The 243,793-nt window shown below is 41.5% G+C and overlaps 2 protein-coding genes across 3 annotated transcripts; both read right to left on the bottom strand.

Annotated features, from left to right (window-relative positions):
- Positions 1-3,717: 3,717 nt before the first annotated feature.
- Chd6 (chromodomain helicase DNA binding protein 6) lies at positions 3,718-183,711 on the bottom strand. 2 transcript variants are annotated; one of them, XM_057781825.1, is made up of 37 exons: positions 183,622-183,711; positions 136,253-136,309; positions 126,870-127,387; positions 107,655-107,802; positions 104,272-104,421; positions 89,888-89,950; positions 89,019-89,077; positions 88,272-88,389; positions 83,705-83,791; positions 83,395-83,529; positions 79,248-79,369; positions 77,638-77,881; positions 76,395-76,571; positions 75,793-75,936; positions 72,730-72,985; positions 71,082-71,292; positions 67,246-67,441; positions 56,645-56,809; positions 54,243-54,422; positions 52,282-52,392; positions 50,101-50,303; positions 49,289-49,488; positions 48,638-48,797; positions 47,160-47,249; positions 46,097-46,200; positions 41,883-42,012; positions 39,899-39,959; positions 27,960-28,020; positions 27,158-27,374; positions 25,299-25,507; positions 22,240-23,811; positions 18,879-19,030; positions 18,302-18,508; positions 16,983-17,435; positions 14,172-14,360; positions 12,938-13,057; positions 3,718-6,908 (listed from the first exon to the last, which is right to left on the bottom strand). In XM_057781825.1, the coding sequence occupies exons 2-37, from the start codon at positions 136,283-136,285 to the stop codon at positions 6,018-6,020; spliced, it is 8,136 nt and encodes a 2,711-aa protein (XP_057637808.1). In that variant the 5' UTR covers positions 136,286-136,309; positions 183,622-183,711; the 3' UTR covers positions 3,718-6,017. The 2 variants fall into 2 exon arrangements, with proteins under 2 accessions (XP_057637808.1, XP_057637809.1); XM_057781826.1 differs by lacking the exon at positions 27,960-28,020 and having other exon boundaries at positions 27,158-27,369.
- Positions 93,946-94,385, bottom strand: LOC130881963 (ubiquitin-60S ribosomal protein L40-like). Its single transcript, XM_057781827.1, has one exon. It carries the CDS (start codon positions 94,383-94,385, stop codon positions 93,999-94,001), a length of 387 nt encoding a protein of 128 aa, XP_057637810.1. The 3' UTR covers positions 93,946-93,998.
- Positions 183,712-243,793: the final 60,082 nt, after the last annotated feature.

Raw genomic sequence — 243,793 nt, 5'->3', positions numbered from 1 at the left:
TGAAAACACTAATTGGGGTCAGAGAGACAGAGACAGAGAGAGAGAGGGGACATGGAGGAAGGAGTTTGGGAGAATGACTACGCAATCTAATCACTCTTTGGGTCAGTTTTGCCCCTCATTCATTTCTCAGATCCTCAAACGCAGGGTGCAGTCAGCTTGCTCCATTGCAGAGCATGAAAGTCTCTATCATTTCAGAGTCCTGCTGGCTGGAGGGAGCCAGAAGGTGTTTGCTGGCCTTGCTGTGGGTTGTAGTGGGGTAGGGAGGATTTATGGTGAGCTCTTATTTCTGCACTGATGTTAGGCTCACCTGCCACACCTGTCTCCCTGTAAGGTTTCCCTGTGGTCCCCTCTGCTGATCAGTCAAAGATGGCTTTGCCTTCTGGTTATTCCCTTACACCCTGACATTTCTCCTTCTGTACTTTCCGGGTCTTCTCTTTAACAATCTCATCTCTTGGCAGTATCTTCAAATTTGCCCTCTTCTGCCCCTTCCCCAAAAGACAGGAAAAAGTGTGGAAAGGACAGGGCAGGGTAGGGTAGATTAAACTGTCCTCCAATGTGAATGCAGGATGTTCAGGAGGCTGCCTAGAGTCCGGGCTGCTTTGAAGTCTGTTTTTATCGTCCATTCTATTGCAGGACCCACACTCCTGGAGGACCATGCTTGAGTTCATGAGTATATTTTAACTGACTCAACACAGACTCTATGAATTAAATTGATGTGGGCCGGGGGTCAGCAGGCATTCTTGGTCAAGGGCCAGGAAATAAACATCCTAGGCGTTTACAGCCACAGGCTCCCACGGCAACAGCCAGGCCAGCACAAAACAGCACAGATAACCTGGAATGAGTGTGGCTGGGTACTAGCAATCTTTATTTATGGTAATTAAAGCTTAAATGAGTTATGATCTCCATATCCATGAACTATTCCTCTGGTTTTTACATAGTTTATGCATCCAAAGTCCTTTCTTAGCCTGTGGCTATAGCTGGTTGGCTCCATTCTAGAAAGGTACGTGGGGCCTGTGGCTTCACACTCACAGCCAGAGAAGGAACACTACCTTTAGACTGTCCCACAGTCTTGCCTTTCTCCTCACTGGTAGTGCCACTGAAGGTAGGTGGTCATCTACCTGAGCTGGGTTCTCATCTGTGCAACATATGCTGTGGTAGCTTCATGTCTCTCAAGCCTGACACAGTGATCCACAGAGGCACCAAGAGGTGCTGTGGTGATCCTCAGCTGCACGAAGCTCAGTTGCCTGGGGTGGGAGGCCAGGCGTGGGAGGGTACTGTTGGTTACTCTTGTAGGTGCTTCCGCCTCAGGCCCTTCTAGCTGAGCAGGTACTCACACCCGTTTCGACAGGAAGCCACATCTCATATGGCTTCTTGGTCCTAGGCTGATGAGGCCAAACATGGAGATACCAAGATATCTCCAGATTATACCCCAGCCCAGAGGCCTCCACCAGCACACTGGGCTAAGAAATACTTGCTCAAATTAACTGTCTCCCTACTGGCCTCCAGCCTGATACTGGTGGCAAAAGGGCATGAGTCCCCCTCCCTCAGCCATCTGCATTTAATGCTACTTTATGAAGCTCAGGGCAAGCCTGCTCCCCACAGTCAATTCAAGGCTTTGGAATCAATCTGGATTCTAAGTCCAGCTCTGTCACTGAGCAGCTTGCTGACTGGTCAAGCTGTTTACCCTCTGGACCTGTGGTGTGTCACAGATAGAGATAATGCTGGAGTTACTGTGGAGAACAGGACAGGGCCAGTCAGCATTCTGAGTAAGTCCTGGTAGTGTGTATTGCGCCACTCACTTCCCTCTTCCAGACTCTACAAAGGTCTCCTCACCCACCCACAACACAGGTGATGCAGAAAGCAACCTTTCTCGTGTGGGGGGGCCCTGGGGCTGGGCCAGAAAGAGTGTTTCCTACAGTGTTTTGAATCCAATCTGCGGTCCACCTGTCTTAGGACCTGTAGTAAGTACTTCATTGCTCACAACTGGCTACTTAAACGAGTAAATTATCCAGGACTTGACTTTCCATCAATCCTACTGCAGACCCTTCAGGATACAAATGACCATAGATAAGGATTCTCTCCCCTCAGAGATGGTAGGAGCGTAGTTCTTTTGTCCCCTGGGAACCAAGATGTCTGTCTGCCAGGGACTCCACTCCCCCTTCTCATCCCACTTCTGCTTAGGCTGTTTGGGTAAAACCGATTTGTTACTGCCACGCTCAGTTTCCAGTCCCATGCTGTCCTCATGGAATACTGTCCTCGTACCAGCCAGGGCTTATTTCACCTGTTTCCCATTTTATCCCACAGATACCTTGTATGGGGACCATTAAAGCAGCTGTGAGTAGCATGTCCTGGGCTCCTGCTATTCAGCTCCTGTACTTCAGATGATGGGGTTTGGGGAAGCTGAAAACACAACCAAACTAAAACCAAGTCCTTGGAGTTGGTGAACCTTAATCCTGACTCAAATTCTTTTGAGGTTTCCAGACCAAGCAAATGAACAAAGTCACAAGGTAAGACGTAAAGGACCCAGGCACAAAACTCTTCAGTGAGTGTGGCTTTGTGTCTGCCCTTTTCCCCATTGCCAAGTTCTCAGCTGAGTTCTTCAGAGTTCTGGTTTCCAGGTTGAGAGGTCCCAGGCTGGTATCACTGGTTTTCTGCCAATGGGACCATGAGCTTTAGCTTCAGCCTCTTCTAGGATAGCCTGGCAGCTGGCTTTCATTAGGCAGGTTAGAAGTAGTCTCCTCCTAACCGACACTCACAACTTTGCAAGGACATATGAGGTTGCCCATGAGAAATACATAATACTAGTGAAGTGTACTTGACTAACTCTTGGGTAGGGGGCTGCCTGGGACAGGGGCGGAGGCCCGGAAAAACCAAGATGCTACTAGTGAGTTAGTTCTTCTCTATCCAGGTGAGCCCCTTAAGTCTCCCTTAGAGATTCAAAAGACCAATCGTTTACTCTCTCTCTCTCTCTCTCTCTCTCTCTCTCTCTCTCTCTCTCTCTCTGTGTGTGTGTGTGTGTGTGTGTGTGCACTTGTGTACAGGTGAGGGCTACTTTCAGGAGTAGGTTTGGCTCCTTCCACTAGGTGGCTTCGGAAGGTCAAATTTAGGTGGGCATGCTTGGCAGCCAACCCCTTTACCCACTGAGCTAAGGACCAGCTAAATGCTGGTCCTCCATTAGAGATCTTAAGCTGGTGGTCAGAATTTTTCACTTGAAAACCAGTTGCAGGGCCCTGGGACCTCATCCATCCACTGTTGATGCCTAGGACTGGTGACTCCGCCCACCAGTGAGGCTGGGCTAATGTCCTGTCCCCACTGAGGCCTCATTGGAGGCAAGGGCTTCCCTACAGCCCAGAAAAGAAAGTTCTTAGAGACCAGGTGTTCCTTACGGGACACACACCCCACAGCATTCTAGCTCCCTCAGAGATTCCAGGTTTGAGGTGAGACTTTCGGTGTGGCTTTAAAGAAGTGTCTTGAGGGAGAGCCTTTGCACGGGGTCTGAAGGAGAGAGGCGGTGTGGCTAACTCCTTTCCGTGGCACAATTTAATCTGTGTTCTGGTGGTAGGGAAGGAATTGGGCACCTGGAAGGACTGTAGATTCCTGGTACACACATGATACACCCATAAAATGGCCAAATAGCCAGGCATCCAAGTGCTAGTGAAATCTTCAATACAAATCTGAATTTTGAACTTTCCATTTTAGATCCAGGATCCAGACCACAGACAGTTTATTATGTGAGACACGGGTAAAGAACGACCAAAGGACTACGACTGTGAGTGACATGGGATTAGATGGAGAGGCTCAAGTCTGCGGAAGAAAGTTTAAATTTGGCTTCTGCTCTCGGAAACGTCAAAATAATCATAAGAAGCACTTGTGCCTTACAGAGCAAATAATCCACAGTGTCAATTTCATTTTGCAAACAATGTCACAACAGCAGTCAACAGAAGCCTAAACACCCGCGAGTTAACATACAGGTTTGGTAGATAGAACAAGGGATTGTGCATGCTGGTGGTTGCTGGGTCCACACCGAACCCGTGACCTACTCGGAGGTTTGAGTGAGAACTGGGGGAGTAGCTTTCCACGTGAACAACATGAGACAACAGGAAGAGCAGACTCTGCTGGCGGCTATAATGCTCATTCGCAGTAAGGCTTTCAAGATACAGGAGTTTTTATAGCATTTGTATTTTAAGGATTTAGGGCAAATACATTTTTTCTACTTGATAAAAAGAAAATTAGTACTTAAAAGGTTCAAAAATATATTGATTGAGTGTTTCTTTTACATAAATAAATTATATTGATTTTTTTTAGGATTTAACAGCTGAAAACCCTTTCTGCTTCCACTGGAGGCAAAACCGAACAGAATGTTAGTTCAATAGCGAGCAGCATTTCTAAGAAATCTGTTGTCAGTATCACAGACCTTCTACACTACGAACACATCATTAAATAGCATTTATTTAGTTCTTGGATTCTTCCTTCTTATAGATCAGTTATAGAATTTCTAGTTTATATCTATGATTCATAAAACCAGGACTCTCCTTTTTGAAAATACACCTGATTGGTTTTTTCGGTCACAATTTAACAGACTTCTTTGAGATGCTCATTTTAACATTTACATAATTTATAAACCCAAATGTATAAAAGACAATGACAAAATCATCATAAATAAATAATGCAAACTGAAATAGCATGCCAAACTTTCAGACCTTCTGATAAATTAGCAAGACTGTAACAGGAAGAGTAAGAACAGAAACAGTTGTGACGACGAAGTGAGCCTGGTAGGTGGAACACCTGCCACCTGTCCACCCCTGAGCCCCGTGCCTCAGAGAGCTGAGCTGGGCGTGGTTGGTTCAAGTCTCAAGCATGAGCTGTCCATGAAAGAGACTATCAGGAGGGACATGATGTAAGGGGGAAGAAAATGGGAAGCTGAAGCGCCGCTGGCTGGGCTCTTCCCTGCTCAATTCAGCATGGAGAAGCAGGAGAGAGTACCCTGCTGACTTCACAGAACCTTGCCTGACTGGCAATTTGGAATCTGGGCCCAAATCTAAGATACAGACAGAGTAGGGAGATAAGGGAGCGGGGAAAAATTTTCACAGTTGTAATGTCAAAGATGGTGTGTGTGTTCAGCCACACTACACTGATGACAGAGTCTAGCAAGTACTGAGCGATTACCTCCCACAGGCTCCATAAAGCCTGGCTCTGGGGTAAGAACACAAAATAAAATCCAGCAGGTTTCTTAACACAGAGGGGAATGAGTGGCTAGAGTCCCGGGGGGGATAAGGTGCCAGCAGTGCTAGTGGACCAGGGGAGCAGTGCTCTCCCACTTGCTACAGTAACGCAAGGTGCTGAAGCTTCTCTCATTTAGTGGGCATGATATGCATGCTGCCTAGCTGGCCAGTACTTCCTCTTGCTGCAGGCGTCTGAACAACTACGAGGGGAAACTGTACTATCAGGAAGGTTCCTGGTTTAAAGAAGCCACCAGTACGTGCATTTTCAATCTCAGTTCAGACACTGCAGACTACTCAGTAACCATGATAACACAGGGACTCTTGAACTAAGAAAGAACGTACCAGCACTTCCTACTCTGTGCCTTTCGTTCTCTTGCTATGATCTTCCTATTCAACTGCTCAGAAAAAAAGAGCTGCACTTGCTCGTCTCTGCTCTTTGGCCCCGGTGAATCCTTAGGCAGCTTTCTTCTGCCATTTTCTTCCTCAGATAAGTGGGACTTGAAAGAGAAGGGGGAATAGGTATGTCACCATGTACAGTATCAACTATGATTGCTGGAATGAACTGGATAAAAGAAAGAATTCTGTGCCCCCTACACTAGGTAGATGACATTCATCTAATGAAAATGGCAAGACCCTGCAACTATTAACATGTTACCATAGTTCTCAGACAGGAAATTAGGTAGGCAATATTACTGATGGAGACACAGGTTCTCATGAAGGTGAAGAGAGGGAAGTAACAAACCTTTATGGGATAAGAAACTTACAAGTCACAATCATTTCTTAAACGAAAAAGTTCTAATTGGTATCATCACTGGAGTCTTTGAGCCCCCCTTCCCTGGCCTGTGCCACGTGTTCTCTTTCTGGAGGCAAAGTGGTACTGAACTCAGTGCAGTTCTGATCACTGTCTGGCTCCCTCTCACACCCGGATGCAGGCTCTGGGTTGGCGTTATCCCCCTTTGTTTTCTTCTTTTTCCTCTTCTGGCTCTCAGGGCTGACCATCTCTGAGTGTCTGCCCTGCTGCATGGCTGGCAGAGCCATGCCCATGCCAGGGGAAAGAAACATGGATGGGTAGATGAGCCCAGGAGACACCCCTGGGATGAGAAACGGGTTGAAAGCCACAGGACTACTAGTAGTTATTGTGGGTTCAGACTGATCAGAAAACGGACCTGGGCCAGACTTATCTTCAACCAGAGTGTCTGCTTTTACTTCACGGCCACTTAGTTTGTCCTCTGTAGTTTTTTCAGTGGCTGAGGTACCACTTTTTGTTGTGCTTGAGAGAGACGCCGATGCAGTGGTCGTACAGGTGGTTGCCATGGGTGTGTTGAGAAGTCCACTGACACCAAACATCTGGGGCACTGTAGCCATGCCTGGCAACATCATGGGTAGCATGCTCAGGGTGTTTTTAACCTCTTCACCAGTAGGCATGGTAGCAAAACCAGCTGGGAAGCCCACCAGCCCAGTGAGAGGAATGCCTGGAATATTTCTCACATTCTGCAATCCTACCAGGTCCATCCCTGCAATCAGCCCATTCATGAACAGTGGTCCCATTCCAGAGGAAGAGTCTGCCACAATGGCTGGAGCTTTTAGGAGTTCAGTCCGAGGCCGCCTCCCCCTCCTGCGGGGGCCTGCATCTCGAAGCACAGGCTCAGCTAGGGTGTGATTGAATTTGCTTTCTGGGAGAAACCCCTGAAAAAGGACAAAGAAACATTGGATGCTGAAAGTTACCAAATGGCAGGTGGTGGCTGCAGCTGTTTACTGGCACAGCTTATTCCCAGTTCCACACAGGGCTCTATTGGAAGGGAGTATCTCCTGTCCACAGGCCCAGAGGGCTTTGACTCTTAGAGGCTGAGAGGATTTAGTGGCAAGGAAGCAACCAGATGCTGGTGCCCATCAGACAGTTCTTTCAACACCAACTGGCAAGAGCAGTTTCTACTGTGTGAGAAACTGGCAGAGCTGGACCTGGAGACCAGCACTGATGATGCCCCAGCTTGGCTCTCAGCCATGAACTCTTCACTGAGCACAGCAGCCATCCTCTCACCACACAAGCCCATACTGGAGCAGCAAAGCAGCGTGTGCTGGGGAAGGGGTTGGAGTCAGATGCAGTTAATTTTAAAGGTTGACTGGGCAACACTATAGCTGCAGCTGAGACTCAGGATGGGTCAGCATTGGTTCAAAACAAAACAAAAAGACAGTGACACTTAAAAGTCTCCAAAATTAAGTGTTTAACATGCACCCCTGGCCCGTAGGAAGGACCACTTGTGAGGGACATGGCAGGGACACGGATGCTAATGTTGCACATGTCCCAATCTTTTCTGAGTCCCTGCAAGTAGTGACTTGGGATGACAAGGGATGTATACACACAGGCTGTAGAAATGAAGGACCTGGAGCATTGCTGGGCATACGTCAGTCAAATAACTAAGGCTCTGGCTTCCCTTAAGGAAGAGCATATATTTTCCTCTTTCTGGGGTTCGTGCCAAAAAAACGTTTTTATTTTTATTTATTTATTTTTATTTTGGAGATAGGGTCTTTCTCTATAACCCTGGCTGCTCTGGAACTTCCTATGTAGGCCAGGTTGGCCTTACACTCACAGAGATTCACTTGCTTCTACTTCCTGAGTGCTGCGATTAAAGGCTCTCCAGTTTTTTAATCAGTACAGAGCTCCACAGTTAGCACTTGTCACTACACACGGACCACCCCCACCACGCCTCATCAGGCAGGAACGCAGCACAAAACCACAGATGAGCACATGGCCTTGATGGTGGCAATAAGCAAGAGAGTACACACACAGTGGCAGGGAAAAGTAGAGGCTGCAGCAGAAACCTGCCTCTTGGGGCCCACAGTCTGGTTATAGAGAGGACTAACAGAAGATACTGGAATTATAATGGCTCCACCTCTGAACTTGTTTTGCAGGCATCGTGAATCCTTGAAAGGAGAGAAATCTGTTTCCTCCACAGGAAGAAGTGATCTTTCTTTCGATTTGCTGCCTGCAATCCCTGGGCCGTGGACAACTGCACACACCTTTCTCTGCTGTCCTGCACCGTTGTGTGTCTCTGCTCTGTTAGTTTATCATTAATATAGAGCCACAGGATTAAAACACCCTTGTGCTGTTGAGCAGTCTCAGTCTTTTCTCATACAAAGGGTGATTAAAAAAAACCCTTCATGTTGCACACACACACACACACACACACACACACACACACACACACACACACACACACACACACGAGACCCCACTACCCTGTATTTCCTCCTAGTATTCATGTTACAACCTTCCTTTAACTCTAGCAAGGTAGAAAACAGAATGATCAGAGCACCAGTGACAGGTCTTGTGAAACTGGGTGTGCCCTGTGGATACAACATCAAGGCAGTGTAGCAGAACCACGTGCACCTGTGCAGAGGAGCCTAGCATCTCTGAGCTGATCCGGTGCCTCTTCCTGAGAACCCGAAGGGAGGGGCTCCACAGCTGCCTGAGAACCAGAGACAGTGTTCTGGCTACACTCCTCAGGAGAGCAGAAAAGAGGAAAAAGGAGGCGCAAGTCTTACAACAGATACACAGGGCCAGAGGAATCCTATAATTAGGGCCTGGAGCCTTACTCAGACCATGGGCTTTCGAGCAGGTAAGGGATCTACTTACCACTTCCTGAGGCTGGTATAGGAACTTTACTCACAGCCCTGGCATGGGCCATTGCTTTCACTGCCCCTCTTCTCCCAAAACTATTAAAAAACAAAAACAAAAACAAAACCCCTACAATGCTCAACAGGTGGTGACACTGGTTTCAGGCTCTCAGAGAGCTGTGAGGACAGGCACAGAGGGCTCCAAGAGATGCTCCCGGAATGCATCTATCTCCCTGCAGGGAGCGCTCAGCAAGGGGTGAGTGACAGGAGGAGCAGCAGGAGAAATGCCACGGGACAGCCCAACCCAAGGCTCCATCGCCTTGTCTCGACTTACTGTCACACCCTGAGTCAGCATGACAGGGTCACATCCCAGAGAACTAACAAGTCACAGGCATGTGACTCAAATGTTTGAGTCCCCAGAGATAGCTATCTTTTGAAGTGCTATACCTCTCGTTCAATTTATCAAAGAATATTTCAGGAAAAAAAAAGTTATGGACAAAAATACTTTTGATGGCAAGTCTGAGAGTTCTTCAGAAAGCTTTAGTTTATATCATAGAGCTGGAAGGAACCTCTTCAACAGCAACAGGAGTCTTTCCCTTTCAGAACTGAGTGGCAAGGACTACTGTGGCAGAGCTGGTAGGGACTGAGTAGGAGAAGCACCCAGGCTCTTTTCATACTACACCATGCCATATGCCTCTATTCCACTGTGCCAGGATGGTTTGTCCTGGAGTGCCCGGCAAGTGCTCACCCTGGTTTTGGGTTAATCACGAGAAGTAAACTCCTGGCTGCTCATTTCTAAAAAGAGACAATAGGGTCTGAAGGATGGGACTCAGCTAAGAGGATGATTTTCTACCAGCCTGTCTTGAGCTCACCAATACAAACCACTTTGCTCTTGGCCTCTGTCTATATCATGCCATCTTGGTCCCTTGCTTGTCAATAACCCCTCTTGCTAAGCACAACTGTATTTCAAAGCTTCTCTGAGGCCTTTCTCTGCAGTCTGCCTTCAGCTGAGAGTCCAGGAGAGGCCCCAGGGAGTCTTCTTCCTTTACACTACACATACTCTAATTCTTCCCATAACTCTCTAATGTGAAGGGCACATTCCACCTCCAAGGTCTTTCTGTTGAGAGACAGGTTCAGCACTTGATAATAAAACCTTGTCCCAATTTTTAACAATCTGCCGTAAGAAAGACCTTTACCATACATAATTTAAACCAGTGGTTCTTAGCCTTCCTAATACTGCGACCCTTTAATAAAGTTCTTCATGTTGTGGTAACCCCCAAGCATGAAATGATTTTTTGTTGGTACTTCATAATTAATTTTGTTATTGCTATGAACCATAATGCAAATATCCTGTATTTAACCCCTGTGAAAGTGTTGTGACCCACAGCACTGATTTAAACTAAGTTCCTTCCCAGGGTAACTTATTTATGACTCTGACCTCCCTGGTCCTGCCCACTAGGCGCAAAGGGCTCCTCAGGCTCTAGGAGGTCTAAAACCATCCTCTCCTTGCCCTTGTTGAGAGCCACAGATTTAGCAGGGGCACAGGGGCTTCTGAAAAACCAGAGCATGATGGGAAGGTGGAAGCTGCTCTTTCTTTTCTCCTCAGGTATGGAGAGCAAATGAGCCCGGGGGAAGAGAATGATTCATGTACACTGTGGGACACATGGATAAAGGAAGTCAACCCACACCACTTCCTGTATAAGAAAGCTACTTCAGCCACCCAGATGCTGCCCACCACAGACAGGTGCCCCTCCCAGCAGCACTGCGACCACACACAGCAGTTAAGTCGGGCTTTGGCAGTTCTCCATCCTGGTAATTATACCCTGGGGAGCAAACCTGCTTCCTCTTCTAGAAGAGGCCTGGACAGAGCGCAGGGAGAGCAAGAAGAATGGAGGTGAAGCTGCTTTGCAGATGACCTCATGGGTTCTGACCAGAGAACAGCCTCATCAACAGATGATGGCGTTTGTCCTCAAACTCTTGGGCAGAAGCAACGAAAGGATGGGGACCGAATCATTCTCATCACTCTTACAAAGGCATATCCAGAAAACACTGGGTAAAAAGAGACCCGGTAACTAAATGGTTAAAAATCTCCAAAGCAAAGCAAAGCCAAACAATGCCAGGTCTAAAGGACATTTCTGCAATCACTGGTAAAATCTGAGAGTGACTCTGGCAGCACAGTCTATCAATCTTCACATGTGTGACAGTGGTGACAGCTAGGTAGGTAGTTATATTGTATCTGTAACAAACAGATGAAGACCTCACTATATGCTAAATGTGTAGAGATGCAGCTGATAAGCAACCACTGCACCCCGGGCATTACAAAGTCAAGTCTCGCTGCCCTTGGTGCTATATGAACGTCACCCAGACTGTAGCACATATAGCAGGACGCTGAATTCACACTAAGTTCCTTACCAGCTTTTAATCTATTTTTAGAAGGGGGAGGGTTTCTGCCTTGGGCTTTGAATGTTCACATCCCACCCCAAAGCTGGGTGGCAGTGAGGGCTTTACAGTGATGAGATCATGGGGCCAGCTCCTTATGGATGGGATTAGTGTCCTCCTAAGAGATCCAAGAAGAGCTTATTTGTCCTTATTTGTGAGGGTGCAGCAAAATGCTTATGAATATTGGGCCCTCACTAGATACTTGACTTTCAATTTCTCAGCCTTGAGAACAATAGGAAACAGTTTCTGTTGTTTATAAGCTTTTGTCACACCCACTGAATGGTTTAAGGGCCCTTTGGGAGAGAAGAGGCAGCATGCTTTGAAAGCTGCAAGCTACTGCCCACCTATGTTTTAGGAAGGCTGCGCAGTCCCGAGCACCAGGCAGACAAAAACTTCCTGTTCTTACCTCAGTGTAGAAAAGGGACCTCAGAGGCAGCGAATGTGTTTATTTCATAAAGGAAGGCGATGCACCATAGAGAGGAGGTTGGCTTGCAAGATTAGAAAGGGGTTTGCTGGCAAGAGGGTCAGCACTTGTGAAGTAGCGGTGAGCAGTACTTTCCAGGACTGTGAGAGAAACTGCTGGGCATGTCGGAACTGGAGGTCTTCCCCTGGCCTTCCATAAACACTATGTGCTAAGGCACAGGACAAGACTGGGCAAGGATAGATAGGGCAGAAACAGAAGCGGGTCTGTGGGTAACACAAGGTCCAAGAATAACAGCCTTGCTGAGAACAAAGCAAGAAAAGGGTAGGAATGGAGGACAGACCTGAGAGACTGACCAGGCCTGGCAGCAGATCCAGAGGAATGAAGGCAGCTGCCTGTGGAGCTGCTGGGAGAGTGGCAAAGTCAGTGGCAGCTCCTTTCTGCAGAGGACCTGACTAGGGTGGGCAGTGTTTGCAGTTCGGTAAGAAATCACCCTCCCGCAATCCCACCAAAGCAGCTGATGCAGGGAACGCTGTGGCTTGACTAAAGAGCTGGAGAGTCCAGGAGAGCTTAAATTTATGGGAAAGCTGGGGAAGAGCAAGTGCCTCCACCTCCGGATGCACTGAGAGAGAAAATGCTCATGATGTGCCGTGGGAAAAGTCACTACCGCCCCCTAGAGGTTAGGACTTTTCTGTCTCAAACTTGTATCCATCTGTAAGCTATAATTAACTCAGATTCGTTAGACTCCAAGTATTCTGAGGATGTCTTTGAAGCTGGTTCTAGTCTTATGATTCTATATTAGGAAAAGGGTAGTGCTCAGAGTCAGCTGTTTTTCATTGCCCGTGCAGAAGCACTAGGAAGAAATGTCTTTCTTAAATGGTCATTAAAAACTTAGGTAAGACATGCCTGTTTCCATCATGGCATCTATTAAATTTGAAACAACAGAATGACATCCAGGGCTAAGGATTTTTATCCCTTGTAATCTCTACAAATAGTAGAAAAAAATTAAAGATTTTTGAATGGTTTAACAAACTGTTCAGGAGGTGGAAATGCTCAGGAGACACAGATGCTTGACAAGGTCTGGGCACTTACAGCAGTTAAAGCTTTTCTGTGCTGGCCTCCTGTCCCTGGAAACACACCATCCCGCTACCCACGCTCAGCAGGGCTTTCTCTCAAGTGTGCATGGTATGGCACAGTTAAGATGGTTCCCTTGCTCCTATACTCAGTGCCCTCTTCCTACCCTTAGTCCTGGCTCCTTGGGGACAGCAGGAACTCTTTCTTCTCCACTCAGAGAGGTGATGTCTAATTTTCCAGGTTCTTTGCAGCGTGGTCTCCTCTGCTTGGGTTTGTCTGAAAAACTCTAGGAGGCAAACGGAGAAAATGTTACAAAACCTGCCACAGAGCCGGGCGGTGGTGGCGCACGCCTTTAATCCCAGCACTCGGGAGGCAGAGGCAGGCGGATCTCTGTGAGTTCGAGACCAGCCTGGTCTACAGAGCTAGTTCCAGGACAGGCTCCAAAGCCACAGAGAAACCCTGTCTCGAAAAAAAAAAAAAAAAAAAACCTGCCACAGTCTGATATGGGTGGTGCTTTACCCAGAACTCTACACCAAGCCTAACTGCTCTCCTTGAGGTATCAGAACTCAGACAGCAGGCTGGGAAACAAGCTGCGGCCAGGCCTTGACTGGGGTTGGAGCTGACCCAGCAGCTTCCTGGGGGCACCACTGCAGCAGTGCTCACCCTTCTGAGTCTCTCTTCACTGTTACCTCACTAGCTGGTTCTGGAGTCGTGTGTGTGTGTGTGCATCTAGGATATGTGCTCCTGTCTCTGTGGATTTATCTTAAGGAACAGGTGGGGTTGGCATGAACCAAGAACGAACACCAGTGCTTAGGAGCCCTCCTGCAGGTTCCTAACTGGGAGGAAACAAAGAGGAAAAGGTATCTAGGTGACTTCAATGAAGTCTACCAGAACAACAGAGAAAAGAGCCTTCTGCAGAAGCAACAATAAATTAATTTGGAAAAATTTCATCAAGTGGTAGAGTTTATACAACCTAAAGATTCATTTGTGAACTTAAGATGTTATGTGGTCACTTCTGGGGAGATATGAGGGTGGTGAACTTGAGACAAATTCTGTTCTTGTAACTTTTGCATGTAAACTTATTGGTATGCTCTAGCAATTTCTGTTACTGGAGAATTTAAACATTAAAAACTAAAACAAAAAGGTAATCTTTAAAATGATGTTCTTGTTAGGTGGTGGTAGTGCACACCTTTAATTCCAGCACTCAGGATGCAGAGGCAGTCAGATCTCTGAGTTTGAGGCCAGAATGAGTTTCAGGACAGCCAAGGGGGGAAAAAAAAGAAAAAGTTCTCAACACAGATTTCTTCCAAATAGTTCCCGCCTTCTAGTTTCTCTCAGCAGAAACTTCCCTAAGTTTTCAGTGAGCTAACTGGTCTGGGGTAATAGGAGCCAACACTTACTGCCCCAAAGCCAGGGACATCCAAGGAGTAGTCAGCTTGTTGCCGCAGCCAGTCAAGTAGGCTCTTGCTAGGAACAGCTTTCTCAGTCTGGTCATTGGCTGCTGCTGGCTCAGGAGCTGAGGAAGCAGCTCCTGGCCCTTCAGGGTGTGTAGTGCTTAGGGTAGTCTGCCCCGAATCTTCGTGGACTTCCTAGATTAAGAAAAAATGAGCACATGTAGATAATCATGGAACGATAAAATGAGTTCCTGAAACACCAATCTCTACATTAGTCATGCCGATCATGGGTCTACTGTAGAGCATGTAATGGGTCTACTGTAGAGCATGTAATGGGTCTACTGTAGAGCATGTAATGGGTCTACTGTAGAACATGTAATGGGTCTATTGTAGAACATGTACGTGTTCATTAGCTATGCCGATTACGGGTCTACTATAGAACATGTAGGTGTTCTTTGACTTTTCCATCTGCTCCCAAACCATTATCAACACTGGATGTTTGAATGTGAAGCCATTGAACTACTGACTGCTCACTGCTCCTACAAATGCTAGTGTGCACCACTGGAATGCCTTCCACCTGTCTATTCAGCAGGCTTGACCTCCATCCTAAAGCTCCACCCCTTTGTCATCATCACTCACTGTCCCTAGACACTGCCTCCCAGACTTCTTACATCCCAGAAAATTCGATGCAGGGGTCTGCTCACCTTTTCCTCCTCTGTGGTTTGGATGTGTGTCTTATTCAGCTCTGAAACACCAATAACTATATGGGTCTGATAAAATCCTACAATAGTGCTAATAGTGCTTGTAATACAAATTTAAAAACTATCCAGAAAATAAAATATTTTTTTCTTCCAGTGACTCCTTTGGAATACTATGAGCACAAGAGGAAAATCACTGCTTTGTATTTTTAGAAGAGAAGCACATGCCTTTAGCAGTGGGGAGAACACACTCAATATGTACATAGTTCATAAGTACAGAACTTGGCTTATATACATGAGGACCTGAGTTCAGTCCCAAGAACCCATGAGTTTTTTGTTATTTTAAAGCCAGAATGACCAAGAAGGATGGCTCAGTGATTAAGAATACCTACATGGCAGCCCATAACTATCTGTAGCTCCAGTTCCAGGGAATCACTGCCCTCTTCCAGACTCTGTGGGTCAGGCATATGCATACAGTGCATACATACACATTTAAGCAAAACACTCTAACATATAGAATAGGAATAAGTAAACCTAAACTCCCTCACCAAAACACAAGACTTAAAACAAACAAACAAACAACAACAAACACAAGCTTGTACCATCAGAGCTGAGAAAGTGGGAAGGAGTGGATCCCTGGGGCTCACTACACAGCCAGTCTGGCCTAACGGACAAGTTTCCAGGTAAGTGAGAGCCTAGTCTCAAAAAACCAAAAGGTGGATGTTGCCTGAAATATAATATCCAAGGTTGTCTTCTGGCCTCCATGTGTTCATGCTAGTGTGTCCATGTTCACACACACACACACTTCAACTAGCTTGAAGGAAGGAGGTGTTGTGGTGGACGCCTCAGACCAATGAAATCTGAACAGGTAGATTGGAGGGTCCTACTGATCCTGGTGGCTGAGGTAGGAGGGTCAAGCGAGCCCACAAATTTGAGACTAGTCTGAGCAATACTGAGATACCACCACCCCTTCCCACCTTAAAAAGAGGGGGGGGTAAGATATATGTTAAATATCAGATTATTAAAATGAAAACACAAAACAAATAGTAAAATTATTGTGTAGGACTAGACAGGGAAAAAGATATGCCCCTTCTATCTCTCAAATTATATACAAAACCTGAGGAGGAAGACACAATTCAAATGACACAGTTCACCATTGATGTTCTCAGTATCTAGAAAACAAGTCTCTCTAATTTCCTGCCGTCACTCAAGGGCTCCTTTTTAAAAGCTTTTACGCTTCAGGTAGTCATTTTTTTTAGAGCTGTTGTGAGGCTTCAATTATGAAAGATTCAGAACACATTACACACTCAGTAAATATTATTCTATTGAAATTATGAAATATGATTATCTACTTTTAGGACTCAAGATTAAAAAAGGATCAGCCTCCTCAATGGTTTACAATGCTCTTCTCTGAGTTTAGAATGCAATGCTTCTCTATGATCTATAGATTATCTTCTCAGATGTCTATAGATGATTTAGAGAGAGCAGAGTATAGTTCAGTGGTGTGCCCCATATCAGTGCCAGAAACCAAGGCCAGAATCAACCTTCCATGTCCCACATTTCAACTCCTGAAGAGTCTCACTATGCTGAGGGAATGCTGCCTGTCACCTGGCCTTGCTATTCAACTGCTTGCCAATGGCTCTTTTTTGAAACACTGGAAGATTTGGGTTGCTTCTATTTGAAATAAGACCCTTGGGTTCACTTTTCCAGGCTGCATGCATATTAAGGGCCACCAATGGGTGGTTAGTATTACCTATTCTAGAAAAGATGGAAGGCATTTCATAATGATAGAAAACAAGGACAACTTAAGTAGGTGTAAAAGATCTGTAATTAAAACAGTTGGTATCACCGGGCGGTGGTGGCGCACGCCTTTAATCCCAGCACTTGGGAGGCAGAGGCAGGCGGATCTCTGTGAGTTCGAGACCAGCCTGGTCTACAAGAGCTAGTTCCAGGACAGGCTCCAAAACCACAGAGAAACCCTGTCTCGAAAAAACCAAAAAAAGAAAAAACAAAACAAAAACAAAAAACAAAAAATAAATAAATAAAATAGTTGGTATCTGAAGAATAAATTTGTTTCTCTATGTACAATGGTTTTTACCTAATGGACTCATATACCTACCAGAATTCCAGCCTGAAGTGTTTGCTCCTTCAAAAAGATGAGGTCCATCCCTCCTTCAATATGTTTTCTCCTCCCCCTCCGCCTTCTCATGGCAGCATCATCTCTCCTGAGGCTTCCATTGACGATCTGTCCAGTTACTGGGTGGATTAGGCCAGCTTGCAGAATTCCAGACAAGTCCATACCTAGGGCTCCTTGAAGTGAACCGATAGCCCCAATCTTAGGGGTGCTGGTGTTCACTGGGAAAGGGGATGTGGCTCCTGGAGACCCCTCTGATGAGCAGGAGAGGTCTATAGCTGACTCCCCATGCCAGCCATTGAGGACAATGGGGGGACGCCCATGGGTGGCAGAGTATTGTTCTAGGCTCCGAGCTTTGGCATCCCTTTCCACCTCAAACTCATAGGGACGTCTGTGCTTTTGTTCATCTTTTGTGAATACCGGGGCTAAGAAGCTCTCCTGTGAACACACACGGCAAAAAGTTTGAATGTAACTTCTGTGACCAAACACCAGTTTCTTATCCAGGCCTCACTTCCTCAGGACTTGTATTATTTCTAGTTATCTTCTCTGTGACCTGAAGGCTCCTCAAACATTAGTGCTAAACCACCAGATAGCTTATTAAATCTAGAGTCTACTTTGGTGAATCTACACTTTTAACAGGCTTTGGACTGTACTGTGGTCGTGAGCTTAAACCCAGCGATTCTCAGCCTTAGTTGCATATCAGAATCATTTGGGAAGTTAAAGCAAAAGCAACTCAATATCCAAGCTGCACCAGACCAATTAAATCAGAGCCGGCAGTTTTTCAAGGTCCCTACCCGAGTCTAAGATGCAGTCAAACAGACTAGGCGTGTGCTAACACCTCCTAAGTCACTCACCTTCCCTCCATATATATACATACCCCTTTCTGCCTTGATTTTATTATTGATATCTATTGCTGCCATCCTCTGGCCTCTAAGGGAAGACACCTGTTCTTTCCTCAAGTCATCGCTGCCAAGTTAGTTCCTTTTTCATCCTCTAACCTGCAGCCTAGAACTTTTTCTTTGCAGCATCCTTACTTGGTATGCTACTCTTCTTTCTTTGCTTCCCCTGACAACCTACAGGCTCTACTTTGGGTACAAAGCCCTGCTTTTACTTCATTTTTCTTTGTACCAAAGCTTTTAATAGCTCATCACAGTCTACAGAATAAGGTGCAGAGTCCCAATTAACACTAACTACCTGACTGAAAACCCAAACCAAAACTCCTAAATACTTGTTGAGTAAACGACTTAATGGAAAGTGGGGTGTGGCTACCGTTCTTTGGTAGGCCGCATCAGCTGTGACCTCACCTTCTGGATCTGGGCTGCCAATGCTGCACCATTGCTGAAGCCATGTTCTGCTGCTTCTGGCTCGGAGAGGCTGTTTCGAGAACCTGCACTGCTGGTTAAAATTGGCGTGGGCAGTGCACCTGACGGCTCATACTGTTGGCTGGAGGGCCACTTCCCCTTTAACACCACATGGCAAATATTATCTAAGCGGTTAATTATCACACGATCCTGGGGGAAAAAATAGTAGCCCTGAGGAATAAGTTTCAAGTTATCCAATTCTGCAAAGTCCCTGAGAGCAAGGTCAAGTTTTTCATAAAGAGCTGACCAGAAATGAGTTCTCAGAGGCATTCACTACATAACCTATAAATAAATGTCAAGGTCTAGAAAATAAAGAGTAAAAAAGTGCTATGACTAAAGATTCCCTCTTACGGTTTAATTATTCTGGTGAATATAATCTTTTTCTTTTTCTTAGTGCATCATCTTTAATGTTCAAATGTACATAGTTAAGTTTGTCTGATAGATGAATTTTATAAAGTTTAATGCAAAGGAATCAAAGCTGGGAACGCCCTGAGTGGAGGATGCAAGCTCTGGAAGATACCTTTGGCCATTCTGAGAAGGAATACAAGGTTTTCTCCTGCAGCAGCTGAGCAATGGTGGGAGCCCGTACTTCCTGTGCCTCTTCCCCAAGGTCTCCTGCAATGCCTGATGTCGAACTCTTACTCTCTTCCTCACAGTATTTTCCTGGGTAGTCTGGAAAGACAGGTTAAAAAACAAACAAACAACTAGATATTTGGGAAATGCTAGTGTTGTGAGGGTCTGGACATTTAAATCTGTCTCTTCTGTTTTCAATTAGTCCACTCAGTGCTAGCTTACTTTAAGTAAACTACAAATTGTCATGTTTTCTATCTTCAAGAGACCTAAATTGTTAAACCATAGAGGCAAATCCTGCTTGGGGCCACTGAGGCAAGCTGTCATCTAAGACTACCTAAACATGCTGGTTTAGTGGACAAGAAGACACCAAACACTGTAATAAACTTTGACAGTTTGAAAGGATCGTCTAAGAGGTATGAAATGTGATAGACCAAGGGGATGACGCTAAGAGAGATGAAGTCATGGACTTTCCAACAAAGCTCCGAGTTTCATATAAAAAATAAGGCAAATGAGCCAGGAGCTTTACTGTTAGCATAAGTAAAGGAAAAAGATTTTTGCTATTTTGAGACAAGATCTCATTACGTAGCCCTGGTTGGCCTGGAACTCACTGTTGAATTGGTTTTGAACTCAAACAGATCTACCTACCTCTGTTTCCCCAGTGCTTGGATTAAAAGTGTGTGCCATCATGCCAGGCAAGGTCAAAGTTAACTGCTAAGTGTGGCCTGGAATGTCAAAGACCTACTACTTAGCAATGAGAGAGCATGAGCAGAGGGCAGCGAGATGTCTAAGGTGGAGACTTGGACCTCTTTTGCTGACAAAGAATGTGTAAGTTTTACTTCTGACTGTGAAATGAGCCTCCCAGAGAGCCATAGCAGCTCTTTCCTAGGAGCAGCTTTGCTAGGACTGGCAGATCTGAGCTCTCAGTGTTCTCCCTGCCTCACAGGGGAGATAGGAAACAACCAACTATGAAGGAACAGCCACAAAGTGTGGCAGTGCTGTACATATGTACAAACATACAGAACATGGTGGCTCACATGAGTAATCTCAATATTCCAGAGGCCAAATAAGAAGACTGGGACTTTGAGGCTATACAATGAGACCCCAACCCCAAGAATAAAACATCCAAAGAGAAGAAAACATGATATTATGATGGGGAACAACAAGAAAGGCTTATCCTAAGTAGGTTAATACACAGGGAATCGGTGTGCAGGTGAGGAAGCAGGTGAGCGGAGGGAAAGGCATGCTAGGGAACCAAGACAGCCAGGAGTAAGGATAAGCATGAAGCTGGAGGCAGGAACCACCTAAGTTACCCTGAGTTGTTGACATAAAACTGGATTTAGCTCTGGAGTCAACAGAAGCATCACTGAAAGGTTTGAAGCAAGGGGCAGACCCTAAAGGAGCACCGGTAAGCTACTGCTCTTTCAGGACGGCAGGATTTCTAGTTTCCAGAGTGGGCTCACTCGCCTGCACTACCTCTTCCGCACCTCTGTAGGCAGTGCCCCCCAGGGCCGCACTGCACCGGTGCTTATCCAATTATCACAAAGCTGCCAGCCTCACTGACCCCCAAAGAAAGGAGGAATGTCTCTGTCCTCTAACTCACACTTACCCTGTGCTTATCTGTCTCAATTTTCAATACCTCATCTTTTTGATTTATTTATTTATTCATTTATTCATTCATTTATTTATTTACCACAACAGGGTCCAAAAAGTGTTACGAATCTAATTTGATACATGGCACGATCTTTGTTGGCCTGGGTAAAAAGGAAGCCTGGGGCATGGTCACAGACAGGTCCTCCTGACCTTATTTGACCACAAGTCCATCAAGTAATTTCCAGTTCAGTTTCCAAGTCTTTACTGTAGTGACTATATAAATTTTAACTTGGGTTCAATTAGTTACTAATCACAATGACAAAAACTTTAAGGTAGTTTTTAAAAAAAATGGCTATATGGGTTAAGGAGATGGCTCAGCGGGGCAAAGTACTGTGCAAAGTTACTATGAAAGCATCAGAACCTGAAGTTGGATTCCCAGACCTGACCCCACATAAAAGCTGGGCATGGTGGCCTAACACCAATGCTGGGAAATCCGAGGAGATAGGCTAATCCTAGGGGCTCACTGGGATCTAACTGAAAGGTGAGCTCCAGATTCAGTGAGAGAGACCCTGTCTCAAAAAATAAGATGGAGAGTGATCAACTGTGGCTTCCAAACACAATTTCACAGGTGAGTGCACCTGCACATACACCTTCAGTGGCAGGTAGAAGGCACATATGTGTACATACACATACACCAAATACACATACACAAATAAAAATTAAAAAAACAAAAAGAAGCTACATAACCCAAGATGGTCAGTCTTTCCTTCTCTAATAGAGGTCATGCTTGTCTCACTCCTGGAACACCACACTCAGTACCAGACAATGGCAATGATAAATGACCTACTTCATTCACCCTCTTATGCCCTCTTGAACCTAAGGAAGTAAACACCATTGCTGTTGTTCATCAGAGCCCCTCATCACTGTATATATGTTCCCACAAAGCATAAAAAATTTCAGTCACCCAGAATTTTTAACTTTTAAAATTCCTTTTTGAGACAGGGTCTCATTGCATACTCTGGCTGGTTCTGAACTCAAGAGATCCACCTGCCTCTGCCCCCTGAGTGTCGGATGAAAGGTGTGTGTCACCACATCAGGCCTGCAATTCCTTCTAACTTGAGTCCCCATTTAAGATTTCCCTATTTAAAAAGATCAAACCTATGCTTTCAGTTGTTTATAACTGCTATTTTTATTCGTGTTCCAAAAGAAATCTAACACAAATGCCCTGACATAAAGCACAGGGTTTTGACGATGACACGAACAACTGCTTTCTATGCTCACCTCAACAAAGGCCAACTTGACTTGTATTTTTGGAGTTCCTGCAAATTAATGGCACCTGTATTAGTTGCAGGTCTCTGAGGTCCCAAAGCTGCTCTATTTCAGCTAGTTCGATACATCTAGTACAGGAACAAAGCATTTCCCTGGGTGCCAGTTTGCATCTTCTGCACACACACACACATACACACATACACAGTCCCTGCTACACCATACGGTTGATGCAGTAGAGGCACTGTGACTGTATATAGTCACCCCCAGTTCTCTGAAGTGACCAAGCTGAACTACTCTGCTGAATCTCTATATCAAGACCTGTCTGTACCTTGTGGTTTTACCCACGAAGTGTGGGCAGGTAGGTCCATTTTAGTAGTGAAAACTAGCAACCATGGCTTCCCCAGCACCCCTCTTCCCATCACATGAGTATACAATTCTGTATACTGTACCTTGACTGTGGCAGGTTCCATCTTTCTCATAATCATCTTTATTCTCAAAATCCATGTCTTCTGGTTTGGGCTCAATTCCCTCAGGAACATACATGGAGAAACTCTTTCCCCCCTCTGCACTTTCTTTCCAGGGTTCTTTTAAAAGCTCATGCTTCAGTTTAAATGGTTCTGTTGGAATAATGGCAGGCTCACCTTCCACTGTAGTATTATTGGCTTTGCTTCTGTACAAGTCTGGCTGATAAGCCTTGAGTTTCTCTACTTCAGACTCCTCACTCCCCAGGCCATGTGCCCACCTTTCCATGTGTTTGCAGTGGCACTGACTGGCCGAGGGAGGAAAGGCCCTCTGTGGTCCAGGAGTCTGGCTTACCACCTCCAGGCTTCCTTTCTTGGCTTCCTCCTGGTGGAAACAGAGGTTCTTTCCCCTTGGGATGTTTGCACTGGGCCTGGTGAAATGCAAGCCCTCTGGTTTTTCTGTGGTGCTTGCTACTATGGCTAAAGTTTCATCCTCATTTTCTTCCTCTTCCTCATCACTCTGGTTCTGACTCAAAATCAACTTACTTTCTAGACTCTTGTTTTCTAATAAATCAATTAACTGCTGATCTGATGACATTTTTCTTCTGGAGTCACACACGCTAAGGCTGCACAGATCTACAAACCCACTTTCGTGTCCTGTATCTAAGGTAGGGGATAAGCATTTGGCCTCTAGGTGGCCCGTACTTTCAGGTCTCTGTCCTGTCTCACTGCAGCAGGGTTCCCCTTCTTTTGAGATAGAGATCAACAAATGTTTTCCATTTTTAATGTTCATTTTAGCTACTCCTGCTTCTAAGCTGCTCATTAGAGAGTTTGAAGCGATTTCTGCCTCAATGCCAGCAGGCTGGCAGCTCTCATCTCTGTTGGCTGAGACGGTGACAGTATCTCTCCTGGACTGTGTGTTGGTACTTGGGGCTTCCTGAAAAGAGAGTGGCTCTCGGCTGAGTCCTGTCTTACCATACATCATGCTTTCCAAGGACTCGGGCAGCAAGCTTTCGTCATGGTCAATAGAAATGACCTCTTGAACTTTGGAAATAAAGTTTTCACAAGTTATGTCAGATAAACTGCCCTCAGGCAGACAGAGATGATCATCTCTGTTTTCCATTTTCACCAGATTCTCTGGCTCACTTTCGAGGGACTCTGAAGTCCTCCTCATTTGGGAATAAGTAAGAGATTCATATAGTTTAGAATTGTTCTGGTAAAGGCAACAGAGACTTCCAGGTGCCTGTGTGTCAGTTCTTTTGTGTTGGGCATAGTTTCTATAGGCATCTAGGAAGGATAACTGGGGGTCGTTCATGATGTAATAGTCAGTGCGGTTGAGCCCATGTTTGGCAGTGCCGATGAGCAGGTCTCGATCATGTTTCCCACACTCCCACCAGACTGGGAGGTAGAGGCTGGGCCTGCAAAGCTGGAGGCGCTCATGCAGCTGTGGACACCTGAGCACTTGCTCACGGACTTTCCTCAGCAGTTCAATGCGGTACAGAGTTTTTGCTGCCCGCTCCTCAGTGATGGGTTCAACATAGATGTTGGCATCAGAGGAACCTGGAAAGAAAGATACACAGAATTTACTACATGAGGCTGTTATAAATACTCCCTGCACCCTCAGTATGGCGTTTTAGGTGTGAGCACCTACTAAAACTGGAAACCGAAGACAAATGGGCACAAACGACAGCTCCCACTTATAAGCCAATACTATGAGCTCTCACTAAGTTCACAATTTGTTCTCCAGTTCTCAAAAGAAAAAAAAAAATCCTGATCACGCCGGGCGGTGGTGGCGCATGCCTTTAATCCCAGCACTCGGGAGGCAGAGGCAGGTGGATCTCTGTGAGTTCGAGACCAGCCTGGTCTACAAGAGCTAGTTCCAGGACAGGCTCCAAAACCACAGAGAAACCCTGTCTCTAAAACCCCCCCCAAAAAAAAAAAAAAAATCCTGATCACTTCTCTTTTAAGGACAATGAGCCTGTGCTCAGAAAAGTCATTTTGCTTAAGGTAGCAAAGCAGAATTCAAATCCAGGTCTCACTGAGATTACTCCAAGATCTAAATTAGCTCCTTGACTTGAAACCAAGCAGAGGTTCAGTGCTCGTCTCTGTTTTCCTAACATGTGACAATATGGCCCAGAACACTTCAGGCTGAAGAGAGACTGGAGGGAAGCCGTGTGAAACTCCAACCAGGGAGAGACGTCAGAAGGGCTGCCTATTGGAGCAGATGCTTAAATGCCAGTCATTTATCTTATCTGAGCCAATATATAGAAAATTAAAGTTCCTAATGTCTCACTTAAAGATAGTATAAAGAGTTCCTAATGTCTCATTTAAAGATAGTATAAAGTAGACTAGATCTTAATTTTTTAAAAAAGATTTATTTATTTTATGTACATGGGTATTTTGAATATATGTAAGTGTACACATGCATGCTTGGTGCCATCAGAAGTCTGAAGAAGGTGTTAGATCCCCTGCAACTGGAGCTACAGATGCTTGTGAGCTACTAGCTACTATGTGGGTGCTGTAAACTAAACTCAGGTCCTCTACAAGAGTAGTAAGTGCTTTTTTATTTATTTACCTGTTTTTTTTTTTTTTTTTTTGAGACAGGGTTCCTCTGTAGCTTTGGAGTCTGTCCTGGAACTAGCTCTTGTAGATTAGGCTGGCTTCAAACTCACAGAGATCTGCCTGCCTCTGCTTCCTGAATGCTGAGATTAAAGGTGTGTACCACCACCGCCTGGCCACAATAAGTGCTCTTAATCACTGAGCCATCTCTCCAGCCCTTCGATCTTGATCTAAAAGACTAAACCCTATACTTTGGATAGCATAGTTAATGTCAATCTCTTAATATTTCTGTGAAGTTTTAATTGAAATTCAATTTTCACAGAAGTCACACCATTTGGAGATTCAGAGATCTGAATTAGAAGATCAGACCTCTGACAACCTACTCATCTTTATCAGAATTCTTCAGATTCCAGTTTTGTAGTTCAGCCAGAGTAATTCTGCAATCTGAACCCTAACATTTGTCTCCACAGTGACAAGAGTTTTCTCACCATCATCTTTCCATGTGGGAAGACGACACACATTCCGGCACATGGCTACAAAACTATAAAAATAGTGCTCCAGGCTCTCATCTGACTTCTTGTCCAAACGGGAAAGGATGCGGAACTGTGTCCAGTCAAAGGCTTTCTTTTCTTGGTCATACACAACGCCAAAGGAAGACACTGTTCTATAGAAGTCGGCTTGTTCTCTTCTAGTCCACCTGAAAATTAATCAGAGGAAAAGTGAACTGTTTTTTCTATCTTTACAAACAGGGTTTTTTCCATGAAAGTTGGTCCTGAATTCAAGATCTGCCTGCTTTCCTTTTTCTGAGTGTGGGGGTTACGGGTCTATATTACAATGCTTGGCTTATTCTTTTATTAAGAAAGTCAACAATTATTTAAGAACATGCTGTAGAAGCCTATAAAATCCAAAGCACAGGTGAACTGCCTTGTGTATTTTACTAATTACCTTTAAGCTACGTTGGGTGGAAAGCCTTACATCCCACTCTCAAAGAGGGAACTGCATTCAAATTTTCAGCTCTTCTGGTGTTGATCACTCTATACCAAAGCCAAGTATCTCTTTGCTATCTCTTGGTCATCAACTTAAGGATTTTTCTAGTTAAACTTTCACTTGCAGGGAGATTAAGGACTAAAGTACTAAGGTACTTACTTTGTCTTTTACTCTTTCCCTCATGACAACACAAAACAGACTCTTGACTCTTCCTGCCCCATCTCAGTTAACCTCTCTACCTTACACAGGACACTGGAACTAAGAAGGCGAGTGTTCCCACTCTCCGTTTCCCTTTAGCTTTCTCCCTACTATTATTTGGACAGGCGGCCTTAGTCAGTCACCTTCTCTGGGACACAGAGGTCCTCACAGGATTCAGACAGTGACTCGGAGGGCAGGTAAGCTCCTGTCACCAGTCTTTATGATAGGCTCTTGGGTACGGTGCTCTGCCTTATCTGGGAACAGAGGTGGGATGAGAGGTCAGTGGGGAGTGAGAAAAAGGAAGGTGCTCTGCAGCTGCGCCAGGCGGACTTCCCAATTTAATGACCTCAGAGGGAGTATGGAGAAGTAATTAAATTTGTTATCATTTAATTTTCTGGGTGCTGCACCAGAAGAAAAAGGATAGAAAGACTGAGAACTGCAGCTCCGTTGTGTTCACTCCTAGCCTGCACTGGCCTATGGCAGCCTTTATGGCTTAACTCTCAAGTCTAGTGACTACAAGTAATAAGTACCTTCTTTTTGGCCTTGTATTTTATATGTATTTATTGATCTTACAATCTTGATTAAAAACAAGATTATAGTAAGACAGCTTCAACAAACTATTTCTTTCGTTATAAAAATCAGGGTATTTGAAATGGTATGACCTGTATGTATCAGTGTGATGTTTTAAAGTTGCATTTTCAAGAAATGGGGTCTGAGCCGGGCGTTATCAGTGTGATGTTTTAAAGTTGCATTTTCAAGAACTGGGGTCTGAGACGGGCGGTGGTGGCACACACCTTTAATCCTAGCACTCGGGAGTCAGACGCAGAGGCAGGCAGATCTCTGTGGGTTCGAGGCCAGCCTGGTCTACAGAGTAACTTCCAGGACAGGCTCCAAAGCTACAGAGAAACCCTGTCTTGGAAAAGCAAGGGAAAAAAGGGGACTGATTTCGGGAGGAATATGAAGTTAGAAAGTCTTATGATTAGGCATTGTGCACAGAGGGTTCTAGATCTATTAGCCTCCCACTCACCACTGGAAGAAATTCTAAAGACAATCTAACTGTCACATGGGAACTAACCCACGAACCTCTACCTATTAGCCTTTCCCTTGTCATCTTTACCCTGTGACCAATTAGTTTAGCATGCTTTCTTGCTTTGGCTGTTACCTTTTTTGGGCTTCCTTGTTGATGAGGTCCATTTCTGAAGTTCTCCTGAACATGTCCTCCTGAACCCAGTATCCTTGATTACCTGGGCCTAGAATTTCAGGTCGGCAGAGCTCCTTGCGATTGCAGCGCTGGTAAATAGTGACCAGACGCCGGAGTCGAGCAGTGAGAGCAGATGAAACTGGCCAGGGTGATTTGTCTGGGTTGGAGCCATCCTGGGCTTCAAACATCAGTGAGGATATTAGTATTTATAAATGCAAATACAAGAGGGACTTTGCTTCGTTTGTTTAAATACAAAGACAACAGGCTTTAGTGACTTTAAAGCAGCTGCTTTAACATTAACCAGGAGTGAGGCTAGTGGGAAAGGCAGCAATTTTGCTTTAGAAACAGCTTTATATTGTGGTCAGTGCTGTTCTCACTCAAATATACACCTCTTTCTGAATGGCAGAGTTGCTCTACAGAAAGAAAAGAGCAAAAAATCTGTTGTCTTCTTCACATAGAGTCATGGCTTCTGTGTAGGTTACCTTTCCAACTACCAAAGCCCCAGCCAAGTCTGAACTCAGATATACAACAGCCCACATCAATGAAATTACAGTCCCTTCTTTACTATCCAGATTCTATCCTAAAAACACCACTTGTTTAACTTTTGCATTTTGAAGTCAAGAGACATGTGTCACTCTAAGGAAGCTTAATACAGGTCAACTTACTTGGAAGTCTCCTTAAAGATAACATTGACTTCATAGAAATTCTACAATAACTATAAACTGAGACCTTACTTTTCTTTGCCTGCAGGACACAGTCTCACCTGCCTGGCTGTCATCCTTCTTTTCACCAAAAATGCCATCACTTCCATCACTGGGGCTCGCCTAGGGATAAATGAAGCCATTGCATCAGCGAAACTGCAGCCCATAAGAAACTCCCTGAGAAAGGCTCTTCTACAAGGACTATGCATGCACAGGGAGCCTGTGGGCATCGTAAGAGAGGACCTCACAGACACAGCTTACTTCAGCAGTTTGTCTAAAGGGACCTCCCCAGGGCATCTTCCCAGAGAATCAGGCCAAGGGACAACAAACTCAATTAGGGTTTATAAGCACCATGTCAGTGTTAGTTGTAAATTTAAATATCAGCTCACGATTTCATACTGTCATCTCACAAAGAACATGCCTGCATTTCTGTTTTTCACTGTGAAAAAGTGTCAGGCTAACTAACATTCATTCATATGGAAATGGATACTATTTTTATAAAGCATGACTGCTCCAGACATGGGCGCTAGCAGTGTAACGCCCCAGAAACTTAAAATGAAGGAAGATCTGAAGCTCCAGACAAGTCTGAAGTTGTCAGTGCATTCATGAACTGACATCAACAGACTGTTTCACTAACTCCACCCTGTCTCGGGTGAAACGTCACAGATGATGATTTGGAATTGGGAAAGAAGATGACACTTCCTAAAATGCAGAACCATTACTCTCTAACCACCATCTTTTGACCCAAATGACGATGCAGAATGAGCTCAGGATTTAAGGCTATATCATGTTACAACACAGGAAAAAGAGAACAAGAGTCAGCGGTCCACAGCATGCACTCATTTTTGTGTTATATTTAAGCCCAAATTAAGAATGGTATATTTATAAGAGGGTAAGAAACAGAAGACTGTGACAGTGACTGAAGGGGCTTCCTGTCCAGGAGATTCACTATCTGGTGCTGCTTGAAAGCATTTGCTGTATCCTAGTTAGGAGACAGGTACTGCAACACAGTGAAAGTGGACAGACACATACAGGTTCAAGTAATTAAAACCCAAAAACATTCTTTAAGGCCCCTGAAACTATGTATGAATCTGAAAGAGAAAACTCTTGAGAAAGCAAAGAGAAGTCAGTCCATTTCCTGAACACACACTTATTCTGTGTAGAACGGTAGTAACAAACCCTTTATACTATGGCTTGTCTGGTTATGCCAACCATCTCCTGAGATAGAACTATTATTATCTGTGAGAAACAGCTCGGTGAGCCACTCAGGGTCTCAAGCTAACAAATGGGCTTCAAACAAAGGTAGTCTGATTTGAGGACCAAGTTATTTAAGAAAGGGCACTAAGAGTTGCAGATAAAAATCTGCTTTGGAGAGTGAAAAGATACTTAGAACTGGGAAGCACTAGCTAAGCTCCCTCCTAGGGTCCAGAACTGTTTCCCGCCATTTAATACACAGCAGAAACCTGAGGATGACCTACGGTGCCATTCTGAAATGACATCTAACTGTGCCACCTCACTTTACTCTTTAGGCAGATGTGAAAAACAAAAACTTCCCTACCTCATCTTGTATATCTTAGGGCCAGAAAAAAACCTTTACTGTCCAGAATATCTGTAGGGTTCTTTGAATGCTGACATTTATAATTGCAGATATTGGCAGGAGAAAAATATTCTACAGTTTATAAAATGTGGGTGGTAGGCACCAGATGGAGAGAATTCCCTATGAAGGCATCATGGCAGCCAATGAGGGCATGCCCAACAGGACTCCAGTGTGGTGTGAGGTAAGCACGCAGCTTTCCCCTCTAATCTATCCAGCAGTTTCTCCTGGTGAAGTCAGTGAACAATCCTTGAGCAAACAGTCAAGCAGGAAAGGTTTTGGTATTAGCAAGTGCCTTTTTCAGTGGCCTTTCTTCTCTTATAAAGCATTTCTCCGTAATGGAATAACAAGACGTGGTCAAGCTGTCACTGAATGTGAGTTTGATGCACAGGAAGCCAACAGGCCTTGGTACACAAAAGATCTTACAGTTGAGCTCACAGTCTAACATGGCGCACCAGTTTCTGCTTCTATGGGGAAACATGTTCATCTTAGAAATATGAGTTGATTTCAGGTAAAGGCCCCAGAGTGCTGACAACACTGACAGAGAGCACACAATCTCTCCATCCTGAGAGAACAAAAGCCCACTGTTCTTTAGCTTTGGGCAAGTTGCTTCATTCTCTCTGAAGTGCTTTTCTTCTTTTTTAGCTTTTCTAGGGTGATGGGGAACATAATGAGTACAAGGATGTGAAGTGTTTAACCACATATGGCAGCGGGGAGAGAAGGAGTACTCAGTCTGACCAGACCACCACTTAGCATTTCTACCTTTTACCCGAAGTGCATGCTCTTATGGAGACTCCAGAGTATAACCAGCAGCAATAACAGCACCGCTGAGGTGCCACAGACTGGAGTCAGCACTGCACAGCATTTTCTTTATTGTAACAACTCATTTAGACAGGAGAGAGTACGGCGTGGGGGCTGGGCACATTACCCAATTGCAAATAGTCATGGATGGTGAAGGCCAGAAATCAGAGAGGACTACTGAGGATGTGGATTAGATACACTATGCCCCTCCACATCACGGAAGCCAGTTAATTTAAAGGCCACAGCTACATATATGATACTTCCTCAGAGGACTGGGAGATGCTCCCTTACTCAAAAGTAGAAGTCCTAGTCTCCTTTTCTTATGGCTCCCCTCCAGGCCTGGATGCCTCCCAGATTTTGTCTTGGAAAGGAAGAGGTGTCCACAACACAGACTTGGTGTGATCTGTACACATAGGGGATTTCTTCTATGCCCTTACAAACCCCAGTGCCAACACAGCAGGTAGCCATACAGACCGAGTATCTTTTAAGTGTCAGGAACTATGCTAGGCTCCAGGACTACAATAGTGAACAAAACAGAAACCTTAGGCCCTGGAGCTCTGTTTAGTGGGTGTGAGGGACAAGTAAGCAGGGGCTATGCCGAGCCACAGGCAATGTAGAACATCAGCCAGGTGCTGCTGGTGGAGGTCTGTGAGATGACTCTGACACCGAAGGGTCTACAGGAGTCTGCAGAACACATACAGGCAATAAAAGGTCTAAAGGCAGAGTCAAAAAAGCTCCACTGAGGTTTTCATTTCGCAGGAAAATCAAGCATTCTACCTTTGCATAAATGGTGCAAAAAGCAGGCACTGAAACAAATGTCATAAAGTTCAAGTGTTTAGAAAGAGGTGAACAGGTGAAGACCCTGCTCTTGTGTGCTTTGGTTGTAGGACTTGTGCACCTGACTGAGACTGTGTGAACTCTAATCCCCTACAATGATGATAAGAATGATGCCTAATTAAAAGGAAGACATGTTTGTAATCATGAACAAAATTTACACACAAGTAATACTGAGTTCAGAGTATCTCAAACTCCTTAACTCACAAGAAATGGGTTCTTGTTCAGTTCCTAACTAACGTTTTCTTAGAGTAGGATTTGACTATTTAAGGCATAAAATTTTCTGACAAGTTTTTTCCCCTTCTCCCTAACCTCCCATTGGCTGCAACTTTCATCCTATTACAGACTTTCTATTTTAGAAAGTACAGGAGACCGAGCCCAGACATTTGCGGTTGAAACTTCAGCACACAAATAGAGTGCCTATCTGTCCCAAGGTACTGTGCTAACAAATGCTGTGTAACGGAAATGTTACTTTCCCAACATAGCATACAGGTTTGATAGAGACTACTGACCATTCTGGGCTTGATACCATTTGTAACCTTGCTGCTGGTTAAATGTTTACGATCGTAAGGACCACAGACATTAAAATAATAGACAGGAGGGGAACACTGCGTTACTTCCATAGTCCCTGCTACCCTTAAAATCTCTGATTGTAACTTTCCTTTCTTTCCCCTCCCAAGACAGGGTTTCTTTGTCACTTTGCCTGTCCTGGAACTAGCTCTCTTGTAGAGTAGGCTGGCCTTGAACTCAGAGATCTGACTGCCTCTGCCTCCTGAGTGCTGGGGTTAAAGGCGTACGCCACCACCGCCCAGACCTGATTGTCACATTTTGAGAGAACAACTGGAGTTTGCTTTTGAGTTACAAGAGTAGCAAGGAACTGGAGCTGATCTTTGATAATCAATATAAAGGAATTAGGGTCTGGACAGGACACAGGTCTGCTGTGCTCATGAACTCAAAGTAGCTGTGGTTGCCTGAAAAGGATTAAGCCAGTCAGCATTCAGAGCGGGAGGTGCTCATGCTCCTACTCCTCACGGAGGAGCTGCTAACAGCTATGATTTCTGGGGGAGGGGGACAGCTTTCTTTCAAAGGTGTGGCCCCCCCAAAACTGGACTCATATGTTATTTTAAAAAAACAAAAAGAGTACATAAAGTTGGGAAAAGGTAGAAAGTGGATCAGGCAGGGGTTGGGGGGAAGAGTGGGGAAGCTGAATATGATCAAAATACATCGTATATAATTCCCAAAGAATTAAAAAAGTACTGTATTAAAAATATTTTCCTTGAAAAGAGACTTAAGGAGATCAACAGAGTAACCGATGTCAAGAATTCAAAATCTCACCACAGAGTGCACAGGGCCATGGGATGGCAGCAGTGACGACTTGTGTTTTTTTTTTTTTAAAGATTTTATTTTATTATGTACACAGTGTTCTGCTTGCACGTTTGCCTGCAGGCCAGAAGAGGGCACCAGATCTCATTACAGATGGTTGTGAGCCACCATGTGGTTGCTGGGAACTGAACTCAGGACCTCTGGAAGAGCAGCCAGTGCTCTTAACCTCTGAGCCATCTCTCCAGCCCCGACTTGTGTTTGTTTAACCAGTCTAATTGTCCACGTGGGGAGCCCCACTTGGCAGAGCCAAAGGGTTATTGAGTAGATGACAGGTTCTTTTTGTAACTTTCTCGGGTGCCACCACTGCTATGCCTCCTAATACAACAGCTGTGGGGTTCTTTCCACAGCCCTTTGGGGGTGTGTTTTATACTTACTGGGTACACAGGTAGCTGTGGATGGTCACGAAGGTGATTTTTGCCTATACTTTACATCAATCAGTCTGACATGGGATTCTCAGTCACAAAGACAGCCTTTTACACAGACAGCTACCTTAGATTTCAAAGCAGATTAAAAGCAGGCTGGTTGCCCCTAGAGATAAATACATGAGGTCATTTTCCAAGGTGTTGTTTTACTGACTCAAAGCCAGAGCTTGGAGCAACTTTAGATATAACTCCCTGCAGCAATGGACCTTTCTGCACTCCCCAACCTCAAGGTTCATCTGTCTGGGAAACCTCACCAACTCAGAGATACGTGCATGGGTTAATGTGACATTTCTAGCCTAAGAGAAACTCTGTGAGTTATCTGGAGTTTGATTGGGCCTGAAAAATGTAACTTCTAATTGTTCAGAGTTTGGCTGTGAAAGAAGAGAGAGAGCAGAGTGAGGCGGCAGAGGCGACAGGCAGCAGCGTGATGCAGAGATGTGGAGCTAATTAGGGAGAAGCTGCTAAAGAGGCACTGGGAGGAGAGAGCAGAGTTTTGTTTTTAAGTAGTAAAGAGAAAGTTACCATCAGAAAGAGTCTGTGTTGTTCTTTTTTCCCCCCTCAGATAGAAAAAGTCTAACCTTTCGATAAACAGGAAATTTCCCTAAGTTATCACTGCATTCGTGGATTTTCTTATTTACCCTGGTGCTGACGGGAGGCTGGTCCTCCAAGTCAGTAACAACAGAGGAAACAAAGTTTTCTGGTCCTTGTGGGACAGAAAAAAGCTAAGTGGAATTCAGAGAATCAAGCGCGAGGTACAGAATGGGTCAATGTGAGGCAGTACCATCCAACAACAAAGTGGACCTCCTTCCTCAGCAGGAGGCACAGCCCTCTTTCCTCACCACAGGTCACAACACAGTCCACTGAAAGACTGCTCCAGTATGTGTTAGAGCTCTCATCAGTGTGAAGATTCTGCCATTCTTCTCTTTATTCCCAGGTGTGCTAAACTGTCCCTGTAAACTGTCTTTTTACATGACAGCCTGGGCTTTTTAACTTCCTACTAAGAAAGAAATGAATGCAGGGTGAGAGGGAAGGAGGAGGGAGCAACAGGCCTGATGCCAGCCCTTCTCCTCCTCCGTGTGTGAGGTTAGCTGCTTCCCTCTCGTGTACAATGTCAGTATGTTCACCAGAAGTCAAGTCACATCTGTATAGAATCTGTCCACCTCACAATCTTAGAGAAGCCGCTGCTGGTTCTACCTGCTTTTGATTATATTGTATTGCTAAGGTTCTGAGGATCTGAAAGATGAAGAAATAACTAACCAGTAGTTACTCAAATGAAGAGACAGGCAGTTCGTGCTTAGCTGAACTGGAGTGGAAGGTAAGTTACTTCTCGTGCCTATGCCCTGCTCTCTACCCTCAGTGCCTTCCCTCTATCTGACAGCTATTCTGTGAACACGAGTGTGGACAGTGTTCAGAACTAGGGCAGGCTGCAGGTGGTTGGCAGCTGTCTTTCATGAAAATATGAACTACTGTTGCTGAGAGGAGGGGCTCAATATACGCAGCTGTAATACTTCCCTTCTCCTGGTTATAAAAATTCTCAACTACTATCTACTAGAATTTGGCAGGCATTTAACTTAGAGGCCAAAATCTTTTTTCTCAGTTGTCAAATAAGGATAAAAATATGCAATGTGCTTCTTTTACACTGCTGAGGTAGGGGAAATGTACTTTAGACTGAGGGACATTCTGTATTAAGTATTACTTTCCTTTCTTTGGTGCTCAAATGGTTTCTATGGGCTAACACATTCTAAATCTCAAACAAAATAGTTACCGATGAAAGTTAGGAACTGGACCCAGAGCCAGAGCACGGTTTTTAACTGTTTAAAGCAGAGCCCCAGATCCCTTCAGTCCAACAGCATAAGGCACCATCCTGACTTAACTTTAGTTGACTGTGTCTCAAGTCTGTGTGGCACAGAAGACAAATCTTTGAAAAGGTTATTTCCCACTTGGGAAAGTGGTGTTATTATTACAAGTAGAGGACTCAAAAAGCTGATAGGGGATGCGTGCAAGTAATAAAGAGAAGAGAAATAACTGTAACTGTGTACCAGGAGAGTGGTGACTCTAGCAGTGGAATCACCCGAAGACAGTGCCATAAAAACTTCCGATCCCAGCGTCCATGGCATTCACTAGACATATTTGCTCTACTGCTCAGAGAGCATATCCTCAAATAGTGCTGGGGCCCATATGGCTACACACACACACACACACACACACACACACATTTAGAATGTAAGAAAGCCGTGTGCCCCTGGGGCATGCACATGTACGTATTCACCACCTGTAAGGACAACTGAAACCCCTGAACACCCTGTAAAACAAACACAGAAAACTGTGAAAGGAAGAAACCTGAGTAAAACAGGAACAACACGGTGCTGTTTCCTGGGCTTCCTTTATAAATCCTAGATCTGGTAAGGAAGACAACTATCTAAAAGTGATATAGGGTGTAGAAAAAAATCAAACAAAAAAAAAAAACAACAAAAACTTGTTCTCTCTAGTAAAAGATCAAGAAAAGAGCAAGCTTGGAGCACAGAAATGTTAGGACAGTAACTGTTATGTCCATCCCAACAACACAGAAAAAGTGGCTCACCCAATCTATGCCAGAAAAGCTCGTATGAAGGGCCTAGACATCCACCTTCTTCAGGTGCTAACAGGTTGCTTCATTTCCCTGGTGGATGGTGCCAGAAAAAGCTAAAAAGTTTCCAAGTTTCATCCCTGATATGCAGCAATGAGGACTCTCACCCTTATCCATAGCATTAACAAGGACCAATGGGAAAACACTACTTCTGTGCTCATGGTACCAAGGACATTCTCTGCCAACAGTATCAATGGGAGCAGATCCAGAATGTGGAGGTCAGCGTCCATCTCAGAGAAACTAGGTGAACCTTAATTCCTGATTCTTTGCTAGTGTCAGAGGAAGTCAGCTACAACAAGGTTTAAATAAGATATACAGTCTCCCCATGTACTACCCTAAAATATTCAGAATTCCCTTAAAAAAATGCATACCAAACATCAGGAAGATCTCAAACTTAGAGAAAAAGAAAATAAATGTCAATATCAAGTTAACAGTGGTTTACATATCTGACACAAAAATTAAAAAACCACGAATAAGCAATTCTAAACATATATATCAAACCAAGTTTTATCAGAGAAACAAAGTATAGAAGGACCAAAGGGCAATTTTAAATCTGAAAAGTACAATAAATGAGAAAAAAAAACCACTCAGAAAAAAGAAATCCTCAACAGCAGACCAGAAGAGACAAATAATCTGTAAAATTAAAGTCAGAGTATGAAAAAGCTCCGTGAGCAAAGAAATAGATTATCGTAATCAGGTCTCTGGGACTGTAACCAACATTCATTTCACTTGTGCCTTGAAAAGGGAAGAGAATTAGGGAAAGCAGAAACATACTTGAAGAAAAACGCTCCCAATTTAGCAAAAGACAATACTATAGATTCAAGAACGTGAATCAACTCTAAACATGATAAAACTCAAATCTTTTCCAAACCACGTACTTAAATTTCTGAAAAACCAAAACCAAACCAAAACAACAACAACAAGAATAAAAAACCCTAAAGGGGGGAGGTGTGAAAGACAAAGGATACTTTTACCTAGAAGGGAAAAACAAGTAAACTGTCCAATTTCTCCCTAAAAGCATGAAGGTCAAATCAAAGACGCACAGTATTTTTAGAGCTGAAGAAAAAGAGCCAGGAATACAGAACCTTAGGTAAGAAAAACTTACGAGGAAAATCTTCAGTCTGATCCTGAAGAATGACTAGAAGAATTTCTCTAAACAGAAAACAGATGAAACACTCCATCCAGTATCAGGAAGAAAGCACCAGAACACGGAATGGCAGTAATTCCTCCACTTCACAGGGTTGAATATGGCCGACAGTGCACAGAAGAAATACTTAGGACACTCTACATAGGAAAGGGTGGGCTCCTTGGGGCCTATGGGTTGGAGAGAACTGATTTCTACAAGCTGTCCTCTGACCTTTATAAGCAACCTAACCCAATTATAATAAATAAGAGTGTAAAGGGACAAAATGAGATCTTTATACTTCATTTGAGTTGGAAAAACATGGAACCAGTGACCGTGGTGTTACCTATGTAACAAAATACAAATATCAACCAGGCTACAAAATCAACATGTACCTTTAGAGTACATATGGATGCTTCAGTAAGAATGGGCTGTAATACCAGACAGTGTGCCAATAAAATTGTATTCAGTATGAAGACTACAGGTTGCATATGGCTGCCTATAATTCTAGCTTCAAAAGAGGGGATCCCTAGAGCAAACTGACTAGTAAGATTAGCCGTACTGGTGAGGTCTGATTTTGACTGAAGAGACCCTAACCTACTGAATATGGTAGAAGAACAATTGAGAAGGATTCTGGCTGAGTAGTGGCAACACATGCTTTTAATCCCAGAACTCAGGAGGCACAGGCAAGCACATCTTTGAGTTTGAGTCCAGCCTGGACTACAGAGTGAGTTCCAGGACAGCTAGCTGTACACAGAGAAACCCTGTCTCAAAAAACCAAAAGAATGATCCTGGACATCAACCTCAGCCTCACATACATACACACACCTCTTCCACATATGAAAAACATATGTGGATGGACAGGGACACACTCACTAAATGAAAAGAAAGGAAAAATATTCTGCAATACATAAAATAATTATATACTTGATCAAGCAGAGCTCATGCTAGTGCTGTAAGATTGGTTTAATATTTTAACTAATCATAGTAATTCTCCTTCCTGATACGCCAAATAAGAAAAAAAAACCCACCCAATATTATCAGGAAAACTAGTGTATGACAAAATTCAACATCTGTTTATGATAAAAACTCAAGAACTAGGATTATGGAAATACCCTTCATTTTTTTAAAAAAATTTATTTATTAAAGATTTCTGCCTCCTCCCCACCACCACCGCCCATTTCCCTCTCCCTCCCCAATCAAGTGTCCGTCCCGTCCCCCCCCCCTCCCGTCAGCCCGAAGAGCAATCAGAGTTCCCTGCCCTGTGGGAAGTCCAAGGACCACCCACCTCCATCCCGGTCTAGTAAGGTGAGCATCCAAACTGCCTAGGCTCCCACAAAGCCAGTATGTGCAGTAGGATCAAAAACCCATTGCCATTGTTCTTGAGTTCTCAGTAGTCCTCATTGTCCGCTATGTTCAGTGAGTCCAGTTTTATCCCATGCTTTTTCAGACCCAGGCCAACTGGCCTTGGTGAGTTCCTGATAGAACATCCCCATTGTCTCAGTGTGTGGGTGCACCCCTCGCGGTCCTGAGTTTCTTGCTCGTGTTCTCTACCCTTCATTTTTGATGTAGAGATCTTTAAGATAATCTACAAGCAGTGTAACTCTTTTTTTTTTTTTTTTTTTTTTTTTTGGTTTTTCGAGACAGGGTTTCTCTGTGGTTTTGGAGCCTGTCCTGGAACTAGCTCTTGTAGAACAGGCTGGTCTCGAACTCACAGAGATCTGCCTGCCTCTGCCTCCCAAGTGCTGGGATTAAAGGCGTGCGCCACCACTGCCCGGCTGTGTAACTCTTTTTTAAAATTAGAATTAAAAATATTTACTTATGCTGGACTGTGGTAGTACACGCCTTTAATCAGAGAAACCCTGTTTCAAAACACACACACACACACACACCCATCCATGCTTTCCCTGCACGTATGTATATGGCAGAGGAGAGAAAAAGAGATCACAGGACAAAATCCAGAACTCTGAAATGGAGCCTCACAAACATGTCCAACTGTCTTTTTCCCCCCCAAGGTGCAAAAGTAATTTGATAGAGAGAAAAAGTATTTTAAACACGTATGGAATAATGGGATGTGACCAGGTTAAAGAAAAACCTTGATCTAATTCTCATCATTTAAATTAGAATTAACCTAAAATGGATCACAGACATTTATGTAAAACCATAAAATGTAGGGGAGGGGAGGGCAGAGACTTTCTAGGCTGCAGCAAGAGCTCTTACACCTGGTACCATAAACACAACACATAAAAGTGAGAAATTCATTTCCTCAAATTAAAAATTCTTGTCAGACAACATAGAAAGGGTAAAATGACAAAGCTACCTATGTGACAAAAGACTAGTATCTGGAATTTACATGAGCTCTAAAACAGAGTGATGAAAGTAGAACATTTACTGAGCAAAGCACAAGAAGCAGTGAGCATCACTAGCCGTTAGGGAAATGATGTACAAGGGCATTACTACACAAGCATCAGAATGCACCCATAAAAAGACAACAATATCGAACGCAGGGTGTGTAAAAAGCAGATCACTTATTTGCTGCCAGTAGGGGCAAAGATGATACAGCTACTCTGAAAAAAATGTGGCAGTTTCTTAAATAAATGTACATTATATAAACAGTGCCATATCCATGCTATGGAATAACATTTGGCTACCACCCCTGTCCCTAACTAAAAAAGAAAAAAATATAACTATGGTTTAACAGACAATAACTAATTTTCAGATTATGACAAGTGAAAAAAGCTAACTGCTAAAGGTTCATACTGTATGATTCCATTTATAGAACCTCTTTAAAATGACGAAGTTATGAAAATGTCAATAATGGTTGCCAGGGACTGAAATGTGGTGGAAAGGGAAGACAAATGATTATGAGATGGTGCCAAGACTTTTGTAGTGACAGAAATGTCCTTTACTTTGAATCTATTAATGTCACCATCCTGAATATTATAATAAACATGATCTTACAAGGTATTACTATGGGGGACATTGGATACAGGGGACATAGGGTTTCTCTGTACTGCACTTTATAACTGTATCTTAAATTTGCACTTATCTGGAAAAGACTTCAGAATACAAATGTAGTCCACCATGTGGCTGGAATCTCTGTCATAGCCCCTGGGTGACACAAGGCAAGTGCAGCGGTGCACTTCAACTCCCCACACCATGAGCTACTCTCTCAGCACGAAAGAGCATGCAGTATCAGGACAGCAAATCTGACTCACCGTTTGCTTCTGGAGACCATCTAACTTGTCCTCAGCACTGTCTTCTTTATCTATGTTGCCTCTAAATAAAAGTAATTATATACCACTTAGGATTTATGTTACTACCAGGATGCTTGTAAGAAAGCCCTCCAAATCACCGCTAAAGGGAAGGTTAGTAGATATCTTTATTATAGGCACTCAAAATCTGTAAGATTTTCCCTTTATTTTCAAAGAACCTTAGAGACACTAAGAATGAGAGAAACTACTACCAAAGAATTTTATCATGTAGGTGAGCAAGGACTTCAACTTGACTAAGACCTTACATGAGGGTGAAGCCTACAAGGCTCACACTGAGGCTGTTTGACAATGATACTGTCACTTGAAACAGTTATTACAGTCCATCAAGAGGTGTCTGCTGTCCGGCAGTGGTGGCACACGCCTTTAATCCCAGCACTCGGGTGGCAGAGGCAGGCAGATCTCTGTGAGTTCGAGGCCAGCCTGGTCTACAAGAACTAGTTCTAGGACAGGCTCCAAAGCTACAGAGAAACCCTACAGATTCTAGTCCAAACTGACAAAAGTGTATACCCTTAAGCACATTGGGGTAACCACTCCTAAAGCCACTTTCTGGGAAGACAACTCTCTCTGATGCTGAGATGAAAGGGCAGGTTGTCTTCTTTGGTATCACACTTGTGACTCCATCAGCTACATCACGTCTCCTCTGAGTGTAACTACTCTGAAGCCTACTGCTTAAACTGGAAAGCAGTCAGATGCCTTGCTCCTAGTTTAGGTGCTCTCTGGAGTCACCAAATAGAAAAGCTACACACAGATACCTCACCCAGGTGGTATTTTTCCTGAACCAGTTAATTTAACTAATACCAGGACCTGCTGTGGCAACACCTCCCAAAATATGCTTTTATTATCCTGTCCACAGATAATGGCTTTGGGGAAGAGAACATCAGACAGTTAAAGTGTTCACTGGGGCTACTGGCAGTGCCATACTTTCACGGCTAGGTCTAACCCATAGCTATGGGATCAAAGTATCTCATCTTTAGCAGAGGAGAGCTGACAGGACACATCTAAGAGAAATGCTGCTTTCTAAACCTTTGCATATCTTGGAGATCTATAGGTTTTAGCTGTTACTTTCATTTTCCTAAGAATTTACACATTTGGAGATTATACCAACGATAAATAAAACTCAGCCAAAGAGGATGTTTCTATATTTTGTATACAACTCTTTACTATGTTGAATGGCCGCAACTTCAAAAAGTGCTGAGTCTGACTTATTCAGAGTTATATGATCCTTGAATAATATCAGCAATCAGCTGAGGAACTTTATGATCAGGATACTTGCTGTGTCTGTGTAGATTTTTGCCAGCTAGAAGAGATGTGAATTCTTCCCTGAAAGCCCTCTGGCTAGACATGAGAAGAATGGTTAACAAGCCAGGCAGGATCATCAGCCAGGGAAATCCATGAAGGACAGGAACTGGAATTTGGTCCAAAGCACAAGTATACGGTAGAGTAGGATGAACTGAAAGAAGCAGTTTTGAAGGGCATGATCACAGCACAACAAGGCTTAAGAGAGATGCCAGACATTGAGGGAAACCTGTGGTGGTTTGAATAAGAAATGTACCATATAATCTCAGGTCTCTGTACACCCGGTTCCTAGTTGGGAAGCTTATGAAACTTTAAGAGGTAGAACCATGCTGTGGAGAAAAATACAAATGGGGCTAGGTTTTGAGGGTTTAAAGCCTGGCTCCACTTTCTGTACCCATGAAATGTGATCAACCACTCCTGCTGCCATGTGTCTTCCCCTCCATATGAACTCTTTGTGGAATATTAAGACAGAATAAATGTTTTATTCTGCAATGCTCTTGGTCATTATCTCATCATAGCAACAGAAAAGTAACTACTACATAAAGATACAGAGTCCTGGATGGATGTGAAATAGAACACAAGTTGGTGACAAGGCAATGTGACATCAGAGAGGGCCTATGTGGCTTCTCACCTTTCAGGAATGTCTGGGGTTCCATCTGTGACACCCTGTTCTGCAGACAGGGACTTCTCATCAGGCATCCCGACTTTCTCTAGGAAGCAGAGTGCTGGGTCAGCCCGCATGGCATTGTACCTCTCATAACCTGAGCGGGCAATGACAAGTGCGAGAGAGAAGTCAGGGCAGAACCCACCAGACCCGCTCCGGCCTCGACATTCATTCCATCTCCTTTATTCAGTGAAAACCAAGACAAAACAAACTTACCAATGCTTTAAACAATTTTAAGCAATTATTTAGAATTAATGCTAGCTTAAGAGACCTCCCAACTGGGAGCTACTATTCTGGAACTATTGCAGCCTTCTGAGCAGTTTCTTACTAAAGCTGGAAGTTGCGTAAACGCTGCCTGTAAGCAGATGCACCACTGAACTGTCCTGGTTTGCTGTTCTGTGCAGCAAAGGGAAGGATATGAGTTACCTGACAATCTCTTCCTCTTATTCCTCACTCTGATACCTACTTACGTCCTAAATGAACTTATTTTCCACAGTCAACTCTATCTCACAGGTTAGAAAAGGAAGCTGAACAAAATGATAGTTGTAAGTGCTGAATTAAGAACTGGATCACGACGACTGTTTATTGGATTAGCAGACTTGGCCCAGTTACAAACCCAGTACAACAAAATCCTAAACACACTTGCCGGGGCTTTGGAATTGTTCCTCATCACATGTTTAAAGTAAATAAAAGGAATATTTTGACCCAGAAGATAGACTTTAATGGCAAAACAACGACATGAAATGCTCTGTGTTTACATGTGGAGGCTAGAAGTTGATGTTGAGTGTCTTCCTCTACTGCTCTCCTTGTTTTTATAGACAGGGTCTCACTGAATCCAGAGCTCACCTACTAGCTAGGGTGACCAGAGAGCTCACGTCATCTCTTTGTCTCTGCCCTTTCCTCAACCCCCAGTGCCAAGGCTCCAGGTGTGTGCACCATGCCCAGCTTTATGCGGTACTGGAAATCCAAATTTAGGTCCCTGTGCTTGCATGCCAGGAACTTTACCTGATAAGTTCAGTTCCCCCAAAACTGTACTTTTTGAGAAAGCCCAAGCAGGAGGATATGCAGTATTTTATTGAATCTAACATAATCTTTTTTAGGGAGCAAGAAGGAGAGTGGGGTTCTCCTGAAAGTATTATAAAGTAAAATGTAATCTCATAATAAGGCAAAGTTTGTCCAAAGAAAAAACCCAAATCTATTGTCATATCAAACTATTTTGGGACACTCTCTTCTCACAGACAATGTCAGTCATCGGCTCTGTAACATGTACTGGGACCCTGTGGTAGGTGCAGGAAATGCAGAATGCTAACGATAACCTGCGTGGTTGTAAGAACAGATTCAACTTTGTCAGAATGGGCTGTTCTGCCTCAGTTTTGAAAGCACCTAGTACTTCAACAAGAGCTACAGGACACTGATCTTTTTTTAAAGTTTTGTTAAGATTTTTTGACTTTTAATTTTGTGTCTATGTATGGGTTTGTGTACATGGGCCCAGATGTCTACAGAAGCTAAGAGATAGTGTTGGATCTCTTGGAGTTAGAGTCACAGGCAGCTGTGAGCTACCCATAAAATGTGGGCCCTGGGAGCTGAAATTAGTCTTCTAGAAGGCAGCCCACATTTTAACTGCTGACCCATCTCTCCAGCCCCAATGCACTTGATTTTTTTTTTTTTTTAAAAAACATAGAGCAACTTTTCTGTTATCTTAGATAGGAGCTGTTGCCATACTGTCACGGAAGCATGTGTTGTGAGAAACTGCACTGCTTTCTGTTTTTGTCTTTTATCACTTATTCTTTACAATGGTGATACGACCAATGCAAGTCTCTTTAAGGAGACTTAGGGTTCTCTAGAAATAGAAGCTTGGTCTTCCTCATCATTCTGAGTTTTGTAGGGTTTTTTTTTTTTTTTTTTTTTTTTGTAGTTTTTGAGGGCCTGGCATTATGCTCACTCAATAAGCAAAAAGACTAGATGAACTGGTTTTCTTGAGATCCTTTTTCTTCCAATTACTGGTGTAGAAGAAAAATTATTCTGCCCTATATCTGTTGAAGCTTACATCAAAACTAAACTTTCCCCTAATATGTCTGTCTTCAAGAGATTCCTGCCATAGTCTGATCCCCATGAAGAGGTGAGTTATCAGATAGTGAGACGGTGAGCGCCTTCCTTTATTGTCCCATTACTATTGAGGGAGGTTAACTGTCCACAAGCATTCTGCCCTCCTGATCTCTGCACAACATGATGGCAATCAGACAGGCTAGGGTCTTCGATGTGCCCACCTGGGTAATTTCTACACTGTATGGTCTTGTCGTGTGTGGGCCTGATAGCTGGGCTCTGTATTTCTATTTCTTCATTAGTTACAAGGCTGGAGTGAGGAAGATTGATTCAGTTTCCAAGAAACCCCTAGCAGTGATCCTAAAAGAGAAACTAGGAGTGGTAATGGCAAAACAAAGACCTACAAAGCCACAAGACAGGTCCTTGAAGAGATGGAGGCTGCTTACCACATTTTGAGTAAATTTTTAAGAATATCTTGAGGAATATTTCATGTACCCAGGCTATCCCAAAAGGGCAGTTATCATTTAGTGCGTGTGAGAACTATCGGGAACATTATGCAGACTAGGCTTATGACAGGGTGTTCTGGCTGCAGGCTAGAGTTCCAACTCAAGACTCAGACTATTCTACTACAGATGGCTCCAAGACAGAAATTTCTCACCTAAATATGGCTACACAGCAGGCTGTCTGGAGACATACCCACAAAAACTTTAGAAGATGAAAAATTCCAGCACTATACTACACACCCAACCAAAGCATGGAGAAAGGTGTGCACACTTCGTGGTACATGATCTGGGAAAATGAACTGTCTGTATTAACTGCCAGTCAACAGAAAACAAGAGCAGACTCTTAAGGTAATGCTTTACCAAGGGAGGATAGGCACTTGTTTCCATTTTCCCAAGCTATTAAAATCATGCTCGTTCTCTTTAACTTCTTGGTTAACGAAAAGAATTAAAGATTGCCCAGAACATCTTTACACCGAGATGGTAAAGTCACAAACTAAGAATTTTGAGTTCTTTAAATCATCTAGAATTCCACAGAAAAATGATCTAAAACCTAGCACTTGCCTGCACTCCCTACTCCTCTCCTCAAGTAACAGGGGTACTTACTACGTGCTACACACTAGGGCAGACACAAGGATCACTAGGAACAAATGAGTGAGGTCTAGGGAGATGGCTCAGTTGGTGCTGTGATTTGAATAGGAAATGCCCTCCATGGCTCACATGTTTGAACACTTGGGTCTCCAGCTCGTGGCACTGTTTAAGGTTATACAACCTTTAGGAGGCAGAGCCTTGCTGGAGGAAGTATGTCATTAAGAGTGGGCTTTGAAGTTTTATAGCCTAGCTCTCTACTTCCTGTTCTCTGTCTCTATTTCTGGTGTATGGACAGAATGTGATGGCTCTGCTTCCTGACTGCCACTCCAGCCTCATATTCCTGCTGTCGTGACCTACCTACCATGATGGACTATATTTCCTCAAACTACGAGCCTTTCTCCCAAGCTACTTCTGTCAGGGCATCTACCAGAGCAACAGGAAAGTAACTAACACCGTTGGAAAGAGTGCTTGTTGTAAGGGCATGAGGAAATGCGTCAGATCTCTGACATCCATGTGAAAAACCAAACACGGCTACATATTTGTGTGCCCATAACCTCAGTGCTGGGGTGGAGGGGAGGAAGGAAGGTCCCTAGGGCTTGCTGGCTATCATCTAGACTAGATGTAAAAGGTCTGGTGAGAGAAACTGTCTCAAGAGAATAGGTGTAGAGTGACAGACGCCCAACAACCTCCTGTGGCTCTGACATGTGCACAAGTGTGCATAACTGCACCTACCCCCTATATGAATGGAAGAGATGGATGCAGTGCCACCTTAAGTACAAATAGCTGAGGGAAAAAAATAAAATCAAGTAACTTCTTTGTGACTACAGTTACCCTTTTGAAGTTTCTCAGAAATATATTCACAGTACTGTTATGAGTCAGTCACACATTCACTGGGTCAAGACTCCAGGTAGATGGACAGCTGTGAGGTTTAGCTTTCTGAGAATTAGATAGCGGGATTGTTGGGAGTTTGCAGGAATATGTACAGCCTAGTTAAGATTGCTTGAATCAGTTTTTTGGGTAATTGATCTGGAATTTTCTAAAACACACCATGCTTGAACACGCCAATGAGAAGGGACTTATCAGCCTCAGCATCCCACCAATCCACTGGGATCTCCATGTAGTCAATGTCAGGCAGAGGCACATCCAGTTCCCTGTGGAAAGAAGGGTGTGGTTTCAGTGTTCTTTGCACCCAGACACAACACAAAAGCTACTGAATCAACCCTGGTATGAAACCACATTCCTGACTGAATGTATAAGTAACAATAAGACAATCCAGAAGGCTGTAGCTCACAAAGTTGTTTAAGCATAGGTACTAGGTTCTCAAACTCCACTTGAGACTGGAGGAGAATCTACTGTCAGCTGGCTCTGGACTGTGTGTGTAAAGCAGTTCTGGTCTGTCCCTTTAATTAAGAACCAACACAAAAGTCTTGGATGTTTTGATCATGAAAAGGCGACATTTCCCCCAAATGACTGAATCCTTAATATTATCTACACCATCTTACCTCAGCGTTGACATTGGTATAGTCTGAGGTATAAAGAGGGCCTTTCAAAAACTAAGTGGTCTGTTAGGTCAAAATCATACATTGCATTTTTCTGGCCAAAAGAGTGAGCATAATGCTCAGATGCACACATCAGGATTGGTGAACGAGCCAGGACTGGTGAGCCTGCTATCATCAGCCCCTCTGGGTTTCGGTCTATGTTCTGAGGAACACGTGGACCTGAGCTCCCTGCCTTCATTTTCAGGGCTTGGATGGAGGAATATCTACCTGCATTGTCCTCCCTCCTCTCCCCACTGCCTGGGATGGTTTCTCAGTACAATTAACAACTGTCATTAAGATTCTTATTGTGACCGATATCCCTTGACAGGCCCAACTCCCTCTCCCAACACAGTGCCATTTTGGGATGAGTATTGTTTATACATTAAACCTAAACAGGACCAGTGACAGACTGCGAACAAAGTGGAGGCCTTTCTTCTCTATCTCCCTGTTTACTATCCAGTAGCTGTCTTGGGCAGGGTAGAAACATGGGTCTCCTGAAACAACAGGCTGGATTTGGCTAGTCTATGAGCAGGTAATTTACATAGATTATTTAACTCTGGATGATGTATTACCTGGCAGGAGTTCCTTCAAATGCTTTATCAGCTGCCTCTCCCAGTATTTCAGCTTTTAGGAAGTATAGCATTCGGACTCTCAGAAGCACCCTATGAAAGATGAAAACATTAATACAATATTCTGGAACCTAAGATTGAGAACACATTACCTAATTAAGACAGAGAAATTAATAAGCATTCTTGAGTAGCAGGAAGGGGTATAACAGAATATACCAGAATAAGACACCAGTTATCAATGCCAGATATTACTAGTAACACCCCTTCACCATCCAAGGAAACAAACGCTTTCCCTGTTTCTTGCTAGACCATCCTGTTAGCCATAAGTCAGGGCAGAGACAATCAATAATACCTCCCTTAACCCCAATCTTTTCATGTGGCCACAAGGACCACAGGGGTAGCTGGATTCCAAGAGGCTAATTACCAAGTATACTAGTTACAAAAGAGTGATCTGTTTGAATAGTGGTACTTCCAGGCAGTTTTACACATACACAGTTAGATACTTAAAGGGCAACTGTTTATTTTTCATGGCAGTACGTCTTTTGCTGAGGTCACATTCACTTTGATTCTGCACTCTTAGGCTCCATGGCAATGTACCAATTGTGTTTAAGACGAATCAATTAAGTATATGTTCGTCAACTGCCACTATCCTGTACCATGCTATATGTTGTAAAGAATATAGCAAAGTAAACAATTTATTCATGTTCTACAGGCACCTAGAAGTTCACTGTGAAATGAGACCAACCACAAAGAGTCAGAACAGAGAAATTGACAGCTGAGGCCCAGGCTAAATATGCACAAACAGAGGATGGAAATATGGGGAGGTGCAATGGAGAACACCACTGCTAAAGAAACGTTTCATACTTAAGCTAAGCAGCAAAGAGGTCTGGAGGGAACACTTGCAGTTCACTCGTAATACCAGTCAAGAGTAAAGGTTAGCCACTGAGGGAAAAGCCTATGTACAATGGCAGTACTCATAGAGGAACTAACTTCCAGATAACTTGTGTGATGAGCGACCACAAATTTTATGGACAATACCGACCATTTTCAGGAAGAAAAAGTAGGTTATTTATTTATATATGCTGGTATTACAGTTCTCTGAAGAAACAGACTAATAGACTGTCTCTGGAAAGCAAATGGGGGATCTAGAGATGGGAGGAAAACCTTTTTTAACAGAAGATTTTTATGTGTATGAGTGTGATATACTCAAAAGAATGCAACTTAGAGGCTTTGAAATAAAGCATAATTCTATTAGATCTGAGTAGAAAATGGCACTGTGGCCCAGCTCAGAAGCAGAGAGAGGATGTCCTGACTGTTTCTCAAAAGTTGGCTTAGAAGTTTCTGGGTACTCAATATACCAGGAGTGGGGAAGGGGCATAAAGAGTGCAGACAGTTTATACCCCCAATTCCCTCTCCTTTCTCCAGACCCTGCATGGGGTGTGAAGTCAGAAATCTAGGCTGTTTGAGCAAGGCTAACTCACTTGTTGCAGTGCTGTTTGAGGTGTTTCTTGTATCCATCATCATGTAAGACCACCTCAGGGTTGCAGGTGGCAAGCCAATCTGCATTCTTCAGTTCTGGGAGCAAGAGCTGGTTTTTTGTCTTTTTTCCTTTCCTCCCTCTGGGGACAGGGGCAGACAACCCTGAAATGGAGAGATAATGACACAGGATGAGCCCAAAGGGCTTTAATATGGGCATTAAATCTGGGCCTGGTATAGAAAAAGCATGGTGGGCCCCTGGTGACAGACTCCTCAAGTCCCCAGAAAGCAAGATGGTCAGCAAGACTGAATAAATGACTTGTGAGACTCAGGAAGGAACAAGACAGCCTGTCCCTTTTGGGATCCTGGGGTCTAGTAAGAAGGAGGAGACTTGAAGGGAAGCTTTGGTTAAGGAAAGAGAAGCACAACACAAGACAAGCCATGCCAGAAGTGATACGGACAGAATGGTGAAATGAAAAAGGCGAGCCACAGAACACGAGGTCTGAGTCCCCAGTTCAGGGGACTCCCGATGGACTCAGGTAAGTGAGCAAGACCACATGTAGGAAATGGCAAGAGCACTCACCTGCCCTTATAACAGAACACAGGCAACAGGGACCCCAGAGGAGAACTCACAGCGGACCTATTTTACCACTTACCTGAGTGGTTCTGGAGGGTCTGAGCTTGTCCGTCTTTGGAAGGTGTGATTAGCTCCCAAATAAAACTCTTGATCTTTTCATCTCCTTTATAATGCTTGACACAGTACACCAAGAGGGCCCGGCAAATCATTTCCATGTCTTTCTCATTCAGGTGCCACTTAAATCGCCCATGAGTCAGGATGTCCTTCCACCGGCCCCAGCTGATGTAAGAATACAGAAAGTGTTGGAAGAAGAGGCAGACACACCCTCCACAGAGCAGAAATTAGAAAGACAAGAGGTTTCTTTCTCATCTTCTTATAGTGTATTAGTTACCCTAAAAGCTTAGTCCTGAAAGGCCTGTGACTTTGACTGCATGCCCTACTTGTCTCTAAGGTGTCCTACATGCTGGATCATATGGCTGCTGGATTGTTAAGTAGTGATGGTCCAAATTACTGGGGACAGAGAATAAGTTTGGAATTGAAAAAGTGCAGCTGCAGTAACCACTGCATAACCATGCCTTAAGCACATTTTTGTACTGATTCCTTATAATACATTCCTGGGTGGAAGAGGAAATCAGTACCAGGCAGCAAACTGGTACCAGACATTTTCAGTGACATGTATTTGAGAAGATCCAGTATGTCTCTATTACAGCAACACAGCACAGTGATGAGGGGAATTTTGATACAAAGCACAGCTTTCTCTTACTGCTGCAGATCTCATCAGTTAGTACCCAGAGGGAGCTACAAGTTTACTGCACAAATCTTAGGGACTTAAAAAAAAAAAAGTGGGAAAATAACGGTAACCCCTTCCCACTAAGCAGAGCCAGTTCCTACCCAAAGATGAGCAGGTTCTTCTCTACCCGGAAGCACTCGGCACGGAGGTAGCGCCTGGCTTTGTCATTGAGGCGCCTGGATCGTGTGGGCCTTTCATCTGAGTCACTGTCTAGCTCTGAGAACTCCATGAGCTCATCCTCTTCAAATGAGTTGTAGTGCTTGGTCTGCTTCCTCACACGTGGCCGGTCAATCACTAAGCTTTCCTAGAAATGGAGAAGACTATGTTGAGGAGGCCCCTCTTTTCTTTACTCCCTGCCACTGTGCACAGCACCCCAATGCCATTCCTCAGGGCATATTTGAAGAAGGACCACCCACATCAGGCCCTGGTAGGGAAAGCTCTTTGCAGCACACCTGCTGTCTCTATGATAGCAGACAGGACAAGCACAGGGGATTCTCAGGAACTTTAGTTCCTTGGTTTCTTGGTTCCCAGTGCTGTCCACAACCATCTCTTGTTTCCGCCATCATTCTAGCAAGCAAAGCCCCTAAGTGCCCAAAGTAGCAGTCTGTTAGTTCCAAGAAAGACTGCAAGGGGAGCCCCAGCTCTTCTGCCCGGCATGGAAAGGGCAGTCTCAGTTCTGGAGACAGGACCAGTAAGAGGATTCCATCTGCTCAGCAACTTCCTGAAGACAGCGCATCCTGCTGCTTTCATGCCCACTTCCTTTAGTTGTATTTACTAACCTTCTGCTAAAAGACAGAATTCTAGTTTAGGAATCTCATTTCAGTGGCTCCCTTGACCACATCAATTGCTTCTTCTCTAGTCCCACTATTTTCTGTTCCTTATTCCTTCTTCCCAAAGCCAGATCAAACTCCTCAACACTTCTCCATGCAGCCCAGACAGTGAACCTCTAGCATCACCTGCCTCAGTGACCTTGCTCCTACTCTGGACTCCTCCCATTCTTTTTGCGGCCTACAGGGTAGGAGCTTGTCCTCCCCCACCGATGTTCTGCCCAGAGAGTTGCTCCTTGATTAAGAGACTATTTATGGCACTTCAAGTAGGTAACTATAGTAGCTCAGAATCTTCTTAAAGGAGGAGAAACAACATTTCTAGTTGAAGAAAAGAAGTCAGGATAAACAAACCCCAATGGTTAACTATAACAGAACAGTAATGTGGGTTCTCACTGACTTGGCTAGATTATAAGAAGGAACTGTCTCTGATATGGGAGAGTCTTCTGTTTTGTGTTGATTTCATTGGTTAAATAAAGAAACTGCTTTAGCCCTTTAATAGGACAGAAAATTAGGTAGGCGGAGTAAACAGAACAGGATGCTGGGAAGAAGGCAGTGAGGGCAGTTGCCATAGCTCTCCTCTCTGAGATGGAAGCAAGCTAGAATCCTTCCCGGTAAGCCACGACCTTGTGGTGCTACACACATCAATAGAAATGGGTTAAGCAAGATGTGAGAGTTAGCCAGTAAGAGGCTAGAGCTTATGGGCCAGGCAGTGTTTAAAAGAATACAATTTGTGTGTTATTATTTCCGGGGCTAAGGCAGCCGTGTGGGATGTGGGCGGGAATGTAGCCCACAGCCCCTACTACATGTCTCAGAGATTTGTGGGCCACAGAGTGCAACCTGCACTTGAAGAAGACAGAAAGAAAGGCTATGTACTCATCTCGAAGTGAAGCAGTGGGGTCAGGGACAAAGAAGGAGGAGCCAGCATTCTATGGGTATCTCATGGCTGGTCAGGCACCAGTGCCAGTCACCTGACTCTGCCCTGGGCTTCAACATTTCCTTTCCCACTGTCTGGGTAAGGTCAAGGATGTTGCACAAGGGCACTGTCTAGTTCTATTCTGGCGCCCATGCCTCTCTCATTTACAGAATGGAAAAACCTGAGACACTGAAGAAAAAAAAAAAAAAGAGGTAAAAAAAGTAGGTATTTTCTTTCCTTCCTTTTGATTGTTGAGAAGTGAGGTTGCTTTTAGAGACATATTGATAAATCTTCCAGAACTGGGACTGAGAGACTTACAAGCTGCATCTCGAACTGCATTTATCTGACTTCCTGGGGGCTCAGCAGATGGTGTACTCCACTAGTCAGTTAACGCTGACCCAGGGCTGTCTGTGTGTCACCATTTTCTAAGTGTGTTACAACAGCATTTCATGTAAGAATCAAGACTCAGGAGTAAAGAATGACCTGTGCCATGCAGGCACGGTCCCATGTAATCCAACCCAGGTGAAACAGATAAGCTATACCTTTTCATTATTTGCTTCAGTGTCTAATTCGGCTATTTTAGCCCATTTCTGCCAAAAATTAGGATCATCCAAGGAAATATCTGTTCTGTTTCCTGAAGCCACAAAACTAGCCTGTGAAGGAGACAAAAATTAACAAACTGGGTTTAAACAGAATACAAATAAAATCTCAAATGCACCAGAAATACAAAAGCCACCCAATGTCAAAACTAAAAACCCCAACAACAATTCCATAATCTCAAAATGATTCATTTTTCTCCTCCTTTTAAAGACCTAGTAAGGAAATAAAAATTTCAATCTACAGGCTCATTTTCCTGAAACTTAAAAACTTCAAAGTAAAAAGACAACCTCTTTAGACAATAGCAATATATTACCTGGTGTCTAGTTGTCTATAAGAGTAATATTTATTTGCTCATATTTTGATAAAAAATATAACCAAGTACACACTTAAAACATATACATTATATATGTAAACATATATTTAAATACAGGATCTTACTATGTAGTCCAGGCTAGCTTAGAACCTGTGATCCTTAGCCTTCCAAATACTGGGATGACAGTCATGCACCATAATGCCTGACTAACAGGTTATCTTCTTTCTTTCTCCCTCCTCATCTTCCCCTTCCTCCCTCTGTGATAGAACCTCATGCACCTCAGGCTGACTTTGGACTCATTATATAGCTAAGAATGACCTTGAACTTCTTATCCTCTGCTTCTATCTCCCCTACCCTAAGTGGTGGATTGCAGACCTACCATGCTCAGTTTTATGTGATGCCAGAAACCGAACCCAGGGCTTCATGCATGTCAGGAAAGTACTCTACCAACTGGGTTAAATTTCCAGCTAAGAGGTTTGAAAGGATCAGATTTTTCTTAACTTTCAGTTTTATAGTAAGTATCTGCTTTAAAAATGGCACTGGTGTGTGTGTGTGTGTGTGTGTGTGTGTGTGTGTGTGGTGGGGGTAGGTAAGGCACAGTAGTGCATACCTTTCAAGACCAGTTTAGTCTACATGACAAGTTCTAGACCAGCAAGGGCTACACAGAAACTACGTCTCAAAAATCCCAAACACAAAACAGAAACAAAAACCCAAAGAGGTCCTGAAGCTGGGTAGAGGCTCAGTGGGTAAAGTGATTGCTCTTCAAGTTTGGAGACTGGAGTCCATACCTGCATGTAAAAGCTGGGCAGGTGTAGCAGCCACCTCTTATCCCAGCATTTGAGAGGAAAAGACAGGTCATTCTCAGGGCAAGATAACAGAATCTGGACTCATTGAGTTCCAAGTTTAGGGAGAGACATGACCTCAATATAAATAAAGTGGAGAATGATCAAGGTAGACATCCAACATCAAGTTCTGGGGTGCACTGGCAGACACATGGACACATTTTAAACATGCACGCACATCACATACACGTCAAAAGAACGGTACTGGGTTAGTATGAGGTGTTGAATGAGATGCAGATTACCTATACTTCCCCTACTGTGCACAAAACGTGACAGGTGATAAAGATCCTATGGGAATTATCAGAACCTGCAGTTGGAGCAACTTAAGAATAATCTGCAGAGTTCTAAAACCCAGTGATCTGAACAACAGAAGAAGGTGGACCTGGGGTGAGAAGCTGAGAATCTTTTAAAAATTCCTATTTCTGTGAAGTGAAAAACACCTGCTTGAATTTGAGGACTGGAAGAAACAGCTGAGATCCACTCTCTGACAGTGTTCAAAGAAAACTTTACAAAAGCATCAGGATATCTGCTCAAGGGTTGTGGAGCAGATCTTGTAAAGAGTAGACCCAATGAAGTATAGACTAGTGTCTACCTGCCTGTGGCCACTAGCTCCTCTTTCTAACAGTCTGTGACTTCCTCTAAGTGTCTACATCACCAAGAGATTGCATTTGGAGGAACAGAAGCCTCACTGATGAGTTGAAAGAATAAACAGTGATCCCTTCCCCTTCATCCAAATGAGGCCATGTACCTTGGCAAAAGTGGACCCTTTCCCCTCCGACTGGATAGTGATGGTATGGGTTCTTCTTTGCAGAATCTGGTCTATGTCTTCTTCACAGAACTTGGAGCCTTCATCTTCCTCATCCATTAAAGCCCCATAAGCACCTTTCCGGAGTAAGTCCTCCACTTCCATTTTTGAGAGCTGCTGTACCTGAACAAGTCACCAAAGTGGAAAATGCACAGTAGAAAAACAGCCTCAACTGTGGCTCTCATGATTCAGGATATGGCTTCTCTACTAATTGCAAACATCAGAAAGACGAGCCAGAAATGACAGCTCAGCTGAAGGTGCACTGACTACTTTGCAGGGGTGTCAGGCAAGCAACTGTCTATAGGGAGCTCTGTAGCAAAGCCTAATATACGAGCCAAAGGCCTAGCATTCTTCAGGACACTGGTTATCATCAAATGTCGTAAGTCATTAAAGTTATGCACAATCGAAGAGGATATACTTGACATCTTATTTTAATATTTTAGTTTGAACTTAAAGTTTTAAAGCTTCCAGATGTAACACATAAGCTGAGAAAAAAAATGACTTATTTATTATTAAATAAATACATTTGTATTGGAAATGATGTCATCCCTTAACTAAAAAAAAAAAAGGATCCTTTGCCAAGTGTGATCTTTCAACCACTTGTTGAAAACAGGAAACGGAGTTCAAAACACCCTTTCCTGGTTCTAATTAACAATCTGGTTCTCTTTATTTCAATCACAAGAGGGAATTCCACAGCTCTCAGGAAGAGCAATGGGAGCATGATGGTTAGTAACACACGCATAGCTAAGGACACAGAACATCTGCACTAAGGTTTTTAACTCCACTTCTGGTTCTGTAAGCCCAGCGATGAAGGAGATACACTGCTTTATACTTATGAAAATTTAAGATTCTTAGTAGTAATTCTTAACCCTCTCCAATTCAAACCCCAAATCGTGTTGCCACTTTTTTTTTTCATTTTGAGATCGGGTCTTACTGTACCCAGGTTGGTCTTGAAAACTCCACATGTAGCAGAGGCTGGCCTTGATCTACTGATCTTCCTGCCTCCACTTCCTAAGTGCTGCGATTATAAGCATGTGTTACTATGCCCAGCTAGAAAAAGACTCTAATTACTGTATTTCAAACTTTTTTGTTCATTTATTATTTATTGACCACCACACATTGAACACCTTAAAGATACTGTGCACTGTTTGGGGTCATGGGGACACAGTTAACAGTGACTTCATTACATCATCAAGAAGCTCAAAGCAGTTTGGAGAGATGGCTCTTTCGTCAAGAGCACTTGCTGCTGTTGCAGAGGCTTGGCTCCCAACACCCAAATGACAGCTACAACTATTTGTAACTCCAATTGTAGGAGATGGGACACTCTTTCCTGATGGAGGAGGGTCATCTGTCTATGTGTTACTTTCATTGGTTAATAAAGAAACTGCCTTGGCCCTTTGATAGGACAGAAAATTAGGTAGGCGGAGTAAACAGAACAGAATGTTGGGAGGAAGAAGGCAGTGGGGCAGTCGCCATGATTCTCCGACCCTAGAAGGACGTAGGCTAGAATCTTTCCTGGTAAGCCACCATCTCGTGGTGCTACACAGATTATTAGAAATGGGTTAAGCAAGATATGAGAATTAGCCAAGAAGAGGCTAGATATAATGGGCCAGGCAGTGTTTAAAAGAATACAGTTTCCGTGTTATTATTTCCGGGGCTAAGCTAGCCATGAGGGAGTCGGACCGCAGCCTGCCGCTCCAAATCACTATACTTTCCTGGACTCTGCAGCCACCAAGGTCCACACATGGTATACATGCAGGCAAGCACTCATACACATAAAATAAAAATATATAAATCTTAAAAAAAAAAAAGGCAGCACAAAGTCTGGGGTATGAGATAAGTTAGGGCAACAAATACGTCATAAAAATGTTAGGCCTTTGGCTCATATATATATATATATATATATATATATATATATATATATATACACACACACACACACACACACACACACACACACACACACAATAAAGAATGTTAAACCTACCGGTTCTGATAGGTGTGGTTAAAATGTATTGCAATGCTACTGCATGTTGAGCATCCCTACCACTACCACACAGCAGCTCCCAGACTGCCTTTATCCATTCAGAAAATGCAGGAACTGCCTCCAGATTATTTCTTGCTATAGGAGATTACTACCTACCTATGCTGTGGAGGACTGACTCAAATGGTGAAAAAGGAACCCAGAAACAGCTTTCAGAAATAAATAAATAAATCCTAGAAAGTGCTCTTTTTTGCTGTTCTGAGACAGTCTTGCTGCTCATCCCTGACAGGTCTGTAATTCAGAGAGCCATCTGCCTGGTTCTGGGGTCCTCAATGCTTCAGCATGGGTACAATGTACTCACCCCATTGGTGCTGCCCTTTCTGTTGATGTCCTGAAGAATAGCCTTGTCCAGGCCTAGTTTCAGACTGGCCTTGTCAAACATTTCCCGCTCATAGGAGTTTCGAGTGATTAGGCGATACACCTTCACGGCTTTGCTCTGGCCTATCCGATGACACCGGGCCTGAGCCTGGGAAGAAGGTTCATACACATTTTATAACCATGGACACTCACATTCACACACAAACACAGTGACAGTGGCTCCTGTGGGATGAGTGGTATCATCTGCCATGTCTGGAGTCACCCATTTCCTTCCCGACTGCTTCACTGACTATGTGTGGTAATACAAAGCAGTGGGGAGGACGCAGCTGTCTCCCCTCCTGCTATGGTGGTTTGCAGGCATCTAGTGAGGTGATGCTCACCCTCGGGATGCTGTTCCACCCCTGGGAAATGCCTCAGAGGCAGCAGCACTGCTTTTCTTCTGTTTGTAAAGTTCACTACAAAAAATCCCAAACACAGACAAAGCCAGAGAAAAGCACAGCATAGTAGACCCTTGTGGACAATCTGGTTTCCTTCCTACCACACTCCTACTCTCCATAATGGTAAGGTAAGAAATCTTAAGCAGAGTGTTCCTCATCCTTACATATTTTTTTTTAAATATTTATTTATTATTTATTATGTATACAATAGTCTATCTGTGTGTATGCCGAAGGCCAGAAGAGGGCACCAGACCTTATTACAGATGGTTGTGAGCCACCATGTGGTTGCTGGGAATTGAACTCAGGACCTTTGGAAGAGCAGGCAATGCTCTTAACCACTGAGCCATCTCTCCAGCCCCTTACATATTTTAATATGAACTTCTAAAGGTAAAACACATCCTCTCACCACTGCTACACTTAAAAACAACTCTGTCCCCCACTGCAATGGAGATTAAACAAAGGTCTAACACATGGCAGGCAGTGTTCTACCTCTAAGCTACAGGCCTCCAAAACAAAGTAATTCCCACTATCAACCAGCCTTCTGGCCTTCCCATTCAGCTGTTAGTGTAATGTGCTGGTCCCGTTTCCCCATCTTGCTTACTATATTTGTGCTATATCTGAGTGGGTATTTTTGCCCCTTATATTTCCTCTAAATTGGAGTTATACCTTGTGACCTTTTGGCCAGGCATCTCACAGATGGGATTTAAAATTCTGTTAAGATGTACATGCTAATCTGCCTGCCTTGTATGAACTTGAAAACTACTGTGCACATCCATTTCTTTATTGGAGGTTATAATTGCTTTCATTAATATTTTGGTTGCCCTAATATATAATTATTAAAGAAAAGTTAAACATTTGATTCTTAGCCGGGCGGTGGTGGCGCACGCCTTTAATCCCAGCACTTGGGAGGCAGAGGCAGGCGGATCTCTGTGAGTTCGAGACCAGCCTGGTCTACAAGAGCTAGTTCCAGGACAGGATCCAAAACCACAGAGAAACCCTGTCTCGAAAAAACCAAAAAAAAAAAAAAAAAAACAAAAAAACATTTGATTCTTTCTCTTTATTTAATCAATTTCCAAAACAACATCCTCTAAAGTAACTAATAAAGTTTTCATTACTAGTTCTCTAAGGAACAGAATGACGCCATATGTTTCAATACAGTTGTTAGGTCTGACTGCACTGTAGTCATATGGCCTCTGCAGATTGATGCCTGAGCTTTTTCAACATTGTCCAGCAGACTATGGAGATAAGACTCTACAGAATGACTCTGTAGTGTTAGCATGGAGGTATCAGTATGAATCAATGGTCAGGGGGCTGCGTGCTTGTACATAGATGTTCAAGGAACACAAAGAGCTGTGTATTTATGCCTACATATTGTAACAAAGACCAATAGGGTTTAACAGTTCCCTTGCTTTTACCGCAGTTCTTCTTGGCATTTCCTGTATAAAACTAAATTCACCTATTGTTTAAAAAGGAATTCTGTTGTTTTTTTCAACAAGAAACATCCACTCCCACCATCAAGGAGGAAGGGATGTCACTGACAGTGACCAGGAGGAATAATCATGCCACACGTGTGAAGGCTGCAGGTACTCCTGCAGACCTGAGAGCTTTCTTGCTTTGACAGAGGTGAACCCAAGCAGTGATGATGTGCCCTGGCTCTCAAATGAGTGAAGACAGTGGCAGAAAAGGACAGCTGCAGAGTCCTGCTTCTGTCTCATGGTCTTACTGTGACCCCCAGCATCTGGAATAGAACAGTAAGCAGTAGGACTCATGGTTCAAATGCCAGGAGGTTAAAGGAGGCTATCTGCGGGACAGGAAAAAGGAAGGAGTCTAAGTAAAGTAGAGATTCTTAAGTCTGCCTATCTGGTTAGAATTTGACCCTTTTACTAACTTATGGCTGAAAATGACACCTGAGTCCTTTAGCAGTGTTCAAATGGCATGACAGCAGAAGACCACCAAACACAGAGACCAGTTTCATGTTGTGATGGCTAATATTGGTTGTCAACTTGATTACATCAACAATTAACTAAAACCCGAACTGCTAGGCATGCTTGTAAAATGTTTTCTTAACTGGATCATCTGAGGTGGAAGACCACCCTAAATCTGGGCATCCCACATAAAAGGAAATGGAAGAGAGCTTTTGCTCACTCCTACCGGCAAGTTAACTTCCCGTGTTACTTAATATTGACTCTATTAATTCTGTTCTTTTAGCGAACACTGACTAATATGCACATCCGTCTATTAACATGCTCAGAAAAATACTATTACAACACACCAACGGCACTAACTAGTGAAAACAGCATATTTTTCAATGGGAAATTAATTTCGGTGGTGTGTGTCTGTGTGTGTGTGACAAATCCAAAACAACACTGTACTCCATGTAAGAAAAATAAGACTTGAGCCAGGCAGCTACACATGGCTGTAATTCCAGCTACTGAAAGTTCAAGGCCAACCTAGGCAATTTAGTAAGATCCTGACTCAAAATAATAATTAAAAAGAGCTACTGATGCAGTCAGCAGTAAAATGCACGCATAGTATGCATAAGGATAATATCAGAACACACACACACCATCTAACCATCAAAAAGAAGACACTATTGAATTACAACCCACCTAATTAAAGAACCCATGAGTGCACATTGACATAAATAAATCAGAAAAAAAGAAAAAACAAAACCTCTGGAGCAGTATGTCAACTAACAAACATACACCAAGCCATGGTGTTAAGAGTATCAGCAATGTATAAGCACCAAGCAACAACTGGCTCAGGTAAAGATAACCAACAGAAGCTAATAAATACCACAGGTAAAACTGGAAAGAACAGGCACTGTTTCAGTGCATCACTCTAAAATTACTTACACATTGCAAAGGGAGAAATAGCTACTTTTGAGTAGGGAAACCGAAGTGATCAAAGTGAACATGACCAGAGAAATAAAGACCATGCTTTTGCGTTTCTGATGGCTGAGAAGGATGCATCAATCCGGTAGGGTACCAAATCTGAACTCACTCCTGAGCAGGCAGACAATCCAAATTAGAAGCACTCTACAGAAGAGCCAGCTATCACTCAGCAAAAAAATCGGAGAAAAAGAGAAACTTGAGATGATCCAGATTAAAGGAAGCTAAAGAGTAAGTGTAATTGTCAATCTTGGGTTGGATCCTGGACTGAGAGACTGATAAGTTATAAAAGAGCAGGAAAGAAATGAAATATTATTTCAATATTGACTAGATGATTAAAGAGTAATGCTCTTATTTTCAGATTCTGAGAATTACACCATGGCTATAGAAGAGAAGGCCCTTGTACATATGGAATAGAGACCCAGTGTTTAGAAGTTAAAAGGATCTACGCCCCTAACATATTCTTCATTGAAATGTGTGTTTCAGAGAAAAAGAGAAAACTGAAAAATAGGCAAAAATAATAAATAGGACAAAATGCAAACCTAGATATGAAATCTGGATAAAAATCTATCAGAATTGAAAATAAAAAGTATATAAAAACTCAAAAAAGTATATAAAATATATACAGAGAATTTCTTGCTGAAGCTATGCTGTCTACCTAATACACAGAGAGACCCAATTCCTCATTTTGGTTTTGAGCTGGGTGTGGCATCACACACGAGAGCCCAGCTCTTGGGAGGCAGAAACTGGAGGATTATGAGTTCGAAGTCAACCTTTGCTCCAAAAGAAATCTAAGGGCGGCCTGGGGTACATGAGACTCTGTAACAAAAAAAATCAACCAACCAACCAACCTGAAGGGATAGAACTAAACTCAAGAAACTTTGGAAAATAACATTTTTGTTTATATACTGTAACATCATAAATAAACCTATTCTTTATTAATTACTTTTTTGAGAAAACATTTTTTTAACAAACATAGGAAGTTACGTGAAAAGTAAACCGAAACTCAGCATTTTGAGACTTTTTAAAAGCTCAAAAACCAATCTGTACAATAACGATAGAAAATATTTAAAGTGATTCTAAAGTCATAAACTTAAGGCATATTTGGGAAAACTGGCTTCTGTCACGTATACTGTTTCCTAGCTCTCTGTACAGGTAACCATTTAAAAAATTACACAAACTGCTTTTTGTGTTTTAGTTTTACCTTTCTTTAATCAGGGACAGGGGAGACAAACTTCAATAGGCCACTGAAAATAAATGTTAGCATTTAAGACCAGTCTAATCTATATACTAAGTTCTGGGTCAGGCAAAGTCAACACAGTGAGACCCTCTTGCACTCCCCCAATAAATAAATAAATGCTAGCATATACACATATTTTTATTTTTTTATTCAACAATACATCAAGATAGATTCCATAGCAGTCTACAGAGATGTTTCTCCATTCTTTGTTCAAAGTTAAGCATGGGAAAAAATAGAATTTCTGCCCTGGCAATGCTGAAGCATGCATGGGTAGGTTGTATAGGCGGTTATGTTGAACTTGTCTATATTGAGTTTCATGGTCTAGATCGATGAGGACAACTGACCAGGTCTCTTCCTCAAGAGACAGCACCTTTGTCTTTCTTTACCTCCATGATCATGACCGTAAAAGGTATTGGCAAGCTTTTTAGAGTTTTTCCCTCGGTTTGTCGGTTTGTATTTGCCCAGTTTTTTCTTAGATGTAAGTTACACATTTTAAGCAAGAATATCATAGACACGATAGTGTCTTTATCACGTATCCTGTTGGAGCACATGATGTCATGTGTCTATTTGCTTGTGATGTGATTTGGACTTGATTCAGATGCTGTCTGCCAAACTTCTCAATTATAAAATAGTTTTTACTCTTTTTGAGTATCTTATGAGTAGATATTTTAGGGTCTTACAAACACACTGATTCTCATACTAACTTCTATCAGCAAACTTGTCCTCAGTCAGAATTACCATAATGTTTGGCTAATGGTAACTTAGCCATTTCTTTTCTATTTTTTGAGTGGGAATAATACTAGTTATATCCCATTTATTTAGCTAGGGATTCATGGCTATTTATGTTTTTTTATTTTGCTGGTGATGGTTTGTTTTGTTTTATATTGAGGTCTTGTTGCATTGGCCAAGCTGACCTATAGCTCCTAGGCTCAGAGAATCCAGTCTCAGCCTCCTGAGTAGCTAGAACTCCACAAATGTCAATGCACCTACCTGAATAAGCATTCTAGACGAAGGTCTGGAACAGGAGTGTGACAGGCACACTAGTGCTTTTCTAGCACACACATCCCTTTTCTTACTCATGCCTAGAACCCAATTTTATATACAGGGCAGAAATGGGCTCAACTGAAGAAACATACATATTCCCAGCAATGGTGGGGTTGTCCGATCCAACTAGGAGATTGAACAGTCTACAGAGTCATCTATGAGTTCTGTGAGCCTATACAAATACATCACACTTGCCTGCCTTCTTTTTCCTGCCTCAGGTTAAGACCAAGATTTTAATCACACACATGGAGGTTTGCAGGACAAAAAGCAAGCAGGATCATGGGTCTCTGACCACAATGAAGATTGTCTCAGACTCCTCACCTCTGGGCTGCTAGATAACCAAGAAAAACAAGCAGCAAAATGGTATCAGCAGACAAACATAATGCTCTCTCTACCAAGACAATTTACCTGAAATGGCACAGGATAAGCAGATCTTGTCATATTTAAGAGACTTGTCATTCACAGGCATATACACAGGCAAACACCCATAATAATAGAGAGAGAGAGAGAGAGAGAGAGAGAGAGAGAGAGAGAGAGAGAGAGAGAGAGAGAGAACTGACTTGTCTGTCATTATATGATCAAATCTCAAAGTATTATTTTCCTAATCAGAACTTTCACATACAAAAGAAAGAAAGGGAGAAACATTCAGAAGAGGACAGCAATTGCAGTGCGGCCCAAATGAGATGCATCACAAGGGTACAGAGTGGGACCTCGGGAGTGAGACACAGTTATATCTTTCACACCTGGGAAAAAAAATCACAGAGCTCTGATGTTCTGCATGATTTGTAGACTCACAATTTGTTCTTTGCTTTTTGAGCCATCTGAGGTGAACACAGGCTGGATGCAATGCTTTAAGAAAATAAAATAGCCACAGATGCCAGTGCTTTCGATGCAAACAAAAGGGTACAGCTCAGTCACTTAGCAGTGACAAGTTAGAAACTAATTCTGCCCTCATTTACTACTGTCAATTTCAGTATAGAGGTCGGAAAAACCTTACATTATGCCTTTTACCACTGTGTAATAATGAAATGGATGTCACAAAAAACAAAACAAACAAACAAACAAAAACCAGTTCAGTATGGTAGCTCATACCTACAATTCTAGTACTCAGCTGAGGCAGGAGGATTTTGAGTTTGATGCTAGTGGGGGTACAGAGTGAGACCCTGTCTCAAAACAACTTAAAAATTCTCAAAAAAAACCACAAACGCAAAGCTGTCTTTTCCTTTTGCCCATATTCTCTTCTGAGGTAGCACTTCTATTACATTTTAAAAGTGTGTTTTCCTTATCACTTTAAATTATACTTGCTCCTTAATGCACACACAATCACTGGTTAAAAAACAACTCACAGTCCCAATTCACAAACTCCTAACTAATTCAACCACTTTGAGCACACTGCTGAATTTCCACTTTCCAGTCTTGGGTATTATGTCGATGCACTGCCATTTTCTCCTAAGGCTCTGGGATTCTGTACCCACAGCCTGCTTACTGCAGTACTGGAAGATCACCCATCTCTGAATACTGACTTCGTCTCTGCCACTAACAGGCTTACATGGCATCTTCCACTCTATGGATGGCTGTCAATCGAGTTGGGTGGGCAAGTTTAGCCAAGACATGAGGATGTGCATGTGTAGGAGTCACTGAGCCAAGTTCTGTCAGTATCTTCAGACTTTTGAAAGTCAATGTTCTGATCCTTTATTGTTCACTTATGTCTATTTCTGAACTGACCCCGATCAGGGAATGGGAGCAGGATATGATTTACTGGACAAATCAGACTTCAAAACAGATAAAGGAAATAACAGATAATATTCAATAACAATGTCTTATGAAGATCTAAATTAAAAAATATCCCTAGCCAGGCACAACAGCATAGGACCTGAAAGGAGGAGCAAGAAGATCTGGGCTCCATGCCAACCTAGGTTATGTATTAAGACTTTTGTCTCACAAACCAAAACCAAATCACCTCTCCCTCTCCAGAAAACAATTAGAGGGCAGAATGGATGCACAGTAACAATGAAAAGCCTAAAGGAAACAGGATTAATTTTTGATGCTCAGCCGATTTTCCAGAGACTGGAGGTCTATTCTCCAGCCACAGAAGCAGATATGTCCAGAGACCTGCCTTAAAGATGTGCTTTGCACTACAGAAAATGATGAGAAATGGGTCCTAACAGGGGAAGATTAGATCAGGGTGGAGATGTTCTTTAAGGGGATATTGGGACCAGCTACTGACTCTCTGCTTCCGAGCTACCATGAGTTGAAAAGGCTGCTCCCCCAGTGGTGTGCTGTGCTGCTGCAGGCCTGAAGGCAACAGGGTTAAATGATCACGGGCTGTAACCTCTGAAACTTGAGTCAAAAGACACTCTTTGAGATGATCATCTTAGATCTGTTTCATTAGCAAATTTGCCTAGTTCAGACTCAGGTGCACGTTGGCAGAGTCCAGTCTTCCTATAATCATGCTTGCTTTACTTTCAAGGTCCTACAGGGCTCCATTTGGAATTCAGTTAAGAAATTATCCCTGCAATGATACCTTCTTGGTGTGTCCTGACTAGAAACAACTTTGGACTGGTCCAGATATTGCCATATCGATTGAGAACACAGTGAACTCTGGAGCTCTGCTAAAATTTCACTATGACAGAGATTAAAACCTGCTTCAAAATGGGCTCTATTTCCCATGGTTTGATATTTATATCAGGCAGTATAGGTGGTATTCCCTCAACCCATTTCTAGATAAATGCTTGTGACTAAATCTATTTCCCAAGGGCAATAACCTCAAAGAATTGTTTGTTTGTTTTGGTTTTTCGAGACAGGGTTTCTCTGTGGTTTTGGAGCCTGTCCTGGAACTAGCTCTTGTAGACCAGGCTGGTCTAACTCACAGAGATCCGCCTGCCTCTGCCTCTCGAGTGCTGGGATTAAAGGCGTGCGCCACCACCGCCCGGCTTCAAAGAATTGTTGATGATTCATTTATTAAAGATATTAATGTGTTTACATGAGCAAAACATATGGAATAAGAATAGCACTTGGGGAAGTCTAGTAGTTTTTCAGTAGTGCTAGGATCTCTTATTTTACCCACCTTCACAGGTGATTTAGTTGCAGTCTTGGCAATCACAAGGAGGTCTGAAGGTCAAGGCTCCAGATTCTCCCCTACTCTGTATATACTCCATGTATAAGGACAAACATTATGAAGAATGAAAGTATATTTGTGCATATGGAGAGTGCACTGTTCTGTAGGTAGACTCCAGTCCATCAAGCATGCAGAACTTTGTTTCATCTCTAGACTCAGAGACTTAGAACTTGAACCGTTCCTCTAAATATCATTATCACCTTTACAAATTCATCAATCACTCCCAATAATTATTTATCCAATTTCTTGCCTTTAAAGTACCCAATATTTTTCTTCTTTTTCTTTTGATTTTTCAAGACATGGTTTCTCTGTGTAACAGTACTAGCTGTCCTGGAACCAGCTCTTGTAGACCATGCTGGCCTTGAACTCACAGAGATCCACCTGCCTCTGCCTCCAGAGTGCTGGGGATTAAAGGTGTGCACCACCACTGCCCGGTTTCTTTTTCTTCTTATTTTTAAATAGCTAAAGTTTGATGACACGTTAAAAAGAGAAAAAAAGAAATTCCTACCAAATTATGAACTCTTAAAAGCTAGACTGGAAGAGCAAGAGTCAAAATCCAACCCTGACCTGGGCTATCATTATTGTGCTGACTCCCTCACTCACTATGTTTTTGTGATGTTTGAGCATACAGGCTGCACCTTGACCATCTATAGTGCTGGTCTTCTTGGTCACTTCATTTAAGCTGAGTGTTAGAGGAATCTCACACACTGAAAACACATGGAAAAACGTCAAACTCTCTAATTTCAGTGCGGACTTCATGATTATTTTTTATCTTTTTCCAATTTTCCAGCAGTCCATATTAAAAACAGCCATTACAAAGTATCTCCTCCTCTCTTCTCAGATCTAATTCTGGACCGCTCAACCTACTTCCTTTGGTTGCTACACATGTAAATCAATCATCTTAGATGATTTTACCTCTGTGCTAGGTTTGGCATTCCCACTTTTTGCTTTTCTTGGTGTTTTACCTATTCAATGGTTAATGATTACACTCCATTAGGAGAGGTAAGTTTATTCCAAACTTTTGACTCTGCCCTTAATGCTTCCAATCTGCTTTCTAAAAATTCCTGTAGGAATGTCTAAACTGGCCACTCATTTTTGGTTTCTCATACTATTGTTCTCGTCGACATTTTGCCCTACAACCAGTTTAATGTTGAGTAAGCATTGCAAAGGAGTCCAGAGCTTCACAGCTGCCAAGGGCTCATGAAGAATCTGTCTAGGTTTGTGAAGACTGGCCAAGTGCCTGACGCTAAACACTTTGTGGCTTTGGTGGTTTCTGTTGCCAACCTATTTACAGCCACCACTGCAAAATGAAGTTGACCAAAATAAACATGGGAATGTGCTGTATTCAAACAAACTATTAAATAAATAGATGGCAGGCATCGAGGTAATACTTTCCTAATTTTTTGTTTTAAATCTTTATTTAAAAAGATTAGCTGCAGGGATTTGTATATGCTAGGCAAGTGTTCTCCCACTGACTCACACCCCTAACTCCAAATTAGGTTCTTGATAGATCAAATACTAGCTTTTGCCTTTTAACCTTAATGTTGAGTATATGTTACTTCTTCAAAAACTATTTGCCATATTTAGCAACCCATTTTTGATTCTAACATCCCTTCACCAGTACAAAGAACTGCCAATAGATTTTATTTATAATCATCAACTTTCTTTGAAGCCAGGGTATTAGTGGGAAGGGGTTAACACCTACTTTTCATTTAGTTTCTTCTCCTGGCCAAAGCCCTAAAAGCTTATACCACTGCACGAAGCACAGCAGACAATCTATAACTAAGCCACATCTGTCATGACATCCTGGAAGTCAGGGCAGCTAACACAAAGAGCAATCATCCTAATGGTTACCTGCAAATCATTTTGTGGGTTCCAGTCAGAATCAAATATGATGCAGGTATCAGCAGCTGTGAGATTGATCCCTAGGCCTCCTGCTCTGGTGCACAGAAGAAAAACAAAGCGGTCTGAGTCTGGCTTACAGAACCGGTCGATGGCTGCCTGGCGCAGGTTCCCCCGTACTCGCCCATCAATTCGCTCATAGGTGTATCTGAGGGGACCCAAATGAATAAAAGCCCAGGTGTTAATCATGGTTCAAAGAACAAACAATCAGAAAGCAAATGACCAATGGTCCCAATCCTCCCCTTCTCAATTTAGATCAAATGACAACAGCTTCAAAGAAATGCCACCCCCTACAGAAGAAGTATAGCAGATTAAAATAGCATCAAAAAATGTCTCCCGTGTGAAACAATTAAAAAAAAAAAAAGCCAGGATGACTACAAGAGTTAAAATCACAAAGTACCGATCCCCAATAAGTTGTATAAATAACTTATTCTCACAAATTTCCCAGTTTATACTGCAGAGAATCTCATTCTACAATTTTCCTGGCAAAAAAGCAGATGTCAGCAGTGCTCGTATCTGGGCTCAGAGTTCACTTCAGTTTCCAGTGGCTCAGAGTAATTGGAAGTGGTAAGGAGCCTGTACTGGCAGACCTGGACTATAAAATGGCCATTTCCACCCTGTCAGTTTTTCAAAACGTTAGATGCACAGAGCAAAACCTTCATGTGTAGAGTCAAATCATAGAAAGGGTTTCTAAGATATGCTAGGGATAAGAATGCTGTAGAAAATTATTTTAAGGTGTGTGACTTTTGTTTGTGCTGCATTTGTCTAACTCTGTGAAGTTGTGACTCTTTATCGTCTAAAACACCCAATGGTCTAATAAAGAGATGAATGGCAATAGTGAGGTAGGAGAAAAGATAGGCGGGGCTGACAGGCAGAGAGGATAAATAGGAGGAGAAATCTGAAAAAAAGAAAGAGGAGTAAGACAGAACAAGGAGAGGAGGACACCAGGGGCCAGCCACCTAGCCATACAGCCAGCCATGAAATAACAGTCAAAGTAAGATATACAGAAGTAAGAAAAGGTAAAAGCCCAAAGGCAAAAGGTATATGGGCTAATTTAAGTTAAGGAAAGCTGGCAAGAAACAAAGCGAGCGAAGGTCAGACTTTTATAAGTAAGAATAAGCATCCATGTATTTATTTAGGAGCTGGGTGGCTGGGGTCCCTAAAAGAGCAAAGAGTCAAAAGAATAAGAAAACACCAAGGGAGCTGGAGAGATGGCTCAGCGGTTAAGAGCACTGGCCGCTCTTCTAGAGGTCCTGAGTTCAATTCCCAGCAACCACATGGTGGCTCACAGCCATCTATAATGAGCTATGGTACCCTCTTCTGGCCTGCAGGCACACATGGAAGGAATGTTGTATACATAATAAATAAATAAATCTTAAAAAAAAAAGAAAACAACAAGGAAGACTAAAGAACAAGAAGAGGGCAATGGAGTGAGGTGGGAGGGCACCTGCTGACAGATAATAACGGTTTGGACAGCATGGTGGGGTAAAGGTTAAGAGGATAAAGAACAGGAAATGAAATTGTTCAAGGGACATATTGCTACTGACTATTCAGAAAATAAAACAAAACACAGGTGTTTATGTAGGATACCATGAAATAACAGAGCAGTATGGCTTAACAGCAAACTTTTTTTTTTCTTTCTATATCTTTTTATATCCTTCCTACTGACTCCATTGACAATGGATTCTCAACAAGTGAATTTATAGGGGCAAGTTACTCTGGCACCAAACTGATAGTCAAGTAGAAGGATTAAGAACATTCTGAGAAAAAGACTGAGCCTGGGGCTCAGTGGTTCGAGTACTGGCTGCTCATGCAGAAGACCTGGGTTTGAGTCCCAGCAGCTACATGGTGGTTCACAACCATCTGTAACTCCAGTTCCGTTGTATCTGACATCATCTTCTGTCATCCCTGGGTATCAGACATGCACACAGCACACAGGCATGCTTGTAGGTAAAATGTCCATACACATAAAAATAAATAAACCTGAAAAACTGTTTTTAAAGAAAGACCAAGTCATTTGAAACAACATTCCGGAAGGACAAAATCAACAAACAGGGATGACAAAGCTAGGACATCACCTGGGGAGGCATGGCAAGGATGGGTTGTGTCCATAAAGCAGAAAGCATTTTGGCAGTTATAACATAACAATAGTTTTTTGTTTTTGTTTTCTTTTTAAAAAAAAGGTATGCGTGCAGAATGGCAGAGACGATTCTCATTCTATCACTTGTTTAGTTTTGAGGGAGTGCTCTCAAAGAACAAACAACTAAAAATGGATTCATATGAACTCTTAAATCACTCTCAACTCTCCCTTTATTTCTGAGCCAGATCTTCTGGCTCTGCCCCCACTTCTGTATGAATCTGGCATGAAATTAAATGAGGACAAAACCAAACTGACAGCTGGAGCAGTAAAGACACTCAAGAACAAAGAAAACCTGGAAGGCTAATAAGTTCGAATGAAGAAAGCAGATACCAGAAAATTTCCCACACTAAACTTCAGTAATTAACCCTCTGTGACAACTGTATTTTGAATAAGATCCCTAGGAATTAATGGGGCTCATCAAGCTGTAATTCTAAGAAACTCTATGTCAACAAGAAGCAGGTGGCACTCTGGATAAACCTCTAAGGGACTGGAGATGACATGTTTTTGGCACAAGAGTTGTTGACCTCAGAAAACCTGAAGGGAAATGAACAATTTTCTTGTCTGCTAGCAATGAGCAGTTGGAAAACACACACACACACACACACAGAGAAAACAAAGAGTGAGAGTGCTCACATTTATAACCCTCCATAAGCATGTAACATTTTTGTGTAAAATTCAGTAAGAAATAATCAGAATTAGTCATGGAACACCAGCAGCTGTGCTGTTCTGTTCACTTGGTATCTATAACAGGTTTCAACAGAAGGTTTAGACCCATTAGCTTCCTCCAAGAAGAGAATAGTAGGTCTCAATAATTCTTTCTTGTAAATTTCTACCATGGTGCTCAGAGGACTTTCCTTATTATCTAATCTAACTTTGAAGAACTATCTACACAATATTAAAAGTTAGCATATCCACAGTTAAATCTGCCATTTCCTTCAGTATTCTTTCTGTGAAGTGATGTAATTTATAATGACAAACAGAATCTTCAAAGATAGGAACATGTGCTAAGACAACTGAGACCTACTCCAATTTAACTACTTGAGAAGACGTGTAGTGTTAATGCTACTAACTCCAATCACCATCTTCAGATCACCCGTATATCACAGTGACAGAGAGTCGAAGACAGTGAGAGGAGACCAGTGCAGTTCCTGCACAGAATCTAAACAATCCACAATGCCGGACTTCTCACTTGCACAAGCACGGAAGTCAGGAGTAAAAAGCAGGGTGCCATAGTCAGTGTCACAAAGCCTCGGAGAGCCACTGAGTGGACAATTCTTTCTGAGTTGTTGGCTCAAGTACTTTAGAAACTTAAGGATATCATGCCTTCAATGATGCACATCTACCATACTAGACAATAAGAATGACCCTACATCATGCCTAATGCTACTGCAATTCTATTTCTTCCAACGGAAGTAAAGATAAACAAGTGTGGGATTTTTCTTAAGCAAAACAGTAACTCCACATTATGGAAGTTATGAATTATGAATTTATTCCAGACAGTTAAACTCGAGACTATCTGGTCCTAAGATTAACAATGGACTTAGTCCATCTTTAAAAGGCATTCCTTTTCGCTAACGGTGACGTTTTGTTGTTGTCGATGTTCAAGCCTACAGTGCTGCGTTAGAGTGCTGAGAAAGGACAGCCTCACCTCCTCTGGATGAGATAATCTTCCAGGATGTCGAGACAGCGCACCATCTGAGAGAAGATGAGCACTTTGTGGCCACCTGCGATCAGTTTGGGGAGCAGCTTGTCGATCAGCACCAGCTTCCCGGCCGCCTGGATCATGGCCTGCAGCTGAAAGTCAGAGGCCTCAGAGCTGTGGGCTTTCCGGAAATCTTCCAGAATCTTTTCCTCTGCCCCTGGAAAAGAATGAGCAAAACTATTCTTGAATAAGATGTAATTAAAAGCTGTTCTTTGTTTTGTAGATTCTGGAGAAATACAGGAAATCCTAACTACAGGACCAGCAGTCAGATTCGGGGTCTGTACCCTTAGCAGTCAGTTTGCAGGTAAAGTCACCTTACTTTACTGAGAACTCCCTCTAGGAAATTCAGAGTTTGGGATGTCAAGTTCTGACCCAACTTACTCAAACAGAGAAAATCATCCAGAGTTGGCAGAAGACTTTCATAACTTTGTTACTGCAAGATCAGCAAGAAAAGGATCCAAGTCCCACCACTACTAGGGTTCCTCAAACAGTTTCACCATCTTTCTAAACCTCTAAAACCAAGCAAAACATCCAAACCCTGGCCTACAGAGATGGCTCAGTTGGCAAGACCTGAGTTCAATCCTCAGCGCTACATGAAAATATGGGTATGGTAGCAGATGCCTGCGACCCCAGAATAGGGCAGGAGGTAGAGAAAGGAGACTACTTGGGCTTCCTAGACAGCCAGTCTAGTTGAATTGGTGAACTCGTGGTTCAATGAAAGACCCTGTCTCAAAAATAAGGTGCAGAGTGATTGAAGAAGACAACTGAGGTTGACTGCCACACCTTCTCCAATTAGTCAGAGTGACTAATATGACCGAACTTATACACAAACATTTAATCTCATTGCTGCACCGTCATTCATTCATTCAACTGAGTAACACATTTCTATTCTCAAATGGAAAGTCTGGGTGAGATTATGAGTCATAAGGGCAACAAACTGATAGTTAACGCCACATTCTCTGCTAGGCAGGTCTACAGAAGCCCTGCAGAGGCAGAGTTGATAGAAGTTATTACATTATTCAGGCAGATCCATCATTCTCAAATACCTCTATTTCATACTTACTAAAAAGAAAAAAAAGTTAAGTTTTAGTGCAGTGGTTCTCAACCTGTGGGTCACAACTCTTTTGGAGTTGCATATCAGATATTCTGCATATTAGATATTTACATTTCAATTCACAATAGCAAAATTAGTTATGAAGTAAAAATGAAATAGTTTTATGGTTGGGGTCACCGTAGCATGAAGAACTGTATTAAAGGGTCGCAGCCCGCCGGGCGGTGGTGGCGCACGCCTCGGGAGGCAGAGGCAGGTGGATCTCTGTGAGTTCGAGGCCAGCCTGGTCTACAAGAGCTAGTTCCAGGACAGGAACCAAAAAGCTATGGAGAAACCCTGTCTCGAAAATAAAAAATAAAAAAAAAATAAAAAAAAAGAAAAAAAAAAAGAAAAAACCAAAAAGGGGTCGCAGCATTAGGAAGGTTAAAAACCACTAGGCCAGTGTATAAAGAGAACTTAGCATTTAAGGCATTTGCTCATCACTGGCTTTTAGCAGATGCCCATGCCTGTCCTGAGTTACTGCTCCCTATTGCCCTGACTCACCATTGATCAGGTAGGGGTGGTTGCAGCATTTTCTTAGTTCCATCATAGTATTGATAAGATTGGGCATGTTGTGCTGATTTGCGCCTTTGGTCAGGAAGGAAAAGTTTTTCTCCAGGATGGCACGGTAATACTTTTTCTGGATATTGGTCAGTTCTACTTCGATGATGGTTTCTTGCTTCGGAGCAAGGTTCTTTTCCACATCATCTTTCAGGCGCCGAAGCATCATTGGTTTTAAGATAGACTGCAATTTCTTTACCTGTTTAGGAAAAGGATAGCCATTTATTTGCCCCAGTCTGGACTAAATGATCAATATGATATTTCAAGATTCACTATAATCTCTTCAATGTCATCATAGTGTTGAGGTCATAGAAGTCACATGAAAAGGGGAGCTTAGAATAATATCTGGAAGAAAAGGGGATCTGGTTTCAATTCAACATATATCAAGAATCTTTGTGGCAACCTTTTAACAAAATAAAAAGGGAAAAGGAAGACAACACCTATTCTCTCGGATGGAGGAAACAAAGCTTTCTTACTCTTTTTCCTATACACACATGCACGGAAATTATACCAAGAATACTTTGTCTTGTTAGAAAGTACAAGTGATACATTAAGAAGAAAGACGGAGATGCTGAAAAGGACAAAGTTAAGAACTAGAGGCAGTTTGAAATGGAGTTATCCTATGCCTTTTAAATAACAGCAGAAGTATTTGTGTTTAGAAGTAGGAGTGTGTGAAGAATTAATGCTGTATCGTAACATCGTAGGAGCTGTCATATTTGGTCCATTTCAAGTCTGGTAGTGTTCTTTGCTAAAATCTGGCTATGTGTCTAAGAGACCACACCTACACAAAGATCCCATTCACTAGACTATAGAACAAGGTAACCCATTTCCTCTTCCAGGAAGACAATGACAGTGTAGTTGATTCAAGGTCAAACACCCAAATTAACCCACATACAGCTCAAGTGTGATACCAGTAAGATCAACCCTGATGAGAAAACAAAAAAAAGGACATGAGAGCACAAAAGAAATTAAGTTCCAAAGTCAAGAAGGGCTGTCTGTTCACTGTTTCTAAAAGGGGCAGGATCTGCTGCAGCACTGCTCCCTGAAGAAACACAGCACAACTTGAGGGTCGGGTAAGGAGAGATACTTACTGAAATAGGTCTTAGACGATGATGAACATGTTTTATGTTGGAAATAGACATTTCTGAGAACTTATATGTACTGTGTTTTAAAATAAAACATTTCTTCTTTATAAAATAAGTCGAATGAAGATTATCAGAGTGGGCTTGGGAGATGTTGGTCAAAGGTCATACAATTTTGGTTAGATAGAACAAAGTGAAGAGAGCTATTGTATAACATGGTAACTATAATTAATAACAATGTATTCTTGAGGACTGCTGTGAAGAGTGGATTTTGAGTATTTTCACCACAAAATGTAAGATGATAATGTAATGCATAAATTAAGTAGTTTGATTCAGCCATTTCTATGTGTACATATTTCAAAATCTATGGTATAAAACGCATATACAATTTTTGTGTCAATTAAAAAAATATAATTAAAAATACAAAATAAACCAGACAGCTAATATTTTTTTGTAATATCAACTTTAAACCTAACTGTTTTTAGACCTTAGTTTTACTATCCAAAGGAATTTAGGAATGTTGTTCCCCCAGTGAGTAAAGAGTTACTATGTAAGAGCCTAAAGAGAAAAACAGTGCTAGCTAATTGTTAAAGGTAGGGACAAATGTCAATCTGCCACATGCTGGGTTCAGCTTTTGCCCTTCACTTGGTTCATACCTGAATCATTTAGAGTATACTACATGCCAGACACTTTGCTGGTCAATACAACAAACACAACTTTGAAGAAGATGTGGGCCTTGTCCTCAAGGAGATCATTGTCTAGGAAGAAGAAAAAATGCATACCACAAATTAAGTGCAATGGGAGAAGAGGATGCATTTCCAATGGTCCAAAAATGGAGAGTGGGTTGGATCTGGCTTTTGAAGGATCAACAGATATTGAATACAGAGGAGGAGAATTAGATGTGATTTTTTTCACTGTTTCCAAAGTCTGAAGTGCATGACAAGTAAAAGCAACAGATTGGAACCACAGTGTATTCACATCAGTCAGTGGCAGTCTTAAACTTTTCTGGTCCCCAAATTCTCTACACCAACACATTTTTGCACCGTTGCTAGATCAATTAGCTTTCTTTAAGAAAATGTCTTGTAAGACTCCTCTGTTACCGTCTTGTTCTTCAACCTCCATTTCAAGATCTTCCAACAACATAACCATGACTCTTCTGGTTTTACTTTGTACTTCGGTCATCCTGTTTCAGCCCAACCATATCATCTGTCACTACTATATGATTTCATGGCTCTGATTATTCTGAGCTTCCCCTCCCATGTAGTCATTCTTCTTCACCATTGGGAACCTACTCTCAAAAGATTCTTAAATCGTATCCTCTCCTTTGTCATTCCAGATTCCTAATGGGTATGACCCTTCCTTTTACATGCCCAACTCTGCTATTTGTTCCTCTTATAGCATTAAGCTTGTCTGACATATTTTTTTAATTCCTAGTAGAGACTTCTAACAACAATAGATGAATATTTTTATAAATTGGGTTTAATAAACTAGACTGTACTAGATCTTCTAAAGCTGGAGAACTTCAGGTAATTGAAACAAAATTAGAATTATCAGTTACTCCACATATGTGACTGCCTGTTTTTCCTCACACTGTGTAATGTATAACCAAGAAGAGTGGCCCTGGGAACATGCTGCAGATTATGGAGCAGGAAAGATGAAGGAATGAGGGAAGCAGAAGACAACACCATGCTCCTGAGGCCAGAGCTACACACATCACTGAACGGGCAAGGGCATTCAGTGAAGCAGGAGGCCAAATAATTCTTATTAGCAGTAAGAATTGCTAAAAATTAGGTGCTTTCTTCAACATAAACAAATATTCAAAGCTCATTTTACGAGAGTAGGAACTTTAAAACATCCTGTCTTGCATTTTCCTTAACGTCAAGGGAACCACCACGTTGTCTCAATCTGTTAGGTTCCCAATTACCTGCTCTTCTGTTTTGAGATCGCCAAACTCCTCTAAGAAAGCAGTCTCTGAAGGAAACTGCGAGGGCTCCAGAAAGTTAAGCAAACTGAAGAGCTCTTCCACAGAGTTCTGCAAGGGTGTTCCTGTGAGCAGCACTTTGTGTTCCTATAAAAATTAAAAACAGATTGTGAACCATGTTGGAGTCACAAAAATAGTGCATGTCTGTAGTGAAAAATTAGTCATGGCACTCGGTGCCCAATTTGGGGGTAAATGTTTAATGAAAAGATTGGGTACCAATGCTGCGAAGCAGTAGTCATTAGCAGGTCAGCTCTCCTTTCACATCAATGACTCCAGCGGCAATTGCATAGTAACCAGAGCAGCCACTCGTTCACTCAGAATCGCTACAGGCCTGCCTACCTCTGTTCCGAGGCAGTCTTGTTAAGACTATCACCTCTAGTACCAGTTCACTCAGGGACCCAGCACAAACTGGAAAACATGTTTCCAGGTTACAAATTTCATGGAATTTTAGTGCTTTCTAGGTCTCTCTGGGAGTCAATCTGTGGCAAAAAGGATGTGCAAAAGAAATTCATGTTTATTTATGTAAAAAGCTAGCTAGCTCTCACCAGGGCCATGAGCTTTAGCCCCTCCAGAAGTTTGCAGTTCCTGTTCTTCAATCTGTGGGCCTCATCGATTATCACACAGCTCCAGTGAATCTTCTTCAGCTCTGGGCAATCTGCCAAGATCATCTCAAATGTTGTGATGACAACATGGAACTTGAAGACGCCTGAAAGGGGGTTCCCCTGAGTATGACACAAATCAAAGCAGAATTTACACTAGGGCTACTGAATTCTACGCGTAGTTCTGAGAAAACAGCACAGTTCAATGGCAGATGAGAAGCCAACGTGCCCTGTTTTCTCTCATATGAGAAAGGAGAAAAACTAAGAATAAACTATTTAGAAAAGAGAAGACCTCAGAATATCACAGAATCCAATTTCAAGTCAGTGTCCTCATGAAGAGGAGAAAGATGAAGGGCAATAAGGGAACTTTTCGTTTCTGAATCATGATTACTAAGAAGACTATTTATGCATCATCTTCAGCCTAGAGTCGACTTAAGCCAGGCCTACCTTGAACGCTCAAGGAAACCCTCTGCTACTTTTCAGATTTACGTCATCTTACCCTATCACTCAGTTCTAGCACAACTCCAACAGCAGTGTGCACGTAGCTGTTGTAAGTGCTGCTAGACAGGCTACACCCCCTTCTGCTGTCTGTCTGGATGTCACCATCACATCTCAAGAGTAGAGCTGCCTACTGTTAAAGCAATATAAAATTTCTATCAAACAATGCATACATTATCTGAACCCCTGGTTTTCCTCTGATTGATCATTTTTTTACTTTAATTATAAAAACCACTGCCTGGTGAAAATACAGAAACCTACTCAATAAAGTGATAACAGATAACAAAAATACAGAAAATAAAGTTGTGTTTTCAACATGAAACTCGCTTTTATCTTTCCTTATCCAATCTGTTTATTTCCTCTACAAATTCCCGGGGCTCAAATTTTAAACACCATACACTTTTCTTTTTAATAAAAATTCTTTGAGACAAAGTCTCACTATGTAGTCTTGGCTGACCTCACAAACAAGCAACTTCGCAGGTTAGTCAGTAAACCAAGTTTTCAGTGTCCTAAAAAAGACCTCACGTGTATCTCATAGGGGTAAGAAAGCACCTCTTCAATGTGTGTTTTGTTACAGTCTTACACAAAATACACAGGGTGAGCTTCAGCAAAAGGAACCCTACAAACAAGCAAACAGTAGCTCACAGGTGGTAGAAAGGCTGTTGTGAAGTTAGGGGTCTCTGGGTCTCACCTGTGCGTCCCTGTACACCATTTCATACTGCTGAATCATCTGCCTGCTGATCTGGCTGCCATGGTACACAATAGCGTTCATCTCCGTCCACGTCCGGAATTCTCGCTCCCAATTAGTGATGGTGGAAAGAGGGGCAATGATGAGAAAAGGACCATGGATTCCCCTGACGAATATTTCTGAAAGGAATGTGATGGACTGGATGGTTTTCCCTAGGCCCATTTCATCCGCCAAAATACAGTTTTTTCTGCAGAGGGTAAGAAGTATGAGTAATCCATTACCAATACAGAAAATCACAGAGGTTAGTTATAACTCAGGCTGATCTGAGGTGAGTGAAAGCTTTGTAATTTTGCAGCAATTAAACTAAAACTAGTTTTATAATTATTGATGCTTTGCCTAGGCCAATTTATAAAACAAAACTATTAGAATAGAAACTATAAATACTATAAAAAACACTATTAAGACAGGGGGGAAATGTCTACAACCCAAGCTAGACTTTTTAAATTTTAATTTTTAAGTTAACTTTTTAGGTTAGTACACACACCATGTGTTTTCTCTCATACATTATCATTACAGTTGGTTCCTTCTTGCCCCCAACCCCATGCTGTTCTCCACTCTCCCTACAGGGTCTTTCTTTTTTGCTTCCATGTCACACACACTCAACTGTACTCTCCTTCCTTTCTCCCCTAAGACCTATGTTTATCTAAGCCAGTTTTCAGACCTTCAAATTTCCTAGAAACTACAGTAAAGATGGAAGTCCCATTGTTTACTTTTGTATTTATCAAAGGACAAAAATTTAACCTACATAATAAAGTCCTTGTCGTGAAAGTAAAGACATTTCTATCTAGTGATCAGAAGCAAAAGTGGTGGTCCTGGAAGAGGTGTGAACACATCTGGTTTCAACCCCCTCACTGTTTAGATATGTGACCCAACAACCTGTAGTTGGGTAACTTTTATGCTCTGGGTCGCATAGTAAGTAGCAGAGGCTACACTAGAACATTAGAACACCAGAATCCCTTCTAAGTATGTTTTGCATTACAATGCACTGACTTAAAAATACTGACTGTTGTCTTATGAAAATCTCAATCTATCTTTCTCAAATTTCACCAGGTTCTTCTAGATTCTAAAATGAACTAGAATACAAATAATTCACCAAAAAAATAGTGGAGTGAGTCTATCTGTTCTCTTTCACAGACTTTAAACTGAGGAGTGGCAGATTCCTATAATTCTAGTACTTAGGAGGAAGAAGCAGGGGATCAAGAAGTCAAGGTTTTCTTAGTCTACAAACTGGATCTGAGGTTACCTGGGCCACATAAGACCCTATATTAAAACACTAAAACCCAGAGAGACAATGCCCATCCTCCTAGGATCTTAGTTTTATTCCTCCTATCATTTTGATCAGGCCATGCCCCTCTATCAACACACCTTCAATGATGTCAACATATTTCTCCTTTCATTCGGGAAACAACTGACATAAAAATAAAGTTCTGGAATGATTCCAAGCTGGGAACAGTGCTGCTCTTGCCATTTTTCTAGTCTACTCATTATATCTGAGGCTAAGGCAACAATACACCTGTAGTGTGTAAGCAAAGGACCGGTTAAGAGTCCCTCACCTGTTGTACCAATTGAAAAGAAGCCAGTTCATCCCCTCCAGCTGGTACTCCCGCAGCCGGTTACTGTTCTTATACTCACGAGACGTCTCCAGCTTCTGCCAGGCGTCAGAAGCGGGTCGCTCCTAGGGAGGAAGCAGAGAGCACAGTGCACAAAAAGGTTTTAGAAACATAACACGGAAAACAATGGGCAAGCTAGTATAAATTCCCATGCTGCTCCAAGGACGAATTCAAACTGCTTATATTTTTCTCAATGGTGCGACATTTTCTAAATCTCACCAGATTATGAATACTTCTATAAGGTTTACAAACAGTAACAGACCGACTTAGTATCTAGTGTCAGACATCTTTACTAGGCTCTTGGATGACATTCTCATCTACACTTTAATTTCCCAACAAGTTTGTTGGGTTTCATGGTTTCTCTAACAGAATTTCACTTTTGCTTGTTTGTGTCTCCTCACAGGGAAGGACAATGAGTAAAAGACTGCGCTGATTTGTCTCTGAAGGTAGCACAGGAAGAAAAACTTTTATAATCAAATTATAAATTCTTTAATTCTCCTTACACAAAACACAGGCGTTCTTTCCTTTTCGTCTTTCTTTCTTTCGTTTTTTTTTTTTTTTTTTGAGACTGGGTTTCTCTGTGTCGTTCTGGCTGTCTTTGAACTCATAGTGATCTGCCTGTTTCGGCCTCCTTAGTGCTGAGATTAAAGGCATGAGCCACCACTGCCTGGCCAAATGTTCTCACTCTTTTGTTTTTCCAAATGAAATATCAGTTTCTAAAACTCACTCATCTTGTGAATACTAGTGAGATGCCACATGACTATATACAAAGTTAAAAAGATGTATGTATCTGTGTGTAGGTATGCGACCATGAGTGCCCAGAGGAGGGTGTCAGATCTCCTGGAGCTGGAGTTATAGGTGGTCTTGAGTTGCTAAATAAATGAACTCAGGTTTTCTACAAAAACAGTAAATGCTCTCAGCCCTTTTCCCAGTCCCTTATATATTGCTTCAAGATAACCATGCAGCTATATCTAGACTGTTCATTTTTTTTCATAGGCTGTTTGTGAGTATTACAATAAAACCATTCTTTAATCACTGAAGCTATGTATCTGACAGGGAATTATTTTTCAAAATGGTGCTTTGCCAAGGTTGTAGAAATGGCTTAATGGGTGAAGCACTTGCCATGTAAGCATGAACACCTGAATTTGGATCTTTAGTACACCCACAAAAAGTCAGGCATGGTCATGCAAAACTGTAATGGAGGGATGAGACATAGATGGGTTAATCTTTGGAGCTTTTTGGTCAGCCAGTTTAGTGAAGTGGTAAGCTCGCCCTGCTCCCATTAAATGGGTTAGTAAACAATAACATAAACAGCAATAGAGGAAGATAGCATGTGTGCACATACATACATAAGATGGCTTTCAAACTCTAGCTTACGATTCTGTATAATTTTTGAATCAAGTTTTTTAAAATTATTATTAGAACTTCAATTAAAATGACAGTGCTTACTTATTTGGGAGACTATTTAAATCTTTATCCACTGAGCTTTTGTACCCACAAATTTATTTATTTAGGCTTTAGTTTCTTATTTACACAAAGAAACAACTTTTTAGCTTACAAACAAACTGAATCTCTAAACTGACATTTAAGATCTTAAAAAGAATTCTTAGGTATCAGAAATGAGAGACTGGATTTTTTGTTTTTCTATAGAGCAATTTTTTTAGTCTTTTGTAATTTTACTTTGAATTACTTCTACAATAAAGTTTACATCTAAAATCTGTTGCTAACTGAAGCTAAGACATTTTTGTATGTGATATCTGAAAAATAACTTCCACTATGTCACTCATACTTGGAGTTGAGTCTAAGCTATCCATGACCTGCCAGAAAGACAGAAGTGACAGCTTGCCTAGAGATTACTTCAGCTGTGTTAGACTAAGCACTTTGAAATGGGACCACTGAATGCTAGCAGCAGCACAGTTATAGGTGTTTTAGAAATAAAAGAGAAAGCTCACCACGCCAATGTATTTTGTAGAAAGAGCTCTGACAAACACACCCTGTGCTCAGCAGCTACTGTCCCTGTGTTTTCAGAACCACTCAGCCAAGATTCCTGAAGCCCAAGTCACCCTGTCCATTGGGGGTTCTTTACAAGGAAAGGTGGAGGATTATCTGGAAGCTTCTCCCTTTCTGTTGATTCGATCACTGGCTCTCAGTACTGCAGAGGCCATTTGAGGGGCCTTACTGAAAGCTCACAGCCGGCATGGAGCACCCTCATGCAGCAGCATCCCTCTCTGAACCACTCATCTCTCTGGATCGTCCTTCGTTCAGACATTGAATGTCCTGTTCACCAAGACAGGTAAGGTCTCAACTTCAATACCCACAGCAAGAGTTATTTTGCAAAAAGTACTGTTTTTAAAGGTAATTTACCCTTTGTTTATGTGTAGTGTCCTATACATAAACTGTATAGTATAGTACTGTTTATGTATAGTGTCCTCTACATAAACTGAAATGTTTAGATTTTTTGAGATAAAATTTCAAAATGCACATTTTCAGTGCAAACAAATCAATTGGGAAAAGGAGACAAGTCTAAAAGGACACTAGCCCCTGAGAAAACAGTGTCACAGCCTCACACATGCAAAGTAGTGAAGGAGAGTGCAATCACCTGACATCACCTGAGAACTCCTCCTTCCTGCCCAGTGGGAGCTTGCTGAGAGAATGGGTTGGGATTCTGATGACTTGTAGATGGTAAATCAGCCTCAGAATGAACCTCTGCTCCCACAATGCTTTGCTTGTGTATGATCACAGTTAGGTGTGCTGTATTGTTCCACATGCGTGTACTCTTTCCTTTAGACTGGGCTCCTGGCTTGTACATTGTTTTCTTTATGGTATCACACACACATCAACCTTTATCATGCTTAGTAAATGACTGACAAATTAAAAGAATAACTAGAGTACATATATAATGGAGGGCTAAAAGGGAGCTTGTCAACTATTTAGACAACACACCATGAGCTGTGTGAGTTTCTAATTGCAAGTCTGTATCTTCAGATGCTTCTATATATCTTCAATTCCTATTATACCAAAAACAAACACTGCTCTTAAATGGACTCTGACTGGGAGCTACACTTAAATCTAGTCTTCCTCGTCCCACCAGTGATGCAAAAATTAGATGCAAAATTAAGTAACTGGATATTTTTATATGAAAATGATGATTTAAAAAAAGAAACAGATCACTAAGGCCTACAGTCACCTTCTGATGTGGGATTCCCCTCTATATGCTGTGAATATGTTTTATTACCATTGGTTAAGAAACTGCATTAGCCTATGGCAGGACAGAATATAGCAAGGCAGGAAATCCAAGCAGAGATAGTGGAGGAAAGAAGGTAGAGTCAGGCAATGCCATGTAGCTGCTGAAGGAGACAGACACTGGAATCTTAATACACAGGTTAATAGAAATGGGTTAATTTAAGATGTAAGAGTTAGTTATTAAGAAGCCGGAGCTAATAGGCCAAACTGTGTTATAGTTAATATAGTTTCTCTGTGATTATTTGGGTCTGGGCAGCCGGGAAACGAAAGTGCAGTCTCTGGTTACAACCTTCCTTAACAATTGCTCTTCCCAAGTTAGTTCTACCCTAACAAGTCTCTGATTCCAATTCTGCCTCCTTTTAATTGTTTGGTACTCCATGTACAAATGACCTAAAATCAGAAGAGCAAATAAACCTATCTCAAAAACCTTTGCCTTAAGGTTCCAGGGATCTACTAAGGACCATTAAGGACTATTCACTTTCAGAATATTCTAGTGGAGTGGGGATGGGGGATTATAAAACAAAGACTACTGAGGGAGCAAGAGATTCAAAACAGGGATTAGGAAAGACACTGCAGAGTTCCACATCATCTCTTCTGCATTCCATGTTACTGGTGCCAAAGGACAGATGAACACCAAGAATTACAAGTCCACACCCAAGCTTCTTACATGTTACACACATTAAAACAGAGTTCAGAGCAAGTGCTGATGAGGATGTAGATGAAGTTTGTCAAGGGAAGAGAGCATCAAGGGAAGAAGCCATCCAGGAACCCAAACAAATACACATCATAATTTCTAAGTTTAAAAGTTTACATGTTACAAGAGGTGTCAGACACACAGACACATTACCACATGCTTAACTTCAGGGAGAACTTGTAGAGACTCAAATTCTTTAACTTTTGCAGGATCTACATCTTCTTCTAGCTCCCATGTGCTTTCTTCATAAGGCAGGGAGCACCATTTCACCAGGTAATGTGTCACTTCCTGATGGGAAAATTCAAGAAACTTGGTAACCAACCATTCTTTGCCAGCCCCAGAAAACCCACCCTGCATGAGAACACATAAATGCCATTAAAACAAAGATCATTTGTTGACAAGACAAGCAGTGAGTGTGGAAGAAAGGACAAATTTTATGAAAGGAAAATGGCAACACACCTACCTCCCCTGTTTCTGCATCCTTGGTGTGGGCCACCTCTAAGATACGGTCAATTTCTATATAGTCTGGATTGAACAAGTCTTCATCAGGCTAAGGCAAACAGAATACAGTTAAGATGTGTAGTGTAGCTTTCTATCTGCAACTCTTAACAACCAGGGTTTATTTTTAAGTGGCCCCTACTCTGGACTCTTTCTGAAAACAAAGAAGAAAAGTGCTTGAGAACAAGTCATTTCACAGACATGCTGGAAGACTGTCCTCAAATCCTACTTTTCATGACTAAATTTAAAGGATCCAACCACTGTAGAGGTTGAACCAGGGCCAAGTAAGACCTTTTATAGCAATATTCCAAAGTCAGCACAAGGATACCCTCTGTCTTATAGCTCACTGTTCTTTGGTGACTTTAAATGAGAATTTCTTTTTCTTAATACTGATAAAGTTCTATTTCCTGATTTAGATGGTAGTTACAAGTTTTATTTTGTAAAAATCCACTGAGGTGTATACCTTGGATTTATTTTCTTATATATGTATGTATTTTATGCTTCCAAAAAGGCTGAATTAGGTCACATTTAAGACTAGTTAATGTGTCCCAAGCTCTGCAAAATGCTGTCAGCTAATCCTTACTGAACAGGTACTATAAGTGCTTTATGCCTCCACGAGAGGAGAGATGGCAGGCAAAAGTACGTGTACATATTTATGTATGCACTCATACATAGCTATGTAAAATAAATCATCTGGAGATCAAAGTATGACACAGCAGCAGCTAAAAACACTGTTTTGGACACCATTTTAAATAGCTTAACTACATGTATACTCATGATGTGTATGCTCAACAGAACATTAAGTTGTACACCTAAAATTTATGCAAATATTGCTAATTATATTTCCATGAAGTTGAAAACTGTTCCATCAAGTGTTCTCAAGGCAGACACTATTCAGAGTCCCTCTATATACATAAAAACACACTGAATCAGCAGTGGCTTATTCAAGTGGTCCAAGGCTACCCTGCCCTGGGTGTGTACATGGTCTGCGAGAAGCCCTCGCAGTTTGACTTCAGAGTACAAGTTCTGACCACTACACATTCCACTTCCAACCTCTGCAATGACTTAGTCATGCTTCCATCCCTGTACCACAACCTCCAATCCTCCTGCAGCAAAGCCCCCCACTAAGCGCTCACATCCAAGTGAACATGCTATCACGCTGAAGGCTGGTAACACCAGGCACAACAGCACTCTCCACAATGCAATCCAGGCAGAATGACTTGACAGGCAATAAATTTGTGGACAATTAAACTAGCAGTGCAATCATTTTGTCTACTAACTAATTATAAAACCGCTGAAACACTAATGCAGGCCATTAGACTCACTTCTCTATTTTAATCACCCTAGACTATCCAGACAAGCCTACACTCTGACTTTCTCACTGTTCATCTAACACTAATGCGACAAGAAGCCTGGGTTTCCAGTCAGAAGGCACTTACTTCTGTGGTGTGCGTGAGCTCTAGAGCAGGGGTCACTCTCAGCTATGCCTTGGATGTCTCATAAAGCAGTTGGAAATAATGAGCATAAAAATGATCAACCGAAAATTAAATCTCTATTCATATCACAAGATTATCATTTGTCCAAGTTACTAATATAAACACCAAATAGTTGACATCCTCTCCACTATTACTCATCCTTAATTCTGTGATGCACTCGAATCTTCTCAAAAGCTCATTCCTGGAACTAGAGATAGCACTGGATGATCTTCCAGAGGATCTAGGTTCAACTCCCAGTACCCACAATGCAGTTTACAATTATAACTCTAGTTCTGGGAGATCTGATGCCCTTTTCTGGCCTCTGAGGGAACCAGGCACACAAGTAGTGCAAATATACCTCGGCAAAATACCAATCTACAAAACAACAACAACAAAAAAGCCTTTTCATTTCTACCAGAACAAACTCCTGTTATACTATTCTAAGACACAACACAATTTCCCCTGTCTGCAACCAAGGAAAAGTCACTCCCGTGGGACTGTATCAGAAAGCAGAGTATTGTGTAGGCTTCATTACTAAGTTTAGATTTATTTATTTTTTAAAAAAGGTAAGAAACTGATGTAATGAGCACTGATCCCATGCCTAGCTCCAGTGACAAATAGGCTGTCTGTCTGTCTGACAGGGCTTAAAATGGAAGAGGCAGACGTGTAAACAAGTTACTTCATTGCAAACTCTTGCGAAAATAGAGGTGTGAAAGAAATATTCCAAGAAATACAGAGACTACCCGACGGGCTCACGACGGCCTGTCTCATTTAGTCATCGCCTTCTTTACCCAACTCTATTTTGGAGGAACATGTTACAAAAAAATAGTTCTCACAGGCTTTAAACCACTACAGAGACTCTGAATCAAACTGCAGTTTTATTGAGAGTGTGTATGTGTGATTGAATCCAGGGCCTTGAGCACTCTAGGAAACTGTCATAGCACTGACCTATATCTCCAGCACTAACTGTGAGATTACATCAGAAGGATCCCAAATGACATCATTCTGAAGCAACTTATCAATAGCAGAAGGACCACAATGTGAACCACAGTTGGAAAAATGGATGAGCAATATACTATAATTGATGGCACTTGAGCCTAAGTGGTCCTGTTTCGTTTTGTTTTTTTAAAGATTTATTTATTTATTATGTATACAGTGTTCTGCCTGTGTGCATACCTGCACCCCAGAAGAGGGCACCAGATCTCATTACAGATGGTTGTGAGCCACCATGTAGTTGCTGGGAACTGAACTCAGGACCTCTGGATGAACAGTCAATGTTCTTAACCGCTGAGCCATCTCTCCAGTCCCCTTAAGTGGTCCTGTTACTCGCCCTGTAGACTAGGCTGACCTCAAACTCATGGATTTGCCTGCCTCTGTCTCTCAAGTGCTGGGATTAAGGACATGTGCCACCACCACCTGGCTATAAGACTATGTTTTAAGAGTATTTTTATTTTCTCTTTCCTTCAAAAGTTATCTGTACAAAACTATACATTACATATTCCAAAAAAAAAAAAAAGGAAAAAAAGGAAAGAAAGAAAGAAAGAAAGAAAGAAAGAAAGAAAGAAAGAAAGAAAGAAAGAAAGAAAGAAAGAAAGAAAAGAGAACTGTGGGCTGGAGAGACGGCTGAGCACTTCCAGAAGTCTTAAGTTCAATTCCCAGCAACCACATGGTGGCTCACAGCCATCAATAATGGCATCTGATACCCTCTTTGGGCATGCAGATGTACATGAAGATAGAGCACCACATACATAAAATAAATAAATCTTAAAATAAAAGTGTTAAAATTCTATCAACCAGAAAAACATGATATCCATGTATTTACTCAAAACATTTTCTATGTATTATTATGATGTTTATTTTCCCTTGCACTCCAGTATGGAATTGCCCAACGTTCTGTTAGAGCCTGGCTTTATTTTTTTTTTTAAACTAGCATCAGTTCATAACATTAAGCTTACTTCCAAAGCACCAATAATTTTATTTAGTATTATTCTCACTAAATGTATAGTATCCTATTCTATAGGATATATAATTTAGCCTATTATCCAACACTGTGTTTGCTTTTTAATTATCAGTATAAATATCTTTTAAAATAGCTAATTCTTTATACAAAGACTTTATGGTTTCTTTAAAATAAATGACAACTAGACTAAAACAAATTTGGGATATCTGATGGGTCAGACTTAGTCATGTTCACAGTAGGGACAAGAAAGCCAGTGTCTCTTCACTATGTTGTCCCCAATAATGGTTAATACCTAGAATAGCCTTACATGCCTTTAAAACCCTCAAATATCTGATAAGTAAAAAACTGTAAGATTCCAATGGGCAGTGGAAGCGCACACCTTTAAACCCAGCACTTGGGAGACAGAGGCAGGTGGATCCCTGAAGAATCTGAAGCCAGCCTGGTCTACAAAGAGAGTTCCAGGACAACCAGGGCTGTTACAAGCCCCCCCCCCCCCAAACTAAACAAAAACAAAACTTCAAAACTGTGAGATTCTAATTTTATTTGTACTTTTGGTTTCTAGTGAAGCTACATGTTCTGGAATGCCTAATGACCAACATTTCCTTTCCTAAATTCCCTAAAGTAGCATATTTATCTACTTATTTCAGATTTGGTACTTTTCCTATGAAAGCTGTTTGGCATATGTCTGTATAGACACGTAACTTATGTGCCTGTGTAAATATGCCGATTCCTCTGCCATGCAAGTATGCACATGTGCATGATTAGAGAAAATGAATATATAAGCTATATACTCATATTTTCTATTTACGTGAGATGTCAGTTGTATCGTTTGATCTAAAGCCACCCTAGATTTAACAATAAAACTCACAAGTCTTTTCTCTTGTTTTGAAATTCTCAAGCTTATTTTCTAACATTTTTGGTCTTTTGTGTTTACATTCAAACTTTAAGAGAATGAATGTTGTTCTCTTTATCAGCATCGTATCAGACTTGGCCAATAGAGCTACACAGGACTTCACTGTGGAAATAGAAACTTCCACTTAAATGTTTAGTGCAGAAAGAAAAGCAGCAGTGAAATGAGTCAATACACATTGCTTCACCTCAGTAAAAATGTGCTTCATCTGGGCCTGTTTGTTCCTAAATCGCTTGATCTTCTGTGCGATGCGGGGATCCTTTTCCAGCTCTTCCATTGTGGCCCATTTACAATGTAAATAGGAACTATCCAAGGACATACAATTGTGAGACAAACACAGAAAAATACTATTAAGGTCCCAATAAAAAAGGATGACCATTGTACAAGAAGAAGTAGCAGGTGTCTACTGTGACACTGCTGGATACTGCTCACAAGGACCTTTCCCTAAAGGGCAACAATAGGATTGACTTCAAATCACTAATTTTTCTGCAGGTTCCACCAAAACTGGCTCAGAGGAGACAAAGGGGCAGACTTACGGACAAATTATCAATACACACCCAGTCAAAGGAGGCAGGCAGCATAAAGAGGAGAAATGCAAAAAGAAAAAGAATATACACCACAGAACAGCTTTTCCACCTTGGGTGCACATGGGAAATGCTCAGAGCCTTTAAAAGCACATCAGTCCTTAGGGCCCACTCCGACTATATATCAAGTGGTGCTGGGTAGAGCGAAGGCTTTAGTAGTTTTTAAAAACGTTCTGGGTGATTCTACATGAAGCCCAAAATGAGTAATACTGACTAAGGTGAACCTGAATGAGTCAAGATCATGCCTTAGGGGTCAGTTGATAAAAACATAGAAAATAATGAAGTGTCATAGGAAAGAAAGTTTTATTCACATAAAATTTAAATACAAGTAGAATATCAAATAGACGTACAAATTTCTATACTTAACGTAGAACAGCTCTAGGTCAAATGGAGGTTCTCCTGGGTGAACCTGAAACCAACAGTAAACAGTTATCAGCCCATCCCCCAAGAAGCTCACCCATATAGGCCAAAACAAAACAGGTGAACCAATACCTCTGCCTCGTTTTAGTAGGATTTCTGAAAAGCATTCCTATTATCTCGGGTCTTTTCTTACAAGTTAACAGCTAATCCTAATTCAAACTCTAAATTTTCCAAGAACTAGATGAACAGCTACTCAATAGAGTAAGGGGTACAAAAAGGGATCTCTGCTGACATTTTTCCAAGGTCCACATGGAAAAAGCTTTTAGTCCAGGATAGCCCAGGATACAGAAATGTGAGGACCACAGCATGGTGCAGAAGTAACTTAAGTTCATGGCTCTCTCCTGATTCTCTCTTCAAGAAAACAACAATCAGGACGTCTATAATGAAGAGAAGATAAGCTATATCTACACTGGGACCAACATACTGCCTCACTCATGGAACGTTCTCTTAGGAATTCCTAGGACAGCCCAAGATGTGTAAAGAAAAACTCCACTGTTTCCTATTAGGATTTCTTATCCACCTATTCTTGGCCCCTGATGACTTTTATGGGATACCACACAAAGGGATAAAAATATGTTTGTTAGGATCTTAATGGAGAAAACTATCAACTGATCATTTAAGACATTTAAGAACTTAGTGTCCTAAGAACCTCCACAGTGACAATGTTCTTGACAAGCTTTCACACTAGCCATGACCTTCCTCCATCACCAAGGATGAATAGTTGGTTCTCCAGGCAAATCCTTCTCCACAGAGGTAGTGTCTACTCGTGACAGAAAAACATGAAACAGGGGCCACCAACCTCCTGGACAGTCTTAGATGCCAGGATCTTCTCAATGATGTTTGCATCGTCTTCTGGAGGCTCCTGAAGACAGAAATTTAAGAGAAAAAGAAAGGTTACCAGAAACAGCATCTGAGAGAATAACTAAGTGAAGGATGAGGTTCTGAGTTGAGGGATTTTTGGATTTTGGAATATCTGTATAGACTACCATCAGAATAAATGTAATTCAAAATCCTGAAATCTACTATTCATCTACCTTCACAAAGATACTCAAAGATTTTAGATTTGAAAACACTTTGGATGAAGGATGCATAGTTTGTTAAAGCATAGCTACTACCTCCTTCAAGGCTCACAGTACAGGACTAGCAGGATAGCTTGGAGGGTTAAAACTCTTAAAACACAAGCCTAAACATCTGATTTAGATCCTCAGGTCCCACAATGGAATAAGACTGACTTCTGAAAGTGTGCTCTGATCTTGAGTGCGTGAGCATGTACACACACACACACACACACGGTAATTAATTAAAAATGTAAAAGTTCACAGACTTTGAGTACCAAAGCCCCCTCTAAGAAGACCACAAATAAAGACAACATAAGGGGATCAAAGGGATTCAAATTGGAAAGGAAGAAGTTAAACTTTCATTATTTGCAGACGATATGATAGTGTACATAAGCGACCCCAAAAACTCCAGCAAAGAACTCCTTCAGCTGATAAACACCTTTAGTAGCGTTGCAGGATACAAGATCAATTCCAAAAAATCAGTTGCCCTCCTATACACAAAGGATAAGGAAGCAGAGATGGAAATCAGAGAAGCATCACCCTTCACGATAGCCACAAATAGCATAAAATATCTTGGGGTAACTCTAACCAAGGAAGTAAAGGATCTGTTTGACAAGAACTTTAAGTCAATGAAGAAAGAAATTGAGGAGGATACCAGAAAATGGAAGGATCTCCCTTGCTCTTGGATTGGGAGGATCAACATAGTAAAAATGGCAATTCTACCAAGGGCAATTTATAGATTCAATGCAATCCCCATTAAAATCCCATCAAAATTCTTCACAGATCTTGAGAGGACAATAATCAACTTTATATGGAGAAACAAAAAACCCAGGATAGCCAAAACAATCTTATATAATAAAGGATCGTCTGGAGGCATTACCATCCCTGACCTCAAACTCTATTACAGAGCCTCAGTATTGAAAACGGCTTGGTATTGGCATAAAAACAGAGAAGTCGATCAATGGAACCGAGTAGAAGACCCTGATTTTAACCCACAAACTTATGAACACCTAATTTTTGATAAAGGAGCTAAAAGTATTCAATGGAAAAAAGAGAGCATCTTCAACAAATGGTGCTGGCAAAACTGGTTGTCAACGTGTAGAAGAATGAAAATAGATCCATATCTAGCACCATGCACAAAACTCAAGTCCAAATGGATTAAAGACCTCAATATTAGTCTGAACACACTGAACCTGATAGAAGAAAAAGTGGGAAGTACTCTACAACATATGGGTACAGGAGATCACTTCCTACGTTTATCCCCAGCAGCACAGACATTAAGGACAACATTGAATAAATGGGACCTCCTGAAACTGAGTAGCTTCTGTAAAGCAAAGGACACTGTCACTAAGACAAAAAGGCAACCCACTGACTGGGAGAAGATCTTCACCAACCCTACAACAGACAAAGGTCTGATCTCCAAAATATATAAAGAACTCAAGAAACTAGACTTTAAAATGCTAATGAACCCAATAAAAAAATGGGGCACTGATCTGAACAGAGAATTCTCAACAGAAGAAATTCAAATGGCCAAAAGACACTTAAGGTCATGCTCAACCTCCTTAGCAATAAGGGAAATGCAAATTAAAACAACTTTGAGATACCATCTTACACCTGTCAGAATGGCTAAAATCAAAAACACCAATGATAGCCTTTGCTGGCGAGGTTGTGGAGAAAGAGGCACACTCATTCATTGCTGGTGGGAATGCAAACTTGTGCAACCACTTTGGAAATCAGTGTGGCGATTTCTCAGGAAATTTGGGATCAACCTACCCCATGATCCAGTAATACCACTATTGGGAATATACCCAAGAGATACCCCATCAAATGACAAAAGTATCTGTTCAACTATGTTCATAGCAGTATTGTTTGTAATAGCCAAAACCTGGAAACAACCTAGATGCCCTTCAATGGAGGAATGGATGAAGAAAATGTGGAATATATACATATTAGAGTACTACTCAGCAGTAAAAAACAATGACTTCTCGAATTTTGCGTGCAAATGGATGGAAATAGAAAACACTATCCTGAGTGAGGTATCCCAGACCCAAAAAGAGGAACATGGGATGTACTCACTCATAATCGGTTTCTAGCCATAAATAAAAGGCATTAAGCATATAATTTGTGATCCTAGAGAAGTTAAATAAGAAAGTGAACCCAAAGAAAATCATATAGTCATCCGCATGGAGAGGGGGAAGTAGACAAGATTGCAGGGCAAAAACTGGGAACTTGCGGGTGAGAAGGCATGGGGCAAAGGGGAAATAGGATGAGAAACATGAGAAGGGGAGGATGGGAGGAGCTCGGGGGACTGGGATGGTTGGGATATAGGAAGGGAGGATACGGGAGCAGCGAAGTATATATCCTATCTAAGGGAGCCATCTTAGGGTTGGCAAGAGACTTGACTCTTGAGGGGTTCGCAGGTGTCCAGGAATATGTTCCCAGCTGGTACCTTGGGCAACTAAGGAGAGGGAACCTGAAATGACCCTATCCTATACTGATGAATATCTTGCATATCACCTTAGAACCTTCATCTGGCGATGGATCGAGGTAGAGACAGAGTCTCAATTTGGAGCAACAGTCTGAGCTCTTAAGGTCCAAATGAGGAGCAGAAGGAGGGAGAAGATGAGCAAGGAAATCAGGACCACGAGGGATGCACCCACCCACTGTGACAGTGGAACTGATCTATTGGGAGCCCACCAAGGCCAGCTGGTCTGGGACTGAATAAGCATGGGTTGATTCTGGACTTTCTGAGCATGGCGGACAATGAAGGCAGATGAGAAGCCAAGGACAATGGCACTAGGCTTCGATCCTAATACATGAACTGGCTTTGTGGGAGCTTAGCCTGTTTAGACGCTCATCTTCCTGGACGTAGATAGAAGACCTTCGTCTTCCCGCAGGGCAGAGAATTTGGACTGCTCTTCAGTATCGAGAGGGAGGGGGAATGGTGTGGGGGGAGGAGAAGAAGAGTGGGGATAGGGGGAGGGGAGTGGGGGGAGGGGGCAATATTTGGGAGGAGGGGAGGGAGATGGGAAATGGGGAGCAGGTGGAAATTTTAATTAAAAAAGAATAAAAAATAAATAAAAAGAAAAAAAAAAGAAGACCACAAATATTTTGCAAAGCTAGAATTCAAACAGTAGGGTGCTAAGTTCTGTGCATAGCCCTTACTGTAAAGCAGAAGAGATTCTGGGCTCTAAGACTAAAGAACCAATAAAATTGCTCCAAAGACTTCCAATTTTCGTAAAACTTACACATTTTGATACATAAAATTTTCTATAATAGAAAAGAATCTTGGGGTGGGGGTGGATGCAGTGGTCAAAGTGATTAAGTTACAAAACTTAGTCTGATACCAGGACACAACAGCAGAGAGAACTAACTTTCACAAGTTGTCTTCTGACCTCTATCCATGTACCACAGCATGTATATGCATAATACAAATAAATGTAGTAAAATAAAAAAAGAAACTTGGAGTCTGACAATATAATCAAAAGATCCCAATTCTAATACCTATCAACTACTGACTTCAGCAAAGTTAATTACTATTTCTTGGTTTCTGAATAATAGTTGAAGTGGTAGGAAAGATATATACCACCAATTTAATAGGGTAAAACAGCACATGAAAAGAGTTTTTTAACCTATGAAATCAAGGTGTAATGATTTCTATCCAACCGCTGTTTCACTGATAGTCCCAACTGAAGATTAATTCCTTTCTTTCTATCCTAGTCACACCAAAATCCCAGGCCCCCAATCTCCATGAAATCGTTTTATTTTTTATTTATTTTTTTTATTTTTTTCCAGTCGATGGAAGGGGACTTTATTTGGTCCCAGGGTCATGGGCCAGTTATGGCCCCAGCTTTATTTGACCTTCTTCTTGGGGCGCAGGTTGTTGGTGTGACCGCACTTCTTCTTGTGGCAGTTGACTGCACGGGGGTGCAGGCGTGCATAGCACTTGCGGCAGATCATCTTGTCACAGTTGTACTTCTGGGCAAGCTGACGAAGGGACGGCTTGATGATGCCACCACGCAGACGAAGCACCAGGTGCAAAGTGGAATCTTTCTGGATGTTGTAGTGGGACAGGGTCCGGCCATTCTCCAGCTGCTTGCCGGCAAATATCAGCCTCTGCTGGTCAGGTGGGATGCCTTCCTTGTCTTGGATCTTGGCCTTGACATTCTCAATGGTGTCACTGGGCTTGACCTCAAGAGTGAAGGTCTTGCCTGTCAGGGTCTTCACAAAGATCTGCATGTTGGCATCTGCAACCTGCTCGGTCGCCGCGTTGAAAAGAAAGAGGACGGTGGAAGCGGAAACCCCCGAGTCCTCCATGAAATCTTAATGAATAAATGTATAACTATTCATTATACAAAACATCAGGACGAAAACAACAGTCTTGGAAGGACATACTGAATCCGAGTTCCCTTAGGTTTCGCTTCTTTCTGGACTTGTGCAGTCACCTTTCATTGGTTTCATATGTTCTATGACCTTTCTAGACCTACTTCAATCTAAGACTTGAAGCAGTACTGAAAAGAATGCTCACCACAACAACCTGACTAGCTAGAACATTCCAGAAAGATGATTATGCTGCATATCAACTTCATATTCAATTACCCCAAAGGCCATACCACTACAGAAAACATACTGTTAAACTGTCTTAAATCAAGCTCTTCCCAGAGTAAAGAGTGATGCCATGGCAGTGAAGTACGATCTCATCAAGCAGGCAGCAGATGGCCCAAGAAATCTGAGTATTTCCTCTGTGGGAGTCTTTCCCTGAACCTCAGCCTTGGCCCTTGGCTATGCCAGATGCCAGTAAACCTTTAAAATCTGCCTGCCTGTCTCCCTTGGAGCTGAGGGTATAGGTCTTTGTGAGGGGTTCCTGGCTTCTTATACGGTGCTAGGACCTGAAATGGGTCATGACTGCAGAGCAGGTGCTCTTAACTGTAGAGTCTCAGTATTTTATTTAACCTCCCAAATGTCTGAAGTATTATAATTTAAACATGCTGACAGAATCAACACAAAAATTAAATATTTTTTTCAAATGTTCAGTTCCTTATGTTTTCAAACTACAGTGTGTCCTTTGTACTTTCAGCATACTTCAATCCAGGCCAGTCACATTTCTAATGCTCATAGGCTCACGTGGCTAGCAATGTCCATACCAGGCAGTATTAAGTAATGCCTGTATTGAACAATGAAGCTCTATTCTCTTTTACTGATTTATTTCCCTATCCTCACAGCAAAACCACTGTCTTTATTATGGCAGCTTAATTACGAAGTTTTCACTGGTTTTCCCTTTTTACATTTGATAACATATTTCTATGCAAGGGCATCATCTTATCCTCACAGCAGATGAGTATGTACAATGAAAGCAAATGGAAACAGAAATGAGGGAGAGGGATCTATGAAAAAAGGGAAGTAGGATTATTTATTGGGTTAATGCTTTTTATACTATGAATAACAAAGAAAGGTAGGGATGGGAAGGAACAGAATAATAACTTAGTGCATGGGCTGTAGAAGGAATGCTCAGGAAAGGTGTCTTCAGAGAGGTGGAAGCTTCCAGGGGTGAAGGCTCCCACACTAGGTCTTGATGCAGGCTGACAGCACATTCAGTCCAGTTTGTGTGTCAGGGCTTCTGAGTCTAGCTGTTCCTACTCTGATTCTGCTGGGACACGTTTTCCATTTGAGCCTCCAGCACTGAACTCTGGGCTCTTGCTGCCCTCTTCCTACATCTTCCCGCAGACCAGCTATTTCTTAGCTTTCTTCAAAAGCGCATGTACTTGGTGTAGTAAAATGCCAAACTCAGGTTTCCATTTTGGGCTAGAGCATTGGCTCCTCATTAGTGCCAAGTGCAAGATTGTTACTTCTGATGATGGGGAGCCCCTTGGGGAGAAGAGCCTGAAGTATGACTTGTGACCTTGAACAATGGCTGGCTGGGTGAGCAGGGAGAATACTGCAGTTGTGTAGCTTCTGCAGAATGGAGTTTCTAGGGCTTCTACAGCAACAGTAAAAACACCTTCAGAAGTCGAATCTCTGAAAGGGTCATCAAAGCAGTAGAAAGAGTAGAAAGACCTGGCCAAGGGATTCAAACTGTCAGAATATTCTCATGTACATCTAGTGTCCACCTGAGATATCCGTTGTTTAATGTGTCAGCTTATCACTAGGAATGTCCAACATCAATTTAATCAGGTATGCCAGATTGCATGCTTAAATATTACTGACTTCATCCGATTACAGAATCTTCTTTAGAACAAGCCTTCAACTTAGGTCTTGCTTTTCAAGATTATTTCAGGCTATTCTAGTCTTAGTATTTCTATATAAGCATCCACTCACAGGAAATGCTGTATTTGGGTTTCCTTTTATTTAAATAATTGTGAGGCTTTTTTTGTTTTGTGTTCATTTCTCTGTGTAGCCTTGGCTGTCCTGGAACTCAGAGATCTGCCTGCCTCTGCCTCCCAAGTGCTGGGACTAAAGGTGTGTGCTATTTCCTGGCAACATTTATTAATCCTAATGGCTTCTAGAATCTGTTGAATTTTCTACAGTCATTCAACTATAACTAATGTCAGTTATATATTCCATTGTAATCTTTCAACTGTTTATTTCTTTGGTTTAAGTGTCTTAGTATGTGCTTGTGTATGCATGTATGCATGCACATGGAGGTCAGACTGATGCTCTTGAGCTTATTTTTTAGAGACAGTGTCTCTTACTGAGCCTGGAGTCCACAGACTAGCTAGACTGGCTCGTCAGCAAGTTTTCGGGATCTGATTGTCTCTGTCCCTTCCCTAGGAACTATGGTTACAATCAAAAGGCACCAGTCTTTTACTTGGGTGCTGGGGATTCAAAGTGAGCCTTCAAGCTTGAAAAACAAGCACTTGCCAACTAAGCTTTCTCCACAGCCCCAACATTTTATTTCTTCTCTGCTTTCCAGTGTGTTTGGGAATATAAATTATGATTATACAGATTATAAAATATGATTATATAGAGAATTATCTTTTAACTCTAAAATTTCAAGGAAATATATTAAATATTGCATAAATATTTAATATGATATTAGCTGTGATTTTACCTCTAATAGTTCTTTAAATGTCAACTTTTGTTTCCAAAGTGCAAGATATAACTTTTTAGGGAAAAATTTTTCATATACTTTTCTTTCTTAAGGTTCACCAGACTGTTGAGTCTATTGGCTAATATTGTCATCAGTTTATTGAACTCTTAGTCATTAATTCTATCTTCAAATGCTGCTTTGCTCCAGTTTCTTCTCTGCCTAGAATACAGTCAGAAATGCCTTTTACTGAATCCTGCTTCTCTCTCATACTTTGCTCTGTTGGAGCTGTACTATATTAAGAAAATTTTCCATTGATGTCTTCATATTCACTAATCTTATCTTCTACTGTATCTAACCAACTTTTAAATTTGTCTACTGTAAAATGAAGATTCTTTTCATAATTCTAAATGGTTGATTTGGTTGTCATAAAATTCTCTATTGGAAATTTATCTTGCCCATCTTTTCCATAATATATCATCCATAGTTATTTTCAAGTTCTGTTTGGTTACCTCAGCAACTGTGCCAAGTTTGTTTTCTAGGGACATCTAGTTATTTTTTATTCTATGTTGGACACCAAGGATAAAGAATATAACAGTTCCAAATAATGGTGTCTATCACAACGTTTCCCATCTTTCTTAGACAAAGGAGGAAAGGATCGATGATCCCATCTAGTCAGTTGAGTTGGGTCAGGACTGGGGACTGTTAACATGTATCCCAAGAGAGGAATAAAAGAAAATTCAAACCTCCCCAAACTATCCAAACAGTTTTACCTGTTCCTAGAGTACAAGTGTCCATGGTCATACTGAAAAAGACTGTCAGTTCTTAAGCCTGATTCACATGCCCATAAAGAGTTTCAGTTGATCCTTGTATTCTATAACCCTAAAGATGTTACAATCTAACAAAAATCTCAAGTGAAAGTCAGACTTTTTGTGGTAGGCCACCCATCTTTTTTTGTTTGTTTTTAAGAGTCTTGCTACATAGACCAGGCTGCCCTCAAAGTTATGATCCTTCTGCTTCAGCTTCCTGAGTGCCAAGATTCAATATACAAATGGAGGACCGGTAAAATGAAACTAAAAACGTCTATGGCAGGAGAATTTCAACAAAGTACCTTGCTGAACCTGGGGCAGCATAGGAAGCTGGACCTTTTGCCAGAAGACAAACTCAAATTTTATAGCTTCACAATACATAAGTCCCCAAAATCTCACGTAGAGAGCAACTTTGCTTTAGGCCACAATCATTTCACTAGCTCTGGATACTCCAATCACTGTCTAGCTCTGAGTGCTCATCTCAATCCTAGAATACAGTCTTGCTCTGGGCCAATCCTGACCCTCAGGTTTCAGAACCAAGTGCCTTCAGAGAAGAAAACTAAGAAAACTAACGACTGTCAGCTCATCTAAGACTTGCTCTTCACTGCCTGCAATTATTAACTCAGCTAATTTCTATGTCCACAGGTAGTAGATGTCTTTAAAAATATGCTGTAACAACTTCTCCTTTTCTGTCCATCTTACAGCAACCTCACCCGGAGGGGAAATCTTCCGATATTAACTCACACTAAGAAGGCGCAGGAAGATTCGTTTTAAGGTTTCTTTCTTTCCAGTCCTCCTTCAGCCCTTTTTTTGGGGGGGGGGATAAGGGGAGGGGTCTACACTAATTTCGAAGTGATTACATCTAGTCTCATGATTTTAAATACTAGCTATATTGTGAGGCCTGCCAAATTCACACATCCCAGATTAAAACTTCTTTCCAGACTGCAGACTCACATTCTAATTATTTCTTGCATCTCTACTTAGATGCAAATCTTAAGGTATTTTAAATTAAAATTTCTAAAAATTAATTCTTGGTCTGATACATTAACAAGTCTCCAGCACCTAAGTCCTAATCCCTCAATCAAGAGTTCTTTCCCATCTGAGTTAAAGGAAATTTTACCTTTTCGGGCGCTCAAACCAAAGATCCGGATGCAATCTTTAACTGTTTTCTCTCCACATACCCACGTGTAGTGGTTTGAAGAAGAATCCTAGAGAGAATCTGTGCACTGATGCTTACTGTTATCTTGAGAAACTGGTTCAACTCTCACCAAGAATCCACATGTAAAATCAAAAGCAGAAGAAGCTGTTTTGGTTCCGCAGTAGCTAGGGCTCTGATTTTGAAAACTTGTCAATAAGCTGCCCTCTCAAGGCCTGGGCATGCTAGTCTTCACCTTGGACTTTAGATTACATACTCACAAGACTGCCACTCTGAACAGCAAAACTGACAAGAAAGCATACATCAGGCTCTTTCTTATTTAAATTTGGTGAAATTTTGGGACACAATTAATGCAAGACCAATTTCTACCTATGGTTCTCCATAAAAAACTCTCTTTACTAATATACTTAGAGGGAAAAGACTTGATCAATTTCTGAGATCATCCGTCAGATTAGCGACTGTTACCTTTAGGTAATTGAGAAGTCATAACCATATACCTGAAATATGATAAAGGGTTTGGGATAAATAACTTATAGTAGGAAATAAAATCCTTTGTAGTGTTTCAACTACCAATTAAACCATAAAATGTCCAAGAAAAGCCCAAATAAAGCAACACATTTCAATGACTCCACGCAGTCTTGCAAGAACTATTTTTAACTATTTATTTGAAAAGCACTGCAATAACAAATAATTCCTATCAATTATCACGTTCATTGGTTGGATAACGTTGGCAGAGGAACAAATCAACTGAATTGCCAGCCTCTAACTAACTGTGTGTGACCTGGATCATTCTGTACCTCATTTCTTAATGGTTAAATCTGGACACTATCTGCCTGCTCCTTGCTACTTTTCTTGTAAAGACTGAAGAAAAGACAAGTGAGGTAACATGAGGATGCTTTAGGCTGGAGGAGAGGTGGCTGAAGGCCAGGGGTCAACAGCCTCTGTAAGCACACGAGTGTCTGGGAAGGATGGGTACCTGCCTTGCTGCTTCTCTGCATGAGCAGTAGGTTCTGCCAGGCAGCACCAGGGTCTCCAGAATGACACACAGCTTGTGTCCCAGAATGTGTTACTGGCAACGATTTCCCTCCCACATCCACAGCATGATTCTGCATTTCCCTTTCTTGTCTTTTCTAAACCAGATACTTGGCATAGACCTCCTCAATTAATCCCCCTTTTACTTGTAATGTCTGCACCAAGTCCCAGTGCCATCATTCTCAAAAAATGCTCCCCAAAGGAAGAGAATGCCACTGGAATGCAAATAAGGTCATTCTGCTCTTCTGCTCTAATGCACTTGTGCCTTCTATCTCTAACTCAATCCACAGTATAAAGGCTACACATGCTAGTTGAGCTGCAAGGCTCTGCAGTGTGGCTTTTTCTACCCCTTAACCCTTATATCTTATTGTTCCACAAATCATAGCCCGGCAGGCATCTATGCTTATCTCCATTGGTCATATAATCCATGGCTGACTGTTAGAAAATGTCTTCTGAATGAGCTCTTTCCTATTCCAGCTTCGGTGTGGTCACTGTGCCTAGCACATACTTGCAGGCTGCACTGATTGCAGTGTTAGTAAAGCCATATGTCCCTTCTACCAGACAGAGAGAGCTCTGCGGCATCAAGAGTCATCTGGACACTTCCACCTACATTCCAGACTCTAGATTTGTAGCAGGCTCACAATAGTCATCTGTCAAACCACAGTTCCAACTATAATTACAAATTCATTTGATTTCATTATCAAGACAAGATTTACTATAAGACTTTGCTCTAAATTATTTATTATTTTATGTGTATAAGCATTATATCTGCATGTAATATCTGTGTACTTTGTGCCTTCCTGATACCCAAGGAGGCCAGAAGAAGGTGTAAGACCCCAAGGAAGTGGGGCTACAAATGGTTGTGAGTCATCTTCTGGGTGTTGGGACTCAAACGTGGGTCCTCTGTGAAAGTAACAAGTCCTCTTAACTATTGATCCGTCTCTCCAGCCCAAAACGCTTACTTTTTAAAGAATTATAATGTATGTTAGTTATGTAGCCTAGGCTGGCCTTGAACTCATGATCCTCCTACTTCTGCCTCCTTCAACAAATCCTACTAGCATGCGCCCCTACAATCGGCAGTTACTTTCTCAGCAATTATAATGTGTGTTACATGTGGGGGAGAGGAGAGGGAGACAGAAGGAGGCAAGAGAGGGGGAACTATGGTTGGTATGTAAAATGAATAAAAAGAAAAAAAATGCCAAAAAATTATGTCAGATGACACCCGTGTGGAGGTCAGAAGGCAGCTTGTGGGAACTTGTCCTTCTCCCACTGTGTGGGTTCTGGGGACTGAACTTAGCTTGCCAGACTTGGTGGGAAGTCCTTTTATCTACTGAGTCTTTTTGGGATTTTTTTGGAGATAGGGTCTCACTCTACAGCCCAGTCTGGCTGAGAACTCACTATGTAGTCCAGGCTGGCCTCAAACTGATGGTGATACTCATAATTCAACCCCCAGAATATCACGATATAGATGAGATTTACCATATCCAGCAAGAATCTTACATTCTAATGAGTAAAAACAAAACAAAACAAAACAAAAAAAAACCCCAATAAAAACGGATAATAGATCGGAATATATTAGTTAAAGCATTTCAGCAGTTTTCTTCCCAATGGTAAATTGAGCATAAAACAGGCATTCCTTACAATCCTCAAGACGAGGTACTATTGAAAGATCTCATGGCAATCTAAAGATACAACTTAATAAAAAAGTAAGTTATATCCTCAGTCAGCACATAATGTTTAAATCATGCCCTTTTCATTTACAATTTTTTGAATGTGGGTGCTCGTGAGCAGTATGCCACGGATAGATTTTGGCATGATGGCAGTCAAGTGACTTTTGCTGAGGTGAAATGGGAGGGTACTGTATTTTGGAAGAACCCTGACCCTGTTTGATGTGAGGTCGAGGGTATGTTTGTGTTTTTTTTTTCACAGGAAGAAAAGGAAACTTGATGGCTGCCTGAGCATTTGGTGTGGTGTGTGGAACAGAGGAGTACCTGCCCTGATGATATTGTGGCTGTTGATACTCCCCCAGAGGAGTTGGAGTGAGACTTCTGAACCTGTTTCCTGATCTTCCGATATTACATCCCACATTCTTAGAAGGGAAGGAGATTATAGTGACGGTTGATGATTCCTGGCTTTTTGATAGACCTGCCGAACAAATTTTCCAGACCTCTGGATCTGGAGAAGGAATGCCTATCTTTATCCAACAATGAATATGACTGACTGTTTGGCTGTTTATCCACACTTTGTCTTGGGACGCAGAGGTCACCTTTACCAGTATAGTTTTCATCTGCTGTTGAAATAGAAGGCCTGGAGAACAGGTGCCTCAGACGTTTCCCCTCTGTGGGAAAAACACTACTATGGAGGCAATGTGTGTATTCAGTATAACACTGGAATTGAGAAATATGTGCTGGACTGGTTGGGAAACCAAATTGGAGGTACTGAAGAGCCCCCCCCCCCCAAAAAAAATTGACTAGGAGAGGTGGGATAAAGGTTTTGCTGCTGGCATTCAGTATACGGGAACTGGAAAAGCTCAAACATCGTTGGAAGTTGGCAGCATAAATTCACTGAATTTTAGAGTAAGGAAAAGGTTCAGAATTCTGGAGTTGCTCATACCTCACCCACCACAAAAACATTTTCTTCTCCCTTGAATGATCAGAACTATGAGAACTGTAATTTAACCAATTGTGTGTCCATTATTAATACTCATACTAGAATTATGTTGTTAACCTGTTAATGTCTGTTATCTCTTCTGTTCACAATGAAAGTGTTACTGGATAGAAAAAGGTTAGAGCTCATTTGAGAGGAATTTGGCATGATGGTAATGAGCTCTTAGAGTTGATTCAATTAAAAAGGCTAATTTGGAATTTGATGCAACTAAAACTGCTAAAGACGTCCTGGAGCAATTTTAAAAGGCCATTTCACCTTGGTCATCCTTTACACCCTTACTGGGAGGTACTGAAGCCTTAGGAGAATATGTATTGCTAGGCATTATTTGCTTGCCTGTGATTATTGAGTTACTGGTGAACTCTCAGTGGAAAGATGATTCCGAGATGCATGGAGTTAATCTCCGCATCCTCATTTAAAATTTTCCAGAGGCTGGTTGTCAAAGATGAGTAAGATCTTTTTGCCTCCAGTCAATTTAAGACAGGACATGCATGGTGGAATGTGTGTACCAGTGATAGGCAAGTCTGGAAGGTTGAAAAGACAACCTAAGACAGGCACAGTCGTCCTATATCAGAAGCAAAGGTATTAAAAAATTAAATGGAGAATTGTGTGAGTCCACAGTGACTTCCAACTTGACTTAAGGTCAGAGAGTTCAAGCTTGTTCTTGCTCCTCAAGGCCAAATTGCAGGATGTCTGGTCAAAGGTATGGTCAATAGATGTTTTCTTCCTCATGCCAAATAACAGGATGTTAACATGCCAAAGGCATGGTTTCTAGATATTTTGTGAATTAGGGAGGTGATTATGCTTTGTTTGTTCTTTGAACCATGGTAAGGAAGTCTTTTGTTCCCCTCTTTTGCTTTGGGTATAAAAGGACTATGCGAAATAAACTTGGGGCTGCTACAGCATTTACTGAGAGCCCTCCTGATTCTTTTTTTTTTTAAAAAAAAAAGCTTAGAGAACATACATTCCAATAAAATTATAAGCTCTGATTATATCATGAAGGAAATAAGAAACAATTGCTGGGATGAGAAGCGGGGATCTAGCTTAGACGAAACAGGCAGGAGAGACCTTTCTACAGAGACCATGTTTTGTGAGACATCACTGAGGTGGTCCACTTATATAAAGTGTTGGCAGAGAGCATGAAAGCAGGGCAGCACAGGCCAAGGCTGTAGATGGAGATGAGGAGGCAAGCTTTTCGACTAGAGGGCAACAAGAGGGAAAGATCATTTCTCTACAATGGCTATCTGGTGAAACTGGGAGAGTGATCGTGTGGGTGCTGTTGGGAATGAGGAGTCTGCATTTTATTATAAGCGCAGTAAGACACCATCTGAAAGGTTACCACTGGTTAAGGCAATCTAACTTATACTCTAGTGAAGAGCCATTAAACTCTTTCAAGTAGGCCAGGATGACTTTTCAGCCAAGATCATGCAAAGGCTGTACCTCTGCCTGCCAGGCCAGCGTAGAAGCAGAGAGTGCAGATGTCCGGCCAGCTCCCAGGACAGCGATTGTTTCCCCATCGTCATCCACCACTTTGAAGTCAAGGTCCTCGTTGTATCTCCTGCGCTTTACTTGTCGTCCTGAGCGCCGTTTCTGCAGAACAAGCACACTTATCAGTGTGGCTGTGGGTCAAAAGGAAAACTCTCCACAGGTATCATCTACATCTAGTGACAGGCCAAGCACAATTTTCTCAACTTCCAAAAGGAATCTTATACTTTTTTAAGAACTAAATTCATAGAGCATGGGATCTAGCTAGGTGAGAGATAAAGTGATGCTACAACCTCCGAATTGCCTGATCCACTAAGAGATGTGTTTTAGTCATCAACAAACGGCAGTGGTGGTTTTTTCTTCCTTTCTGGGGCATCTAGTCCTAAGCAACAGGGATGGGAGGTAACCTCTGAATTCTGTCTTTGAGGTCCACTCAGATTTTCTAGTTTTTATTTACTTTTTTTTTTTCAAATTCACTTAGCCACCAACTCCTAAGAATGTACTGTGAGAAAATTAATACAAATTAATACAGATTTTATTGGGATCTAGACTGAGACTCATACATTTAAAACAGGGAGATATCTTCAGTGTGACAAAATAACAAGTCATATGGAAAGAGGTGTCCCCTAACAAGTAGCTTAGAACTGCAAGGCAGCACACACAGTAAAGCAGTGCAATGATGTCCAGCCCCACCTACCACTGGTTCCAAGCAGCACATACATTTTAGGGAACTAGTCACGGAGAGCATGTCCCCATATACTTAATCTTAAATACAACAGCCCAAACAAAACAAGTAGAACCTCAGTTCCTTTTTCTTCTAAGACATTCTGTAAGCACTACATTGCTATTGCTTTTTCACTTTATCATCTCTATGAAGTCTAATGCCATTTGAGGGATTCTTTAGAAAAACAAAACCCACAAAACTTCCCCTTTTCTACTTAGAAATAACCATCCCACAAAACTTTAACTCGTCAAATGTTGTCAACTCAATATGGCTGCTTTCCTGCCAGCACGGTTGCCTAACAGCCCCCAGTTCTAGTTTATAGCCTGGGAGGTGACTTCTGCTTTGACAGTAGACACTCTAACTTATGAAGACCAGGATGCTACAAGCCAATGCCTGCCTAGAGTGAATGTCAATGAAAAACTCAAGGGGGCCGACAAGCATGGTCTAATTCTGAATGATGTTCCAGTTCAGATACACTGCTGTGGATAGCAAAGGAAATGGTACTTTTAAATGTTAGACTCAAGTCCTAGTGAAGACGAGTTGCTTAAAAGAAATCCCACACTAGCTCAGAATTGAGAAATAGATAGTTATTTATTTAGGGGTAAACTCAAAAATCAGAATCCTCTTCTGGAACAGAGATTAGAAAACTGAAATCCGTAACCAGAACAGAGGGAGAAGCCAGGAAAAGAGGCTCTGCATCAGCATACATAAGGGGCCACGCCCCAGTAGGTGGGTAAGCACTAGCTGTAAGACTTCCTACACCACCCCCCCTTTTGTTTAAATAAGAGAGTTCAAAGCCTAGGACAAAATTATATACAATAAGAACAAATATATTTAATAATTATCCTATCCTTACTAGTTTAAGTCTTGTTTTTTTTTGTTTTTTTTTGTTTTTTTGGTTTTTCGAGACAGGGTTTCTCTGTGGCTTTGGAGCCTGTCCTGGAACTAGCTCTTGTAGACCAGGCTGGTCTCGAACTCACAGAGATTCACCTGCCTCTGCCTCCCAAGTGCTGGGATTAAAGGCGTGCGCCACCACCGCCCGCTAGTTTAAGTCTTGTATAATAAATAACTTGGCCAAGTCATAAGAGGAAAGTAACTATAATTATCTTGTCTTTAACCCCATCAAAGATCCGAGAAGGGAAATAATATTACTTGAGTAAGCAGGAAGTGCAATCAAGCAACTTCCAAAATGTGCAACAAATGATAGAAACAATTGGCTATGTGGGCAATCCCCCAAAGTGTCATTTGCAACATTGAAGCAACCAACTTTGGCTAAGGCCTAGAATAACTGACAGACCATTTTCAAAGGCAGAAAATGTTTTAAAACTGTCTCACCCTGTCTTGATAAGATTTGACAGTCCTGCTTATCCATTTTCCGATACTATGCATCTTTTCAGTGGTTGAGACATAGGCATTTCTTTGCCCAAAGGCCAGTTTTGCCAAGTGGAGTGTCTTTGGTGCTCACCATTCTCTCAGGAGTAAATCGGTGCTGCCAGGAGCAATTGTGTCTCACTTCAACAGAACCCTAACTTATTTAAATGTCATATTTTATAGTTTTTTGAAGTAGTTGAAGATTAACTATCTATGTAGAATATAATGTCTACGTATCTAAAGAACCGGATTAATCTAACCATAAGCATGACAAACATAGATAACTACTGATCTATAATCCTTAATACCTATATAACTTAAAGACTAAGACTTCATATTAGAATATTATACAATAAACATTTGTGCAACAAATGAGAACAATAACCTCAAAATGTAAACAATGTATAAGTATCTTGATCAGAGGTAGAAATGTACATTGCAATATGATAAATATATATCAATATCATACATTATTTAATATAATTTAACTTTGAATCAATATACAAGAATCTATACCAATGTAACTGCCTATAAATAATAACTCACAAGTATTTACTCTATTACTCACTATTATTATTAGTGTGAGTAAGCTCACACTAATCTATTATCCCATCCTCAACTTAGAAAAGAACATCCCCATCAGTGTCAAGGGCACTCTGCATTAAGAACTGAGTTAGACACTGGACGGTGGTGGCACATGCCTTTAATCCCCACACTCAAGAGGCAGGATCTCTGTTGAGTTTAAGGTCAGACTGGTCTACAAGAGCTAGTTCAAGGACAGGCTCCAAAGCAATGAGTTAGATGGGCAACTCCTTGTTTCCGTGTTTGGAAACTTCCCTTATTATTCTGGTATATACTATACCTCTGACTTTGCCAGCAATGAGAAGCAGGACGTCCAGTATATACTAGCCTGTCACTCTGAGTACTACATCCCAAAACAGGTCTCTTACCTTACCTAGCCCGACTCAAAACTTAATTTTCCACATCAACTGCCTCTGAAGACTGATATGCTACTTTATGAGAAGCAAACACACTTAACTTCTGAGAACTTATTAATGTAACTATCAGACTTGGGAAATAGCCTGTGAGTGGTCTATGTGCTCACCCACCAAGACAGGACAAGTGCAGCTCGGGTCTGTGTTTAAGGACAGTAAGCTGGGGACAGACACGGAGGAGCACTGAGTGAATGTCAAGACTTGTCCAGATCCCATAACCTCAAGCAGGTCCCCAGTCACAGCTGTACCTGGCTGTCTGTAGACTCGGTAGGCTCCTCAGGACTCCGCAGGGTTGAGTTCGGCAAACTCTGATCCAGCTCTAAACTCTCCACAGTGGTTTCATTTTTCCTTTTTCCTTTCTTCTTTCTCTCCACTGGAGTTGGTCCTTGCTCCTTGCTATAAGACATTCAGAATTAAAACTGTTGGACAGTTTTGAAAACACATAATTAAAGTTATGGAATCATACCCTCGAATTCTAGTACCAACGTGGACTTTAATGGAGAATCTGTACTTATTGTGCCAGAAATGTGCAGAAACATGGGGAGAAACATCTACATGGGCTGGGACAGAAATCACTTCATTCACCCTGTGATGACTGCCATGGTATGATTAATGTTAAAGGACAGAATATGAATTTGCCTAAATCCTCACTTTGAACTTAAGCCAACATCATTCATTAGTAAGTCTGATGGCTTCACAGACATTAAGAATCATCAAATTACAATATCCCTAAGGTACACGGGAAGAGCGACCTTCTTAATAGGTCATCCTCTTCATTCTTTAGATTATGTTTTCATCTAAGGGGCCAGAATGAGCCCTGGGGACTAAAACAAGCACTGCCCTTGCCGTTTTGAGTGCTGTAGAGTTACCCTACACTCACGTGAAAGAAAATGCTCCCCATAAGGAGTGGCACTACTAGGAGGTGTGGCTTTGTTGGAGAAAGTGTGTTACTGTGAGTGTGGGCTTTGAGGTCCCCTATGCTCAAGCTACACCCAGTATCACAGTTCGCTTCCTGCTGCCTGCAGATCAAGATGTAGAACTTTCAGGTCCTTCTCCAGCACCATGTCTGCCTGCATGCCGCCATGGCCCATCATGATGACAATAGACTGAACCTCTGAACTGTAAGTCACCCCAATTATTTATGTATATAATTTATAAGAGATGCCATGTTCATGTGTCTCTTCACAGCAATAGAAACCCTAACTAAGACACACAGCCCAGAGTGTTATATGGAAGATTCCTGAGAGGTAGGCAGAATATCCTGTAAGAACCCACCAAGACCCTGACCTTCCTATATGGTAAATTCTTACATTTGACAAACATGTTGGCAATGGTTAAGTACCAAAACTCTGCTATCTCAGAGTCAGTCATTATGACACCATGCTTAGAACTCATGTTCTCACATAATACCCAGATCCTCTGTAGATGGCTCAATAAACATTTGCTATATAGACATTTTATACTCCTCTGATCTCTCTTATCCTTCCTACAGGATCTCATTAGGTTCTGTATTCCTCTGAGTAGTCTTATATCTTATACCACACAGAAAGTATTCAATTAATATTTAAGCAAGTCTCTAAAAATTTAAGGAATGGATAGATGGCTTCATTAATGGATGGATTGTTTGTGGGGATAAAGAGATGGCTCAGCAGTTAAGAACACTAGGGGCTTTTCCAGAGGACCCAGGCTTGGTTCCTAGCACCCACAGCGAGGCTCACGACTGTCTGTAACTTCAGTTCTAGGGGACCCGACACCTTTTGCTGGCCTCCAAAGGCACTGCATGTGAGTGCTGCACAGACAGTGCAGATAAAACACCTATATATATATAAATGACTTTAAAACGATTATTTATAGTTGGGTATATCTGGGAAAGTTTACTTGAACAAAGATACACATCAAATTCTGAAAGAAATTCAAGAAAAAAAACAGTAAGAATAACTAATAATGACTGCAGATGTATATACATATACTGAAGTACTGAAGGCCCAACTCTAAGTCCTCTATGTGGATTATCTCCTTTAAACCCTATAAACTATCAGGCAGAAACAGTTTATTCTCATTTTATTGTGAGAAATAAGAAGTATACTGAGGCTAAATGAAATTTCCAGAGTTTCGAGGCTAGAAAGCAGTGGAGATCAAATTTGAAGCCAGGAAGAACTGTACATTCTTGGGAGTCATCAGGCGTTCTTGGGTACTAAAGAGCTGTGTGGCTGGATGACAGTGCAAGGGGGATTCAGTCTGAGATGTAGTTTAAGGATTCAGTCTAAGCATGCAGTCTCAAGTTTTGTAGAGACTGCAGTCAGTCTGAGGATTTATAGAGACAAGATCACCCCTTTAGTCTGAGATAGAGGTAAGAACTGGTGGCTGGCTGCTCTGCTTCTCTGATCCCTCGGCTTTCACTCCCCAATATCTGACTCTGGGTTTTATTACTAACTAATTCTAACAATTAGAATTCATGCCACGATTATTCTCTGCCTTATTCCCGTAAGACACTGTCACTGAACATTAACTCCACCATGTTTTTTTGCTTTGTTTTCTGCTGGGCTGGCTGTTTAATAAGAATGTACCTGTCTCTCTCAGAATCCACCTCTCTCCCCCAATAGAGGGATGTACCTGTCTCTCTCAGAATCCACCTCTCTCCCCCAATAGAGGGATAACAAGCCAAGAAGCCACTCCCAGTTTCCACAAGCATGTTAGGCATTTGAATTCAAGTCTTCATTCCTGCACAGCAAGTACTCTTACCCACTAGGTCAGCTTCCCAGTCCCCAAATAACTTTTAAAAATTTAGTAATTCTACCGTGTGTCTGTGTGTGTGTGCCTACTGCATGTGTGTACATGTACCAAGGTTGGAGTATGGATGCCAGAGAACAGCTTGTGGAAACTGGTTTCCTCCTTTCACCATGTGGGCCAGTGATCTAAAGCATGTTATCAAGTTTGGTAGCAAGTGCCTTTACCTGCTAAGTCATCTTGCCAGGCCCCCAAACAACTTAAAATAGATAGCTATTGCACGGATGAAATGGTGTGAAGGAGATTAGGAGATTGTATACTCAATACTGGTCCCCAGATAGGAAAGATACAACTAAGACTATGCTATGAAGAACTCCCATAATCCGGGGCTGTGAGCACCTACATACAAACACATACATACAGTAAAATAAATCTTATAAAAAATTTGGAGAGGAGTGGGTAGGTAAATTAATGTCTTTTCCTCTGCAACATAAAGTTGTAGTAGCCATAACTCTAACCAGGGACATGTAGAGAGCAACTAGAGACAAAAATTGGAATTCTCAATCAAACCTTCTGATTCTGATTCTGTAAGCCAGCACACTCCTAATGATCAGCGTTTAACTTACGCTAATTTAAACTGGATCTGCACTGCGTGCAACCAAGAGCTCTGAATAATACAAAGTCCTAACGTTCCCTGTTTAACAGCTCTGGAGGCTGAGCAAAGCAACCTTACTTCTACAGTCTTCCTTTTTTAGCTTCAATTCGAAAAAAGAAAGAAAATCACTAACTTGTAGGGCAAGGGGGGGGGAGACTATTTGGGGCAACAAAATGAAATGATTTTATAATAAAACATGGGTCTACTGTAAGAACACCCCCACTATGTACTTACAACACACAAGGAATTACCAACATACCAACTATATCAAATTCTAACCCTGTCTCTCTTGTATTCTACATGGCTTCATGAACTAAGATTTCTGGGAACCTTTACTTGCTGTCCTTTATATCAGATGGCTTTCCAAACAGAAACAAACCACAGTATCAAGCACTCAACGGACAGGATTTCTTATACTTCTCCCCTATCCCACCTCAGCGCCCAGGTCTTGATGAGAAGCATGTGTTAAAAAGTTAGGGCTGCATCTGGAGATGAGAAGGCACATGACATGTAATTACAGGTCTTACTACTCTGTGCCTGCAGATCTGAAACACTGAAAGAGTGTATCTATAAAAACACGTTATTACAAAGTAGTTCCTCACCCCATTTTAAGAATTAAAACCTTTACAGGGTGAGAATTACAACAGGCAAGAATGAATTATGATCATGATACTGAGAACAGTTCCTGACCCCAGTCACAGCATCCACTGACAAGCAGAGGCTGAGGACTCAAGTGTGGGACCACTATTCCACTGGAGAAACAGCTCCTAAGAGAAGAGTTTCAGTCCAGCATTCCTGCAGGTTTTTATACTCCCAGCAGTATGCTCCTAAAACACAGATACTACCATGAAAAGGCTCATTTGCACATTTCATTCAACTTTCATAGTACCCAATTTAATTCCATCTATAAATAGAGAACAGATTTGGCACAGAAAATAAGGACACTGGTTAAAAGGCACTTGTTTTGGTACAGATGCAATCTGCTGTAGACAAAATGGAGCCAGATCTACGCTGCCTTGGAGGCTTTCACTGCTAAATCCGCAGCACTGAAACAAAGGCCAACATACGTTGGTGACAATAAAAACTGAAAAAGAACCACAACTTCTAAGATGAAGATGTAGTGTTTTACCAATTAAAAGCAACTAAAGATACAAATTTACACAGTTTAGGAGGGTTTCAAATGCACAGTGCAAGGAGTTCCATGCACCACATCCTATTCCCCAAACTGGTTTTGACAACAACCTAACTAATATATCCACACCTCTAGCCAGACATTCTTGAAGGCTTAAGTAATGGATACTGAACCCTGGTAAGAAAGTCACTGAATTCAGTTCTTTATATAACTTCATTATTCTTGTCTGTACTTAACATATTTTTTTAAATTTAATTTGGGAATTTTTTTTTTTTAATGTGTCTTACTACGCAAAGCAGGCTGGCCTGGAACTTGTAATCCTCCTGCCTTCGCCTCCCAAGTGCTGGGATTATAAGTATAAAAGTCGAATGTCTAAATTCAGGCAATGTTGTCTAACTTTTCATAAATTGTTTTCTGAGCATTTCTTATTTATAAACCATTCAGAGCTGGGTTCCGTTGTTTTGTTTAGGGTATATGTATATACGTTGCTGAGACATCAACAAATGTATTCCACTATTGCTTTCCAACTTTTATTCTGAGACTGGGTGATCTCCCACTTAATCTGAAGCTCACTGATGAGGTTAGGAGGGCTGCTCAATAAGCTCCAGGGATCCATCTATGCTCAACCTCAATGCTGGGCTCACAGATATGAGCCATCACATTCTATTTTTTATGTAGGTACTGAAGATCTGATGCTAGGTGCTTAGGCTTGTATAGTAGGCACCTGACCGGCTAAGTTGTTTCCCAGCCTAAACCATCCTTGTCTGTTAGATAACACACCTCTCCTTGATCTGAAAGTACTAAATTGAGAGTTTTGATGATACAGGAATACGGCCTCAGACCTCCATACCTACTAGCATGACCTCTGGAGCGACCATCCCTTGCCCTATTTTCAGGGTACAGGCAGGAAAAGGTAGAGAAGCTGTGGCTCCTCTGCTCCATTCTTGTAGAGCAGAGCTAATGTCAGTAATGCTAACTCTTTCCTCCACTCCTCCCAAGGGTTACCAGGCCCCCATGAGAGAGAGGCACTTTCACTTCAGCTGCAAACGCAGGTCCTGCATGGGAGCTAAGCTGGGACTCCCCCACAGCCATGTATGTACTAGGAAAAGAAGATAGCACTGGCCTTTCTTGTTGAGAAATGTAGGGACATCTCTCATCTTTGAAGAATGTATTCCCCTTTGTTCTCCCAATAGTTAGAATGGGCCGTGAGAAGAGAAACTAAAGTGTGTTTGGTCTACCATCCTAACAAAGTCCCCAAAGAACAACTGTTTAAATGTCTTGCTCTTTTATATTTAAGTCTTCTCTCATCTACTAATTCCTTTAATACCTGGCTCAATACTCACCTCTTCCAAGGGACTTCCTAGGCCAGAACTGAAACACTCCTAAACTTGTAAATCATTCCAACTAATTTGTATATAATTGTATCAGGTACTTTCATTTATTGATATTTCTGTCTGAAGAGTGAGGCCATCTCTGATTCATAGAGATTTTCAGCAACAAAGACACATGATACTTCTGTAATACCTTCTTTTCTCTTACTCATTAATAATAATACTCCCAATAAAAATGTCTATAAACAAATCAAGCCACAGCAGGCACTAAAACTACAGTAGAGTAATAGTTAAATGGGCATTTATTAAGCAATACATATAGTAACTATTTTCTTAGAGATTTGGTCTTTAATGTCCTAGAGCCTACCTTAGATGGCCTTGGGGAAAATGATGAGTAAGCACTCCAGGTGCTCTTGAAAAGAATAAACAAACAAAAATCAGCAATGAGCCATTGAGCAATCTCCTGTTTTTATTTTTAAATTTTTCAGTCGTATATTAGAATACAGAAGATAAATACAAAGATGGATAAAGACTTTATGAATTCCGAGTAGGGACCTTGGAACCCACTGGGATTTATGGTTAGTAGGGAAGGAATCTAATGGCTTACAGAGATTTGGAGTTTCCTTTGATGAAGTTTGTGTTTTGAGACAGGGTTTTTCTGCACAGCCCTGGCTGTCCTGGAACTAGCTCTGTAGACCTGGCTGCCTAGAACTCAGAGATCTGCCTGCCTCTGCTTCCCGAGTGCTGGAATCCAAGTTGTAGGTCCCCACACCAGGCCCATTGCTGATCCCAATGTTCCCACAGTGAGATGCAAGGAGACAGGAGAATCCCTTGAAGCACATGAAGCAGCTAAGTTTAGCATATGCAACAACTGACTACAGAAAGATTCTGCCTCAAACAAGATGGAAGGTAAGGATCAACACCAGAGGCTATCCTTGGTGTGTCCCCAAAACATACTGTATGTGCTATGGCACTCATGTACTCAACACAGATTTTTCAACAGAAACAACTTTACCAATAGAATCTACAGAGCTTAAAACCGGCTTCCATAAGCAAGTATCTATTCTAAACAAAGAAAAAAGGCTGGACTTCATCCAGTGACAGCTGTCACTTTTCCTGCTCCATACTAGCAGCTGATAAAGTAGTACTCAAGGTATTGCCAATGTCTCTGTAGTCACAAGACCCGGAGTTTGAGCTTTCTAGAAGCAACCAACACAGACAAGAAGAAGGTGGCAAAACTTTTCTTCTACAATGCTACCAAGCTTACTGGATTTGGGAGAAAAAAAAATCTGCTCTATGTTAACAAAGCAAAACAAACTGGGGAGAAAGGCTGAAGCAGAGAACAGGGCTGATGAAACCAACCACATTTTTTTTTTCTTTTTTTTTTGGACTTTTATACTTAGCAGACGTTAAAAACATAAATTTAAATATGCTCCACCCCCACCCTAACAAAATTTCATCTGGACTACATTTCTCAAAGGACAGTTAAGAACTTGTTTTACCTTCAGGACTGAATTTTTTTCAGCACCCCATCTAAGAAACCATCTCTGGAATGCGGTCAGAATCTATGTTTCTTAAAAGCTGCCTGGTTTTTCCTAGACAGCAAAGTCTGACAACAAGAGAACCAGGTAAACAATCTTCCACTTGGGGCCAACATATTGATTAACTTCTTGCTTTTCAAAGAATATAGAAGCTAGAGACATAGTTCAGAGGATATGAACACTTGTTTTGCAAGCATAAGGATCTGGATTTGAATCCCCAGAACCACATAAAGAGCCAGGCATTGCTGTGTATGCCTTGAACTCCAGCACTTGAGAACAAAGATGGCTAACCTTACCTAAAAGGTTCAGTGAGTGTTCAGTGAGAGATTCTACCTCAAAGCAATTAAGACAGAGAGTGACAGAGGATGACATGTGTCATTCCGCTGTGGTCTCTACATGTATGTGCAGAGATGTGTATTTGTACACTCAAAGGCATACATGACATGTACACACACACATGCATGCACACATACAATCACACGCACACACAACACATTCTGACAGGTAGAAAGTTCAAAGCTAGGCTCCTATTAGGACAGAGCTCCCATACCCAAGTTTCTAATAGTAACCTCTAGCTCAGTCCTAATGCCTGAACTCCTGTTCAGAAGTAGACAATCTAAAGAGCTGCACACAAATTCCCAGGTACTCACTTCCTCCATACTGACTAGAAATGCCAGAAAACCACATATACAACCAGAATGCTGGTCAGGCTGTGCTTTATAGAAGGAAGCAGACTTCTGCAAAAGAAAAGCTTTTAGGAAAAAGGAACTTCATAGGCATATGGAATGTAAAATGCAAAAGCTGCCACTGAGAACAGCAATTATAGGATCATGTAGTGTTCTAGAGAGAACCCTTTCTCAATTGCTAAAATCTGGCTTCCCCACAGAACTGAGGATCTCTTCTCAATTTCATAATTCCACAGGATCCAACAGCTATTGCTGTATGAGTCCACATATGTATAGCACTGTATGTAAAATTGTACACACACACCAGAATATGCTTTCTTACAAAAGTGATCCTAATCACCTATGGAATAAAAGTACCACAATAATAATAACACAAGCAGGTTATATTAAGTGAAACTTTCATTTCAGAGCCAAGGAAATAACAAAGCCTAACCCAACTTCCTGGAGGGGTTTCCTTCCTTAAGCTTTATATACTTAAGGGTCAATAAGACAAACAAACTAATCAAGAGAAAAGAAGAAAATATTGTTCAAATAAAGAAAGCGTATCCTGAGAATCCTAAATATTAATCACTATTAATATCAAACTTAAAAAGAAAAATGTGCTGATACTACAATCACTGTTGCTATGGGGAATAATCCTTTTGTACACTGTGAAGATTTGTCATTGTGATTGGTTTAATAAAGAAGCTGACTGGCCCAATAGCTGACCAGGATGAACTTAGGCAGAAAAGCCAAACTAAGAGTGCTGGGAAAAGCCTGGCAGTGGTGGCGCACGCCTTTAATCCCAGCACTCGGGAGGCAGAGACAGGCGGATCTCTGTGAATTCGAGGCCAGCCTGGTCTACAAGAGTTAGCTCCAGAATAGGCTCCAAAGCTACAGAGAAACCCTGTTTCAAAAAGAATGCTGGGAAAGAGTCAGGATTTCACAGCTAGATGTAGAGGAAGCAGGGGATGAACATGCCATGTTAATAATAAAGGTATCGCCATACGGCACAGCATAAATAAGGAATATAGGTTAATTTAAAATGTAAGAGGTAGTTATTAATAAGTCTGAGCTATTGACTGAGCATTTATAAATAATATTGTCTCTCTGTGGTAATATGGAAGCAGCTGCTGGAATGGGGAGTAGGTGATAGGACAGGAAAAGTTCTGTCTACATATGGCAGCCCAACATAGGCCATAAGACATAAAAAAGCTTAAATAAAGGATTCTAAACACAAAAACAGAGTCAAATTCAGTTTCTTGGTAACTGTCTTTTCTCCGATAGGTTCTGTTTGCTGGAGGAAAGTAGAGGTGTGGTTCCTTTTAGAGACAGTTTCCTGGCTTGGTACAGGTGGCAAAGAAAACAAAACAAAACAAACAAACAACAACAACAACAACAACAAAAAAGTTGCCCTGCTGCCAAACACTAAAGTAGTGGTTTTGAGTGGCAGGTGGCACACTACTCAAAAAAACGAGGGGGAGGAGCAAGCCCACCACACAATGATCTAAGTTACAAGGTAGATTTTTTTTTTTGCTCACACATATAAAAAAGGTTACAGATACACAGTAAGGGCAGATTCAAACAGAAAAAAACTCTAAATGGGTTATAGTGTATTTAAATATATATACATATATATATGTATATATATATATAGGCTTGGGAGAGATAAGAGGAATAGTATATACAGTCTTAGATTTAAAAACACACACCCATGAATAATTGATTTTTGACAAAGAAACTAAAGTTATACAATGGGAAAAAGAAAGCATCTTCAACAAATAGTGCTGGCATAACTGGATGTCAACATGTAGAAGAATGCAAATAGATCCCTATCTATCCCCATGCACAAAACTCAAGTGCAAATGGATTAAAGACCTCAATATAAATCTGACCACACTGAATATGATACTGATAAAAGAAAAAATGGGAAGTAGCCTTCAATGAATGGGCACAGGAGACCACTTCCTAAATATAACACCAGTAGCACAGACACTGAGAGCAACAATAAATAAATGGGACCTCCTGAAACTGAGAAGCTTCTCTAAAGCAAAGGACAGAGTGAATAAGACAAAAAGGTAGCCTACTGAATGGGAAAAGATGTTCATCTTTTCAGACAGAGGACTGATCTCCAAAATATATAAAGAACTCAAAAAATTAGACATCAAAATATCAAATAATCCAATTAAAAAATGGGGCACAGATCTAAACAGAGAGTTCTCAACAGAAGAATTTCAAATAGCAGAAAGACACTTAAGGCAATGTTCAACTTCCTTAGCCATCAGGGAAATGCAAATCAAGACAACTTTGAGATACCTAATCTTACACCTGTAAGAATGGCTAAGATCAAAAACACCAATGACAGCTTATGCTGGAGAGGATGTGGAGTAAGAGGAACACTCCTTCATAGTTGGTGGTGGGAATGCAAACTGGTACAACCACTCTGGAAATTAGTATGGCAGTTTCTCAGAAAATTGGGAATCAACCTACCTCAAGACCCAGCAATACCACTCTGGGGCATATACCCAAAGGATGCTCAATCATACTAGAAGGACATATGTTCAACTATATTCACAGCAGCATTACTTGTAATAGCCAGAACATGGAAACAAGCTAGATGCTCCTCGGCCGAAGAGTAGATAAAGAAAATGTGGAACATTTACACATTTTTTGTACCTTTTGGAAGTTGCTTGATTGCATTTCCTAGAGTACTACAGCAGTAAAAAAAAAAAAAAAAAACAAACAAACAAACAAAAAAACAATGACATCTTGAAATGTGCATGCAAATGGATGGAACTAGGAAAAAACATCCTGAATGAGGTAACCCAGACCCAGAAAGATGAGCATGGTATGTACTCATGTATAAGTGAATACTAGCTGTAAAGCAAAGGATAATGAGACTATAGTCCACGATCCCAGAGAAGCTAAGTAACAAGGGGAACCCTAAGAGAAACATATTATAGATCCTCCTGGCAAGGGGAAATAGACAAGCTCTCCTGAGAAAATTGGGAGTACAGAGATGGCGAAAGAAGAGAGGGCAGAGGGGAGGAGGAGGGGAGAAGGAGAAGGGTAGAACTTGAGGGAATGGGATAGTCAAGTTGGGGAAAGGACAGATATGGAGAGTAAGAAAAGAGATATCTTGATTGAGGGAGCCATTATGAGGTTAGCAAGAAACCTGGCACTAGAGAAATTCCCAGGAATCCACAAAGATGACCCCAGCTAAGACTCTAAGCAATAGAGGTGAGGGTGACCAAACTGGTCTTGCCCTGCAGTCAGATTGATGACCATCTTGAATGCCACCACAGAACTTTCATTCAGCAACTCATGGAAAAAGAGGCAGAGACCCGCAGTGGAGCACTGAGTTGAGCTCCCAAAGTTCAGTTGAAGAGTGGGAGGAGTGAGAATATGAGCAAAGAGATTAAGACCATGATGGGGACATCCACTGAAACAGCTTACCTGAGCCAATGGGAGCTCACCAACTCTAGCTAGACAGAGAAGGAAACAGCAAAGGACCAAACTAGCACCTCTGAATGTTGTATGGCTGGGGCAGACTGTGGGGCCACTGGGAATAGGATCAGGATTTATCCCTACTGCTTGTACTAGCTTTTTGGTACCCATTCTATTTGAAGGAATACCTTGCTCAGTCTAGATATAGTAGGGAGGGTCTTGGTCCTTCCTCAAAGCAATGTGCCTTACCCTCTCTGAGGAGTGGAAGGAGAGTGGAGGGGAGAGGGAGTGGAGAAGAAGGGAAAAGGGGTTGAACTGGGAACTAGAATTAGTATGTAAAATAAAAAAGGTTTTTTTTAAATAAAATTAAAAAAAAAATCAGAAAAATGCTACTGATGACTCAGAGACTGTCTGCAATTATACCAGACAGTAATCTTGAAACATAACTATCATTTTAGTTTTTACAGGAGCTCATAGGAATAACATTGCCCCCATGACAGCTGGAAGTAATTCTAGAAAACGACAGCCCCCCTCCCAACAAAGTTTGTCCTCAGAGTGAGAGACATCTATTTGGGGTTGGTTATAAGTGGTATAGGGTTGGGGGTGGAAATGAAGTAGGCTCAGAAATTCCTTTAAACAAATAAAAGGGATTGGATGGGATGGGATAACAGGTAGATTAGTGTATTACTTGTGAGCTATTATTTATAGACAATTTATACTGGTATAGATCCTTGTATACTGATACAAATTCAAATTATATTTGTTATATTGAATATGCTCCTATTTCTATTTACAACATTTGTGCACCTATGCAAAGTTATTTTGTCATATAGTATGCATACATGTTTCTACATCTGCTTAAGATATTTTGTATACTGATACAATTTTAGGATATATTTATCATATTGCAGTATACAGTTCTACCTCTGATCAAGATTTTATATATATATATATATATATATATATATATATATATAGTTTACATTTCGAGGTCACTGTCCTCATTTGCTGAATATTTGTTTAAAGATTGTTTAATTTGTTAATATGAAGCCATATTAAGTTATATAGGTATTAAGAATTACAGGAAAATAGTTACCCATGTTTATCATACTTATAGTTAGACTAGTCAGTTTCTATACATGCATAAAGATTCTATTTTGTATAGATTAGTAATCTTGAAACACTTCAAAGAACTGTAGAACATGGCATTTAAAAAATTTAGGATTCTGTTGACATGAGACACAATTGCTCCTGGCAGCATCGATCTATTCCCAAGAGAATGTTGGGCACTGAAGACACTCCAGCTGGAGCTTGTTTTCATTTGGGCAAAACTGGCCTTTGGGCAAAGAACTGCTTCTACCTTGACTACAGACAAAATGCATGATGTCCAGACTGGACAAGTAAAAACAACTGCTAAACCTTACAAAGACAGGGCAAGACGGTTCTTCAAATTTTCTTGCCTCTGAAAAGGTCTGTCAGATACTCTAGGCCTTAGCCAAAGTTGGTTGCCCAAATGAGACTTTGGGTGATGGCTCAGGCAGCTGGCTATCTCTATCATTTTTTTGCACCTTTTAGAAGTTGCTTGATTGCATTTCCTGTTTACTCAGGTAATATTATTTCCCTTCTTAGGTCTTTAATGAGGTTGAAGATTAGATATTCATAATTACTTTCCACACATGACTTAGTCAAGCCATTTTTAATATAAGATTTAGACTCTTTAGGATAGGATAACTATTGAAACATTTAGCATATTTCTTGTTTGATGTTGTTCATGCTGGTTGTAATTCTAATTTTTAATATATGTTTTTGCCTCTTTTCCCTGAAAAATATTTGATATTTGTTCTTACTGTATATACTTTTATAATAGGCTTAGAACTCTCTTATTTGGACAAAAGGAGGAGGTGCTGTGGGAACTCTTTCAGTCAGTAATCTTTAAGATACCCATGCATTTTGGGTGTGGTCTCATGTACTTAAGTGCAGATGAAAAGCGTGCACGACCCTCTTTTTTCTGCTGGATTCAGTTCCAGTTCCCAGTGCACGCAGAGGACTGTAGATCGCTACCTTTTATTATGAGTTTATTCCCAAATAAATAAACCTTTGTTATACTCAAAAAATAAAATAAAATAAAATAAAAAAAGCAGCAGCAAGGAAAAGAAACGGTGTCCTGTTTTAAGTTGAGAAGGAATGTAGAGCATGTAGGATCATGCTTCCTTCTCGCTTTTCTTTGAAGTATTTCTAATGTGCAGATCATTTCTCATCATCTTCATTAAGACCATGTCATATGTAAATTATACTTCTAGCATTAAAGGAAATGATGCATATTTGTGTGATATTGACTATATAAGATATTGGACTGAATACTTACATTATAGTTTAAATACAATCTCATTAATTAAAAAAAAATGACTGCCAAACTTTGTCAAGACAAGGTAGGACAGTTCTTCAGAATTCCTTGCTTCACAGGAAAGTCTGTCAGATATGCTAGGCCTATAGGCCAGAGTTGGATGCCCTAACATTTCAGAGAAACTTTGGGTGACTGTCCAGTCAGCCTGATGCCCCTGTCATTAGGTAACATTTTATCCTCCTGGGGTCTTTGATGGAGTTGAAGACTAAATAGTTATAATTACAGTTTTTCTTAGTTATGATAAACAGGTAAATTAGATATAAAATTTTAGACTCACCAAAATAAGATAGATAAGTGTATTTTTCTCTAATTTGCCAAATACAAGTGGACTGAATATTGTAACTATAATTCTTACTTAATAGCTGTTTTGTTATATATAATCTTATATTAAAGTAAAAACCTTCCTTTTTAATTTGACAAAAAGGTGGAATGTTGTGGAATAATCTTTTTGTACACTGAAGATTTGTGATTGTGATTGGTTTAATAAAGAAGCTAGCTGGTCAAGAGCCAAATAGGATAAACTTAGGTGGGAGAGCTCACCTGAAAATGCTGGGTGAAAGAAGAGCAGAGTCCGGAGTCGCCAGCCAGATGCAGAGAGAGCAGGAAATGAATGTGCCATGCTAATAAAGGTACCGTCATGTGGCAGAGCATAAATAAGGAAAATGGGTTACTTTAAAATATAAGTGCTAGCTAGTAATAAATCTGAGCCATTGGCTGAGCACTTATAAATAATATTAAGTCTCTGTGGCAATTTGGAAGCAGCTGCTGGGATGAGGAGTGGGCTGTCAGGACAGGAAAACTTTTGATTACACACTGTTTAGGTCCAGGACATGTTTTATAGCACAAATTCTAATTGTTCATAATAATAATAATAATAAAACCCTGGAGTCAGATATTAGGGGATGAAATCTGAGAAATAAGAGAAGCAGTACAGATAGTCAGTCATTAGAGAGACTTTTTACTTCTACCAACGCTCAGACTGAAGGGGAAATCCTGTCCTCAGATTGTCTCCTCAAACTGCTACTGTCTCCACCAAACCTTAGACTGCATCTGAGTTTCTGTCTCCTCCTGCTTTATATTCCATTCTCCACATAGCCATATTGTTCCTCTCTCCACTGCTGGGATTAAAGGCATATGATCCCAAGTGCTAGAATCACCTTTGTGTGAGCTCTGTTTCTCCTTTAGACTAGACCAATTTCGTGTAGCCCAGGGTGGCCTTGAACTAACAGAGGTCCGTCTGTCTGCCTCTGTCTCCTGATTCCTGGGATTAAAGATGTGTGCCACCATTCCCTGACCTCTAGCGGCTTAGCTCTGCACTCTGATCTTCAGCGAAGCTTTACTTGTTAAAACACAAACAAAATATCACTACAGCGTTCAACTGTCTGCTGCTTGCTGCCTCTCAAAGGAAATGTAATCATAAAAAAAAGTTGGAACCATTTTAGTCCTTGAAAGAATACCAATGAGATGCTGCAGAAAAGGAGCCAATCCCTACGAATTTTTCCGACAAGGGATCTTCCACTTTCATTCTTGACCTTAGTCTCGGGAACCTGAAGAGCTGACACTGAAGTTCATCAGTCTGTCCTGGACAAGTCACTTATCTTTTATTATTATTTCTTAAACATTTTTATTTTAAATAAATATTTTTTAAATCATGTGTATGTGTTCAGGTGCACAGACACCCAAAGATGAAAGAATAGGGAAATCAGCTCCCCTGGAGCTGGAGTTACACACAGGAGCTGCCTGACATGACTGCTAGGAATTGCTCCCAGGAAGAGGAGCATGGGTTTTTAACCTCTGAGCCATCTCTTTATTTTAGAACTCCTATTTTTAATTAGAAAGCAGAAACACCACCAAATATTGACAAGTTCATAATGTATCTAACAAAACATCTTATTTTCAGGGGGAAGGGTTCTTGAATGTAATCAAATTAAATATGTAGAATATTCGACTTGTATCTGACAAATTTCTTTGCCCCTGGGGAAACAAGGGACAGAAAGATATGGTGATCCTGAGAAGCAAGCCATACATACACCAAAACCAAAGTTAACCATTAAAAGGGCCGTTGCAGAAAAAAGTATGTAAGACAAAAAATTGGGAGGCCTGAGTTTACAATATATATTGGGAATGAGTTCAGAAAAATCATTTCTCTGTGGTTCTTTACTTCCCAGAATACAGTATGATAGGGCTGAACTAGATCCCTTTCAGTCTGCTGAGATCTAAAGCCCATAATTTATAATGACAATGAAGGATCCAGTCAGAGGGACATATAAGCACATTTTGCATTCAGACCTAGAGAACGAAAAGGACTAGGGATACTTGCAGAAAAAAGACATTATGGTTGGGAGAAACAGCAAAAGCCATCTACAAGAAAAACAATTACCTCAAGGGTTTATGAAAGCAATCTAGCTGGGAAGTTTGCTGCTAGAATTAAGGGAAGAAGAAGCCAGACCTCCAAATTCTTGAGTAAGGGGGAAAGGTTTGCTCTGAAGGCAACTGTAACAACCAGAAGTTCCCATGCAAATATAAACTAAAGAAGAAACCCCCTTTTCTTATGCCTATATTTTCACAGGGAAAATAAGCTTTACTCTTCAAAAGAGTGCAATGCTGGAGACGTTTCTCTAACTGGGGACCCACCTGAGGCAAGACTCAGAAATGGGGAGGATTCCTGGTTCAGTGCTGCCATCTCTTCTCTGCCTACAGTTATAGTAATGTGTAACCAACAAGAAGTCTGATTTCAGCCACAAGGCGATGTGAGTTATTTGGCCCAGTTATCAATAATAAAACTGACCACTGGACCTCTTTTGCTGGCCACTTCTCAGCTGATTTAGAATCAAGACAGAGAAAAAGGGTTTAACACTGATGTGACTGACAACATAAAAAAGGCAATGCTAATGTTTCAGAAAGACTGGTTGGGTTGTAGTAAAGAGGAGGAAAGACCAAAAATATAAGCTGGGGGCCATGCTCCTGTAGTAACCCAGGCAACCAGTGAATCATCAAGTATTACCCAGGGTTTGAAATCAATAACTGTTCAAATAAAAACAAATACTGAGCCAATTTACAAGAATAAATTACACACATACATACACACACATGCACACAATTGAGACTTAATTACTAACATTTTAAAAAATCAATTAATATCCTTTCATAACTAAAAACTGATTATGCTGACTGGTGCAATAATTAATTAAAGGAACCAAAATATTTTTACAAAGATACAGAGGAAAAGAAATCAAAGGCTAAATAGTTCAAAACCCTATTTGGGCTACACAGAAGAGTATTATTACAAGTGTACACAGCCCTAACACATACATAGACAAAGTCTTTGTAACTTGCCACATTTCTAAAGAGATGGCCATCTTTATCTACCTGTCAATCTCCACTCAAAAGATGCCTCCTAGATTTCTAAAGCTAGAGAGTTCACTGTCCTTTAACAGCCTGTAAAAGGACACGTACTTCCCCAACTCATTCACTTGGTTTAACTAGACCAGAATTACACTCTTTTCATCTAATGCTGTTAAGATCTTCATCAGTCAGAATCTTGATTTTGCCTCTACATGTGATATTCAACTTTATTTCATGAAATAACTCCTTATTTTCCTGAAATAGAATTTCTAACAATGTCTATATGTTATCAACTTGTTTTAAATCTTATATAATGTCAGTATTAATTTCTTTAAGGAGAAGTCAATAAAACTGTGAACATGAGAGTTTAGAACATTAGTGAGTCCAGATATGTTATCTTCTACTGTCCTCCAAAGCACAGAGGTCCGCTCCTCTAGTTACCCTAATTCTCAAATGCTTAGGATTCATTACAGTTGATAACTCCACTAGTCTGAACTTCCTTCTTTAAACCTTTACCCTAAAAATTCCTTTACCCTAATATATATACTCCCCAAAGCAATGTACAAGTGTATGATTGGCAGAAGCCAAAATTACTATGTCACCCTACCCACATACTGGAGATCAGAGTATCCTTCCAATGTTAAATGAGCAATAAAGCTTCTATGGTTTCCATTAGTCTGAATACCAACTTTACCTGTCCCTCTTGGTCTTTCAAGGTAGACAGGATTTTATGACTATTCTTGCCAGCTACAACCCTAGGATCCATTGACCTTCAAGCTTCTTTGATAGGAAAAAATGACATTCCCGTGTAATAACATTTAAACTTGGATTAGGGATTATCTATCTGGTCCTGACAAACCATCCTTCTGAAAACTAAACCAGCCACAAAGCAGACTTGAAGCTGCAGTACTCAGCACTAAAACACTTTCTAAACACACTTCTCCCCGTGCTCTGACCCAACCCAGGTGTTTGGCAGCCTCATTATGCTATGTTCTCAACATTCACACCAAACCCCTACGATTTCATGGTCTGATAGGACAGAAAGACAAACACCTCACCTCTGTATTTAGACTTCAGAAACTTAACTTCGAGTTAGGGATTATAATTTTTTTGTTTTATATTTTCTCAAAAAGTCTAAATACAATGCCATGCAGTAATGATTTAAAAAAGACATCCCATTTGTACGCAAACAGCAAATACTGATTTCTGTGTGAGAAGCACCATAGCTGCATGCTCTCTCCCATTACACACTGTATGGTCAATCTGCACCTAGGCCTCTGACCTACATAGGTCAATTTGTTCTTATCTAGCTTCATTTATCCAGCACTGTCTGAGCAGCTATGGCAGGGTCAGGGACTGTGCCAGACACTGCACTAAGGAACTAGATCAGAAATAATCTTGCAATAGAGCATGGAGCCTGGGGAGGAAAGCCAGTTCTCTTGTACACAGTCTGTCTGCTCATGGTTCTGCCAGAATACCATACCACTGACTCCTACGGCTGTGTACCTTTGCCTCTATACCACTGCTGTCAAAATATCCCCACCATTAGACCCAGGATGTCCTATGAAGTATACTTTAGACAAGTTGACATTTAAATTATTTTTTGTTCGTTTATTTTTTGTTTTCTCGAGACAGGGTTTTTCGGTGTAGCCCTGGCTATCCTGGAACTTGCTTTGTAGGTCAAGCTGGTCTCAAACTCAGGGATCTGCCTGTCTCTGCCTCCTAAATGCTGGGACTAAATGGTATGCACCACCACCACGACCCGACTTAAATTCTTTTTAAATACAAACTGAATACCAAGAAATTACATGACTAGGAGGTGAGAAGAGGTTCATTTTTGATTGAAAGCTAAAAGGACATAAAGAACATATCCACAAGGCATTTAAAGAGCACATGCACAGCTGAGATGGGATGCCAGCCACCACATAAAGAGTGCTGAACACTAAGTACGTAGACTAAAAAGATGGTAGGACTCTGAAGAAATTTAGCAATTCTTGGAGTTTCCAAAAAGTACAATGTTTTAAGTATAATTTCAGATATTAAATTAGAAAACAACACCTTCCATTAATGCCAAGAGTTAACCCCCTCACTGTCTCATGTAAGTGAGGTACAAAGCTTGGACCAGGAGAGGTGTAGTCAAGTCGAGCCCAGGAGCTTAGGCTACTGACAAAGAGAAACAGCCCCATGAAGTCAAGGGCAAAGAGGAAAGTACACACCTGGCCTTCTTGGACTTCGTCCTGGATACATAGTCAGTGCAGCTCCTCTTCTCTTTAGTCTCCTTGGTACCCGAGGCCTCCCGAGGCTTCCGGGGCTTCTTCACACCATCCTTCTGCTTTGCCTCCTTGGGCTCCTTGGCCCTCTTCGGCTCCTTGGCTCTCCTGGGTTCTTTTGGCTCTTTAGGTTCTCGTTTTCTCTTTGGCTTGGGCTCCCTGTCCTTGCTTCCCTTTGTTCCCTCTTGCTCTCCTGGATCCTTTTTCTTCCGTTTCTTCTTCACTCCAGTACCTCTGCCTCCACTATCCTCCATCCCATTATGGGATATCAACTTCCTAGAGAAAAGGGTATCAGCTTCTTCTTCAGTAGCATAAAGGTCCTTCTGGGACAGACAGTGATTGGCAATATCTTCGATTTTCTCTTCCTGATCAGTGCTGCAGTCAAATGGTGATGGTGATTTGTAATCAAAATTAACAGAGGCATCTGACATTGGGGAATGACTCAAAGATTTTAACTTGGACAACTGTGAAAGAGAAGAAAAAAAAAAGCACATTACTCCTTCACTGCTCCAAAGACTGTTATTAGGTTTGAATGATTCAGTCAATATATAGTGAGTTCCTACCATGTGTTAGTTCCAGTACGCTAGACCTTGGGATACAGTACAAGCAGGACACAGCCACCTGTGGCCTTATGCAGCAGTGGCATGATGTTGATATGTTACAAGTCAGAATATGAGCCACTGAGATGGCTCAACAGGTAAAGGTGCTTGTGCTCAACTTGGGACCTGTTTAATTCCCAGAACCCTTGTAAAGGTGAAAGAGGGAACCAATTGCCCTTTACCTCTACCATGCACCATGGCATGCACACTCATATAAACATATCAAATTCTTAATTTAATATATAACTAACATATAAAAATTTGAAGGACTTTTTCTATAAGGAAATTTGAGATTATTTTTATTATTTTATTTAAAACAGGCATGTATATAATAGTTTTCTCCAAAAAAAAAAAAAGAAAAAGAAAAAAACCACCTTCAGATGCCACCAAATCCTAGGCATACTACAGAGATCCGCAATGGGATTTATGATACTCACACACAATGCTACTATTCAAGTATGTTGAAACCTCCTGGTCATGAACTAAGGCAAGTTTCTGGGGTGATAAGGCAAGATTCATGCACTCCTATACCTCTCAAAATTTATTAGTGACCAAGAAGTATCAACACTGAACTGCGCTGATTCTGAACAAGGAAAGTGGAATCATTCCAACTTGTCCTTTTTTTACGTTTACTTATTTGTATGTGCATATGCATGGGTACACAGGTCAGAGTGCAACTTGTGGGAATTGATTTTCTTCTTCTGTCATGTGGGTCTGGAGAATTAAATTCAGACTGTTAGGGTTGGTGGCAAGTGCCTTTATCTTCTGAGGCATCTTGATGCCCTACAAGTTTTACTTTTGATAATAACTAAAACTAGGCTTGTTCTGTATTTCATTGAACTCAGCTACTAGACTCAATCCCAAATACCTTTGGTCACTTGCAAAAAATCAAACTACCCAAATAGGAGGGAGTTTTATTGTGACCAATGCTAGAAGGAGTATGTCACAGGTGCTGTGGTAGCACTAAAAAGGGAATTTCAAAACCACTTTTGAGAACCATTAAGTAAAAGCATAGTCTCACACCATGAACAATTTTAAGGAAACAATACTTCAGAGGTTGATGTTTCATCTCATACTTTCAGGTCTAGAATTCTAAAAAGTACTTTCATAACCAAAGATTGCCTATAGTCCAATAATAATGTGACTGCCAGCTCCAAGGATAGCAGTCTTTCCTTGATCTAGAACAAAGAAATTACCTTGGGAGAGCCCAAGAAGGACGAGCTTTCCAGGAAGATGGAAAACCAGCATTCTGGTGATAGTTTAGAAATAGCACCATTTGTGAGTGCCTGCTCTCCTATGTTATATACCACAAACACTTGCTCAGGTGGTGTGGCTTTCCTTAAGTGTGCTGGTTCCCCAAGGTGTACCCATACTTCCTGGCCCACAGCGGGAATAAAAGCATTGCAAATTCAGCTGCATGCTACCCTGTCTTCTTTTCTAGTGCTCTTCCGCAGTCTGAGGTGCACAATGCAGTACTGAGATTAGTGGGAGAAAAACACTGAAGAAAAGAAAGGTTTTCTTTTGGATCTTTACAGTAAGTAAAATCCTGCTAAATAAACATGCCTAAATCCTATGGGCAACAGTTGTTCTTTCAAGACTCTGTACTTTAAGAAAAAAGGGAAGTTTCTACGTGCTCATACTGGGAATATTAATGAATTCTGTGCCAGGGACATTGGTCCTTAGAGATCAAGGATTTTAAGAGTGCAAGAGTGGACAAACTGAGACCCTTCAGTGCTCAGCTCTAAACAGGGCATCTCTACCACCTCCTGCAAGTCTGGAGAAGAGCTCAGAAGAAGGGGTAGAAACCATTTAAGAATTGGAAGATGAGGAAAAATCCTACAAAATATTATCTTCTGGACAGGGCATGGTTGCTGCATCCATGAACTCACAGCAGTGGTGGCTACCCACCTGCATAAGCCCTATCCCTACACCCCAGGAGCTGTAGGAAGAATAGTTAATGGTTGCTGGAGAGAAGTAGAGTCATATTTGTGAGTGGTAGAGTCACTAGTGTATTGTCTTTGCTCAAAGTAAGTAAACTCCTGCCTATATGCATGCAGGCAATTCTAACTTAAAAAAAAAAAAAGACTTGAATATAGGAGGACTTTGGAAGAAGATTTGATGAAGGGGGAAGGGGTAAGTGATGTGGGAAGGTCATATGTCTGTTGCTTTCATTGGTTAATAAAGAAACTGCCTTGGCCCATTTGATAGGCCAGCCCTTAGGTGGGTGGAGTAGACAGAACAGAATGCTGGGAAGAAGGGAAGTGAGGGCAGACACGATGGAGCCAGCCATCAGGTCAGACATGCTGAATCTTCCCCGGTAAGCCACCACCTCGTGGTGCTACACAAATTATTAGAAATGGGTTAATCAAGATATAAGAAATAGCCAAGAAGAGGCTAGAACTAACGGGCCAGACAGTGTTTAAAAGAATACAGTTTCTGTGTAATTATTGTGGGGCTAATAAGCTAGCTGTGCGGGAGCCGGGCAGGACGAAAAAGCAGGCTTGCCCGCAGCTCCTTACTCTTATCTTACAGGTAAGAGAGAATAAGGGAGGTGATTTTGATCAAAGAGCATTATGTATGTGTGAAGCTGAAAATAAATTTTTAAAAAGTGAGAGGACAAACTGAAACAGTTTCAAAACCAAAAGACTGAATTCCACCGAGAGAAGTCTGCTCTAGGGCAGTGACACTGTCTCTTCTTCCTGATGACAAAGTCTCTTTACTCATGGACAAGGCTTATCAGAGAAGATGGAAGTGGGCAGTAGCAGAGAGAATTAAATACAGAGAAAATAACTACAGCAGCTGCTAATGTTTACTGCACATGTCATATAAAGATAATGGATGACATAAGGACTCTAACAAGGTCAGTATAAAGATACCAGTCTGTACAGGGAGAAGTGGGAATTAGTGATGGTAAGGAATGTACCCTGGACAAGAAGCAGCTAGTGAGGAGAGGGCTGTGGATTTGGAATTCTGGCAAAAGGCTAATGTGTATTTATGACCTCCCAGAGAATAGTGACAGATTATTAGGCCACCAGACCAGCCAGATGAGACTTGGTTAAATGTTGTTAAATGTGAGTGTATATACTGCTTTGGGAAAAGTCAGATAATTTTTTACTAAACTAAACAAACACCTCAACTGCTGCCTGTGATATTCCACTACCTAGAATCAAAGATAATTATCCAGGAACAGCCCCATCAACCTCTACTAATTTTACAGATAAGAGACAACACAACTTGCCAAGGCTAAATTCCTAGAGTGACAGAGGTGGCACTTCTAAAAGGGGAAGAACATAATTGTTTGATGTTATAATGGGGAAAAGGCAAATACTAGTAATAGAAATATAAAATGTAAATTTTGGGGTCAGTAGTCCTGAGAAGCCTTTTTTTTTTTTTTTTTCATGTTTGGAACTAGGCTAAGATTCCTGAGGAGCAAAAAACACATAAGACAAAAACATTTCTTTCACGTACTTCTGAGCCAGAGGGAGACAAAAAGTCTGAGTGCTAAATCCTACGCCAGTGTCTCCACTTTGAAATGGCTCTAGGTGGAAGAGGATGAAGACAGCATACCACAAGGGACTCAACAATAACTTACTTTACATCAACTTACATAGAAATGAGAGTCTAGGAACTGAGCAAAAAATAAAGGAGAAAGGGGCTAACTGTTAAAAAACCAAAAACAATGGTGTTCCTTTGATCCAAGCTTATTAACCCACAACAGTCCTGGAAAACAATGAAATCTAGAAGAATGAGATTCATCTTAATTTAAAAAGTTTAAGAACAAATGAAAAAATTATAGTCTAAGGTAATGATCTCAAACTAAGAAAGCCCATTTTAGTCCATTATGACAGGTAAACGTCTAAGTTTAAAGACAAGTTTACACACACACACGCACACACACAGCATATGTGTGTACTACTGAAGAGAAAACTGATATCCTATAACTAGAAGGAGGACAATGGAGACAGAGGTACTGGAGTGAAGAACTAGAAGAAAGAAAGGCCAGGGTAGTAAGAGAGAACAAGGAAAAGCAAAGACAGTAGCCAAGCCAAAGAGCCTAGGAGGCCAAGGAGCAAAAGGCCACCTTGGTCCCATTCTTGTCTGTGGGTCCATCAACAGATACACTTCACTTTCCTCTCCTGAGAAGAACATAGTCTTCACCTTAGAGTGTCCTGCTTCATTCATGTACGACATAGGCAATGAGTCAGCCTCTGGGCCCAGGCCTCACTCTGGCCTCAAGTGTATGTTTCAGAATACAAAACCAATTACAATGGTTGGGGGTGGGCAGAAATCCTGTGAAGGTATATGAAGAGACAGAGGAAGAATTCAATGCTCTCTGGAAGAGTTGGAGTAAGTCTATTTTAAATCCTTTTGACTCATGAAGACAATGTTTTAAACTGGTTTTACTATCACTTTTAAATATGCTGAAAGGGGCAAACAAACTGAAGGTCTGAATAATGCTAGTCCTGCTCTGTTGAGGGATGCTGAGAAGTCTCAAATCAACTGTTTACTCATCCACATTATTACCAATGTTCGTATTCTTCCTCACTCACTATTTTCAACCAAGGCTTGTGACTGGGCAATAGTTCAGGCAGCAAACGCCTTCCTAGAGATTTGAGCTCACCCCGCCCCTGGCTGTAGAAGACAAAGACAGACTGTGCTAGGAACATGGCAGCTGGCTAAATCCACCATGCTTATTCCAGTTCACCTTTTGCCACCACCAAAATTGAGCACTGTACCCTAGGCTTTCCCTTTCTCCCTTACTACCATGCACTTCCTGAACCCATCTACAATTACTCTCTTCCTTCCCTGTTCACTTCTAAATTGGCTGACCCCAGAGACCTTACTCTTTCTAAATTACTCAAAATTCTTTGGTGGAGCTAATATTACCCGTGTCCCTATATTCCAATAGCAGACTACCAGTCTTCCATCCACAGTGTAAAATCCTGGTTCTTCTGAGGCATGTACCATGCCCTACTTCAACTGTCTTTCTACAATCCGACTATATACAGTTCTTTAGAAAACATTTAAGTCACTGCTGAACCTGGCCTGAAGTAGAACTTAAATATTTCTTGCACAAATAAATATGAAAAACTCAGCAATATTTGTTTAGTGAATAATTCATGTTCATATTCACTCCAGGGAAGAAAGTATGCTCTAGCTGTCTCAAGGTCTGAGAGTCCCGCTGCTCATCTGAATTACTCTTCCCAATTCACGAACTTTGTGTTTTCTTGAGGACCTAAAAATGAAGGCTATGCCTGCTCAGCTCTTGTCCATGGACGCAAGGGTCTCTGAAAGTCACCAGGTCTACTTTATTCCCTGGCTATAGCTCCAAGTTTTAATAAAACATTTTTAAAAACTGGACTGATTGGTCTAGATTACTAAAGTAAACCTTTCACCCTTACTATTTTATATCACATCTCATCTGCCATATTTTATACTTCTTAGTAGCAAACAAGGAGCTGAGAGTTTAAAAAAAAAAGAATCAGCACAGTCTGTTTTCACTAAGGTGAGGGTGTGTTCCCCTTAAGAAGTATATTCAGCTGTAAAAGTTGGGCTTTAATCATTATAATTCACACCTTATTTCCCTAGCTAATTTTTGCCTGCCTAGTATTGTTCAGTAACCTCAGTAATTAAACTCCACACACTTCTTAGAGGCAGTTCAGTTATTTTCATCAACACAGATGAAAAGACTGCAAGAGATTCATTTTTCACAGTCCTATTTTTTTGCGGGGGGGGGGACATTTCCTTTGGCAATACAAAGTCAGTTTCTAAAGCCTTTGTTTTTGGCATACCACCTGTCATGCCCCTTCTAGTTAATAAGAAGCATGATTATTTATTGCTGAATTTTGATTAACTTGTAAAAATCTGTCATCTCATTTTAATTTTCCCTAATAAAATTTTGAGCAGGGAAATGAGAAATTTCAAAGATCAGAATGCATTTACATGCCATTTTCTTCAAAGTGGAAAAACAAACTAAAAGAAATGAGGATTTTTTTTTTTTTTTAAAGAATGGATGTTTCTTTAAACAGACTTCCCCACTCCCCTTGCACATGCTGGGCAAGTACTCTAGCACTGAGCTACAGCCTAAGCCTTTTTTGTGTTGCTTCTATCGTTTCAGTATCATAGTTAAAGCAAGCTTGATGGCTATTCACTCTGTTACACACTAAAGATTTGCTTGCTTTTGATATATTAAATACTAAGTATTTGATTATCATTTAATTACTTTTCACACTGTGAAAACTGAGACTGAACTTTTTCAAAGAGCCTAAGTGATACAGTGGGAATTTCAATTCCATTCTATGAAAACCGAAGCCTTTTCGATCCACCCCTAAAGTGTGTGGTACATACTCAGTCCTAGAGCGTACAGATTGTTTGGGCTCCAGTATTCCATTGTTATGTGCTGAATTTCTTGCAGTTCAATAGTCCATATGACCCAGTGTCAAATACTGACGAAAGGAACAGGATCAGTTCTTCCTATTTATTCAGCCTGACCCCAGCACAACTAACAGTAATTTTCAAGTAGAATTCATACTCTGCAGCAGGGCACAGCAGGGTGACCCTATAGTCCTGCACTCACAAGGCTGACGCAAACTGATATCAAGTTCAACATCAGTCTGGACTACACACAAGCCTATACTTCTTTTTTTTTTTTTTAAGCCTATACTTCTATATCAAGACTATCTCAAATACAAATCAGAAGCCAACAAACCAACCCAAAACAGAAAACACATCCCAAACAACAGAAATTCCATTCTGTTCACTAATCATTACTCTAAGTTTAAAATAAAAATCTCCCTAAGGATACATAATAGTTCACCTTAAAGAATGTTTAAAAACGAAACATGAAAATTGCCTTAAGAACTATAAGCCTGCCTGCCTATCATAAATAACAATTTTTTGAGGGTTTGGGATATATTCTACAAAGCATTTAAATGGTGGTTTTGGATGGATGTGTGGTTCTTTCCATCTTCCTCATCATAAATGTAGCAGTAATAGAAGAACTTGTACACAGCTCCAGGAGCCTGTCAGAGTGAACCCAGGATCAATCCCCAGCAGGTGAACCTTTTCTGTGGTGCTTACCTACAACTTCCAGTTCACTGTAGCGCCAGAAAAGAGAAATCCAATATTTAGCTAGAAGTAGTGCTTTTCTTGTGAATAACTGACACCGATGAGAATAATTTCTCCAAATCATGCTCCCTACAAGGGTCATCTAGTCTGTGATAGTCCACATCCCCTCTCTCTAACTAGGGTTCCAAAGAAGACTAGAAAGGAAAGAAAGGGTGGCTACTTCTACCCAACAATCTTGCATGGGGTCCCAGTGCAAGGCAGGAATTCAGACCACTACCACTACCCCATTGCTAGATTATCATCCAATTCCATAAAAAGAAAGGCCACTGGTGTGGGAGAATTGTCTGTATTTTGTCAATCATGTTTTAAACGCTGATTGGCTGATAACCAGGCAGGAAGTATAGGCAGGAAAACCAGACAGGAAGTACAGGTGGGGCAATAAGAACTGGAGTATTCTGGAAAGAAGGAAGCTCTTTCCCTAGTCCTGCCCAGACTACCGAAGAAAGAGGATGTGACCTGCCCCACTGAAAAAGGTACTGAGCCATGTGGCTAACATAGATAAGAATAATGGGTTAATATAAGTTACAAGAGCTAATAAGAAGCCTGAGCTAATGGGCCAATCAGTTTATGATCTTCTGGAGACCTCTGAGTGATTTTCTTTGGGGCTAAACAGCTGTGGGAATTGGGCAGGACAGAAACCCCAACAAGCAGGCCCTCATGTTACAGGCCACCCATCAGACAGACTGTGTGAGAGTCAGAGGCCTATCTCCACGTCTCACTTCTGTAAGTCACACTGACTGATATTCTCTAGGTTCCTTCCAATATAAAGTCATCAGAAAACAGAAGTACCAACTGAGAAGAGGTACTATATTAATGAGTCACACTGGCCACAGTTACAAGTATAGATAAAAGAGTGCTTCTGAGCCGGGTGGTGGTGGCGCACACCTTTAATCCCAGCACTTGGGAGGCAGAGGCAGGTGGATCTCTGTGAGTCTGAGACCAGCCTGGTCTACAAAGCAAGTTTCAGGTCAGGCTCCAAAGCTACAGAGAAACCCTGTCTCAAAAAACAAAAACAAAATAACAACAACAAAAAGAATGCTTCTAGGACAATGAGGTGTCTCCATGGGCAAAGGCTCCTGTAGAGTAAGCCTGGCAACCTGAGCTCAAGTCTAAAGCCCCAAAACTCCCCAGAAAGGAGGAAGGAGAAAAGTGACTCCACACACTTGTCCTCCTACCACCACACATAAGTTATTACATGTGTACCTACTTCATGTGCACACACACACACACATAAAATGTGGGGGAAATTTTTAGCAAACTAAACCTCCAAAAATGATTAATACATAAAAACTATAGAGAATTGGTCACATCACTCAGAAAAATCTAAGAAGTTGTTCCAAAAGAGGAAGCATTTCTACAGGGCTAGCTTGCACCATTCTCAGTCACAGCTCCATTACACTGCTCTACTATGGACATGACTGAAGCAAAGGGGAAAATTCATGCCTTAGTCACCCAGAGCTCTGCTGCTTTGTATAATGAAAAGCAGAGACAACAGGGAACTACCAGAGGTTAAAATGTGAGCCTACACTGCTGGCCTATCCTCTTTAGTAGGCATAAGGTACAATGACACATAAAACACATAAGAGAAAAGGGACCACTTACCTGCTTCTCTTTCTTCTGTATTTTCATTTTCATCAATTTAAGGGAAGGTATTTATTTCTATAAAACATAAAATGCAAAGATTATGATTAATCTCACCAAAAAAAAAAAACCAAAAAAGTAAAGATTGACTCCAGATAACTGTCCAACAACACCCAGACCTCTAAGTTTATACCTAACTCTCACCAGACCCAGTTTACTGTTCTAGATGGGATGAAGAAAGTGACACTGTTTTTGTAAATCAGGTAATTTATAAAAGGTGCTGGCTTACCAAAGCCACCAGGTAACGAAAAGGAGAAACAAAAATAAATGGTATAACTTTACTGATAGGGATGAAGAAGAAAGGGTACAAATAGGTAAGCTTCACCCTTTGGGGAAATAAAAGTTCAATACATAAAGTTTACCACAGACAAATCATTTTAATAACAGAAATACAGACAATAAAAGAGAGACCTCAATGATTTCAAGTAATTTTGTCTAAGAGTGGGACAGGGATTGACACTGGTAGAGGGTAGAGGATGGTATTCTTTCATCTCATTGTAAGTTTTCCTATGTTACCAGATGTTTTAAAACCATGAAAATATATTACTTTGTAAGCTGTATTACAATAATTCATTGTTTAAAGGACTGCTTTCACTTTACTCAGGTCTTAAGCCTTTCTGTTAACAGTTCTCTTCAATATGAGTTTTGAGCACCTCAAGAGTCCAGCAGCTGGTTTTCCAGGACAGGAAGGAACCCTGGTCTTGCTTGCCTCACTAACCACAAGTACTACCTATGGGTCTCCCAACATTACACACAAACAGTAGAGGGATCGTAGAATATTGGTTTCTGGCTCTAGGCTAGATTTAAATGTTGCCTAACATTTTACCAGAAGCCTACAATCACATCAAAATTAATCCCATCTACATGAATGTGATATGCAGGCATTAATAGACCATTATAATTAATGAAGTAAGTATCTGAAGTGGTGGCTATATGTTCCTTAGCTCAATTTAATTATTTCTATTATATTCATAAATCCTTACATCACTTCATAGTTCATAAAATATATAATCACAGTTGGTCAACTTACCACAAAAATTATTTTTTAAAATTAAAAGTTTTCTTTGAAGTTCAACTTCTTAAGCTATGGGCTATGATGACATATAGTTTCATAATTAAAGGTAGTGGTCACAAAAAAATTGGCAACAGCTTAAAAGGTTTCTGAATTGCAACTACCAAAAATCAGTCAGAATCAATGTATCATAAAGGTAGATTCCTAGCAGTATTTGCCTGTGTCGCTGTAGCCTTGGCGTGGAACGTTTGCTCTTTGCACTGCACACACCATCACATCACAGGGCACCGAGGAAAACAACCATGTTATGCAGTACAGTGCTTTCACACCTGCAGTTTTCTCCTTAGATCAAAACACAATGGCTTTCTTACAGAAAACTAAAACTTTAGTATTTCCTATTATCATTTCCCAGCATATAAACATCAAATTAGTTTATCTTTGGATTGTATTATATTAGAATTTAATTTGTTTTTAAGTGCTGCTTGAGCTGCTGACTCGAGTTTCATAAAAAAGCAATTTAGCAAATTTTGGGTTGTGATTAGGGCAAAATTTCCAATTATTTCTGCAAAGGCCCTAAACATTTCTGTCATGTACTATGCATTTAAGTGAAGCAGCATTCTCCACAATGAGCATTATAAAATCAAACTATTGCTCAGGAGTTAGGGTGATGGCTTAGTGGATGAAATGCTTGTGTGCACACACGAGGATCTGAGTCTGAACCCCCAGACCCTGTGAAAGCTGAGTGCAGTAGCATGAGCTGTTTAATTCCAGCACTGCTATGACAAGACCTGAAGTAGAGAGGAATCCTCAGAAGCTCACTGCCAGCTAGCCTGAAGACTACAGCACAGCAGCTAACAACAAAAAGACCCTGCATAGACACAGACATGCAGAACAAGCAAAAAGAAATCTTGCCTCAAACAAGAAGAAAGGCAAGGACTGACATCCAAATTTGTTCTCTGACCTTGACACATGCCATGGCATGCATATGTCTGAACACATATACACATGCATACATAGAACATCCATGCAGACAAAGAAAAATCACCTCTGGAAAACCCTGAAGATCCTCTATGCCTTTCAGTCTCATATATTCAACAAGGATTTAAATTTTTATGTAAAAATAAACAAGTACAACTATCTCATTGGTATGTAATTTGCTTTCATCTTTATAAGAGGTAAAATTATACGCATGACAAAAATGGCTTTAAAGTAAATTCCTTATAATTTATTATTATAAATTTTATATGCCTACATTCTAGAGTTACAAGTGGACAAAGTTTAAGATAACCTGCTCTTTTATCTATCAGGGTGCTACTATCTGCCAAGAGCACCACGGCCAAGGGAATAACAAGCTGGAAAGCAGGCAGGGCAGGGAGACAGACTGTTTGCTCAGTCGGGAAAGGGATCTTCTATGAGGACATGCTTCTAAGTAAGTCAGAGTCAGCACTGAGGCAACAATCACTCACCCCCAAATGACCATCAATCCCAGAGAAAGAATAACAGTTCTAAATCACAGCAGGTAAAGCCTAAAACAATATTCTTTCCTACATTTCAATATAGTTCTAGGTAAATTATATTAACTGTTTTTTTCCCTTTAATTCCAACTTTAAACTATTAGACTCAGGAAGAATGCCATTCTTAGCCAGCACTACCATGTATTTCCTGATCATTGCAGAAAATCAACATTCTCAACCTATCTCACAAACTACCACAAATTCTGAAATTAACTTCAGAAAGTAATTTCAGCTAATAAAAAGGATACTACAATTACTAGAAATATATACTAAAACTTTTGTCCAATAAAATGAAATCATTAATACAGAAAAATTTTACCAACCCCAATATAGCCCACAAAATAACAGATGTTACTAACATCACTAAGTGCTCCTAAGCACCTCATAATATAAACATTCTCTCTTAAACGACCTCTTTTTTTTTCAGGCTTCCTGATGGCACACATTAAAACACAAAACAAGCAAGCAAACAAACAAATCCCACAACTGATCTTCCTGTAGAGCTGAAAGCCATGTACTAGGAATGGCTTGTGCTTCTGCACACAGTAAAAATGGCTTTTATGGCCCCTGTGGCTGTGTCACCATCACTCAGAAGTTGTGATTAGATCGAGTCTCAATAAAGAACAAATCAAATAGCAATTTCAAAATCTCAACACTTAATTAAGAAGCATAATGTAATATATTTCTGAAAGCCCTGAGTGTGTAAACCAGGAAATCTGTCTCAGGGGAAAAAACTAACTTCTAAATGGCATGACAACTGGACAGACTCTAGGATCCTCCTCTCTGTATCCCAATACCTATATGTGCAGCATGTAATTGCCTTCTCCAAAGGTAATAACTAATAACATAAAAGGCAAACGACGTAAAAGTTCCCATTCCTTCCTATGCTCACCATACAATAATGTTTCTATTAAGAAAAAAAATGAGAGCCAGGTTCCGGTAAGAACATTTTGCATTACTCTCACTAGTTCAAGAATTCTTTTCACTAGTGTCTTTGCCATTTTTAAATTCTTCAGTGTTGTACTATGCACACTTAAAAATAGAAAAACATCAAGCTCACACTATTCAACAATTAATCCACATGTATCATTTAAATATTTTCAATTTAAAAATAAATTAATTTTATTCTATTTTTAAAGGTAATTTTTAAAATAAATTTATTTTGTTTTTAAAGATAGGGTGTTGTAACCCCGACACTGCCTAGAGGGCTAGGACACGGAAATAGAATAGCCCAGAGACCTCGGATAAAATCAGATATAACTGGCAAAAAAAAAAAAAAAAAGTCACTGTAAGGATGCCTAATGATATTCGGCTATTCTTATAGAATGATGCCTCGTCCAATGGTCATCAGGGGGGCTTCACCTGGCAACTGATGGAAACAGCTGCAGAGAGCCAAACACGTGGTGGAGATTGGGAAATCCTGAGGAAGAGGAGGAAAGATTGCAGGAGTCAGAAGGGTCAAGGACACCATAAGAAAGCCCAAAGAATCAACTAAGATGGGCTCACAGGGCCTCACAGAGACTGAACAGACAGCCAGGGAGCCTGCATGGGACTGACCTAGACCCTCTGCGTGTCAGTGACAGTTGTGCAGCTTGTGGGATTTCCAACAGAGAGTGCGGGAGCTGTCTCTGACTCTGCTGCCTGCTTTTGGGACCCTTTCCAGAACTGGGCTGCCTCGTTCAGCTTTAACAGGAGAGGATCTTGATAAACCATGGCTAGCTGATATCTAGGGAAGGCCTGTCCCTTTCTGAAACATAAGGGAGGAGGAGAAGTGGATGGGGGTGGGTGGGTGGGGGTGACTGGGAGGAGAGGAGGGAAGGGAAAGTGTGAGTGCAATGTAAAAATCAACAAAATAATTAAATATCCTTTTTAAAATGAAGAAAATTAGAGAAAAAGATATTACCTCACTATAATAACCTTGATTGGTCTGGAACTCTTAGATGTCTGCTGTCCCAAAGCACTGGCATTAAAGATATAGCACCACACTCAGCCTCAAACAACAGCTTCTAAACCAAACATTCTAATAATACAATCCAAAGATTACTAATTTGATACTTACATTCTGAGGAATAACAGGAAAATAGTAAGTCTTCGTTTTATGTAATTAGACTACTATGCTTCTAAAAGAGCAGGAATCCACACTTAAGCACAGTATTATAACTCAGCCTTGGTGTTGGGGCAGTATTTGAGGGCATTGTGTTAAGCGACAGTGTAAACACGGCTCAGCATGTGTGCTGTGTTCGGAACCACGGCAGCAAGGCTGGAATGCATACAGACAGGTACTACTAGATACACCTTGGATTCATTACACATTTGACTGTGAATTAATTTGCCATCATCCTATGTGGGTATGTTCATGTAGGTTCCATCTCTAGGAGATCAAAGGTGCTGGATCCCCTGGAGCTGGAGTTCCAAGAGGTTGTGTGTCACCTGATGTAGGTACTTGGAACTAAACTCAAAACCTCCACAAGAGCAGTTATGTGTTCTTAACCAATGGGCCATCTCTCCAGCCCCCAGAAACCTGCCGCTGTGATATTTTTGGGACTCTCCAACACACAGTTATATAACCCCATGGCTTAAGAACCTGGGTTTTTAATCACAAAGAGGATTCCATGGGTGAAAATTCCCTCAGCTTCCTACTTTCCTGCTATGATCCTTAGTGTTAATTGACAACTGTTGACAGAATTTAGAATCACCTGGGAAATGGGCCTCTGGGCACGACTGTGAGAAACTACCTTATTACATTAACTGATGTGGAAAGACCCATCTTAACTGTGGTGGCATCATTCCAGGGAACCCTGGACTGCAGAACATGGGGAAAGTATGCACTAGTTTGTTCTCATCCTTCTGTTTCCTGATTTGTGGATGTTATGTGACCTGTTGCCTTTATTTCCCTGGCATGATGCAGCGTGAACTGTCAGCCAGAATAAAAAGTAACAAGATATCACCTGTTTACCCCCACAGCACAAAACTGGACAAGGTCATTACTGCTTCACGAGACCTGAAGCAATTTAAAGGTATTATTAGATATCAAGAGTTTGAAGTATCAAAAGGCAGAGTTTAAATCCAACCTCTGAGAGTGACTAAACATGGAATCCTTGACTGTCAATGGTGTCACCTGTCTCAGAGGGTTTAGAAGAATTAAAGAGGATGACAATCTATGGTGTCTGCTACTCAGTGAATAAAAACTATATGACAACTATTATTGCTGCCAACGCTAAAGGTCAGGGAGGGTGGAGGCACTCCTGAGGACTAGTAGTCCTTGAGAGTCTGCCCTGACAAAGGTAACAGAGTCTCCAGATGGAAGGTGGTTTGAAGCTGGTTGGAAAGAATGATAAAGGTCCAAAGTATAATGGCCACAGGGAAGAAAACCTGAATTTTGAGAGGAGTTTTAAGATTTTAACATGAATAAACTAGTATTTTAAGCACAGAGTCATTTGAACCCCTTAGGCATTTATTAGATACGGATTTAATAGATAATGGTGGTAAACAACTATTGGAATGGTAACACTTCATCTTCCAGGGTGGGGCACTTCCGTTATATAAAGCTTACTACATGTATTACTTTGAAATGACCACAGGAACCGAGTATCTGCCCCCCCCCATACATTCATTTCCTTCTAGAGTCTCACGGCCTCTTTGGAGATGCCTTCTCTGCTCTCTTTAACAGGAATAGCACCTCCCCATCTTCCGTTTCTCATCTTACTGTAATCCTATTTGACACATGCATTTTGCTTTTGGGTTATGAGTTTACTTCCAGTTACCCTCTTTGTACACAACACTGGGAAGTTAGCCATTTTATTCATGCTATATACTCCTAGAGTCTAGAATCTCACAGGCTTCTGGTAAAATGTTCAATGAGCATTTGTTGAGTGAAAGTTCATTTTCCCTAAAAGAAAAAAATCACTAATTTCCCACTTTCTATAGCTCTTAGTTCAACAAAGAAACAGGTTCAACTCCAAACAGATGCAACTCTAACAAACCCAAAATACACCCAGTCTTCCTTCTTTCCAAACGCTTCCCTGAAGCTGTTTTCCTCAGGATTCTCATCCTACTGTGGTTTTCCTTTCCTTTTTTTTTAATAGACTGTCCAACACCAAAAATGTACACTATAAACTATGGATTTACTATATGAATGTTCATCCATCATTTGTAACAATGAATCACATTAATAGGAAATGTAAATAATTAGAAAAACTAGGATAAAGATGGGGTGTTTGAAAACATACTATTCTGTACATTAAAAAATTAGCTTTTAAAAATATTACAAAGCTTTTATTACAGTATATTTTGATCATATTCTTTGCCCTCCTCCAACTTCATATTTTCTCTCTCTCAAGAAAAAAAGAAAGAAAAAGGAAGGAAAAAGGAGGGAAGGGAAAGAGAGGAGGGAAGGAGAGGAGAATGGGGCTGTTTGTGCTGGCCGATCTCCTGTGGACGTGAGGTCTACAAGCAGTGCTGACATAACCAGTCACTCCATTAGAGAAGACTGACTTTTCCTCTCTTAGCAGCTATCAATTGCAAACAGCTTCTTGGTTAGGACTGGCGCTTTGCCACTTCCCGTTCTTGCTGGGATTTTGCTTAGCTCTCACTGGTTTCTTGAAGGAGATTCTCTTCCGGTTCTGATTACTGGCTTCCATACTCAGCTTCTTTATAGGCTCCTCCTCTCAAACGTCACTATGTCCAAGGCTTAGTCCACTCAACACCACAAAGTCTCCTGAATTTTCTATTAGACTCCAAAACTTCTCTACACAATTATGACTGTATACTAATCCAAGCCATGCTTCTGATCTTTATGTAGATGCACCCAACCTAACCTCAGCCAGTTCCAATCAGGTATCACACAAGCATCCCTCAAGTCCTGAAAACTAATCTCGAAAGGGCCATCTCTGCACAAGTCTGTGCTCCTGCCCCTGTTGGCCCAAAACTCTTTTTCAATTCTTTCCCTTTCCTGTAATTTTTTCCTAATACCTGAACCTTTTGGTTCCTCCCCAGCATACTTTTGGTTTATTCCCCCTTTGGCATCATCTTCTGCCTGAAATAGCCTCCAAAGGGTCTTTCTACACTGGATGTTGTCTCTGCCTTCACCCCACCATTTTATTACTACTGAGAGTACTTCTTCCTGAAATGCTGACACATGGCTCTCACCTTCCTAAGGATTCCACCCTTTAATACAGTTCCTCATGTTGGGATGACCCCAGCCATAAATCATTTTCACTGCTTCTTCACAACTATAATTCTCTCTCTACTGTTTTCTTTGAATGGAAGGCCTGTTCTGTATATGAATGGTGAGCCTTCCAGCTCCAAGGCACACTTCTAATCCATTCTCACATTCATTCTTACATTTTTGTCCCTTCATTCTACTCCATCTCTTGTTCTACTTCCTGGGAAATATCTTCAATTTTATTTTACAATTCTTTGTTTTAAATGGCTAATTTTTAAACATTCAGTAATGTATATTTGTGCTCTAGTGTTTTTATTTTCTTCTAAGCTTATTGCCAGCTAACTAACAGTGGAAGGTGTTCAAACGACAAGCAGTCATTCCTGCCTTTCAAAGACAACCACATGATCTAGTAGGCATGTTTTGTGCAACTATAATATATACAAATTGGTGTGAGGAAAGGCTTTTCTGTTTTTAAAGGTTTCCTTGTACTTCATCTGTGGGTAAGCAGTTGTATTTTGTATTAAAGGTAGCCCAGCTCCAAATATACTGGGTGTTGGGATTAACCGTCTTGTACATGTTATGCAAGTATTCTACCACTGAGTGACATACTAAACCCTTGGGTTTTGGTACAGAATCTCTCTATACAGACCATAACTCTCCATCCTCCTGCCTCTGCATCTTTAATGCTAAGATTACAGACCCTGTCCCACCACATTGGGCTTTCCCCTCCCCTTGATGATGGGAATGAATATCAGGTATTTGATCAGCTACCTCAAGTAGCCCCACCTATTAGGATGTGCAGTTCATATATCAGAACTTCTTGTGTATAACTCAGGCAGATCTTTGATGTTCTTCACTACCTTTCAAGAAAAGATAAACTCTTTTTACATCTTTTATTTATTTATTTATTAAAGATTTCTGCCTTCTCCCCGCCACCACCTCCCATTTCCCTCCCCCTCCCCCATCAAGTCCCCCTCCCTCATCATCCCTAAGAGTAATCCGGGTTCCCTGCCCTGTGGGAAGTCCAAGGACCACCCACCTCCATCCAGGTCTAGTAAGGTGAGCATCCAAACTGCCTAGGCTCCCACAAAGCCAGTACGTGCAGTACGATCAAAAACCCATTGCCATTGTTCTTGAGTTCTCAGTAGTCCTCATTGTCCATTATAAAAAGGGAATCAGTTGGATCAAAAAGTAATTTATATTATTATTATTATTTTTTTTTTTGGTTTTTTTCGAGACAGGGTTTCTCTGTGGTTTTGGAGCCTGTCCTGGAACTAGCTCTTGTAGACCAGGCTGGTCTCGAACTCACAGAGATCCGCCTGCCTCTGCCTCCCGAGTGCTGGGATTAAAGGCGTGCGCCACCACCGCCCGGCAGTAATTTATATTATTAAAATAGACTTCTAAAGTGAAAAGTTCTTAGGCAGAGTTATAGATGTGAAAATTTGATTGTCATACATTCATGGTCAAAGATGACTATTGTATGTACTCAGAAAGCTTGCATTAGATTTTCAAATTTTCCAATTTCTATGAAAATTGCTAAGGATGTTAATATTACTTATGAATAAGTGATGCAAATAAATCATTAATTTAAAAATTAATGAAAAAAAAAGAAAAGATAAACTCATGACCACAGTCAGCAATTGTTTGCATCTGTAGGACTAAAGGAGGTCCAACAGGGCAAGCAGATCTGTTCTCACTGCTGCTGCCTGTATTTAGTAAACAATAGGAACATTAACATCACACATAGATTCATCACAGTGGATTAAAGGGAAGATACCACCGAATAAAAACCTTCTGAGGCTTAGATTAAAAACCTACCTTTCCTACTCGATTAGTGGCTAATTAGGAACGCTTGCCACAGGCTGCTTGTGAGGAATCACTAGTGCTATCTCCATTTCCAAACTCTGACAGCTCTTGCAGGAAGAATATATCATTATGACCAACATTAACTTAAAACTACACCCTTGGGGGCTGGAAAGATGATGGAGAGGCTAAGAGTTCTCCACACTGTTCTTGTGGAGGATCCAAGTTCAGTTCCCAAGCACCCCACTACGTTCCTGTCACTGCCTTTACTGCTGGTTATTTCTTCTCACAGACAAGGATTGAAATCATGACTGTGTTTTCACTATCTACCTTCAGGAGAGCAAAGCTTTTATTTTAAGCATGGAATATTTTTCAACACTTTTCTTTTGAAGAGTAGGTAAAAAAAAAAAAACCTCTTCAAAATAAAAATTAAAAGATTTATTTTAATTATTTGGATGTGTATGTGTCTGGTTTTGGTGTATGCACATGAGCATATGCCTGCAGAGGATCCCCTGGAGCTGGAGTTACAGATTCTGATACACAGGATGTAGGAGCAGTGTACTTTTAATCACTAAGCCAACTCTCCAGCGCCACAACCAAAAGTGTGAACTGGACAATTTGCATAATAAGTGGATAAATCTCAATCTTAAATCCCAACTCATCTCTTCAACCAGGGAAGCTCTTACAGAGTCAAGCAGGGGGGTGCATGCCTGTGATCTCAGAAAAAGCAAAGGGGTGCCACAGATCCCAGGACAGTTTAAACTATACAATGAGACATCCTCCCAACACATACCCCAAATAAAGTTCTAGCAGAAACAAAGAAAGACAGTTTTGGGAGGAGGATAAAGGAGCAGCTAAACAGAAAGCTCCTGCTCAGTAGAAGTTTGAAAAATAAAAACATTTGTTTCTCCAAACCTAAAAGCAGACACTTATAGGCAATATGAAAATACTTCCCAAGACATTGCTGCTTTAGCTGTACTCTCCTAACTCTACCCCCACATCACATGGAACTCCTTTAATTTGCATCCATGTTGGCATAGATTGGTCACTCATTTTAAATTCATAGTATACTTGCAAATAAAATATTAGAACTACTGACTTCCGACACCTAAAACACTACTTACTTAGATATAACAGTCAACAAGGTTTCAGAATGACACAAAACACTATCTTCTGGGACAAATGGTCTGAGGAACAATAAAATTCATGTCAAGATAGCCACAAAGAAAACACCAGTTACATTCTTAGTAAACTCTCAAATCGAAAGACAATTCACAATATAAACTTAACCACAGTTCTGCTGCCCTCCGCAGACGCCTCATACTTCTGGCACATCCCAACACCCTGGGATTCCCCACTGCAATTGAGGCTTCACCTCCGCAACTTCACATCTTGTCTTGTCAGGAACTCCCCATGGAAATATGACCCAGCTACACACTGTCTGGGCTCCTGGACTTTCCTTAACAATCTTGGTGCAAGCCTCTAAGACTCAGGAACTCTTACATTCTACATGCCTACAAACTGACCACCACACAGATAACACAAAGTCCTGGCACCAGCTTTAGCAAAACTCAGCCCCTTTGGACCATGGCTGTAATGGCCTCTGACTGCTTAGTCAGTTGAACTTGGGGAAACATTTTCCTAGGTTATCCTTTTGAGTACAGCACCCGCAACACTCACTTTTTAAAGCAAAGTGTTTCAAATGAATCTGCAATTTTCCCTCCTGGGAGTCTAGGTGAGTAAAGCCATATCCTATTCCTGAAGGGTCCTCAAAGCACCCTTCCGTAGTCCCAGTATGGAGTGTGTGGCTTCTCTGTAAGGCCACTAATATCTTTAGCAACTACTTTTGTGAGCAACTTAAAAGGTGCTGCTTTTCTGGCCAACTAGGCACTTTGATAAATTCCTGCATCAGTTTTCTTCCAATTCTCACTGTAAACCTGGCTAAAAGCAGCCAGTAACAACCACAACAATGTCATGCCATTCTGAAATTTCCACTACAGAATTAATCCCTGAAATCATGCTCACTCGAAATTTCAGGAGAGAGGCAAAACAAAATATACTAGAATGCAGCAAGGGGAATCCCAGGGTGTTGGGATGTGCCAGAAATGTGAGGCTAGTCCAATCCCAACAGAATCCCTACACGCTAGACCCCCACTGCACGCAGCTCCATCAGGACTCTGGGTTTTTGCACTCCCGCCGGAATCTCCCACTAAGCTCTGCTGATAGCATTCTAGAGCTTTTCTAGCTTGTATTTCCAAACTTTTCAAAATTTCTCAAGAAACAGTTCTGCAGGCTAAAGTGGCCAGGTCTAGACACAGTGACCATTCCATTGTTCTAGTTCCAGTTTTCCTATGTCAGCCACTTTGCATCCATGTAACCACAAAGCCTGACAGAATCAATTTAAAGAATGACTTATTTTGGCTCTGGTCTCCGTCTCTGAAAGTCTCTCAAAGATTCCATGCCAGGGAAGGAGGCTTTCACAACACAGAACAGGAAGTGTAAAGAGTTTGAAACCATGGGAACATTCAAGGCTTGCCCCTATTTACTTACTTTGGCTAGTTGTTTCACCTTCTAAAAGTTCTACTGCCTCCCCAAGCAGCACCAAGAGCTGAGAACCAAACATTCAGAACATGAGCATGGCTGGGGACATCTGACTCAGACTGTAACAAGAATAATTGGGTGGCTACAAACAAAAATCAAAAACCTCAGAAGTTGCTATTCAACATTTGACAAGAAGTACAACAGTGGGGTATGGTGGAGGCTCAATGAGGACTTGCTGTAGGATCTGACATCAGATGCCCAGCCTGTGCCTTGAAGATAATCCCTTAGGCAGTCATAGCCAGTGGGGAGTTGTTTTTACCGAATATGCATGATGAGAACCAAGGAGGTGTGCATATATATATATATATAAACAACCCTAGTTATTTTTTATACTTTTCAGTTTTATAGGCACACATAAACATCTTCTGTCTTCCAGAGATATGGGTCTTGCCGTACAGCCCTGGCTGACTATGAACTTGAGATCTTCCCGCCTCAGCCTCCCAAGTATGGTGACTACAGTTACGTAACAACGTTGCCCAGGTAAATATATGATTTTACTGGTCATCTTTTAAAGTTTTCTCTCTCGAGTCTCATGGCTTTCTTAAGAACTTACAAAATAAGTAGTCATATCACATTAATATTTTGAGGTCATTCTTTCCAGTTTGTTGTCTCCTATCTTCCTTTATACTCTCTAAAATGCCCAAACAACAGTGGGCCAACATGAAAAACTCTGCTTCCTCAACTGTGAAATAAAGGCTTAAAGCCTCCCAGGTTTCTTTCTTGAAGAGTCCACACTCTTCTAAGCCCTCTAATTCTATAGCCTCTATCCTCAAAATGTATATATATAAAACCTCTGTAAACAAATCCTCCACAGAAACAGCAACATGGTCCCTATTTAACTAAGTTCTCTCTCTGGGTAAGTAAGAAAGCTTTAATTGACTGATAACTGGCTCATAGGTAGACAGGCAGGTAGATAATGGATAGAGAGAAAGAAAACTAAATGGATTGTTTTCTCCAACTAAGGTTTACAAAGGGAAGACTGAACAGAAGTTGGAGGATGACTCAAGAAATCTACTTCTGACAAAAGTAAAAACATCTTTAGCAAAACATGTCAAGTACTTAACGACATTCTCCATAGAGGAAAAATTAACTTAAATAATTATTATAAAAATTATAGTCTAAGTACAATTAAGAAATATATTTTTAAGCCTAACCCCACACAGCAAAGCTACAGAATCAACCCCACAAAGCCTTTCCTGTGTCACCATGCACTGTGTGGGCGGTACACAAGCCCATCCCCTTCACCTTCAGACCTGAGGAGGCTTCCTCATCTTTTTCTGTCGCTTGTATCCCTGTCAATGACTACCATCTATTCAAATCAAGAGATTAATGTGACAGTTCAGATTTTGGGTAATCTAGCAATTTTCTTATTCACACAGCTTAACCTTCTATCAAATCAATACAAAGCAAGCACAATTTAAACAAATCATAAAGCTTTAAAAGGCACTAACTATTCTGCAATAGGATACACCCACCCAAATTACTCACTATTCATACCCAAATTAACATTTCATAGCAATAAAGGAAAAATAGAATTACAGATAACAAAAGAAGGGAAAAAGATTACTTAATTTTGTTAAAATATGAGAAAATTACTTTGACAACAAAACACATAGATAAAAACAAATCAAACAACCACTAAGTCAGAGCCAGCAAGTGGGTAGGAGCACTTCCAGCCAAGCCTGCTGACTTAAGACAGATCCCTGATACCCACATAATAGAAGAAAAGACAACCACAGTTGTCCTCCCCCCATACACACATCATGACCCACATGCCTGTTGTGGCATATTTGTTTACACTGTGAAGATGTGTCATTATGACTGGTTTAATAAAGAGCTGAATGGCCGATGACTAGGCAGGAGAGAATAGGTGGGACTTACAGGGAGAGAGAATTCTGGAAAGAGAGGCATGGACAACAGTGAGACTCTGAAGAAGTTGGATATATGGTACAGAGCAGAGGTAATGGAGCCATGTGACAGAATGCAGATTAACAGACAGGTTAATTTAAGTTGTAAGAGCTAGTTGGGGAAAGCCTAAGCTAAGAACAAACTTTCATAATTAACATTAAGTCTCCATGTCATTATTTGGGGCTGGCAATCCAAAGATAGTCAGTCTGACAAGAAAACTCACTATACATTCTCACATATATATACATGTGCTATGTCTGTAGCTATTAAGATACTAGCTGCAGACAGCTCAGGATGGTAGCACATTATAGAACCCCAGCACTTGGAAAATCGAAGCAATACTGGCTACAAAGCTGAATTCCAGGCTGCTGTGGCTACTCACAGAGATTTTGTCTTGAAAAATTAAAACAAAAAATAACAAGACACTATCCACTGGGCTGGAGACAGGCTTGCTGGTTAAGGGCGTGTACTATTCTTCCAGAGGGCTCACAGCAACTTGTAACTCCAGAACTGGGGCGTCCAAAACCTCTGGCTTCTGTGGGCATTTGTATTCCTGTTCACATACTCCCAGACACACATAATTAAAAATAATAAAGATACTATCTGTAGGCCTTCTGCTACGAAGACATGTCCTAAGATCTTCCTCTGTGGCTGTGGGCAGAGCAACTATTTTATAAAGATAAACAGGGTTCAGAGGCTAGAGTAAAGACTCAAGCAGTCTGCCAGGGTTCTCATAGCCCTTCCACATTTAAATTTAATAATAACTATAAAAATAATCCTATCTTCAAATCTTCCAGCTTATCAGTAATGTGGGAAAGAGTGACATGGTGTAATACCAGGGTGAAAATGAAATTTATGCCCTGGCAATGCTGATACATAAGTAAAATCCACAATTTGGGGAGAAGCAGCCAGTCTCCACAATAAATAAATTACGTTAACCTCTAACAGGGGAGGCTATCATTGATTTAAAAACAAACAAACAAAAAAAAAACTGAAGACGTACCAATCAACCAAATGCTTTCTATGAACCTTATTTTAACTCAAAAAAGTAGCTGTAAAATGCCATCTTTGAAAAAAAATTAAGAAAAAAGATTCAGTTTTAGTAAGAGATTAGGGTTAATTTTTGTAGGGTATGACCGACAGTATGGTTTTCTATAAAAACCGTATCTGGAAGATGTGCACACTAAACAATTAATAGGTGAAATGACAGGTTGATGGAGCCCATACTGGGACAGACAGAAATAAATGTCAAGATCCATTGCATTATTCTACTTCTGTGTCATTTAAATTTTTTCTTAAATTAAAAATATTCTTAAGGCCGGGCGGTGGTGGTGCATGCCTTTAATCCCAGCACTCAGGAGGCAGAGGCAGGTGGATCTCTAGGAGTTCAAGGCCAGCCTGGTCTACAAGAGCTAGTTCCAGGACAGGCACCAAAGCTACAGAGAAACCCTGTCTCAAAAAAACCAAAAAAAAACCCCCCCCCAAAAAAAGAATATATATATATATATATTCTTAAGGACTAAAGAAAGGACAAGAGTTTAAAACCCTAAATTTGGCTATCACCCAAGAGACATACAAAACTGCAGAGAGCCTGGGTATGTAAATCAACAAGAGGCTAATGGCTCCATCAACTAGAGGAGAGGCTCTGAGTGAGTTTCTTTGTGAACAGAGAATTCTAGCCTGTGCCAAGAGAAGAGTGCAGCCACCTAGGTGGAAGCCAAAAGTCTTAACAAAACCAATCTCTCCCAACCTCTATGTAGAGAAGTTATTCAAGGAAACTGAACTAAGACATGCTAGTTTTAAACATATGTAAGTTTATTTCCAAGTTTTTAGAAGTTCATCTTTGTGCTGTTGAAGTTTTTCCAATATTCATATAAATAAATATTACTCTACAAGTTGAAGGAATCACTTTTGTACAGTAAAAATATCACTATCATTTAAAAAAAATCAAACTTAAGCCAACTACTGCTCAATGTTCCCTGCTCTCCGTTTAGCAGCGGCTATTAGTATGCCCTCATCGTAGGTGCTGGTGGAGCTGGAGCATTAACTGACTGTACGACAAACTTGTAGGTCAACTGTATCACCTATTTTTCTTTCAAACGTTCACAATAGTAGTCTGCTGTACTTATATTATAGGGCACTACTCAAATGCTTTAACCATTAATAAAATACAGATTATTTCAATAATCCAGATACCAAGGAATCTCTCATCAGGCAAGGGAAAATAATGAATCCAAAATACTTCACCTTGCAAGACTTCTGTCTGCCAAGTGCTTAGAATATCAATCTATCTTCCCCTATTTGTGGCTCTTCTCTGCTGTTTGTAACTTGAACACAATTTGGTTAGTGATGGTAAAAAGAGCGCCTATAAAAATCAAACAACATGTGATGTTTGAAAAAAAGAATGACCACTATATATAATATATATTATATATGTGTGTGTCAACATATAATGGCAAATAAACTATACACTAATATATATTTGATTGTAGGAAAAGTCATCTGGGTATCAGCTTCTCTTGGGTACCTGTTTTGTAGGTGTTGTTTGAGATCTTAAGTCTTTTAGAACAGGACAGATTATTCTACCCCAGAAAACAGAAAGGAACATTACCACCAGCAAGGTAGAATTAATTAGCTCAGTTCCCTCTCTGCCTTTAATATTCTAAGCAATGGTGTTACTTCCTTAATTAATACAGAAGTAGCTATATTTATCCACACTAAGATTTAGATGGTGTTTGGTTATTAAAAGCCCTTCTACTTAAAGAACTTGGCTTCTAAGAATCTCAAGTTGGATTTGCCTTTCTAACATTCATTGTTAACAGTTAAGATGCCAGAAGGCAGTAAACTTACTGTTCATAACAATCTCACAAGATAGGAGCTATTATAAGTTCAATGAGAACCAAAGAACAGAAGGAAGATCAAGCACCCCCTGCATCAAAGATAGCTAAGTGAGGTGGCACACATATCTAATTCCAGCACCAAGGTGTCAGAGGCAGAAGGATCAGGAGTTCAAGGTGTGAACACGCGCGCGCACACACACACGCACACACACGCCAAACAAGTAGCTGTGATATTTCATTTTGGTTGTCAAGTTGACTACATCTGTAATCATTAAGATCCAAGCAGTTAGGCATGCCTGTGAGGGATTTTCTTGATCATATATGGTAGAAAGACTCATCCTAAATCTGGGCTACACCTTTAGATGGCAGCACACATAAAAATTCATGAAGAAGGAAGCTTTTACTTTTTGTCTGCTTGTTCCCACTCTTGCTGGCAAGTTCATCTATCTGCTGCTGAAGCATTCCTTCTCTGGTGTTATATCCAGACTCCAGCACCAGACTGGGACTGCTGAGACATCCAGTTGGTACAACTACCAGTTCCATGGCCTTTCTGTCAGGAGACAGCCACTGGACTCCCTGGTCCACACCTTGCAAGCCATTCTAATAAACTGATTCATTTCTGTTCCTTTAAAGAACCTTGACTAATTCCATACCTAACCTAAGCTAGGATGTAAATACAGGAAGTATGGCTCAGAATTTGCACTACAACATGAGCATGTGCCTTCCATGACAATGTTACCATAATTACCAATAAAAGTTTTAAGAATAAAATTGAAAAAAATTAAACCATTAGCAACTTACTATATATACTATGAAGGAAGACTCCATAAATGTTTTTAAAGTACCACACTTACTACTGTACCCAAAATATACCTAAATAAATATATAATTCTAATCATAGCCTTAAAATTGTTATAAACAAATTTTAAGCTGTCCAGATTCATCTGTAAACTGTCACAATAAGCTGACCTGTTTGTTTTTTTTCCTCAATTCTTTGTTTTGGGAACAAACACAGAACATTAAGGATGAGTCAGGTTTTCTTTTTGTAGAAGTCTCTTCTCTCAGACTTTCCTATGAAAGAGGCTGGCACGTCTTGCTAAAAGGCTGGGATTCTGAAGAAGGAAACAACAATGGAATGCAACCCCTGAAAATTAAAAGCATGTGAATGCAATGCTTAAAAAAAAGTGCTCCGCCTGGGACCTGACAAGTTTTAGTACCCAGTGTCTAGGACTTACTTAACAATGTAGAAAAGACTGTATTATCAAGACATCTCCATCCTCCTGCCCTCTATTAGTGTGGGAACCACTTGTAGGCACTCAAAACATCTAAAGACATCTCTCTTCTTCCAGCACACCTCTTGCTATATCTAGTTGAAAAAAATAAGCCAATCACAGTGGCTAATGCCTAAATATGCGAACAACAAGAACAGGACATTACTAGAGAGAAAGGTACCTGTTGGGCAAAACGTTCTCTCATACTTGGAAGAGAGAAAAAAAAAAATCAAGCAGTAGGAGTAGGAAGGAGAGATGTAATAATGCTGACTTAGGCCTGGAGAAACTGCACAGCTTTGTGTGCAGCATGGATAAGTAAGTTAAACATACAGACAAGAACATAGGTAGAATGAGGTAGTCAGTGCGTAAGAAAAGGAGGGTGGAGCAAATCACAGGAATCTTTGCAAATGTCAAATGCTAAAAGTCATCTAAGAAAATCTAATTACCAAAGCCTTGGATCTCTCCTGGATTCCACAGAATGGTGGTATTAATCACCTAGTGCCATAATAATGCTGGAAAACACCACATTTCAGTGGTCTACAAATAAAAACCTGACATTCACTTAGGTTCTTTCAACTGAGTTAGGTTAGTGATGCTGAAAGCTGCTCTGCCACAGTCTGTGCTCTGTGGTCTCACAATGAGACCCAAGCTGAAGGGGCTGCAGCTACTGTCTTTTCATAGTAACTACCAAGACACCGACGAACAAACCGATTGGGCAAACACACCACACACCTCTGCCTTATCCTATCCACCAATATAGCACTGAGTCATGTAAATCAAATGACCAAGTACAAAATCAAGGAACACAATTCGATGCAGGAAACAACAACAAGCAAATAAGAAGAACGTGATCTACTATTTCACCCACACTACTTTTCAAAGCTAGCCAGATTTAACTCGTATTCCTTAAAACCAAAACAATCAAACTAAACTGCAATGGTTAAATACCCTGAACTAAGTCCTACTTCCTGATATGACACTATCTATGGACCCTCAGCTATCTTTCTCACCTGAAAATGTAGGATACAAACTATATGTACATTATCAATTTAAACAACAACAAAACAAACAACAACAACACACACAGAAAACCCTTCTAATTAAAATGATGTGTGATGAGGAATCTCTCTCTCTCTCTCTCTCTCTCTCTCTCTCTCTCTCTCTCTCTCTCTCTCTCTCTCTCGTTCCCATGCCATACAGCTGAGCTTGGACTTCTTATTCCTGTTTCGTGAGTTTGCCCCTTATAATAAAGAAAAATATATTTGGTCTATCTTATAATTAGCCTGGTACTTCCCAACTCACAATAATTCAACAGTTGGTGCCCAATGTGGGGCTCAGATCCCCTGCAGCTCCAGGCAGCCACCACCAGGCTCCACATGGTGCATTTGGGTAGGATTCCTGACATGGTGGTCCTGAGTAGCCACTTTCCAGGTCACCTGTGCCACTGGCAGACTGAATGGCTGGCTTGTTGGTGCAGCTTTCCCTGCACACTGCAGAAGCTCAGTCTGGGAACAGGCTTCCCCGGGTGTCTCCCCTGTCCTTGCACTGCTGAGTAACTGCTTTCAATTTGAGCATAATTTTCAGTATCTGATGCTATAACCAATTTGAACTGTTTAAGCCAGCTATGCGGCTACAACTGTGCCACAACACCTACTTGCCCATAACGGTTATTGTACCTACTCCACTGGTTATAGTTGAGATTTATAAGGTCAAATTTATAATTTAAAAGGGCAAGATGACAGATAACTTAACAATACAAGAGTTCAACAGTTTTTTTACTTATACCATGGATGATAGTATGCAAAACTTAATGTGATTTCCTTTTTACATCCCTCTATTTGGTTTTGGGGATTAGCTTTGTCCTTCATATTTTCTCCTTAAAAACATGGTTTGATAATAGGGTCAAGAATGAGACACTTTTAAAAATGACACAAGCGGGCGGTGGTGGCGCACGCCTTTAATCCCAGCACTTGGGAGGCAGAGGCAGGCGGATCTCTGTGAGTTCGAGACCAGCCTGGTCTACAAGAGCTAGTTCCAGGACAGGCTCCAAAACCACAGAGAAACCCTGTCTCGAAAAACCAATAAATAAATAAATAAATAAATAAATAAATAAATAAATAAATAAAAATGACACAGTCTTTACAGACTAATAATGACCAACTAAAAGGAAAAATCAGCACTCTGGAGAAGGATAAGACCAATTTGACGGACAAAACCCAATCAATGACAGAGAGTACTGAGACATTGTCTGAAAAAATTCATGCTATTAAATGTATTAATCAGAATCAGTTATGATAGATTGATGGTAGACTGTCTCTCCAGGAAGGTAATATGTACACTATAAAAATTACATCAAAGACTCATAAGTGGTTTTTAAACACAAAGCAAAGAAAACCAGCCTACAAATCACAATCCCAGAGAACCCAGACAACAATGAGGACCCTAATAGAGATGTACATGGATCTAATCTATGTGGGAAGTAGAAAAAGACAAGATATGGGGACCATGGGGAAAGAGTTGAAGGGGAGGGGAGAGGCAAGCAGATAAAAATGTAGAGCTCAATAAAATCAATTTAAAAAGAAAAAAAGAAAAAAATCACAACCAAGGATGAGATGTTATCTTTATTGGACAGACTTCCTATCTTAAAATCTTCAATAATGGCATTAGAACAAAACTCCGGACAGGAGATCCAAACTTTACAAAAGGCAGTGGTAAAAAGATTTGAAAAGATTGAGAAATTTATCAAATTTGATGAGCAGGGACAAAAGATACAAAGACAAAATTTAGCCTCAGTACGTAACAAACTCTGGGATAACTTACATAGTCTCATATAAGAGAAAAATCTAGTCTAGCAATATAATCAAAGACAGGCTAGAGTTAAGCACTAGGGAATATCACAACCCAACATACAAGCAAGAAACTTGCTTCACACGGATACACTGTGCCAGAAGGTTCTGCATAGGCAGGATTTCCTTCTCCAAACTGGTTAAAAACACAATACCTAGGTATTTCCCTCTACTACTGAGACATAGGATCGGTTTTAATGGCATTTCAAAACACTAGGGGGCGGTATGGAACTTTAACAAATATAAGCACTAGCCAGGCCAAGTATGGAGGTGCACAATGATAACCATTGATAACCCCAGCAAATGGAAGGTAGACCAGTGAATTAAAGACCATCCTGGCAACCTTGGAAGAACACTGTCTCAAAACACCCAGTAACAACAAAATGGTCTAGACATACTAGCAATAATAACAAAAGAAAGCCTCTGCCTATGATTTTGGGAATTCTCGTTTCATTTTTCTGTGGACACCTGTTAAGTTTCTATCCATCCTTCAAAACCCAAGTGAGATGTGAGCTCTTTGGGGGCATTCTTTTTAATCCCTCTCAGTATTCCTCTATGTTACTTTTACTCTTTTACTTATGGTTTCACTGCAATCGAAATATCAGCCCTGTCTACTTCCCCTGTGACGTTTGTCACCCTAGCACCAAGCACATGGCAGGAGTCTTACATATCATGAAAGTGTCTGCAGAACTGTCTTAAAACAAACACCAATGGACATGCCATACCATTCAAATGTGGAGATTCTCAAAATAAGTGCTATTATTTTGCAGATAAGCACAGTCTGTACTAAAGAAGAGGTAGTGAAAAACTTAATTCTCTAAGATGTTGTTTTGAGTATTGCAGCTACCAGCTCTTACAGTGAACTTCAAGGTGACATCCTGACCATTAAGTGACTTAAACAGTGATTAGAGAATCTGCCTGGTAAGCTACAGTCCCACAGGTATGGCATAGCAGACACAACCCCTGAAGCAACAGCTCACTCACCTCAAGGAGGTGCTTGGAACAACTTGGTCCTATAGGGTGTGTAAGCACAGGTCTCAACAGGCAATGAGACTGAAAGCACAGAAAATAAGTAGATTTACAGTTGTACAGAACACACCTTTTACTAGAGACTTATGAACTGAATGGTTGTCCTAGGTGGCGTCAAGACCAGGTGGATACCCACAGTTTGTGTCAAAAAGATGATTTGGAACAGAAGTGATTCCATTTTGGCTTGAATGTAACTCAATCATTTTAAGAGAATACTGAAAAGGACATCATGGAGTCAGCAGCCAGTTGCAAAGCTCCAATTCCAAGTTTTATCTATGTATTGTACTCTGAGAAAATGTAAGAACTAGTGAGGGTTACTGCTTTTGTGGTAACCCTGCGAGCAAAAGCAAGCTATGTAACCTCCTAGTGCCTAAGTCCCTTCACTGACAAAATGGAGGCAATAACAGAGCCTGTAATCTCAGTGAGATTAATAAGGACTAAATAAAATAATACATAATTAGTGCTGGTATTCCTCCCAAGCAATCTAAAAAAAATGTTTATTTCATAGCTCTGGAACGGGATACGAATGCGTTGGTTTTATCTGGTTCTATGCCTGCCTTTCCAGTAATGGGGCGAGACTTAGCCCGAGCCTTTTTACTGCTGGCCTCCTTGCTGCACATCTGAGTCCTCCTGGCATGCTCTAGGGAAGGTGTTTAAAAGAACACCTCTTCTCTGGACCCACATTTCTTCCATTCCCTTATGTGAATACTTATTATTTTCCCTGTATCATTTTCTTAGTGGCCTCTTTCTTGTCAACAGACTAATGATTATAAAATCAACCTACTCCACAAGTTTATGATAGCAATTCTTAATTGCCAGCTTGATGGGTGACGGATGCAGCACATTCTGGTTGTGTCTGTGAGGAGTCTTCTGACAAGAGGAGACTCCCAAGGGCTCTGATATACCAACGGGATTAATCCTCTGGTGGGTATGTAAAATGATGGCATTACATTAATAGCTGGGGTGAAAAGTGGAAGATGGGAGGCAGTCGAGAGGAAGCTAGTCACTAGGGGTGTGTCCCTGTATGTCCCCAACCTCTCAAACTGTGAGCTAAAATAAACCCCTCCTCTGTTTCCTGTCAGCTATTTTGGTCACAGCAACAAAACACTAACCCAAATATCTGCCCAGGAGGTCCCTCTCAAACACTTTTTATAGATGACACTAGCTAAATAATGAGAAGTTAAATATTTTAAGCTCCAATATCAAATGTGAGATTAAACTTTCCTCTCTCAATCATATCCTCCCTTTGCTGCCATTCCCCAAGCCCCCTCGTTTTCTTTTAGGTAGGAAAGAGTGTGCCACTATCACCAAAATGATAGAGCAGAAGCCCCCTTTCACCTTCTGTAAGGCTAGCTCTAGTGTCTGCTAACTGCAACAGCTTTACAAGGGTCTTTAAAAAATTCTCCTCAGGGCTAGAGAGATAGCTCACTAAAGGACCTGAGTTTGGATCCATGTAAATAGCTGGACATGGCAGCATGTGCCTATAATCCCAGCACTGGGGAACAGAAATATGAAGACCCCTGGGGCATTCTGGCCAATCATTCTAGCTGAGTCAGTGAATGCCAGGTTCAGTAAGAGACCCTGTCTCAAACATAAGGTAGAGTTACTGAGGCAAATATGCAACATGATCTCTGGTCTCCACACGCATGTGGAAACATATGCATGCATACCTATACACACATATAAACACATACAATCAACACTGCTCCCTGGCTTCCACATTCAAGCGCACACACAAAGGCTCTCTTCAGCTCTCCCTTGCCGTGAGTCTCCATTCTACATACCACATAAAGAGTGAAGCTGCCAGTTTACTCAAACTGAAGGTGTGAGCTGAAACAATAGTAAGCACAGCAGTTCAAGGTAGGGATCCTGCCCTCCCTCCCTTCTGGCAGAAACAGGTGGTCTGTAGAGCAGCTATGTCCTGACATTATCCTTGGTGGTTATCAGGTTTCTGCACGAGCCACAGTCAGCATTTCTACTATTTTCTTGATGATCACTGATTACCATTGCCTGTTTTTATATATAGTTAATGAGCTTTAGTGTTTTGTTCCTATTTTTTAATTATTAGGTCTCTTTTATGCCCCTTTAAATATTCCTTTGTATTACACATTTCTGTACTTGTGAAAGAGAATATTTTTCTTGCTGTTTCTAGTATTAATTCTGTCTGTATTTCACTCCCAGTTTCCTCTGTGATACAAACGTGACTCCAACCACACACTGAGCAGTTCCACCATGTCCCATAAGCACAATCGAGCTGTATGAAGTTTTAAAAGGGTTTTACACTATAGAAAACATATTTCAATAAGACTAATCTCCAAAGCTAGAGAGCATATAGACGAGAATGCATCACACAAGTAGGAAGAATAAACAGTGTAAACTTTTGCACTGGGGGGAGATGCTTAGAATTCTGAACTCTTGCCACACAAGTCTGACTTCTAGAATCCATGGAAGGTGGAGGAGAGAAGCAGCTATGGTATGGGAAGTCCTTCTATGTGTTGCTTTTATTGGTTAATGAATAAAGCTGTTTTGGCCAGTGGCTTAGCAGAATAGGGCAAGGTGGGAATTCCAAGCAAATAGAAGAGGAGAGAGTAGGTAGAGTCAGGGAGACAGACTCTGGAACCCTGTCAGTAGGCCACAACCTTGTGGGGATACACAGATTAATAGAGATGGGTTGGTGATGTGGGATTACCCTCTGTATGCTGTCAATACCACTGGTTAATAAAGAAACTGTTTTGGGCCTGTGATAGTGTAGAGCACAGTTAGGCAGGGAAAACTAAGCTGAATGCTGGGAGAAAGGAAGTAGAGTCAGAGAGAAACCATGGAACCACCGCAGGAGACAGACATGCTGGAACCTTTCTGGTAGGCCACAAGCCTCGTGATAAAATATAAAATAATGGAAGTGGGTTAAATTGAGATGTAAGAGTTAGCCGATAAGAAGTTAGAGCTAATGGGCCAGTGATTTAATTAATACAGTTTCTGTGTGGTTATTTCAGGACTGGGTGGCCGGAAAATGAACAAGCAGCCTTCATACAATAGGTTGATTTGAGATATAAGAGCTATCTAGGAATACACTTAAGCTATTGGCCAAACAGTACTGCAGTTCACAATACACACAGATCTCTGTGTGATTGTTTTGGGAGTCTGGGCAGCCGGAAAACGAGCAAGCAGTCTCACCCAACACAGTCCAAGGCTGTCTTCCAGCCTCTACATGAGAGCCATGGCACATGCTCTACAATACTAGAAAGTTTTTAAAGAAACATGATGGGTAAACAGTATACTGATTACTGTAAGTGCAGTCAAAAGGTTACAAGCTCTAGCCTCAGTGGCCAGATGTGAACAGCTTCTTAGTGGGAAAGACAGCAAGCAGACTCTCCAGCTTGTTCAATCTCCAGCTAGTCATGTGAGTCCAACTTAAGTTGAATCAGACATTCTCACTGGGGCAACAGCACTTTGGGAGGGAAATAGCAGTTCTTGGAAAGTGAAAATACCTGATCCATATGTAACAAGGAAAAGCACACACAGATATAGTATATATATGGCATTAAATTTTCAGGTTACTAATGCCAAAAACATGGTCTAAAAAGTACTTTGGGGAAGCAAATAAAGAAAAAAAACTTTTCCAGAAACATTAAAAGAATTTTATCTCATAAAGCCTAACGTTCACAAGGTGAAATGGCACTGCTGTTAGAGCTTTCCCTCTCACAGTGTGTATGTCTATGTGCTGTGTATGTGTGTTTATGTGCACGTGTGTAGGTAGGCTAGGGGGTGGGGGATCAGGGACAGCAAGGTCTTCAGGTACAGGACAGGATCCTAATGTTCCTCTTCTGGTCAAACACCATCATCTCACTTGCTCGCAAGACTAACAGCCCAGTCAGTTTCTGGTTGTCATGGAAAGATGCTGAGTTCAGTTGTGCTTATAGGACAAGAGGGTGGAGCTGCTCAGTGTAGGGCTGGAATTAAGTTTGTATCACGGAGAAGCTAGGAGTGAAATACAGACAGTATTAAGACTAGAAACAACCAGAAAAAAAAAAGCCTCTTTCACAAGTACAAAAAGATGTAATACAAAGAAATATTTAAAGGGGGATAAAAAAAGACCTAAATTTAAAATAAAAACACTAAAAGTTCATGAACTACATATAAAAAAAAAATCAGGCCATGATAATCAGTGATCCTCAAGAAAATGGTAGTAACTTAGCTGGAGAGATGACCCAGAAATTAAGAGCATTTGTTCTTCTTGCAAAGGACCGAGGTTTGGTTCCCAGTGCTCACATGGTTGCTCACAATCAGTAACTTCAGTTCCAGGGAATCCAATGTCCTGTTCTGACCTCTGTAGGTACATGCGCACACATGCGCGTGCGCACGCACACTCACACAAGGTATAGAGAGATAGAGAGATAGAGAGAGAGGGAGAGGGAGAGGGAGAGGGAGAGGGAGAGGGAGAGGGAGGGAGGGAGGGAGGGAGGGAGGGAGAGAGAGAACACTCAGACACATAAAAAAAGATAGAAAGCTTCTATTCCTAATGATGACCCAGTCAGCTATGAAAATTATTTTACTAAAATTCTGATAATACTGCATTTTTAAAGCTAAGCATGCAGATAATTCAACAGCTTTTGTCCTAATTTGGAAAATAACGTTAAAACAAAGCCTCTCCTTGTCTCAGGAAGACATGAAGGGGTGTCTTAAGTCAGGGTTCTCTAAAGGAATAGACTGATACACACACACACACACACACACACACACACGGGGTTAGAATGGTTTACAGGCTGAATGGTACAGCTAGTCCAACAATGCCTGTCTATCAACAGAAGGTCCAAGAATCCAGTAGTTCACAAGGCTGAAGGTCTCAGCTAGTCTTTAGTATATACTGAAATCCCAAAGAAGTAGGCTCTAAGCCCAGTGAAGGATTGGACTTGCTAGCCAGAGCAAGAGTAAGCAGGTAAAAGAAACTGCAAGAGCTAGTTCCAGGACAGCTAGGAATGTTACACAGAAAAACTCTGTCTCAAAAACAAAAAAAAAAACAAAAAAAAAAACAAAAAAAAAAACAAAACAAAAAACAAAAAAAAAACAAATAAACAAGCAAACAAAAACAAAACAAAAATCAGATTAAAAGTATGTCTTCCCATTTAAAATTATCTGATCAAGGAAAAAAAATCCCTCACAGGTGTACTTAGAGACTTGGTATTTAGTTAATTCCAGATGCAGTCAAGCTGACAACCAAGAACAGCCATTACAGGTACTATTTTGTATATTTTGTATCTTTTCAAGGCACAAAAGAGGGTACATAAATGCCTTCGAATATAAACATGTTTTTAATTCTATGTGCTCCAATTCTCCATTAGGATGGAGAAGACCAACTTGACCCAAATTGCTTTATTTAAATATTACTCACATCACAGTTTATTTAGCAAAGAGTATTTCACATGTAAAAACCAAGTCAAACTCTATACTACAGTTGTAAGCAAACCCCCAGGTATGAGCTAAATTAGACTGAGGTGCTGTTTGGAAACGATATTTGCCACAGGTTGGATACTTCATCTGGGTCCTGTATCTTAAAGAGAGTATCACTACTGTAAGTTTTACACAAATGCCAGAACTTAAAGGAAGACTTTCCTATCTGTGCTAATGCAGAGCTAAGGCAGATAAAACCTAACCACTCAACACTACAGTTGTAGATAACCTTGAACTTCCGACCCTTCCACTTTAATCTTCCAAGTGCTGAAATTACAAGTTTGTGCCACTGTACACAGTTAACTGATACATTTTAACTTTAACCAGAAGTACAAGACAATAAAACTGACCAAAAAGTTCATGTCCATCTATTCTCACCCCACAGGCAATCCTACTTAACAATAAAAAGGAAAGAAATAAATTAAAATGTTCTACCTACGAAATAGAAACATCCGGACAAAGGAAAATTTGTTAAAAACCTACTATGTACTCATCTCTATAAAGAATGAACTTTGTACACAGGAAAGCCCCAATTTTGTTAGAGAAGTCAAGCACACAAGAAAATAAAGAATAATGGTTGGCTCTGTCTCCTCCTGTGTGGCTCCTAGCTAGGCCAATCCTGATTCATTATTTATTGGCAGGACACTGGAAATCAGTATTCTGAAGCTGGTGTACACACTGGCATTGCCTAGGTAGTAACAAAAAAATCTAAAAGCTGGGTCCCTCCACCACCAATGTGATTTGATTCTGTGCAGCCTGGTCACTTGCATTTTAAAAGCTCTTCCAAGTGATCCTAAAGTGCACAAGATTTGAACACCACTGTTCTAAACCAGCCTCTACTACCCAAGCATGGAAAACCACCGCTAGTAAGATGAAAAGTCCTCACTGTGATCTTTCAGCATCTCAACTTCCTACACCTCCCACCTATATATATACTCCACAGATCCCCAATCAATGTTCCTGCCACAACTCACCATGCACTTTTGATACAGGCTTTTTCCCAAGAGGTTCTTCAAATTTATAGGCACTAATCCTGGGTACTGATGATCAAACTTCAACTTCCAAAAAGCCTTAACTAACTCCAGGTTAAGCCCCCACATAGATAGTTACTCTTCCCTCTTTTCTATCAAACCTTGAACATAGCACTGCTTTTAGCACAGTGCTTGCAGCAGCTTACCTTTCTGCTTCCTCTAACATACTATACATCCCACAGGACAGAAAGACCATGCACATTTATCTTCAAGTCCTCAGGGCTCAGAAATGGATGAAACTCAAAAAAATTCAAAAATTACTTACTAAATAAATGTGTAGCAATATGAGAAAAGACAGACAGTTCAATGGAAATTCTAAATTGGTTAACTAGTCAAAATATTTCTCTGTGCTTGATGAAAGAGGATACTTTTTAGGCAGATTCAGAAAGGGAAATACAGAAAGGAAACACTGAGATTTTTCTCAAATCTCAAAGAAAGAAGAAAATACCTTCTTTGAGGAGATGAAAAACAAGGGACAGAGAACTGTAAGTGTGGGAAACCCTGACTATGCCTCACACCAGGAAAAGGTGCTCATGGATGCTGTGGGTCCCTTCAAAGTTTAAAAAAGAATTTTCAGAAATTCATTATGCTTTTTTAGTAAAATGAATCTATTCTGCCCTCATTAACATGCTTCATTTTACAGTTCTATGTGTTCAGACATCACTAGGACATAAGCTCTTGAAGAGCGGATTGTTGCTTTGTCTACTGCTGCACTCCAGGTCTGCACACCAGGCATCCAGATATTCCATATGTGATCATCCCGAGAATGATCATGGAAAGCCGATGATAAAAGATGATGACGCTCAGGGCCAAGTGTTTTGTTTTAATCATGCTTTTCTCTCAGCTCACTAGCCCACTACTCTTGTTCTCAGGAGTGTTTCCTCATTTTGGTATTTTGTTTGTTTGTTTGCTTACCTGTTTTTCTAGACAAAATTTCTCTATATAGATCTGGCTGTCCTGGAATTCCTTCTGCACACTAGGCTGGCCTCAAACTCAGAGATCGTCCTACCTTGGTCCCCCAAGTGCTGGCATCATTGCCCTGTATTTCCCCATTCTTAATTCACTGTCTATTATTTATATTCCTAACTGTATGTCCCTGGTCCGGTTCATTGTCTTGGGACATAGAGCAGATCTTGAGCAACTTCAGCAGGTGCCCTAGGACTCAAATCTATACCTCTAACACTTCTACCTCCCTACCAGTCTTCATACACCCAACCCTGCCTGCCCAACCAGTCCCACTCAATGTCCTCAAATAACTTTTGTTTTTTTTTGGCACTCCCACAAGTTATACTGTAACAGAACAATTATCTATATACAAGTGTTTATGGATATCTCTTGGTTTTTTTTTTTTTTTTTTTTTTTTTTGCCCTATGAATCCTTGAGAACAAGTTCTAGGATCCTCCCAACCAGCATAAAAAGCCTCACGAATATCACCAGAAATTCCTGCTGGAAAAAAAAAAAGGGAGGGGGGATTAAGTAAAAAGTAATACCAAACCTTTAACTAGAAAAGTTATCAATGATTTCCCCATGGATCTTTATAATATCCAACACATATGATTGCAATGCCAGGCACTGCTCCCAGGCTATTCACATAAATTAACTCTGGTAATCTTCAAGCCCGCCATCAAACATGGATATTACTTCCACTTTAGATGGGAAAACTGAAGGGAGGACACACAGGAAGTAAGTAGCAGAGCTTCAAACCTAAGGTTATGGCTATAGACTCCATACCCTTTACCATCATTCAGTACAGTGTTTCTGACCATAGAGCAGCTATCATACCCATAAAGTTCATCATGATCTTCTGAAACTCCCAAAATACTAGAAATTAGAGAATATACAATTATGGCAAGGGGATATCTTTATCATGTTAGGAAAGGCAAGGTTTCAGAAGGTAACAAAAAAGGATAACAAATTACAAAAAGAAAGAAGGGGGAGGTTTTGCAGCACAACACTAGGCAGGCTGAATCTAGTTAAGAGGAAACCCTGGACTTAACATTAATCAAGGCGGGGCTCATGTTCCATATGTAACAGTGGACACTAAGATCCTAGAGCACAAAGGGTGGCATACTGCAGTATCTAAAAATGCAGGGTTCAAAAGTTAAATCACTGGTGCCCGGGTTTCTAAAAGAGAAGACAGAGTAAAAACCTACAAAAATAATCCTTGCCAATCTCAGTGATAACATCTTCAACATTTTATTTTAAAGAATATCTTTATCCACTCAACCCAGTCGAGATGGTTATCATGAAGAAATCTGGCAAATGCTGGAGAGGGTATATAGAAAAAGGAATCTTTGCTCACTGCTGCTGGGAGTGCAAATTAATACAGTCAGTATGGAAATCATCAATTTCTTAAACAATTAAAAATAGAACTACAATATAATCCAGCTATACCGTAGCTCCTAAACATATACCCAAAGGAGAGACCCTTGTACATCCATGTTTATTGCTGCTGTGTTCACAACAGCAAGGAAATCGAACCACCCTAGATGCCTATCAACAAGATGAATGAATAATGAGAATATGGTACATAAACACAATAAACTACCACTCACCTATAAAATAAAATGAAGGCATGAAACTGGCAGGAAAATTGATAAATTTGAAAAGTGTACTATTTAGTGTGATGTGGGAGTCCCCTCTGTGTGCTGAGATAACCATTAATGAATAAAGAAACTGCCTTGGCCTGTTGATAGGGCAGAACTTAGGTAGGCGGGGAAGACGGAACTGAATGCTGCTGAGAGAGAGCCGCCATGGAGCTGCTAGAGTCAGACATGCCAAATCTTTGCCGGTAAGTCACTGCCACGTGATGATATACAGATGACTAGAAATGGCTTAAATTAATATAAGAGTTAGCCAATAAGAAGCTAGAGCTAATGGGCCAAGCAGTGATTTAAATAATATAATTTCTGTGTGGTTCTTTCAGGACTGAGCAGCCGGGAATGAACAAGCGGCCTCCCTGCAACATTAGTGAGGTAACCCAAATTGAGAAAAACAAAAATGCATGCTGTCTCTATATGAAGATTCTAGCCTATAATGTATGTACACACACACACACACACACACACACACACAAGTGTACATGTGGATAAAGTCTAGAAACTCTAAGGAGACCAAGAGGGAAAAATACTAGGTGGTAAGGAAAGGCGGGGGGGGGGAGGGGGGCACAAAAGGACACATGGTACATGAAAGAAGGAAATAACTGGGGTGGTATCTGAGGGCAACTGGGAAGATGAAGAAAGGAAAATCACATTTGTTTTAAAATCAGAATGGAAGACTGTTGGGAGAAGCGTGAGCAGCAGTGCAGCAGGCCACGAGGATAGCAGTGGCCTCCAGAAATTATCTGACCACTGGAGCCTCAACCCGACCAACACCAGGAGGAACGACCATCTGAGCCTTGGGCCCGTGGCACCTGGAGGAACAATCACTGAAGGCTCTCTTCTGTCTACACCTGAAGAAACAATCAACCAGGTCACTACCCTCAACTACACCACCTGGAGGAAGAAATGGTAGATGGCAGGGCAAGAATACACTCAGGAAATAAAGAGCAACACAGCCCCACCAGAAACTAGTGGTTCTACAATAGCAAGACCTGAACATCCCAACGCAGATGAAACAGAAGAAAATGACCTTAAAAATAACTTTATGAAGATGACTGAGGCCCTTAAAGAGGAAATGAAAAATTCCCTTAAGCAAATGGAAGAAAAGACAACCAAAAAAAGAAAGAAAGAAAGAAAAAAAGAAAGAGAGAGAGAGAGAAAGAAAGAAAGAAAGAAAGAAAGAAATCCCTTAACAAAACCAAGAAAAAGCAATCAAACAGGTGAAAGAAACGACTCAAGGCTTAAAAACTGAAACAGAGGCAATAAAAAACACTCAACAAAATTATAGAAGAAAACTTTCCCAACCTAAAGAAGGACATGCCTATGAAAATACAAGAAGCTTACAAAACACCAAATAAACTGGACCAAAAAAAAGTCCGCTCACCATATAATAATCAAAACACTAAACACACAGAATAAAGAATATTAAGAGCTGCAAAGGTCAAGCAACATATAAAGGTAGACCTATCAGAATCACATCTGACTTCTCAATAGAAACAATGAAATCCAGAAGGGCCTGGTTAGGCATTATGCAGACACTAAGAGACCTTGGATACCAGCCCAGACTACCATACCCAGCAAAACTTTCAATCAACACAGATGGAGAAAACAAGATATTCCATGACAAAACCAGATTTAATCAATACCTATCCACAAATCCAACCCTACAAAAAGAACTAGAAGGAAAACTCCAACCGAGGGAAGTTAGTTACCACCCACACAAACACAGGCAATAGATAACCTCACACCAGCAAATCCCAAAGAAGAGACTTGCACACACAAAACCACCAACAATAACAAAATCCAAAACAAAAATAGCAAGAACTAGTTATCACTGGTCATTAATATCCCTTAAAAAATTAATGGACTCAATTCGCCTATAAACAGACACGGGCTAACAGAATGAATACAAAAACAATCTATCCTGCTACATACAAGAAATACACCTCAACTACAAAGACAGACATTACTTCAGAGTAAAGGGTAGGGAAAAGATTTTCCAATCAAATGAATGTAAGAAACAAGCTGGTGTAGCTATCCTAATATCTAACAAAATAGACTTCAAACTAAAATTAGTCAAAAGAGATGAAGAAGGTCATTTCATATTCATCACAGGAAAAATCCATCAAGATGAAGTCTAAATTCTGAACATCTATGTCCCAAATACAAGGGCACCCTCATTTGTAGAAAAAACATTACTAAAGTTTAAATCACACATCAAGTCTCACACACTAATAGTGGGAGATTTCAACACTCCACTCTAACCACTGGACAGGTCTGTCAGACAGAAACTTAACAGATAAACAAATGACCTAAAAGATGTTATGGCTCAAATGGATTTAACACACATCTATAGAACATTTCACACAAACACAAAAGAACATATACCTTTTTCTCAGGACCTCATGGATCCTGCTCCAAAATCGACTACATACTCAGTAACAAAGCAAATCTCAACAAATATAAAAATATTGAAATAACCCATCTTATCAGATCATTATGAATTAAAGTTAAAATTCAACAACAACACTAATTGCAGAAAGCCCACAGACTCATGGAAACTGAACAATGCTCAACTGAATCACCACTGGGTCAAGAAAGAAATTAAAGACTTCCTAAAATTCAATGAAAATGATCACACAACATTCCCAAACTTCTACAACTAATAAACACCTTCAGTTATGTGGCAGGATACAAAACAATCAGTAGCCCTCCTATATACAGATGATAAACAGGCTGAAAAAGAAATCAGAGAAACATCATCTTTTTTTTTTTTTTTTTTGGTTTTTCGAGACAGGGTTTCTCTGTAGCTTTGGTGCCTCCCCCGGAACTAGCTCTTGTAGACCAGGTTGGCCTCGAACTCCCAGAGATCCGCCTGCCTCTGCCTCCCGAGTGCTGGGATTAAAGGCGTGCGCCACCACCGCCCGGCTCATCATCCTTTACAATAGCCACAAATGACATAAAATATCTTGGGGTAACTCTAGCCAAACAAGTGAAAGATCTGTAGGACAAGAACTTTAACTCATTGAAGAAAGAAATCGAAGACATTAGAAAATGAAAAGATCTCCTATACTCTTGGATAGGTAGGATTAACACAGTAAAATGGCAATCTTATCAAAAGTAATCTATAGATTCAATGAAATACTCATTAAAATCCCAGTAAAATTCTTTACAGACCTTGAAAGAACAATACTCAACTTCATATGGAAAAACAAAAAATCCAGGATAGCCAAAACAATCCTGTACAATAAAAGAACTTCTGGAGGGATCACCATCCTTGACTTCAAACTCTCCTACAGAGCTACAGCACTGAAAACAGCTTGGTATCAGCATAAAAACAGACAGGAGGACCAATGGAACTGAATCAAAGACCTGGATATCAACTCACACATCTATGAACACCTGATTGTTGACAAAGAAGTTAAAATTATAAAATGGAAAAAAGAAAGCATCTTCAACATATAGTACTGGCATAACTGGATGTCAACATGTAGAAGAATGAAAATAGATACATATCTATTGCCAAGCACAAAACTCAAGTCCAAATGAATCAAAGACCTCAACATAAAACCAACCACACTGAACCTCATAGAAGAGAAAGTGGGAAGTACACTTGAATGCACTGGTACAGGAGACCATTTCCTAAATATAACCCCATTAGCACAGACAGAGAGCAACAATTAATAAATGGGACCTCCTGAAACTGAGAAGCTTCTGTAAGTCAAAGGACATGGTCAACAAGACAAAACAACAGCCTACAGAATGGGAAAAGATCTTCACCAAGTCCACACCTGACAGAGGAGTGATGTCCAAATTATACAAAAAACTCAAGAAACTAGACATAAAAAGAAAAATAATCCAGTAAAAAAAAAAAATGGGGTGTGTGGGGGGTAACAGACCTGAACATAAGAATCTCAAATGGTTGAAAGATACTTAAGGACATGTTCAACATCCTTAGTCATCAGAGAAATGTAAATCAAAACAACTCTGAGATACCATCTTATACCTGTCAGAATGGCCAAGATCAACAACACTGATGACAACTTATGCTGGAGAGGATGTAGAGTAAGTGGAACACTCCCCATTGGTGGAAATCAGTATGGCAGCTTATCAGAAAATTAAGAATCAATCTACCTCGAGACCCAGCAATACCACTCTTGGGCATATACCCAAAGGATGCTCAATCATACAAAGGGCATTTGCCCAACTATGTTCATAGCAGCATTATTCATAACAGCTAGAATCTGGGCACAACCTAGATGCCCCTCAACTGAAGAATGGATGAGGCAAATGTGGTACATTTACATAGCGGAGTACTCCTCAGTGGTAAAAAAATAATGACATCTTGAAATTTGCAGGCAAATGAACAGAACTAGAAAAAGAAAAAAGAAAAACATACTGAATGAGGTAACCCAGACCCAGAAAGACTAATATATACTCACACATAAGTAGCTTTTATACATAAAGCAAAGAATAACCAGTCTACAACCCACAACCCCAGAGAACCTAGACAACAAAGAGGACTCTAAGAGATACATACAAGGATTCACCTAAGAAAGAGAAAAAGACAAGATCTCCTGAGTAAACTGGGAGTATGGGGGGGGGGGCATGGGGAAGGGTAGGAGAGAGAGGAAGAAGGAAGGGGAGTGGGGAAAACATATAGCTCTATCAAAAACAATAAACAAAATAAAATTTAAAAATAAAAAAATAAAAATCAGAATGGTATCTAATACATAATTAAATTTTTAAATGTGAATATGTAGTTTATAGATTTATTCATTTCCAGCACTCCTTGATGGAGGAACTACTTTCATTTAATAAAGAAACTGCCTTGGCCCATTTATAGGCCAGCCCTTAGGTGGGTGGAGTAAACAGACAGAATGCTGGGAGAAAGAAGCCGAGTCAGAGAGTCGCCATGATTCTCCCACTCCAGACAGACGCAGGTTAAGATCTTCCCTGGTAAGCCAGCTCGTTGTGCTACACAGAATATTAGAAATGGGTTAGATCAATATGTAAGAGCTAGCCAATAAGAGACTGAAACTAATGGGCCAGGCAGTGATTAAAAGAATACAGTTTCCGTGTAATTATTTCGGGGCATAAGCTAAGCCATGCGGGTGGCTGGGTGCCGGGGATACAGCCCTGCCGCCGCTCTTATTACAACAACTCCTTTCTCCCATATTCTTTTTTTTAAATTAACTTTAAGTGTATAGGTGTTTAGCCTGCATTTGTGTCTGTGCACCAAATGCACATCTTTTGTCAACACAGCACAGAAAATGGTGTCAAACATCCTGGGACTGGAGTTTCAGAGCCACACAGAAGCTGAGCATAGAACCCAGATCCTCAGGAAGAACAGCAAATATTCTTAACTGCTAAACCATCTCTCCAGCCCCAATTCCCCCAATTTTTAAAAATTTCCTATGTGAAACTGGATATCAACATGTAGAAGAATGAAAATAGACCCATATCTATCACCATGCACAAAACTCAAGTCCAAATGGATCAAAGACCTCAGCATAAAGCCAGCCACACTGAACCTTATAGGAGAGAAAGTGGGAAATACACTTGAACACATTGGCACAGGGAACCACTCCCTAAATATGACCCCAGCAGCAGACTCTGAGAGAAACAATTAATAAATGGGACCTCCTCAAACTGAAAAGCTTCTGTAAAACAAAGGACACGGTCAACAAGACAAAACGACAGCCCACAGAATGGGAAAAGATATTCACTAACCCCACATGAGACAGAGGTCTAATCTCCAAAATATACAAAGAACTCAAGAAATTGGACACCAAAAGATCACATAATCCAATAAAAAAAAATGGAGTACAGATCTAGACAGGGAACTCTCAACAGAGGAATCAAAAATGGCTGAAAGACACTTAAGGAAATGTTCAACATCCTTAGTCATCAGAAAAATGCAAATAAAAACAACTCTGAGATTCCATCTTACACCTGTAAGAATGGTCAAAATCAAAAACACTGATGATAACTTATGCTGGAGAGGTTGTGGGGAAAAGGGAACACTTCTGCATTGCAAGCTGATACAACCCCTTTGTATGTCAGTGTGGCGATTTCTCAGAAAATTAGGAAACAACCTTCCTCAAGACCCAGTAATACCACTTTTGGGTATATATCCAAAGGATGCTCAATCATGCCACAAGGACATGTGCTCAACTATGTTCATAGCAGCTTTGTTTGTCATAGTCAGAATCTGGAAACAACCTAAATGCCCCTCGACTGAAGAATAGATGAGGAAAATGTGGTGCATTTACACAATGGAGTACTACACAGCAGAAAAAAAAATAACGACAGCTTGAATTTTGCATGAAAATGGATGGAGCTAGAAAACATTATTTTGAGTGAGGTAACCCAAACACAGAAAGACAATTATCACATGTACTCACTCATAAGTGGTTTTTAAACATAAAGCAAAGAAAGCCAGCCTACAAACCACAATCCCAGAGAACAGACAACAATGCGGACACTAAGAGAGACTTACATAGATCTAATCTACATGGGAAGTAGAAAGTAGAAAAAGACAAGATCTCCTGAGTAAATTGGGAGCATGAGGACCTTGGGGAAGGGTTGACGGAAGAGGGGAGAGACAGGGAGGGGAGCAGAGAAAAACATAGAGCTCAATAAATATCTATAAAAAATGTATAAAGAAATTTTCCTATGTGAGTTTTCAGGACCCTAACCTATGACAGTTAAAGAGGAAGTCCTATACCTTAAAAAGAGTAAGAACTGCCACAGACTAGTGAGTGCTACAGGCTCACAAAATACTAACATCACTAGGACCACATTTCATTATTCATAAGGTTAGACTATATGTCCTCAGAAGTACATTCCAACTCTTCTACACGCGAAAACTGAAAGTGCTTTCTTTACTTTCTGAGAAATCTGGTTAGAATGCCAATGTTTGCAATATCCGATCCTCTTAAACGACAAGCTTGAAGTAACTGCTATAACCACACTAATGATGGCAGCAACAAAGCTCAGTCCAAGATGGAACACACGGTCATGAATACCCAGGGAAGAACCTTGCTGGCACGAAACACTGCAAATAGATACAGAGTAGACAAGAGTAGAGAGAGTAGGTATTATGGGTAAATCAGACGACTGATAGTTGTGTATAGCTTAGGTAATCAGTCATGTAGCACCATCTTAACATGGGAACATACTTAAAGCAAGGAAAATCACAAATGTTTTAAACATAGGATCTGTCAGACTATTAGATTTCAATTCCATCTATGGGCTTACCAATTCTTCAAGACCTCATAGTGGGATAGGGATGGAGCTCAGTTAGTAGAGTGCTTGCCTAACATGCAACAAAGCCTTGGGTTCAATCCCCAGCATTGTGTGAAAACGAGTGTGTTTGCATATGCCTGTAATTTCAGTACTTGGAAGGTGGAAGAAAGGGTGTTTAGAAGTTCAAGGTCATACTCTGCACAACTAGGCAAGTTTGAGGCAAATGTGGGATCTCTGAGACCTTGCTGGAAGGTGGAAAGGAGAGAAAGGGAGAAGAAAAGGACAAGAGAGAGCCAATACATGCACAGTTACCTAGAATTTTAATCCTTTTGGAAGAAAAGTTACACAAAAGCCAGGCAGGCATAGTGGCACACACTTGATATAGATCAGAGAGAGAATGACAAGGATATACAAGGAAAGGGTCTTTGAAAAATGCAAATAAACAAAAAGAAACTGAAGCAGCATCTTTCAAAATGACAAGTCCCCAAATCAGTACTACTCAGGTACTCATGTCATTTTCAGTTAAACAGACACTTTCCTTACCACATCATAACCCACTGGGCCCTGACCTGAGAGCATAAGACCTGCCACTCAAAAGAATGTACACGTGGGAAACATATGAAACAGCATTAATCAGTGCCATAGCCACCACAGACAGTCCCGTGTTATAGTGCCTTCTATGTGCAGCTCTGCCCATGCTCTTTAAGGAACCTTCTGACTAGCAGTCTGAGCCTAGAAACCACACAAGACAAGCCATTGTCTCTTTCTGTAAGACTTATTACCCAAATGACCAACAATTTCCCACTTTTGAACTAAAATTTAGTAAATATGTTTAATCAAGCTGCTGTTTGATTAGACCCATTTATTATGACTAGACAGCATTTTAAAAATGATTTGCCATGTGATCTTCACAGTCAAATTTGACTTCTATACAATCAAACTTCTATCCACTTGCCAATCGCAAAATAATTTGCAATTCTGCTGGGGATATTGATCAATATACTAAAATCAATGTTATCCTTGGGTTTCCAAAGTTTAAGATTTGAAGTACAAGCACATGGGGCAGGGAGAAATACATATATTCCTGAATGATCAAAAGAAATTTCTTTTACCAAATACTTTTTAAAACCATGCTGCAAAGGGGGCAGAGAAAAACCAGTCTTTCAAAGGAGACTTAGATAATATGATCAAAATGGTTTCCTTTACAAACTGCAAAACCATCCCTGTATTAAGCTTATAAATATACCTGAAATAGAAACCCTATGACCTAATGAGATGGAACCCATTATATCCAGCACTATTTCTACCGAGAAATGAGAACTACAGTACTACACTTAAAACACTGCTTGCCTCAAACCCGATTAAGATAACATGTCAGAAGCCATGCTGAACTCACACAGAAAAGTGAAGAGGCCTTGCTGGTGAATCTACTAGGCCTTGTTTCTCAGGCCTCAGGAAACACATCCAAGTTTATTTCTAGTACAGTTTTCTGAACTTTCATATAAAAGCAGACAAATATAGGTGGGTAAATAATGTCAATTTTAATCATATAACTTGTTCACCCTCATTGGGGACAGTCTTATCTCTAATTTGCCTTTCCAGCAAAAATTAAAAAAAAAAACACTTGCTACAACAGGGGGTTAAGGGAGGGCAGAGACTAAGGGTCTAAAGTTGTGCCATTATTTTAAATATAAAATAAATTTAATATTAAATAAAATTTAATTTCTCTTCAGCCACATATGAGGGGTTTAAAAGTACATATGGCTAGTAACTCACGTGGTATTTCCATCATAGTGCAAAGTTCTATTAGGCAGTGATGTTTTAGAAAAATTTCTCCAATGTCAATCTTCATGAAAAAATCTTTGATAAATTCCTGGTTCTCCCCTACCTACTTCACTAGTCTGACATTTCTAACAAGCTTCATGGCAGTGCTGAAGTATCTCAACACTGGCACAGGTGTTTTCTAACCTGTAGAGGGCCAGTGTTCATGTCTGTTCTTTCCCAATCAGCCATAGGCTAATACTTCTATAAAATATCAGAAAAATGGATTCCAGAAGGTTCTGGGGGAAAAAAACCACATCAAGCAGAAAAATGTAAGTTAATACTTTTATTATTAAATTTAAGAGGTAAAATATCTTTTCTAAGGAACTATGTAAAATATGTCTATTACAAGTACTGTACATGACTCAATCAAGAGACGTTAACAGTTCTGACCTACACAATTCTAGGAGCTATTTTAAGTAGTTAGATCTATAAAGACTCATTTTATATTTTTACAATCATCTTTCTGAAGCTTGCCATTCATTAATCTTTCCTAACTCTATAAGCTCCTCGATATATTTTTATTCAAGGCAAAACTGTTAATTCCATTAAGTAGAATACTCTTAAATCCTTAACATGGTATCTTACGGAATTTGCTTTAATAGGCAATCTAATGATGGCAGGGTCAGGATATGGTCTGTCCCCACAGACCATTTGTGTAGAAAAGCTGAGCCCTAGATGGTGACATTGCTCTGGGAGATGAGGCATCTTTAGGTAGTGGAGACTAGCTGGAGGTGGCAGGCAGTTGTGGGGACCTACACGGTTCTACAGAGAGATTCCCTCTGCTTCCTTACTAACACCAGTATACATCGCCCCTCACACACCTGCTGACACAACTACACCCTGGCCACCAAGCTTGGCCAACATGCCTTCCCCTGTACCAAGCCAGAATAAATCCCTCCCCATCTACTTCTGTCTGGTCTCTGTCACAGCAACCTTACAGTAGCCAATACTGATGTCATCATTTACAGTGTGAGCTAATCCTGTCATCTGACCAGCAATGATGATAGCCTAATGCTTTCACTGGAACCTAACAGCTGAACTTGGACTGCTAACACTGCAAGAATTGTTAAGCCAAACTACAGGAGTCATAACAGAGAGTCTGTTAAATTACGTAAAGTTTCTTTCAGTAAAGAAAACCTATGATCTGTACCTAGCTTATCAGGCATAATTTTTCAAAGGACTTCTGAGAACATGAACTTTATTTTCTTGAACCCAAAGCAAACAGCACACACATTTCTTTACTATGTACACCCAGAAAGGATTAAGTCCTTAGAGGAGAGGCTCTCAACCTTCCTAATGCTGCAACCCTTTAATATAGTTCCTCAAGTTATGGTGACCCCCAAGCATAAAATTATTTTTGATGCTACTTCATAACTAATTTTGCTACTGTTATGAATCGTAATATAAAACTGTTAGTGTTTTCCAATGGTCTTAGGTAAGCCCTGTGAAAGGGTCCTTTGACCTCTGAGGGGTTGTAACTCACAGGTTGAGAACTGCTGCCTTATAGGAATCAGTGACCTTTACCAAACCTATTAAGAAAAATAAACTGATTCTTCTCTTCAACTTGTATTCCAGTCTAATAAATAGCTTCTATAAAAAAAAATCTATGAAAATTCCAAGTCCAATGACTTGCCAGAGCTGCTCTTTGGAGTCTCTTACTGCTCTAGACTTCTGTTATCAACTTGTTTTTATTTATTAAATCACACAGTAAGAACCAAGAACCTTAAAAACAAGACACTTTTCTACAGTAACAGCTGGTTTGATGGATCTGATATGATCAATTTGTCACATTTTTAGAAAACTCCACTTAATGTTCACAGAACTCGCAAGACACTACATACAAGTCTTGAGATATTACCACAGCTCAAGTATTTTGTTTAATTATAACAAGGATCTGTTTGGCTCGTTCCTTCCTTAAGCATATGTGAATAAAGGCAAGGGCCTGGGCTATTTACTTTGGGTTCAGGAAAAAGAAAATCCTCATATATGGAATGAAGCAAAAACAAAATGAATAAGGAAAAAAGAAAAAAGAGAAAGTGTCATGCACTTTTGCCACAACTATCCCGCTAGCCCCATCTGACGCTGAGAAGTCCAGAGCCCTCGAAGGCTGTCTTACAACTGCCCCTTACTTCCCACAACCTTAGACCCTACAAAGGGGAACAGGCATGGAACACCTTCCAGAAGAGCAGAGGGAGGAAGAAGTCTAGGAGTGACCCCTGGGAATGTTCAACAGGTAGAGCTAAGGCTGGTCGCGAAAGATGATTACTCTGGCGTGACTTACATCAATGAGTCTTAATTTAAATCTTTTGGTATGTGGGTAGAAAAAGTGGGGGATAATATGAGAACCACAAATGACAAGAGATTTGCACACTATTCTTTGGCCTTAAAAGACAAAACAATGACTACTGAAAATGTTACAACCAAACCAGAAAGACCTTTTCTCCACCTGAAGTCAGCCCTTCTACGTAAACAATCTTTGGATTCAAAAAACAAAAATTTTCAGCTAGGCATGGTAGTGTATGTGTCTTTAATTTCAGCAGTTGGGAGGCAGAGGCAGAGGCAGATAGATCTCTATGAGTCAGAGTTTAGCCTGGTCTACTAGTGAGTTCCAGGCCAGCCTGGTCAACATAGTGAACTTCAGGCCAGCCTGGGCTACATAGTGAGTTCCAGGCCAGCTAAGGGTACACAGTTAAGACCCTGTTTCAAAAATAAATAAAAATAAAACCAAACAAATACATATATATTTTTAAGTACATAAGTATGTGATGACATAGCATACAAAAAATTCAAAATAGATTGGAAATTTAATTACTGTATAAAAATTTTACCTATAAAACTAGATGGATGAATACTCCTTATAAAATCCTTAAAGAATACACAAGAAAAGGAAATATCCCTTCCGATTATTTATAAAACTCAAGTACATATTCATTACTTGCCATTTATATTTGGAAACACACCCTGAAAAGATTCTAATATTCTACTTCCTGATACTCTTAAAATTTTCAAATATTGTCTTAAGTTCTAAAGTAATGGATAACATCACCATGTAATTCTCCTGAAAGACCCAGGGCTTTTTCCTCATTAAAACGGTTTAAGTCAGAAGCTTGAGCAGTGGTTCGGCAGTGAAGAGTACTTGTTACTCTGGAGAGCCCCTGGATTCGATTCCTGAAGGACCCACAGGTGGCTCAAAACTATTTAACTCCCAGGTATTCACATGGTACACATTCATATACGTAAAAGAAATCTTTAAAAAAAATTTAAGACATTCCTGATTACAGAGGGGAAAAAACTTCAGAGTTTTAAAACTTCCAAAAGGAGCTTAAATCATGTCACATGTACCTTGCATATTCTAAAGTTCCCAGGACAGAGTAAGAACGGTAAAGGACATGAAGAATACGGAGGACAAGACTCTACCACAAGCTATAGAAACTAACATAGATGCTACACACAAAATATTTTTCTCTGGGTTTTATCCAAACAATTTAGTTCAGGATGGGAGCAGCAATGGACATTTTAAAATAACTCTATTTTACTACCTTCAGGACTTTTATGGAAGTAGCAGAATTTCTCATGAGGGTATCAACGCCTCCACAACACAAACGAAAGAAAAGAACATTCTGGCACGGAAAAGCGACTGCATTCTCCCTCTGCACGTCATGATTACTGTGTAGCAGGCTACTCCTAAACTCCCGAGTGTATTACAGGGAAGGAGGGCAACTGGGCTTTCACTGTATTTCCCCCCTTTAAGTAATAAATTCTTGAAATGGAAAAGTAAAATTGGATGCATACTTAAGAAAAGTATGTTCGCTGACCTAGCAACATGTGACTAAACCAAGATGGTACACTCAAGCGTCTAAAACCATCTTTGGAGTTGCCTTGAATCTAAAAGATCTGGGTTCAAATTTTACCTCTACCCTTTTCTAGTTTCATGGCCTTGAACATCTTACTTCGTTCTGCTGAACTGGAGCCCAGCTTCATGAAGTGGCTATAGGGCAACAGAGCTATAGAGCTATAGATGGGTGCCTTCCAGCCCTGAGTGCTAGAGATACAGAAAGTATTCAATGCATGCTGGTTCTCTGTTGCTTGCTCACAAGTATGCCACATTCCACTGCAAATAAGTGATCCTCAAAGAGCAGACACCTTAGCCCTAGCTATTACTTTATGTATTCCAGAGTTTGCAGTATTACTACCCAGTACAGAAGAATGCAGACAACCCCATGAAATACACTGTAGCTTTTTGCTTGAACTAAATCACAGCGTTTATGAGGGATGGAGGTAAAAGAAACTCACTAACTATCAAGAATAAAACTATCCTAGGCTTGGCAGTAGGCAATGTAACCACTGGGGAAAGTGGAAGATGCAATTTCTCCAGGGGATGTGAATACTGTCGCTGTCCTATACCAAAGGTGTTTTCGCAGAAAGACTCTCTGAATCCTACAACCTGTTCAAAGCGCACATGAGACCCACGGGTCCTTACCAACAGACTTCCCTTGGAAGTCGGACAGCACAAGCAACGACAGAAGGAAATCTGAGGTTACGAAGCCTCATGGTTTAGCACAAGAAGGCATAACCACAAGGTAGGCTTGGGATTAAGCCATGCTTCCAAGAAAACCAAAAATGTTTTCGAAACTTAAATAAACCAAAGAAACCTCCAAGATACAGTGGCCTCAGGGCATACTGTTTCTGATAAATCTGTAATATTCAGCTGGCAAAATCATAAGTTGAATGTCGTTCCTAAAGAAAAATAATCTGCTACATTATATTATTTGCTATTTGGGACAGCTATAAAGAAAGTATACCAATAAATACAAAAAACTCCCTAGTGGCTCTTCCTAAAATGGAAGGCCGAACTCTGATTTTTTTCACTCCACTTTCAACTGGTTCTCCAACCTCTAGCCGGAAGTCATATACTGAGGAAGGCCTCCTTACTATGTACTATAAAAATAATTGGAAAGATATTTGAAAATTGGAGTAAAATCATATCCAGTTTGCATTGCTATAACGTACAAGCTAAATGGGAAAAATGAAGGAAAATAAAAACCATGACTCCAGGGAACCGAACATCACAGAAACACAAACTAACTTCACTACACCAGGACACCAGCTCAAACTACTTGCTATAAGCGGAGCTTCCAAAGCAACAGAGGGGAGAGATCTATACAACATATGAGCTTTCTCTGTGTGCCTGTGCACATGGAGACCAAAGGTCAACGTTTCTTCCTCAATGTCGCCCCCTTATTTTTTGAGACAAAGTCTCTCTGGAGCTCACCAGTTCAGCTATGCTGGTCAGCAAGCCCCAGAGATTATGGAGCTGGCCACCATGCATAACTTTTTCATGTGGAGGCCAGAGACAAATTTAGGTCCTAAAGCTAGTACGGCAAGCACTTTACCCCATGAGCTATCTTCCTAGCCCTCGGGTTAGCTTTTAATAATCCACTCATCAAGAAAAACATTTCAACACAGAAAAACTAATAACCCATCTATGACGGAACTCCAAATTAAGTCATACCACTCCACATTTTCCCAGGCCTTTGCGAAACCACCTGCTAGGGTTGGCATAAAGCATGCTACATGACAACTCATGCCTAATCATTTTATCATACACAGATCTGAAATCCTTCTGTTGCCAGAGAACCACAAAGTTCACAAAAACTCTCTCGGAGGTTGCCAACCTGATCTTCCAATTTGGCTTCCGGCTAAGCTACTGTGCCACGCACAGCCAATGGGACAGACCCACTCACCCCACCACAGTAAAGTTGAGCGTTTGTAGCTCTGGGAACAGAGTGGTGTCTGTCCAGATTTTTCCAAAAGCACCAGAAGCAGATCTCCATGGAGTGTGCCAATATGGGGGTCTATTGGCACGATATTCTTATATATCACTTGGGAAATAATCAAATCCTAGGCAAAATATTTCAAACACTCTAAAAGCTGTCAATATTTAAAATATCTATTTTCTCTGTTCAGGGATCTGTTGCAGCAGAAATGAACAAGTTTTTTAAAGGGTGGAGGATAAGGCACACACAGCCCTAGAGAAAGATGCTCAGAGATGCCAGAGATTCACTAGAAACCTTAGCCAGATTACTAATGGTCTATAAAGCCTAATTTGGAGAACACGGGCCTACGAGCTCAAAATTGAATTATACTGCCTTATTAGATCCCACACTCGTGAAACCACAGTCATATTAGTCATAACTGAAACCAGGAATACTCTGTGTACACAAATATAAAGTGCTTGCTTATGCATTTTTAATTGGATCAAATAAAACTGAAGCTGCAAACAAACTCACATTTCAATTATCTCTCACTAGTGCGGGGATTTCCTAATAACCTCGTTTTAAACCCCAAGGAGCTGCCAAGCCCTCTGCACATCTGACAGGCATGGTCCCTGAAAATTTTAGGAAGGACATTCTCCGTTACTTCTCAATAGAAAAGAAAAATACCTGAAGGGGACCGATTCCGTTTCTATTTTCCTTTCCTCCCCAACCCCCTCCTTTTCTTTGCAAGCTCTAACATGCAATCTAATAACGCACCAAACTTGGCAGCGGGGTGGCTTGGTGGCTTGGAGTCTTCAGGGCTCCAATTTTCGGGGCGAGTGCGCGCTAGTGCGTGAGGAGCCGGCGGGAGGGGCGCGAGACCCGGGGACGCGCCGGGGCCCCCGCCCCCCTCCCGGAGCAGCAGCCTGGCACCGGCCCACCCTCCTTCACCCCTGCAAACAGACGCAGGACGCGGAGCGGAGCAACTTCTCCGCGGGGGCGGCAGCCACTGGCGGACGCGGGGGCGGCCCTCACGCGCCGCGGTCCGCTGGGGTCCCCCGGGAAGCCTTGGCAGGCCCCGCCCCACCGCAAAGGCCCGCGCTCGGGGTCTGAAACGGGACCCCTCGAAGCTGGGCGCGCGGCCCGCAGGGGCGCTCTCCCAAGGACGGAGGGCGGCCGGAGCGCGCGGCAGCCTGGCAGGGCGGACGCCAAGTCCCTCGCCTCAGGCCCCGGGGCCCTCAGCCTGGCCGCGCGCCCGCCGGCCGCGCTCGGACCCCTGCCCGGCCGGGCCTCGCGCCGCCGCGGCCCCTCAACCCCGGTCCATTCATAGGGCAGCCCCATCCCTGCCAGCGGGATGGAGACAGGGTCCCCGCGGGCAAGACCAGCCTGGTGGGGTCAGGCAGGAAAATAAAAAGTTAAGAGAAGAACTTACCTAAAATGGCTCCTGCAGCAGCCAAAATACAAACAGCTATTATTTGGTGAAGTTTAGCTCAGACACCCTGCAAGGACACCCTAACCCAGCTCAGGCCCGCCTTCTCCGCCACGCCATTGGGCTTCGCTGGCTCAAAACATAGAATCATTGGTCTTCTGGGCTGCCGCTCAGACTGAAGCCCGTTTCAAGCTTGCTTGCAGGAGCGAGTGATGGGCTCGCTCCATTGTGCTCGTATTTGCATGGATGTGATCGCGGCGCTGATTGGCCGATGCCGACACCGCCCCGCCTCCTACCCTGGCTCTCCCCCGCCTTGCAGACAGCGCAGCTCGCGGCCCCGCCCCCCGGAACGAAGCGGTCGGGTCGCGGGGGCGGGGCGGGGTTGGGGGGTCCCGCGGGCGGAGGGGGCGGGGCGGGTTGCTGCACTCCTCAGCTTGCAGGCAGGGGGCGGGGACTGGGGCGCTGGCTCGCTGGCGAGCCGCCAGGGCTCAACCTGCTGTTGGAGGTCTTGCAGGTAGTGGACAAGCGAGCTGGAAAACCCGGGGCTGACTCTCCGGGGATGGGAGAGGATATACTGGGGGAGGCAGGGTCGGCGGGGGGGGGGGGAGGGGTGTCTCAAGACGGGAGCATCCCGCTGATGCCCAGCTCCTGTACACTCAAGCGTGGAGAGCAAAGGATTCCAGTGGACAGGAAAAGAAGATGCTGAGAGGCCAAGGGAAGCGAGGAGCCGGATCGTCTATCTCCAGCTGCTTCTCCTGCCGCTCCGCCTGGCTCCCTAGCACACAAGGAGCTTCTTCCCAGGGCCCTGCACACCCCGGGAGTTTTCCAGCCCTGAGGATCCTGAAGCGCATTGGATATGCTTCAGTAAAATCAGGAGTCAAGCCGTGGTGTGTTTATTTTCGGGCCTATCTCCGTTACCATCCTTGTAGCATCCTCAAGGACAGGGCCTAGCATATGGCAGAGAGTCAACCAATTGTTATCTTCGGTAATTCGTTTTTTTAGCAACTAATTTTTAAGTGCCCACTAAATACCCGACATTGATCTGAGACGTAAGATATAGCGGTCAATAGGACAAAGCCCTTGGTCTCACCGAACAGGCAAAAGAAAGGCAATAAATAAAGTAAATAAATGAATACAGGGGTGGGAAGTGATGAATGCTGTAAGAAAACAGACGGAGGGAGGAAGGAAATCAGAGCAGAGATGGGGAGGGGAGCAGTTAGGGCCGGAGGGATCTGGAGCTTACCATTCCTAGCTGAAAAGCCCTCAAAGCGTCCTTCCCACCCTGGGACCCAGTGATCACCTTTCCTCTTCACTCCAGCCCCAACTGGAGTGTTTCCCCAATGCACAGTTAAGGAGGGTGGGGACCCCACCAAAGACCGGTTGGACTCTGACTTTAGCAGTTCATTTGACCTTAATTAAAGCAGGAACCATCTAAGTCTGATGACTCCAAGAGCAGTTTGAGAAGTGTTTAAGATGAGTATGGTTTGAGTGTGTCAAGGGTAATCGCACCTGGTTAACAGAGCTTTTCCGTACGACTCTCCTCCCTCCCAGAGTATTTTTAGCTTCCCAGAGATCCCAGTTTTCCTCTATCTTTCATCTGTGCCCCTAATCCTCTTCTGAGTCTTACTTCTTGTCCTGGCTAGTTTTATGTCAATTTGATACAAGCTAGAGTCCTCAAAGGAGGAAGCCTCAGCTGAGAAAATGTCTCCATAAGATCCGGTTGTAGGCAAGCCTATAGGCTATTTTATTAACTAGTGATTGGTGGGAGAGGACCCAGCCTACTGTGTGTAGTGCCAACTTTCAGCTGATGGCCCTGGGTTCTATAAGAAAGCAGGCTGAGCAAGTCATGAGGAGCAAGCCAGTAAGCAGTCCATAGTCTCTGCATCAGCTCCTTCCTCTAGATTCCTCCCCTGTGTGAGTTCCTGCCCACACGGCTTTTGATGATGAACGGTTATATGGAATTATCAGGAAATAAACCCTTTTCTCCTCAAGTTGATTTTAGTCTGGTTTTCATCACGGCAATAGTTATGCTAACTAAAACGCTTCCTTTCTTGTTTGGTCCCAGAGGTTTGTCCAGCTTGAAAATGCACAGGCAACAGCCCCACATCACATAGCCGGCTCACCTGGCACCTTCCTTTCATTCATTTCAAGGATGGCCAAGATGTCTCACAGCCCATGCTTCCTCCTCTTTCCCTGTCCTGAGATGTTAAGTACAAGTTCTGTCATGGGTATTGTTTTGGATACAAAGACAGAGTATTAAAGCCGACAACGTTCCTGTCTCATAGGAACTTTTAGTCTAATTTGGGACAAGGCAGAGAAGAGAAACATACATCTCTAGGACCGCCAATCCTGCCAAGATTGTGACCGAGTATACTGGTAACTAACTGTCCTCGTTCTGGCCTCTTAAGGAGTGGATAGCTTACTTACCCTCTAAGCCAACTGCCGCAAACAAGTAAAGGACCAGGAAGCTGGTAGTAAGACCCCTTCAGCCCAAGTACGAGGATCAAGGGTTCTGCAGCTCTCAACAGTACTCAAGGGACTGACATCTATGAATTTGTCATTCCTCGGGTGAAGCTGAGCAACATAATAACTGGACAGAAGGAGCAATACTTATATGCCAAGGCACAAAGGCAAAAGAGAACCCAGGGAAGGGCAGGAGCTGGGCAGAGAGAAGAGGAAGACTTGATAGTAATTGCCATTCTCAAACTTTGAGGAAAGTCAATAGCATAAGACACAAAGGCTCAATGTTAGGTGGGAAGGCCAGGAATCAATAGGAGTCCATGATGGATTCACAACAGTAGAAAGCAAAGGAAGTGCCTGAGGCTACATTCAGAAGACAAGAAACTTCAGGCTTAGTCTTGAAAGACTAGGTCTGCTGAACTGAGAAGGGTTAGTGGAACCTGGCTCTAAAGCATTTTCAGAGCAGCTAAGGCCCTATGAAGCAGTACTGAGCTCTTTGCTGAGTTCCGTTCAGAAGAATACTACTGTACTATACTGTACTATAGGGAGGAATAAGTGTAAGGTATAGACGAAAAGCAAATTCCAAAATGACTATTCATTTGGCCTGCTCTAAGTGTGGCTGATGGCTTCTGCTCAGGGATAATTCTCTTGGAAACCATATAACATGAGTCTCAGTATTGCCCATGAGACAGGGAAAGGAAGGAAGTTGACTTCCTGTGTTTACCTGCACTACATGGGCAACAAACAAACAGTGTCAAGTGGCTGAGATACGCAGGTTGATTGTTGCAACCAGTTGTGCACCCCAACTAACACAGGACTTGTCTGATGCCATTGAATTCTCTGTCCTTCCATGTTTGTAAACTCAAGTGCTAGTGCAGTGTCTGGTACATAGCAGGCATGGCTCAAAGTATGAATGAATGTGTTGAGTCTGGTCTGAAAGGCTCAGTGATCAAACAGGAGGCAAGGTAGCAGGTAGAAAGTGGTCTAGGAAGAGTGAGTGGCATGTGCAGAGATAGAGAGATTAGGGAAAACATTGTTGGGTCTCGGCACTGGTAAGGGCCATGATATAAGAGGGAGATGGATAGAGTGAAGCTAGAGAGAGGGCAAAGACTGGATCATAAAAAGGAAACCTGGTGAGAGGTGGGTATGATAAAAAATAAATCATATACGCATATGAAATTATCAAAGAATAAATTAAAATATTTATTTAAAGGGAAAAAATAAGTTCCCCATGATAAGACACTGTGACCAAAAGCAACTTAGGGAGTAAGAGTTAGGGCAGAAACTCAAGGCAGGAATTTAGCGGCAGAAACTGAAGCAGAGACCATAAAGGACCCCTGCTTACTGGTTTGCTCCTCCTAGCTTGCTCAGGGATGGCATTGCCCACAGTGGACTGGGTATTTCCACATCAATTGTCATTCAAGAAAATGCCCCCATAGGATTGTCTACAGGTCAATCTAATGAAATTTCCTCACTTGAGGTTCCTTCTTCCCCAATGATCCTGGCTTGTGTCATGTGAAGAAAAAAAAATCAAATGTACTCAAGCTCAACAGCAACAAGCAACAAAGGAAGTTTTTGAGCTGCCATAGCCTCACCTGGGACTGGGTTTTTCCAGGAACCCATCCTGTGAAGTATGCCCCAAGATGGGATTGCACAGTGGTAGAACATAAAAATGGAAGTACTGGTCTGACTTGTAAGCACGGAAAGAGACATAGTCTTAACAAATATTCTAATCTGCAGAACTTTCTATTTGTATGTATTTAATTTTAGTGGAATATGAGTTCTTACTTTGTAGTAAACGGAAATGAACTTTTGAAGCATAGTAAAAGAAAGTATTAAATTTATCCTATAGGAATCCTTCAAGCATTTCAAATTAAGATGTCCTTTGGTCACACTTACATTTAAGGGTGATCTCATTAGCTGTCTAGAAAAAGAAAGGATTAGAAAAGAAGAGCCAAAATTACAAGTTTTTAAAACAACACTTACCATTTTTCCAAATCACTCACTGCATGAGACTATAGACAGAAGTTTCTGACCTACCCAGTCCCACAGTTGTTCAGTCCCAAAGAAACACACAAAGGCTTATATTAATTATAAACTTTTTGGCCCATCAGCTCAGGCTTATTACTAACTAACTCTTACAATTTACCCATAATTTTTATCTATGTTTAGCCATGTGGCTTGGTAACTTTTCTCAGTAAGGCATTCTCATCTTGCTTCCTCTGCGTCTGTCTGGTGACTGCATCTATGTCTTTCCTCAACCCAGAATTCGCCTAGTCTGATTGTCCTACCTATACTTTCTGAGTGGCTATTGGCCAATCCACATTTTATTAAACAAATACAAGTAAAAAATCTTGATAGTGTACAAGAGCATTATCCAACAGCATTATTATCTGGGGTCTTTGATGGAGTTGAAGATGAGATAGTTATAATTATAGTTCTCCTCAGTTATGGTAAAAGATAAATTAGATATAAAACATTAGACTCACAAAGATAGATAGATGATAGGGTATTTTCTCTGACTTTGCCAAATACAAATATACTAAATATTTTAATTGCAATTTTTGCTTGATAACTGTTTTTTATATGTAATTTTACTATGTTAAAGTTTAAACCTTCCATTTTAATTATAAAGAAAAGGGGGAATGATGTATGCTGTGAATGTGTTTTATTACTATTGGTTAATAAAGAAACTGCTTTGGCCTGTGGCAAGATAAAATATAGATAGGTGGAAAATCCAAGCAGAGAGAGAGTGATGTGGGATTTCCCTCTGTATCTGTGATTACCATTAAGGAATAAAGTACTGCTTTGAGCCTATAGCAAAGCAGGGGGTGTGGAGCAGAGCTAGGCAGAGAGGACAGGACTGAATGCTGGGAGAAAGAAGAGCAGAGTTAGAGAGAAACCATGTAGCCCTCCCTGCCTGAGACAGATGCCTGAATTTTAGCTGGTAAGCCACAGACACGTGGTGATACACAGATTAATATAAATGGGTTAAATTAATATATAAAAGTTAGCCAATAAGAAGCTAGAGCTAATGGGCCAAGCAGTGATTTAAATAATATAATGTCTGTGTGATTATTTCGGTTCTGGGTGGCCAGGACAAACAAGGACTCTCTCCTGCTACAAGAGAGAGAAAACGAAGGCAGAGTCAAGAGAGAGGCAATCAGTCACTAGAGAAGCAAGATTTGAGGTGACATACCAGAAAGCTTATGGTAAAATATAGAATAATAGAAATGGGTTAATTTAAGTTGTAAGAGCTAGTTAAAAATAAGCCTGAGCTAACAGGCCAAACAGTTTGTAATTAATATATTTCTGTGTTATTGTTTGGGACTGGGCAGGCAGGAAATGAAAGAGCAGCCTCCAGTTACATAAGATGCCCAACCAAGTGCTTTGGGATGAGTATTTTTCAGAATTTGTGTATCCTGTAACCTTTTGGGGGCATTTTCTTGGGAACTACGTAATAGCATACCCACAAATGCTCAACTGACCTTGCACTATTAAAGTGTATAAAACTTTAATAATTCTTAAAAAAATTATTTGACCACAGAACTCTGTTCTCATTTCACAACTACTACGACTAATATCACTTAGGATTAAATTTGGCTACATACAATAAAAATGGCTTCAAAGGAACGCTGGAGAGATGGCTTAGTGCTTGAGAGCACTTAATGTCCTTTCAGAAGAGTTTTGAGCACTCACTTTAAGTAGCTCACAACCACCTGTAGCTCCAGCTCCAGGGAAATCTAATGTTTACGGCCACTGAGGTACTCGAACTCAAACGCATAATTAAAACTTTAAGAAATAACTCTAAAAATAAAAGAAGTGGCCTCAGAGAAATAATACTGCTAAAATTATTTTCTTCTTGTGTAAGAACCACAGTGTACAGGCAAGCAGTCCGATAGTAGCATGGTACATTGAAAACCAGGCTTCAACATTTTTGCTTCACCTTTTTAAACTTTAACTCTTCACTTCACATTCCAGGATGACTATTGATGTCTACAGAAGGAAAAAGGAGAGGGTAAAATGTAAAGAGTGGGGCTGTTTTCAACAGCCTCTCTGAAAATACTGTCCATCACACTTACTTGCGTTTATTTGGGCCATAACTTGTTTGCATAGATTTTTCCAAAGCATAAAGGAGGCTGGGAAATATGATATTTTCTTTTCTGTGTGTCAAGTTAAAAAATTGGATCTATCACTAAAGAACTGATAGACTCAACTAGCAGAATTAGGTCGATGTCCCACAAAGGTAACGTTCCACAGAGCGTACTCTTGGATAAAATGTCTAAGTAAGGAGATTGATTTTCTAAAACCATTTTAGCCACTTTATTGTGGTACAAAATTCAATACTGTATAATTTGCTGCTGAAAAAAGTGCACAGTTTGATGGTGTTTAGTAAATTTATACAGTCAAGCAGCCATCCCATAATTCAGATTTAGAATATTTCCATCACCTGCCAAAGTCCCATTTGCAGTTGATCCTCATTGTCACACGCAACCATTGATTTACTTTCTCCCCCTATATGTAGTATTTCATGTCTGGCATATTTCATATAACATGAAATATTATGGCTCGTCTATACTGTAGAGTGTTTTGTCCATTCATTGTTTCTTCATTGGTGGGCGACATTCTATTGTATGGGCATCGTGGTTTCTTTTGGGGTTGCTGTGATAAAACACTTTTATCAAAAACAACTTAGGGGCCGGGCGGTGGTGGCGCACGCCTTTAATCCCAGCACTCGGGAAGCAGAGGCAGGCGGATCTCTGTGAGTTCGAGACCAGCCTGGTCTACAAGAGCTAGTTCCAGGACAGGCTCCAAAACCACAGAGAAACCCTGTCTCGAAAAACCAAAAAAAAAAAAAAAAACAACTTAGGGGAAAGAGGGTCTATTTTAGGCCACAGTTCCAGGTTTACAACAGGGGAGTCACAGTGGCAGGAGCCTGAAAGAGTTGGTCCATGTCACATTTATAATCAGAAACAGAACAATGAGTACAGTAGTGCTTATTCTCTGCTCATGTGGTCCTTAAGTTCCCCTGCGCAGGGAATAGTGTCACCCACAACAGGCATGTCTTCTAATATTGATTTACATACTTGAGGTGATCCCCTAAAGACCTGCCTGTGGGTCAACCTAGTCTAGAGAATCCTTCATTTACACTCTCTTTCCTGTTGTTTTTAGATAATGCCAGTTGACCATGGAGACTAACCATCATAATGAATATGCCACTTTTTGTTCATACATTCACTAAATGGTGGGTATTTATTTACTGGTTTATTTAGCAGCATAGAGGATCAATCCCAGGGTTTTGTACATGTTAGACAAGTGTTCTACCATGGAGATTTACCCCCAGTCCTCTTTTTATGGTTTTGGTTTGAAAAGTGAATTCACTAAGTTGCCCAGGCTGGTCACCAGTTAACTCAGTATGCCAGACTCAACTTGACCTTTTGATCTCCCTGCTTATGCTTTCCAAGTAGCTAGGATTAGGATTACAGGCCTGTACTACTAAGTCTGCTTATGACGATTTTGTTTAATGATCTCATTTTAGAGGAAGGATCAAAGTTCATAAGACTCACAAATTAAATGAAACTCACAAGTCTCAGACTCCTGAAACTTACAAGACCCACAAGACACCTACCCAAGATTATACAAGCAATAAACAATTGTCGGGGAGAAGAGATTCTCCAGCCTGTCCAGCAAGGGATGCATATGTCATGTTTTATTTTATTTTATTTTATTTTTTAACTCATGCCACTGTGGGCTTTTCACTGATACAGCTACTTTCAAGTTGTTCATGCTCCTCTAAGAAACCCCAATGAACATACTGATTCACTAAACTAGACTTGGGTAGAAGCTTTGTTTTGTCATTGGTAACTTATCTGAAGTTTTGTTTGCTTTTGGTTTTGGTTTTTGGTTTGTGTTCTCTTTACAATTCTACAGGAAACGTCACACAATATGATGGGCATTTAAATTGTTTCTACCTTTGTGGCTATTATGAATAATACTGCTATGGACTTTCATATTTAATTTTTGTATGTTTTAATTTCTTAGAGGAATTCTAAAGACGTTCATGTTTATAATTGAAAATGATACTTTGAAAGTTCTTGCTTGTTTTTAAATGCCCACTACTGACAAACACTGTCCTAGGTGCTGGAGGAGCAATGGCGAATAAAATTTGGTACATGCTCTGCCCTTGTGGAGCCTACAGTCTACGCAGGGTTAAGAATTAGTCCAACAAACACAGAAACGATTTTAACATCTTGAAAGTCAAATATCACAAAAAGCTGCTACATGATGGTAAGATTGTGCTAGAAGGATCTTCTTTGGTCAAGGAAACGAGGAAAAAAATTGCCCTTGAGCTGAGTGAGATCTGCAGTATGCTAGAGATGCCACTGTAATTATCCTTCAGAGACATAGCAAATGTGACCACAGAGGTATTTCCACTCCTGCTGCCCATTGCGAGCAACTCACAGGTGTGCTGGTTTTAGGTCCGTCTGTCTTTGGATAAAGTTTCTATGTTTTAACCTCTCAGAGTTTGGGAAAAACTCTGAAGCAAACGCAACCAAATATTAATGAAATTTAGTTTTGCATAAACTCTTACCCCCTCCCATTTCTAATACTGAATATTGAAATCTCAACGTTGTGCATACTGGGCAAGTCTTCTATCACCCTCCGCTTTTATAAAGTGTATGCATGTATGTGTGGAAGCCAGAACAACCTTGGGTATCATCTTTTAAGAATTCAGTCTGCCTCCTTTGGGACATAAATTCTTATTTGGCTTCGAGATAACTAATTAGACTAGACCGGATGGCCAGTGAGACCTAAGGCTCTTACTGTCTCTCCCTCCCCAGTGTTGGGATTGCAAACACATGCCACCGTTGCCAGCTTTTAAAAGTGGGTTCTGTAGATTGAACCCAAGTCCTCATGCTTACAAGTCAACTGCTTTACACACTAATCCACCATCCCAAACCCTTTTGTTTTGTTTTGTTTGTTTTTTGTTCAAATACAGGCTGGGTTTGAACTAGCTACATTGCTGAGCTGGCCTTGAACACCTGATCTCCTTGACTCTACCTCCCAAATATTAGGCTTATACATACATGCCACCACACTTAGCCTGGGCTAATCTTGCATATTATTCTCTGTATGTTTGAAATATTTTATGACTCTGTATTTAACTATATTATTTAAATACATAAAATATATATTTAAATACTATATATAGTATTTAAAATAAAAGTATTCATATATGTATGAAGTTTTTTGGAAATTATTCCTGTAGTGTGGCTATCTTATCTTACCATATGTTAACCTTGTTTTCTCTCTATGAGGAGAGGAGTTAGAAGGGAAAGGAGTTAAAATTGGCTTCTGGAATCCGGAACCTAGAACCAAGGAAATGATGCTAATAGCCAATGTGTATTGTGGAGCTGCAATCACTGAGGCTCAATCTGCCACTGAGGGATCCTCCTGCCAGAACTATCACCCCCTAGGACAGAACTAGAAAAGAACATTAACCCTACAGGCTCTGTAATGCTCCTTATTTCATTGAAATCCAAGTTCTGCTACCTTAAGAAATATCACTTACTTTACATATTTTATTCCAACTACTAGAGTTGTGTAGATTGAGTGATTCACACACAGTGTTTACCACATGGTATCTGCTCACTATCTATTGCTACATTACAGTTATATCCTGCCCTCTGCTCCATTTCCCTATGCACCCTCTTCACTGCCTAGGTCTTTTCGAAACATACAAATTACATTGATTAGACTGATGTCACTGATTTTGCTTTGGGCCTGGGAGGCCTCCTGTCTCTTCTGGTACATTCTGTAGACTCACAGCCTCCCCCTATTCCTGATGTAGCAATCTGATTGGGTTAACTCTTAAAGTGCCTACGAGCTCATACTCATGTCTAACACTGCTAACATCTTTATTCATTCTATTCATTATATATTTACACATAGAAATAACTATGAACACTCCCGGCAGGTACAATTTATGGAAAAATCACACCTCAAATGTTCTTGAGCAGGAATCTTTAAAAGCTCTGGTCACCCTACCCTGAAACAGCCTCATAAATCCTTGATATCCTCACTCAGTGGCACACATTCTTGCAACAACAGCTAGACAATTTTAGTCATAAAAATTTGCTTAAGCTGAAACTTTTTAGCTAAGCCTCGAGCTGCCATGGAGTCCTTTCTCTTATGTGTGCAATTCTATCTTAGGTACTGCTGACCAGTTTAGAGAGGCCACCATCTGCAAATGTACAATAAGAGAAGCAACACCATTTTACATCTAAGAAAAACACACTGCAGTTTCTTTGAAAAATAATGAATTTGTTTTCATGTTTTTTCCTGAAGTGTGGTAGCCATTCTTCAGGATGTCTCCCCAAGTATCTACCTACTGCCATTTGAGTCTATATTGTCTTGTTGTGGAATATTACTTTAACTTGGCAAAAGTGTGTTACACTTGTTTATGCTACAGACTATTACTTTAACTGTGTAAAGGTGTGTTACATTTTTTATGCTTTTGTTTACTGATGTAAAGATGTGTTTCATTTTTTTATGTTGCATTTGTTTAATTATGAAAGATGTGATGCTGTTTTACCTGACCTACCTAGGGCACCTGATTGGTCTAATAAAAAGCTAAATGGCCAATAGCAGGCAGAGGAGGGATAGGCAGGGCTGGTGGGCAGAAATGAATAAGTAGGAGGAGGAATCTAGGCTCAGGGGAGAAGAAAGGAGAGAATGAGCTAGAAAAAGAGGAAGATTCTGGGGCCAGCCAGCCAGCCAGCCAGCTGCCAGACAGACATACAGAGGAAGCAGGAAAATAGGAAATACAGAATGAAAGAAAGCTTAAAAGCCCTGAGGTAAAACGTTGATGAAGAGAAACGATTTCATTTAAGTTAAGAGCTAGTAGGACAAGCATAAGATAAGGCTGAGCATTCATAACTAGTAATAAGTTTCCACGTCAGATTTGGGAGCCTCTTAGTGGCCAAAAAGAAAGTTTGCTACATTGTATTTTCATGTAACAAGTACAGTTAGATGGGCAAACAGTAGGATATTGTTGAAATGACAGTGTGTCTTCTAGGGCTAGCTCAGAAATGATACTGTAGCACTTCCTTCTTGGAATCCTTTGCAATGGGAGTAGCCATACCATGAAGATGCTTAGTCCTAGGAGAGGTCCATGAGACAAAGACCTGAGGCCTCTTGACAATGGGCATGTGAGAGAGCTGTTTTGGAAGCAGACCTTCCATACTGAGTCGAAGCTTCAGATGAAATATTACACCTCCTAAGCGACGTGATTACTGGAAGGACGTGAGAGATTCTTTAGGAACCCAGCTGAGCCATCTTGAAATTTCTGACCTACAGAAACTGTGTGAGAGAATAAATGTTTGTTGCTGTTTTAAACCACCAAACTTTGAGACAATTTACTGTGCAACAGGAAACTAATATGTTTAGTATTTGATGATATGAGTGATGGTCATAATTTTACTTATTTTAATGTAAATCATACTCATATAACAAGCTTGCCCAAAATTGTGTTGTCTTACTATGAGGCCTGAATCCAGATATTTTAAGGTGTTGCATATTTCAGGCCCACTCAGCAAACCTAGCAATAGCAGAAAATCTAGACCAACCATCAACAATTTGAATCAGATTGATGACAGAAAGTTGTAGTTCTCTATCTGATTTTTTTTTTTCCCGAGACAGGGTTTCTCTGTAGCTTTGGAACCTGTCCTGAAACTAGCTCTTGTAGACAAGGATGGCTTTGAATTTACAGAGATCTGCCAGCCTCTGCCTCCTGAGTGCTAGAATTAAAGGCTTGTGCCACCACTGCCTGGCCTGATTGCATTTTAAAATGATTCTTATGTTCTTTCTCTTTTCTCAAAAATGTTCATGTATGTGTATGCATGTCATGTGTATGCAGGTACCCTCAGAGGCCAAAGAGGGTATTGAATCTTCTGAAACTTGAGTTACAGGAGGTTGTGAGTCACTTGGGTGCTGGAAATCTAACTCAGGTACTCTGGAAGAGTAGCAATTGCTGAGCCAACTCCCAGCCCAAGTCTTTCCAGCCCCAAATCTTATGGTTTCATTACTGTAGGTAAAATTCTGAATTGATGGGAATTTTCCTCCATTTCTTTTGCATCTTCCAGAGATACACCCTAAAAGAAAATAAAGTAAATTGCAAGTAAAATATGGGCTGTCATATTGACAGCTATAGAGTTTATTGAGCATTTAATATGCACCATACACCATTCTAACTCATTTACGTGTATTAACATATTTAACTCTTACAAAAGAAAAAAATTATCTTCATTTTATAGTAGGTAAAACTGAGGCACATCACTGAAAGGAAGACTCTAGAATTTTCCCTTTCCCAGTCTCTCAGCCATTGACCCTGGTGCTAAAGAGAACCTGTAGCTGCAATATCCACATCAGTTCAATCTAGGGTTCTAGGCTCCCCTGAGCTCCTATTGAAGGTATTGTAGCAAAATTAAGGCCAAGATTTCACAGAAGGATAAGAAAAGGCAACACAGACACTAGGAAAGAAAAAGGATAAAATGAAGACCATCCATAGGACCCAGGTGTGACTAACTTGTTTGTTTACTTGACTGGGCCCCGGGATGGCTCAACAGTCAATGTAAAAGATTAGTTCTGTGGCTCAGTGGATAAAATGCTTTCTTCACAAGCATGAAAACTTTTAGTTTGGATCCCCAGCACTCCACTAAGTCGGGTGTGGCTGTCGGGCGCCTATAAGCCCAATGCTGGAAGGCAGAAACAGGAAAGGGCTACGGACTCACTAGCCAGCCAATCTAGGCAATTGATCTCCATGCTGGGGGCTTGCTGGCTAGCTGATCTAGTTAATCCATGATCTACAGGTTCACTGGGAGATCCTATTTTTTGGAGGGAGGAGGAGGAGTTGAGACAGTGTTTCTCTGTAGCTTTGGAGCCTGTCCTGGAGTTGAGACAGTGTTTCTCTGTAGCTTTGGAGCCTGTCCTGGAACTTGCTCTGTAGAGCAGGTGTTGTTGGATGTTTTATTCTTTTGACTTTTGCAGGGAGGGGGCGCAGGACACAGCTTCCAAATAAATCACACACGAAGACTTATTCTTACTTATTAATGCCTGGCTTTAGCTTGGCTTCTTTCTAGTCTGCTTTTCTAACTTAAATTATCCTGACTACCTTTTGTCTCTGGGCTTTTTCCTTTTCTTCTGTCTATCTTACTATCCCTCTTACTCCATGGCTGACTGAATGACTGGTCCCTGACATCCTCCTTTTCCTCTTCCAGATTTCTCCTTCTATTTATACTTTCTGTTTTCCAGCCCTGCCTGTCCTTGCTCCTGCCTAGCTATTGGCCATTCAGCTCTTTATTAGGACTGTCAGGTGTTTCAGACAGGCAAAGAACCACAACTTCACAGAGTTAAACAAATACAGCATAAATAAAAGTCACACACCTGAAAATAATATTCCCCAGCAACCAGGCTGGCCTCAAACTCAGAGGTCTGCCTGCCTCTGAGTGCTGGGATTAAAGGCTTGCACTACCACTGCCTGGTGAGACCCTATCTTAAAAGGTAAGGTGGAAAGAGATAGAGAAAACATCTGATGTTAACCTCTGACCTCCATATGGGAATGCACAGATGCATGCACCAAAACTCATCTGAACATACCCCAAAACATCTGCATATACATGTGCACTCATATGCATACACCACACACATAAATACACACCCCCACAAATCTTATTACTAAGTGTGTCTGTTGGAAGGGTGTTGATAAGACATTAGTTTTTGAATAAGACTGTAGGAGAGAGATGTCTTTTACCAATGTTTGGTGAGCATCCTATTGGTTCCATCCTTGGAGGGCCCATCAAAGAAAAGCAAGAGGTTGGAATGTATAAATCCTCTCTGTGGATGAGCTAGAACACCCATTGTCTCCTGCTTCCAAACTGTGCTGGCTAGTTTTCTGTCAACTTGAGGGCAGCTAGAGTCATCTGACAAGAGGGAACCCTAACTGAGAAAAAAAAAAATGTCTCCATCAGATTGGCCTAGAGGCAATTTTGTGGGGGCATTTTCTTCATTAGGGATTGGGACATGGAAACTAAACCAGTAAGCAGTGTTTCGGTTTCTGCCTCTGGTTTCCTGCCTTGGCTTCCCTCTATGGTAGGCTGTAACCGATAGGCCAAGCCAACCTTTCCTCCCGCAAGATGCCTTTGGCCAGTGTTTTATCACAGCAACAGGAAGGCAAACTAGGGCAAGGACTCAAAACCACACCCTCTTCTACATCTGCCTTGATATTCAGCCTTTGGGCTTGGTTTCAGAGTCACCTCCACAGCTCCATGATTCTCAGGCCTTTGAACTCAGATTGAATTTCAACATTGGATTTTTCTGGGTTTCTATCTTACAGATAGTAGGTAATGGAACTTCTGGGCCCCCAAAATCAAGTAAACTGATTCCTGTTCTCTCCCTCTCTCCCTCTCTCTCTCTCTCCATGTACTCATGTGCATTTTATTTGACTGTTTACCTGAAGAACTCTGATTAATGCATATATGTAACACTAATCTGAAAATAGGGACAGCCACAACTTAACTGGCTAAATTGAAGGACATGGTCCTCAAGATGTGGGCTCAGATTCGGTAGACTTGACGTAGATGTATACGAAAGTTTGAGGGGCTGGGTGAAGACTTAGTGGCTATGAGCATTTATTAAACAAGTATGAGGACCCGAGTCCAAATCCTCAGCACCCACATAAAAAGCCAGGCATGGCCAGGGAATATAACCACAACACTGTGGGGCGGGGTTATGGAAACATGATGATTGCTGGGGCTTTCTGGCTACCGGCCCAGCTCCAGGTTCAGCGAGAGATCCTGTCTCCAGGGAGTAAAGCAGCAGAGCAAGGACTTAATCACCTCCTCTGACCTTCACCCATGCACACACATACTTCACACACACACACACACACACACTTTAGAGTTACTAAAGTATCACCTGAAGACTCAGCTGAGGCTAATCCTGGGCAGGCAGTTGACTCTAGAACCCCTAACAGGTCTGGGTAGTCATTGCAGTGCCAGTTTTGAAGTGTGATAGCAGCCATGAAAGATGGTCCTTATAGCACCTAGAGAAATACGAATGGGAACCAATGTTAGGAGGAATCAAACATGTCTGCGTGCATGTCCAAGTAATCTCCTACTGGGGTGAACTCTTGTGCCCACGATAGCTGAATGACTTTAAGCCATTTAAATCAAATAAAATCATTTAGCCACATTTCTCAGTGATCATGTTTTGACATGGTTAGTCATATGGCATATGACTGGTAATTTGTTATTAACCAATTAATAAATAAATACCACAGTCTGAATTATTTATGTGTGTGTGCTCTGTATGTATATACGTGTGCACGCAGGTTGCATGCATTATGTAGTAATGTTTGTGCACATGTACTTGAGGGTGCATGCATGTGTTTTATGTGACAGTCAGAGGTTGACGTTGGATGTCTTACTTGTCTTTTTCTGCGCCATCACCATCATCATCATCATGTGAGATCAGGTCTTTCACTGAAGTTATCTGTCTCAACTATCTGGTAGTGAACACCATAGATCCTCTTGATTTGGTCTCCCCAACTCTAAGATGTGCTGTGTTTAGCTTTTTTCATGGGTGCATGGGATCCGATTTCAATAACTTACACTTTACTCAGTCCGTAAAGTTCTTGCTTTATAGACGGAGCCATACCCCTAGTCCCTGCTTTATCTTTAAAAAAAATAAACAGGAGCAGTTATCTTCATAATCATGTTATTTCCTTTAATTTGAATTCTGATGTGCTTGTCTGAGCAGTAGAGCAGGCGGTGGCATTTTAGTTGCATGCTGGGTCTTTGCATAACCACAACCCACCTTATCTATGTCCCAGCCTGTGGGGAGACCATTAGCAGTTTTGACAACTGTGAATTACAGTTGTGCTTGGGAGTGGTGGTTTTATAGTTACTGCCACTGTTTACACTTTTATATCAGCAGTGCATGCTTTTTTCCTTATTAATAGCACCTTGGGGGAGAATGGCTGGGGAGAACAAAACTTGTTGTTAAAAATAAAATTAGCTATATTTATTTTGTTTTTCCTTACATAGTGGCAACTTCTGAGATCCTTAAATGCCGCATTTTATTATTCAGCTATTTACAAAATGCTTTTATAACCATCAAATCACAAATATTTTATGGTACCATTTGTCTTCTTGGGGGAAAATAACAATAACATGAATTGTGAGGAATAAAAGTTTTATGAAAAAAACTTTTCATGGAATCAGTGGCAGGGAGTCATAGAGAAACTGTTACGACACACAGATCTAACCCAATACATCCCTATGCAAATGCTCACATACTGTAGGGTTGCTTATTCCTGAAAATTTTTCCAGGGTATGAGTAGGATTAACTCAAAGTTAACACTGTCAGGGCTCTGAGAACTAAAAAATATCCAGGGAAGGTAGTTGCAGCCAGTCAGTACAAAGTATTTGCAGTCAAAATGGATTCAGGGACAGGAACCATGGTTAGACACCAGGAATTTCAAGTCACTTGGAGATAGGGTCAGAAAAGAAGAGGGTTGAAGACAAACAACAAAGATACAGATAGACTGACTTATTTTAATAAGTATGTCCAAACTGTGGGGTATGCCAGTGTGTGTGTTCATGTTTGTGTGCATATGTATATGTGTATGGATAGATCTTGAAAGATTACAGTTTGGCTGATCAAATGGTCAGAGCAAGTCATACTGTGGTGGGATTTTGATCCATTTAGCCAATGACTTTTGGGGCAGCAAGCCCTAGGGCATGGTCTTGTCTGCCTACAACTCAGCTTAAGAACTGAGGGAGAGGATCAGGGTCGCGAGCTCTCCCTTACTCCTGCACTCTCTTGGGTGGTCAGAGTGGAGCAGGTGGTGGAGAGATGACCTGTGATACTCTTCATCCCTGGACAGACCTGCTAAACAAAGGCAGCCTCTGGTTTGCTCTGTATCTGTGAGTTTGTCTCTTCATTGCACCCCTTAATAAATTGCTTATTAGACTTTTGTGAGTTTTTGCTTCAGCATACAAAGATGAGTGATTGAGTAGATGAATATATTGATACATGAATGAATGGGCTATTGAGCAGATGAGTCAAATTAGGATCAATGGCTGTTATGGGTGAGAAATGAAAACTGGGGAAGTGAATGCATAGTTTAATGGATATATGTACAAGTAGTCACTTGGATAAATGTACAAACATGTTCATAGATACATAGTCAAGTAGAAGACCGAAGAGAGAGATTGATAGATGAACTGCAAGATAGATTAATGAATGAATGGACCAATGATATGGGAGGCAGGATAATAACCCAAAGCTGTTCACATCTTAATTTCTGGACTTTTTTTAGATTTAAAGAAATGTGCATGTGTGCATATCTGCATGTGGGCATGTGTATGTGAGTACAGGTGTCCTTGGAAGCAAGAGGCATTTAATGCTTTTGGAGCTGGAGTTACAAATGATTGTGAGCTGCCTAACATGGGTCCTCTGTAAGACTAGTATGTGCTCTTAACTGCTGAGCCATCTTTCCAACCCCGGGAATTTTTAAAAAAAAAATGTTATATAGCTGGGTAAAAAGGAATTAAAGATGTTAATAAGCATGTCTGAAATGGGGTGATTATTCTGGTTTATAAGACTAGTCCCCAAATAATTATAAGCTACTTTATGAGTTTAAGAGAAAGAAGGTAGCCAGCCAGATGGCTTAGTAGGTAAAGGTGCTTGCCACCAAGCCTAACAACCTGAGTTTGATTCCTAAGCCCTACATGGTAGAAGGAAAGCACTGATTCTCAAAAGCTGCCCTTTGATCTTCACACAAGCATTCTAACATGCATACTTCACACACACACACACACACACACACACACACACACACACGAAGAAAGTTGGCCTTGAAACCATACATACAGGAAAAGTGATGGACAAGCATACAAAGAGATGAAATAGTGGTGTATGTATAGGAACAGATCTATATGAATGGGTGGACATATGGACTGTTACAATGGATATTAGGTGGCTATCAATAGATAATTAATGAGTACATACATGAGTAGGTATTTGATTAGAGATCTGATTTGATAAATGAGTATTGCATTTGTGTGTATACACACACAATGAATCAATAAAACATTTGAATCTTAAAAGCAGAAACACTTTTTTTTTTAGATGAAATGTAGACTCATTGAATGTTAGAGAAGTTTCTAGTTAGGAGTGGAGTCATCAAATGTTTTGTAAAAGGTGTGTAAAGCTTGGTTCTGCACTCAGCCTCAGTGCTGCAGAAGGAATCTTTGCACATGATGGTTTCTCTGTGTTCAATAATATCCATATTAGTCAGGGATCCCTAGAGGAATGGAACCAATATAATTAAGTAAATATATATTATATATAATATAATAGAGATAGATAGATAGATTGATTGATTGATTGATAGATGGTGGTTTGAATAAGAATTGTTCCCAATGTTTGAATGTTTGGTTCTCAGTTAGTAGAACTATTTGGGAAGGATTAGGAGGTGTGGCCTTGTTGGAGGAAATATGTCACCAGACCAACACACACTCTCTCTCCCTCTCCTTCTCTCTCTCTTTTTCCTTCTTTCTCTCTTTCTCTTTTTCTCTCTTTCTGCCTGCTGCCTGCAGGTCAGGATGTAAAGTTCTCAGCTACTTCTCGAGCACTATGCTTGTCTGCTTCCTGCCATGATGATCATGGACCCTCTAAAGCTATAAACAAGCTCCCAATTAAATGCTCTTTTTAAAATATGAGTTGCCTTGGATATACATAGGAAGGACAAAAAGACAAGATCTCCGGAGTAAATTGGGAGTGTGGGAGTCATGGGAGAGAGAAGGGGAGCAGGTAGGAAGGGAGGGAAACAGAAAAATGTATAGCTCAATAAAAATAGGAGTTGCTTTGGTCTTGATCTACCTCCAGAGGCATAGAACAGTAACTGAACATATATTTATATGATTTATTAATTCAGCTTACATTTGAAACAGTAACAACATTCATCTCATATCTGAGAGCCTAAGAATTCAGTAGCTGTTCGGTCTACAAGGTTGGGTGCCTCAGCAGACCCAATATTGAGCTAAGTCCACTGGCTCTCAATCAATGGTAGAAACCTGGAAATGCTGATTCTGGTATCCCTGAAGGAATCAACAGCAGTAGCAACAGGATAAATTAAGTCAGTAGCAAAAGGGAGGCCAAGTCTGCAGAAGGCAGATGATCTTTGTTTTGCCATGTACTCTTCCTTCCATCTTTCCTTCCTTCCTTCATTCCCTCCCTCCCTCCTTCCTTTCTTCTTCTCTTTTTCGTTTTTCATTTATCAATTTTTTCAAGACAGGGTTTCTCTTTGTAGCCCTGGCTGTCCTGGAACTCACTCTGTAGACCAGCCTGGCCTTGAACTCAGAGATCCTCCTGCCTCTGCCTCCCAAGTGCTGAGATTAAAGGTGTATACCACCACTGCCCAGCTCCATGTTCATTTTCAATCTGGCCTGCTACCAGAAAGGGCCACCCCTACCTAAGGTGGCTCTTCCCATATCAATTGAGACAGTCAGAATAGTTCCTATGCTGAGGCTCCCTCCTCAGGTGACTAATTTGTGCCAAGTTGCTATGGACACCAACCATCCCAATATCCTTCCGGCAAACCGTGAACTTCTGTTCCTTCTTCATTACAACGCAAGCGCTACTTTCTCAAGGAAGCCTTACTTGACACGCTCTCATTTACACATTTCCTCTGCAGCACTTATTTTAACTCTAATTCAGATTCACTTGCACGATCACTTGACTCATATCACTCTCTCCATTAGGCTATGAACTCTGAGAACCGTGAGAGAAGATTTTTCCATGCTGTTTTTATCTTTATCACTATATCATATTCAGTACATAAAATAGAAAGTATCTCATTGAAATCATTAGGTGTGATCTCAGTTTTAATTAATTAGTTAGCTGATTACTCTTTGACCATTAAATGCATGTGTATTACATATTTCGGCCATTTTTTACCAACCCCATCACCTCTCAGCCCCTCCTAATGTCTGCTGAACACTTTCTTCTCAGCCCCCCACCCCATTTTCATGCCTTTGTTGTTGGCTTGTTTTGTTTGTGATTCACTGAGTTTAAGGATTGCTCATGTGAGCATGGATGGGAAGTAATTTCCTGAAGCATGCGTACCTCTGCAGTGGCTATACCACTGAAGAAAATGTCTGTTCTTCACTCCCAGCAACTATTAACTGCCAACCGGGCATCATAATCTCTTCCCAGTCCATTATGTAATGTTGAGTGGTCCCCTCTTGTGCTGATCTTGTGCAGGTAACTGCAGCTGAAATCACGAACGCAATGGCCAGATCACGACTAGAAGACAGTATTTTATGGCACTTTAAAGAATGATCTTGATGGGCTAAGTCTGCCTTTACTGATGGGGGATTCTGACTAAGGCAATGTTTCTACAAACCAGAAGAGTCAACTTGAGAGCTCAGAACCTCCTCTGCCTAGGGTCTTCTCTGTTTTACAGGAGGCGAGAGCCCCTATCTCTGGGATAGGCCAGACATCTCTTTGCCTTCTCTCAGGCCTTCCTGTAGCACCTGCTTTGGAACCAGCATGCTTTTTGATTGACAAGCCCCCCTCCACCATTGCTCATACTGATCACCACCAGTGCTGGTTCCAGGTGCCTGCTCCTGCCCTGCTCTAGATACAGGCTCAGAAGGCAGACATCTTACAGCAGCGCACACCTTTCTTTCTGTCTCTCTAGCCATGCTCCTCTTTCCTCACTGCTGGCTATTTTCATTCTATCTTTCCCATTCTCTGCTAGGCTTCAGTTTGAATTTTGGAGCCCATTCATCTTTTCTGCACCCCACGCACGCGAAGAGTCTGAGAGGCCGGCATTCAGATCCCAGCTCTGCACGATTCCAGCTCTGTGCCCTTGAGCACAACGTTTAAACTTTCTGAGCCTCAGTTTCCTAATCCATGAGCTGCAAGAAATCTATGCCTCAGGGCGGATGTGGAGATTAAACAAGATAATCTAAATGACAGGTCTAGGACAGCAGCTGGCAAAAGTAAGTGATAATTACAGCCCACCTCCTTCCTCCCCATGCGTTCTCTCTCTCTCGTTCCTCTGTGCAGCACTGTGCAGCCTCCCTTTCTAGTTCCCATTTTCTGGCCTACATAAAAATAGCAACACATAAAATGAAATTGCACAGTGTATTTTTACATCCTCCAAATAACGCAATTCAATTATAGACTGGTCAATTTTAGGTATCTGAGCATCACCAAAGCATCTAAAGCTGGTAAACAAAGTCTCAAATCTCTGTTCAGGAAATAAAGAACTAAATCAATACTTTGGGAAAAATGGTTAGGGAAGAACATTTTCCTTGAGGCCCCAAACCTTATATGGAGTGTGTCAGCAATTGCTAGCTCTGCTGGCTGGAAGTCAGTGCACAAGGAATCCTTTATACTTTCAATCTGACGCAGCCTCTGAGAACCTAGCGGAAGAATTGAAGCCCATGTTTTCTGGCAAGGGAGACTTGGCAGGAGATCCCTGAGTGCACCCAAAGAGTGCTCATGTGACTCATTTTGGGCAGGGGATCCAGAAAATCGGGGAGAAAAGGAACAACAAATGGGAAAGTATTCACCAACTCATCGTTGCTACTGTCAGTGGGACAACAGTGACTCTCCCTGAGCTAAAGGTGACCAAGACCAGGTCATAAGTATTCTTACAAACAGACACAGAGGAACAAGCATGGCCCAGGTTCAAATATTGGCAGTGCTACTTTTTACTGTTGTGGGGATGTATCCCTGTTTATGTGTGTGTAAGTGTATTTGTGTGTATGGTCACACTTGCACGGGTGTGTTGTACATGGGTGTTGAGGACGTAGGACAATCATGGATGGCTTTCCTCAGGTACTGTCTACCTTTTCAAAACCAGGTTGAGAAACCTTTGATAGCATCCGATTGCTGGGCAGCAAGCCCCAGGGATCTGCATGTGCCTGCCCTCTAGCATTGAAATTACAAGCATGCTACTACACCTGGATTTTAAAAATGGGTTATGGGGATCAAACTCAGGTCCTCGTGCATGCATGGAACATGCATTATCAAATAAGCTAGCTCCCCAGGACCCAGTACTATTTTCTCAGTTCTTTAGTCAAATAACTCCATTTTTATGGGTCTCAGTTTTATCTGTAAATGAGAAACTAATACTGTTTATGTGGTATGCTAGAATAATCCTGGACACCTAGAAAGTATTTAATCATAGTGTAGGTGTGATTGTGAGTTATTATGATTATGTGATTTCTTGCACTTTCTCCTTGGTACTTCATTCATTTTTGTTCTAGAATATTTATTTTATGTGTGTGAGTGTTTTGCCTCATGTATATATGTGAACCACGTACATGCCTGGTCCCCTCACAGGTCAGAAAGGGCATCAGATTCCCAAGAATTGGTGCTATGGATGTTTGTGAGCAATTATGTGGGTGCTAGGTACTGAACCCGGGTCCTCTGCCAAAGCAGTAAGTATTCTTACTGGGGAGTCATCACCTCAGCCCTCATTTCCTTGGTACTTGTCTTAGGTAGGGTTACTATACCTGTGATGGAACACCATGCCCAAAGACAACGTGGGGAGGAAAGGGCTTACTCACTCATAGCTCCATAGAACAGTCCTTCAAAAGCAGTGAGAACAGGAACTCACCCAGGGCAGAAACCTGGAGGCAGGAGCTGATGCAGGGACCATGGAGGAGTACTTCTTACTGGCTTGCTCTTCACGGCTTGCTCAGCCTGTTTTCTTATAGAACCCATGACCACCAGCCTAGGGGTGCTCCACTACCCACCCACAATGGGTTGGACCTTCCCACATCAATCACTAATTAAGAAAATGCTCTTCAGTCTTGCCTATAGTAGGATCTTATGGAGGCATTTTCCCCCTTGAGGTTTGCTCCTCTCTGATGACTCTAGCTTGTGTCAACTTGACATAAAACTAACCAGGACAGTACTTCTTCCTCACCCACCCATGGGAACGTTGGGAGTTATGCCCAGGAAAAAACGGGGAAAGACTAACATTTCTCAGTGAAGCCTACTGGAATCAACACCCCAGATTCTAACTCCAAGACTTAGCAAAGAAATCAGACTTTTTTGTGTGTGCATGAAGAAGAAATTTGTTTCTAGGGAAGATTTTATACTAACTCAGTTCACCAGTAGATGTTAAATGGTGGCTGCCCTTCCGTACTGTGTACTGTGAAAGGTTATCCCGTAAACGTGACCCCCAAAGGCTATGCGTTGGGAATTTACCCTTCGCATTTATATATTTTTTTGCTTTCATTTATATTTTAATCATGTGTGGGAGCAATGCCTTGAGCAGTAACTAGGGTTAGGTGAAGTCATGAGATGGGGATCCATAAATGACACTAGTAATTTTATTATTCAGTACTTTAAAAAATGGATAATTCTGTATAGCTCAGGCTGTTCTCAAATTCACAATCCTTTTGCCTCAGCCTCCCCAGTGTTGGGATCGTAGGCCTCAGACCCCATGCCTAGCTTGGCATTAGTGACTTTATACAAAGAAAGAGACCAACGAGAATGCCAACTCTGTTTCTCCACGGGATGTTCTCTGCCATGTTATTACGTAGCAGGAGGTCCTCCCCAGATGCAGAATGCATGTCAACACCATGCTCTTGAGTATCTAGCCTGTAAAACTGTAAGCCAAAAAGTCATACAGAACCCACTTTTAGATGTTTTATTATAGCAATATTAACATGGACTAACATATACTCACTGGTGATTTTAATCACATAATGTTTTTTTAAGCTTCTGGATAACCAAAATACCAGAAATAAAGTCCAAATACAAATGACAAGCTAGGCTGGGCGATGGTGGTGCACGCCTTTAATCCCAGCACTCGGGAGGCAGAGGCAGGCGGATCTCTGTGAGTTCGAGACCAGCCTGGTCTACAAGAGCTAGTTCCAGGACAGGCTCCAAAACCACAGAGAAACCCTGTCTCGAAAAACCAAAAAAAAAACAAAAACAAAAACAAAAACAAAAAAAAAAACCAAAAAAAACCAAATGACAAGCTAGAAAAAAATTGTAACAAGTGTGGCAATTAAAAAGTTAAAATAGTATACATAAAGAACTCATATTTACCAATAAGAAGAAGCCAACTTTTATCAGAAAATTGGTCTAGAAGAATGAGTAAACAGTTCACACAAAGAACACAAATAGTTTGTAAATAGAAAGGAAGCACAGTGCTTTATTCCTTGTAAGTGAGAATTATATCTTATGATTATAATTCACCACTTTGTTAGTGAAATACAGCTATATGGCTGTATATTTGCATATGTACAGAGTTTGTGTGTGGTTAATAGTTATCAACATGTATTCTGGCAGCTGCATCTATCTTTTGTAAAATTTTCTTTCTTTCTCTTTTCTCTTGTTTTTGAGACTGTCTTACTCTGTTGACCAGATTGGCCAAGAACTTAGTTAAAATCCTCCTGCCTTTGCCTCACTGAGATTATAGGCAATTAACATATTCTTATTGATTTGAAAGAGCTCTTTATATATGTGTGTGCACATGCTTGTGTGTGCATGAGCCCTCCACACATGCTGAATAGAGAGTCTCCCACTCATTCCTTTCCTGGGTTTCTTAAACAGTGTCTTGAGCATGAAGCAGAAGAGAATTCCCTTTAACTGAGCATCCATTCAGTACCACAGTATTACACTTTCAGACTATCTTAGGAAGTGGGTACAGCAACCTTTATCTTATAGTAGAAGATGCAGTGGCTCAGAGACTAGGTAGTTTGTTCAAGGGCACACAGTTAACAAATTGTATTTGAACTCTGCACCTAAAGCTGTGCTGTGTTTTTGTTTTGTTTTTGAGATAGGTGTTGCTGTGTGCCCAGGCTGGCCTCAGCATCCAGGTAGCTGGGATACGAGTGTCTTCCTTTGTACCCAGTTAAAGCTGTGATCCCTTCAGGTCACTTCAGGGAAATGCATATCCAGCAAGCCCACCTGTACCATCTCCTAATTCCCATTCTTTTACATTTAGGGACCCAGCTGCAGTTCTTGCTCCTTCTCTTTCCTGAACCAGCTGGGCAGGAGCAATCAATATGCCAAAGCTGGTCACAGAGCCCTTACTCTGGAACCCTGCACGTTTGGGAATGAGTCTCAGACTCACAAGGACCTACCAAGTTCAGTCTCCCCTTATCTTTCATGTCGGCTTTCTTTCCTCCTTTGTCAGCCAAGTCAGCATCCTACAGGTATAAGAAGAAAACAAGGCAAACTGGCTGTACCATCTGCCCTCCTTAAGAGGTAGTATCATTTGATTGGGGCAGATGTTCAGGATGGGGAGCGACAATCTGTATCTACTTCTGGGTAAGATCAAGATCATAGTCAGGAGCTGGGCATGGTCACGCACCTTTAATCCCAGCTCTTGGAAGGCAAAGGCAGGCAGATCTCTGAGTTTGAGGCCAGCCTGGTGGTCTACAGAGTGAGTTCCACGACAGCCAGGGCTACATAGAGAAACACTGTCTCAAAAACAAAACAAAACAAAAAACAAAAAACAAAAACAAAAAACCCCCAACCAACCAAACAAACAAAAAAACCAAAAAGAATATCATAGCCAGGCATAGCCAGGAGCACATCCTCTCTCTGCCTCTCCTCAGTGTCTGCAGCAATGGCTGCATAAGCTCATTGGCAGCTAGGCCCATGCAAAATCCACAGTGCCCCAAACAGGGTTCTCTATACCCGGCCTCCATGACCACAGCTCTCCACCTTACCTCTACTACAAAGGATGTCTAGCCTTTCCCTCACCAAAGGCAGAACGAGGTCTTCACTTGTAAACTCTTCAGGCCCCGTGTTTATCTTGCCATAGCTTTAACCATGCTTGATTGCAGTCCCTGCTTATATATATGACTGCCCATCAAAATCGAACATGGATTTCCTCCAGGGCCAACACTGAGCTGTGCACGTCCAGTGCCCAGCATCACGTGATGAACGAATGAGGGTGTTTCTGAGCCTCTCCTTCCCTCCTTAGGCTCTGACTCGTGGACCTGCTTCTTGCTTTGGATCTGATTCGTTTGACTGAGGGATTTGCTGTTTCCTCAACTTTCTATGAAGGTTGCTTCTTGTCCCAGTCTTGCTATGAGGACACCATGTATCTCTTGATTTGTATCACTGGCCAGCTAGACTTCTCATCACTAATTCTGGCTGCCTGGCAGGAGAGTCTTGAAGGCTGGGCTGCAGTAAAAACTCTGCAAGCCTCTTAAATCCTCTTCTGAGTTGGCAGGATTCCCATTATCTCTGCTACACTCCTGGGGTAAATCCAGGCCCAGACCCTAACTCTTCTGGCTTTCTGCATGGTTTTATAGGCAAGCGGTCAGGCCTCCTTAAGACAAGAGGGCTCAACCTTGCTTCCAAGGCAACTCCCTACCGTTTTTTGTCCCTGCTACACCACTGCTTCAGCGCTAGAAGGCAAATCTGCTGAGTCACTGCTGGCTAGGAGTCCTTCAGCATCCCAGAAACCAAAAGAGCAAGAGACAAAGAGCTCATTCCACAGACTTGCAGCAAAAGTAGCTAGGCAGCCCAAGGCTCTGGGGGACACCAGACAAAGAAGTACCCAGGTCGCAACTGTGACCTTAGCTGTTGTGACCCTTTGGAGAGAAGTGCTCTTAGGATCTAATCTTGCAGAGGCGTTTGTCCCTGAGCAGACTTCATCACAGGGAAGGGACAGTAGCCCCCCCCCCCCCGCCCCCCTGAATGTCTCTAGAACACTCGATTTAGCTCTCCTATATCTGTTTCCTCTGGGTTGGACGTGACTGTTACCATCATTAGTCAGAGCAGCTGTAATCATTGCAAAAGACACTCACCAGATCTGGGCTGTTAATCTTCTCAACTGGAAGGAAGGGCAGGAGTTGGGGGCTCCTGAGGCTTACAAGCTGACAGAAGATCCTCATGAAATCTCTTCCTTCCCAGAGGTTATAGATAAGAGATAAAACAGTTGACTAGGGTGTGACTCTTCCATAATGTAGCTATCAGTTATTTGTTCGTGGGACTTACGGGCGGTACAGGTGTCTTTGAGTCAGTTACCCATGCTCTTATAAGTATCCCCAAGTTGGACTTGGATGGACTTGCTTTGGTCTGTCAGTGCCCTGTTTCTGTTCCCCAGGAAAAGTCATGTGATTTTTTTTTTGCACATTTCCCAAAACTGAGGTCTGTGACTCAGGGCTAGGAAACTACAAGAGACTGTGTGTTCTAGGCTCTAGGGCAGGATGTTGGAGGGTCATCACTTCAGGTACTGCTTTCTGACTCCCTAGCCAGACACATAAGTTTCTGAAATGTCATTCTTGCCTCAGTGTAGTTGCTTTTATAATTTTATTTTATTCTTTTACTCTTTTACTTTTTGGCTTTTTTTTTGGCGGGGGGGCTGCCACCCAGCTCCCAAAGAAATCACACAGAGTCTTATTCTTTCTTATGAATGCCTGCCCTTAGCTTGGCTTGTTCTAGCCAGCTTTTCTTAACTTAAATTATCCAGTCTACCTTTTGCCTCTGGGCTTTTATTTTTCTCTATTCTATATATTTTCTTTACTTTTTACTCTGTAGATGGGGTGGCTGGTGCCTGATGTCTTCTCTCCTTTTCTTGATCCCACCAGATTTCTCCTTCTATTTATTCTCTCTGCCTGCCAACTCTGCCTATCCTTTCTCCTGCCTTGCTATTGGCCATTCAGCTCTTTATTAGACCAATGGTGTTTTAGACACGCAAAGTAGCACAGCTTCACAGAGGTAAACAAATGCAAGCAAAAAGAATACAACACATCTTTACATCATTAAAGAAATATTCTACAGCATAAACAGATGTAACATATCTGAAAATAGTATTGCAGAACACCCAGCTTGTCCACTCAAGTGGGAGATACTTATCTAGGCTGTTGGCTGAGAAACTTCCCCCAAAGGACCTCCACTCTGGTGTGGCCAGCTTTTTACCCCACTGGAAAGAATTTGAAAATGAACTAATATCTTAGTTAGGGTTCTATTGCTGTAAAGGGACACCATGACCATGGCAATTCTTAAAAAAGAAAACATTTAATTGGGGCTGGCTTCCAGTTTCAGAGGTTTTGTTCATTATCATCATAGAAGGAAGTATGGTGGAGCTCAGGAGACATAGTGCTGGAGAAGGAGTCAAGAGCTCTATATCTAAATCACCAAGCAGCAGGAAGACATACATACATACATACAGACAGACATACAGACAGACATACAGACAGACAGACAGAGAGAGAGAGAGAGAGAGAAAGAGAGAGAGATTAGGCCTGGCTTGAGAATTTTAAACATCAAAGTTCACCCCCAGTGACACACTTCCTCCAGCAAGGCCATACCTCCTAATAGTGCCACTTCATATGACCTTATTGGGACCATTTTCATTCAAACTACCACACAGAACAATGTGATATTTATTCAGAAAGAGATGGTACATGCTTTAAATTAAAACATGCCCACTAAAAGAAAAAGAAAGATGTCTCTAGTCTCTTAATAATAGCTTTACACATGATTTTGTAACTTTTGAAGCTATGTTGATCAATGGGTGTGACCTAAAAGAAGATTCAAAGATTAAGCAAAACTTAACAACTGTTAGGAAAATGAGCAGGTTTACTATGCTTAATTTTATGTGCATGACTCTTTGTTTTCACATATGTGTATGCACCAAATGTGTGCTGTGCTCATGGAGGCTGGAAGAGGGTGACAGATCAGTCGGAACTGGAGCTGCCATGCGGGTACTGGAAACCAAACCCAGATCCTTAGCAAGAGTGGAAAGTACTCTTAACCACTGAACCTTCTCTCCAGCCCCTCCTTTCCTCTTTTCCTGAAGAATTTTCTTTGTAAAATGAGACCACAAGGTTGTTTATGAGGTATACATTGTTAAGGTTTAGGGGTGAGAGAGGAGAACCAATAAGGGACAACTCAAAGGTCAGATACATTCTGGTTTTAAGTATAGTTCATTATTGACAGTTAGAAACTCTTAGTTGAGACATCCCTCAGAAAAGTGAATATGTTAGTTGTGTTGAAACTCTTGACTCTCAACCAACAAGAAACATAAAATAGATCCTGGTGTGCAGTATTCCTTGCCACCACCACACCCCTCACATTTCCATATTCTATCTTTGTCTCATGTTCAACAAGATAGAGAATTCCAGGCTGGATTCCTGTAGAAGAAATAGACTACAGGTACAGACAGAGAAGTAGAAAGAAACTCGTGCGTGCAGAGGATGGAAGAGGAGAAAGCACATTGAACAGAGAGTTGGGACAGCTGCTTTCATTTTCAAGCTGGGAGATGTTCAGATGATAGGATGAGCAACAGGAGCTGAACTAGAGGAGTAGGTCACTAGAGAAGCTTCATGTTGAAGACTCAGCCACTAGAGCAGAGCAGGAAAACAGTCATTGAGTTAAGGAAGGCAGAAAAAAAAAAACAAACAAAAAAACAAACCAGACCTGTGAGTGAAGATGGCATGCTTAACCTTGTACCAGTCGCATAGAAATCATTGGGTTAAAGAAGCACTTTAGTTCTGTGTTTGATACATGATTAGCCTTTCTGAGCAAAGAAGCCACAGACAGTAGAACCATTGGAGGACCCGGGTTGTGGAGTGGTCAGCAGATCTTATCACATCAACCTTTGAGAAGCTTAAATCCAAGAGACAAACTGCCAAAGCAGAATGGCTTGGCTGTGGAGAGCACAGAGAAAGGCATCCAGCAGAAACCAGCAGGCAGCAGAGCTATCCATAAGAAAGCAGCTCACAAGAAGCTAAGACCTGCTGAGACTTAAAGTGTGGGGTGAGAGAAGTCAACACGATGATCAAAGTCAACAGAAGCACAGAGACAGCAGTGTGGGTAGAGAAGACCTGACTCATGAGCATGGCGGAGTGACAGAGGGCCAAGGATGTCCATCTAGCAGGGAACCGCCACACAGTGCCCTGGGAACACAGCAAACTCTCATGAGAGTACGTTTGTTTTGTAGGTCTCATTTTCCCATGTGGCTGAGATGGGAAATGGCCTTGGTGGTTGAGCTGCCACCAGTCCATTAAGGGAAGCCAAAGGTGGGTGGTAAAGTCAAAATCTGGAAAGAAAACCAGAATCTCTATTCTGCTCAGTAAATTGTTCCTTGCTTTTGCCATTTTGCACCACTGGAGTGAGGAGTGCGAATGGGTCCCATGGCAGAGTTTGGGGAAGAAGAAAGGATGTTGTACTGTCAGACTTCTGGCTTCCAACTGTGAATCTAAAGGGAGAGGAATTCTTTGGAAGAGCATGAAGGAGCTCAAAGAAGTGATTAGAAGGCTGGTAAACTGGCCTCAGAGAAGTCAGATAAGATTTTAGTACAGGCAGGTCATTTCTATCAGTGCTATGATGCTGGGTGCTGCCTTCCTTCATGCTTGGCATTTGTTTTCTCCAAATTGAACTGGTTTTCAAACATATAGGACCCCTTAAATGACAAATGCCCTAGTCTAAGAGAAGCTATGCCTTCCTTGAGCACAGGCCAAAGAAATCCCCCCACGTTGCTCCATCTGGCAAAAAACAACACTACAACAACAAAAACAACCCCCCACACACATAACACACACACACACAAAGCCAGAAGTGCAGAGAAAGGAAGACTTACCATTCTCGTCTTCACATATTCCCATCCAAGACTGGGGCAGGTGGAAAGGACAAGAAGACAGTGACAGGCAGGTTACAGGTCTGGGGAATCCTGGGTATCCTCCAAGTTCCTGTCAGATTAACTTAACTCTTTCCTGAAGAGCACCAGGCAACACCTGATGGGTAAGTAACTGTTGGTCAAAGAAGTAGGAGTGCTTAGAAGGTTCTGGTTTGTGGGACACATGTTCAGCCCATTTGACCCCCAGTGGCTATGGAGGTAAGCAGAGAGAAGAGTGAGTGGAATGAGCATACTAGGGAGTTTGGGATGTTATGCTGGGGCAATGGGACGCTGTTGATATAACTTAAACTGGGAATAGACATGACAGTATCTGTGCTTTAGGGACGAGATGGACAAGGTCTTTTGTTTTGTTATTACCTCCTCGCTAGTACCAGGGAAACTAACCTAAACCCAGGTAGTGATTTGGCCTACCTTCTGAGAGGAATGCCAGAGTCTGTGTCAGTAGGGAGGCTTGAGCCCAGCATGCTGGCCTCCGACAGTGGCCTTGACTGTCAATCCAGACACTGCCTGCAGTGTGTCTTTGCCTTTGGACACCTATGCAAAAGACTCTATCAAGGGCCTGCTCTGTGCCCTGTCCTGAGGTCCTGCCCTTCTTTCTTAGGGTTTCCACTTCATTGTGCCTACCACGGGATGACTAGCCCTGCTGGGAGACTGAGCTGCATCACAATTGCTTTCTCAGAATTACATAAGCCAGAGCAGAACGCTGGAATCCAGGTTTAAGGCAGCACAGACTGACGCAGAGGGATGCTCCTGTGATCTTTGCATCACATGTACAGTGGAAAGAGCAAAACTAAATCAAAGTCAACCATGTAGCAGACGCTATGTGCGCACACCTTGTGTAGGAAAAAGAAGCCTGGTTTATTTGTCCCTGGGCTGCTGTCACCATGTTTCTGTGACACTCTCACTTCATAGCACTCTGATGTGAGACCAGGCTGTCTAACAGTCATCAGCAGTGGAGACAAAATGCAGAGAAGGCAGGAGCCTCAGCAGGAGCTCGGTAATTTGTGTTCCTTATTTGGCACATGGTACCTCCCTGTTTTTTGTTTGTTTTTTTCTCCTCTCCAGGCCTGATGTGTGGAGATACTGGACACTGCTTTTGCTATTGACACTGTTGTTTAGGGGGTTGGGTCACTGCCTCCCCTTCCCCTACAGATTTGATTCCAAGAAAGTGCTACCATATACAAGCAAAGAAACAGCTTGTTGTTTTTGTGTAGAACATGGCTAATATTTAATTTTTTTTTGCTGGCAGAGAAGACTTGTGGGATATTGTTAATAAGGAACTGAAGGATCGTGTATGCTTGAAACTTTATGTACATGTAGTGCTAACTACTGAAATACTATATTTATTTTATTCTGAAAACTAATGCTTGAGGGAATGGAATTTACGTGACAGAGTATATGTTCTTCAAAATCTGAGTGCACGCCTTCCTTCCGTCCCTGTCACTCGCTGAAACAATTGCACTGACCCCGCAAATCCTTTCTGGGACTCTTCTGTCAGCTAGACTGTGGTGAGTAGAGTATGGCAAGGCTGACAGGAGATGGGGAAACAACCAGAATCGTTCTTTCTCTCTGCTACTGCTGGGTCCTGTGTCCCAGGCTGGCCTCCAACAAGCTGAAGATTACCCAGATCCTCCTGCTCTTACCTCACAAATGCGAGATGACAGGAGCACACTGATACAACCAGTTTATTTGGTACTGGGGATTGGGCCTGGGAATTGTGCGCTAGGCAATCGTTTTTCCAGTCGATCTATCTATCTATCCGTCCATCCGTCCGTCCGTCCGTCCGTCCGTCCGTCCGTCCATCCATCCATCCATCCATCCATCCATCCATCCATCCATCCATCCATCCATCTATCTATCTATCTATCTATCTATCTATCTATCTATCTATCTATCTATCGCCCTGGTGACATCTCCAGTATTACTTCCATGAGTCCAACTCCCATTAGACCTGATTATCATATTCCTCCTAGCTTCCCCCAGTACCCCTGAACCCTGAGTTCCAGTAACACCACCTCCCATCTCTCCAGCTTTTGGTGACTGTGGCTTCTGGATGCTACTAAGCTCTGAGACATTTTACTCTCCTCTGTTGGGTTGACCAGCCTTATTATGGCCTGTGTAATCAGTGGTCTTCATGAAACTCCTGTCTTAAATGATTCAAATGGTGCTGTTTTCCTGGCAGAACTCTGTCTGGTATTTGCAGGATTAATGGAAAAGGTCACAGGTGGGGTACTTTTGTTTTAATTTGCCTTTATTATTTCATTGTTTGGAGACAGGTCTAATATATCACAGGTTGGCCTTGAACATGATGTGTAACTAGGGCTGGCCTTAAATGACTTATCTTCTTGTGTCTACCTTTCCAGTGCCACATATGGGCACCACTACACCTTAGTTCCATTTTAGACTTCTTAAATATATACAATTTCTCTTCTGCTTCCTAGGTCCTGCTAGGGAACTCATTCCCACAACTCACTCCAGTAGTGCAAAGAGGCAAAAGCAAGAGAAAATGTACTGAGCAGAATAGAGATTCTTGGTTTCTTTCCAGATTTTGACTTTCCCACCCACATTTGGCTTTCCTTGATGGACTGGTGGCAGCTCAACCACCAAGGCCATTTCCCATCTCAGCCACATGAAAAATGAGACCTACAAAACAAATGTACTCTCATGAGATCCACCCATCGCTCTGTTAGCATCCTGGCCTTCTGCCCGTCCACACTGGCACATCAACAGCCTGGAGGTACAGCCAGGGAGACAGAAGCTGGACCTCTTCCTACAGCCCAGCTGTTGAGAGTGAACAGGAAATGTTTGCTGTGTTCCCAGGGCACTGTGTGGTGGTGCCCTGCTAGATGGACATCCTTGGGCCTCTGTCACTCCGCCATGCTCATGAGTCAGGTCTTCTCTACCCACACTGCTGTCTCTGTGCTTCTGTTGACTTTGATCATCGTGTTGACTTCTCTCACCCCACACTTTAACTCTCAGCAGGTCTTAGCTTCTTGTTGGCTGCCTTCTGATAGATAGCTCTGCTGCCTGCTGGCTTCTGCTGGATGCATTTCTCTGTGCTTCTCTCCACGCCCAAGCCAGTCTCCTGTCTCTCTGGTTCAGTCTTTTATACTTCTCAAAGGATGCTGCTCACTTTCTGGATGAAGCAGCAAGGGGTCAGAAGTTGGAAGTTCATCTGGGAATTATGGGGGAAAGGCCTGTGGTCATTTTGAAGAGACTCAGCCGTTAGATCTAGGGGACAAGGATGACAGGGTGAGAGTCATCCCTACTGAATTAGGTAGGAGTCTTTGGTGGTTAGTGACAGGTATGGACTTTTGGTAACCTAAACTTGACAAGAGGGGTTTATTGAAAGACTATAGGAAAGTCCACAGACTTTCAAACAATGACTAAGAATAGAATACTGGAAAAAAATAGCAACAGGGGCAAATCTGGGGTTGCAGGAGTGGGGTGGGGCGGAGCAGGGTGAAGGAAGTGCCTAGAGATTAGATTTAGCAGTTCCTTTAGGAAGTTTGGTTAGAAGACCTCTATTACCAAGTCATAGGTTTCGTTCTTGGACCATTCTGCCCAAGGTTCCAAAATCCCCGTAGGGATAAGTTAAACCTTCACATTTCCCAGGAGCAATCAGGACCTCTAGGAAAAAAGTGGAAAGCTTTGTATTTGAACCTTGGGCCCACAGCAAGAATCAGGAATAGGGAATGGAGAAGTTCTTCCTTGAGGAAGCAGAAGAGTCGTCCCCCTCACCCACAGTCAGCATGGAAGTCAACCGGAAGATGAAGTGACCAGAGCTGAAGTCATATGCAGGGACCCAGATAATCCGTGGGGATTTCCAACTTTGCACTAAAGACAGCCGACTGCTTCCATGTCACGCGGGAGCAGACAGGGTAATCCTTAACCTGCCAACTCAAGCTGGATAAGATGTGGTGCCGGCAACCCCCCAGACAGGCGGCCTAAGCACAGGACATGGATAGGACCCCTTGACTCTGTTCCCAGGGTGAGTTAGTGAATGGCATTTTCTTGTACTCCAAGGTCTTTAGTCAAGTGTTATTCAGTGTTGTTGTTCCTAAAAGCTTCACTCTGAAGAGGTACCCAGTGGGTCTGGGTCCCTCTGTATATTCTCCGTAGAAGAATTATATTTTCAGTTTCTATGGAATATGGAGGTTCAGACTCAAAAAGTCAGTTGCAAAATCTCTCCTGAGATCAAGAGATATCATCTACCAATTTAATTTCATCTATTCCCACATATGGAGTGTAGACCAGTCTGGGGATGTTTCTGCAGGGTCATTGGCATTGGTTTCTAATAGGGAATGCATGAGGGGCTTTCAGGGAGAATACTCACCCTACGCAAAGAGGAAACCACAACTTAGTGAACAAAGCACTCGTCATAGACAAGTCAGAGTTGAAGGAGGTGGTTTCCACTCCTTGATATCTAATAGGCGTTTGTCTGGTAGAGACACAGAAACAGAGACAAAGGCAAGCGATACTGAGCTCTGATTTCTGGGAAATGAAAACATGTTATAAATGGGACCACTGGAAAAGCCCTTACACACGGCATTTTCTAAATCCTTGTTGCTCAAGCAGTGTGTCTGTGGGTGTTATGTTGGTGACTAAGTTAGGACATCTTGCCACCTCTCTGTATCTCTGCAGCCATGGCAGGAAGAAAGCATCACCTAGCAAAAACTAGGTACCTAGCTGTAGCCACTGCTAGAGCCAAAGAACAATATATCTGTAAATCTCTCAGGATAATTCCAGGTTGAAGCACGGTGAGGCACACAGGCCCTTGTTTGAAAAGGGGGGGGGGTTGAAGGTGGGGATGAGAATAATCAAAATGAAAAGGGGGAGTTGTCTGAGAAGAGGGTCGCTGCCCTAGTCATGCTTCTACTACTGAGATGAGCACCATGCAAAGCAAGTTGGATTTGTTTTACCTTACACTTCCAGGCAGCAGTCCGTCATTGCAGGAGGTCAAGGCAGGAACGGGAACCTGGAAGCAGAAACAGGAACCTAGAGCCAGGAACTGAACTGGAAGCCACCGAGGAGTTTGCAGATCTGATGGAGGCCCTTTCTCAATTCAGGTTTCTTCTTCTCAGAAGACTCTAGCAAGTGTCAAGTTGAAAAGAACTAACTAACACAGTGGTAGGTCATGGAGACATTGACAGTCTGTGGCGGTTTGATTGAAAATGGCCTCCATAGGCTCATAGGGAGTCACACTACTAGGGAGTATGACCTTGTTGAAGGAAGCATGTCACTGGGGTGGGCCTTGAGGTTTCTATGCTCAGCCCAGGCCCAATTTCTCTCTCTCTGTCTCTCTCTTCTTCCCTCCTCTCTCTCTTCCTGCTGCGTGCCAATCCAGATGTAGAACTCTTGGCTCCTTCTCCAGCAGCATGTCTGCCTGTACTTTACCGTGCTTCCCTCCATGAAAACAATGGACTAAACCTCTGAACTGTAAACCAGCCCCAGTTAAGTGTTTTCCTTTATAAGAATTGTTGTGGTCATGGTGTCTCATAACAGCGATAAAAACCCTAATTAAGGCATAGTCTTAATAACTCCATCTTCTAAAATTGGCCAGGTTGCTATCCTTTCAAAGATGCCTATATCTGGAGTAGTGGCACACAGCTATGATCCCAGCACTAGGAAGGTCGAGGAGGAGGGAGGAGGATTAAGAGTCTGGGGTGTATAAATGAGACTCTGTCTCCAAAGCAAAAGCAAAAATCCAGCTCTAGTCATTTTTCAGCCCTGTGGGTCATCCATCATAGAAATACGTTAGCCAGCCCTTGCCTTAACACTAAAGAAGTCTGGTTTGTTAGAAGTTGAGCCTGGAGCTGGTTGGCCTTTCTGGTGCATTGATGGGCTTCCCTTCCTCCCTCTGTCAGGAAAGAATGTTCACAAATTGCTTTTGTTTTCTGTTTTAAAGCTGAACAGCAGGCTCTGGATTGCTAAACCTGCAGGTTTGCTGCCTGCTCAGCATGATCAGAGAGCAGAGGGAAGACGATGAAAGCCGAGCTAACCAGAAGAAAGAACCACCAGGAAGCTTATTTCTAAGGGTAGGGGAGACTTTGTGTAGGGCACTTGGAACCAGAGCGGGGTCACTTCCCAAAGCATATGCCATTTGCCCTGCAAAACAATCACCAAGCACATGACTTTGGTGCTAGGGAGTAACTATGTGGGCAAGTCATCAGAGCAATGATGCCCGTGCCCATTATGCTTATGAGAGTCAACTGTATTTGAAAGCGACTGCCCTGCCACACTGGTCCACGCGCCGTTTGAATAGTCTATTTACATTGTTACCAGCTGTGTTTGTACAACCAGAACGTCCACCTGTTTGATAATTTACTTAGGTGCATAACATATTTACATGGTATAGACCTGAGCGGGAAAACTGGTTATTCCAGTGTGAGGCCAGAAAGAGTCAAAACGAAACTGCTGTGTTCCTCTTGGTTTTCCCAAGCCCGGCCCTTGCCACAGACGTTGGCACGTGGTAAATACTAAATAATCATAATCATGAACTTGGGAACAGTGGTTTGAAATCTACTAGGCATTATTCTAGGAGTTCAGAAAGTAATATGAAATATGTGCTGTTATCTCCATTTTATAGATGGGGAAACTGAGGCACAGAGAGTTTTCAAAATTTATCTATTTGCTATAATATGGATATAGTTTGTCCTGACTGAACTTTATGTTTAAATATAATCTCTCTCATGGGATATTAAAAGGTAGAACTTTTAAGATGTCATTAGAGCTCTTTTTTTCATGAACAAATTAGTAGGTTAATGGACTATTCAAAGAATGGGTTGACTATGGGGTTGACTAGATCTCTTATATATTACTGGTAACTCATGTTGATGCCCTGGATTGCAATGGGACTCTGACAGAAAAAACGCTGTCACCAAATGTAGCCACTCAACCCTGAACCAAAACCAAAAAGCAAAACAAACCTCTTTTTTTTATAAGGCCACCAGCCTGTGGCATTGCGTTACTAGCAGCAGACTAAGGAGCTAGTACACAGCAGAGCCAGGATCTAGAGCTAGCATTTGTATTTAGTCAGTCTGGATGTTTACATTGTAAAGACTAATACTGTCTGTCAAGATCCTACCAAGTACAGACCTTTTAAAGAAGTGTAAATCTACAAAGACCAAGAGAGTAGAGAAGACAAAACTTGAAAGTATCAACACAAATTAAAATTCTGGAAACCAGAGCCTCTTTAGTGGAGCTGACTATAAGCTGGTCAGGGAGCCCCAGGGATGCAGTTTTCATGAGTTGTGACCCAGACTGGGATAGACTTGGTGGTGACACAGTTAATTTTGAGCTATTTGTGTTTCTGTGAGTAGCCCCCATAAACTCACTGGTAAAAAAAAACAAAAACAAAAAAAAACCTCTCTCTCTCTCTCTCTCTCTCTCTCTCTCTCTCTCTCTCTCTTTCTCTCTCTCTCTCTCTCTCCCTCTCTCTCTCTCTCTCTCTCACACACACACACACACACCCTCAAAGACTCAGGTATTGTTTTGACTGGATGGGGTTAAAACAGAAAGACTGATTCAAAGCCCAACATACAGACTCACAGGGCTCCTTCTTCAACTCCTGCAGAAGATTCCAGATTTATTTTTCTGGAAGAGGTTAAAAAAAAAAAAGACTTCTGGACTTGGTGGTGTTGGCTACAACTGAGGCAGGGACGCTTATCGCTAATACAAGACATCAAATATGCAACTCATACCTTTATCTTCTCTCATGAGTACTCTACGCTGGTAGCATCAGCCAGGGAGGGGAGCAGTGGCCTCTTCTGGCTGGAGAATCTGGCCAGACCCAGGGGACTCACCAGAGAATAAATGTCAGTCCTTATGCCTAAAGTGAGATCAAAGAACTTCTGATCGCCAGGCAGTGGTGGCACACACCTGTAATCCCAGTACTCAGGAGGCAAAGAAAGGTGTATCTCTGTGAGTTCAAGACCAGCCTGGTCTACAGACCAAGTTTCAGTACAGGCTCCAAAGTTGCATAGAGAAAACTCTGTCTCAAAAAACAAACAAACAAAACAAAATAAAACAAAAAAAGCTTCTGATCAGTTTTTCCGTGCTCCACTTTTGAGTCTGACGAGGCAACTAAGATCAACAATTGGTCCTAACTCAAAAATCAAAATGTCCTACTGTGGTGAGGTTTCTCTGAGTGTGACGGTTTTAATGGTCTATACAATATAGACTCCCCTGAAAGGAGAGTTTCAATGAGGGATCCTCTAGATCAGTTTGGCGTGTCTGTAGGAATTGCCTTGGGCGCTTTAATTGATGTAGGAAGATTCAGCCCACTGTGGGCAGCATCATCCCTGGGTTTGGCTTCAAGTTGTATGACAGTAGAGAAAGTGTGTTGAAGAGTAAACCTGCATTCTGTTTCTGGTTTTCATGTGGATGTAACTAGTTGCTTAAGTACCTGCCTTCACTTCTTTGCAATGATGAATTCTACCTTGGATTTGTAATCCAAATAAATCCTTCCTCCCCTAGGCTACTTTTTTGTCAGGATATATATATATATATATATATATATATATATATATATATATATATTATCACAACAAAAGAAAAGAAATAAAACTAGAACCCTGAGTCTTTTGAAAAACCCTCTCATAGGAAAGACAGAACCCAGATGCACAAGTATAGTTGGAAAGAAATTCAAGACCACATAGGAAGAAGGGAAGATTAGACATTGATCCTATGACAGAAAAGGCGAGGTATTATAAGGGGGACCTACTGGATAAAGAAAATAAAAACATCCTTAGAAATGAAGAAAAGCCGTAATTTAAAAGATGAGCAGATGAAGTAATTGTCCTGGGGTATTTAGAGACTGTCTGTCCACACAGGTTGAGACGTTTTATGCTATTATGACTTTTGGCATTTTCTATTAAAATTGTTGTTAATCTCTGGAAGATTCTAGGATCCTCTCATGGTTATCAGTGCTCTGATGCTTTCTGAGGTTAAACTTGGGGTAGAAATATCATCTCTAATGCTTGCATTGGCTGCTCTTTGGAATCTTGAAATTAGTCATTTTTTCCATGGGATATTCCAATTATTTTCTATGTGCTTTGGTAATTCTATGATCATTTTGCCCCATCTATTTCTCTGTTCCATATTTTTTCAAATCTGTATCATTCATTTTATTTTTATACCTCCTCACTGGTGTGCAAAATCATTTATATTTTCTCTCCAATTGTCTATACCCATTTATCTCCCCCCAACTCAATTTTCACTTTTTTCTGAGTCTAATCCTGAATAGAGATCTACAGGAAGTCTGGATTTGAAGACCCAGGGAGGGTTTGTAGCATCCTTGATGTGCTAACTATTCTCTGTTATTTGAGTTGCAGGAGTGTGGAGGTAGAATTGAGAGCTATCTGGCATTTTTTTTTTTCTTTTTCAGTCCTTAGACCCTGGTGTAACTCTCTATACAAAGGACAAATTCTCTTACCCTGCAATTTTGGGATAAGGGAAGGAAAATGGGCATATGAAATTGCTTCAGAGTCTGACCTATTAGTTAGTATATTCCTGCAAAGCCAGTTTCTAACCACCCCAAAGGAACTGATTCCATGAGCACCCAAAACATGACCAGCACTTCTCCGCTTTAGGCTTGCTCTTCTAAAGCTAGTACCTGGTGAAATACACGATCCATCTGATAGCTAACTGTACCTATATCAGACTTAGGGAATCATAGGTCATCAGAACCTGGGACAGCAGGATTTTTGTTAGACCTTAGATAACACACCACTGCAACATGGGATGCCAGAGGACTTGTTTCCGTAGCAACAACAACCACATGACAGGAACATGCAGAGATCTGGAGATGTTGCTTAGCAACCATGCTGCACCTGCTGAGGCGCTGGGCCAACAGCTTAGGGCAGGGAGCCTGGCTTTGAACTTGGAAACTCCCATCACACCTGCCAAAGAGAAGGGCCTAATTCTGGGAAGCCCAGTTTGAGCCTTGAGCATTTGCGAGGATGGTAGCTGGAGAGGAGACTGGCTTCCCAGTTAAAATGACACAGGGTGGACGGTATGAGAGTAGTGTGGCTGATGGAAGAAAGGAGGCCTGTCAGTTTGATGCGCATAGCAGTTCTCTGCCTGGCCTGCCTTAGAGAACACCCCAGCACCTCAGAGAATGGGTTTCCACCCCAACAAGGAGCATGTGCCTGATGCAGAAAATCTCGGGGACTTGTATCGAGTCAGAGTATCGGGTTCTCAAGAGTCGGTCTAAGGGGACACCCCACTGCAGGGAGACGGGGTCTTCACAATGAGTGGACATGGGTAGAAGTGGAGGATGCAACGACGCCCCCCACCCCAGGAACCTATACAAACAGCCATGGAGATGTCCATGGTTCTGGGTGGTCTCCTTAGCACTCTCTTTCCCTAGCCTCATCTTCCTCCTCTTGCCAGGGCCTAGTTGACTTAGAAGGAGATTTTCGAGTCAGACTGCCTAGGCTTGGACTTGCTTCCTTAGTCAAGAGGAAAGGAACTGAATTCTGTGTTTGAGTTCACCGTCTGTACTGTAGGAATGGGAAACTCCGGGATCATCACATGATTAAGTGAACAAACACATTGCTAAAGCGATTAGCATATATCTGCATACACTACATGCTCAATGCAATCATCATCACCCTAATCCTTTTCTAGAAGGAACTGGCCCTAGAAATGGAGTTTATTGTCAGGTCTACTCCCTGGAGCCCGTGGCAGTAGGGAGTAGCAAAAATGTTAGATCTTTCTGTGTGCAGGTGGAAGGAACATTCTCCGGCCCCAGGGGAGCTTACTGGGGATGAATATTCTTGGCCAGCTGTCTTAGTTTTAGTGAGCCAAGTGCCTCTCCAATCCTTGTGATGCTAAATACTCCTGACTACCTCACCTGGGATTGCTCTGAAAATTGTGCATGCAGCGTGGTGCTTTAGGAGGCAGCGAGATAATGGGGTTAGAAGTTGAGCTCAAATCTTATTTTCTGCCATATCTTGACCGGGAGGCTGCGAGCAAGTTGCCATCTGCTCTCTGAGTCTCAGTTTCTTACCTGTGGGAAAGACAGTGGAAGTGCTGACCTCTTTGATATGAGCTACGAGCTATGAACTACATCTGGCTTTTAAATGTTAGTGGTGTTAGCATATATTGATAATCAGAGGTGGGACTCAGTGTCTCTCTCTCTCCATCTGTCTCTGTTTCTCTTTCTCATGTTTTCATCCATCCTTTTATGAACGGGAATCTGAGGACCAGTGGCATGCCAAATTCCCACTGGTTCCTCAGAGAGAAAGGGGGCAGTCATAGAAGTGATGTCCTTGCCTCGACAGCGTCAATAGCAAGCAGCCTTATTTTTTCTAAGCCCTGGCCACTGACTACCAGCTTTCTGACCCAAAGGGAATCCCAGCCACCCTGCCTTAAGCTGGTTTCTCCTGTCCAAGGTCTCGACATTCCTCTCCCTGTATGCTTCAGCAGAGGCGGGTGCCTCTTCCTCCCTTCTCAGCTGAGCTTGTTCCCGAGCTGACCCCACAGCTGCATGTTTCTAAAATTAGCTGCATTCTGCATTTGACTCTGATAATTAATTACCCAAATGGAGAAAATTGAATAGTTAACTGGTTCACAGGAAGATAATTAGCTTTTCTGAGCCCCTGTTACCGGGAAATAAAGAGGAGGATTGTTTCTCAATTGCCTTCATTAAAGGGAGTTTCTCTCACCCAGAGGCTCTGGCCCAGAGGCCCTTGCGGCCCTATAGGGTTCCTTAGTGCTCTAGAGGCTTCATCTCCAGAGAAGCAGCTGGCACAATACAGCCAGCACAGTCTTTGGACTCCAATAGGCATGTTCCTAAGCTCCACCTGCACCATGTATTATGTATGTGGCCCTGGTCATGGGCTACCATATCACTTAGCTTCAATATTCTCGTCTGAAAATGAGAATAAAGCTCTGTAACCCTCAGAGATGTTGTAACAGTGGATTGATATAATGTCAGTAAGATATTTGGTTCCAAGCTCAATGAATAGACTGTTTTCATTGATAAAGTCCTTCATATAGTTCATTGTGCATTGATTGGAAGCCATTTTAGCATCATTAGCGTGACCATCCCTGCACATGAAACCAAATCAAACATACAGGGAGATCAAAAGAAAGCTAAGTCAAGCATTATGTGCTGAGGGCAGGGGAGGCTCATGAGGGTTTTTTTTTTCTCTTTTCTTTTCAGTTGGTCCTGATGCTCATGACAATGGCTTAATCACTGCTTCTGAGACTTCTGGGACTTCAGATGGTCACCAACAAACTGCAGTACTGCCCCAAGCTCAGAATATCATTGCCAGCTACTTGGCCATAGACCTTTGAGGATTTTACCTATTCCTCTTAAGACTAATGTGCTCTAGTTCTTATTGCTTCCTGATTACTTCTGGTACAGAACACACACACACACACACACACACACACACATATCCCCGGTATCTATGGGGAGTTTGATTATAGAATCCCTTGTAGATTTAAGATTTCAAAACCCTTGGACTTCCAAGCCTTTCATCTCAAATGGTGCAGTAGTAACTTGTGGTTCACATGCATCATTCTGAATACTTTAAATCACCTTAATAAAGCAAATACTATGTAAATGGGTGTTATATACTACTGTTCAGGAAGTAATGATGAAGGAAAAGTCTGTACGTGCTCAGTACAAATACAATTTGGAGTGTGTGTATATTTTGACTTGTGGTTGGTTAAATTTATGGGATGTGAAACTCTGGAGTAAAGGAAGTTGACTGTGTGTGTAGGTGTCAGGAGTAAGGACCCTGAAGCCAATGACTTGAATTCACAATCAGCTTAGGCATCCGTTAAAGTGATTTGGCTTCCTCATTATAAAATGGGGCTGTAAGAGCAGAGCCTGCTCTGAGTTACTGTGACTAGCTACACATAAAATACAAGGCCTGGGTCTTCGATGGGTTAAGAGTGTTGTTTATTGCTGTTATTACCCAGTTCAGATGCTGGACCAGGCAAGCGGAGGTGTATAGATGGAGGGGAGAAAGACAGATATCACTGGTGTGGACTCAGACTAGACTGCTTCAGAAACGGTGGCTTGTCCCCAGAAAGATGGACTGGAGCAGCATTTTATCCCCTTGGTCCCTGCATTATATTGTTTTCTGCCCCAGTGCCTGACAGTCCTTCCCTCAATTTCCCTCTCAGCTGATAATGTGGCTTCTTCTCTCAGTGAAAAACCACAAAGGATTAGGGAGGAACTTCAGAACCTCAGTCCATCACGTTTGCTCCCTACTGGGGATGTCCATATATTCTACTTTCCTTCCTTTACAGTGTGGGAGCAATCTGTCTCCTCCCAAGACCACTTCCTTATCACCAGACCCTCTCCTTTCTTGTTTACTCAAGGACATCACTTGAGCAATTTTCCCACTCTTTCCTGTATCATCAGTTTTCCTCTCCAGGAACACTCCCACCAGCACAAAATCATGTGGCTATTTCTTCATTGTTAAGAGGGGGGAAAAAGTGAAACTCATTATCTCATAATCCTTCCAGCTAACTAACTCATTGCTTTGCTTCCATTTACAGCAAACTCTATTGAAAGCTCTTTTGGTTTTCAACTATGTATATGTGTATGGTGTGTGTGTGTGTTGTAAGCAAGTGCGTGTGTGTGTGTGTGTATGTGAGTGAGTGTGTGTATGTTCAGGGGTGTGTGGAGACCTCACTTTGATATTGACTGTCTTTCTCTATTGCTCCACTCCATCTTTTGAGACAGGGTTTCTCACTGAACCTGGAGTTAGTTCACTGTCTACACTGACTTGCCAGAAGCCTAGGAATCATTCTGTCCCTGTTGCCCATTCTCGAACTGGGTTTATAAGCATGTGCCATAAGCTTGGCTTTGCATTTTTTAAAAATTATTTTGTTGGGGCTGGAGAGATGACTCAGAGGTTAAGAGTACCGGCTGCTCTTCCAGAGGGCCTGAGTTCAAATCCCAGCAACCACATGGTTGCTCAAAACCATCTAGAATGAGATTTGGTACCCTCTTCTGTCATGTAGGCAGAAAACTATATACATATACATAAATAAATCTTTAAAAAATCATTTCATTTTTTATGTACCTGTGTTTAGCCTGCATATTCATTTGGATACCAATGTGTGTGCAGGACCCACAAAAGCCAGAAGAGGGCATCAGAGCCCCAGGACTTAGAGTTACAGATGGTAGTGAACCACCATGTAGTGGTTGGGAAGACAGCACCTGGGTCCTCTAGAAGATTAGATAGTACTCCTAACTGCTGAGACATCTCTACAGTTCCCCAACCCCCATGCTTGACTTTTTACATGAGTTCTGGGGATTTGAACTCGGATCCTTCTATTGCATAAGAAGTGCTTTACTTATTGATCTATTCCCCTAGCTCCCAAACCAGTTTTTGCTTTAAACAGGTGCTGTCTTCAATTTTCTCGTGAACCTATTCTGATCAGGTTTGTACAGTTAACACTCTATCAAGATTGAAGTACTGCCATCATCAATTGCTTCGATATATTTAAATCCAGTACTTAATGTTTAGTTCTCCTATTGTTGGAACAGGTAGTAGAGAGGCGTCTGTCATTTACATTTCTACTCTCGGGCATCAGCTGGAGAACATTTCCCAGACTGACTTGTAGTTGGTGGTGATGAGATGGCTGGGTGCCAGTCAGACTGAGGGACTAAGAAGCCACATCCACCTTCTTATCCAGAACTTTTCTTAGCTCACCTTTTTTTAGTCTTTCTTGAGCCTCTACATTGGATGCCATATGTAGTCTGACGTTCTTTTCCACCGCCCCAAATAATGACACGGAGACTTAATTATGAAAGCTTGGCTTCAGCGGAGGCTTGTTCTGAACTAGCTCTTTTAGCTTAAGTTCACCTGTAGTTTTTGGTCTACCTTCTCCCACATGGCTCGTTACCTCATCTCTGTACAGCCTCTCTTGCTTCCTTTGCATCTGACTGGCAACTCCACCCTCTTCTTCCTTCCCGAGTTCTCTCTCTGCCTGGAAATACCACCTGTATTCTCCTGCCTAGCTACTGATCATTCAGCTTTTTATTACACCAATCACAGCAATACATCTTCACGCAGTTTACGGATATCCCACAAACTTCCCTGACTATTCATTGTAGCAATAAAATAAAGTCATTGACTTGCATTTGGATTATTTTTATTAAATTCAATAATATTTTTTAATGTTTTAATGGATTTTTCAAGAAGAAAGGACTATAACCTGAAAATAAAGATAATTTTCTATCTCTATTAGTATAGATCCCCTCATTTCTTTTTCTAACCCATTGTGGACAGAAGAAAAAGAACACAGTAAATATGTACAACAGAGTGGTATTCAGTTCATAAAAAGAAATATTTCTGTCACTTGTGAAAATATGAATGGAACTGGAGATTGTGGTTAGTGCATAAGCCAATCACTGAAAGTCAAATAGAGCCTGATCTCATGCGTACAGAATTGGAAAAAGCTGATCTCAAAGATTTAAGAGCAGAGGGCTATGGGTCTTCCACATGAGACAGAAGCCTGGGAGAGGGAAAGCGAGGGGAGAGGGAGAGTAGAGAGTAGAATGTCGGTTACAGAGGTGGTTAGAGTGGGCGGGGGAACGGCAGTGTGGACCAATGTACACTAAGTCACAGTTAGATACAGTGAGATAGCCTGGTCACCGGCATATTACTGTACCAGTGATGATTACTGCAGGATAATAATAATACACTAGGCATGTCAAAAATCTAGAAGGAAGGATTTTAAAAGCGTTTGTCATAAACAAGTAAATGTAGGGCTGGAGAGGTGGCTCAGCAGTTAAGAACACTGGCTGCTCTTCCAGAGGTTCCTGAGTTCAATTCCCACAACCATCTCTAGTGGGATCTGATGCTCTCTTCTGGCATAAAGTCGGCAGAACACTCATATACCAAATAAACAAATGAAAAAATAAACAGAGAACCTGTAGCTCCTCTGGAGATGGAGTGAGAAGCAGTGAATATCTGCTGAATAGCACTCTGATCTACCACAAGCTGGATCTCAAAGAACTGAGAAATGTTCTAGAGAGAGGTGGGAGGAACCAGTGTTCCAAGGAGAGAAACCACATCAAGGAAAGGCAGAGGCACGCAAGGATATAAAGCACACTGAAAAAGTTATAGGTGTTTCAAATGGAGGATGCTTCAAATGGAGGAGCTCAGTGGGAGGCAGAGTGCATTCAGGAAGCAAGCGGGTAAGGGAGACAAAAGCTGGGATCCCAGGGCAGGAGGAAAGATCTAGGCCGATTGATGCAATCAAGAGTCCTGCTCTCCATGCTGGGTCTTTGGAATAATCTTGTCCTGTCTCTAAGGACCATTAGTATCTGGTAATAAAAAAAAAAATGAATAAGTGAATAAATGAATGAATGAATGAAGCCTCCCATCATCCCTCTGTGCTACATAGACAACTCGTACTTTTACTCTGTTGAAGAATTTTAAATGCCACACTAAAGTGCTGTGGCTGTGGCTCTTTGGTAGAGTGCTTGCCTAGCACGAGAAAGCCTCTAAATTCAATCCTCAGGACTGCCCCACATAAAGAAACTAAGAAAAGGAGTGCCTGAGGAGGTGGCTCCGTCAGGAAAGTGCTTGCCACGCAAACATGAAGTCTGAGTTTTGATTCCCCAGCATCCATGTGTAAAAGCTGAGAACAGGGCATGCGTCTGTAACTCCACTGCTGGGGGTGGGGCTTGCTGGTCAGCCAGTCCAGCCTGATCCATGAGCTCCAGGTTCAGTGTGGAGAGCAACTGAAGAAGGTGCTTGACATTTCCTTTGACCTACACACACACACACACACACACACACACACGTACATGAACCAAGAAAGAGGGAGACAGATAGACAGACAGACACACACAGGCACACAAAGGGAGACACACACACACATACACACATGTGCACAGTGTACATGAACCAAGAGAGAGAGAGAGACAGACAGACAGACAGACAGATGGATACACACACATAAAGAGAGAGAGAGAGAGAGGGAGAGAGAGAGAGAGAGGGAGAGAGAGAGAGAGAGAGAGGCAGAAAAAGAGGGGAAGACTGATTGAGCCACCTTCTCAGGCACTTCTTTTCTTAGTTATTAGGGAAATGCAGATCAAAACTACTTTGAGATTCCATCTTACACCAGTCATGTGGGCCAAGATCAATAAAATAAATGAAAAGCTCATCTAAGCCTAGACAAGTCCAGGATGAACACCCAGTAAACTTCTAGTCACCTGAGTGAAGAATCGGCAAGCATGTCATTTGTAACTGAGGTTATTACAGTGTTTGTTATGCTGCTTAGCTCATAGTTAACAAGGTCTCTCGTCCCTGTTTATTCCATAATGGATTTGTCCTCTGGCTCCACCATGCACCCACCACATTTGCCAATTCTAAAATTGCAGAAATGCTTTTATTATACTGTATTATAATTACTTGATTGGCATGCTTATATCCCATACTAGATTGTAAGATTCCAAGTATACCTAAAGAATTGGAAGACTGTCCTAGCTAGTGTGACTGTCAACTTGACAGGTTCTAGAATCACCTGAAAAAGAGTCTTGAGTGAGAAATTGTCTATATCAGGTTGGTCTATGGGCAGGTCTGTGAGGGGTTGTCTTGTTTATTGATGAATGAGGGCTCAACACACTGTGAGCAGCACCATTCCTAAGCAGGTAATTCTATGTAGAGATAGCTAAGAATGAGTCTGTGAGCAAGCCAGAGGAAGGCAGAAGCATCATTCCTCCGTGGTTCCTGCTTCTAGCCTCCTGCCTTGGGTTCCTGCCCTGACTTCCCTCTATGGTGGTTGTGACCTGGAAGTCTAAGACAAATCAACCCTTTCCTCTCCAACTTTTTTTTAATCTGAGTGTTTAATCACAGCAACAAAATTGAACTATAGTAATATACTTATTCAAGCTCTTTGTGGGTCTCAGCATCACCTCTGATACTCAATTGTATCTGAAAAGATATGACTATAACAAGTTGCACCAAAACTCCTTAGCATACTGTGCAACAAATGGGAAAAACTTGGTATTTTCATGTTGATATTTGGATATTACGGAGGCAGTAGCACACTAGACCTGCAACAAATGGAGTAAAAAAAATATGGATGTGCACCATGGCTATGAGCTCTGCCCTAAGGGAGGAAGTTGAAAAAAAATCCATCCCCCTTCTTTAAAGCCATGGCTGAACATTATAGGATGTCTGAGGTTTTAGAAAAAGGAGCAACTTCCACCAACAGAGACTGAAGGCAGCCTGGAAAAGAGTCAAAAGTTATTTAGCATTGTCTGGGTGGAGAGCTCATGGATGTTAGAATAATCTTTGAGTGTATTCTGCCTCATGGTATTTAAAAACTTGCAACTTATTTGGATATTTTAAAATAGCCAGGTTGATTTTAAATCAACAGGATCTAGCCTGAGGCTGGCAGTAGGCACATGTTTGATATAAATTGATGTTGATGACTAGTTCAACATATGAATTAGCTCAATGTGTGAATTAAAATATTTAAGTGTAAGAAAGGGGATTAGGTATGTCCTCTATGCATAAAACATCTGCAGAATATTCCAGAGTGTGAATGCTTTCAGGGACTCCAGAGAAATACATGTGACCCCATTTTATACCTGAGGTTGGTATGAATTTGAAGTTTTGTTATGTGTTGAACATTCTTGTAAAAATGAGTTTTTGCAAATGTATGACAAGACTTTAAAATGTCTTTAAAATGCCATCTCTAGGGAGTACAGCAGCCTGAAGGAATTACTCAGAGATATAGATAGAGATCTAAAATAATGTTCACTACATGGTTATTTTTAATAGCAAAGAAGCAGAAAGGACTCTACAGCAAAAACTGCATTGTGATGTGTCTAGTTATTGTGAGCACTGTGCCATCTTTCTTTGTAGACACAGGCCAGTTTGATTCAAGGGGGCCAGGACTGGGAGAAGGGAGAAAAGGAAAGGGGAGTTTGATGAGGGTAGAAAAGAGTGAAGGAGGAAGAAAGAGGCAGTGTGGACCCAGGGACAGTCAGGACATCTCCAACAGGGAGGAGGAAAGAGGCAGGGGTGGGCTGGGGAGAGATAGGGAAATAGTAGCAGGGATACAGGCAGGCACAGGGCCCAGGCCATCAGCAGTCTGTGGAGAATCAGTTTTGTGACAGAAAGATTTCAAAAGCAGCCAGAGTTACACAGACACAGAATCAGGTTCAGAGGCAAGACTCCAGCTCCCAGCCTAAATTACATCTCAGTGGCTGTGGAACAGCATTGATTGCTGGGACTCTGGGAACACAGGCAAAGGAGGCTTCTGGAAGGCTTGAGGGGGGCAGGATAGGTTGAAGCTAGCAGCAGCATGGACTACTGAGAGGGGAAGGAGTCCTAGCACTGCCCTGTTTCTGTCATGGGCTGAGGAAACAGGAAGCATGCCTGTGAGTCACGGGTGGGGTAATCCCCACCCCCATTGTGGTTTTGGAATGTAGCCTTAGCTTGTTCCACGATCTTCCATGTTTTCTGCAGAAGTCCATTCATAGGCACAGGCAGCTCTGGAGCTGTAGATGCTTTGGGATGCTTGCCTGGGACGGTTTTAGACTTTCTCCTTCAATCATTATTCCAATTTTATCATTTTATGAAAACCCAGAGCTCCAAGAATGTCTTATACTTTTTTAAGTCTCTCAATTAAATTGTCCTGTGTGTCGCTGGGTAGTGGCACATGCCTTTAATCCCAGCACGTGGGAGGCAGAGACAAGTGGATCTTAATGAGTTTGAGGCCAGCCTGGTCTACAAAGCAAGTTCGAGGACAGACAGGACTGTAACACAGTTACACAGAGAAACACCAAAACCAACCAACCAAACAAACAGAAATTTAAAAATTTGTCGTGTGTGTGTGTGTGTGTGTGTGGTATGGCTTACAGTGGTCAAAATCATCCTTAGCCATCCCTTGCTTAGAACGTCTCCTCCCACTGCCACTGAGTTCAGGTTCAAGATCATTTGTTTTCCCACGATGCTGTTCTTCTCTGCACTGCAGTCTCTCAGGCAGCCTTTTCATTAGAGTCCTTTTTCCCCAAACCGTGTTAGTGTGAGCAGCAGTGTATTGGAGGCTAGTGCTTTAGCCTAGCCTTTTCCCGCCACTCAACTCCTTGGACACTTCCTCTCTGCTTTCCACTATCTGAATGTAGTTTTTGCAAACAAGGAGGCTGCTTGTTTGTCTGGCTGCCCAGAACCAAAATAACCACACAGAAACTGTATTAATTAAATCACTGCTTGGCCCATTAGCTCTAACTTCTTATTCGCTAACTCTTACATCTTAATTTAACCCACTTCTAGTAATCTGTATATCGCCACGAGACTGTGGCTTACTGGGTAAAGTTCCGGTGTCTGTCTCCAGCGGGGCTACATGGTTTCTCCTGACTCCGCCTCCTGTCTCCCAGCATTCAATTTAGTTTTTCCTGCCTAGCTCTGCTCTACCCTATCACAGGCCCCAAACAGCTTCTTTATTAACCAATGGTATTTGTAGTATGCAGAGGGAAATTCCTTATCACCTGGGTTCCCTTCAGAGGCCCATGTCTCTGCATTTAGTTTTCAGAGGCAATATGAGTCTCTACTCTTTCTTGTCTCCAGGGGCTCCCTGTTCATATCCACAGAATTCAGGTTTCTGTGCTCAATAAACTAAGGGTTCCCCATTCCTTCAGTCTTCTGGTAGCAAAACACCAGGAAAGGATTCTGAAATAGGAGACCATGTTCAGCTGATTTTCCAGTAGCAGGCCCTGAGTAAGGGATTCATGGAAACATTATTTTTAGAATTACATTAATTTTTCCTGGCAGTGCTGGAAATTAAGCCACGGACCTCCCCCCCCCACACACACACTAGACAAACACTCAATCAGCAAGCTATATCCCCAGCCTTCATGTAAACGTTATTTAAGAAGTAGTTCCCCCTCATCCAATCAAATTTTGTTGGAAGATGGCTAGGTGAGAAAAGAGGGAGGTAGGAGGTGAAACAGAGGTATGACATTCGGTCTCCCTAAAGGCCGCTTGGTTTGGTCTTTCCTGGGAACTTTGGAGAGACCTTTAAAGTGCCCCACAGTTGGGGGTGCTGTGAGAGAGCTTGAGCGATAGACTCCCATGTTTGCCCTCCATTTCTTAAGAGCTATCCCTTGTGGAACGGAGATATCCAGGCATAATACCAAGAGCTGCAGGTGCAGGCTGTGGGGAGTGACAGCACAGATGAAGCGAATTCGGAGAAGAGTTTCCTCATTGATGCCAGCTCCTGCGCTCCACGAGAGATGCCTTCCCTTTGGAAGGCAGCCGCTGGATCACAGGAACAAAAGCTATTCTTCCAGGCCCTGCTCTCACTGACCTTTTGGGCATGGCTTGGCTTCGCAGGATGACTGCAGTTTGCAGGGTGCTCACCATCAGAAGAGAAGGGGGAGCAGTCACGCTGAGCGCTGAGGAGCCACAACAGCTTGGCTTCCTTTCTAGAAGGGGGTTTCCTTAGCTATTTGAGACAATGCCTCATCCAGGTTCCAGAGCTCTGGCTGCAGAGGGGTTGACTATGTTGTCTGCTTTCAGAAGTGTTCCATCAGCTTTTGTTTACAAGATGCAAAAGGCAGATTAGTATTTTATTTGAGACACAGCTTTTATTTACATTGATCTGCCCCACACTGGGAGCCAAGAAGAGCCTGTAGCTGTTACTAGAGCCTTGGCTTTTCAGGGGTCGGGGGATGTCTCTGGATATGAGAAATGAACTATTCTCTTCAGGAACTTGACTTTATGTGCTGGAGTGATGCCTGTGTTGGTCCCTTGACTCTGAGCGAGGAGTTGCTGGTGTGCCCTCTGCCTTGCTGAGCTGTGTGCCTCCTGAGTCCCCTTCCCTTTCTTTCTGAGAATTAAATCAGCTAAGGAGGGGAATGAGGTGAGGGCATTCTGTCCATATTTAGTCCATCAATGTTTTGCTGATTAGCTTTTTAAAATTATTTAGTTGTACTTTATGTGCATTGGTGTTTTGCCTGTATGCATGTCGGTGTGAGGGTGTCAGATCCCCTGGAACTGGAGTTACAGACAGTTGTGAGCTGCCATGTGGGTGCTGGGAATTGAACCCGGGTCCTCAGGAAGAGCAGCCAGTGATCTTAACTGCTGAGTTTTTGATGGATCCATCCAAATGAGTATGATGATTCTCCTTCTCCGGTTCAATAGCCTCTCCTAGATGTCTCTCTCTCTCACACACACACATACACACACGAGAGAGAGAAAGAGAGAGAGAGAGAGAGAGAGAGAGAGAGAGAGAGAGAGAGAATCCTGATTTATCACATAACCAAATTCCAACCATGTCAGGCAATCATCCAGCAATACAGAAGCCCTAAAAGTCAGAGGGTGCCCCAAATATATGTTTGTGTGTATGTGTATATATATATATTATTAATAATAAGAGTAAAGATATTCATTCTATAAGTTCTGCTACTCCAGAGAACCCTGACTAATAATCCTCCAAGCTATGTGCCTACCTCTTACATCTCAGCACTGTAGAACAGTGATGTTGAAAACATTTGCATTCATTTCCCCTCTTCCCCAATGACTGAAAACAACAAGCAGTAAAGAGATTTTTTTTTAAAAAAAAAAAAAGCTTAAATAAACAAAGATAAAAGAATTGCTGATAGTGCAGGTACAGGTAATAGATGTTTAGAAGATTTGGGATGCTGGAGTCCATGGTGACTGACTTAGGACCGAGAAAGCTGATGATTAAACTTAAAAAGGAGGATGATGCTCAGTGAAGTGAAGCTGGTAGGCTCCTTGATGGAAAGTCTCAGTTCATATTCCTGAAGAGGAGCGTGAGGGTTAGGGCTGAAACGGGAGCTTAATCATCACCACCTGTTTGAGGAACAGCAAGATTTCTGGACCTTCACATGTGTCCTACACAACCATGTGACCACCCTCCCTAACAGTGGGGGAGGATAGGATGTTCAATTAAGAGGTATTTGCAGTTCTGGATACAATTGCGAATAAAGACGTTCTGAAAACTAGGCATCAAGTGAAGGTCTACCCGTGGGTGGCACTTTTGGTGGTGGGAATGGGGCACAGAGATGGGTAGGTTGCTGGAGCTTGCTAGCCAGCTCGTCCAGCTAATCGGTGAACTCTGGGTTCAGTGAGAGAGAGTCTATCTCAGAAAACAAGGTGAAGAGCACTGAAGAAGACACCTGACATTGAACTCTGGCCTTCACATGTACGTACAATACAACTTGCATTGGGAGATGAAGAACTCTGGTGAGGCCATCGAGTCATTCATGCGTTATGATCATTTATACAGAACAAGCCAAGATAACTTACAAGCAGATGTTTTTAGAGTTTCTATGATAATTTAGGAAGATCATTCAATTGCTCTCCTATGGTTCAGGCTCAAACAAAATATATAATTTTAAAGATGCCATTTGCAACACTAAGGAAGAAATTAAAGTGAATCTAACAAAAGACGCTTAAAACTTTCATGAAGCCAGGCGGTGGTGGCGCACGCCTTTAATCCCAGCACTCGAGAGGCAGAGGCAGGCGGATCTCTGTAAGTTCGAGGCCAGCCTGGTCTACAAAGGGAGTTCCAGGACAGGCTCCAAAGCTACAGAGAAACCCTGTGTCGAAAAACCAAAAAAAAAAAAAAACCAAAAAAAAAAAAACAAAAATCTTTCATGAAATGATAGACAAATCATAAAGATGACCTAAATAAAGAAAAACACATCTGAACATGGGCAGGGAAGTATAATATCATAAAGACATCTCTTCTCCATAGGAACACATAGATTTTTACTGAAATCTCAATGTAAGTTCTAGTGTTCCTATGGGAACTCAGTAAGATTATTCTACAATGTAAATGTCTCAGATCAGGTAAGCTCATTAAGATAGCATGGTATCAAAACACGGACATGAACCTAGACAACTGGTATACCACAAAAAGTCCAGGAACACACCAGAGATGTGTACCTGATAACCTATGACTGAGTAGTACTGCAAATTAGTGGGAAAAGAACAAATCTTTTGAAAAGAATCATGATTAATTACTCATATAGGAAAAAAATGAAACAAAACTGAAACTTTCCCATTTTAATTTTTTTTTTTAAAAAAGCAGAATTCCAGAACCTGATAAGGAAACTCTTACTAGAAAGAATATAAGGAAACTTTCAGAGGTAATAGATGTCACACTCTTTGGTTAGAGCATGGGTTTGGTAAAACACAAAAATCAGAATTCATGAAGAAGTGGCTCAGCAGTTAAGAGCACTAGCAGCTCTTCCTGATGAGTCAGGTTCAATTCCCAGCACGCACATAGCAGCTCGTAACTGTCTATAACGCCACTTCCAGGGGATCTGGCACCCTCACACAGATATACGTACAGGCAAAACACAACACACACGAAATAAAAATAAATAAATAAAGACATAATTCATAAAGAACTTAAAAAGAGTGAAATAAACATTGTTAAAATTAAAAATGCCTGCTTATACACAGACATTAAGAAACTGAAAACAAGAACTCTGGATAGGGGTAAATAGTTGCAAGTTGTATAACTGACAAAGGACCCAGACCCACATTATTCAAATAACTTGTAAAGCAGTGACTAAAACATCAGTAGAAGGTAGGTGTGGTGGTACAAACCCAGGAAACAAAGGTAGGTAGATTTCTATGAATTGAAGGCAAGGTTGGTTTACATAGAGAGTTCCAGGCCAGCCAAGACTATATAGAGAAACTTTGTCTTAAAAATAAAAAAAAAAAAAAAAAATCAAAACAGAATCAATTTAAAAATGAACAAAAGACAGGCCGGTAATTCACAGAAAAAGAAATGAAAATGACTAATTCATCTATGAGAAGATGTTCAGTCTCACTATGATCAAAGAAATGCAAACCAAGACACAATAAGATGTTACTTTATTATCTATTACATCAGTCTGGAAAAGATTTAAAGTCTGACCAGTGGGGATGGAAGCTTGTGCTCTGCAGAGGTAAATGTAAATTAGTACTTTGAAGTATATTCATGCTTTAGTAAGAAATATCCAAAGATGAGGTTGCATATGCCCCTTAACTCAGAAATGCCACTTAGCTTTTGGTTCCTGTCCTGGAACTAGCTCTTCTAGACCAGGCTGGCCTCGAACTCACAGAGATCCGCATGTCTCTGCCTCCCGAGTGCTGGGATTAAAGGCGCCAGCCACCACCGCCCGGCACATAATTCTTGAATATGTGCTAAAGGAGAACCTTGTAAGACATTTGCATTCATTGTGACATTGTAACAACAAAAGAGAGAACCCAAATGAGCACCAGTAAGAGAATGGTAAATTAATTGCAACATATTCGCGCCGAGAGGTACCGGGAGATGCGCGGGACAGAGGAATTTGGAGCTACTGCTGCGTGAGTTATTAAGGACAATTCTCAAAGCATAATGTTGAGCTAGGAGTGGTGATTCAGGTCCATAATTCTTGCACTATGAGGCAGGAGGATTGCCATAGCCAGCCTAAGTTATGTAGTGAGTTTGAAGCTATCCTGGGTCATATAGTAACCTCCTGGCTCAAAATAAAATGACAAACACACAAACAAAACCAAAAAAGTACAATGTTTAATTTTAAAAGCTTTGGAGACTTTAGTATCTTTTTAAAATAAGACTTCAAACATGAGATAAATGCTTGAGAATGTGGACAACTCCTGTGTAAGTGTAAAAAGCTATATATGCAGACAAAGGGTGTGGCTTCATTTCGGCGGGAGGGAATGAAATGGAGGGAGGCACAGAGCTTAACTATAGGTGTAATGCTTTGCCTTCTCTTTAAGTTTCTTTATTAGATTATAATAATTACACGAAATAATGGGTCTCATTACAATATTTTCATACAGGCATATGACATACTTTGATCACACTCACCCCCAGGACACTCTCTCATCAATGCTTTGTTTCTTAAGGCAACTGGTAGTAATTCCTTATTGTTTGCATCTTGGATTATTTATTTGAGACAGGGTTTCTTTGTGTAGCTCTGGCTGTTCTGGAACATGTTCTGTAGACCAGGTTAGCCTTGAACACAGAGATTCACCTGCTTCTGCCTATGTGCTGGGATTAAAAGACAGTGCTGCCATGTCTCGCTACATCTCATATTCTTATTGTTCAGGAATGTGGATGGAAAGGAAAAAAGAATTAATTGGAGCTGGAAATTAAAGTACAGGGCACACACATGCACACACACACTAAAACATTATACTCTCCAGGTAGTGGTGACAAATGCTTTAATCCCAGCACTCTGGCAAGGCAGAGGCAGGCAGATCTCTGAGTTTGAGGACAGCGTGGTCTACAAAGCAAGTTCCAGGAAAATCAGGGCTATACAGAGAAACCCTGTCTTCAAAGACAAGAAAAAAAAATACATTCACAGTTGACCTTTTAAACTATATATTATTATTACTCCAGTTAATACTAAAAAACAAATGAAAGTTTGAGCCCAGGAGTAATATGTATCATATTTCCTTGAAAATTCCATTTTTAGATGCTTTATCTTTGTTCTATTCAAAATATGGTCCTCAGACAAGTGTGGGTTGATGAATTGGTCTGCCATGAACTAAATATAGAGCTGAGCCTAAGTGTTTTGGAACTTGTACTGCAATTTTAGAATGATTTTTATTTAGATCAAGTCTAATGATTCAAACATGGGGTTGTATATAATATTTTTCTAGAATTTTTTGTTTATAAAAACATTGTTATGTAATGAGTTGTTTCAACTTAAAAAAATCAGCTAATTGTGTACAAATGGCTTGTGTGAATGATTTTACTCAAAATTGAGGTCTATGTGATTTTTTTTTATGATGAAGAGATTTTCTTAAATGTTGAGCTCAACTACTAAAATATTAATTTTGTGTGGGATTCCAAAGTTGTTTTGGTTCCGGATATTGCCTGATATATATTAAGATGTGCCTATTCTCTGCATGCGTTTTCCCCAGAGACACATGTAAATGTAGTTGTAATTTTCTGTTCCTGGACACTTGTCTGTAAATAAAGAATCAGAAGGTACACCTACGTGTAGAAGGGCAATAAACTGGATTGCTTTCAAGGCGATACCTTTTGTAATGAACTATTAGCTATTTTCTGCCTTCTTAATTCTATAAAATATCACATGATACAGGAAAATGATAGAGAAAGGCTATAAGGCATTTGAGAGTCTTTAATTATTTTGCATGACAGGTGAGCCTCATGCAATAGGGGAATGAGACCTATACATTAATAAAACATTATCACTGTAAGAACAAAATCAAGCTAATCTCATCTCCAGCGCTTGGCAGCATACTTTCTGAGAAGTTCCAGGCTGTGCAGTTTCCAGCAGGGGCTGGAAGCTTGCTTAATAGCCTGCATGACAGCGGGGAGCCCAGTCTGCTTGGGAGTCTGCCTCTACAGAGGCAGTGCAGCGGGATGCTGGTGTGCTCCAACATACCAGTTGGGGAGCTCTTTTTTCCCTCCAGGAAATAAACAAAGAAATTAAAAAAAAAATTCTGTTTGAAGTTGTATTACTTACTGATTTCCAGTAAGTAATCTTACACCTGCCACCTCTCAAGGGAATTTTTTTTTTTTTTTTGGCTATGATCTTTCATTTTTTTACTTTCATTTTTTGGAAATCTGAGAAAACATTGCCTATGCGTGACTTTTCATCAGGAACAACCGCTCTCTATTGTAAAGCTTTGGAAAAGGCTTTATGTCTCCCATCTCCCACACACGGCTATTTCAACACACCACTTTAGAGTCTGCTGGGTTCCTTGCTGTTTCTTATTTCTCTATATCGCTACGCTTCTGCTGAGTTTAAATAATATCTTTTTTCTTCCCACCAAGTTTCCAGTCTAGAATATTCCCCTCCTATTTTGCTTTGTTCCGTGTTTCCTTCTCGTGTCTTCGGAGGACAAACCCCGGTGTGTAAAGGTGAGAAGGAAGGTAACAAAGGTTGTCTTTCCTCAACCCGGGTTACTGTGACTCTCAGCAGCAGACTCTCTGCATGAGTTTACCTTCCTTTCCCTCACGGTCACCGCCAACGAACGAAGTTGTCAGCTTTTTAAATCTTATCCACCTGGTTGATTTAGAATGGTGTCTTATTGAGTCTTGGTTTGCATTTTTCCCGATCATGGGAATGGACATCTTTTCATAGATAGATAGATCAGTCATTTTAATTTCTTCTTCTGTGATTTACCCTTTACCCATTTTTCGCTGAGTTTTAAAATTACTGATTTATAAGTTATTTACTTGCCCACTGCGGTCCGGGATGCTGACTTCGGTGCTATCAACTTGTTAGATTAGGTACTACAGTTTCCCTTTCAGGAAAACCTAGCAGACTAAAACCGGATAACTATACTAACCAGGTGTTTGGAGTTACAGAATGTACTGACACAGGCACGGATTCCTGGAATCTAGGCTGGCTAAGGGCCAAAATACAAGAGGAAATTGATAAACGTAATGGATCTCGGACTTCCACTTTTGCGGAGTCACAGTCATGGGTGAAGACTAAGTGATGGAGTAAGAACAGGTAGTGAAAAACTCCCTAAAAATGAGGCGATCAGATAGATCGTTAACGGCTTCTTCACTTACGTAATTAAGCAATTAGAAAGTCTCCATAGCTGCTGCATAGGCAGCAGCTGTTACAACAGCACGAGGAGGTCCTATAGTGTCTATAAATTACAGAGTCGGCACTAGCGAGAATATGCAGATATGAAATGTCAGAGGAGCTGAGATGGCCAGTCTAGAAGTCCAGTCTAGGAAGTGGTGGATGCTATTTACTCAGAACCCAATATCAGCCTTTCACTCACATTCTGGTAAGAGCTTACAGCGGAGATCATGTGACTCAATGACCCTGCCCCTTACAGGCTACAAAAGCTCGCCCGCCTGCTTCTTGAAATCGTCTGAAAACTCCATTTCCCAGAGGGCCTCATGGCTCCTACCTCCTCCTGATGTTTGCAGTGTGCAGTTTGCCAGGAGCACTTGGGAGTTTAACAAGCAATGAAAAAGAGTAAACGTTTCTTATTAAAACAGCTCACTTTTGAGGCTGGAGAGTCGAGCTGAAAGCTTTGTTTTGAAACAGCT

Source organism: Chionomys nivalis, chromosome 9 (assembly GCF_950005125.1).
Source record: "Chionomys nivalis chromosome 9, mChiNiv1.1, whole genome shotgun sequence".
NCBI classification, from domain to species: Eukaryota; Metazoa; Chordata; class Mammalia; order Rodentia; family Cricetidae; genus Chionomys; species Chionomys nivalis.
Note: the sequence above shows the minus strand (reverse complement) of the source record. Positions and strands in the feature narration are given on the sequence as shown.

Excerpts from the sequence above, each read along its gene's own strand:
- Chd6 (XM_057781825.1), bottom strand. The coding sequence starts at position 136,285 with ATGAAAATGAAAATACAGAAGAAAGAGAAGCAG. Across the intron at positions 23,812-25,298 it reads TCCCACATGGAAAGATGATG|GTTCCTCTGATGCCAACATC; the intron begins GTGAGAAAACTC and ends CTTTCTTTCCAG. Across the intron at positions 6,909-12,937 it reads CCAAGGAGCCAGGACTAAGG|GGGTTTCTCCCAGAAAGCAA; the intron begins GTAGGAAGAGGG and ends GTCCTTTTTCAG.
- LOC130881963 (XM_057781827.1), bottom strand. The coding sequence starts at position 94,385 with ATGCAGATCTTTGTGAAGACCCTGACAGGCAAGACCTTCACTCTTGAG.